The sequence below is a fragment of the Emys orbicularis genome, chromosome 2, assembly GCF_028017835.1.
Source record: "Emys orbicularis isolate rEmyOrb1 chromosome 2, rEmyOrb1.hap1, whole genome shotgun sequence".
Taxonomy (NCBI): Eukaryota; Metazoa; Chordata; order Testudines; family Emydidae; genus Emys; species Emys orbicularis.
In genome coordinates, this window is record NC_088684.1 from 22,819,320 (window position 1) to 23,107,677 (window position 288,358).

Below are 288,358 nucleotides of genomic sequence, written 5' to 3' on the forward strand. Positions count from 1 at the left end.
TGACACCTGCTGTGCTTGCAAATGGGGGGGGCGGGGCGCAGAGGCTTTTTTATTTCTCCTCACAGGACGCTGCATGTCAGACCCGGAGCAGAGGGCAGGTTTTCCCGGGGCTGGGTTCTTAAAGGCACAGGCATCCCAATTCCTAGACTGTCAATGCTTAGACACCGCAGCGCCTCTCTGTCTTATATAAGTGCTGAGGTGCTACTTTACTGCTACAGCCAGGAGACTTAATGCTGTGAAATATTGTACATACACTCCCTCCCTCAAACTCTGCATCACACATTCTGAGTATTTAAAAGATTCTATCAGTTTATAAGTCTATATGAAGTCACTGCAGCTCCTTTCTCTTATATAACAAGCTGAGGTGCTAAACTCCCTCCCAGAGCCCACACGTCCACACCCCCTCCTGCACCCCAATCCCCTGCCCCAGGTCAGAGCCCACTCCCCTCACCCAAACTCCCTCCCATAGCCTGCACCCCAAACCCCCTCTATAACAGGGCACACACCATGCCCCTTCAGTTCAGCCCTTCTCCCCCTCTTCTCAGAGACACTTCAGGCTGGTGTAACACCCATGTTCTTTATTTGTGATCTAATCCCCACCACCAGTTTCCAACTATATACAGGCTTTTTACAATAGCTTGGCCTGCCACAGGCCTGGCCAGCAACAGACTAGGAGACTCCCTCTGAGCCTGACCTTCCCCTGCTGGTTTCCACTCCCCTTGTTCTTACTTCCTCTCAATCGTATAGCTCCTGCTAAGGAGGCTGGCAGGTGTGGTTAATTACCAGGCAAGCATCAGGCTATCTACCCAGCCCCAGTCCAATCCCCTGATTGGGGCTGAAGTGGCAGGAGCTGATTAAGGCCTCTCTAGCAGCACCTTACCACACCCTTCCACAGCAAAACTCCCTTGGCCTCGTTCTGGATGCCACTAAAAAATATACAAACCTGCTGCCCCTGGTGCTACTTTACTGCCACAGGAGACTTGATGCAGTGAAATATTTTACCTACATTCTCTCAAACTCTGCGTCACACATTTTGAGTACTTACGAGTCTCCTATCATTATAAGTCAAATTTGTCTTATCTGCTGCTGTGATTCCCTGAATTGTGCTCTCTTCCTTGTAATCCATTTTAATTATAGTTTTGCTCCATTAAAAATGTTATTTTTATTACTCTGAACCATTTATCTGTATTATCATTGTGCAATGCATGTCATTGTGCAGTTTTTTTTATTTTAATAGCTAATGCTCATCAAAAAAAAAATTAAGTAAGTAGTTATTGGTTTTAGCAATTCCATCTGTTTCTATTATAGCACTTGCTATGGTTTTTTACTTTGATTTGTAGTTTTTAATTCTACCTTTTTTTTCTTTTTCTTTTTATAGCACAAGTTTATTTTGTTGGATCATGTGACTTCCAGTATGACTGATTTCCTGTCCTGTTTTCAACAATTCCTTTGCATTTGATCCACCAATGAGGGATTGCCTTTTGCTGCATTTATTTTGCCTGTGAATCCAGCCCTTAGTGTCCCATGTTCACACGTCATTGTTTGTGTGTAGAAGTTGATTCACAAATATTCAGTAAGTGTATTATATTGTGTCATCTTACATTCTTCCCAAGGGCAAAAATCTTCTGCAACAATGAAGGTTTGGGCTGATGAGCAGTGGCTGCAGAACTTTTGGATGCGCAAGTCCACATTCCTGCATCTGTGTGCAAAACTCACCAAAATAAAAGCTGCACTGACAATGGAGAAGCAAATATAGATTACACTATGGGGACCTGCAACACCAGATTCTTATTGGTCAATCAGAGGTCTCTCTACTAAACCAAGATGGAATGGATTTCTTTAATGTAAGTAGTCAGAACATATTGTTAAAGATCATTTCATGTTCAATGCCCTGTTAATACCTCTGCAGTCACAGAATAACAAAGTAGTGTTACTGGGTTTCAGACTGTTGTCCCTTACAACTTAAGTTTCCATAGCAATATTTCTGAGTAAGGCTAAGTTTTCATAGAATCATAGAAGTTTAGGGTTGGAAGAGACATCAGGAGGTCATCTAGTCCAACCCCCTGCTCAAAGCAGAACCAACAACAACTAAATCATCCCAGCCAGGGCTTTGTCAAGCCGGGCCTTAAAAACCTCTAAGGGTGGAGATTCCACCACCTCCCTAGGTAACCCATTCCAGTGCTTCACCACCCTCCTAGTGAAATTGTTTTTCCTAATATCCAACCTAGATCTCCCCCATTGCAATTTGAGACCATTGCTTCTTGTTCTGTCATCTGCCACCACTGAGAACAGCCTAGCTCCATCCTCTTTGGAACCCCCCTTCAGGTAGTTGAGGGCTGCTATCAGATCCCCCCTCACTCTTCTCTCCTCTTCTGCAGACTAAATAAGCCCAGTTCCCTCAGTCTCTCCTCAGAAGTCATGTACCCCAGCACTCTATTCACTTTTGTTGCCCTCCGCTGAACTAACTCTCTCCAATTTGTCCACATCCTTTCTGTAGTGAGGGGCTCAAAACTGGATGCAATACTCCAGGTGTGGCCTCACCAGCATAGGCGACAACTCCGTGGGTGTTCCGGGGCTGGAGCTCTGCACCCACTGGCAGCTCTCCACCCCAGCTCGCCTCCGCCTCTGCCTCTTCCCCTGAACGCGCCTATGCTCACCAGTGCCAAATAGAGGGGAATAATCACTTTCCTCGATCTGCTGGCAATGCTCCTACTAATACAGCCCAATATGCCCTTGGCCTTCTTGGCAACGAGGGCACACTGCTGACTCATATCTAGCTTCTCGTCCACTGTAATCCCCAGGTCCTTTTCTGCAGAACTGCCGCATAGTCAGTCGGTCCCCAGCCTGTAGCAGTGCTTGGGGTTCTTCTGTCCTAAGCACTCTGCACTTGTCCTTATTCAACCTCATCAGATTTCTTTTGGCCCAATCCTCCAATTTGTCTAGGTCACTCTGGACCCTATCCCTACCCTACAGCGTATCTACCTCTCCTCCTAGCTTAGTGTCATCTGCAAAATTGCTGAGGGTGCAATCCTTCCCATTATCCAGATCATTAATTTTGTCACAGATATTTATAGTAAAAGTCAGGGACAGGTCACAGGCAATAAAGAAAAATTCATGGAAGGCCGTTACCTGTCCCTGACTTTTACTATAAATATCGTGACAAAATGTGGAGGCACTTTGCAGCTGTGGAGCTGGCTCTGGGGCCCCCACCACTGTTGGGGCCTTGGAGGTCCAGGGTCCCCCTCCAACAGGATGAAGTTTAACAAAAACAAATGCAAAGTGCTCCACTTAGGAAGGAAAAATCAGTTTCACACATACAGAATGGGAAGAGACTGTCTAGGAAGGAGTACGGCAGAAAGGGATCTAGGGGTTATAGTGGACCACAAGCTAAATATCAGTCAACAGTGTGATGCTGTTGCAAAAAAAGCAAACATGATTCTGGGATGTATTAACAGGTGTGTTGTGAGCAAGACACGAGAAGTCATTCTTCTGCTCTACTCTGTGCTGGTTAGGCCTCAACTGGAGTATTGTGTCCAGTTCTGGGCACCGCATTTCAAGAAAGATGGGGAGAAATTGGAGAGGGTTCAGAGAAGAGCAACAAGAATGATTAAAGGTCTTGAGAACATGACCTATGAAGGAAGGCTGAAAGAATTGGGTTTGTTTAGTTTGGAAAAGAGAAGACTGAGAGAGGACATGATACCCTTTTAGATACCTGAAAACTGCTATCATAAGGAGGAGGGAGAAAACTTGTTCACCTTAGCCTCTAAGGATAGAACAAGAAGCAATGGGCTTAAACTGCAGCAAGGGAGGTTTAGGTTGGACATTAGGAAAAAGTTCCTAACTGTCAGGGTGGTTAAACACTGGAATAAATTGCCTAGGGAGGTTGTGGAATCTCCATCTCTGGAGATATTTAAGAGTAGGTTAGATAAATGTCTATCAGGGATGGTCTAGACAATATTTGGTCCTGTCATGAGGGCAGGGGACTGGACTCGATGACCTCTCGAGGTCCCTTCCAGTCCTTGAATCTATGAATCCATGTCTGGCAGGTCATCATTGCCACTCTGACCCCCCCACCCCATCCCACAGTGTCAAGGAGCTCTCCAGTCTGACTCATAAAGGCCCCCTCCTGCAGCCCCTGCTTGAGCCAAAACTGATCAGAAGAAAGACTTACAAAAAGCAATGAAAAGGCAGTGGGAGACACACCTAAGCCCATCCAGACAAGGGTGATATGATTAAGGAAACTCCCTAGCCTCATTTGCTTCAAAGATGGGAAAGGGAGGCACCTCCATTAGCATACAGAATGGAGAACAGAGATTCCAAGGCAAGAACCACACTGAACTCTGGGATCAGGAAAGCAGGGAAGCATTGCATGATGGGAAATCTCTGCTGCAGATGGTAATTAACCCATGCCTACACATACACAGTTCAGTAATTATCAGACCAATTCTAGTAATAAATCCTCTACTGACATCCAAAATACTGAAACTACCTAATTGCATTAGGAGCTCCCTTGAAGGAATACTGCCCATAACCAGGAATGATCAGTTCTTATTGTGTAGCCTGGACCAAAATAACCCGCAAGGGGGAAGGGACCTTTAAACCCCCTCCTACGGGACCTTACCCACGGAGCCCCGAACCCACCCAACCTCACCGGCCACCGCCAACTCAGTGAGTGAGCCGGGGAGACCTCGCCCACCCGCAAGGGGGAAGGGACCCATACCCCCCCCCCCCCCGAGCCCTGAACCAGCCCAACCCCACCGGCCACCGCCGATAACGAGAGTGAGCCGATGGGACCTCGCCCACCCGCAAGGGGAAAGGGGCCTATATAACCCCCCCCGATGGGCCTTATCCCTTGAGCCCTGAACCCACCCAACCTCACCGGCCACCGCCAATGCCAAGAGTGAGCCGGGGAGACCTCGCCCACCCGCAAGGGGGAAGGGACCTATTAACCCCCCCCCGCTGGGCCTTTTTCCCTGAACCCCGAACCTACCCAACCTAACTGAATCCCACCACGTGAGGGTCGCCCCATCACCATTACCCAGCCCACCTACTTGTACCCATGACTATTTGTACCCCCTATGTGGATGATTGACCCTCACCGCTTACCAACTGTGTCTTGATCTCGCCCACCGCTTACCCCCCCATTGGAGACATCACAGGCTGTATGTATTATGTGTGCTGCCAATCCCGACATAACAACATCCCCCCCTCATAGTCTGTATGTTCCCCCAATGATCGACAACTGACTCTTCAAATCTTTTGTACCGTTTATTTTTTAAATACTCTCTTATGTAAGCAGAGTCAGGATAAGCTCTACCCTGACATCTGGTGGTGAATTATGGTGAGGGTTGAAAAGAACTTCAGGGGCTGACCTTGTTTGCATAGGCACACCTACCCGCCTAGCCTGGGACAACAACAACTGAAAGTGGTTACTTTGGCTGGTGTGGGATCCCCAGTTTCTCTGTTATTGGGGCAGGAAGAATAAAGTGTTGTTACCCTGATTCGGTGAATCAAGGCCAGTGGAACTGTTGTATGACAGAGAGACTCACCAGTAATTAAGTAGCACTTGCTAGACAAGGGGCATGGATTACAAAACCCAGTGAATTAAGAGAGGATGAGGACAGGTATTTGTACCTGATGGTATGGGCCCACTTTGAGGGCCTGAAACACCAATTATATCATCTCCTTTCTCCACTGTTAAAATAACAGGAGTACTTGTGGCACCTTAGAGACTAACAAATTTATTAGAGCATAAGCTTTCGTGGGCTACAACCCACTTCTTCAGATGCATATAACATGGTATATGCATCCGAAGAAGTGGGTTGTAGCCCACGAAAGCTTATGCTCTAATAAATTTGTTAGTCTCTAAGGTGCCACAAGTACTCCTGTTATTTTTGCGGATACAGACTAACACGGCTGCTACTCTGAAACCTTTCTCCACTGTTGAATGTCAGAGCTAACTTTGATTCCATTAGGAATCTAGTTACAGGCTGCTGAGCTGAATTCACTTTGGGCCAATGATGCTCCAGCACTGTGGCTCCCCTTCTACAAGCTAAAATGACAAAAGAGCTAAAGTTATTAAGAGCTGAGATCACTGAGTGCTGTGTTAAATAGTGGGGGAGCCTGAAGCTATATTGCTAAGCAGCTGGCAGAGCAAGTTTGTGGGGACGGCTGGAGGAGCGGCGCGGAGCCTTGCGAGGATGGAAGGAACAGCGAGCGGAGCTGTTTGCGGGGACGGCTGGAGCGGCTCACAGGTCGGTGAGCGGAGCAGCTCGTAGAGCAGAGCAGTTCGTGGGACGGCAGGAAGTGGACTGGCTCGTGGTGAAGGCTGCGGAGAGACGGCCGGCCTCGGATCACGTAAGGTGCCCCTTAACACCCTGCGTGCCCCCCTTTTACTCTGGGGCTGCACTGACCAGGGGCAGAGACTTGGGGGTTGTTGGACTTTTGGGACTTTGGGTGGTTGCTGGACTCAAGAGACTTTGGGGGTGTTGGACTTTGAGGACTCTGGGTGATTTTTGGGGTTGCTGGATTCAAGAACCAAAGGGAAAAGACACAGCCCAATTTGCTGGGGTGGGTCTTTTACTCCTGGTTTGTGTTATGAATCCTGTTTCTGGTGTTTTTCCAATTTAATGCTGATGTCGTCTACCTCATGTTATTAAACATTTTCTGCTACACTCAGACTCCGTGCTTGCGAGAGGGGAAGTATTGCCTCCGAGAGGCGCCCGGGGGGGTGGTATGTAATTGTCCCAGGTCACTGGGTGGGGGCTCGAGCCGGTTTTGCATTGCGTTATTGAAATGGAACCCCTAGATACAGAACCCGGCCCTTGTTGCTGCCAACTTAGATGGGCAGAAGGGTTACACTTAAATCATCAGTTTACCCATAAACAAATCTAGTGTTCATTGTTATTTCCCTACAAAAATCCCTTACCCCCACGCCCACCCAAGTAAATGTTCTGATGCCTGGATCCAAACTCTGCATCAGTTCCATTGAAACTTCATCTTTCTGACTGATCGTGCTGTGGGCTCTCTACCTGTCTCCAGCACTCCAGACCCTCCACGACCAACACAACCTGGGAACCCTGAGATTCAAGCTTCACGGACTGGTGATCTCTCTCTCTCTCTCTGTGTATAGCCTCCTGACCCTACCTTATGTGATCAGTTATGGTTTGCTAGCCCTAACTTTTGTAATAAAATGTAAGTTAGATTTAATATTGTAACTGTTTTGTTTGTTTGGTTCCCCTTGTATGGTTTCTACCTGGAAATAAATAGCTTTCATGGTTAAGCTGGTTGTTTCTCTTTCTCTCCCCCCCAGCAATGCTCTTTGTAGCTAAGCTAAAAGATCCCTGCAGCACCCAAAAAAACTGTGGGGTTTGCTCATCAAGTGGGTTACTAGCAGAACGGTTGTGGCATGAAAGTGGGTTCTGTGCTGAAACTGCTGAATCTGGGGGCATATGAGGGTTGCAGCTTGAAAAGTGCTGTTTAGCCCAGACTGCTGAGTCCAGGGACTGAAAAGGGATCAGCTTGTGAGTGCTGATTACCCAGTCCGCTCAGATGTGGGGTGTGTGTGTGTTCCTCTGATTCAGAGGGTGGCAAGAACCCAGCCCTGGGGAACCTGGGTGCAGGAGAGCTCCATTGGGAGGGAACTGACAGAAGGGAAAAGTAGAGTTCTAAGAACACAAGTGATACAAGTGGTACATTAATAGAATTATCAAAACTCCCCCCTTCCCCCAGACAAGTAACCCCAATACATGAGCATACCCCAAGTAATGGGAAATCTGATAACAGTACCCAAATACTAAGGATCTTCCTGGCTAAGTGCATGAATAATCAAGAATCTTTACAAAAACCGTATAGTCATTTCTTAAATTGTTTGCATGCTTGTAATCATGGTGATTTCTTTATTGTTTTGTCTTTATGGTCCCCATTTCTCTATTGTTTATCTGTATGGTCTCTGTCTGGTTCTTTGATTTTTTTATTTTTTTTTTGTCGGCTGTATAATTAATTTTGCTGAGTGTAAACCAATTAAAGTGGTGGGATATAATTGGTTAGATAATCAAGTTACAATATGTTAGGATTGGTTAGTTAAATTTCAGTAAAATGATCGGTTAAAGGCATAACTGAGAATGAGGTGATACTGAAATGTGTATGTTATAGGGGTTTCTTTATTTCAGATTCTTCAGAATTGCAGAAAACTATTTTCTGCCATAAAGTTGCACCAAGCAAAACATTACCTGTACTACACACGTCATTATGGCAGGTAAGTAGGGTGTTTCCATGTGTATTCATTTGTTTTCTGAACCTTTTATCTTCAAGCACCTCTGCTTGTGTTTTGTTTTGTTTTGTTCACATTTTTGTGCTGTTATATTTCCTGTCCTGAGTTACTTTGGTTGCATACTATGAGTATACTTGGTTGCAATCTTGTAGGTGATCTCATTATGTCAAATAACATTTGATCTGCATTGATCAAATACAGCCATATTATGTAAGCCACAAATACTTCAGAATTATGCACATAGCTGCAATTTATGTCTGTCTTGTGACTGGCTTATGAATGATGCATTGTTGATTTTGGTTTACCCCGCTTATATGTCTTCAATGTACATCTCATACCTTCTAACTGAACTTTGAGGCTAGCGGGGGGAGGGGGAGGGAGTGGGCGGGAGAGAGAGAGAGAAGGGGGCGGCCAGGGCTACAGCGGGATGCTGCCACGCGACCCCTCCCGCCGCGCCACCTGCCGCCTGCTGGGAGGGCTCCGCTCCGGTCGGCGGGGAGGGAAGGACGAGGACTGCCCTGCCGGGCTTGCTGCAGGGCGCTCCCATCCTCCGCGCCACCGCCCCCTACGGGGCGGCCGGAGCAGAACAACAACAACAACAAAAGTGGCCATGCTGCCCTAGGATTGGGCGGAATGCCGCCTCGTTCAATCTGCCGCCCCAAGCACCAGCTTGCTCGGCTGGTGCCTGGACCCGGACCTGCATCTCATACCTTCTAACTGAACTTTGAGTCTTATATGGATTGATACTGCCTGTTTCCACTTAAGTAACGGTTTTCTGTTGTGAACAATTCTCAGGGAAATCTTTTGAGGACAAAATTGCAAATGTTTTGGCATATATAAGGAGTAACACATATCCTTGTAGGGATATTAAAGAAAGTTTATATTAGAAATGAAAGTGATTCCCCATAATTGCTCCCCCATAATTTAAATCTCATAGCATTACCAAGTAAAAGATCTCTTGGATTTATTGTTAACTTACAAGCTACTGTCTGTGTAAAACTTGTAAGCCATTGATTGCATCTGTTCTCAGAAAGATACTTTATTGCTATGTAAAACTTGCAAACAGTCAATTGACTGTTATCTAAGCATGCTCGGTAATTGATACTTTGCAAACAAACGTGGTAAGTCGTTAATTAACTCTCCACTCAAAACGATATATTGTAACGGCAACTGCTCTTAGAGGCAGCACAGAAAAACAAAACCCTCCCTCTGTAATCAAAGGGCAAGGAGTCTCAAATAAATTAGTAACACCCCGAAAGTGGTGGAGACAGTTAAATAAATGTGATTAAAAGAAGGAATGTATGTGAATGAATGCTTGGTTTACATGAATGATCAGGGAGGTGCTAGCCTAGGAATGCAGTATCCATCGGCCGAAGACGGCGTCAAGTGGGAACAACCAGATGACCCCTGGAGGGCAAACTGGAATCCACCTCACCATCTCAAAGGATGAGAAAAACCAACATCTGACAGCACAGAGCCATCAGGAATGTGCCACCTGCTGATTGATTCAGCAACAGCAGGATGAAGCAATTCCCATAGGCTGACATAGGAATAAATTCCTATAAAAATGGACTCTAAAGACTAAGAACTTTGAGTCTCTGGTTCTGCTACCACCCTCCAGGAGCATCAGGTGAGCATCTGACACAGACTCGGCTCCACTCTTGTGGACAGGATACCTGGCCCAGGGCCGGCTCTGGCTTTTTGGCCACCCCAAGCAAAAAAAAACAAACACCAGTGATCTGTGCGCCGGAGCGCGGGTGCAGGGGGACCGGCTAGTGGGGGGGAGGGGGAGGGAGCGGGAGCGTGCGGGAGAGAGAGAGAGAGAAGGGGGCGGCCAGGACTACAGCGGGACGCTGCCACGCGGCCCCTCCCGCCGCGCCGCGCCGCCTGCCGCCTGCTGGGAGGGCTCCGCTCTGGTCGGCAGGGAGGGAAGGACGAGGACTGCCCTGCCGGGCTTGCTGCAGGGCACTCCCGTCCTCCGCACCGCCGCCCCCTACAGGGCGGCCGGAGCAGAACAACAACAACAAAAAAAGCGGCCGTGCTGCCCTAGGATTGGGCAGAATGCCGCCTCGTTCAATCTGCCGCCCCAAGCACCAGCTTGCTCGGCTGGTGCCTGGAGCCGGCCCTGACCTGGCCAGTATTCTGTCACGAGCAACTTCCAGGCTGGTAGCTATAACTGATTAATGCAGAACCTGTGTGAGTGTTTGTGTGAATGAATGAATGAATGAATGAATGAATGAATGTAACAACTGTCTGTATTTGCAATAAATGTGGCATTTTGCCTTATCCCTCTTATAAGATCCTGTTGGTATTATTTTATTAGTGTAACATCCTGAAGGAATGAATAAAGCAGGCAGACTGAACCCGCATCAATTTGCTGTCAACTTTTCTTTGGAAGGCAAGGAAGCCTTTTTTTCATATAATACTGACACATTAGACTGGAAACTTCAGCCTGTAAATGATGGTCCTGATGTCCCAACACTGGGATTATTTGGAGTGTTAACCTTATCTTCAATGGGACCGGGATTGGGATCACTAGTTTTATTCAAATTTTCCAGAAAATCTCCTTTGCTATCTATGCAGGTCGTGCAACAAACATATTGGGCAGTTACACGAGAAATGAGTATAAATTCTAAATGTTACCAAAAAACCCTATGACTTTGCTTTATTTCTCAAATATGTTATCCAGTGTTTGTTTTGTTTTTTTTCTTTTTCTTCTGTTTTTAAAAGTAGGCTTTACATTCTGATTGTGTGGCTGTTGTAACCATATTACATTGTGTACTCTGCTTATGACATATGGGTTTATTAAGAACATTTAGTAAGAAAAATGTGAAGTATGACTGTAACTGGTACCCTTACATATAGGTCACTCAGATCTGGGAATTGGTGGGAATGGATTTAATAGGACCATTATCAGCGACAAAGAATGGATACTGGTATATCCTGACAGCCATAGATTATCTTTCAAGATGGGTGGAAGCCTTTCCACTTCAAAAAAAGTCAGCATATGAGGTGGCAAACAGCATGTACAAAATGGTTGTTCGATGTGGATGCCCACAGCGGATGCTGACAGATCTCGGTCCTGAATTCAATAATGAGGTAATGACTGTTTTTTTTTTTTTTTTTTTTCCTTTCCCAGGTTATTTTTACTATGTATTCAACCTCACTATCAGGTCACAGATAGCTGACAGTAAGCATAAGTTTCATCGCCCTTGTGATTTTTTTTTTTTTATTAAAGGCACATTGTTGTTGACAACTGTTTGAGAACAATCACCATACTTTTTTTTGGATAAACTGCTGATGGTCACCGTCAGGGTTGCTATAACATTTTTTGGGGTGTCTTCATATCTACCAAAAAAACCCACAACAACTTGTTTCCAATAGTAATATTAAAAGATGGGCTATTCCTGTTGCTAATTACAGATAAAAGTAATGGCAAATAGGCGAAGGAACATTCCTTAAGACAAGTCTGTATGTAAGTTTATGGTGTAACTTATTTTCTTTCAGTTTAACCTGTATGTTTGCAAAAGATTGGAAATAGAACGTAGCTTCACCAGCCCATGCCACCCACAAACTAATGGCTTGGCTGAAAACGCTAATAAATCCATCAAAAGGTAAGTGAATGGGTGGGAATATTACAGTACTAATGGCAAGTAGAGTCTACTATGCCAGAAGATGCAACTCACTACAAAGTCTTCAAAATCAATGTGTTACATAATCAAAAATACTTTCAATGTATTACATCTTTTTGATTATGTATAATTTGTTTCAGTCAAGACTGTACGTGTGCTTTTCCCCCCCACAAACGAATCAATCATCATTTGTTACAGAGCATTGCGGAAGATGGTTGATGACACTGGGAGTAATTAGGATGAATTCCTTGAGCCCATTTTGTTTTCTTTGCAAACTAAAGTACACGCAACAACAAAAATTTCACCCTTTTGACTAATGTTTTGCGATGACCTGGTGTTTCCAGAAGAAGTCTTAGAGAGTTACACAGTAAGTGTATGTTAGTACCAGCAGCTTTTCATGTACATATGGCATTCTGTGTGTCTTCATTTTACAAATACCCCTTCTCCATTTGTTTACAAAGATCCCAGATATGAATAAATTCAGGGAAGATTTCTGCAAAAAGTACAGCATAAATATGAAATCTAGACATGATGCTGACATTGCACTGGCTCTTTGTAACATTTCTAAAGCACAAGAAAAACAACAAAGACATTCTGCTAAAAAAAGACTTCTAAATATGGGGAAGTAACATTTGATGTTGGGGACTGTTATGTTACTGAATGCGAAAAAGAGAACAAGAAAAGGAGGACTGCTGCAATCTAGCTATCAGGGACCATACAAAATTAAGACTGTTGAGGGTAAGAGAGTTAAATTGCAAACCATCTCAGGGAAACTGTTAGGAACCATGTACAGTATCGCACACTTAAAACCATTTAAAGAGCCACCAACATTATCTGCTGAAAGCAGATCAGAGGAAAACATCGGAATTGAAATTGCTATTGGTGACACTGAACAAAAAACACCCTCAGAAGAGATTGGAAAAATGGATGGCACTGTATCTCATAACAGCACAGTGAAAAACATAGAGTTCACAGCAATGGAAGAAGAGGAGTATATAGGGCAAGATGTTTCAAGCAATGATACAAGTGATGATGTTGATGACATGCTTATGGAGGATGGAAGACACAACCAATGGTTTCTGAAAGGTAATTGGTTACCACACCTTTCTTAAACAGGTTTTTAACATAGTTCCATTTATGAAGTATGTTAAAGGTTTTCATGTACAAAGTGGTGGCATTCACAGTAGTAAAACAGGGAAAAAGAAAACTGTATTACCATGCATGTAATAGGTGTTCCTTTTTTTTTTTTTTCTAATCAATTTTGTAATGACTGGCAAACACACAGAGCCTGGAGGCCAAAGTGAGAAAAATCAAATTGTATGGCTCTTCATTTCATTGCCTGAAACCAAGAAGCTGGATAAGTGATGAGGTACATTTAAGTACCACTAAACATGTATGGTAACAGGATTGATTAATCAAATATTATTTAAATTGTTCCCTTTCTTTCATCATGTGTTGTAGGTTATTGATGCATATTTGAGCTGTGTGGTCGAGAAAGCAGGTGGAAAGGTAGGCCACTTACTGTGATGGTACATGAAAGTATAAATTGTATCAATAAGTAAACAATCACATGAATATGTGGTACAACATATTTAAGTCCAAATACCCTCGAAATATCAATATAAACCTGAAATTGCAACATTTCAGTGTATTTACTGCTGCCAAACATGTACTGAAATGTATTTGTAGGTACATATCTGACATACAATCCTTGACACATTGAGGGCCACATTAGTTTTGTTATACAGTTCGGTGGGGCCATGAATTAAACACAAGTATGCGAACAACTTAGTCAGTTTTTATATTAAGTAAGACAGAGCACATTGATTACAAATCTTTTTGTTTTTACATGACTCTCTTACATATCTTATTTGTAACACTAAGGATCCCTTGCATGTCTGTCTATATTAACTTCATTATGTGCCAGAATGATTAATGCATTAATAACTTGGTTGACTGTCAACAGGTACAAGCCATCTCATCAGTAGTTTCCACTGTCATTCTCTCAGGCAGAGCAACACAAATGAAAGTGAAGGTAAATGCTACGAAGCTTTCATACATAGCATGAGCAAAGCACATTTTCATTCAGTCAGTTAAACACAGTGTGAAACAGCAAATACAATGCTATGTTTGATGTGGAATGAGTACTGTAATAATCCATGTAATGAAATTGGGAAATACAGTATAATCTAAATTTCATGGTTTGCTTCACTGGAAACTCTAATTGCATTTCTAATTTTTTTTTTCAATGAATACAGAGTGGAATTCTTCAATATGATATATTATCGCTTCCTTACCACACACCAGGTCATTGAGTTCTTGCGGTAAGATGTTTTCTATTGTACTTTGGGATTATGGGCACTAAATGTGGTATTATATAAGAGATTTGTAACACAGCTGGGTAGCAGTGATATAATTTCCCATGTTGTGGGTTTTCAGTGAGTTCAGTGCATGCAAAGGAAAGTGGAATGTGAATGTAACTCTTGACATCCAAGAACTGAGTTTTAAAAAATAAAATGCTTCTGTGAAGACTGTGAAATTCTGTTGTTAATGTAACTTGGAAGAATAGTCTGTAATGATTTGATCAATGAATTCACAATATGCTTTTCTCTTGTGTGTTAGTGAGACATTACAAACGAGAATGTTAATGGAATGTTTTTTGAGAAATCATTATAAAATTGTTGAAATCATCACATTACCAATATAATTTGTACATATATTTACACTTACAGATAGCATTGATGAAAACAAAAGAATTGTTAATAATTGACCCCTTGTGTGATGAGATGAGGTATGAAAGAACATGCTTGAGGAATTGAAGGTGATTTTTTAGATACTTACTTTTACAGTGTACATGAACTCTTCCTGTGAAAATATTTTCAGGAAATGTAACAATAGTGAGACTAATATCTTCCTGTTAGCTACAAAGAAAAATTGAAACAGCCTGTACTTGTACTTGTAACCCTTCTGCCCATCAGAGTTGGCAGCAACAAGGGCCGGGTTCAGTATCTAGGGGTTCCATTTTAATAACACAATGCAAAACCGGCTCGAGCCCCCACCCAGTGACCTGGGACAATTACATACCACCTCCCGGGAGCCTCTAAGAGGCAATACTTCCCCTCTCGCAAGCACAGAGTCTTGAGTGTAGCAAAAGCCTTTTAATAAAGGAGGGAAACAATGAGACATTATGTTGGGGAAACACCACAAACAGGATTCATAACACAAACCATGAGCAAAAGACCCACCCCCAAGTAAGTTTGGCAGTGTCCTTTTCCCCTCAGGGTCTTAAGTCCAGCAACCCAACAGTCACCCCACCCCAGTTTCTGTCCTTGGTCAGTGCAGCCTCCCAGCGTTCAGAAGTTCATCTGCAGAGTTCACCTCCCAGCCTGGGTGGAAATGGAGGAGGTATTGGGAGGGGGACAATATTAATGCTCCACTGGGGCCAATTGCCATACCTCTCTATGGGGTTCTGCTGCAGTCTTCACCACCAGCTGCTCCACTCCACTAGCTGCCCTGCTATCAGCTCTGCTCCACTAACCATGCCTCTCCCCAACTTGTCTTCACCCCCCCCCCCTTCAGTAACTTCAGCACTCAGTGATTTTAGCTGATAGGCAAGGAGCCTTAGTGCTGGTTTACCACTAGCCCAAAGTAGATCTAATGTTTAGACCCAGATATCAATGATTTCAGCTCTGCAACATGCAATAAGATTTCTAATCAAATACAAAATTAGCTGTTTAATTGTATAGCAGAGAGATAAACATAGTGTATTGGGTGCCTCAGACAGCACCCACACTACTTTTGATCTTAGCTCATAGAGAGCCGAGAAGCGATATGTTTGTCCTGGTATGTCTTAATTCATTGGGCTTTGGAACCCATGTCCCTTGCCCAGCAAGTGCTACTTTGTTGAGGGTGAGTCCCTCCATCATAAAATGCCAAGTACAGTTCTACTGTCCTGGATTCACATAACCAGGATAACAACCTTTATTACTCCTGCCCCAATAACAGACTGGGGATCCCACGGCAGCCAAAGTGACCATTTGGGCAATCAGTCCATCATGCTAGGCAGGGTGGGTGTGCCCATGCAAACGAGATTAGCCTCTGAAGTCCTTTTCCACAGCTCACCACCAGATGTCAGAGTAGAGCCCATTCTGACTCTGCTTACATCCTGAATATGCTTACTAGACCAACAGGCAATGATCAAGTGATCTCTCTCCTGCCATCCATCTCCATCTTCTGACAAACAGAGGCTAGGGACACCATTCCTTACCCATCCTGGCTAATAGCCATTAATGGACTTAACCACCATGAATTTATCCAGTTCTCTTTTAAACGCTGTTATAGTCCTAGCCTTCACAACCTCCTCAGGTAAGGAGTTCCACAAGTTGACTGTGTGCTGCATGAAGAAGAACTTCCTTGTATTTGTTTTAAACCTGCTGCCTATTAATTTCATTTGGTGACCCCTAGTTCTTGTATTATGGGAATAAGTAAATAACTTTTCCTTATTCACTTTCTCCACATCACTCATGATTTTATATACCTCTATCATATCCCCCCTTAGTCTCCTCTTTTCCAAGCTGAAGAGTCCTAGCCTCTTTAATCTCTCCTCATATGGGACCCGTTCCAAACCCCTAATCATTTTAGTTGCCCTTTTCTGAACCTTTTCTGGTGCCAGTATATCTTTTTTTAGATGAGGAGACCACATCTGTACGCAGTATTCGAGATGTGGGCGTACCATCGATTTATATAAGGGCAATAATATATTCTCAGTCTTATTCTCTATCCCCTTTTTAATGATCCCTAACATCCTGTTTGCTTTTTTGACCGCCTCTGCACACTGCGCGGACATCTTCAGAGAACTATCCACATGACTCCAAGATCCTTTTCCTGACTTCTTGTAGCTAAATTAGCCCCCATCATATTGTATGTATAGTTGGGGTTATTTTTTCCAATGTGCATTACTTTACATTTGTCCACATTAAATTTCATTTGCCATTTTGTTGCCCAATCACTTAGTTTTGTGAGATCTTTTTGAAGTTCATCACAGTCTGCTTTGGTCTTAACTATCTTGAGCAGATTAGTATCCTCTGCAAACTTTGTCACCTCACTGTTTACGCCTTTCTCCAGATCATTTATAAATAAGTTGAATAGGATTGGTCCGAGGACTGACCCTTGGGGAACACCACTAGTTACCCCTCTCCATTCTGAGAATTTACCATTAATTCCTACCCTTTGTTCCCGGTCTTTTAACCAGTTCTCAATCCATGAAAGGACCTTCCCTTTTATCCCATGACAACTTACTTTACTTAAGAGCCTTTGGTGAGGGACCTTGTCAAAGGCTTTCTGGAAATCTAAGTATACTATGTCCACTGGATCCCCCTTGTCCACATGTTTGTTGACCCCTTCAAAGAACTCTAATAGATTAGTAAGACACGATTTCCCTTTACAGAAACCATGTTGACTATTGCTCAACACTTTATGTTTTTCTATGTGTCTGACAATGTTATTCTTAACTACTGTTTCGACTAATTTGCCCGGTACCGACATTAGACTTACCGGTCTGTAATTGCCGGGATCACCTCTAGAGCCCTTTTTAAATATTGGCGTTACATTAGCTAACTTCCAGTCATTGGGTACAGAAGCCGATTTAAAGGACAGGTTACAAACCTTAGTTAATAGTTCCGCAACTTCACATTTGAGTTCTTTCAGAACTCTTGGGTGAATGCCATCTGGTCCCGGTGACTTGTTAATGTTAAGTTTATCAATTAATTCCAAAACCTCCTCTAGTGACACTTCAATCTGTGACAGTTCCTCAGATTTGTCACCTACAAAAGCCGGCTCAGGTTTGGGAATCTCCCTAACATCCTCAGCCGTGAAGACTGAAGCAAAGAATCCATTTAGTTTCTCCGCAATGACTATCGTCTTTAAGCGCTCCTTTTGTATCTCGATCATCAAGGGGCCCCACTGGTTGTTTAGCAGGCTTCCTGCTTCTGATATAGTTAAAAAACATTTTGTTATTACCTTTGGAGTTTTTGGCTAGCCGTTCTTCAAACTCCTCTTTGGCTTTTCTTATTACATTCTGGCACTTAATTTGGCAGCGTTTATGCTCCTTTCTATTTGCCTCACTAGGATTTGACTTCCACTTTTTAAAGGAAGTCTTTTTATCTCTCACTGCTTCTTTTACATGGTTGTTAAGCCACGGTGGCTCTTTTTTTGTTCTTTTACTGTGTTTCTTAATTTGGGGTATATATTGAAGTTGGTGTCTTTAAAAAGCGCCCATGCAGCTTGCAGGGATTTCACTTTAGTCACTGTACTTTTTAACTTCTGTTTAACTAACCCCCTCATTTTTGCATAATTCCCCCTTTTGAAATTAAATGCCACAGTGTTGGGCTGTTGAGATGTTCTTCCCACCACAGGGATGTTGAAAGCTATTGTATTATGGTCACTATTTCCAAGCGCTCCTGTTATAGTTACCTCTTGGACCAGCTCCTGTGCTCCACTCAGGACTAAATCTAGAGTTGCCTCTCCCCTTGTGGGTTCCTGTACCAGCTGCTCCATAAAGCAGTCATTTAAAGTATCGAGAAATTTTATCTCTGCATTTCGGCCTGAAGTGAAATGTTTCCAGTCAATATGGGGATAATTGAAATCCCCCACTATTATTGGGTTATTTTGATAGCCTCTCTAATTTCCCTTAGCATTTCATCATCACTAGCACTGTCCTGGTCAGGTGGTCTATAATAGATCCCTAATGTTATATTCTTATTAGAGCATGACATTTCTATCCATAGAGATTCTATGGAACATGTGGATTCACTTAAGATTTTTACTTCATTTGATTCTACATTTTCTTTCACATATAGTGCCACTCCCCCCCCCGCACGACCTGTTCTGTCCTTCCGATATATTTTGTACCCCGGAATGATTGTGTCCCATTGGTTGATTGCTCTCAGTCCACCAGGTTTCTGTGATGCCTATTATATCAATATCCTCCTTTATCACGAGGCACTCTAGTTCACCCATCTTATTATTTAGACTTCTAGCATTTATGTACAAGCACTTTAAAAACTTGTCACTGTTTATTTGTCTGCCCTTTTCTGATGTGTTAGATTCTTTTTTATGTGAATGTTTATCATCTGATCTGGCCCTTATATTATCCTCCTCTATCCTCTGCTCCTGACTATAACCTGGAGATTCTCTATCGTTAGACTCTCCCCTAAGAGAAGTCTCTGTCCGATCCACATGCTTCTCTGCAGCAGTTGGCTTTCCCCCATCTCCTAGTTTAAAAACTGCTCTACAACCTTTTTAATGTTTAGTGCCAGCAGTCTGGTTCCACTTTGGTTTAGGTGGAGCCCATCTCTCCTGTATAGGCTCCCCCCATCCCAAAAGTTTCCCCAGTTCCTAATGAATGTAAACCCCTCCTCTCTACACCATCGTCTCATCCACGCATTGAGACTCTGAAGCTCTGCCTGCCTACCTGGCCCTGCGCGTGGAACTGGGAGCATTTCTGAGAATGCCACCATAGAGGTCCTGGATTTCAGTCTCTTCCCTAGCAGCCTAAATTGTGCCTCCAGGACATCTCTCCTACCCTTCCCTATGTCATTGGTACCTACCACGATCACCGGCTCCTCCCCAGCACTACATATAAGTCTGTCTAGATGCCTCGAGAGATCCGCAACCTTCGCACCAGGCAGGCAAGTCACCATGTGGTTCTCCCGGTCATCACAAACCCAGCTATCTACGTTTCTAATGATCAAATCTCCCATTACTAACATCTGCCTTTTCCTAGCAACTGGAGTTCCCTCCCCCAGAGAGGCAACCTCAGTGCGAGAGGTGACCCCCAGCACCATCTGGAAGGAGGGTCCCAACTATGGGAAGGTTTCCCTCTGCTCCCGTTGAGTGCTCTCCTTCCCTGGGCCTTTCATCCTCCTCAACAGCACAGGGCTGTCTGACCGAAGGTGGGACAATTCTAGTGTCCCGGAAAGCCTCATCAATATACCTCTCTGCCTCCCTTAGCTCCTCCAGTTCCGCTACCCTGGCCTCCAAAGTCCGTACGTGGTCTCTGAGGGCCAGGAGCTCCTTGCACCGAATGCACACATACGCCACCCGCCCACAGGGCAGGTAATCATACATGCTGCACTCAGTGCAATAAACTAGATAGCCCTCACTCTGCAGCTGGGCTTCTGCCTGCATTGTCTCCTAGTTACTGAAAGGGTTGTTTAAGCAAAAGGTTTTGAATGTAGTTTGGTTTATAGGGTTTAAAGGGAATAAAGGGACCCCCGCTCCCTTCCCACTCCCCTGCCAAACTCCCTTGCGAAACTCCCTGTTAGCAGCCCCTGGTCGCAAAAGCTCCCCGGTCGCTTGTGCGCTGCTTTATAAAGCCCTGGCCTATGTGAATGCCCCGCCCACTGATTAAGGCTCAGCCACTTACCAGAGGCTTCTAGCTTTCAGACCTTCCTTTGAAGCTCACAGCTTCCAACTGCCAGCCACAGCACACGGTCCTTCAACCAACCAACCAACCAACCAAACAGACTGACAAACACAAGCTCAGCACACAGCAAGTAACCCCCAAACATAAACAAACACACACTACAGACAGTCACTTACCCCAAGGGTGCTGTATTGCTCCTCCTTCACCTGGAGAACTCCCTTGCGAAACTCTCTGTTAGCAGCCCCTGTTCGCAAAAAAGGCAAACCCTCATCCCTCTGAATTCGCTACTTCTGTACCAGATGACAGCAAGTTCTGATGGGTAGCCAAAAAGGCCATATTTGCATGGCGGAAGCTGCTACTGGTAGCAAAATTGGACGGATGCTTTTTCTGCCGCTACACCTGCAGACGGAACTCGGTGTGTGGGACTGGGAGCAGAGCCCCACATAAAACCTGGGGGTGCTGCAGCACCCCCCGCACCTCTAGTTCCTGCACCTATGCATCACTTACTATTTTGGCTCCTGATTCTGCAAGTTACTTCACATGAGTGTCCCTCTGGGATCACGTGGAGCAACTTACAAGATAGGACCTAACTTCTAGACACAAGGAGCTTGCAAATGATATAAAATTATTCTACTTAACGGCCAGGGGGCAAATTTGTCACGTACACATGGGAGAAACAAGAAGGACAAAATGCAGGGTCAGCTATAGGTAGTCAGGAAGTTCCTTCAAGAGGAAATGTAGCCAAACTCCAAACCTGGAGACAATGGACCTTTCTGTGCCTGCGTCTTGTAGATAAACTGCTTAGTTTGCAAAATAAGCAAGGAGGAGGGAGCAAGTAGATGGACAATAAGGGGTCATAATAAGGGCAGATACAGGTAGCTTGCTAATTATGTATGGTAATGATGGCAAATTTTGGCCAATCATAGAGCGATAGATTATCATAAGCAACTGCATATAATGCTTTGGTGTAAGTGTTTTCTTTGTTCTTGCTGACTTATGAGCTCGAACCCAATTGCAATTGAAATAAACGGATCGCCCCTCCCGGGGCTCCTTGCTTGGCTAGCTGTGTCCGTCTCTCCTTATTCCTCATCTGGAACGGACAGAAATTTCTATGACACAAAAAAGGTGTTGAGGGCTCTGGGGGCTGGGCTGGGCTAGGCTAGAGAAAATGAGACCAGTAATTCACCACAAATGCAGCTCAGAGCACAAATGTTTTCACCACTGTGTCATCTAAACATTATAGTCCTAATATTTTCAGTGTAAATGTAGCCCAGATCCTACAGTGGTGGCTGCTTTATGAATTAATGTAAATTAATAATAAAAAGAAGAAAATATGCTTATATAATGTTATTGATAAATGAGACACTCTTAATAAATCATAATATTAATTATTTCATATTTTTATTTAATAAATAAATGGGTGGAAGATGCTAACCCTAAAGTTCTGAAGGAGAAGTGGATTTGGAGTCTTTCCTGCCTGCTCTATTACACTAGTTTACTATGTGCTGGTCTCTAAGAAACAGTTGATTATTTGACTTTAATAAACTGTACTTTGCCCTCAGCATAGGCGTGCAGCTGCATCAGACGTGCCAAAAAGTAATTATTCAGTGACCTGCTAAGTGCAAGTATGCGGATGGAAAATTATTTGGCATAATTAATTAGTCATGTAAAATAACGCCCTCTTAACATAAATCAATCCAGTTAAAAACTGAACATATACAGTCATTAAAGACGCTTGTCGTGGTTTTTAAAAAAATCTATTCGTCTTCCTGTTGCTCATTATGTTAGAGAAAATGGGAAAAGCTCATTAAAGCAGCACAAATAACCAGTTTCAGGAGGGTTAAACCATTGTTCCTTTCTGTGCCAGCTGAATGCATCCATTATAAATGCAAAGGGATTTTGCTACTGCTCCTAACAGTTTGTGTTGCACGGGCGGTGTCAAATTCAGCGGAGTCAGCAAGCCACAGGACTTTCAGCTCTTCATGCACAGCCAGCCTCTGTTAACGCGCAGCGGACTGTTTCCCACCTTATCACACCAAAACAGGTGTTGCACCCAGGGCTGGCTCCAGGCACCAGCTGAGCAAGCTGGTGCTTGGGGCGGCAGATTGTTCGAGGCGGCATTCTGCCCAATCCTAGAGCAGCACAGCAGCTTTTTTGTTGTTGTTGTTCCGCTCCGGCTGCCCTATAGGGGGTGGCGGTGCGGAGAACCAGAGCGCCCTGCAGGGCAGTCCTCTTCCTTCCCTCCCCGCCGACCGGAGCGGAGCCCTCGCGGGAGGCAGCAGGAGGCGGTGCAGTGGGAGGGGCCGCGTGGCAGCGCCCTTCTCTCTCTCTCTCCCGCCTGCTCCCTCCCCCCCCAGCCGGTCCCCCTGCACCCGCGCTCCAGCCGCGCCGCAGGTTGTTTTTTTTTTTTTTTTTTTTTTGCTTTGCTGTTCTGGCCGCCCTGTTTTTTGGTTTTTTTTTTGGCTTGGGGCGGCCAAAAAGCCAGAGCCGGCCCTGGTTGCACCATCCCTCGTTCCCTATAGCGCAATGACAAGTGGGCACGTGCCAAAGCAGCTGTTCTGGGCAGAGGCCGGCATCGAGACTGCTCCATACCAGACCCTCCTTCGCAAGGCCACGTCTCGCGGGAGGATGCTGCTGTACACGCACCTCGGGTTTTTCTCAGCGAGCAGGACACCGTTTCTTAGCGTTCGCCACAGTTCTAAACAGTAACTGTGGAGGCAACGTCCCCGCCTCCCTTTGGAGCTGCGGGTAACGCTGCAGCTGCGTAGGGGGCTGATGGGGGGTGTTGTAGCTGGGCCCCCAATCCTGCCCTTTGAGCAGCCTCCCTTCTATTCACTAACGCTTGGTAGCTGCACCTGGCAGCACCCTGCCTGCGACACCGCCCCAGCCGCTCCTGAGTTCCCCTATCACTAGGGGTCGGGCAAACTGCTCCCCCCAGCCCCGGCCCCGGCCAAAGGGGGGGCCCTCGCTGCAGCCACGTGTCCCAGCTGCGCCCGGCCAGCGGGCGAGCCGCAGGAGCGCGGGAGCAGGGGCACGTGGGGCTGAGCCAGGCTCCTGGGAAGGGCGCTTTGCAGCGGCTCGGCGCCGGGAAGCGCAGCGCTGCGGGTCCCCGTGCCCTGCAGAAGCCGCGCGCCGGGCACTGGGTCGGGGGAAGCGGAGCAGCAGGGGGCGGGCATGCAGTCGTCTCCGGGTGTTGCCAGGGAGCAGCCGCTGGGGCCAGAGCTCCGCAGCCGCCTGCCCGGCTTCCCCTGGCGGCTCCGTTTTCGCCGCTGTCCCCGTGGCGCCGAACGGCGAGGCTGGCCGGGCCCCTTGCAGGCAAGCAGGGACTGCTGGAGCAGCGTCGCGGCGCTACAAGGCGAATCGGCCGGGCTCGAGGGGCGGTGCGGGGACTTTGCTTTCAGCCGCCTCGTTAGCGCAGTAGGTAGCGCGTCAGTCTCATAATCTGAAGGTCGTGAGTTCGATCCTCACACGGGGCAGCGGTTCCTTTTTTCCTCCCCCTCCTAACGGTGGTTTGTGCTCGGTCTGGGTTTCGGAAGCCCCGGGAGGCCAGGGGCTGCAGGGAATTGCGAGGAGGGGGCTACAAGGCCGAGGCACTTAGCTCAACCCCCACCACAGCCTTGCCACCCCCACCCCCATGTTGGGCTACAAAATCCTGCTTCTAAAAGTCTGCAGGTGGCGGGGGCCCAGGCTGGGTTGTGATCTGGGGGGGGGGGCAGTGACTTGGGGGGGAGCACCCTGCTGCAGCGACACCCCGCAGATCTCAGTCACCCAACACGCTGAACTGAGCCCACCCTCCGCCCCCCACCATGCTGGTCACGCCTCCCCTCCGGCTGTATCCGTCCCAGCCCCCCCATGCCATAGGCTGGCAAGGCCCCCCACACAGCACGGGCTTGTCGGCTGGCTGCGGAGCCCTGTCGATGTTGGTGAAAAGTGGCAGAGCTCGATTGTCACTAGCAGGCCCGCGGGGTGCCCGCTTGTGGCAGGCTGTGGTGCTGTGCTGGCTCAGTGGGTGACAGCTCAGCCACCCTCAGCAGCAAAGCATAGGCCCTTTCCAAGGGCCTGTGGTTGTTGTACCAGCATAGGCGTGCACAGCCCATTTCATTAGGGTGTGCACCCAGGGAGCCCTGCCCTAGCCCCGCCCCCATCCACGCCCTCCTACTTCCAACCCCCTGACTTCCCCCCTCAGAACCCCCAACCCCCCTGCTCCTTGTCCCCTGACTGCCCCCGTAGGACCCTACCTGTCCCCTGACTGCCCCTGACCCTTATCCACACCCCCGACCCCAAACAGACCCCTGGGACTCCCACGCCTAGCCAACCGCTGCCCACCCCCTGACAGGACCCCCAGAACTCCCGACCCATACAACCCCCCCTGCTTCCTGCTTCCTGCCTCCCCCAATCCCTCTCCACACCCCTGCCCCCGACAGCCCCTCCCAGAACTCCCGACTCAGCCAACCCCCCCCCCAAGCTCCTTGTCCCCTGACCCCCCCCCAGAAGCCCTCCCAGGACCCTCCTTGCTCCCTGTCCCCTGACTGCCCCCTAGGACCCTACCTGTCCCCTGACTGCCCCTGACCCCTATCCACCCCACGCCCCCTGACAGACTCCGGGACTCCCATGCCCCATCCAACCCCCCCCTGCTCCCTGACTGCCCCTTCCAGAGACCCCCCCACCCCTAACCACCGCCCTGGGCTCCCACCCCCTATCCAACCCACATTGCTCCCTGTCCCGACTGCCCCCACCCCTTATCCAACCCCCCCAGCCCCGGACCCCTTACCATGATGAGATGAGGCTCCTAGCCTCCCCGTGAAGCCAAACACTGCCCCGCGGGAGCGCACAGCCCCGGCCCCCAGAGCGCTGCACGTGCAGCGGCATGGCTCCAGGGGACGGTGGAGCATGTCTGCTATGCACACTATAAGGCTGTATGTATTATTTGTATTGCCATAGCACCATATGAACCAGGATCCCACTATGCTAGGCCCACCAACACAGAATAAAAAGCTGATCCCAGCATTAATAAAGGCATTTGATGCTGAAAAAAAATAGCTGTTTGGCCCTTCCTACCAAATTCCTGGTTGGTTTTGCATACATCAAACCTGGGCGGGAGGTCGAGGAGTGACAAATGTGTCAGAGAGCTCCTGGACTTGGGTCTCCCCTGGAGCATAAGGTGGGACAATTTTGGTTTATTTCTGTAGCAAATAAGACCATGTGAAGCTGACCCCACCTTTGAAAAACTGTCTGAATGGTAGGCTTTTATAGTCCATTTGTGAGCTTCTGAAAACTTCCTGTCAGGTGATTTGTTAGTGTTCTGTAGTCTGGTAGGTGCACAGCTGTCAGGCTGGTAACAGATGCACCAACACCACAAGCAGATTGCTGCCTGACGGGGTGGACAGTGTTTCTCTTTGCCTATTCACTTAGGACATCACTGTGTGTTGTCTGTTGGCAGCTGCACTCTGGTGCCTTGGATCAAAGGTAGAGTATGCCTGTACTTTGAACAGGGGGTGTGATTGCCTGCACGAGAGTCACCCATGCTAGCTCTGATTGAACTTGTGCGCTAAAAAATAGAGTTCATCCAGGGTGGCAAGGACGCCTAGTTGCCCTGTGAACATGCCCAGTGTCACGGATGGCTACATATTCTGGACAGCCAGCCCCTCCCAATCGTGGTGCTGATGTGACGAGTTATTTTTAGCATGCTAGCTTGATCGCTAGCCAACACCTCAGCCAGGTGTAAACAAAATCAAATGGACTATCACCTGTTTTAGCAGACATTTTTTGGCAGGAAAACAGGTGAGTGAGAAATTTACATATTGGCAAAGAAACAGGTCCAGGTTCCCATCCCCCCAGACTTTTTGTCTCCTGAATCCTAGCTGGAGATGATTCTCAAGAGAAAAAGGTTTTAGAATGGGAAACAGATTGCCCCAAGTTATTCCTCCCTTTCTCTTTACCCACAGCAGCCACAACAGCTAAGGAACATAGAAACAGCTTTGGCCTGAGGGAGGGATCCTGGTGGAAAGGAATTCAGCCAGTAATACTGCTGAAGCATGTGGTGAGAGAAACTTTTGCTTTGAACTCCCTTACCTTGTTAAATTAGGTATTGGTTACAGAGAAATAAGAAGGAAAACACAACTAAATTCTGAGTTTTATTCCTCATTACTTGTAACCACTTGACATCTATCTTTCTGTAGTTAATAAAGGTTTTTTTTATTGTTTTATCTAATCCAGTGTGCTTGGATTGAAGTGTTTGGGAAAGTCCATTTAAGATAACAGGATTTGTGCATATCATTTTCTGTTAATAAAATGACAGACTTTATATGAGCTTGTGTTATCCAGGAGAGGGCTGGGCACTACAAGACGCACGTTGCTGGGGGAAAGGCCGGGACTGGGGATTTGCTGGTGTTGCTCTGCAGTGTAATTCAAGAGTGGCTGGCCATAGCACTCATACAGTATAGTTGGGAGCAATTTACATGCTGGAGGCTGTGTGAGAGCAGATCAGGAGTGGTTGCTCTCACAGCAAAGTAGTGTAAAAGGCACCCCAGGCTCGAGAATTGAGGGGAAACAGCTGTTCAACAGTCCAGATTGTACCCAGATTGCACATCTATCTCCTGTTATAGTCATCTCTTGTGAGAGGGATCCCTGAAAAGGAAAAGTGAGAGTAAATGGGAAATAGGGGGGCCTGAAACTGGACTGAATATCCAACCTGGATGATTTCCAGGCTCCAACAATCTGAGGGGACATTGCCTAAGCATCCTGGCAATAAAATAAGTGTTTCCCATTTGGGTAGGGACGGGATACAAATCCTTTGGGTATGGTTTTAAGCAGCTCTCATCTAAACTGTCAAACTGGCTATCTCAAGGGAGGAATCTGCCACACCATTTCTGATGAAGCAGCAGCAGGAGGTCTTTTTCTATGCAATGTTTGTTTCTTCCTAGGAGGTTCCAATGAACTGTAGCATGGAAGATTGACTCTTTCAGCCTTTTTCTATCTGGAATAGGCTTGTTTAACCTGTTTCTTTGTGGTGTGCATACACCCAGGGACATCAGCTCAGGAGTCCTTTAAAGTGTGTAATGCAGCAGCTGCCTTGCTGATGAAGAGATTACAATCCTCAAAAGGGAGATTGTCTGTAGTTCATGTCTTTGGGGATCCCCGAGGATTGCAACCACGATGCCTATCATTGTGATCGCTGTTGCCCTTGATCTCTTCACAATATCCAACATATCAATCACTGCCTGTAAGGAGGTCTGAGCTGCTAACTGACCCTCTGCAATTAAGGATCTTCATTCCTTCTCTTGACTCCTGTGGAGATTTGTCTGTGAAGTCCGAACCCTAATACTATACTGGATTAGACCAATGGTCCATCTACGTCAGTATCCTATCTTCCACCAGTGGCTGGTACCAGATGCTTAGAGGGAATGAACAAAACAGGGCAATTTATTGAGTGAGCCGTCGACCAGTCTCTGCTTCTGTCAGTGAGAGGCTTAGGGACACCCAGAGCACAGGATTGCATCCCTGACTTTCTTGGCTAATAGCCATTGATGGACCGATTCACCATGAATTTACCTAATTCTTTTTTAAACTCAGTTATACTTTTGGCCTTCACAACTTCTTCCAGCAATGAATTCCACAGGTTGACTGTACCAGATAACAGACAGCTGGAAAACATTAAAATGATCACAAAAGAGACTCCCATTAATACTACTGACAAATAAATCATTTTAACAGTGCTTTGATTTTTCAGGGAATTGGTGTAATCAGAATATGCCTTGTACTCAAATATTGACTGTTCAGTAGTACAGCAATAAAAAAAAGTATGTTTATTTAAAAAAAAATTAAGAATGAAGTGTCATTATGGACAGAACAATCAGAAGTGTGCAACTATAACATTTCTAGTTAGTATTTTATTTTTATATACAAAAGTATTATTTCCAAAAGTATTTATAATAAATAATCTAAAAATCAATCTCTTTGATCACAACATAACTATTTAGAATTCCAGTGATTAATAAGGTACAGCTAAAGTATGAAGTGTGCTTTCTTAAGCGGTCCACTTTGTGTCTGGAAAATGAGGTAGTGGATATGTAGCTCGGGCCTTTGAAGTAAGTTTTTGCCTGAGCTCTCTGACTTCTGCCATCAGTTCCCGTTCTCTGCATTCCAGGTCTTCTCGTCTTCTATCTAAAGAAACTAGAAATGAAAGAGGCTCAGAATTAATATTGCAACGAACCACTAAAAAGATTCAGACTCATAGACTTTAAGGTCAGAAGGGACCATCATGATCATCTAGTCCAGGGGTGGGCAAACTTTTTGGCCCGAGGACCACATCTGGGTAGGGAAATTGCATGCAGGGCCCTGAATGTAGGGCTGGGGCGGGGGGTTGGGATGTGGGAGGGAGTGTGGAGTGTGGGAGGGGGCTCAAGGCAGGGGGTTGGGGTGCAGGAGGGGGTGCGGAGTGTGGGAGGGGGCTCCGGGCAGGGGTTTGGGGTGCAGGAGGGGATGCAGAGTGTGGGAGGGGGCTCAGGGCAGGGGTGCGGCTCAGGGCAGGGGGTTGAGGTGCGGCAGGGGTCAGGGTGCAGGAGGGGTGTGGAAGAGGGCTCAGGGCAAGGGGTTGGGGTGCAGAAGGGTGTGTGGAGTGCAGCAGGGGGCTCAGGGAAGGGGGTTGGGGTGCAGGAGGGGGTGCGGAGTGCGGGAGGGGGCTCAGGGCAGGGGGTTGGGGTGGGGGGTGCAGGAGGGGTGCGAGGTGCAGCAAGGGGTTGGAGTGCAGGCAGGGGGTTAGGGTGCAGGAGGGGTGCAAGGTGCAGCAAGGGGTTGGGGTGCAGGCAGGGAGCTCAGGGCAGGGGGTTGGGGTGGGGGGTGCAGGAGGGGTTCAGGTTGGGCTCCGGGTTGGCAGCGGTACGCAGCGGGGCTCAGGCTGCCTGCCCTGGCCCCGCACCACGTTCCTGCAGCCCCGGGGGGGGGGGAAGCGGGGAAAGGGGCAAAGGGCTCCGCATGCTGTCCTCGCCTGCAGGCACCACCCCCCGCAGCTCCCATTGGCCATTGGAATCGCGGCCAATGGGAGCTTCGGGGGAGGTACCCGCAGGTGAGGGCAGTGCGCGGAGCCCTCTGCCCCCCCTCCTGCAGGGGCTCCAGGGACGTGGTGCCGGCCGCTTCTGGGAGTGGCGCAGGGCCCGCGGCGTCACGGGTGGCAATCCCGCGGGCCGGATCCAAAGCCCTGACAGGCCAGATCCGGCCCACGGGCCGTAGTTTGCCCACCCCTGATCTAGAGACTAGCACAAGATGAGCCCCCAGCCCTGCTTTTCCCCGACACTAGCCAGATTTCACAGGTGAGACTAGATTTCAGGGGGGAGATTAGATTTTAAGGTCCGTGATGCATAAATGATAGAGGGGAAAAACAAAATGTTAACAATTGTTAACACATACCATTTTCAAAAGGGGAAATTATGCTAAATTTGAAACTACAAGTAGTAGGAAATAAAGATTAATTCCACAAGAACATTGTCATCAAACAAAAGGAATTAGGGTTGACTTTGGTGACTGGTTGAGTAGTGTTCATTTGATAAAGAGAGAGAGAAAGAGAGGGGGGAAAAAGGAAAAAAAGATATCCAGTCTGTCTTAACTGGATTTCACAATGTGTTTTCTTGTTCATGTTTAGTATATGCATATATGAAATACATGCTATTTGTAAAAATGTGTGTGAAAATAGGTTTACAATTACTAATATATGACCTGAAAAAACAAGTGACTTTTTTATACTTAACAGTGTTTCCTGGTGTTGGTTTTCCCTAAGGGATGTAAAGAACTAGCCAAAAAGTGGGGTAGACAGGCAACTCAGTTATTTTACAGAATCTCTTCTTTTCCTTTTCTCATTTTCTATTACATTCTCATGCAAGTTTCTAGCTGTTATGGTTGCAAAGAGAGCTTTGAAAACATGCCCTCAGTGTAACCTGTGCAGCAATGTCTGAGTGAGTTTGGAAAGAGCCTCAAACAGCTCTGATATGTGAACCATCCCATTCATTTCAGTGGGTGTTAAATCAGGTGCCAATGATAATACTTTAAATGACATCACTGTTAACTATTTCACTGCTTATCAAAACATGTAAGAAAAAGGAAATACCATACCCTGAACTATACAATCTGTTTTAAGTGAAAGCTAATTGTGCATACATTTTAAAGAAAAAAATGACGATTGAAGGGATTGATTGGTTTCATCATCCTGAACTGGTGGTCTGCTTTCAAAATAAATCTGCAGAGCAGTGATTTAAAGGATGTTATTCTGAGAGACAGTAGGGACATACAATCAACATTTCAGTAAGTGTTTTTTTATGCTGCCATAAACAATACTTGTGTGTGAAAATGTAGGGCGGAGGGCAGTTGGCTTCCAATGGTGGTGATGATAAAATTCTTGACAAGGTTTGTTAATGCCACTTGTGTGGTAACACATCTCAATGCACTTTAACATCAGTAGATTAACTGATGTATTAGTATTGTATTAAAATATAACATAGTATAGGGATTATGGCACAAATCACTGCTCTACAGCCAAAATGCTTCTGAAATAAATGTAGTCAAACTTTACTAATTCTGGGTCACTGAGAATGAAAATGATGCTTAAAATTGTTGATTGGCTCTAGTTTTCAAGATATGCTATTGGGTCAGTATATACGACCCTTGACTTGGGAATGGCGGAGGATAAGTGAGTTATAAAGGGAAGGGATCTCAATTTAAACCAGAAATGACTAAAATACATCTTTGACTGGATCTATGAATAAATCTATGACTGGGTTTGGACAGTACTTGCTTTTTAGGCAAAACAATGAATGATGCAATCTGAAGCTGGTATTGCGTCATACATGATATGATATGAATTGCATCATGTTATTCCTAGAAGTCATGGATGATGCAGTCATAACGAAGCTTACATCACTCTGCTGAACAAATTGCCCTATATCAGCTCTAGAAATCATACAGTATCATGCTCTCTTATTTGTCAGTGTTTGATTTTTGCAAAGGGACACATTTCTGTTTAGCCAAAGTGAGCAGAGATGCCTTGTACTTGTGTGAACAGTGCAGATAACTTCTGCTATGTTTGTGGTGAAGTGACTTTTGCATCACAAAAGCGCAGTATAACCACTATGGTTAAGAAAGCCTATCACCTTTCTTTTGGCTGCAAAATTGGAGATCAGGACAAGAGGTGGGCCCCACACATATGCTGCAACACTTGTGCAACAAATCTTCGCCAGTGGTTGAACAGGAAAAGGAAATCTATGCCTTTTGCAGTGCCAATGATTTGGAGAGAGCCAACAGATCATACCAGCAATTGTTACTTCTGCATGGTGCCTCCAGTTGGGAAAGGTGTGTCAAAGAAGAAAAAGTGGACTGTGCATTATCCAAACATTCCATCAGCTATATGCCCAGTACCCCACGGAGAAGGACTGCCGGTTCCTGATGCACCAGAATCATTCTCACTTGAGTCGGAAGAGGAAGAGGATGAAACTTCTGGTCCTGACCATCAATGTCACAGGACCCACATTTTCTCCCATCCTCCTCCTCTGAACCACACCTCATAGCACAAGGTGAACTGAATGACCTTGTAAGGGATTTGGAACTACCCAAGAGTAAGGCAGAGTTGTTGGGCTCCAGACTACAGCAGTGGAATCTCCTGGCAGGTGGTGATAGGGTTTCCATGCTCCGTGACCGTCAAAAGGATCTTGTCCCATTCTTCTTCATGGAAGGTGATCTTGTAGCCTGCAACAACATCGATGGTGTGATGGCAACCCTCAACATCGTTCACGATCCAGATGAGTGGACTGTTCATTGATTCATCGAAGACGAGTCTTAAAGCTGTTTTACTGCATAATGGCAATGTTTTGCCATCAATTCCAGTTGGTCATGCAGTCCATATGAAGGAAACCTATGACAACATGAAACAACTTTTGAGGTGCATAAACTATGACCAACATCAGTGGCAGTTTTGTGGCGATTTGAAAGTTGTTGCTCTCTTGCTTGGTCTGCAGACTGGATATACAAAGTACTGCTGTTTTCTCTGCGAATGGGATAGTCGTGCAAGAGATTCCCACTACATCAAGAAAGATTGGCCACTCCGACAGTCATTGGAGCCTGGGAGGAAAAGTGTTCAGCATCCACCACTTGTTGAATCAAGGAAGATTTTGTTACCACCCTTACACATCAAGCTGGGTCTGATGAAGAACTTTGTCAAGGCCATTGACAAAACACAAGCAGCTTTCAAGTACCTCCGTGGAAAATTTCCAAGGTTAAGTGAAGCTAAGATAAAGGAAGGTGTCTTTGTTGGTCCTCAGATTCGTGAACTTCTTCGAGATGATGCATTTGACTATGCACTGCATGGCAAGGAAAAGACGGCATGGAAAGCCTTCCAGTTAGTGGCAATAAATTTTCTCGGAAACAACAAGGCAGACAACTACAGGTTGTTGGTGGAAAACCTCCTCAAGGCATACAAAAGCTTTGGTTGCAACATGTCACTAAAGATACATTTTTTGCACTCTCATCTAGATTTTTTTTCCACCGAACTGCGGAGCAGTGAGCGACGAGCACGGCGAGCGATTTCACCAGGACATTGCAACAATGGAGAAACGCTATCAGGGCAAATGGAGCCCATCAATGCTTGCAGACTATTGCTGGACAGTGACAAGAGATGCTCCATTTAATGAATACAAGAGACAAGCCAAGAAGTGCCGAGTAGACACTGAATAGGACTAAACTATGTACATAATAGTTTTTTGCCTTTTGTTTCATAATAAATTTTATTTATATAACCCTTTTGCTGATTTTTAAAGTGTTACATAAACAGGACAGGTGAAATATTATCATGTAAAGCAACCATAAACACATGAAAAGACCTAGGTTTACAATTTATGATTAAAACTCTACTATCTACACAATATACATAGACATAAAATGTAAAAACTTAAATATCTTAGAAACAGTAGCCAATCAGTTGTTTTAATTGTCATATTTGAATTCAGCACATCAAAATACATAATAAATAGCACATTTTATCTCTGAAGCAGACGACTTCTCAAAAATTGTAGACCAGTGTTATTGGAGAGAAGTAGACTCTGATGTCAGAAATCAATAGATGCAAGCTTATGTACTTTGGTCACAGGTGTGGAGATGCAGATAACCTTGACAAAGTTAATACGGTGGAGGGTCGTTGTAATAGAACGATCAGCGAGGAAATGGATGGAAAGTTGTGAAATTCATGTTTAAGGCTGACAATGACTTATACAAATGCGGGATGCCAAAAGCACATTACAAGTATGTGAATTATAGCCAGAATAGGAGTTTTATGAATTCTTTTTGTCAATTTATTTTTTTCATGGAAGGTTGTAAAATGCATATTAGAAAGCATACTGTGTTTTATAGAGAGTGCTCTACAGTTTCATTGCTTCTGGTTATAGTATTTATGGAAACAGTGTTTCACTGTCTTCTTAAACAGCGGCAATACAGTATGCTTTGATCACCCAACAGCTGGTTGCAGGGTTGTCATTAACCACTATTTTGTCTAGAAAGATTAATTTCTATGTCTACGATGACACATGAAGTGAGTTATACTTGATCATATCATAAGTGCCATTCATTCATACCAGTGAGAGACAGAAAATAATTAACTGAAACAAGGACTGATACTGACTACACCCATTGGAGGAAGGAGAGCTAAAGATGACCTAATCTGAGAACATATGAAATTAGCTAGTTGTAGCACAAATAGAACTGGTCCATAAATACTGTCCTGCCAAGCCCAAAAGTGTGCCCAGCCCAAGTCTTTCATTTAAATTTTCTGCCACAGAATATTTGTCTTAAACATTTTGACTGTATTTCCAGAATCCTGTTTGTTTTTCTTGAATGGAATATTGTCAAATCGCCTGTAGAGTATCCTGGTAGTTAGAGCAGTAGTCTAGCAGCCCTGATATCTCTGGGCTCTGGCAGAGATTTGCTTTGTTGACCTTCAGTAAATTAAAACCTACCCCTCATCCACAAATGCTTATTCACTTGCACATAGGGCGCAGCTGTAAGATGGGTATTTAATTCCCAGTGTACTGATGATCTCTATACCCCATAATCATAGGCACCGACTCCGTGGGTGCTCCAGGGTTGGAGCACCCATGGGGAAAAATTGGGGGTGCAGCCAAGCTCCCCTCCCCACTCCACCCCCCCGTCCCATCTCACCTCCGCCTCCTCCCCTGAGCGCGCCGCGTCCCCGCTCCTCCTCCCAGTGCTTGCTGCCGCAAAACAGCTGTTTGGTGGCATAACAAGCTCTGGGAGGGAGGGGGGAGAAGCGGGTGTGACAGTGTACCACATAAGGCTTTATGGGGAGGGGGTGCTTATAAATGTATGTATGACATAACTGGAATATGTTTTGTGCTGCCTGTGCCAGGTAACATATCTCCGTAAAGGTTATGGTCTACTATATCTATTCATCCTATTTGTACATATATATATCATTTTCTACTTGAGGTTAAGAATATGGGCTGTATGCTTGCTTGGTTTCTAAGTAAGCTTTGGGAGGCATTTGGTCAGCTTCTTTAGGAAGGAATTCGCCAGGTTAAGTACCTGATCAGGAAACACTTGGGGAACAATGCATCTTGAAATGCTCCAATCCACATAAGAAGTCTTCCTGGAGACATGCAAGATACCATGTGGACAATGACTTCAGCCTGTAAAGACTGAGTCATGCAGGGACATGTGACTTGTCCAGGTGACTCCAGGACTCCATCTTGGAGCTGGACTTTGCATAGGAGGGAGGAGGGGGGTCTCCTCCCACAAGAGAGAGTCTATTTAAACCTGGGGGAGACCCCTCCATCTTGTCTTCAGCTGGCTAAAGAAGGAGCCTCTCCACCCCCCCAGGATACTTGGAGGAAACTGAAACAAAGGACAGTAACTACAGGGGTTGTGAGAGATTGCTGGACCCAGGCTAAAAGGAGATTAGCCTGTAAAAGGGAGCATTCTGGAACTGGTGAGGAACTTATCTGTATTTAGTTTGATTAGACATAGATTTGCACATTTTATTTTACTTTGCTTGGTGACTTACTTTGTTCTGTCTGTTACTACTTTGAACCACTTAAATCCTACTGTCTGTATTCAATAAAATCACTTTTTATTTAGTAATTTACTCAGAGTATGTATTATTACCTGGGGGAGCAAACAACTGTGCATACCTCTCTATCAGTGTTATAGAGGGCGAACAATTTATGAGTTTGCCCTGCATAAGCTTTATGCAGGGTAAAACGGATTTATCTGGGTTTAGACCCCATTGGGAGTTGGGCATCTGAGTGCTAAAGACAAGCACACTTCTATGAGCTGTTTTCAGGTAAACTTGCAGCTTTGGGACAAGTGATTCAGACCCTGGGTCTGTGTTGAAGTGGACTGGAGTGTCTAATTCAGCAAGACAGGGTGCTGGAGTCCTGAGCTGGCAGGGAAAACAGAAGCAGGGGTAGTCTTTGCACATCGGGTGGCAGCTCCCAAGGGGGTTTCTGTGATCCAACCCGTCACAGCGGGAATGTGACACGTTCAGGGGAGGAGGTGGGGAAGAGGCGGGGCCGGGGCGGGGATTTGGGGAAGGGGTTGAAATGGGGCAGGGAGGGGGCGGAGTTGGGGTGGGGTCTTTGGGGAAGGGGTTGGAATGGGGGCGGGGAAGGGGTGGAGTCGGGGCAGGGCTGGGGGCAGAGGAGGGTCGAGCACCCACCAGTGCCAGCAGAAGTCGGCACCTATGCCCATAATTCACATGATAAAAAGTGTACTGAGCAAAGCTTTAATAGTAGGAAGCTGTAATGAGGTTTCAGATTACAGCTTCCAAATTGGATAAAAATATTATAGTAAAGTGCAGTGCAAAGGCTAAATATTAAGATTTTCTTAGTAATTTATATAAATTACTATAATGTGAAGTATTACTAATTAAAACCAAACATGCGTCAAATTACCAAAATACATTTTGTGATGTGCTTTTTTGTTTGCTCAATTACTAGCTGGTAAAATTCAGTCATTTTCAGTGTTCTCCCAATAAGGAGTACACATTAGTAAAGCTCTACTATAAAAATTCATACCTACTTAGTAACGATATTGAGGATTGATTTTAATGTTTGTAAAGCTTCTTTGGATGCTCAGATGAGTTGTTATTTAAGTGTGGTTTGGCCATACTTTATTTTTAAATTCTTTGTAACTGTGTGATGAACTCCTGAGTTCTAATCTTGTCTCTGACACATACTCACTCTGTGATAAATTGCTTAACACCTCTGCCTCAGTCTCCTCATTTATAAAGAGTGAATAATACACCTCTACCTCGATATAACGCTGTCCTCAGGAGCCAAAAAATCTTACCGCGTTATAAGTGAAACCGCGTTATATTGAACTTGCTTTGATCCACCGGAGTGTGCAGCCCCACCCCCCCGGAGCACTGCTTTACCGCGTTATATCCGAATTCGTGTTATATCGGGTCGCGTTGTATCGAGGTAGCGGTGTACCTACTTTATTGGAGTCCTTTGAGGATTGTTTGTAAAAGTGCTTTGAAGTGGACAGTTGCTGTAGTATTATTATTTATAATTTATCATGGAGCCTGGTTTCCAAAGAATCCTTATTGCATCAGTGTAATATGCAGAATCTCACAGGAAATCTTACAGAACTGTCAGTCTTCTGTTGCAATGAAATTGGATCCTTCATAAAGGTGAGTGTTGAGTCAAGTTCCCTACAGCCTAGTAAAATTTTTGCTTTCCTGTGTTATACATGTTACATTCTCTACCCCCATCTCTCCCCTTCCTCCCCCCTCTCCCCACATGCCTGTAACTACAGCCAATTCTATTGAAGAAACCTTAATAGTGTTCAGCTTATTTTTGGCACATGTTTGAACACACTTGGAATGTGTTTTCAGTGTAGAAAATAGCCACATAGGGAAATTTGAAAATTATTTTAAAATCTCTGTATTTCCTCTTGTCTGACTACTCATCTGGAAAAATAACCCTAGTTTTCAGGCCAAAAACTAGCCCTTTCACCCTGTGTGAGTTTTTTCATTTTATTGGGTATGTTTTGTATAATTCCTCCTGTTGAGTTTGATTTTTTTTTTTTTAAAGAAAACCAATTAAAAGAAAACAAAAAAAGGTAGGAGAATACAGTTCTTTACAATCACTAACCTAGAACCTTGTATAAGAATTTCAGGATCATTAAAATGTCAGTTATCTATTTTTACATAATTCAGAGGTATCTATGTTGAAACATACTGAGCTACTGTGTAATGAGCAAATAGTCAATTTGTACAAATCCCTTTCATGCTCTTTCCCCCACCAAAGTTATACATTGAAAAGTAAAGTAATAGCTTGTAAGATAAGGAAAAATACATGTAATTAGTTTTACCAGGCTAGTTACAGTCATTTATCATAAGAAAAGTTGGTAAAATACTTTAAAAAAAATTATATAGAAAAACTGTTACCCACAAGGAACCATCACTACCTGAAGCAAATATGCGGAGTAGTGGAGAGCACATCAAATAGGTCTGCATTCTATTACAATTAACTCTTTGGTGTTGATCATGTAACCTCACCATAATTACAAAGGCATTTGGTATTGGCACATTTTATTAACATACTACAGTATGTTGAGAAGATAAACCATCTAAACTTATTACTTATTACTGTAGAGTATCTGATATAGGCTAGCAGTTAACATTAAATACATTGGAGCTAAAGATAATTGCCAGATTCAGTACCACAATGGACAGAGTAAGGAGGAGGATTAAAACCAGTGGAAAAGTCATTTGAATCAGTGGGAGGCACCACTGAATAGGAAAAAATAATAAAATGAAACATCTGTAATAATGCCTTGCACTTTTAGGGCCTTACCCAAGGCCCACTGAAATCAATGGGAATCTTTTCATTGACTTCATAGGAGTTGGATCAGACCCAAATATGCCTTGCATCTAGAGTTCGCAAAGTTCAAGTTATGCAGTGAACACTTACAGCAGGGGTGGGCAAACTTTTTGGCCCGAGGGCCACATCTGGGTGCGGAAACTGCATGCAAGGCCATGAATGTAGGGCTGGGGCAGGGGGTTGGAGTGCGGGAGGGATTATGGGGCGTGGGAGGGGGTGCGGTCTGCAGGAAGGGCTCAAGACAGGGGGTTGGGGTGGAGGAGGAGTGCACGGTGTACGAGGGGGCTCAGGGCAGGGGGTTGGGGTGCAGGAGGGAGTGAAGAGTGTGGGAGGGGGCTCAGGGCACAGGGTTGGGAGCTCAGGGCAGGGGGTTGGGGGTGCAGGAGGGGTGCGGGGTGCGGCATGGGGCTCAGGGCAGGGGGTTGGGAGCCCAGGGCAGGGGGTTGGGGTGCAGGAGGGGAGTGGGGTGCAGCAAGGGGTTGAGGTGCAGGCAGGGTGCAGCAGGGGGCTCAGGGCAGGGGGTTGGGGTACAGAGTGCGGCAGGGGGTTGGGGTGCAGGAAGGGTGCAGCAGGGGGCTCAGGGCAGGGGGCTGGGGTGCAGGAGGTGTTCGGGGTGTGGGCTCTGGCCCGGCGCCGCTTATCTGGAGTGGCTCCAGGGTGGCAGTGGCGTGCAGCGGGGCTCAGGCAGGCTGCCTGCCTGCCCTGGCTCCATGCCGCTCCCTGAAGCGGCCAGCACCACATCCCTTCAGCCCCTGGGGGTGGGGGGCCGGAGGCTCCGCGTGCTGCCCTCGCCTGCATTCCCAGCCAATGGGAGCTGCGGGGGGCGGTGCCTGCAGATGAGGGCAGCGCGCAGAGCCCTCTGCCCCCCACCCCTAAGGGCTGCAGGGACGTGGTGCCGGCCGCTTCCAGGAGCAGCGCAGGGCCTGCGGCGTCACGGGGCTGGCAATCCCGCACACCGGATCCAAAGCCCTGACGAGCCAGATCTGGCCTGAGGGCCGTAGTTTGCCCACCCCGATCTAGTCTGACCTGTATGGGATTCAGTTTTTTCATGACTAAAGTAGTACAAAGTTATTTCTTATTGGAGAATAATACTGCAGGGCTATGTCTTTAATATATAACAAGACAATTACTGCACTTTTATTCCTTCATTCAGTCCCTTGATTACTCAGGAGATAGCTCTAAATACTGCAAGTGGAGAGCAACTCCTACTTCCTAGGGGTTCTTTTAGGTCCTTTGCAAAATGTATCATTACTGTACTGTACTTTGTGGCAAATGGAGAAGCTAAAGCGCTATTAAAGTTTCAAAGGTATTAAGGTTTCCTGTGGTGCAGGAGGATTTCACCAATAAGATGTACAACTAAAGAATAGCTTTTAACAAGCATTTTCATTGGCTGTAGAAGCAGAGACAGCCCAGAATAGATAATTAGAGATAAATAGATTAGATAATTATTGGCCACAACAAATGAGTCCTCTCCAGATGATTTGAATGACAGGTAATTCTACATTTTCTCCACTCCGAAAAGCCACAGAGGGCTATGTAACGGTGTTTAAGCCATAGATACAAATGCAACTTCTATACAAATATGGGATGAAGATACAGTTGGGTCTAACACGAGAGGCATCTCTCATAATCCGGCAGAGTTGAGTTGCCTACTGCCTTCACAATTACTGTTTTTTAAAGGGATTTTTCAGGTGTGAAATCAATTAAAAATAAATCTGCACATTTACCAAAGACTGATTCCCCCACCTTGGTGCCCAGGTAATACTTCCAAAATTAGAAGTGAGAGAAAGACTATTCCAAAGTTTAGCAACTTACAGTGTGCTGAGGACTCTGCTGTAGATAAATCATTTAGACAGACATATCCTGACTTGGGTTGGGCTTCCCTTGGCACCTGCTGGAATTTTAAATCTTGCTGTACACACCCAGTCTTTAAATCACGCAATCTCTCTGTGGGAAATGGAGAGAAGTTTCTTTGTAAACTGTAAGAATTTAAAAGCTAATGTATATTAAAAGCCACATTTTCCAGTCCCTACTTAATTGGAGCTGCCTGCACACTAAATCTAAGACTATGTCTTCACATTGAATTACTGCATGGCAAGCCAGGGTGCAAATCTACAGAGTGCCACCTTGCTACACAGTAATGTCCCATGTGAACACTGCAACAGTGCAGCAAGAGTCCTGGTGTGAAGCATAGCATACTACTAGAGAGCATGGTATGCTAAACTGCACTCTGGGACTTTCACTGGGCTGTAGCAGTGTTCACATGGGATATTGCTGCATGGCAAGGTGGCACGCTGTACATTTGCACCTGGCTTGCCATGTAGTAACTCACTGTGAAGACATGTACTTAGATTTAGTGTGCAGGCAGCTCCAATTAAGTAGGGATTGGAAAATTTATAACAAAAAATGTCAGTCTGTGGGGCCAAGACCACGCATTTTTACTAAATTGTGATTTTCAGAAACTATAGGTCCCACAATGCAATATTTTTTAAAATATAAGTGACTAAGCTAATGACAAATGGGCCATTAAGATACAGGTAGAATATTGCATACTGGGACTTGTAGTCTTAGTGGGTGGCACCTTGAGTAAGAAGACTAAGACAACTGAAATTTCGTTCACATTATGTGAATTAGGCACTTCCAGCAAGCTACCCTTGTGACCTCACTTGGACAAACTGTGTGTGTGTGTGTGTGTGTGTGTGTGTGTGTGTGTGTGTGTGTGTGTGTGTGTGTGTGTGTGTGTGTGTGTGTGTGTGTGTGTGTGTGTGTGTGTGAATAAGGGGTGGGGCCTGATCATTTTGTTGGTGTTTCTCTCTCAAGAGTTTTTTAAACAGCAGAGGAAGAAAAAACTTTTTACAAAAATTTCTGGAGATATTTATTTAAACAGTGCTCTATCATACCACTTAATTTTAGAGCACCTCTAAGGTATAGTACAGGGTTTTTTTTTAAGCTTTTCAGCTTCATCTTGCTGAGCAAAGAGTTGGATGTGTAAATACACCATAGGGAACAATCTTGCTTTGATTTACAGGGGTTCCCAAACTTAGTTCGCGGCTTGTTCAGGGTAAGCCCCTGGCAGGCCGTGAGACGCTTTGTTTACCTGAGCGTCCGCAGGTATGGCCGCTCGCAGCTCCGAGTGGCCGCGGTTTGCTGTTCCCGGCCAATGGGACCTGTGGGAAGCGGTGGGGCCCACGCCGTTTCCCGTAGCTCCCATTGGCCAGGAACGGCGAACCGCTGCACTGGGAGCTGCGAGCGGCTGTACCTGCGGACGTTCAGGTAAACAAAGCGTCTCACGGCCCGCCAGGGGCTTACTCTGAACAAGCCGCGAAACAAGTTTGGGAACCCCTGATTTAGGATTAGATGATTTAACAGATATTTTCCAACTCCAATTTCTAGGAGTTTACAAAATCCCAGTGGCAAAGGAAAGACATTTGTACACACACACCACAGTGGCGATAGGAACAAATGCAAAATGAGCAATTTGGTATTATGTTTTGTATTCTCTAACTGCATATAGACTATACTACAAAGTCTGCACTCTATATGCAGTAAGATCTGTCCCTGTCCACTCGCAATGAGCAGTTAGAGGAGATGGCAAAGTCAAGAATTAAACTGAAACTGTATTAATGGTGTGAGAAGGGAACAGTGCTGGTTCTTCTGTCTGAAAACAACCTGGTGCTGGAATGGAAGAAGTAAAACCTGCAGAGAAACTTATTGTATATTTATGTAAAATATTTTATTATATCGTGGGAAACCACCACTGTCACCATCTCCCAGTACAGTAGATGATTAGTAGTTAATTTAAAGCTTCTGGTTCAATGAAAATTTAAAGAACACTACCCCCTCTCATTCAGTTTATTTACAAATCCAACGAACGTTTTAAAACAATATAAAGTAGGGGTTGATATATTTTTTAATGGTCTTCAGTTTTGTGGGTGGAAATCAATTGTGGGTGCCCATTGCAAAATTTAGATTCTTAACTACATACAGAAGTAAATTAGCTTCTAAATGTTATTTGTGTTTGCAATTAATGGAGGAGACCAAATAGAGGTTCTTTTAAAAGTTTGGCCCTATTTGTCAGACTTATGGATGGATATCTAGCATGTACTAGAATTCAAAATGATCTTGACAAACTGGTGAAATGGTCTGAAATAAACAGGATGAAATTCAATAAGGACAAATACAGAGCACTACACTTAGCAAGGAATAATCAACTGCACAAATACAAAATGGGAAATGACTGCCTAAGAAGGAGTACTGGAGAAAAGGATCTGGGAGTTACAGTTGATCACAAGCTAAATATGAGTCAACAATGTAATACTGTTGCAAAAAGAGTGGATATCATTCTGGGATATATTAGGAGTGTTGTAAGCAAGACATGAGAAGAAATTCCTCCATTTTACTCAGTACTGATAAGGCCTCAACTGGAGTGCTGTGTCCAGTTATGGGCACCACACTTCGGGAAAGATGTGGACAAACTGGAGAAAGTCCAGAGGAGAGTAGCAAAAACAATTAAAGGTCTAGAAAACATGACCTACAAGGAAAGATTGAAACAACTGGGGTTTTTTTAGTCTGGAGAAGACTGAGGGGGGATATGATAACAGTCTTCAAGTACATAAAAGGTTGTTATATAGAGGAGGAGGAGGATAAATTGTTCTGCTCATCACAGAGGACAGGACAAGAAGTAATGGGCTTAAATTCCAGCAAAGGAGATTTAGGTTGGACATTAGGGGAAACTTCCTAACTATAAGGGTAGTTAAGCACTGGAACAAATTACCTAAGGGAGGTTGTGGGATCTCCATCATTGGAGGGATGGTCTAGATAATACTTAGTCCTGCCTCAATGCAGGGGACTGGACTAGATGACCTATCAAGGTCCCTTCCAGTCCTACATTTTTATGATACTGGTAAAAATATTTACATAGATGAGTTAGTGTAATATCCATGTCATGTACACTGTAGATGGAAGTACTAGATTGTATGCTCACCAAAATAGCCATCTTCACTTTGTAGCTTTTCAGCCAGTTCTATTGCATCGTTCATTTCATCATCTAAGAACTGCTTCCTCCGTGCGTCCAAAGCAGCAACAGCTAGCTGCTCTGCTTCCAGTTGAGCTCTTTTCTCTGTAACTTCTTCCCACTATACAACAGACTCATTTCAGTACATTTTCAATAAAAGTGCAATGTGCAAAAAGCAAGCTTCACAGAAAGCCATTTGAATGATTTAAAATTACATACCATCATTAATTAACACAAAAAAGTGCTGTAAGACACTGAGTTAATGTTTTCTACTTTTGAGAAGAGCTTTTGCTGATGCCCACCAGGGTCCTCTTGAAGCAGCTAAAGGGAGGTAAAAGATATTATTCTGTGTCTAGACTAGGAAAAACGTTGAGTCTAGCTATACACTGTTAGTTGACCAGCGAAATCAGGGAAAAGACATTAGGGTAAAAACAAATTTGGGGGGACACTTTTTTGGTAAAAACCATTTGACTTTTCATTCTGCACCATGCCACAGCCACACACTTTTTCTCTTTTGCACATTGTCTCTCCAAAAATGCAAAGACATGCTTACCCTTTTATCCTCCTCTTCCTTCATTGCTTTCAGCAACTCTGCTTCTTTTACTCTGTTGTCATGAAGAAGTTTAGCTATCTCTTCATAATGTGCCTCGCGGTCCAGATCATCACATCTTTGTTTATACAAGGCTTGGATTCTCCAGTCTGTGTCGATGCACTTCTGATCAGCTTTTGCTAAACTTTCTTCAGCCATCTAAGAAAAAGTGATCAGCCAAATGCACTTACTTTAACTTTAGCACACTATCTGAATACAGATAAAGAACAACGTTCTCCATTCAAACTTAAATTTATTTCACTGCCATTGTTAAAGATCTCTACCAGCAATAGGTGCCAGAGAATTATCGCTGCAGTAGAGCTCTTTCCAAATTCTTTCTTTACAAGTCTCTCTCTTTGCTTATCTCTCACCTCTGCTATCTTCTTATTTATACATGGGGCTTATTTTAAAGAAGGCTTAACTGAACCTCTAATATTTTAGGGGTGCCATTTTGCTAACATTTAAATATTTACTTGATTTGCAAGTACAATTAAATCAGATACCTAAATACTACCATTTCTACCCACAGTTAACTACACCCACAAAATTGAAGGCAGATTAAAAAAAAACAGATGTATATGATTATTTCTGGACAAACTATGGAGACAGGTGCTAAGCACTGGGACAGTGGGGAAGCTTCAACTGTCTTTCAACTGTGCTGCTAAGAGTTCTGAGCTTGGAAACCCAAACAAGCTCGTAATGCCAAGCTGGATCCATCTATTGAGTACTGTAATTTGGAAGTCAATGTCTATAGCGGGGTGGCCAACCTAAGCCTGAGAAGGAGCCAGAATTTACCAATGTACATTGCCAAAGAGCCATAGTAATACGTCAGTAGCCCCCCCCCATCAGCTTCCCCCGCCCCCCAGCGCCTTCCACCCACTGGCAGCCCCGCCTACCAGCACCTCCCGATCAGCTGTTTCGTGGCATGCAGGAGGCACTGGGGGGGTGGGAGGGGAGGAGCGAGGGCACGTCAGGCTCAGGGGAGGGGGCGGGAAGGAGTGGAGTGGGGGCAGGGCCTGTGGCAGAGCTAGGGGTTGAGCAGTGAGCACCCCCAGCACATTGGAAAGTTGGCACCTGTAGCTCCAGCCCCGGAGTCTGTGCTTATACAAAGAGCCACATATTAACTTCTGAAGAGCTGCATGTGGCTCCAGAGCCACCGGTTGGCCACCCCTGTTCTATAGTTAAATTGCCTGCTGATTCCCACCAAGTCTTTAGAGAGCATCACTTGTGACCACAAAGAACCAAAACCCAGATATTTGTTGCCATGAGATCCAACATTCTTGACAGAAAGATAAACTGGGAACCAGCAGTATCTACTAGAAGGGTCATGCTAATTCTCATGTGTCTTCCAGTCTCTGGGAAGACAAAGGAGGGCTTTCACTCAAGCCATGCCTAGCAGGACTTCAATATACTCCAGCTGTCTGAACAGCACTTAAAGTGGGATTCTTTGCATAAGGTCAAAATATAGTAAGTATAGTTGTCAGGAAAAATTAGGATTCCTTTTCTTTGAAAGATTTTCATGCTTGTTTGCAGGAAGAGGAATTCCTTCCAAATATACAAGTTAAATCCATTTTCTTACCACCTGTGCTTTACGGTCCTCATCCCGATCAATTTCTATCAACCTCTGAACTAGATGTTCTTCAAGATCAGCCCTTCTTCGACTGGCATCTATCTCTCCTTTTACTTCCTGTGTCACTGTCTCTTGATCTTTGACAAGTTGCTGTAAAAACAGGTGTGCATAAAAATACAATAATTAAGCTAATACTATACATTAAAGATAATTACAGCTTTTTCATATTAAAAACTTCAGTGCAGAAACGAATATGTTCAAGGATATCAGGTACACCCCACCCTAATGCATTTCATAACCAACCATAAGTATCTCCCTCCCCCAGATTGCTTTATCCACTCTATATTAACATATACGCTGCACCTGAGTTACCACAGTGATTCTACAGTTTATGCTGACATAACTCCATTCAATGGACTTCAGTGGAATTACCCCAATGTAAAGCTGGAATACTACCGTGATGAACCAGGCACATCGTAAATACGTTGTACATCTATAGCACCTTTTATCCAAGGATCTCAAAATACTTCAAATTTGAATTAAGTTTCACAGCACCAATGTGAGATACAGAGATATCATCATACCCACTATCCCGATGGTAAACTAGGGCACAGAGAAATTAAATGATTTGCTGAAGGCCATACAAGTCAGTAGCACAGCTAGGAATCCTGACTCTCAGTACCCTTTTCTAAAATGGATCAGTTAGTTAAATAAGCACTACCCCCTTATCCTGAAGGTCCTGATCATTATAAGACTAATTCCTTAAGCTGCTGACTTTACAGATACTAAGTATAAATAGGTTTAGACTGGTTTGTGTTGCGTAGCCACAATACCCACACTGCAGCTGATTGTATATTTAATAAGTGAACCCTTAAAGACAGTTAACCCCATTATGCTCAGCACAGATTTTGAAATTTCATATGACAAGAAGTATTTTTTATCACATACAAGTGATGTGAAGGTGCATTTGAAAATAACTGGTCAGATTTTTCAGAAGTCCACTTATGTGCATGCAAGTTGGGCTTCGCATGGGTTCAAGATGGGCATCGGTGGGTTTTGAAAACCTGGCTCAATCTTTGTAACTAAAATTGGCATTTCTAAAGCTACCCGCTGGCAGCAGCACCTTTTAACAGGCGGGAAGCCACTTGTCACGTGAAACTGACTATCTTTAAGCAGTAAATATTTTAAAACCTAGTAGAATTCTTTTCTGATTTTTATAGCAGGATTACAGAATAGAAACTGCTTTATGAACAGTACTAATGAAGACATTTTGAAAGAAAAACACTCTTTTTCCATAAACATTTACCCATCCCCTTTTTTTTAAATAATGCTATTGACAATTTTATACTCCGACTGAGGCTTGAGAGCCACAAGTGGCTCTTTAATGTGTCTCCTGTGGCTTTTTGCCGCACATTATATTAAAAGGACTGTGTGATTTAATTAAGGATGCTTTTACTATGTTATTAACCAACTGTAATTGATAAAATAATACTTGGTCAGTCATTTTGCTATGAGAATTATATCTATATAATAACTAAATATTTCCCTGGTCATACTGTTTAAATATTAATATATAGTACTATAGTAAATGCAACAATGAATTCACACTACTGTGGCTCTTTTGGGTAATACTGATCACTAATTTAGCTCCTGAGCCACTGAGGTCTGAGTATCACTGCATTGCTTCAGTAAACATCAGGATATTGTAGACTAACACAGGAGTTGCAAAGAGGAACAGCATTACTTTTAGAGTCATTTCAACTGATGGTAACTTTTTCCTCAGTAATCCTCTTCACCCAAGTGTGCAGATGCAACTTGTAACAACCAAGTTATATTTGTATATACATGAAGGGAAAAAATGGCACAAAGAAGCAGTCCTGAGGTGCCACTGATACTTTTTAATTAAAGAAAGAGGCCTTTCTCTCTCTCGCCCCCCTCCCCCCAATCTGGCCAAAGCAATCAAATGGAATTTGGGAACTGCAAAGGAACAACCATTCAAAACAAGTTTCTTCCAAATATCCCACAAACAATAGATAATTTTGGTAAATTCTCTGGCTACAAGATAAATTGGGATAAGTCAGAAGCAATGAAGATCTCACTGGATCTAGTTACATTTAGGCTATGTCTACACTATGCACCTTTTAGCGACACAGCTGTGCTGCTACAGCCGTGCCGCTAAAAGGTGCGCAGTGTAGCCGCCCGCTGTTTGTCGGTAGGAGAGAGCTCTGCCACCAACAAAAAACTTCCACCCGCAATGAGCAGCATCAGCTTTGTCGGCAGGAGAGCATTTCCGCCGACAAAGCGCTGTTCACACTGGCACTTTTTGTTGGTAAAACTTTTGTTGTTCAGGGGTGTGTGTGTGTGTGTTTTCACGCCTCTGAATGACAACAGTTTTACTGACAAAAGTCCAGTGTACACAAAGCCTTAGATGGCAACAGACAAACCTCAGATATCTTGGTACCTGTTCCTTAAGGAAATTAAAAGCACCGCCAAGGTTAATCTATCCCCATTAATCATGCAGTTAACAAACAATTTAAATAGATGGCAGGCTCTCTCTCTCTCTCTCTCTCTCTCTCTCTCTCTCTCTGTTTATTTTTCCCCAATCAAAATGAATGCTCTTCCCAAGATCCTTTTTATTCTGAATTCCATATTCCTCCCTTTTATTTTACCAAAATCAACACCATGGTCAGGTCCTTCTTGTGGGATGTTGGTAACAAACCCAGAATCTCCTACATAGATTACAGCTCCCTGTCAAAACAGGTGGTTTTAGATTTCCTAGCTTTGAACTTTACCAGACAATAATTCTTAGCCAAGCAGCATAGTGGCTCATTCCCTCATGGTGTAGAACCCTGGGCTATCTCCAGCTGGAAGCAGAATTCGTTGCTTCTTTACCCCTTTCCAATGCACTGCACTGAGATTACTACCAATTCCCTAAAGAACAATTACCAAACTATCATGGCAGCCAAAAATAACTGGCATATTATGTCTACTAAATTTAAAAATCACCCCCGTCTACATACCAGGGCCTCTATCTGGGGTAACACAAAAATCTGTATAGCACGCAACCCCATCATTTGGCCAGACTGGATTAGGAAAGGGATTCTGACCATCAGTCAATTTAATGCAAATGATACCTTCTTCCCTTTTACAATATCAAAAGAAAGGTTCAATCTAGAGACTAAGAAGGAGGGACAATATAACCAACTTAAACATGCCATCTCTGATCTGTTTGGCCCCGATGCCTACGCCACCCATGACCCACCTGAACTGCATTCATTCCTCCAGATATTACCCAGATTGCCAAGACCTATAGTAACATCATATGCACACTTGGTCTGCAAATTTGAATTAAACACAGATTCCCTAAAAAAGAAATGGGAGAAGGAACTAGGCCAATTATTCTCTCCTAACCAATGAAAACAAATTTTAGTCAGTCCTCTGAACTGTTCCTTGGACCTCCATTTAAGATTAATCTAGCAGAAAAATCACATGAGGATGCACTGGATCCCACTCCAACTATTCAAAACAGGCAGCGATAAGTGAAAAAAATGTTGCACTGTGATTCAGCAGGTGCACACTTAACCCATATGCTCTAAGAATGCTCCTATTCCTGTATGTTTTGGGAAGAACTGAATTGCAGTTAATTTTTTCCTATCAAATAAAATTGTATTACAAACTAAACCGAATGTATGTTGATTGGAAGCTGAATACATCTGAAAAAACTTTGGTTCAGCAGAGCACTTACAATTACCTAAAGATTAGTATTACAAAAATGGAAATCCAAAAAACGACCAGCATTTGAAGACTGGAGCAAAGACATCGTAAACTTGGCTATCAAGGAAAGAATTGTATACGGTAACAAATACCCAAGAAAAATTCTCAGAAACATGGGATGATTTCCTGGAAGTATCTGAATGATCTCGTTAAATGCATGAGGCCCACCACTTGCCTCTCCTTCCTCTCTATCCACTTCCTTCCCCCCCAGTCTCTATACTCCTCCTCTGAACTTTGCTTCTATTCTTTATCTTATTTCAATACTTGAACTAGTTGGATTTTTATAAACAAATGTTGTTTGTTTGTAAGTTATGTAATACAAATACTTCATTTATATTTTAAGCATTCATATCATCTATAATTCAGTATTTCAAGTACAGCTAAGGTTAGGTAGCAAATGGTTAATATATTTGAGAAGTTTATGTATAATTTGTTTTTTCTGTATACATATTTTAAAATTGAACAAAAAATAAATAGAAAAAACCCAAGAGACTGTATATAGTTCATTGCCATATACCTGTTCAAAAAGCTGTCTTTGGGATTCAAGTTCCATTTGCCGCACTTCTACATCTTGAACAGTAGCAGCTGTTTCTTGCTCTCTCATGGACACCTAGAGGAAACAAATATACACATAAAAACCCCAAAATGGAAAAGTTTTTTCTTTACCACCATCTCACTTCGTTTTTCAGCAATGCCAACATTTGGATCAATCTGGCTTTTCCCAGGAAATTTTGCTAATTTTAGTAAACTGTGTGGACAGCAGCAGGTGCCAAATTAAACTATACAAATATGAATGAATCAGACACCTGCCCAACTTTGGCTAAATACATCTTGTTTCACAAAACATGCTACAATTGGTTTCATTACTTATCATAAGTTATGAATTTTTTCTTATTTACTTCTCTTAATAAACATTGGAGGAAATATTGCTTAGATGAGGAAAACAAACCTTTCTTGCAATTTCATCATCCAGACGTTTTAGCTCCATTTGACGCTGATCCTGCTGATGTTTCAGGAAACGCCTTCTTGCAGCATCCAATAACTGCAGCTCCTTTACTTTCAACTCTCTTTTCACAGCTGTTAGTCTTCAAAGCAAAAATGAAATAGGAATAAATAAACCTCTACTGGTGGAAGGCTGACACTGAAGAGTGTGATGTTCCATAATAGTTAACCATTAACTGTCACGAACTACTCTCTAACTGCTAACGCTCTTGACATAATAGTTTTGTTTTGGAAATGAAAACTGCACTGTTATAAGACAGATTTAAATCCAAAGAGTGGCACTCTCTCCCATTTCCCACGAAAGTCTCATCAATTCTATAACTATTGGTGTCAATTAAAAAAAAAAAGGGGCACTTTAGTTTGTTGAGAAAATTTCACAATAATATTACTCCACCTCCTGACCAGAATTGTACTCCTCATTCATTAGTAGATAAGGAAAGTCACTTAACCCCTTTAGTCCGCAACTCTCAATTAAAAAAAAAAAAAAAAAATTGTGTACGTTTTATGGGTCTAAAAAAAATCCCCCTTTACAAAAAAACCCTCATGGGGATCTTGAATTTCTCTCACAGTTTATAATCCCAAAGTTTATAGACTCTTTCTACATTATAAATTAGGACTTGGTAGGTAATTAAAAGAAAAACTCTTATCGCCAATAGAAATTTGAGAATATGCACCCTCATTAATATAAATAACTTCTATCACAGTAGCAGCTAAAGGCAACAACTGAAATTGAAGCTCCACTGCACAAACATATAGTGAAAGATAGTCTAAAGAGGCAGGTACGAAAGTTGTTTGGGAAGAGAAAAAGTGGGACTGGAGACATATGTGACTTGCCCAACGTCACACAGCAGGTCAATGGCAGCGTCAGGAACAGAATCCCGATTGCCTGATTCCCAGTCCAATGCCCTACCCACTAGACCGCACTGCTTCCGCATATTACAATTTGAACAAAATAGTGGCCATCTCTGTCCCTACTTGTGATAAAAGATTTAATAGCAGGGTGCTGTAGCCATGGTTCATACTACTACTAATACCTCTGTCTTTGATCTGCCAGTTTTTCCTCTTCTTGCAGCAGAATTTTTCTCCTCTGTTCTTCAGCCTCACGAAGCAGCTCTTGCTTCCGATACCAGGCCTCATCTTCTACTTTTCGCTGTACTGCTTTAGCTTCTATTTCATGAACTAATTGTCTGCATAAAATATTTTTATATATTACCATAGAAACCAAAATAGATTTCAAGAAATTATTCAGGTAGTAAAAACTGCTGGTCATATATTGGAAAAGTATTAATCAAAATTATTATAAAATCTATGTCTGTGCTCAAATTGCCCAGTGATGACTGGGCCATTAAAAGTTTGGTTTACATGCGGCTGGCAGGCTATATGCCCAGCTCTGCGCGGCTACCGGGAACTGGCCGGCATGTCTCCCCGGCTCCTAGGCGGCCACGGGGCCTCCGTGCGTTGCTCCTGCTCTGGGAACTGCAGCCACTGGGAGCTCCGGAGGCAGTGCCTGTGGGAGAGGGCAGCATGCAGAGCCGTGTGGCCACACCTCCACCAAGGAGCCAGAGGGACATGCCAGCTCCTTCCTGGGAGCCACCTGAGGTAAGCGCTACCTGGATCCTGCACCCCTCACCCCCTCCCTCACCCCAACCCTCTGCCCCAGCCATGAGCCCTGTCCCACACCCAAACTCCCTCACGGAGCCCACACCCCCTCCTACAGCCCAACCCCATGCCCCAGCCCTAAGCCCCCTCCTGCACCGCAAACCCCTCATCCCTAGCCCAACCCCAGAGCCCACCCCCGCCAGCCAGAGCCTTCACCCGCCCACGCAACCCCTCATTTCTGGCCCCACCCCAGAGCCCTTACCCCAACCCGCATCCCAACCCCCTGCCCCAGCCCCGTGAAAATGAGTGAGTGAAGGTGGGAGAGAGCAAGCGACGGAGGGAAGGGAGATGGAGTCAGCGAGGGGTGGGGGCCTCGGAGAAGGGGTGGGGCCTCGGGGCAGGGCAAAGGTGTTCGGTTTTGTGCGATTAGAAAGTTGGCAACCCTCATCGCTCTATTTTTCCAGTAAATCCAATAGATATCTACCCCCTCTCCCAATTTTAAGGTTTCCTTCTATTCTCCCATGAATACCTTTCTCGTAAGTATTCTATTTCATCCTGTCTGATCCTCTCTCGCTCCTGAGTCTGATAATCCACAATAAACCTGGGGTATTTATTAAATACTGGGTACTGGCCCTTTGTGAGTGGTATGAAGTCATCAAGCATACGTTGTGGATGGATATCTGCTGGGGTAGCTTCCATAAGATGATAGGCTTCTTTAATCACAACATTAATATCCAGATTGTTCCGATGATGGAAGAAATACTGTAAGAAAAAGTTTTCATTTTAAATCCTACAAAAAGTTGAACAAGTTACTATGCTTTCCCAATAGGTATGTAAACGTATTAGTTAATTCTGTATGCTAAAAGCTGATTAAAAGAAAATGTTGTCATCCTGGCACCACTAGTTAATATAATACATAAATAAATAATGGCTCAATTGACTTAACCCAAACCACTAAATCCTGAAAGAACTACCTCTGCTTCACTCCCTTTACTCCAAATGCTAGGAATGTTAGTCTGCCCTCTCTCCCGTATGTAAATATCTTTTTGCCATACTGAGTGAGAGAAGGATTAGAAGTGCTTTCAACTCTGCTCATGAGTTATGGCCTCAATTCTGCAATACACATGAGAATAATTTTACCCAGATGAGTAATCGATTACTCACATGTGCGTCTGCAAAATTAGGCCCTAATATTTGCAAATGGAGATTTTTCCATATAAAGAATGCTTTTCTTTCCCCAATGCTCTCCATAACTTAGAAGTACAATAAAATATTTTCATTTTAGTTGAGGGGAAATCAACCAAGACTGCCTCACTGTGCTTGCATTTTAGAAGGCAAAATAATGAAGCATCAAAATGCCAGAACCACTTTATATTGTCCTAACATACAGATGTCAATCCTGAGTCCAGAAAGAGAACCAGAAAACAAAGAGTAGTTTAATGGGTAATGAATTTTCCATATTTAAAAAACATTTTCCTTGGCAACAAAAGAATTTCTGCAAGGTCTTAAGTTTCTTTATACTCCTCTCTGCCCATACAACCAAGTGCAGTAAATTGATTAATATTTTATTCATTTCACAGTGAATATATCAGATACTAGAGGACATTGCTCAAACAGGCACAGTATAACTAACATTCAACTGTAACTTTTCTTTTTAAGCTCTCTAAAAATAAATATTATACACGAAACTTTTCTGAACCTACCTAATATAGGTAGCAAGGCTCTGACTTACATAGTAAGGTGTTTACCTCAAAGTCCTCTGTTTGATTACAGTGAAGCAAAGGAGCTCTGGAACATATGATATAGGCAGCAACCATCATGAGAAAGTATGAAGGATGGTTGGAAAAGATATTATCAAACACTTTCAGCCATTCTTCTCTTGTTAGAACCTCAGAGAACAATGTTTCTAGAAGAGGCCAGGCATATAGCTAAATTAATTGGGAAAATTAATAAAATAATCCATTAGTAGAGCTTCTCAGTTCCCATCATAGAAATATTACAAAGGAAGACAAATCTGAATGTGTAGGGGGACCTTTCCTATCTGATGTTGAGATTTTATCTATTTGTAAATACATAGCACATTGGAACTATACCAAAAGATACATAATAAGGTCCCCACCATATGCAGCTGATGAACTAGATGTAGTTTACATAAATATATTTCTTACCTCTCTCATTCTTACTTTCTTTCCTTTCATTTACTCAAAGACAGATGTATGATTTTTCAAATTAGAATTATTCTTAGTAACTAAATAATTAGTAATATATAAATTAACTGTATATTTTAGCTTAATTGAATATTTGGTTTTATGTTACTGTACCTGTTTACTGAATTCAGTCACCACAGTTGTGTGTATTTTAAAAACCAAGATAAAATTATATAAAAAATTGATTTATAATTTTCCCTGATAGATTTCTGAATCTATATGATCGCAAGAAAGGGCAACTTTAAGTCCTACTAAAGCATGTATAAGGAGACACATGATGTAATGCAACAGGATAAGCTGCAGGCAAATGATCATATGTTCTTTATACTCCTATAAGTACACATTTTACTCTGAATTCATTTAATGAGCAAATAAAGGTTTAAACTAAAATGAGGCATTTGAACACTGCCATTTATGAACAGTTATATATAAACTAGGAAGCTAGGTTGGAGTTTTACCTGTGAAGTCACATTGCAGTTTATTAAATGTTGAAGCAATTCCTTGTCATGATGTGCCAAGATATTTTCCACCATACTAAGGACATTGACTGGAGGATTAGGAAAATACTCAAACCAGTGTTGACACCAATTAACTACAAAAGGAATAAAACAAACCACTTGTAGCTTAATCCCTCTGACACTGAGGGATGGCACACTACTGAAATCATCTTACTTTTCAAATGATGTTCCTTCCACTTTGACTCAGATACTTACATTACAGTACTTACAAATTCAATGTTCTATAATCTGCAGACCCACTAAACAGAGGTTTAGTTTTATAATATCTGTTAATATCTCTATTACACATATGTCTGTTATTAAATGTATATATTTACTTCTTCACACAACGCATGGTCAACCTATGGAACTCGCTGTCATGGAATGTTGTGACGGCCAAAAGTATAACATGGTTCCAAAAAGAATTAGATGAGTTCATGGAGGACAGGTCAATCAATGGCTATTAGCCAAGATGGTCAGGGATGCAACCTCATGCCCAGGTGTCCCTAAAGCTCCAACTGCCACAAGTTGGGACTAGATGACAGGGGATGGATCACTCAAAATTGCATGTTCTGTTCATTCCCTCTGCAGCATCTGGCACTAGCCACTGTCAGAATAAAGGATACTGGGGTAGATGGACCATTGGTCTGACCCAGTATGGTCATTCTTATATTCTTAATTCAAAGATGCTCTTTTTAATCCCATTGTAATGGGCTCTTATGGCTGGGTCACTGAGCATCAAAATATTTTTAACCTGTTAGGACCAAATCTGGATACTTATTTTGCAACCAAACTATGTATTTTGCAAAATAGGTTTTTATGCAAGGTAACTCTATGCTATGTGTGCACTTTGCAGCAGCTGCAATGACTAATTTCAGTGCAAGATACTTTAAATTTACTATTTTTCTTCAGAAACCAAGCTACTAAATGCTAGCTGTCCTACTCAAGTGATAACTCCAGCTTAGTACAATAAATATTTTAAACTGAGACAGAGGTATTTCTTTTGACTACGGTCACGCCAGGTCTCAAGCCAGAATTTAAAAGATTAACACGACAACAAAATTGTATTGGACAAGTGTTCTTTTACTGATTAGACTTAAAAGATACTGATAAGATAAATTGATAAAGATGCCTGTTAAAAGTCAATATAAGGAAGTTAAATTGTGTTTGTTAGCTATGATTTATTTTTTTTGCAACAGCTACATTTTATCATACTTCCTGGTGGATGCCTTTTATACATTTTAAAACAGTACATAAACTCCTCAGTGACCTATAAGAGAATCCATGCACACCACTTTATTTCAAGCAAGGCAAATTTGGGGAAACTAAATAAGTTAAGTGTGTGGTAAAAATCCTTGCTTACCTATTACAGTAGCAACAACTTCAAAGCAGATCAGCTGGTTGTTCTGGAATAATTTTACAAATGGGAATGCTAGCAGAGGTATGTATGGTGTCTCACCAAAGATAGCAGACCAGTGAGCTAAAGCAGATAAGGTCCTGTATACGAAGACAAACAAGTACTTAGAAAATATCTGTACAGAGGAAGAGAATCATGCTTGGTTATCACAGCACAAAAATGTGATAAGGCATCTGAAGCTTATGATTTTAAACAGCACTGAAGTATAGCAAGAAACACTGTGGCATTCTATGAACAACTAGGCAGAAGATTAGGGGACAATTAACTCTCTCATAGAAGTAACAGAAAATATTTTATAAACTGAAAGCATCTATAGTCATAAAACATACCAACCAGAAAACTGCTAAATAAGAACAACTTTGGTGTAATAAGAAGGTACTACTTTATGTGGGGCTTAAATTTTGCAAAATAAACCAACCTTCCCCAGAGATTGTCCCAGTCAGATGGTTTAACATCAATGAACGTACACATAAATTTACCTTTGTAAGACTCTCAACAGTTTCCTACTTTTCATGGGGTATTCATCCTTTAGGTGCACAAATGCAGAATGGATACCTTTATCTATTAGGCTACTAAATGCTAAGTGGTTTTCAGGAAGTTGTAGTAAGGCACGCCAAACAAACATCCTGCAAGTAAAACGTAGATTTAGCAAAGAAAATTCCCTTTGTTAAATCAGTACAGCAAAAGAGATTTTAAATTTGCATGCACGTACACACCCACACCCACCTGTATTTTGCTGGATATTCTCCAAATCCTTTCAGTAAGGCTTGTAGACGTTTCTTGTTTAATCCATCTGGCAACTCGTTCTACAAAATAGGAAACAAACAGTAATTTGAAATAGTGTTTTTGTCCCTATAATCTCTATTTCTGATTCATTGAGTTAGTGGACATGGAGGGGTCATGTGGTTTTGTTTTTTAAATGTGTATTTATAATGGTCAGAACCCAGGTCTGGGTGTCAGGACCCTGACTTCTAATCCCAGCTCTGCCACTGATTCACCATGTGGCTTTTGGCAAGTAATGTATTTATTTAGATTTGTTGAGTAACTGCCCTATACCAATCTTTAGGCACTACGATAAACAAAAAATCACAACATACCTAATGAAAATGGATCCTCCCTGTATAAGTTTGACCTCTTTGTATGTCAGTAAACCCATTGGTGAACAGTCACATATCCCAGGGAAACAGGGGGGCTCTGAAGCTTACTTGTTTAAGTGGTTTGAGATCTTCAAATCAAAGGTGCCAGGAAATGTGAAGTACTATTACTTGAAAGCATTGATTACTTTAAAAAATACTGAATCAATTTCCGTTAATCTTGACCTTTTTTTTTTTTAATTTAAGTTTCCCTAAGGCTCAAACCAAATATAGGTTTCTAGCTTCAACGGTTTGTATATCTAAGTGTAAAATTTCTAGTCAGACCATATGGGGAAGTACTTATAATCAAGTTCATTTTTAAAATGATAGAACCTACTCTGCTAAGACTTTAAAAAATATCACTTTGGGTTGAGAAAAAGCACTGAAAATTTTAGTACAAAATCATGTTTTGAGAAAATTATAAGCAAATGAAAGAGAGAGGCTATAACCATAGGACTGGAAGGGACTTTGAGAGGTCATCTAATCCAGTCCCCTAATGGAAATCGGAATTCAATCTTAAGTATATCAGCCACTAGTAACACCTACTATAGCAATAATTTTATTTATAGTAGTACCTGCCACAGTATTCTAGGCATTTTGCAGCAAAATAAATTAAATGCTTGATTCAATACCTAGAGAACTCAATGGAAAGACTCCCACTGATTTCAGTGGGAGTTGGATCAGACCCTAAATCAGTGGTTCTCAACCAGGGATATGTCTACCCCTGGGGGGTCCACAAAGGTCTTTCAGGGGGGTACATCAACTCATGTAGGTATTTGCCTAGTTTTACAACAGGCTACACAAAAAGCACTAGCAAAGTCAGTTCAAACTAAAATTTCATATAGACAATGACTTGTGTATACTGCTCTATATACTAAAATGTAAATCCAATATTTATATTCCAATTGATTTATTTTATAATTATATGGTAAAAATGAGAACGTAAGCAATTTGTCAGTAATAGTGTGCTGTGACACTTTTTAATTTTTATGTCTGATTTTGTAAGCAAGTAGTTTTTAAGTGAGGTGAAACTTGGGGGTACGCAAGACAAATCAGACTCCTGAAAGGGGTCCAGTAGTCTGGAAAGATTGAGAGCCACTGCCCTAAATGACTAAAAATATATATGATTAATTTACCAGTAAAGTCAGGATATAACCATAAGTTTTAAGCTTACATATAAATAAAAAAATCAGCAATGAATGCCTTTTGCTGTAATTAATATTATTGTAAGGAGGATACATGTCATTTAAGATAAGAATTGAGGAGAATTAGCAAGGTAATTGGATGAAGAAAATAAACAGTGGTATCAGAGAGTAACAATCATGAAATATATAGATAACCATAAACCAAGTGAAAGCCTTGGGAAACAGTTTAGAAGTAAAGTTAACAAATTAGAATAACAAAGCTCTACAGCAAAGATATGTAAGGAAGGTAACAGGTGCAAACAGTACATTGGCCAGATTAAAGATTTAGCAAACATTTGGATGTAGAAAAGTAAATTGTTGGGGAAATAGTCAATGGAGAGTTGCTTTGGCAATGAAAATCAAATGCTACAGATAGAGAAGAGAAACATTTACAGTATTTACAATTTGCTCTCACCTCTTTATTTTCAAGTGAAGTGTTCACTTGTGGTTTTAGCACTCTGGTTTGAGTTTTACTTCCTCTCGATTTCCAAGGCCTCTCTGACGTTACTCTCATTGTAAGTTTACTTGCTCCCAACTTGCCTTTTGACAAATCTTCAACTACTTTAACCAAGGGTGGTGGTGGCTAGCATCAAATAAGAATGATACAATTAACATCTTATGACACTGTAAGAAAGAACATTTTACAATACCCACCTTTATAATGAGCACACTTTAGATTATACATGTTGAAAGACGTTTGTGTTATAAAACATGACTTGATGAGACACACAGTGTAAACCAAAACCAAAATCCAAAAAGATGTGATAAGTGAATGAAAGTTAAACACACTTAACGAGGAATGTTACAAGCAAATTTATGTAGGTTCTAAATCGTGATTTTCAAATGTTGACTCAACCAGAAACAATGTATCTTCTGAATTAGATGTACAAGGATGCACACTAGTATGTGGTTTGACTAACATACAAGTATTGTTCTGTGTTTAAAATAAATTACTTCAGTGTGAACTTGAATGTTACTATACTACTTTGCACTTCAGAGTGCTATACAAACATTAGCTAATTCTCACAAGACCCGTGTAGAATGTGTAATATTTCCATGTTAAATATGAGGAAAAATGAGTAACAAAGCAGTTAAGTAAATTGCCCAAAAGTCCTACACAAACTCAGCATTTAAGTTGGGAATGGAAATCAGGTCACCTGACTTGAAGGCCTGTGCTCAACTCCTTATTACACAGTAAACCTTATATGCTTACTTTTAGTGTGTGATGATTTATGATATATAGAATTCTGGATTTAGAAAAGTGTCTCCCCCCCTCCATGTCTCCCTACAGAAGTTATTTTCATAGTAAAATAAAAACCTTGTCTTTATAATATGTATTATTTACATAAGGGACTAGCTATATGATTGTTTTATAATCATGGCTTCCAAGACCTGATGAATAAACTGGGAATACTTCTTGACAAATACAGCATTACAAAGCTCATTTGTGTCTGCAGATAAAGCAATATCTGTTGCATGGTACAGTATTTCCAAGAAGGAAATGGACAAAAAACTGTATGATCAAAGCCAAGCTGATAAAAAGGTGTGCACAGCCTAAATTGCTGTGAGAAGAACAGAAAAACTGGAAGATAGAACATGATTAAATATTTTTAAAACAAAATTTGCCTAACAGACTGGAGTAACCACAAAATGAGGTCTATAATCCCTATGTTGTTTATCTTGCATTCTATATTACATAGCTACAACGTATGAGAGTCAATGACACAAGGACAAATTGTATTTTCAGTACTGAATTTTTGGGTGGGTGAGACTGACTTTTATTGGTATCTTAATGCTGTTTTTGTGATTTACTTTACTTATAACTCTACCTTATTTACTTCCTGCGTTAAAGCCTGGACACTGTATATGTTGAGGCTACCATTTTGCATTACTGATGCAATGTACCGTCCATTTGGGCTAATAGCTGCTGTGCTGATTCCCTCCTCATGATTCCCAATGTCAAACAGATGTTTGCACGTCTGTATATTGATAAATCTCATAATATTATCTTGACTTAGCACTCCAAGAACCTAGAAACAAAGGAGACTTCTATAAATTAGTCCTAATGCAAAACAGAAAAGAAAAGAATGAAATCAAAATTCTGAAATAAAAAAAATTGAAGCAGCAATAGAGCAAATATTTAATGTAGTAACTTTCCTGCATATAGTATAGATTGAATAAGAAAAGCAAATCTCAGAAAGTATGTGATTTCAGTTAAGAAACCACGTGATTTTGTTCTTAAACTTCCTATACAACTGACCTGATTAGAACCACCATCAAAACTATCAGGAAGGAATTCCAGATGGCGAACAGCTCGTACTTTTGTAGGCATCTGGATTATTCTTAACAGCTGTTTTGACTCCAGACACCACAAGTGAAGATGATTCGATTTTCCTCCTGTTACTAGCACCCGGCCATCTCTGCATCAGAAACAGGACTAAGTTTGTATCAGACCAATCTAAGGCTTGGTCTACACTTACCCCCCAATTCGAACTAAGGTACGCAACTTCAGCTACGTGAATAACGTAGCTGAAGTTCGAAGTACCTTAGTTCGAACTTACCTCAGTCCACACGCGGCAGGCAGGCTCCCCCGTCGACGCCGCGGTTCCCCCGTCGACGCCGCGGTACTCCTCTCGTCTAGCTGGAGTACCGCAGTCGACGGCGATCACTTCCTGGTTCGACTTATCGCGTCCAGACAAGACGCGATAAGTCGAACCCAGAACTTCGATTCCCAGACGCCGAACTAGCGGCTGGGTGTAGACATACCCTAATCTACTGCTAGTTACAATTGTAGGGCCACATATTATCTTCCATGCTCACAAATCATCACTGCTGAAGATCATAATTTCTGTTGTATTGTGTTGCAAGCATATAATGTTGAAACAGCTCTCAAATGAAATAAAAAGCAGGTTTTGTAGTGGATATTTATAAACTTCATTTTCAGTGTAAATTAAAAGAGAGATCTTTTTTTCCCAGTGGTCATGGGTTTGCAGTACAAAGTGGTGCTGCTGTTCTCAGCAAGGAACAGTGCAATCTATAGATGGGTTCAAAATGCTACCACTGATCACTAAAGAACTTTGGGGAAGTTGAGATTCCAAAGTTGTGGGCTTTGATTCATCTTCAGTTAAAAATCTTTGATTGTTCAGACAAAATAACATGATCAAGGGGCAGAGAGTGATATCCTTTATGGGTTTATAAAATAGCTTAAGTAAGTTGCTGGATAAGGATGGGGAAACATTAACTCATTTAGTACAAACTAAAACCAAACAAGTGTTATCAATGGAATATTACTGTTGTGCATCTTTTTAAAATGTTTTATAAAAGACTTCCTATTAATAGTAGTAAGTTTGGATCACTGCTCCAGCTACCTCACTATTCTCAGCAATGGCAATATTGCTGTAATTGCTTATCTTCATAAGTAATTTTGGCTGCAATATCTTTTCTTTGCTGGCATGCAAATTGAGATGGCCTGAAGCGGACATGATTGACTCATGCACTTCTGAGTTCATTTTTCTTCTTTGTACTGAATACACTTAGAGCTGGTACCAAAAGTGTTTTCTGTTAACTCCTCACCTTTATTGGACTGTGCAGCCCTGCACAGAGATTGTTGGAGAGAGTGATTAGTCTGCTTTTCTTTTCTGTATGAAAACCTAAATACTTTTTTGAGGGGGGGAAAAAATCTCAGACTAACATTTTGACTTCTGTTAAAAATAACTTTGGTATCTAGTTTAGAGGTGAAAAACTACAGCTCAACACTTGTGCAAAACATTTTAGAAAAAGGAGAGAAAAATCTGTGTTATCTGCTAAGAATTTTGTAATATTTTCTGAGTATTTAAGTAGCAATTTACCTGGTAACGGCAAAGACTTTATAATGCAACATAGAGCCTTCTATTGGAGTTGGCAACTGGTATTTACATTGAAGAGTATCACATTCCCATGCAAAGACAGAATTATCTTTGAAACAGCTGAGGATGGTGTTGCTTAGTGGAAGAAAGAAAACCTGAAAGAATTAATACGAAAAAGGAAAAAAAATAGAATAATTTTCAGGCTAGTTGCCTTATAATAAAAAGAAATATTACATTTGAACTTCAGAAATGTCAGAATAATATAGCAGTAAGTAGGGCCCTACCAAATTCACGGTCGTGAAAATCGCGTCACGGACTGTGAAACCTGGTCTCCCCTGTGAAATCTGGTCTTTTGTGTACTTTTATCCTATACTAGATAGATTTCACGGGGGAGACCAGCGTTTCTCAAACTGGGGTCCTGACTCAAAAGAGGGCCGCAGAGGTGGGGGTCGCAAGGTTATTGTAGGGGGGTTACAGTATTGCCACCCTTACTTCTGCAGTGCCTTCAGAGCTGGGTGTCCGGAGAGTGGTGGCTGCTGGCCCGGGGCCCAGCTCTGAAGGCAGCAGCATAGAAGTAAAGGTGGCAATATCATACCATGCCATCCTTACTTCTGTGCTGGTGCTGGCGGCAGCACTGCCATCAGAGTTGGGCTCCTGGCCAGCAGCCACAGCTCTCTGGTCACTCAGCTCTGAAGGCAGCACCGTCACCAGCAGTAGCGCAGAAGTAGGGTGGTAATACTGCAACCCCCCTACAATAATCTTGCGACCCCCCCCAAATCCCACTTTTGGGTCAGGACTCCTACAGTTACAACAACATGATATTTCAGATTTAAATATCTGAAATCATTAAATTTACAATTTTTAAAATCCTACTACTATGAAAATCCTTTTAAAATCCTATGACTATGACTACCCTTCCAGCAGCAGTTTCTGGCCTAAAGCAAGTTGAAAGTTGCTGTTCTTTTATTTTAACGAATTGGGGTATTCTGTTTGTTTCCTGGTTTTGTTTTACTCTAAAAAGTGTGTTAAAAAGGGCCACAAAATAATGCTGAAATGGCAGTTTGACACTCTGGGAGAAGGGACAGAACAAAATGTCCCCTTTTCATCTCTTTTCTTCCTCTCCGAACTAAAACTGCCTCTCTTCACCTACCAACATCATGAGGTGCTTTTTGTCTCATTCTTTAGCTTTTGCTCCTGCACTTTTTGAGCATAGGTGATATAGATCTTACTAGGATTCTAGCTGTGCACTGCTGGGACTGGTGCAAAACCATCAAGATGGGTCAGGAAGTAAATCAGAATGTAACTTTACAGTCAGTGTCCCCAGTCATACTCTACTAATAATATCAGCACTTCTTAGCCATACCTCTTAACGCACTAAATGTGGGTAAACATAATTATCCCTACTTTAAAGATGGGAAACTGAGGCTCAGATAGGTTAAGTGATTTGTCTAAGGACACACAGCAAATGAATGGCAGAGCCAAGAACAGAACCAAGCTCTCCTGACTCCCAATTCAGTGCCCTATCCACTGAATCACGCAGCTTTCTGATGAGATACTTTACATTAGGGGCTGTATGAATTTATCACCTTTAGAAAGGAGAGGCACTAGTTTGGGATTTTAGTAAAATCCTCTCAGCACACATAGTGTTTGTTTTATCAGTGACCAGGTTAGCCAGCTGAAGTCCAAGTTTACCTTATGTTTAGGATGCAGTGCAACATTAATCACCCTGGCTTTTCCTTAATTTGGACCTCAGACTGAAGGCAATTATCTCATTCATGGAAAGGAATGGCAGATGGTGAGGTGGGTCTCATCTGTGCCATTTCAATTAAACAATTCATGTTAATTTCTGTAATACATCGTGGCCATTGTAATATGAGTGTGAGTAAAAATAATAGTTATCTAAAGTTTCCACAATACATACACAGACTACAATGACAAAGACAAATTCCTGAACTTCAGCTGAGCTGGTATTTTAAAACAGAAGCTTCATTTAGCATTCTCAAAATTTGTATATACCTAATACTACATGGTTGATAATTTGTAATACAACAATAACAGATAATCAAATACAGAGAAATAATTCTACTGAAGGGACAGCATAACCCACAAGAGACCTAAGACGCATTCTTCAGAGAATTTCCTTATACTAAGTCTGATTCAAGTCCTACTGAAATCAACAGGAAAGCATTCATTGACTTCAAGGGCTTTCGGCTCAGCCCCATTATCTTTGTATTGCATTGTTACATTATTTTATTATATATCTGCACTCAACATGGTAAATTTTCATTCAAAGTTTACATAATTATTTTTTATTTTGTTGGTTTAATGGTTTATTTCAACATGGAAACTCATGGATTCTACCAAATTCCAAAAGCTATTGGCAGAAAACTTTACCCACTCACATATGCTAAATGTGGAATACACTACAATCACTTGCTGATTGACAAGGGATATATCAAATTCATCCCCTAATGAAGTGCAGGCACCTCTGGGATAAACATGACAATTATTTGAACAGTGCTCACTACACAACAGTTTTAGGACAGGAAGTGAAAGATGTATCTCTAATTGAAGCTACAGGGTGACTTCCAGAATATAATAGCCCTAGCTAGAATCCAGTAAAGAAACCGGAGTTAACAGCCCTACACTTTAGAAAAAATAACAGGAGTACTTGTGGCACCTTAGAGACTAACAAATTTATTAGAGCATAAGCTTTCGTGGGCTACAACCCATTTCTTCGGATGCAGAAGTGGGTTGTAGCCCACGAAAGCTTATGCTCTAATAAATTTGTTAGTCTCTAAGGTGCCACAAGTACTCCTGTTATTTTTGCGGATACAGACTAACACGGCTGCTACTCTGAAACTTTAGAAAAAGTGTCATGGGTTTTCAATGGCCGCAAGTGGTGAGGACCTCCGTCTTAAGGCACAGTCTTTCAAAATAATCTCCTGCAGCATAGTGCCCTCGAGCACTGTGCTCTGACGTTGCTTCAATACTGATGAAACATTACTACTTTATGCAGTGATTAGGTGTTCCCTGCAGATCTCCACAACTACTGTCCCATAACCTTATCTTGTGAGATCTGATGGCAAAGGTGAGATGGTTAGAGGACAAAGAAAAGATTGATCTATTTTTTTAAAAGAATATTTTTAAGTACTCTTGATTTTAGTATGTAGTTGTATTCTCAGGTATGTTTATATACCCTTTGTTTAATGACTCTTTACTGACCTTTTGAATACCCACAGATTGGCGGACGTTCAACTTTCTTTTTCTTTGGAAGGTATCGAGATCCCAGAATTGTGCTGTATCAGTGGATGTAGTAATGGCATATCTGCCTGAACCATGGACGGAGATTGAAGATACTGAAGAATCATGTCCCCTCATCCAACTAACTAGCTCCTTGGTGTCTATAGTGTAAATGAAATTGATTAAAAAGTTATGCAAAGTGAAACAACAAGTCCTAGTATTTTTCAGTACAAACAATATGAAGGGTGTGGTCTCTTGAGAATGCCTAATGTACCTTTATTTATCATCACTATCGAACAAATGAGGAACAAGTGAGTTGTCCTTTATGTAATTCCTACACACTATGGGAAAAAACATTCTGCTGATCAGTGGGAAGTAATGGATTTCATAAGTTATTCTTCTACAGCTATCTTGCATAGACTTGTTTAATCTGTCTTCAGTGATCAGTCTTAAAAGTTGTGAACGGAGCCCAACAAACAAGCTGGAGATGCCTCCTAGGCAGACTTTGCCAGTGGGAACGTTAATGTTCAACCACACCCCCTCCCTCCAAAAAACAACATAGTTTGAAGGTTCAAACACTTGTTTTAACTTGTGGGTGAAATGAGTGAGTTACTATTTATACATACAAGGAAGGTTGGTTTAATGAACAGCAGGCTATGACCATAGGAACCTCTATATTCTGATGCAACATCCTGATTAATTTTTTAGGCATGGGAGTTTAACACATTTTCATACTGTTGACCACCTTTTAGAGCGATTGTCTCAGACCACCTTCTCTCCCATTCATGATTGCATTACCACCTTCCCTCCCACTGGCAACTGGATAATATATTTGTGGCAACTACATCAATTACTCACATAGTAAAGCATTTAAGCTATTTGAAAACTTGTTTTGTACTGCCAAATCACACTGGGGAAAAAAAGAGTCAGCACCATGTGAACAGCCAGCTGTCTTTGGACCAGTCAATAAGATTTGTGTAAATGCATCCAAAGACTTAATTTGGTCTTAGTTGTGTGTGCATACATATTGAAAGGAAAAAAGAGAGGGAAGGACTTCAGAGCTCTTGCAAGATGAATGCCTACTTCTATTTCACCATTTTGTAAGCTAGATTTTCAAGGAATATACTTCTTTATAACCTTATTAGTAGCTATTTAGTTCTACAGTTGGTTACAATCCTCAGCAATTATACTGGTGGAAGAATACCAAAATCCAGAATGATATCTGGTTGGTTTCCACTACTTAATTAAAAGAGTCTAAATCCAGATTGTCTGAAACAGTAGCAGTAAGAATGCACTTCTTAAATGGGGGGAAAGTAACATTATCTCTGAAGATTAACTTCTGAACAATGAATTGCCAATATTGTTAGCCATTTAACTACTAGTCAGATCAGAAATAACTAATTATTATGCTTGATTAATTGTGATATGGATTTGCTATGAAAATCAAACTATTCTTATTTTTCTAGTCAGATTTTTAAATGTGTCTTACCTGTATCAAAGCATTTAATGGAATAATCTGCCAAAGCCACAAGATATTCAGTCTTCCTGCGAAGATTAAACGCCAAAGCAGTGCAAGCCTGCATCGTTCGCTGAACAAGACTGAATCTATTTAAAAAACAAAAGAAAAACCAACCACAGCCCAATAGTCAGAAACACTTCAACTCAGTGTCCAATGAACTAAATATGCTAATCAGTTTGAACATACTTTACCTTGTGAAAGAAAATTTCATGCAATCTTCCCCTCCCAACCAGTCCCAGTCAAAACAAACCCCGTTTAACAAAGAGAAACAAGCGTCTTAAGTGGGAGGAGTGTTGCAAAAAACTGACTTATGTATATCAAGAAACCTAAGACAACAATATAGGTTATCAAAAATAGTAACTGAGAGCCACACAGCAAGAGAAATGTTTACCTGTTTCCAGTCAAGTCAAAAACATAGATATTCCCTTGGTGGTCTCCAGCAAGTAAAGAATCTCCAGAACTGTCAAAGGCCACATTCAGAAAACGTATTGTCTTTGAATGATATCCTGTGGCACTGTGAATAATGTTTACTATGACTCTATGAGGAAAACAAACAAATCACTTGGTTTATTACACCATTGTTAGCATACTTTTCTCTACAATCATTAAAATATATCCAATATAAAAACATTTTTAGGTTATGTTTTTGCAATTCTGATAGAACTGACTTTTGAGGAAGAACATACACTTGTAAATGTTTTTAAAAGTATATTACACAAGAGATTATTCGCTGTCTGACAAGCGAATTAGACCTTCTGTAAAGAAATCTAATGAAAAATTGAAAAGTAGCTATGATTCATGAGAAAAATTCATTTAGATTAGGTGGAGTCAGGAATTATATGCTATGGGGGGGGGGGAGGGAAATCACTGAAGACAGCTTTTATCTATATTCTTAAAAATTAGCGTCAGGCCAATCTCTGTCATGTCACACTAATAACTTAAGATATTATGAGACCAAACTGGCTCTCTACCATTTCTGTCTTTCACAGATATCTATCCTTTGGGTTTGTACATGAGCAGGGGACGGGAGCAGTAGCAGCAGCCAAGGAGATACTGGTAGTCTAAAAAGCAGCAGCTAGCACCAAAAGATTGGGGTAGGAGAGTGAAGAGCACATGGGTCTGACCCTCCCTTCAAGAACCAGGGGCAACTGCCTGGAGGGAAATCCCTTTAGGGATCAGAGGGGCCCTCTGATCGACCACCAAGTGGGAAGGGGAAACAGAGTCTGTGTAATTATACCCCACAGGGCATCTCTCAAAGCGGGATTCACCCACTACAGTTTGCAGTGGAATCAATAGAAGGGGAAAGGAGAGGCCCAGGCCCCTCTCTTCTCCAGATAAGAAGGCCTTCAAGAGGGCAAAAGTAGGGTTACCATATTTAAAAAATAAAAAAAGAGGACACTCCATGGGCCCTGACCCCACCCCTTTCCCACCCCCGGCCCCGCCCCTTCCCCAAAGTCCCCGCCCTAACTCCCCCTCCTCCCTCCCAGCCACGCAAAAAGGGCTGCCCGAGCGCTACCGGCTTCACGGTTTGCCGGGCAGCCTCCAGACCCTGCACCCCCGGCCGGCGCTTCCCCAGGGCAGCTGGAGCCCGGGAGGGGAAGCACCCAGCCGGGGGCGCAGGGTCTGGAGGCTGCCCGGCAAACCGTGAAGCCGGTAGCGCTCGGGCTTCAGGCAGCCCCCATGCCTCCGGACCCTGCGCCCCCGGCCGGGCACTTCCCCTCCCGGACTCCAGCTGCTGTGCTCCTCCCCTGACGCTTCGGCTCTGTTTAAGAGCCGAGCTGCCCAAGCGCTACCGGCTTCGGGCAGCCCCCATGCCTCTGGACCCTGCGCCCCCGGAGGGGAAGTGCCCAGCCGGCGGCTCAGGGTCCGGAGGCATGGAGGCTGCCTGAAGCCGGTAGCGCTCGGGCAGCTCGGCTCTTAAACAGAGCCGAAGAGTCAGGGGAGGAGTACAGCAGCTGCAGGAGGGGAAGTGCCCGGCCGGCGGTATTTTTCCCGGACATGTTCGGCTTTTTGGCAATTCCCCCCGGACGAGGGTTTGATTACCAAAAAGCCGGACATGTCCGGGAAAAACCGGACGTATGGTAACCCTAGCAAAAGAAATGGGCCAGCTGGCAGGAGGAGGTAAGGGCTGGCATTACTGTAACCTGCCTGCTAAGTTTACCCTTTCTCTTACTATTATTTTTTGAAAAGAAGTGAGGGTCAATAAGAATGAGTCCAGATGGACTTTAAGCTTATTTATTCTAGGTTTCTTATTATAATGGTAACTGGTAATATTTTCATCATGGGAGAATATCAGGAGTACCATTAAAAAAGTACAATGGGAAAATTACCCCAACACCAAAAATTAAAAGCCAACTTTTCACAGGACTGGTTGTGTCAGTCTGCAATATTTACAGAAGATTAAGTCTTTAACTCACCTCCCCATCCAAACTCTTTTCTGAAAATAAAGTAACCCAGCTACATTCTAAGTGGAATAAAAAGCAAAATGATCATAAACTCAATTTATGGAGTCACAATCAGAACCTCTATACCTATTATACAAAAAGTTTCTCAACTTTTGAATACAATATACATGCTAGTTATACCTGTTCATCTTTTGCACTTGTTCTCTACCATCACATGCCTATATTTCTAATAAACTTTCTTGGGAACTTTATAAGCAATTTTGTCTAATGCAATTTTTAAAAATGAGATTATGCATATTTTTGCTATTCACACTGATGATGCCTCAAAATAATTTGCACATGAATTTACCGCAATACTACTAGAACTGTTTAATTTTCTTCAGGAAGTTTGTCATTTTTAAACACCAAGCCTGTGTCATCCTGTTGAAGGCAAATCCCTGTTTGAGAGATGTCCTGTGGGGATATAATCACACAGGCTCTCCTCGGTGGCAGATCAGAGGGCCCATAGGAGGAGATTTCTCTCCAGGCCGCAGCCTTAAGCAGCTCCGATCTTGAGAATTCAGGGTCTTTTCTTACTAAGCCTGCCAATGGGTCTACTTTTCTTTTTTTTTTCCCCAATCATTCCCATTTCACAGGGTCTTGTGCTTTTCTTCATAATCTCAACTCCACAGTCTGCAAGATCATAGAATGTCTTATGTTGTTCAAACTCCTAACTGCTCAAGGCATGGTGTGGTGTGCATGAGGGATAAACAAATAGTATCCTAATGTAGTACTTGATTTTGAGAAATCTCTAATTGTGGAGGACGTATTATTTATACAGTACTGTGCATGACACTCTTCTGCCAAAAGAGATTACAGACTAGGGGCTAGATCTTGGAAATGGCTCTGCACAGATGCAGTGCTGCCCACCTAAAAGAATTTGCAGGACCTCATCCTAAGTTTACATACAGCACAATAAGAGATAACGTTGCACAATGGGATAGGAGCTAGCAGGAGAGGAATAGGAAGGAGCGAGGATAAGGGCTGCAGTAACAAGACCACAGAGAAGAGACCATAATTAGGCAGATATGTTGGATATTGTTATTTATTATTTGTATGAGATATTGCTTTGGTTTGTAACAAACATCCTTGTAGGTTGGGGTTTTGAAAATATGTTTGCTTGGAAATTATAAGCGAATGCTACTGTCCCTCTGATGTCTCCTTGCTGATGTCCAGCTACCAGCTTAAGCTGAACATGTCGGAAACAGAGCTTGTAACTTTCCTCCCCCAAACTCTCTCCACTATCTCCTTTCTTGATCACTATGGACAATACCATCATCCCGTGTGTCACTCAGGACCGTAACCTGTGTGTCATCTTCAACTGAGAACTCTCTCTTTCTGCATAACATTTCTAAAATATGGCCTTTCCTATCCATCAACACAGTTAAAACTCTGGTCCAGGCTCTCATCTCGCAACTTGATTACCGCAACATCCTTCTCTCTAGCCCTGACAAATGCAATCTTGTCCCACTCACATCCACTCAGAATGCTACTGCTAAGATTATTTTCCTAGCCCATCACTTTGACCATGTCACCCCTCTCTTTGAGTCCTTCCACTGGCTCCTTCTTCTCTATGGCATCAAACATAAGATGCTTGTTTTCAATCCCCACCCTCGCTAACACCTCTCAAGCACTATCGAGCTGTTGAGGCTCACCTCTGATCAGCCCAAACCGCCAGCTTCCACTGCGTACGTCAAATTTTCAGACAAGCACCTTTGTACTTTCTCCCATGCTGCCCCACAAGGCAGGTGGTGGTGTTCTTGTAAACATCTGCAAGTCTAGCTCATTATCTACCTTCAAATCCCGCTTTATAACTCTTCTTGGCCATGAAGCCTACAAAATACTCAGTTAGGACAAGGGGTGTGCTGAGACCAAGGCCTATCACGCTGACCCATACTGCCTCATTGTTTCTCCCTACTCTCCCATCTGTCGGTATCCGTCTGATGTCTTTGGTCTTATGCTTAAACTAGAAACTCCTTGGGGCCGAGCCTGGCTTCGTTCTGTTTGTACAGCACCTAACACAACCGGATCCATGAGCAAGGCCACTAAGTGCCAGCATAAGATCCATAATAAAAGTATTACAGACCTCTGGCCTGGGGAGAAATCTTTTGATTGAATCCTAGAATATCAGGGTTGGAAGGGACCTCAGGAGGTCATCTAGTCCAACCCCCTGCTCAAAGCAGGACCAATCCCCAGACACATTTTCCCCCAGATCCCGAAATGGCCCCTCAAGGATTGAACTCACAACCCTGGGTTTAGTAGGCCAATGCTCAAACCCCTGAGCTATCCCTCCCACTTCTCGATGTTTGTTTCCTTCATGATGGGCTATTCCTGGGCCAGACCACAGCTCGGAGACCTGCGCAGGGGCTTCCCCACCAGCCCCAGCCCCCTGGCTGCGCCCTTACAGCCAGCAGCAGGCACCGGCCTTCATCCTGAGCAGCTTACCAACATCTACCCCCTCGGTCTCCTCGTCCCGCCTGCCCCCTCCCTCCGAGTCCTCCCCCGTTACCCCTGCTGCGCGGCCGGGGCGGGCTTGCGGTGCCACAGCTTGCCCTGCTCCCTGTTGCCCAGGTCCGAGCTCTGCATCCTCACGCAGCGAGGGGCGGGAGGCGCTTCCCTCCTTCACAGCTACACCGACCAGCGCGGACCCCGAGGCGGCTCCGCACCAACCGCCACGTCTCCCGCCGGCCGCGGCGCGGGAGGAGGGAAGGGAGCACAGGGGGTGTCCGAACCATGGTACAGTCCGTTGGCTCTTATGAATGCAGCACACTGGTGGGAGAAAAGTTAGCCCTAACCCCCACCCCGGGGTAATGGAACAGGCCACGCATCCCGGAAGCACTGGCGCCTGCCGGGAAGTGTAGTTCCCTTTGTGGGTTGGGGGAGGCTGTGGGTGTTTGACAGACAAAAAGGCCAGCGGCTCCGGCCTGAGCTGAGTAAGCGGGGCAAGAGGGAAGGTATGAGGGGAGCGTGAGCAGGTCAGGAGGCTGAGGAAGGCACCCAAGGGAATAGCTTTCCCCAGCGGGGACTCCCTCCCTGGGTTTTCTTCACTCCCCACAAAAATAACTCTTTGGATACAGGCCTCCAAGCATGTTGAATAATAAAACAGTAGTGGCCTGCAGAGCCCGAATCTCATCTTCCACCACTTGCCTATTATCTCCCCTATTTTTCAGTGAAGTTGGACTCAAGGGATTGGGTAAAGCCAATGAGATTTGGGCCTGGATGCTTTCTTTTTAAAAAAGCTTGCTTCATTGTGATTTAGGGAGTTCTCCACTGGTTCTTTGTAATCACCAAGAAAGACAATATGTTGGCTTGCAGCAACAGACTGTATTTCTGTACTGTGGCTTGTCAGATATAATCCCCCTATTACAATATGGAAACAAAATTTAGGGAGATTAAAAGAAATGATAAGTAAAACCCTAAAATAGATGTTTTTTGCCAGATTGGGGCCTTGGGATATACATGCAACATGGTGGATATAACTTAGAGAATTTTTCACTTCAAGGTCCCAGAAACAAAGGCAAGGTTTTCATCTTGAGGCCAAAAGACCAAAACATCAAGACACTTGATCACGGCCTTGGATAGACCAAGAGACTACCTACACTTGATCTTAGCTCAAAGAGCCGAGAAGCGAGTGTGATAGTTTGTGGGAAGGAGCCAGGGCCGGCTCTAGGATTTTTGCCGCCCAAAGCAAAAACAATTTGGCCGCCCCCTCCACCCCCCCGTTTTTTAATTACCCCACCCCTGGCCCCGCCTCAACTCCGCCCCTTCCCCAAATCCCCAGCCCTGCCTCCTCCCCCCAGGCTCTCAAGCCTAGGAGGGAGGGAGGGGGAGAAGCGGCGCCCGCGCCACGGCCACTCGGAGTCTCCCCCTCCCTCCCAGGCTCTCAAGCCTGGGAGGGAGGGGGAGCAGCGGCGCGCGAAACAGCTGTTTCGCGCACCGTGGCGAGCTAGGGCGGCCGGGGCACATTTTTAGGGGCGGCATTCTGGCGCCGGCCATGCCGCCCCTAAAAATGTGCCGCCCCAAGCACCAGCCTGTTTTGCTGGTGCCTAGAGCCGGCCCTGGAAGGAGCAGAAAAGAGCACTGGGGCTGCGGTACAACGCTTGCATAGACTTTCTTTGCCCTGTTTTGCTGTAAGAGTTTAACAGTGAGAGATTGCTAGTCACGGGTCAGTGCATGGGTTTGTGCAAATTAGGAGCGTACAGGGAAACCAGCGAGAGGAAGGCGGCTGCAAGACTTGTCTGTCTTTGAACAGAATTGTGTGTTAAGGGTTCTTGCTTTGAATTCTTCCACTGGAGTCATTTTGGGGAGTTACCTAGTTATGGTGTTTGTTGTGTGTCTGGGAGTTCGTCATGGTGAGGTAGAAAACCCCATCTCGGCTCTATAAGCTAATATCAAGTGTAGGTCAGGGGTATGAGGTCCAGATCCATGCCCTGGTCATGGGAGCCCTGGGTGCATGGGACCCCCACAACGAGCTGGTACTGAGAGCGTGCGGGGTCAGTCGATGCTACGCCCGGCTCATGAGACAGCTCATGGTGTCTGACACCATCAGGTGGTCCAGAGACATCTATATGGAACACATCACGGGACACCGCCAGTACCAGGTCAAGTAACCGAGAACACCGACCAGGGAAATAACCCACTTCCTTCCCTGACAAACTGAGGGACGCACCCCACCCATGTACTTATTCTCTACACCAATATCGACTTGGACTCTTAATACATTCCATGGGTGGCGTACTCGAGCCCACTTATCCACTGACGCTTTAAAAACTCCCACACCCCAATCTGGATCTATGCTGGTTATGTGATATGTATGTACCTCGTGAATCTTGTAACCAATACTCACAATCCCCCATAACCCAAGCCCGACCCCAGATGTACAGTACCTTCCCTCTTAATTTGTGTAAATTTGATTTTAAACATTAACTTTAATAAAATGTTTAAGTCTCTTGGCCTATCAAAGGCCGTGATTAAGTGTCTTGATGTTTTTGGTCTTTTGGCCTCGAGAAGAAAACCTTGTCTGTGTCTCTTGGACCGTGAAGTAAAAATATTATCTAAGTTATATCTGTTCTTATCAGTTTAATTTATTTTGATGGACATCTGAAACACCTGCTCTGAAGATGGATTCTCCTGCTGCCATTTTTGAAAAAATCGATGCTGCTTTGAAGATGTATTCTGCTGCTGCTATTCTGGAAGAAAATTCTCTCTCTGCTCCTGAGACACCCCCAGTTCCACTTTCTGCTGCTGCTACTCCTACATCCTCTACCTCTCAGAAAACTCAGCGGAAGTCCATCTCAAAGACCACCCTTGGCACCTCAAGGAAGACACGGACCACCAACAGGGATGAAAAAATCAGCACGTGGCTGAAGAAAGCCCCTGGGGACATCTCTGCAGGGAGACCTAGCACTACGAGGACAGCTCTTCGGGACCTCACATCCAGGAGCAACAACATCTCGCCAGCTCTTCAGGAGGAGGACCCCCGGAGAACCTCTCACACTGCCCAGGGCCAGGATGCTGAGTGCTGCCCTGCTTGGAAGGCTGCTACCAGAGGAGCCCCCCCGATGACTCAGGACCAGGATACTGATCACTGCCCCGCTGCTCCAGAGAGGGATGCTCCCAAAGGAGCCACCTCCTTAACCCGGGACCCCGAAACTACTGCCCGGAGGAAGGCCACTCCAAGGGGAATGCACTCCACAGCCCAGGATCTCGATGCCGCACGCTGCTCTTCCAAGCAAAGAGATATCGTGGCCAGTGAGTCCAGCACTCCCCCAGGAGTAACTTCACCTCCTCAAGCTTCAAAGTGTAGTGTCTGTTCTTATCAGTTTAATTTCTTCTGATGGACAACTGCAAACACCCATCCAGAAGATGGAATCTCCTGCAGCCATTTTTGAAAAAATTGATGCTGCTTTGAAGATATACTCCACTTCTCTTATTTTGGAAGAAAACTCTTTCAGCTTCAGCTACACTGTCATCGGCTGCTGCTGTTCCTGCTTTCCAGAAAGCTCAGCAAAAACCTATCCTGAAGACCACCCTTGGTGCCTCACATAAGACCCGGACCACCTGCAAGAACAAAAGCATTAGGAGCTGGCTGAAGAAACTCCCCGTGGATACCTCTGCAGGGAGACCTGGCTCCAGAAGGACGGCTCTTCAGGGCTTCACATCCAGGAGCAAGGATATCTCAACAGCTCTTCAGGAGGGGGACCCCCGGAGAACCCTGCCTGCTTCCCAGGACCAGGATGCTGAGCGCCGCCCCGCCAGGAAGGAAGCCACCGCGGGAGCCCCCCGACGACCCAGGACCAGGATGCTGATCACTGCCCCGCCGGGAAGGATGCCACCGGAGGAGCCCCCCCGGCGACCCAGGACCAGGATGCTGATCGCTGCCCCGCTGCTCCAGAGAGGGATGGTCCGGAAGGAACCACCTCCTCAACCCCAGACCCCAAAACTACTTACCACCCGGCTGTCCGGAGGAGGGCCGCTCGAAGGGGAATGCACTTCAGAGCCCAAGATCTCGATGCCGCACGCTGTCCTTCCGGGCAAAGAGACAACGTGGCCAGTGAGTCCAGCGCCCCCCCAAGAGCGACTTCATCTCCCCAAGCTTCTCTACCAGACCCAGAGGAATCACCTGGCGAGTCTGCAGGCACAACAGAGATCCGCCCCACGGAGGGTGAGGCAGGGGAAGAAGACCGCATCTACCTCCAGTACCCGCTCCCTACAGGTCTCCTCCTCTGCCCCTTCTGTCTCCCCGTCCATGGAGTCCAGACCCTCGGGGCCCTCAGCAAACTCGTTCGTAAGACCTACAACAAACGGATTGCTTTCCGGTGTAGCCGCTGCAGTCTCCCCTTCGAGACCCAAAAGAAATGTAAGTTTCATCAAGCCACGTGCAGGGAACCCCCCACGACCGCGAAAGTGAATCCCACTGACATCCTCCGGGTTCCAACCTTGACCCCCACCGATGATCTGGCTTCAGCACCCCAGCCAGCGTCCCCAGAGTCACAGCAGATAAGGGGGGACCAACCGCCAACTGAGGGAAGCGTAACCCCCGCCTCGAGGACTGACGATGCTACCAAAAGGACCAGTCCCGTCTCCAGAATCCCCACGCTGGACCCTGCTGTGAGGGGGACCACCGCCACCTCCCAGGTCAACAACCTCACCAGACGCCTCAGCGACCTCATAAAAACCATCCGGCACAACATGGACACGAGACGCTGCAGCACTCCCCCACAGGTAACCTCATGCCGCCCTGCCATAGGAGCAACTAGCATCGTCCCCCAGGCTGCACGGCGAGATCCAGCCAAGGGAGGAGCCTCCCGTAGCCCCCAGATCCCACAGCCAGACCCTGCCCCCGGGAGACCCAACACCTCCTCCAAGGTTACCCAAAGAGCCTCTGACCGCCAAAAACCCCATGCCCCACCGAGGACCCACCAGCCGGATGCCGCCCGCAGAAGAACCAAAACCATCCCCAGCGCTTCCAAACACGACCGCGCCCCCACAAATCCCAGCACCGGTGCTTCCAGAACCCCATTCCCTCCCGGAAGATCCAGTGCTGCCTTGGAGACACCGAGAGCTGCCCTCCCCACCACACCAGGACCCCCGCCTCAAGACCCACCTGAACACTGCTCCACAGTCCGAGGGACAACAAGGCCGCAGACAGTCCCCGCAGCACCTGAACCTGCAGAGACAACGCAGCAGGAGGAGCGACGGCCACGAGCAAGGGTCGCCACTCCGTGGCAATCCACCTGGATGGAGGAGCTGGCAAAGGCTGAGGACTTTGAGAACTTTGACACCCTGATGGACAGACTGACTGCAGAACTGTCTGCGGAAATTACGGCCAAAAGGAGGGAACCCCAGGAAGCCGCACGGGCCACTCGCAGATTCCGTAACAACACCACCAGAGAAGGCAGGAGAGGGGACGTCGGCCACTGCTACGATCCAGCGGCTGCATCCCGTATTCAGAAACTATACAGGATGAACCGGACGAATGCCATGAGGGAGATCCTCGACGGGACCTCCTCCTACTGTGCCATCCAGCCCGAGAGGCTCTACTCCTACTTCAAGGACATGTTTGATCACGAGGCCCAGACCAAATTGTGACGCCCAGAGTGCCTTTCCCCGCTACCCCGGATTGACCTCACGGAGGACTTGGAGCGAGATTTTTCCCCGCAGGAGGTGCAGGCGAGGCTGTCGAGGACCAAAAACACTGCCCCTGGAAAAGATGGCATCCGCTACCCCCTGCTGAAGAAGCGAGACCCCGGCTGCTTGGTGCTCGCTGCCATCTTCAACAAATGCAAGCAGTTCCATCGCGTTCCATGACCATGCTCATCCACAAAAAAGGCGAACGAGACGACCCCAGCAACTGGAGGCCCATCTCCCTCTGCTCCACCATCTACAAGCTGTATGCCAGCTGCCTCGCGGCAAGGATCACAGACTGGTCAGTGTGCGGGGGTGCCGTCAGCTCAGTGCAGAAGGGTTTCATGTCCTGTGAGGGATGCTACGAGCACAACTTCCTCCTTCAGATGGCCATCCAGGAGGCCAGGAGGTCCAAGAGGCAGTGCGCAGTAGCATGGCTTGACCTGACCAACGCCTTTGGGTCCATACCCCACCATCACATCTTTCCCACCCTGGGAGAGTTTGGGATGCCAGAAACCTTCATCCAGATCCTCCGGGACCTCTACAAGGACTGCACCACCACCATCCGCGCCACGGACGGAGAGACGGACGCCATCCCCATCCGCCGCGGCGTGAAACAAGGATGCCCCCTTAGCCCCATCATCTTCAACCTGGCCATGGAACTGCTCATCCGAGCCATCTCCAGCGGCCCGACCGGCTTCGACCTGCACGGCAAGAAACTCAGCATTCTGGCCTACGCGGACGATCTGGTCCTGACCACGGACGACCCAGAGAGCCTCCAAGGTATGCTAGACGCCACCAGCCGAGCTACTGACTGGATGGGGCTCCTCTTCAATGCAAAGAAGTGTGCAACTCTGCACATTGACGGCAGCAAAAGGGACTCGGTGCAGACAATGGGGTTCCAGATCCAGGGTGAGCCCATCATCCCCCTGGCAGAGGGACAGGCATACCAGCACCTGGGCACGCCAACAGGGTTCCGTGTCTGGCAGACACCTGAGGACACCGTCCAGGAGATCTTGCAGGACGCCGCACAGATTGATGCCTCCCTGCTGGCACCGTGGCAGAAGATAAATGCCCTGAACACCTTCCTGATCCCACGCATCTCGTTCACCCTAAGGGGAACCGCCGTGGCGAAGGTGCCCCTCAACAAGGCAGACAAGATCATCTGGAAGTTGGTGAAGAAGTGGCTGTTCCTTCTGCTGAGAGCCAGCAACGAGCTGGTCTACATCACCCACAGGCATGGCGGCGCCAACATCCCCCGCATGGGTGATCTGTGCGACGTCGCGGTGATCACCCATGCCTTCCGCCTGCTGACATGTCCCGATGCCACAGTGAGGAACATTGCGGCAAACGCCCTGCGTGATGCGACAGAGAAGCGGATTGGCAGAGCCCCCTCGAACCAAGACATCGCCACCTTCCTGAGCGACTCCCTGGATGGGGAATTCGGACGGGACGGGCGCGACATGGCTTCACTGTGGTCCCACACTCGCAACGCTACGCGTCGCCTAGGGAAGCGCATCGGCTGCTGCTGGGAGTGGTGTGAGGAGCGCCAGGAGCTGGGAGTCCGGATGCCGCAGATCAGGTCGGACGACAACACCATCGTCACCCCCGACGGCCAGGGGCTTGCTGGAGAGGACTCTGAAGGCCGCCATCCACTCGCTGTATGTGGAAACCCTGAAGCGTAAACCGGACCAGGGTAAAGCCTTTGAGTTGACCAGCAAGTGGGACGCCAGCAACCACTTCCTCACCGGGGGTGGCTTCACCAGTTTCGCTGACTGGCGGTTCAACCCTGGTCGACGTAACGATTCCATTCGAGAACAGGACCCCGGCCTTCCGTGAAGCCCGAGCCCGCAAGCTCGAAAAGTACGCCCCCCTGGCTGACACCCTGCGGACTAAGGGCTACGAGGTGCACACCGACGCTCTGCTCGTTGGGGCCCTGGGTGCCTGGGACCCATGTAACGAACGCGTGCTGAGGACCTGTGGGGTGGGCCGTCATTATGCGCGGCTCATGAGACGCCTAATGGTCTCGGACACTATTCGTTGGTCCCGGGACATCTACACAGAGCACATCACCGGCCACCGCCAATACCGAGAGTGAGCCGGGGAGACCTCGTGCACCCACAAGGGGGAAGAGACCTATAAACCCCCCCTGCTGGACTTTATCCCCTGAGCCCTGAACCCACCAAACCTAACTGAATCCCACCACGTGAGGGTCACCCCATCCCCATTACCCAGCCCACTTACTTATACTCATGACTGTCTCTACTTTCTGTATGGGTGATAGACCCTCACCACTTGTCGGCTGTATCCTGATCCCGCCCACCGGTTACCGCCCCCCATTGGGGACATTACAGTCTGTATATATTATGTGTGCTGCCCAACCCCAAAACACTAACATCCCCCCTATACTCTGTATGTTACCCCCAATGACCAATAACTGACGCCTCCAATTTTCTGTATTGTTTATTTTTCAAATATTCTCTAATAAAATTTAAATCTGTTCTTATCAGTTTAATATCTGATATGTCCTTTGTTTGAGGACTGTATATTAAATTGATTTTTGAAAGAGGGGGATGGAATAGGAGCTTGCTCTGTCCACCCCATGCATTGACCTGGTATTGCAGTGTCTCCGACGGCACCGACGGCTTCGACCTGCACGGCGAGAGGGTGAGCGTCTTGGCCTACGCGGATGACCTGGTCCTGATCGCGGATGACCCCGAGAGGATCCAGGGCATGCTCGACACCATCGGGAGAGCCGCGGACTGGACGGGACTCCGCTTCAATGCCAAGAAGTGCGCGTCCCTCCATGTTGACGGGAACAAGAGGGACCGGGTACTGATGACGGAGTTCCTCATCCAGGGCGAGTCCGTCGTTCCCCTGGCGGAGGGGCAGGCGTACCAGCACCTCGGCACGCCGACAGGCTTCCGCGTCCGGCAGACCCCCGAGGACACCATCCGGGAGATCCTGCAGGACGCCACCAAGATCGACACATCCCTGCTGGCGCCGTGGCAGAAGATCAACGCCCTCAACACCTTCCTGATCCCCCGCATCGCCTTCGTCCTGAGAGGATCCGCCGTGGCAAAGGTGCCCCTCAACAAGGCGGACAACACCATCCGGCGGCTGGTCAAGGAATGGCTGTCCCTGCCCCGGAGAGCCAGCAACGAGCTCATCTACATCAAGCACAGGCACGGTGGTGCCGGCGTCCCCCGTATGGGAGACCTATGTGACATCGCGGTCATCACGCACGCCTTCCGCCTCCTGACGTGCCCGGACACCAAGGTGAAGAACGTTGCAACGACCGCCCTGCGCGCCGCCACCGAGAAACGCATCGGCAGACCTCCCTCCGACCGAGATGTGGCCACCTTCCTGAGCGGCTCCCTGGATGGCGACTTCGCCCGGGACAGGGGCGATCTCGCCTCACTGTGGTCCCGCGCCCGCAATGCCACACGCCGGCTGGGGAAGCGACTGGGCTGCCGCTGGGAATGGAACGAGGAACGTCAGGAGCTGGGAGTCCTGATACCGCGGATCGGAACGGAGGACAACACCATCGTCGCCCCCGGAGCCAGAGGCGTGCTGGAGAGATCCCTGAAGGCCGCCGTCCACGTGCTCTACGTGGACACCCTGAAGAAAAAACCGGACCAGGGTAAGGCCTTCGAAGTAACCAGCAAGTGGGACTCCAGCAACCACTTCCTCCCCACGGGCAGCTTCACCCGGTTCGCCGACTGGCGGTTCATACACCGCGCCCGGCTGAATTGCGTCCCCCTCAACGGTGCCATCCGCCACGGGAACCGGGACAAGCGCTGCAGGAAGTGCGGGTACGTCACCGAAACCCTGCCCCACGTCCTATGCAGTTGCAAGCCCCACGCCAGAGCCTGGCAACTGCGACACAACGCCGTCCAGGACCGCCTGGTGAAGGCCATCGACCCACGCCTGGGGGAAGTCACCGTTAACCGCACCGTCCCCGGCACCGACAGCCCGCTGCGCCCAGACATCGTCGTCACGGACGAGGTCGGTAAAAAGATCATCCTGGTCGACGTAACGATTCCGTTCGAGAACAGGACCCCGGCCTTCCGTGTAGCCCGAGCCCGCAAGCTTGAAAAATACGCCCCCCTGGCTGACGCCCTGCGGTCAAAGGGCTACGAGGTACACACAGACGCTCTGCTTGTCGGGGCCCTGGGTGCCTGGGACCCGTGCAACGAGCGAGTGCTGAACACCTGTGGAGTGGGCCGTCACTACGCACGGCTCATGAGACGCCTAATGGTCTCAGACACTATCCGTTGGTCCCGGGACATCTACACGGAACACATCACCGGCCACCGCCAATACCAGGAGTGAGCCGACCAGACCTCGCCCACCTGCAAGGGAGAAGGGACTCACTAACCCTCCCCCCCCCCCCACTGGGCCTGAGCCCCGAACCCACCCAACCTCACCGGCCGCCGCCAATTCCGAGAGCGAGCCGGGGAGACCCCACCCACCTACAAGGGGGAAGGGTCCTTACCCCCTGAGCCCCAACCCCACCGGCCAATTCCAATGCCGAGAATGAGCTAGGGAGACTTCACCCACCCGCAAGGGGGAAGGGACCTTTAAACCCCCTCCTACGGGACCTTACCCCCGGAGCCCCGAACCCACCCAACCTCGCGGGCCACCGCCAACTCAGTGGGTGAGCCGGGGAGACCTCGCCCACCCGCAAGGGGAAAGGGGCCTATATACCCCCCCCCCGATGGGCCTCATCCCTTGAGCCCTGAACCCACCCAACCTCACCGGCCACCGCCAATGCCAAGAGTGAGCCGGGGAGACCTCGCCCACCCGCAAGGGGGAAGGGACCTATTAACCCCTCCCCCCCGCTGGGCCTTTTTCGCTGAACCCCGAACCGACCCAACCTAACCGAATCCCACCACGTGAGGGTTGCCCCATCACCATTACCCAGCCCATCTACTTGTACCCATGACTATTTGTACCCCCTATGTGGATGATTGACCCTCACCGCTTACCAACTGTGTCTTGATCTCGCCCACCGCTTACCCCCCCATTGGAGACATCACAGTCTGTATGTATTATGTGTGCTGCCAACCCTGACATAACAACATCCCCCCCATACTCTGTATGTTCCCCCAATGATCGACAACTGACTCTTCAAATCTTTTGTACCGTTTATTTTTAAATATTCTCTAATAAAAATTTAAATCTGTTCTTATCAGTTTAATATCTGATATGTCCTTTGTTTGAGGACTGTGTATTAAATTGATTTTTGAAAGAGGGGGATGGAATAGGAGCTTGCTCTGTCCACCCCATGCATTGACCTGGTATTGCAGTGTCTCCAGGAACGGTGCATCTCCTCTTGGGGAGAATGTTCTGGTTAGAAAAGCAGAAAAAATTTTATTGAGAGGAAGCTTCTTTAAAGCAGATTTTTATCAAGTAGTTGAAAAAGCTGAAACCTTTAGCTCTTTGTGGGTTTTTTTTAATGATAAGATACTGTTATGCTTTCTTGGGGGTGTTTTCTGACTCTGTTTAAGAAGCTGGCTGCCTTCTTTCTGCTGTGAGTTTTTTCAACAGTTTGCTTTCCAGACCGTTGGTCTCTTTGGGGGTGGGTTTTTTGTTTCTTTGTTTGTTTTTGGGGGGAGGGAGGTTGGTAATAGGCCGCCATCCGCTTGCTGTACGTGGAAACCCTGAAGCGTAAACCAGACCAGGGTAAAGCCTTTGAAAGTTGACCAGCAAGTGGGACGCCAGCAACCACTTCCTCGCCGGGGGCGGCTTCACCCGTTTCGCCGACTGGCGGTTCATCCACCGTGCCCGGCTCAACTGAGTCCCGCTCAACGGAACCGTCCGCCACGGGAACCGAGACAAGCGTTGCAGGAAGTGCGGCTACCCCAACGAGACCCTGCCCCACGTCCTGTGCAGCTGCAAACCCCACTCCAGAGCCTGGCAGCTGCGCCACAATGCCATCCAGAACCGCCTGGTGAAAGCCATCGCGCCACGCCTGGGGGAGATCTCCGTGAACTGCACCATCCCCGGTACCGACAGCCAGCGACGACCTGACGTGGTCGTCACCGACGAGGCCCAGAAAAAGATCATCCTCGTCGACGTCACGGTCTCCTTTGAGAACAGGACTCCGGCATTTTGCGAAGCCCGAGCTCGTAAGCTGGAGAAGTACGCCCCCCTGGCTGACACCCTGAGAGCGAAGGGCTATGAGGTGCAGATGGACGCCCTGATTGTCGGAGCCCTGGGCGCCTGGGACCCCTGCAACGAGCGTGTGCTGCGGACCTGCGGGATCGGTCGACGCTACGCACGTCTCATGCGGTGCCTCATGGTCTCAGACGCCGTCCGATGGTCCAGGGACATCTCCATCGAGCACATCACCGGCCACCGACAGTACCAGGAGGCGTGAGCCAGAGTGACATCGTTCTCCCACTACGAGAAAGGGACCAAGTGACCTTCTCCGTTGGATTATATGAACTGGAACCATAAACTCCCTGAACATTAAATCTCACCAAATGAGGGTCAATCCATCCTCATCATCATATCCACTCATTATACTCCACACCCGAACATAGCCACTTTATGAACTTCATACCCTCATATCTCAATGTCTGTACTTTGACCCATCAACCTTTTACTCCCGATCGGGGATATTGCGGATTATGTATTCCTCATGCCACCTTCTCTTAAACCAAACTTTGGACCCTCGATAATCTGTATGTTATTCCCTGATAACCAGAAACTTCTATGCTCAAACTCTGTTCACAATTTTTTTTAACATCATCTTAATAAAATTTTAAAATTTGAGGTCACACGTATATCAACAACTGCATGAGTTACATAGACTTCTTCCCCACCCAGCCTACGTTCCATCAAGGCAAGGCATCAGGTGGCGTGCTGCACCCGGCACACAGGGGTCCCAATCCTGATCTCCCACCCCCGACCCCAAACCTACTGTAATGTAAATGCTAAATAATAATCCGTAACTTCTCAGTGTTGCCACCCTCACCATTGGAAAATCATGAGTCAGACTCCCCAAAATCACAAGATTGGCTTAAAAATCATGAGGATTCTCTCTCCAAAAAAAGTGGGTTCTCTTTATTTCCCTTCCGGTTTCTGAACCAGGCAAGCTAGAAACTTACCTTTCTAAGCGCCCGGGGCTGGCAGACAGCGGGGCTCCTCACGGCTGTGTGTTCCAGATTTCGATTTCACCAACCAAGTATCAAGTGTGAACTCCTCGGGCACTAGAACAGCCTTAACATGGAGTCACAGACAGCCCCCATGGGCACCCTGAATCTATCTTGCCACCCAGGTGAGCCTGCCTTTGTGACAGATGGTTCCTTGCACCAAAAACCATAACAATATTCCGGTCACTCGGACCGGTCACTGAGCCAGGTCAATTGCACCTCAGATCTCAACCCGAAGACAACGTGCGTGGCCAATAAACTAGCTGAATCTTTACTAACTAGGAAAAGAAATAAGACACTTATTTACCAGGTTAAAGCAGGTAAACATACTCACACAAAGGAGTTACAGTCTGAGGTTTCAAAAAGTAGTAGAAGCTGCTGTAACACGCAAGCTCCGTATGTCCCTTAGGGCTAACCCTAGCCAAACAGCCGGGATCCCTTGCTTATGCTTAGAAGGCGTGCCATCTCCCTGAAGTCCAAGCAGCATAGGGGCAACAGTTTCTTCTCGACAGGGATTTTTATTCCGTTCTCTCCCCCCCCCCCCCCCGAGCTCAAGCGGATGGGGCAAGTGTTTGTGCAGGTCTCCGCCTCCTGGTGGGTGTGTGACGGGGAGCAATCAACCAAGTCTTTTGTCCACGGATGATCCGCAGTGGCTTGTCTGATGTCTCGGGGCCTTCTCTCGTTGGAAAGGAGATGACTCCTTGTCACGTTATTGACTTGAACTGGGGCCGTATAGAACATGGTTGCAACCAAGGTCCCTGATGTGGTCGCACCAAATCTTGTATAAAGGGGGTCAAATGAGGTGTCTAAGACAAGGTGATGGTTGGCTGGTTATGATTATGCTCTCTGTATGTGTGCATCATTTTGGTAGTTGACGTTATGAATATTGGCTCTATACTGTCTGTATTTCAAACGTATGCTCTCCTTCTGGGTGACATCCCAGACAAGTTGGTGTCAGCTCTGCCTAGCCTGCTCGATGGCCCATTAAGGACCATCAGATATACAATTGACCCATTGAGAGAAGGCAGACACGCCTTGTGACTCAGCAAGGTATGCAGGGACCTGCCTATGGACAGAACTCTGAGGTTTTCCCATGCCATGGTGATGGAATGCTTGTCTTTGGAACAAAGAAAGAAAGACCACATGGCAAGAGAATATAAAAAGCTGCTGCAGCTCCTCCATCTGGTCTTCAATCCTGCTTCATACCTCTGGAGGGACTTTGCTACAAAGGGAAGCTCTACACAGAGGACTGATGACCCATCCCAGCGGGGAATGTGCTCCAGAGACTTGATTTGAACCTGCGGTTTATTCTATCACTGCTAACAAGCCTGAACCAAGAACTTTGCCATTACTGTCTGTAATTGATTCCATTTAACCAATTCTAGCTCTCATCTAGATCTTTTCCCTTTTATGAAGAAACCTTTAGATTTTTTTTTTTTAAGAGTCTAAAGGATTGGCAACAGCGTGATTTGTGGGTAAGATCTGATTTGTGTATTGAGCTGGGTCTGGGGCTTGGTCCTTTGGGATCAAGAGAACCTCTTTTCTTTTACTGGGGTATTGGTTTTCATAACCATTTGTCCCCATAACGAGTGGCACTGGTCCCCATAACTGGGAAACTGGAGTGTATAAGGGAATTGCTCGTGTGGCCTGTGGTTAGCCAGTGGGGTAAAACCAAAGTCCTCCCTGTCGGGCTGGTTTATTTTGCCTTAGAGGTGGGAAAACCCCAGCCTTGGGCTGTAACTGCCCTGCTTTAAGCAATTTGTCCCGAATTGGCCCTCTCAGTTGGGTCCCGCCAGAACCAGCATCCTTACACTCCTCTTCTGGTAAACTAGCATTTCACACTTGGTAATGCTTCTCTCCTGACTGGCGGCGGCAAGGGGCTTTACAGTTTTAGTGCCAGCGCTTATATATCGCCTTATAACGTGGGCTACAGATAGTATAGGTGAGAATAATGCATGCAGCCACTCACAAGCTTTTCATAAAGTCTAAACACGAAACACATTTTTATAAATCAAACGCCTGTTTTAACAACACTAACAAACAGGTGAGCAAGACTAGTTTCCAGCCATGCATTTGTCACTTTTCAGTAAGGCCTAGGGGCCTTGGCATGAGCTGGCACCTGGCCTGCCAGTGTCAGAAGAGGATCTTCCCTCTTATCCCCAGGTGTCCCCCAGGGGTCTGTACTGGGACCGGTACCGTTCAACTTATTCATAAATGATCTGGGAAAAGGGGTAAACAGCGAGGTGGCAAAATCTGCAGGTGATACAAAACTACTCGAGATAGTGAAGTCCAAAGCAGACTGCAAAGAGCTACACAGAGATCTCACAAAACTGGGTGACGGGGCAACAAAATGGCAGAGGAAAGTCAGCGCTGATAAATGCAAAGTAATGCACACTGGAAAACATAATCCCAGCTATACCTCTAAAACGATGGGGTCTAAATTAGCTGTTACCCCCCAAGAAAGAGATCTAGGAGTCGTTGTGGATAGTTCTCTGAAAACATCCACTCAATGTGCAGCGGAGTGTTGGGAATCATTAAGAAAGGGATAGATAATAAGACAGAAAACTTCATATCGCCTCTATAGAAATCCCCGGTACGCCCACACCTTGAATACTGCGTGCTGATGTGGTCGCCCCATCTCAAAAAAGATATATTGGAATTGGAAAGATTCAGAAAAGGGCAACAAAAATGATGAGGGGGTATGGAACAGCTTCTGTATAAGAAAGGGATAGCTAATATAGGCTTTCTTTGTCCTTTTTTTTTTTTTTTTTTTTTTTTTTGCTGTAAGAGTTAACAGTGAGAGATTGCCAGTCACGGGTCAGTGGGTGGGTTTATGCAAATTAGGAGCGTACAGGGAAACCAGGGAGAGGAAGGCGGCTGCAAGACTTGTCTGTCTTTGAACAGAATCGTGTGTTAATTGCTTTGAATTCTTCCACTGGAGTCATTTCGGGGAAGTGATCCTCACTTAGAGTTACCTAGTTATGGTGTTTGCGTGTCTGGGAGCTCGTCACGGTGAAGTAGAAAGCGTTGGGAGCAGGGGTGTGCGTGCGGTCGGTAAGTCTCTGCATCGCTTCTCGGCTCATTGAGCTAAGATCAAGCGTAGTACTGGACAGGACTCCGCTTCAATGCCAAGAAGTGCGCATCCCTCCATGTTGACGGGAGCAAGAGGGACCCGGTACTGATGACGGAGTTCCTCATCCAGGGCGAGTCCGTCGTTCCCCTGGCAGAGGGGCAAGCGTACCAGCACCTCCTTACGCCGACAGGCTTCCGCGTCCGGCAGACCCCCGAGGACACCATCCGGGAGATCCTGCAGGACGCCACTAAGATCGACACATCCCTGCTGGCGCCGTGGCAGAAGATCAACGCCCTCAACACCTTCCTGATCCCCCGCATCGCCTTCGTCTTGAGAGGATCCGCCGTGGCAAAGGTGCCCCTCAACAAGGCGGACAGCACCATCCGGCGGCTGGTCAAGGAATGGCTGTCCCTGCCCCGGAGAGCCAGCAATGAGCTCATCTACATTAAGCACAGGCACGGTGGTGCCGGCGTCCCCCGTATGGGAGACCTATGTGACATCGCGGTCATCACGCACGCCTTCCGCCTCCTGACATGCCCGGACACCAAGGTGAAGAACGTCGCGACGACCGCCCTGCACGCCGCCACCGAGAAACGAATCGGCAGACCTCCCTCCGACCGAGATGTGGCCACCTTCCTGAGCGGCTCCCTGGACGGCGACTTCGCCCGGGACAGGGGCGACTTCGCTTCACTATGGTCCCGCGCCCGCAATGCCATGCGCCGCCTGGGGAAGCGACTGGGCTGCCGCTGGGAATGGAACGAGGAACGTCAGGAGCTGGGAGTCCTGATACCGCGGATCGGAACGGAGGACAACACCATCGTCGCCCCCGGAGCCAGAGGCGTGCTGGAGAGATCCCTGAAGGCCGCCGTCCACGCGCTCTACGTGGACACCCTGAAGAAAAAACCGGACCAGGGTAAGGCCTTCGAAGTAACCAGCAAGTGGGACTCCAGCAACCACTTCCTCCCCACGGGCAGCTTCACCCGGTTCGCCGACTGGCGGTTCATACACCGCGCCCGGCTGAATTGCGTCCCCCTCAACGGTGCCATCCGCCACGGGAACCGGGACAAGCGCTGCAGGAAGTGCGGGTATGTCACCGAAACCCTGCCCCACGTCCTATGCAGTTGCAAGCCCCACGCCAGAGCCTGGCAACTGCGACACAACGCCGTCCAGGACCGCCTGGTGAAGGCCATCGACCCGCGCCTGGGGGAAGTCACCGTTAACCGCACCGTCCCCGGCACCGACAGCCCGCTGCGCCCAGACATCGTCGTCACGGACGAGGTCGGTAAAAAGATCATCCTGGTCGACGTAACGATCCCGTTCGAGAACAGGACCCCGGCCTTCCGTGTAGCCCGAGCCCGCAAGCTTGAAAAATACGCCCCCCTGGCTGACACCCTGCGGTCAAAGGGCTACGAGGTTCACACAGACGCTCTGCTTGTCGGGGCCCTGGGTGCCTGGGACCCGTGCAACGAGCGAGTGCTGAAGACCTGTGGAGTGGGCCGTCACTACGCACGGCTCATGAGACGCCTAATGGTCTCAGACACTATCCGTTGGTCCCGGGACATCTACATGGAACACATCACCGGCCACCGCCAATACCAGGAGTGAGCCGACCAGACCTCGCCCACCTGCAAGGGAGAAGGGACTCACTAACCCTCCCCCCCCCTCCCCCCCCGGGCCTGAGCCCCGAACCCACCCAACCTCATCGGCCGCCGCCAATTCCGAGAGCGAGCCGGGGAGACCCCACCCACCTACATGGGGGAAGGGTCCTTACCCCCTGAGCCCCAACCCCACCGGCCAGTTCCAATACCGAGAATGAGCCAGGGAGACTTCACCCACCCGCAAGGGGAAGGGACCCTTAAACCCCCTCCTACGGGACCTTACCCCCGGAGCCCTGAACCCACCCAACCTCACCGGCCACCGACAACTCAGTGAGTGAGCCGGGGAGACCTCGCCCACCCGCAAGGGAGAAGGGACCCATATCCCCCCCGAACCCTGAACCAGCCAACCCCACCGGCCACCGCCGATAACGAGAGTGAGCCGGTGGGACCTCGCCCACCCGCAAGGGGAAAGGGGCCTGTATACCCCCCCCCCGATGGGCCTTATCCCTTGAGCCCTGAACCCACCCAACCTCACCGGCCACCGCCAATGCCAAGAGTGAGCCGGGGAGACCTCACCCACCCACAAGGGGGAAGGGACCTATTAACCCCTCCCCCCCGCTGGGCCTCTTTCGCTGAACCCCGAACCTACCCAACCTAACCGAATCCCACCACGTGAGGGTCGCCCCATCACCATTACCCAGCCCACCTACTCGTACCCATGACTATTTGTACCCCCTATGCGGATGATTGACCCTCACCGCTTACCAACTGTGTCTTGATCTCGCCCACCGCTTACCCCTCCATTGGAGACATCACAGTCTGTATGTATTATGTGTGCTGCCAACCCTGACATAACAACATCCCCCCCATACTCTGTATGTTCCCCCAATGATCGACAACTGACTCTTCAAATCTTTTGTACCGTTTATTTTTAAATATTCTCTAATAAAATTTAAATTTGTTCTTATCAGTTTAATATCTGATATGTCCTTTCTTTGAGGACTGTATATTAAATTGATTTTTGAAACAGGGGGATGGAATAGGAGCTTGCTCTGTCCACCCCATGCATTGACCTGGTATTGCAGTGTCTCCAGGAACGGTGCATCTCCTCTTGGGGAGAATGTTCTGGTTAGAAAAGCAGAAAGAATTTTACTGAGAGGAAGCTTCTTTAAAGCAGATTTTTATCAAGTAGTTGAAAAAGCTGAAACCTTTAGCTCTTTGGGTTTTTTTTTTAATGATAAGATACTGTTATGCTTTCTTGGGGGTGTTTTCTGACTCTGTTTAAGAAGCTGGCTGCCTTCTTTCTGCTGTGAGTTTTTTCAACAGTCTGCTTTCCAGACCGTTGGTCTCTTTGGGGGTGGGTTTTTTGTTTCTTTGTTTGTTTTTGGGGGGAGGGAGGTTGGTAATAGGCCGCCATCCGCTTGCTGTACGTGGAAACCCTGAAGCGTAAACCAGACCAGGGTAAAGCCTTTGAAAGTTGACCAGCAAGTGGGACGCCAGCAACCACTTCCTTGCCGGGGGCGGCTTCACCCGTTTCGCCGACTGGCGGTTCATCCACCGTGCCCGGCTCAACTGAGTCCCGCTCAACGGAACCGTCCGCCACGGGAACCGAGACAAGCGTTGCAGGAAGTGCGGCGACCCCAACGAGACCCTGCCCCACGTCCTGTGCAGCTGCAAACCCCACTCCAGAGCCTGGCAGCTGCGCCCTAATGCCATCCAGAACCGCCTGGTGAAAGCCATCGCGCCACGCCTGGGGGAGATCTCCGTGAACTGCACCATCCCCGGTACCGACAGCCAGCGACGACCTGACGTGGTCGTCACCGACGAGGCCCAGAAAAAGATCATCCTCGTCGACGTCACGGTCTCCTTTGAGAACAGGACTCCGGCATTTTGCGAAGCCCGAGCTCGTAAGCTGGAAAAGTACGCCGCCCTGGCTGACACCCTGAGAGCGAAGGGCTATGAGGTGCAGATGGACGCCCTGATTGTCGGAGCCCTGGGCGCCTGGGACCCCCGCAACGAGCGTGTGCTGCGGACCTGCGGGATCGGTCGACGCTACGCACGTCTCATGCGGTGCCTCATGGTCTCAGACGCCGTCCGATGGTCCAGGGACATCTCCATCGAGCACATCACCGGCCACCGACAGTACCAGGAGGCGTGAGCCAGAGTGACATCGTTCTCCCACTACGAGAAAGGGACCAAGTGACCTTCTCCGTTGGATTATATGAACTGGTACCATAAACTCCCTGAACATTAAATCTCACCAAATGAGGGTCAATCCATCCTCATCATCATATCCACTCATTATACTCCACACCCGAACATAGCCACTTTATGAACTTCATACCCTCATATCTCAATGTCTGTACTTTGACCCATCAACCTTTTACTCCCGATCGGGGATATTGCGGATTATGTATTCCTCATGCCACCTTCTCTTAAACCAAACTTTGGACCCTCGATAATCTGTATGTTATTCCCTGATAACCAGAAACTTCTATGCTCAAACTCTGTTCACAATTTTTTTTTAACATCATCTTAATAAAATTTTAAAATTTGAGGTCACACGTATATCAACAACTGCATGAGTTACATAGACTTCTTCCCCACCCAGCCTACGTTCCATCAAGGCAAGGCATCAGGTGGCGTGCTGCACCCGGCACACAGGGGTCCCAATCCTGATCTCCCACCCCCGACCCTAAACCTACTGTAATGTAAATGCTAAATAATAATCCGTAACTTCTCAGTGTTGCCACCCTCACCATTGGAAAATCATGAGTCAGACTCCCCAAAATCACAAGATTGGCTTAAAAATCATGAGGATTCTCTCTCCAAAAAAAGTGGGTTCTCTTTATTTCCCTTCCGGTTTCTGAACCAGGCAAGCTAGAAACTTACCTTTCTAAGCGCCCGGGGCTGGCAGACAGCGGGGCTCCTCACGGCTGTGTGTTCCAGATTTCGATTTCACCAACCAAGTATCAAGTGTGAACTCCTCGGGCACTAGAACAGCCTTAACATGGAGTCACAGACAGCCCCCATGGGCACCCTGAATCTATCTTGCCACCCAGGTGAGCCTGCCTTTGTGACAGATGGTTCCTTGCACCAAAAACCATAACAATATTCCGGTCACTCGGACCGGTCACTGAGCCAGGTCAATTGCACCTCAGATCTCAACCCGAAGACAACGTGCGTGGCCAATAAACTAGCTGAATCTTTACTAACTAGGAAAAGAAATAAGACACTTATTTACCAGGTTAAAGCAGGTAAACATACTCACACAAAGGAGTTACAGTCTGAGGTTTCAAAAAGTAGTAGAAGCTGCTGTAACACGCAAGCTCCGTATGTCCCTTAGGGCTAACCCTAGCCAAACAGCCGGGATCCCTTGCTTATGCTTAGAAGGCGTGCCATCTCCCTGAAGTCCAAGCAGCATAGGGGCAACAGTTTCTTCTCGACAGGGATTTTTATTCCGTTCTCTCCCCCCCTCCCCCCCCCCCGAGCTCAAGCGGATGGGGCAAGTGTTTGTGCAGGTCTCCGCCTCCTGGTGGGTGTGTGACGGGGAGCAATCAACCAAGTCTTTTGTCCACGGATGATCCGCAGTGGCTTGTCTGATGTCTCGGGGCCTTCTCTCGTTGAAAGGAGATGACTCCTTGTCACGTTATTGACTTGAACTGGGGCCGTATAGAACATGGTTGCAACCAAGGTCCCTGATGTGGTCGCACCAAATCTTGTATAAAGGGGGTCAAATGAGGTGTCTAAGACAAGGTGATGGTTGGCTGGTTATGATTATGCTCTCTGTATGTGTGCATCATTTTGGTAGTTGACGTTATGAATATTGGCTCTATACTGTCTGTATTTCAAACGTATGCTCTCCTTCTGGGTGACATCCCAGACAAGTTGGTGTCAGCTCTGCCTAGCCTGCTCGATGGCCCATTAAGGACCATCAGATATACAATTGACCCATTGAGAGAAGGCAGACACGCCTTGTGACTCAGCAAGGTATGCAGGGACCTGCCTATGGACAGAACTCTGAGGTTTTTCCATGCCATGGTGATGGAATGCTTGTCTTTGGAACAAAGAAAGAAAGACCACATGGCAAGAGAATATAAAAAGCTGCTGCAGCTCCTCCATCTGGTCTTCAATCCTGCTTCATACCTCTGGAGGGACTTTGCTACAAAGGGAAGCTCTACACAGAGGACTGATGACCCATCCCAGCGGGGAATGTGCTCCAGAGACTTGATTTGAACCTGCGGTTTATTCTATCACTGCTAACAAGCCTGAACCAAGAACTTTGCCATTACTGTCTGTAATTGATTCCATTTAACCAATTCTAGCTCTCATCTAGATCTTTTCCCTTTTATGAAGAAACCTTTAGATTTTTTTTTTTAAGAGTCTAAAGGATTGGCAACAGCGTGATATGTGGGTAAGATCTGATTTGTGTATTGAGCTGGGTCTGGGGCTTGGTCCTTTGGGATCAAGAGAACCTCTTTTCTTTTACTGGGGTATTGGTTTTCATAACCATTTGTCCCCATAACGAGTGGCACTGGTCCCCATAACTGGGAAACTGGAGTGTATAAGGGCTTTCTTTGTCCTTTTTTTTTTTTTGCTGTAAGGGTATGTCTACACTACGGGATTAATCCGAATTTATATAATTCGAATTTAGGAAACCGATTTTATAAATTCGAATGTATTCGGCCACACTAGGCACCATTAATTCGGTGGTGTGCGTCCAAGCTACCGTAGTAGCATCGATTTCCAGAGCGTTGCATTGTGGGTAGCTTTCCCATAGCTATCCCATAGTTCCCGCAGTCTCCACCCCCCTTGGAATTCTGGGTTGAGACCCCAGTGCATGATGGGGCAAAAAACATTGTCGCAGGTGGTCCTGGGTACAGCCTCCCCCTCCCTCCCTGAAAGCAACGGCAGACAACCATTTCGCGCCTTTTTTCCTGAGTGAACTCTGCAGACTCCATTCCGCAGCAAGCATGGATCCCGCTGTGCTCCAGAACGCAGTCATGAACATTGTAAACACCTCGCGCGTTCTCGTGGAGTTTATGCTTACCCAGGACCAGAAAAAAGAGGCGAGGAGGAGGAGGCGGCGACTGCAGCGCAGCGACAAGCGTGATGAGGACATGGACATGGACCGTGAATTCTCTCAGACCGCGGGCCCCGGTGCTTTGGAGATTATGATGTTAATGGGCCAGGTTATAGGCTTGGAACGCCGATTCTGGGCCCGGGAAACAAGCACAGACTGGTGGGACCGCATAGTGCTGCAGGTGTGGGACGATTCCCAGTGGCTGAGAAACTTTCGCATGCGTAAGGGCACTTTCATGGAACTTTGTGACTTGCTTTCCCCTGCCCTGAAGCGCCAGAATACCAAGATGAGAGCAGCCCTCACAGTTGAGAAGCGAGTGGCGATAGCCCTGTGGAAGCTTGCAACGCCAGACAGCTACCGGTCAGTCGGGAATCAATTTGGAGTGGGCAAATCTACTGTGGGGGCTGCTGTGATGCAAGTAGCCAAAGCAATCACGGAGGTGCTGCTACGAAAGGTAGTGACTCTGGGAAATGTGCAGGTCATAGTGGATGGCTTTGCTGCAATGGGATTCCCTAACAGTGGTGGGGCGATAGATGGAACCCATATTCCTATCTTGGCACCGGAGCACCAGGGTACCCAGTACATAAACCGCAAGGGGTACTTTTCAATGGTGCTGCAAGCACTTGTGGATCACAAGGGACGTTTCACCAACATCCATGTGGGCTGGCCGGGAAGGGTTCATGACGCTCGCGTCTTCAGGAACACCAATCTGTTTAAACGGCTGCAGCAAGGGACTTACTTTCCGGACCAGAAAATAACCGTTGGGGATGTTGAAATGCCAATTGTTATTCTTGGGGACCCAGCCTACCCCTTAATGCCATGGCTTATGAAGCCATACACAGGCAGCCTGGACAGGAGTCAGGAGTTGTTCAACTACAGGCTGAGCAAGTGCAGAATGGTGGTAGAATGTGCATTTGGCCGTTTAAAAGGTCGCTGGCGATCCTTACTGACTCGCTCAGACCTCAGCCAAACCAATATCCCCATTGTTATTACTGCTTGCTGTGTGCTTCACAATCTCTGTGAGAGCAAGGGGGAGACCTTTATGGCAGGGTGGGAGGCTGAGGCAAATCGCCTGGCTGCTGATTACTCGCAGCCAGACACCAGGGTGATTAGAAGAGCACACCAGGAAGCGCTGCGCATTAGGGAAGCTTTGAAAACCAGTTTCATGACTGGCCAGGCTACAGTGTGAAATTTCTGTTTGTTTTTCCTTCCTGAAAACCCGCCCCCTTTATTGACTCATTCTCTGAAAGGAACCCACCCTCCCCCTTCCCCCAGCTTGCTTTCAAAGGAAATAAAGTCACCATTGTTTAAAAATCATTTATTCTTTATTAATTGATTATAAAAAGAGGGAGAGAACCTGAGTGGGGTTTGGGAGGAGGATCAGCGGGAAGGAAAAGCCCACTAAAAAAAGGTTAAAAAAATGGCAGCCTTTTGCTTGGGCTGCCCACTGGGGTGGAATGGGAGGGTGTACGGAGCCTCCCCCCCCGTGTTCTTACACGTCTGGGTGAGGAGGCTATGGAACATGGTGAGGAGGTAGGGGGGTTATACAGGGGCTGTAGCGGCACTCTGTTCTCCAGCAGCCGTTCCTGAAGCTCCACCAGACGCCAGAGCATGTCTGTTTGCTCACGCAGCAGCCCCAGCGTTGCATCCTGACTCCTCTGATCTTCCTGCCGCCACCTCTCATCTCGAGCGTCTCTCCTCACGTTGGTCCCTTCTGTCCTCACGTTGGTCCCTCATGTCCTCACGTTGGTCCCTCCTGTCCTCACGGTCACTGGCTTCTTTCCTATACTTGCAAACCGTCTCCTTCCACTCATTCAGATGAGCTCTTTCACTCCTGGTGGATTGCATGATTTCAGCAAACATCTCTTCTCTCGTCTTTTTTTTACGACGCCTTATCTGGGATAGCCTTCGGGAAGGAGGAGGGAGGCTTGAAACATTTGCAGCTGCTGGAGGGAGTGAAAAAAGGAGAGAATTTTTTTAAAAGATACATTTTTCAGAACAATGCTTATACTCTTTCACGGTGAATACTATTCACATTACATAGCACATGTGATTTCTGTGCAAGGTCGCATTTTGCCTCTTAATATTGAGTGCCTGTGGCTTTGCTGCTAGAGATCACAGACGCAGGTCCGGGCAACAGAATTCAGCTTGCATGCTGCCATGGTAAGCCACTGTCTTTAGGCTTCTGCGCCCTGCTTTCCCACATACCAAGCAAAGCCCGTTGTGCTGCAGTTTTCCTGTTAACCTTCAGCAGCAGAAAACAAGCTAACACCCCCCCACCATCCAATTCTCTGGGATGAGTGCTTTCTCCCTCCCCCCACCGCGTGGCTGGTATCAGGGAAGATCCCTGCAGGAACCAAACTAACACCCCCCCCCCCCCCGCCATGAATTCTCTGGGATGAGTGCTTTCTCCCTCCCCCCACCGCGTGGCTGGTATCAGGGAAGATCCCTGCAGGAACCAAACTAACCCCCCCCCCCCGCCATGAATTCTCTGGGATGAGTGCTTTCTCCCTCCCCCCACCAAGTGGCTGGTATCATGGAAGATCCCTGCTAGCAAAACGCGAAAAGCTCTGGGCCAATCCTCCCCCCCCCCTTTGCACTTGGCTAAATGCAGGGAAGGATTTCTTTTCAGCCACAGGCAAACAGCCCAGTAGGAACGGCCACCTCTGTCCCCTTAATTAAATTCCCTTATTTCAACCAGGTTACCCTAAGCGATATCACTCTCCTGAGGATTACACAGCAAGATAAAGAACGGATGTTGCTTGAATGCCAGCAAACACCGGGATCATACGCTGCCAGGCTCTGTCAGGCAATGATACCAGATTACTTGCTACTAGCATGGCGTGGTCAAGTGTCCTACCATGGAGGACGGAATAAGGCTGCACTGCCCAGAAACCTTGTGGCAAGGCTTTTGGAGTACCTCCAGGAGAGCTTCATGGAGATGTCCCTGGAGGATTTCCGCTCCATCCCCAGACATGTTAACAGACTTTTCCAGTAGCTGTACTGGCTGCGAATGCATCCCAAGTGCTCAGGGCAAATTAATCATTAAAAATGCTTGCTTTTAAAACATGTTTTATATTTTAAAAGGTAAACTCACCTGAGGTCCCTTCCATGGGGTCATGGTCTTGGGTACTGGCTTCGGAGGCTTGGGAGGGTACTTCAGTCAGGGTGAGAAACAGATCCTGGCTGTTGGGGAGAACGGAGAGCTGGGTGCTCTCTGCTAGCTCGTCCTCCTCCTCCTCCTCTTCCCCTTCCACGGAATCATCAGGTGTACCTGATGAGATTATCCCCATCTCGGAATCCACAGTCAGAGGTGGGGTAGTGGTGGCGGCCCCCCCTAGAAATGCATTTAGCTCGGCGTAGAAGCGGCATGTCCGCGGCTCTGACCCGGAGCGACCGTTTGCCTCCTTTGCTTTTTGATAGGCTTGTCTGAGCTCCTCGACTTTCACGCGGCACTGATCTGAGTCCCTATTGTGGCCTCTCTCCATCATGCCCTTGGAAATTTTTTCAAAAGTTTTGGCATTTCGTCTTTTGGAACGCAGTTCTGCTAGCACTGAATCCTCTCCCCATATAGAGATCAAATCCAGTACCTCCTGTACGGTCCATGCTGGTGCTCTTTTTCGATTATCAGCCTGCATGGTTACCTGTGCTGATGAGCTCTCTGTGGTCACCTGTGCTCTCCACGCTGTGCAAACAGGAAATGAAATTCAAATGTTCCCGGGGCTTTTCCTGTCCACCTGGCCAGTGCATGCGAGTTCAGATTGCTGTCCAGAGCGGTCACAATGGTGCACTGTGGGATAGCTCCTGGAGGCCAATAACATCGAATTGCGGCCACACTAACCTTAATTCGGATTAACAATACCGATTTTGACGCTACTCCTCTCGTCGAGTGGGAGTACAGAAATCGAATTAAAGGGCTCTTTAATTCGAATTAAATGGCTTCGTTGTGTGGACGGGTCAAGCGTTAATTCGAATTAAGGCAGCTAAATCCGAATTAAAGTCGTAGTGTAGACCAGGCCTAAGAGTTAACAGTGAGAGATTGCCAGTCACGGGTCAGTGGGTGGGTTTATGCAAATTAGGAGCGTACAGGGAAACCAGGGAGAGGAAGGCGGCTGCAAGACTTGTCTGTCTTTGAACAGAATCGTGTGTTAAGGGTTCTTGCTTTGAATTCTTCCACTGGAGTCATTTCGGGGAAGTGATCCTCACTTAGAGTTACCTAGTTATGGTGTTTGCGTGTCTGGGAGCTCGTCACGGTGAAGTAGAAAGCGTTGGGAGCAGGGGTGTGCGTGCGGTTGGTAAGTCTCTGCATTGCTTCCCGGCTCTTTGAGCTCTGGTCAAGTGAAAAAATTCTCTAAGTTATATCTGTTCTTATCAGTTTAATATCTGATATGTCCTTTCTTTGAGGACTGTATATTAAATTGATTTTTGAAACAGGGGGATGGAATAGGAGCTTGCTCTGTCCACCCCATGCATTGACCTGGTATTGCAGTGTCTCCAGGAACGGTGCATCTCCTCTTGGGGAGAATGTTCTGGTTAGAAAAGCAGAAAGAATTTTACTGAGAAGAAGCTTCTTTAAAGCAGATTTTTATCAAGTAGTTGAAAAAGCTGAAACCTCTAGCTCTTTGGGTGTTTTTTTTTAGTGACAAGATACTGTTATGCTTTCTTGGGGGTGTTTTCTGACTCTGTTTAAGAAGCTGGCTGCCTTCTTTCTGCTGTGAGTTTTTTCAACAGTCTGCTTTCCAGACCGTTGGTCTCTTTGGGGGTGGGTTTTTTGTTTCTTTGTTTGTTTTTGGGGGGAGGGAGGTTGGTAATAGGCCGCCATCCGCTTGCTGTACGTGGAAACCCTGAAGCGTAAACCAGACCAGGGTAAAGCCTTTGAAAGTTGACCAGCAAGTGGGACGCCAGCAACCACTTCCTCGCCGGGGGCGGCTTCACCCGTTTCGCCGACTGGCGGTTCATCCACCGTGCCCGGCTCAACTGAGTCCCGCTCAACGGAGCCGTCCGCCACGGGAACCGAGACAAGCGTTGCAGGAAGTGCGGCGACCCCAACGAGACCCTGCCCCACGTCCTGTGCTGCTGCAAACCCCACTCCAGAGCCTGGCAGCTGCGCCACAATGCCATCCAGAACCGCCTGGTGAAAGCCATCGCGCCACGCCTGGGGGAGATCTCCGTGAACTGCACCATCCCCGGTACCGACAGCCAGCGACGACCTGACGTGGTCGTCACCGACGAGGCCCAGAAAAAGATCATCCTCGTCGACGTTACGGTCTCCTTTGAGAACAGGACTCCGGCATTTTTCGAAGCCCGAGCTCGTAAGCCCGCCAGAACCAGCATCCTAACACTCCTGCACAACTTACCTCTCAATTCTCGTTTTCCTGTACTGAGCGCAAAAGTCAGGAATTAGCTCAGGGTAGGGAGGGTATACCATATGTGTGCAGTGATTAGACGGGAAAGTGCAAGGTACTGGATTGGTATTGAGTGAAACTGTAAGTATCTTATGTATGGTTGAGGACTTTATATTTGAGATAGTTATGAGGGAAGTCGAGGTTTTACGTGGGCTTTTAGAGGAAATTTAACTGAAAGGCAGGAGAAAGTGGAATCTCAGCTTTTTAAACAATCCTTCAATAACACACAAAAAAGCTCATGTCTAGTTACTCATGTAAAATTAGAATAAAGTTACAGCAAGATTTCATCAGAAATGAAGTAAAATCCTAAAGATTTCAGAACACAACTGCTATAAGGAGACACAAGGGAAGCAATACAAAGCCAACCTTGTTACAGAGAAAGGGAGTTAAACTATTTCTCTTTTTTTAACCAGCATAGTCTCCCCAAACGGAAGGGCACTGTTCCTGGAGAAGGGACCTGGAGAGGGTTTTTTTTTTGTTTGTGTAGGCCATCCACCTTCCCGAAAGGCGGGAGCTAGGTCGATGGAAGAATTCTTCCATCAGCGGCCTGGACTGATGAAGCTGTGCCGACTTATGTTCCCCGTGCAGACCAGGCCTGAAGGTTGGTGCATGCTGAACAGTTAAGTCAAAATAGCTCTGTCCTTCAGGGGTGTGTAAAAGGGAAACCCATTCCTGGGTGACACAGCTACGCCAACCTACCCCCCAGCGTAGCTAAGAGCATTCAGGGAGGTAACCACCATGGGGTTGTGCCAGCCTAGTCTCCGTAGCACAGACAGGATTGCCACCAAGAGAAAGAACAGACAGCAAAAGCCACAGCGGCCCCAGGGGGCGAGCCTGCATGTTGGACGAGGGGACCAGGTGAGACAGGTGTTTTTGACAGGCCGTCCTCAAGCCCAAGAAGGAGAGATGGACAAAAAGCTGCAAGCAAGGAAAGAGGCAGCTCCCCTTGAGCTAAGACAGGGCACGGGGGGGCCAAGCCTTTCTAGAGCAACCTGCAGAATAAGGGAGTCACAAAGATGTGGGTAAAACATAGAGCACTTTATAAACAGCACTCACTGAAGTTTTCCTTTCTTTCTTTCACTGAGTGCCAGGGGAAAACACAAATGCAGTCCCCCACTATCACAAATTATGCAGTTGAGTTTCCCACATTTGGGGAAATTGCAGGGGTCAGCACACCCGCAGTGCAATGAATGAGCCTCACCCTGGGAAAACCACCTTCATGATCATAGTATCTCCCATGCCCAGGGCTGGCTCCAGGCACCAGCCGACCAAGCACGTGCTTGGGCGGCACCTTAGAAGGGGCGGCCAATGTTGGGGTGGCGGGGGGCGCTCGTGGTGTTCTTTTTTTTCGGCTGGGTAGTGCTCGAGGGTTTTGGGGTTTTTTTTGTAATTGTTTCGGCAGTGCGGCGCTGGCGGGGGCGGGGGGGGGGGCTTCGGCGGCCCGGTCCAGCGCTGGGGGGGGGGGGGAGCGGGGGTTTGGGTGGCCCGGCGCTCCGGGGGTTTGGGCGGCCTGGCGCGGCACTCGGGGGGGCGGGGGGCTGGGCGGCGCGGCGCTCGGGGGGGGGGCGGGGGGTTTGAGCGGCGCAGCACTCCGGGGGTTTGGGCGGCCCGGCGCTCGGGGGGGAGGGGCGGGGGTTTGAGCAGCCCAGCACTCCGGGGGTTTGGGCGGCCCGGCGCGGCGCTCGGGGGGGGGGCGGGGGTTTGAGCGGCCTGGTGCAGCACTCCGGGGGGGGGGGGGGGTCGGCGGCGCAGCGCTGGGGGGGGAGGGGTGTTACAGCGGGGTGGCACTCTTCTTTTTTGCCTAGGGCGGCAAAAAAGTTAGAGCCAGCCCTGTCCATGCCAAGTAAGTATGAGCTCCTTGTGCCCAGCCGCCGCCGCCCGCCCTCACTCGCCCCACACTCTCAACCCACGGTGGGGCCCGCCCCCCCCGACCACCAGCCCCCACTGCCGCGAGGTGCCCCGACATGGCCCCGGGGCCCCACCCTTCTACACACCAAGCCGCGGATGCCAATTTCGGGCCCTGCCCGGCAGCCTGCTCCCGCTCCCACAGCTCCGCCCCTCCGGGCAGGCCTCTCCCCTGGCCAGCCCCGGCTCTTCAGCGCTAAGAGCTCCGCAGCCAGCCCCACCAGGTGCCCTTGCCGAAGTGCCGCCCGGTCCCCGTTGGGGCCTCTGCTGGGCCCTCTCTCCCCGGTGGGCGGGAGGCTCCATCATGTGCTGCAGCCCATCTCAGAAAAGGAGGGGCCCAACAAAGCTGTAACCTGATTTCAATAACACTTCAGTTTCTTGCATGCCCTATACAGGGCTGGCTCCAGCTTTTTTGCCGCCCCAAGCGGTGAAGCGAAAGAAAAAAAAAAAAAAAAGATAAAGCTGATTGTTGGCACTTCGGCCGCTGCTCAATTGCGCCACTTTATTCTTCTGTGGCAATTTGATGGCGTGGATCCTTCGCTCCCTCTATTCCTCTTCAGCGGCACTTCGGCGGCAGCTCAAAGAGGAAGAGAGGGACTGAGGGACTCGCCGCCGAATTGCCGCCGAAGATCCGGACGTGCCGCCCCTTTCCATTGGCCGCCCCAAGCACCTGCTTCCTTCGCTGGTGCCTGGAGCCGGCCCTGGCCCTATAGTTGTACAGGGGTCCAGTTCCAGGAATCCAGAATATCAGAGAGACAAGGTAATAGCTTGTATTGTGGACTAACTTCTGCTGGGGAAAGAGAGAAGCTTGCATTTTGCCGCTGCAGCGCCTCTACAGCATACCCTGCACACTCTGGTTTCTCTTCAGATTGTATAAATCTTTTGCCTTTTACTAAAGAGTTCCATGGAGAGGAACATTTATGAGTTTCTACCCAGTTTTCTGAGGCTTCACTTCAGTGAAGAAAGTGAAAAAAGCAGAATTGTGGTTGGACTTTGCTACTTGAACTTCTCTTGATGGCTAAAGCTTACATTGTAAAAAGAAGAACAGAGCTTTGAAAAATACTGTTTACAATATATTTAGAGCTCAATGTGTTAGTGAGGTGTTTTTCCAGACGGGGGCTACTTTGTATTCACCTAGCTGTTTGGTTTTATATGTTTTTAGTATTAGTGATTTGCTAAGACAAGGCTTGCATAATGTAGAAAATAAAATTCAGATATATTTTCAAGTTTCATTTTTTTCATGCATGAGTTCATTCCCAAACGAAGGAATCAGAATAACTAATTACCCATGTTTTCTGTGTTAATATTTAATTGTACAAAAAGAGTATTCATACTGGCCTATCTGGTTATTCTAGATGACCTTAGGCAGCAGAGCAATTAATTCTTTCACCCTCATGATTTCCTGTAAGAAGGCCTTAGTGGGTCAGACCAATAGTCCATGTAGCCCAGTGGAGTGTACAGAACAGGAGAATTTGGAGTGATCCACCCTCATCTTCCACTTCTGGTCTCTGTGTAGTCAGAGATTTAGGGCTTGCCTTAAGCATGAGATTGCATCACTGACCAACTTCACTAATAACTCTTGATGGACCTAGTCTCTATTAACTTATCTCATTCTCTGTGGAAGCCAGTTATACTTTTCGCCCTCACAACACACCATGGCAAGGAGTTCTGCACGTTAATTTCATCAGGTGGGTCCCCACCACCACCTTTACTGTATTGTGGGAAAGGGTAAATAACACTTCACTCTTCACTTTAGCCACAACATTCATGGTTTTATAGACCTCTATCATAGTGGTTCTCAACATTTTTTTACCAGCCCTGCTGCCTGACACCTCACGTCACCACCCCACACACGCACGTTCCTCCACGCCCCGCTAGGGGGGCGCATCGGACTCTTTTGGTAAACTGGGCATTTGTTCATTTGCTCTTGCCAACTCATCAGTTGGCAAGAGCAAACGGGATAAATGCCCGTTTTTGTCAAAAAAAAAGTCAGGATGGCCGGGGCAGAGCTTAAAAAGGGAACTGTCCTGGCCAAATGGGGACATATAGTCACCCTATCTCCAGGCAAGTGGGTCCTGAGGGAGTCTGGCCAGGGCAGGGGCAGACTCTGGCCTGGCTAATTGCGTCACTCCTGAGAGGATGGAGTGATTCCCTGCCCTGTCACTGGACCGACCCCGGCAACGCTGCCGGCTCAGCCTGGCAAACACCGTCACCTTCCAGCAGGGCCGGTGAGTGTGACCAGGGGGCAAGGCGTGAGGGAGTGGGTCTCTGGAGGTGTGTGTGTGGGGGGGCTGCTGGCCAGTAGCAGGTCTTTTGGGGGGTGGTGAGGGAGGTCTGTGTGTTGGGATGCTGGGCAGTGGGGGGTCTGAGTGGGGTGCTGTGTAGTTGTGGTGGTGGGCTGTGGGGAAGTGCACTGGACAGTAGTGGTGCGGGTTTGTGGGGGGGTGCTGGACAAGGGTGGTGGTGTGCAGGCCGCTGTGCATTTGTGGTGGAGGGTCTGTGTGTGGGGCTGCTGGGCATACCAGTTCCAGGGGACGCTGGACATAGGGAGTTGGAGGCTGTGTGGCACTTCATGGGCCCACCCCCGAGGGGAAAAGGCACGCTGGCAGCACAGGGCTGGGCGGGCCAGTATGCATCTGGCAACTGCCAGTTTGTGTACGGTGCCCTTGCACTGGGCTGGATGGAGTGGGGCCCGGAGCGAGTGAAGGACCCGCCGCTGCAGTGCCGCCGAAGACCCGGAGCACCGCCGGGTGAGTACAAGTGCCGCAGTGGGTGGCGCCTTTGCCCCAGGCCCCCTGAATCCTCTGGGCGGCCCTGGTGGCGGATTTAGAGTTAGTGGGGCCCTGTGCTCAGCTTCATTTTTGGGGGCCCTCCTTGGGACTCAGCCAAGAAAAAGAACATTCTCTCTTATCTCCTCCCCCCACCCCTGTTTTTCATTCTTTTTTTCTTCATCCTCCTCCTATAAGTAATAGCAAGTACATGAAAATAAAGTGAGGTACCTTGATTGTTTTTGTAGTGGAACTTATTTTTCCACAGAGCACTTGAAAATCGCTGAGGGTCTTGGCGGACCACTTAATGATCTTTCCAAATATTGTTTGTACCGTTACCTAACTATTGTAAAGCGCTTTGGATAAGAGCGCTTTATTAAAAAAAAAAAATTAAAATGTTGGGGTGCAGTGTCTGGCCAGGAGTTAGGGTGAGGGAGGGGGCTCAGGGCTGGGGGTGCAGGGTCTGGGAGGGAGTTAGGGTGCAGGAGCAGGCTGGGGGTTGGGGTGCAGGGTCTGGCCAGGAGTTAGGGTGAGGGAGGGGGCTCAGGGCTGGGGGTGCAGGGTCTGGGAGCGAGTTAGGATGCAGGAGCAGGCTGGGGGTTGGGGTGCAGGGTCTGGCCAGGAGTTAAGATGCAGGAGGGGGCTCAGGGCTGGAGGTTGGGGTGTGGAGTGCTTACCTGGGGCAGCTCCTGTTTGGTGTGCGGGGTGCAAGTGGGAATGTGGGGGGTGCAGGAGTCAGGATATGGGGTGTGGGGGGGCTGGGTATATGTGTGGGGGTGCAGGAGTCAGGGCTGGGGGCCATGGGTGTGGATTGGGGTTGTGGGGGTGCTCCCAGCCCATCCCGCCTCGCCCCCTGCCCTGAGAGCGGGCCAGGCCAGGACCTCTTTGGAGCCTGGGCCTGGCGCCATTGTAAACCCAGTACTGTCTTGTTCCCACTATTGTCAATGGCAAAAAAATCCACGTTGTCCCCCATATATGGAATATCTCTCTGATCTAGTCCATATTCTTCTAGACCTGCTTCTAGTGCAGGCGTCGGCAACCTGCGGCACGTGTGCCAAAGACGGCACGCAAGCCGATTTTTGATGGCACGCTGCTGCCTGCTGGGGTCCTGGTCCCACTCAGCCCCCCCGCCCACCGATTTCTCCTGCGGGGGCAGGAGGCAGAAGCTTGGTCATGCCGGCAGCCAAGCTCCCCCCTTCCCCGCTTCTTCCCCCAGCGTGGTGCTTTCCTGCCCCTCCCCCTCCCTGCTGCCGATCAGCTGATCACCCTTGTGAGGGGGACGGGGAGCGGAGCCGCAGCATGCTTGCTGTTCCGGGGAGGAGGCAGAGAAGAGGTGGGGATGGGGCCCTGGGGAAAGGGTTAGGAACGGGGCATATCCCCTCCAGCCCAGCACCCCAGCTCTCTGCCCTGACCCCCCTACACACACCCAGCCCTCTGCCCTGACCCCTGAACCCCCCCCCACACCCAGCCTTCTGCCATGACCCCTGAACCCCCCCCCACACCCAGCCCTCTGCCATGACCCCTGAACCCCCTCACACACACCCAGCCTTCTGCCCTGACCCATGAACCCCCCCCACACCGAACCCTCTGCCCTGACCCCTGCACCTCCCCCACACACCCAGCCTTCTGCCCTGACCCCTGCACCTCCCCCACTCACCCAGCCTTCTGCCCTGACCCCTGAACCCCCCACACACATCCAGCTCTCTGCCCTGACCCTTGCACCCCCCACACACGCAGCCCTCTGCCCTGCACCCCCCCACACGCCCAGCCTTCTGCTGACCCCTGTACTCCCCCACACACCCAGCCCTCTGCCGACCCCTGCACCTCCCCCACACACCCAGCCTTCTGCCCTGACCCCTGAACCCCCCACACACATCCAGCTCTCTGCCCTGACCCTTGCACCCCCCCACACATGCAGCCCTCTGCCCTGACCCCTGCACCCCCACACACACCCAGCCCTCTGCCGACCCCTGTACTCCCCCACACACCCAGCCCTCTGCCGACCCCTGCACCTCCCCCACAGACCCAGCCTTCTGCCATGACCCCTGAACCCTCCCACACCCAGCCCTCTGCCATGACCCCTGAACCCCCTCACACACACCCAGTCTTCTGCCCTGACCCATGAACCCCCCCCACACCCAACCCTCTGCCCTGACCCTTGCACCTCCCCCACACACCCAGCCTTCTGCCCTGACCCCCTGCACCTCCCCCACTCACCCAGCCTTCTGCCCTGACCCCTGAACCCCCCACACATCCAGCTCTCTTCCCTGACCCTTGCACCCCCCACACACGCAGCCCTCTGCCCTGACCCCTGCACCCCCCCCACACGCCCAGCCTTCTGCTGACCCCTGTACTCCCCCACACACCCAGCCCTCTGACCCCTGCACCTCCCCCACACACCCAGCCTTCTGCCCTGACCCCTGAACCCCCCCCACACATCCAGCTCTCTGCCCTGACCCTTGCACCCCCCCACACACGCAGCCCTCTGCCCTGACCCCTGCACCCCCCCACACACCCAGCCCTCTGCCGACCCCTGTACTCCCCCACACACCCAGCCCTCTGCCGACCCCTGCACCTCCCCCACAGACCCAGCCTTCTGCCATGTCCCCTGAACCCCCCCACACCCAGCCCTCTTCCATGACCCCTGAACCCCCTCACACACACACCCAGTCTTCTGCCCTGACCCATGAACCCCCCCCACACCCAACCCTCTGCCCTGACCCCTGCACCTCCCCCACACACCCAGCCTTCTGCCCTGACCCCTGCACCTCCCCCACACACCCAACCTTCTGCCCTGACCCCTGAACCCCCCCACATACATCAAGCTCTCTGCCCTGACCCTTGCACCCCCCCCACATGCAGCCCTCTGCCCTGACCCCTGCACCCCCCACACACACCCAGCCCTCTGCTGACCCCTGTACTCCCCCACACACCCAGCCCTCTGCTGACCCCTGTACTCCCCCACACCCAGCCCTCTGCCCTGACCCCTGAACCCCCCCACACCCAGCCCTCTGCCCTGACTCCTGCACCCCACCACACCCTCAGCCTTCTGCCCTGACCCCTGCACCCCCTCACACACCTCCAGCCCCCGTTCTGACTCCTGCACTCCCCACACCCTGACTCTTGCACCCCCCACATCCCCACCCCCACCCTGAGCACCAAACGGGAGCTCCTGCAACCCTCCCCCCCTCACATTCCCACCTGCAGCCCTGATCTGGGGTCCCGGCTGCTGGCCCTTTGCCAGCCGGGGTCCCGCAGGCCCCGCTCAGCCTGCTGCCGAACTAGGTGAACGGAACCCCAGGCCGGCAGCAGGCTGAGCGGGCCAGCAGCGTAATATCAGCATTTTCATTTAATTTTAAATTAAGCTTCTTAAACATTTTGAAAACCTTGTTTACTTTACATACAACAGTAGTTTAGTTATATAATATGGACTTATAGAGAGAGACCTTCTAAAAAACGTTAAAATGTATTACCGGCACGCGAAACCTTAAGTTAAAGTGAATAAGTGAAGACTCGCACACCACTTCTGAAAGGTTGCCGACCCCTGTGCTAGTGTGATGCAAACAAAAAAGCGTTCCCAGCATCACTGGGAACAGGAGAACTAGGCTTGCTGAGCAATACATCGGTAATGAGCTACTCGGTGCGCTGCGGGGGGCGGTCTGGGGGACGGATGGATGACGGGGCTGAACGTCACGTGATCCTGCTGCGGGCAGCAGGAAAGAGGCAAATAAGTAGCACACATTGGCGGGTTGTACTGTCCCCTTAAGAGGCGGGACTTCCGGCGCTTCCGATGCCGTGACAGCTGCGTCGGCGAAGGGTGGGAACGGGAACCGGAAGTAGCTGTTGGTGGCCGAATTCGCACGAGCCACGTCTGGCTACGAGTCGATTCGGCGGCGCCTGCACCCCACGCCCTGCTGCCCGGCGGCTGCGGCAGCTCCATCAGGAGGCGGAGGCCGGCCCAGGCGCGATCTGGATTCCCCGACCTCGCGGTAGCTCGGTGTGTAGCGAGGTTCCGGCGGCGGCTGAGCTCGGAGAGATGTCGGATCTGGGGGACTGGTTCCGGAGCATCCCTTTAATCACCCGCTACTGGTTCGCCAGCTCCATCGCGGTGCCGCTTATCGGCAAGCTAGGCCTCATCAACCCCGCCTATCTCTTCCTATGGCCCGACGCCTTCATCAACCGCTTCCAGGTAGGGCGTGGACTCCAAGTCCCAGCATGCAGAGCGCCGCCGGAGCTATAAGGTAGCTCGCCAGGGGGCTGCGCTCCGCTTGCCGGGAGTTGTAGGCGGGCCACTCTGGGGAGCGCTTTGCATGTTGGGAGGTGCAGTAGGTTGCTGCTGTGCCTGCTGGGATGTGTAGTCTTTTCACGCTTGAAGGGTCCTTGTAGGCTAGGTCCGGCAGACACGGGTTTGAATCCCAGCCCTGCTCTCTAAGTCTCCATTCTCTGGTAACAGAGGGCACTAGGTCCAGGTGCCCTGTCCTGGTACCCAGGCCATCTACTCGGGGGAGCTCATCTTTGTAGTAAAGGTGTGGGCACGCCAAGCAGTGGGAGCCGGCACTTGGGTTCGCCCCACTGGTGGGCTGCATCTCCACTTGTAGGTGAGGGGGCCCAGGTCAAGGAGGCACTTGCTGGGGTCAGTGTTCTGGCTGCTTAGGTTCCACACTGAATGATCTCTTGTATTGGGAAACAATTGCTTCAGTGCTCATTGTGTGTGTATATGATAGGAAGTGTCCTCTCCCTTTCCTCCAAAAACCGGGGAAGGAGGAGAAAGAGCCTTAAAGGATGTGGATCCTATATCATCGTGCTCATGGTATGTCTAACAGAGAAGGGCTGAACACAATTCCCTCTGCAGCTTGTCCTTGTTCCAAGTATCAGTCCCAAAGTGGTTACTGTGAAGTAAGAGGCCTGTATCTCTAATGCTAATAGTCCCTGCTGATTTACGGAATCTGGGAGCTGAACACATCATTCTAAAATATTGCAGATTGGAGTGTCTCATGTCAGCTCAGAAGTGGCAAGATTATTTCTAGACTGTTTATGATGTCAATAGACATGGACTTTCATAAAGCTAAAAATAGTGGGCGATATTAGCTGAATGAAATTACACTCAGAAGGTTATTTTATGAGTTTCTTGCTCAAGGTTGCCTTCTATTGGACTAAATAGAAAGGATTCTGGCTGGATGCCTTTAAAATAGTGTTGAACAGTTGTGAGGACTTGTCTTGTTCTCTGAATCCCTTTTGAAGGCCAACTATGCTGTATCTGGAAACTACTCATAAAACTTTACTTGCTTAATTGATCATAGCAGGTAAGACATAAGATACAAGGGCTTTTGAAGTGATATCACTGAATAAAAAATTTGATACACGGGAATCTTAAATTTGCTCCTTAATCTAAAAATGGAACATCATGATTATTCATTCATCTTTAATTTATATAACTGTACTCACTTTTTTGGTCTGGACAGATCTGGAGGCCATTAACTGCAACATTCTACTTCCCAGTGGGCCCAGGAACTGGATTTCTCTATTTGGTGAACTTATATTTTTTGTATCAGTATTCATCACGACTAGAAACAGGTATGTGCATGCTGTAGGATTTAACATGAGTTAGCAAAGAGATTGAACATCTTTACATATATACAATTCCATTCAGAATAGCTTGTGGGAATGATCAGTGACTCTGACTCAGGCAAAGGTCTGAAAGAGAAAGATAGCAATGTGCATGCCTTTATGTTCACTTAATCAATAGAAAATGGAATTTTTGAAAAATCAATTCACTACACTTCCCTCTGTTTTCTATAAGTGACTTTTGGGTCTCTAGTCACTTAAGACCCAGTCCCGCAGCCATTCTGTGGGACCACTCATGACTAAGGATTGGGACTTTTAGTTGTTGGATTTGGGGCAGTAGGAGGGGACTCTACCACTCTTTTGCATGGTTACAGGGTCACTTAACATAAAGGAACCAGAAGACATAGTCCAAACCACTGAGGGAGATAGTCCATGTTGGGCAAGTCACTTAACCTCTTTGTCTCTTTCAGTTTGCCCATTTATAAAGAGTGGTGTGTTGTGAGTCTTAATGTTTATAAAGTAATTGGAAATTATCAGATCTTTAGAGCATCTATCAGAACAAAGCAGTAGCATTGATATGCAGAAGGTGTGTATAGTAAAAATCTTCTTTGCCAAGTGGTTGTATGCAAGTACCTCATTTATACTACATCTTAAAGGGTAAAAAAATAAAATGCTTGGCTTGGTACCAGGCTGAACTAAATAAAGAAAGAAATGCTTATGTATTTGTTTTTTAAAACAAACAAACCCCAAAAAGCAAAATATTCAAAATGATATCTGTGATAACATTGTATAAAATACATGTATTGCAGTTCTTGGTTGTATGTGCTCTTGTAGCTCATCCATGGACAATGAGGTCTCAATGGGAAATCTAGATATTTTATATTGCACTTATAGTACTGAATGTCAAATGAAATTTTACATTTTTATTAATAAGCTATATCCCACTTGTAGGAAGACAGGTTAGTACTACCATGATAAAATTCAATATGCATGTTCCAAAAATGTAACTTAGCAGTGATTTTTGTAGGAGTTCGAACGAAGTTCGACTGACCTGGCCGTCCTCACGGCGGCGAGTCGAATGCTGCGGCTCCCCCGTTGACTCTGCTTACTCCTCCTGCCGAGGTGGAGTACAGGCATCGATTCGGGGATCGAACACTACCCGCCGATCTGGCGGGTAATATAGATGTACCCTGAGTATCTTAAATCTTTCAACTTATAGATTTGTTTGAGTTTATATTATAGGACTCTGTTTTATGGTTTCTTTAAGGTTTTTTGTTGTTTGTTGTTTTTAAGTAGATTAAGCCACAAAAACCCTATGGTTTGGATAACTGCCAGGCTCTAATTTTTAAGCTTCTTGAAAGCAAGAAAGCCAAAGGAAGATAGGGCAGAAAACTTGCAAGTTCACTTGCCATGTTATGTCCTTTGATACATACTGTGTGCTGTCATATCCATATATGCCTCAACATCTAATCCTATCTCTGTTTGTGTCCCTTCCTACTTGTATGTCGGGGAATGGAGCAGGGAAGCTCATTTGCAGTGAAAAATAACTGGCTTTTTTACAGTCTGTGGTATCAAAAAACCAAACAAACCCTGACAGTTCTGTAACTGATGCAATCTACCCTCATTTTCCAGTGTGCCTGTTCTTTGAAGCATCAAGGCAAGATAGCACCATCCAGCTGTACCAGCTCAGTCAGCTTTCAATTTAGGGAGGGAGGAGGAATGTTTTACTTTTTTAGAAAGGCAGAGTGTAAACTTACAATTTGTGTACAAACAAGTCAAAAAGGAATAATGATGGATTTTTAAAAATTATTTGGGGATTTGCTCACAAAATGATCAGGTTCTTTTAAATTATCACATGTTGAAAATGCCACTTTCTCAAATGTTGCAATTCTAGTACACTCAAACACACGAGGATTGCATTTGGCACCATGTGTTGTTTCCACTGACCAAGAACTGAAGTAGTTCTTGGGATATAGTGTGATCTGAAATCTTGACAACTGTTTTGCTAACTGCTTTATTTGTTTATAGGTGCTTTTGATGGAAGGCCAGCGGATTATATGTTCATGCTTCTGTTTAACTGGATTTGCATCGTTGTATCCTTCTGTTCATCAAGTTCTTGGCACGTTTTGCTTCTTGTGTTTATGCCTAATATAAGGCAGTTTCATAAACCAGTTTTTATTAGCTAAAAAGCACTTAATTATTCAATAGATTAAAAGCCAAGGTCAGCATTAGGGGGTGGCAAGCAGGGCAATTGCCCAGTGTCCCATGCCACAGGGGGCCCCGCAAAATTATGTTGCTTGGGCTTCAGTTTTCTGCCCTGCGCCCCAGCGAGTCTAATGCCAGTCCTGGTCTCTGGTTTATTTTGATGGACCCCCAGAAATGTGCTCGTGGGCCCCCAGAGGGCCTCAGACTCCTGGTTGCGAACTGCTGCTTTAGAAGTTGCACTGGTATATTTTAATGGCCTCCCTGGCACTACTTCTTCACTCTACCTCACATTGTTTTTGTAAAATTGAATTAATCTCCTTTCCTATTAGTCTCTTTTCCTGCAATCCTTTATCCCTGTAGGGTCACTTATGACAGCACAGTACCAAGAATAGGAACAGAAGATGTGACTTTATCACAAACTGTGGTTATGGTCGGGAGACTTACTATGTAGAAATGCCACCTTCTTAATCAACGGACGTGCTCTCTGTTTTTCTTATATCTGCTGACTTCAGTGTATAGAGAGAATCTTTACTCCTGTTAGCCCCACAGAGCAACTGGAAGATGAGCTGGATTCTGCTACACTACCAACAAAACAGCTGAATTCTGACTGTAGAATCTTGGATAGGTGCTGATGTAAGATTCTGATCACAGAGCACCAGGTAGAGTTTGCAGTTAGAATATTTCTCTTAATTTGCAAATAGAGCAAACTTGATACAGAAGTCTGTAGAAAAACCCACAGGCCCACAGTGTCCTATTTCTTTCCTTTTTTGACTATAACTGCATTTTGATACTACAAACAATTACTGAGGAATGGCACTATTATCTGTTAAAACAGCAAGCAGGTACTTCAGTTTTCTAGTCCTCATAGTAGCATTGAAAGACTTCATCAGTAAATTTCGAGCCACTGTTAGCAATATTAAATTTGTAGGTAATCTGCTTGCTGTTTGTTTCCTTGAGGTTATAAATAATACAGCATTTTTTCTTGATAACTTTAAACAAACTGAAGGACAAGTGTATAACTAAGTTCTGGGGTCCTTTTAAACATGCTTTTTGAAAGGGATGGCCAGCTCCAGCCTGCTTAAGCTCGGCACAAAGCAAAGGGTTGAATGGGCATGAAAAGTGAGCGTGGTCTCTCAGGTCTAGGTGGGGTCACTTCATGTCATAATTGAGTCCCATTGGCAGGGCAATGTGGGAAAACTTGGAATGAATCTGTTCTGTGGATGCTTAGAGCCAGTGCTGTCGATCTGTCACTTTTCAGGAGCACTAAGTTTACTTTTAAAAGTAAAATTAAAAGCTAACTCGGTTTAAAAATCACCCTGGTCTATCACTTATTTTTATTGTATTTTCCTTAATAGTCCAATGAAAGATAACTGGCTTGGTGATGGACATGCAGGTAAGCATGATACAATTTTCCAAGGAAGCTTTATAATATTACGTTTATTTCTAGGCAGAGTATTTTTTTAATGTCACTAAAGTGTATCTATCAATCATAAGTTACACATTAGTATTTTGGAAAATCACTGATTTCTCTTGCTGGGGCTATCTTAGAGCAATAAACGCTGTTAATCTTTTTGCTGTAAACTAGAGATAATTAACTCATTGTGGCACAGCAAGCATGGGTGCATTGTGGAACTCAGTCACACAACTAAGGAATGAAGGTGTGAAATTCTGGCTCTATTGAAGTCAATGGGAGTTTTGCCATTGACCTCAAAAGAACCAGTATTTCATCCATGGACTTTATCACCCCTGCTGATGGAGTAACATTACGGCCATTTACTTTTTTACCCTTTGAGCTAAAAAACAGTTCTTGGGTTAGAGTTCAATAGTGAGACTCCTCAGAAGGAATCCCATTTTAGGTGAATTCACATTACAAATGCTTTGATGATCTAAAAAGCAAAATTTAAGGGTATATGAAGTGGTGCATGTTTCTATGACAAACACCACCCAGGGTTCATTTCAGAAATGTAAAGTGGGAGAATATCACAGAAATGATTAAAATAGTTCTTAATAAGAGAGTCTTGGATCAGGTCAGTTGGCTTAAAGTGACTTTTTGGATGGTGGGGACTTGGAGACTTCTTATCTTTTGAGTCACAGATATGTTGTTTCTGAGGTATGTTTGTTTTTAGTCTTGTGTGTTTCTGCTGTTCTCTCTTCTCTTCCTGTCTTTGACTACTTCTCACATATATTCTGTACCTCTCCTTCCCCACTTCCTCCCCTGCTATGGCATTTCTAGTGGCTTGCATAAAACCTTGCTGATAATCCCTGAGACAATTCACCGTACTATCCCCGGAGATAAATGCTGATTGTGCATCTGAAGTCTGAAATGAATCCTGAAACAAATATGCATCAGATTTTTAAAGTCTTCTAAGAAATGACAGGTTTCAGAGTAGCAGCCGTGTTAGTCTGTATCCGCAAAAAGAACAGGAGTACTTGTGGCACCTTAGAGACTAACAAATTTATTTGAGCATAAGCTTTCATGGGCTACAGCCTGCATCCGAAGAAGTGGGCTGTATCCCACGAAAGCTTATGCTCGAATACATTTGTTAGTCTGTAAGGTGCCACAAGTACTCCTGTTCTTTTTTCTAAGAAATGGGAAGTCTGTAATATTTCTGGCAGACACATAAGTTGAAGTACATTACCAATGGGGTTACAGCCCCAGCAAGCAAGTGAGACCAGTTTCCCACTGTAAAACAGAATAACTCATTGGTTCACTTGCTCACCACTACCCTTGAACTTGTTAGGTCATGGGCCTTTACATGCAAAAAAGGCCTGCAGTGTTGTCATTAGAGGATCTATGCTGATGTATCATTCTAACAAAGCATTTCTAAAGCTAGCCCTCTGTTTGTGTTCCTCACAGATTTTAGGTGGATGGAATAATTTTTGCTTTGTTTCTTTGTATTGCAGTTGCTGATGATTCCCCTGATAATGTCAGTGCTTTATGTCTGGGCCCAGCTGAACAGAGACATGATTGTATCATTTTGGTTTGGGACAAGATTTAAGGTACAGCATACAGGTTGTTGGCACAGTTCTCTTTGGGGATTTCCCCCCAAAGTCTAAAAGAGTTTCATGCTACCATTGGCAGGGGCTAGATGAAGTTCCTTCTGGAGTCAGTCACTTCTGGGTCAGCCACAAGCTGTCAACAAACGGTAGATCCTCTCTCCAGAGAGAGGTTTTGCTGCCTTCCTAGAGCTCCTGACCCACAGTCCCCGCTGTGTCTCATATGGTGTTAGCTGTTGCAGTATAAAACGGCTATAGGTTCCCCCAAAATAGAAATCAGCTTGTCTGAAAAACTGACACCAAAATAAAAAGACTTTCTGGCCAGCATTAACTTGAATAAAAGCCACCTTTCTGCAATAAACAATTTCCTTCATCCGTCAGAGTTTTCACTACTGCTCAGTAAAATGTTCGTGTTTTGAATAGTTTCCTCTTCTACAACCCAGATTCTTTTTGTTTGAGCCTGCAGTGAAGTTCCATCTTAGCTTTTTTTCTTTTTTCTGATGGTTTTCCGTTACTCTGGGAACGACTGGGATACCACAGGTTTTGTATTATTAGGACTTCCCTTCAGACTTAAACCTGCAGTGGAGGACTGAGTATGAAGGAGACATTTGTTTAAACACTAATAGCTTTTATTAGAGCTGTCGATTAATCGCAGTTAACTCACCTGATAATTGCGATTAATTTTTTTGAGTTAAATTGTAGTTTTAATCTCATTGTTAAACAATAGAATACCAATTGAAATTTATTAAATATTTTGGATGTTTTTCTATATTTTCAAATACATTGATTTCTATTACAACACAGAGAACAAAGTGTACAGTGCTCAATTTATATTATTTTTGATTACAAATATTTGCACTGTAAAAATGATAAACAAAAGAAACAGTATTTTTCAATTCACCTCCTACAAGTACCGTAGTGCAATCTCTTTATTGTGAAAGTGCAACTTACAAATGTAGATTTTTGTTGTTGTTACATAACTGCACTCAAAAACAAAACAATGCAAAACTTTAGAGCCTACAAGTCCATTCAGTCCGACTTCTCGTTTAACCAATCGCTAAGACAAATAAGTTTGTTTACATTTACAGGAGATAATGCCCTTTTCTTATCTACAATGTCACAAGAAAGTGAGAACGGGTGTTCACATGGGACTTTCGTAGCCGGCATTGCAAGGTATCTACGTGCCAGATACGCTATACATTCGTATGCCCCTTCATGCTTCAGCCCCTTCATTCCAGAGGATATGCTTCCATGCTGATGACGCTCATTTTAAAAAAAATGCATTAATTAAATTTGTGATTGAACTCCTTGGGGGGAGAATTGTATGTCCCCTGTTCTGTTTTACCCGCATTCTGCCATATATTTCATGTTATAGCAGTCTCGGATGACTCAGCACATGTTCATTTTAAGAACACTTTCGCTACAGATTTGACAAAACGCAAAGAAAAGTACCAATGTGAGATTTCTAAAGATAGCTATTGCACTCGACCCAAGATTTAAGAATCTGAAGTCCCTTCCAAAGTCTGAGAGGGATGAGGTGTGGAGCATGCTTACAGAAGTCTTAAAAGAGCAACACTCCAATGCGGAAACTACAGAACCCGAACCACCAAAAAAGAAAATCAACCTTCTGCTCGTGGCATCTGACTCAGATGATGAAAATGAACATGTGTCGATCTGCACTGTTTTGGATCGCTATTGAGCAGAACCCGTCATCAGTATAGACGCATGTCCTCTGGAATGGTGGTTGAAGCATGAAGGGACATATGAATCTTTAGCGCATCTGGCATGTAAATATCTTGTGATGCCAGCTACAACAGTGCCATGCGAACAACTGTTCTCACTTTCAGGTAACATTGTGAACAAGAAGCAGGCAGCATTATCTCCTGCAAATGTAAACAAACTTGTTTGTCTGAGTGATTGGCTGAACAAGAAATAGGACTCAGCGGACTTGTAGGCTCTAAAGTTTTACATTGTTTTGTTTTTGTATGCAGTTATTTTTTGTACATAATTCTACATTTGTAAGTTCAACTTTCGTAATAAAGATTGCACTACAGTACTTGTATTAGGTTAATTGAAAAATACTATTTCTTTTGTTTTTTACAGTGCAAATATTTGTAATACAAAATAAAGTGAGCATTGTACACTTTGTATTTTGTGTTATAATTGAAATCAATATATCTGAAAATGTGGAAAACAGCCAAAATATTTAAATAAATGGTATTCTATTATTGTTTAACAGTACGATTAATTGCACGGTTAACTTTTTTAGTCACTTGACAGCCCTAGCTTTTATATAAATGTAAAACATTATAAAATGCTTAGACTTAATTTAAAATGTGTTGGTTGTTAACTTACCAGAATTTGTCTAGTAACTATGTTTAAAAGCTGCAGTGATTACACTAATGAAGATGCAAAGGAATTTGTGCAGCCTTGTACTCTCCTTCGGTGTTCATGATTTCTCTGTTTTGTTTATTTTTTGCTAGGCTTGTTATCTACCATGGGTTATTCTGGGATTCAACTACATCATTGGAGGATCGTAAGTATTCATTATGCTTGTTTACATGAGCTATAAATGTTTTCTTTGATCACATAGAATCTTGCCCACTAAGAGGATTTTTGGAAGCAATAACATCAAAATAAGGGGGCTTCAAGCCAATACAATAATCATATTGCTAGTCTAATATGAGGACTTTAAACTAAACTGGAAAATAAATGTGACACTGAAATCTTGTCGAAAACATGGAAAAATAGGAATGCGGTCTCTTGTTAACTTAGTCCTTCAATGTACAGATATTCTTGAAAAGGAAAATTTCAACCATCAGGATTTGCAGCTATTGCTCTTCCTAAAAGCCCAGGCTTAAGTAATGCCTCTGATGGAGTAGTTATGTCCTACTCCCTTCCTCCTGTTAACTCTTCTCCTGCTGCCTTTTCCCCTAAGCCTGACCCCCCTCCCCCCAGTGCATTTAATGATGAGGGGGGAAATGGAGAAACAGCAACAACCCTTCTCTCCCACCACCCTCACTCCAAACTAACATGACACTTTCCTACCATCCCTTTGAGTACGCTGCAGTCTGCTTCTGTTTTGTTGTTCTTTTGTCTGTTTAGACCAGTGTTTCTCAAACTTTTGTACTGGTGACCCCCTTCACACAGCAAGCCTCTGAGTGAAACTCCCCCCTATAAATTAAAAACACTTTTAAATATATCTAACACCACTATAAATGCTGGAGGCAAAGCGGGGTTTGAGGTGGAGGCTGACAGCTTGCGACCCCCCCCCCCCCCATGTAATAACCTCATGACTTCCTGAGGTGTCCCGACCCCCAGTTTGAGAACCCTTGGTTTAGACGGTAAACTCTTTGGGGCAGGGATTATCTATGTTCTTGCAGTCTCTTGTACAATGGTGCCCTAATCTTTTGGTGGCCCTGTAATACAAATAATAATGTTATGTGGTCTACTAATTAGAGAAGTTGATAGGGAGTCAGGATTTTTTGTGGTAAGATTCTGGTTCTACCTCATGGTTGACTCATTCGTCACTTCAGGAAGCTACTTGCTAGATACTTACTGTTTCTACACATGGAAGAAAATACTCCAAGGCCAGCTGCTGAATCGGGGCCTAAAAAAAGTTTCATACAGCAGAAGGCAGGCTGTCCAGTGGAAATAGCAATAATTTTTCAGGAGATGTGGACCACTGTTCTAGCCATTGATAGCTATAAAGTCTGTTTGCCAGTGTGAGTGTTAACGGGATTGTATCATTCACGACTGGCTGGAGAAGGCCTGGAAGGAGGCTTTTGGAATGGCTTGCTGAAGTGTTGATGCTGATTGTGCAGTTGACCGAAGAGGTAGCCCGCAATAAGCTGGAAAATGTGTGATTGGGGTGGGGAGTAAGGGGAAGATGAGGCTTTAATGCCTGTGACACCTTTAGTGGGTACACAAAAAGTAGTTGAAAGGTTTCACGAAATCAACAAGTTCTCTCCTTGCCTTGCAGCATCATCAATGAGCTGATAGGAAATCTGGTTGGACACCTATACTTCTTCTTAATGTTTAAATATCCAATGGACTTGGGAGGAAGGAATTTCCTAACCACACCCCAGTTTCTGTAAGTTTTGTTTTTTAAACAGGTCATTTCTTTGGCATAATCTTCTAGGGATACTGCAATTAATTGGAAGTAAAAGGACTTGCATATTCCCTTTTAAATATATTTGCTGGGATTGGGGGCATAAGAATGCTTCCCTAGGCTAATCAGCCAATGACTGGGCAACTGCCATACCTTCTCACATAGAAATTAACATATCAGATCAGACTGATTTATCTCTGATAGTGGATGGCATCAGATGCATCAGAGGAAGGTGCAAGAAACCTGGTAGTACGTAATTGTGGAATAAAAAGCCCATATGGGAAATGTCTTCCTAACACTGTCAGTCAGTGATTGGCTTATGTTCTTTTCTAGGCCAAGGAAATGTGGTGAGTGTAGTGATGGCAATAAAGAGACATCCCTGGAAGTAGTACAAAGGCAGTATCGATCTATCTTGATTATAGAATTGTCTTTATTTTACTTTCTAATTGGGTTTTTCTCTCTCCTGTTAATTACATTTTATCCATTTTCCTGCACCATTCCTCTAGTTAAAAGGCAAGTAAACCTACAGAAGCTACATTACAGAGACCAGTTCTAGATCACATTTGGTATTGTTGCATATAAACTGCAAATTGGTATTGGTAATCTGCGTTCTGTATGTCAGGCATATGAGTAAAATAACTGTAGTTCTGGGATTCAACGATCTGTTAATGGTTTTAACTTTGAAAATGCTAGTCAGATAGAAGTCCAGGATCACTGTTCCAGAATCCCTTGTCTTAATTCCTCAGCCTCTGGGCAGCACATGCTTTTCTCCTGCCATGCTCTTGCTGATGACTTTAAGTTGACCCCTCTTTAAAACCTGAATTGTCAATTATAAAATGACACAGGATTGAATTACATTCATGTAACACTGTACAACTTCCAACAGCATGGTGGGGCGCTCAGCCTTAAACTTCAACTGTCTTTGCTGTTTCAGGCCCTCCTGCTAAGCCCAATTTTTCCATAAAGATTAGAAGACAAAATGTTGCTTAAAATGTCTTTCAAAGTAATAACTGTCCTGAAACTACCATCAGTGTTGTTGATTTATATATAATTCCCTGTCTTTTGGTTCCAGTTATATGCATTTAATTTTTCTCAATATATTAAGAACAGCCATACTGGGTCAGACCAGTAGGAACAGTACAGTAGTCTGACACGAACCGAAGCACTACAAACTACTTCTAAAGAGGCACCAAGTCTGTTTTTGTATCATGTACCCTGTAGGAACGTTCTGCAAATAGGACATGGTGATAATAAGAGACTTCTGTCATCAAAGTTCTTTAACTTCATAATGTTCTGTTTGCAGAAATAGTATTGTAGAATGGGGACTTGTCCGTTTTCTGTGGCTCAGATTTCAATGGCCAGATTCAGCCATTTACTCCAGAGCTGAATTTGACTTCTAGACCTGTAGGATATTTGAATTTATTCAAGAGTTGCTATGCCAGAGAGGAAGAATGGTCTAGTGGTTAGAGTGCCAGCTTGAGATTTGGGAGACCTGGGTTTGATTTCCTGATCTGCCTTGGGCAAATCACTTACTTTCTGCCTTAATTCCCCACCTATAAAATAGGAATCCCTACCTCACAAGGATGTTGAGGAAAAATCCACTGAAAGATTGGGAGGTGCTCAGATACTGTGGTAAAGGGGGCCATATAGGTATCTAAGAGAATTTTCTCTACACTGCTTGTCTCTCAGTCATGGTATAAGGCCATATAAGCTTGTGAGGTTTTTTACGTGGACTAGAAATACCTATTTCATAGGGTGTTGAGACTTAATATTTGTAAAGCAAATTATGTGATGGTTCCCTGTATAAATATAAAGCCATATTTTTATAATTTTTAGCAACTAAAATGAGCTTTGACTCAAGCCCATAATGCTTAAAGAACAACTGTACTATATTCAGTTCTTGGTCTTTTTCTCCCCTCTTCTGCTCCCCCCTCCCCCCCCATGTGTGTTGCAGATACCGCTGGCTGCCAAACAGGAGAGGAGGGGTATCAGGATTTGGTGTTCCACCCGCTAGTGTGCGAAGGGCTGCAGAAGATCAACAGGGTGGTGGAAGACACAACTGGGGCCAAGGTTTTCGGTTAGGTGACCAGTGAAAAACTGCTGCTTTTGGCAAACAGTTGCTGCACATAGGAATAACCCTTCCTGGTGCAGAGTGTGCTTAAGAACTGAGTTCTCTCTAGTGCTTTTGGAGTTGACCCATAAAGAATTTTTCTGGCGCAAGACAAAATTAAGAACTCTTGAAGAAAAATGTAGATTTTACCCCACGTTAGAAAGTAGTGCTCAGTTCAATACTGCCATTAAAAAAGCCACCTTAGTATTGTCCGTCTGTCACAGTGTATCCATTCCACCTCTCTCCTCTCTGATGGAAGATGCTGATGGGTTTTGTCTGTGTTTCTCTTCCTCTGATACGTGAAGAGTTAAGAATCCAGTCTTTGGCTAAAGGATGGCTCAAAGTAATGTCTTCATCTGTACATCGAAAAGACTGATTCATCAATATTTATGCTTGGATTCTAGTCTTCAATAACTTTACTTCTTAGGTGGCAGTAACTGCTCTGCATTGATAAAGCAAGACTAAAAGCTTTAGAAGCTTCCTTTCAGTTATCAAACTGTATTTCAGGAAAGCAGTTTTATTTTCTCTTGCCATGCAACATTGATGAAGAGATGCTACCCTAGGCACTGCAGCAAGAGAGGGGAAAGGGTAAGGACAACAGATAGCTTTCTTTTCAATTTCTTACGGCCATTGCCAATATTCATGGATATCTAAATCTCTCTGAACCCTCAGTGTAATGTACATGGTTTGGTGTGTTTAAACCAAGGTTACAGCTGTTGCTTACTATCCTGAAATCTGAAAAAGGTTGGCTTCCGGGTTCATATTTTAGTTGCAAAATTAAATAGAACAAATCTTACTTACAAGTAGAAAATGTTTTGGGTATTCATCTGAAGGGTACTGACTGCAGAGTTATGTTTGTATTAATAAGATGAGACTACTGCATTCTCTTTAAAAGCTTTAAGAAATTAAATAATCAGAACTGGAAATAAACTTAGTCCAGGTTACAAGATGCAGTAGAATTGATTGCTTTTCTAAGGCCTTTCTCGTTCTCAAACAAGAAGCTATATAAAGCTGTTAATCAGTTCCTCTTTTTGCAATTACTCAATTTCTCTTATTGTGGGGTGGGGGATGATTGAGACACATCTACAGTCTTCTCCTAATATAACCATGAGGCAGTGGGTTCTAGTGAGCTGAGTACACGGCTAGGAGCCAGGAACTTCTAATCCTGGCTCTTTCCACTGATTCACCATGTGGCCTTGAGCAAGTTACTTAGCCTCCACATCTCCATTTTCCCATCTGTAAAATGGGACTGGTACTTATCACACAGGCTCAGTTAGTTTTATATAGTGCTGTGAAAATGGGAAGTGCCATGAAAGTGCTAAATATTATTATAGTTATTACTGCTGTTTTTCTTCTGGCGGTAAACTTGTAGGTTTCTAAATACTGCCACTCACCCTGAGCCTGGGAGAAAATAAGCAAATTGGATTTGCTCCTTTTATCTGTGACTGGCTTCTAAAGGATGCATTTTCTTTTAACACACCATAGTTGTGGTGGTCTTCTGGCTCATGGATGAATGCAGGGAACTAGTGATCATGTTACATGTTCATGGCTGTGCAGGTATATAGAGGTTCAGAACTCACTTAGCCCTTCTAGTTTCAGTAATCAAGTTTTAAAGATGCTCTTGCCTTGTCTTATTTATATTTTAATGATGGTAAGTGGAAAGACTCCACTGGTGTAAATGCTACTGTACCTATTACCATAAGTAATGTTGACTTGTGACAGTCCAGGAGCCATCATGCATACAGTAGTCATGTTGCAGCTGGTCTCCAATTAGTCATGTGTATGTCACTGTCTTCAAAGCAGTTGTCTTCATTTTAGAAGCAGAATCTAAGTGTTAAGCACAGTGACAGTTTAAGTGATTGTCACATAAGTTATGATTTAGATGTATGCTGGTTGAAATTCATCTCTGTGCTGAGGGATAGCACAAAGGCTTAAATGTTGGGGTTGTCCCTATGCACAGAGGTGAATTTCACTTTCGAGTGCACACTGCATGAACAATGCCTTCTATGACTCTACAAGTCAAATGTGTTTGCAAGGAAAAGAGAAGCTTTTGACATGAGATTCTTGATTTAAACACTTTTCAAAGGCCAAGATGACTGGTCTTGCAAATTTGGAACCCTGAACTAATCTTAAATTCACTTCGAATACTCTGCATTTCCCATTTGATGACCTACAGCTGTACCTGTGTGTACTTGAATCTACACTGACAATGGCAGATTCTCTTGTTATAAGGAGGCACTCATTCTTTTGTACAGAGAATTTCCCTTTTTGTAACTAATTTTTTTGTTGGCAAAGTTTAAATTAAAATTTTAATCTCTGAAGTTGTCTGTTTTTGCTAAATCACTCTTAAACTTTCCACAAGATTGATTGATTGATTGATCTCTCAAGAGCCTCTAACCACCACCCTGTTTCAAGCCATCTCTTCTCAATCAAAATCCTCATGAGAATGATCCACTTTCTGGATCTCGTCCTCGTCACTGGAACTACTCTTACCAAAGTCACCAGCTGCCTAGTGTCCTCTTCTTTGTCTTCATTCTGCCTGTCTGTTAGAGTTTTCTATAGTGCCTGTCCCCACTGTCTTTGATAGTCTGTTGCATCCCTCTCTCCTCCTTGTGCTTGTGTCATTTTGTGGTTCTCTTTTTACCCTTCTCAGTCCTTCCTCCTCCTGGAATTTCCCCAAGAACATACCCTGGAAGCCCCTCTTATTACTCAAGCCTTCTCCTTGGGTGACTTTAGTGAAGCCTGTAGATTTAGCTCTGACCCTTATATTGATAATTCCCAAGCCTACTTCATGTCCTTGCATCATCTCTCCAGGTAAGTGTCTGTCTCTTCTATATCCTCTTTTGGGTGTCCAAATTCATTGTTTAAAACTGTGCCCCAACTGCCACCCTCTCACCGATGAGTGACTAGTCTGGCAGACTCCTCTTGCTCCTTATTTATTGAGTTAGCACCAAGGCCTCAGTTGAGATCACAGCCATGTTGTGCAAGGTGCTGTGCAAACACATTGTGCGCTCGTTGGGCCAGAGACAGTCTCCTACTATAAAACAGGCAAGCGGGGAAACAGAAGCACAGATCAGGGGAAGAGCCATTCCTGTGCCCTATTGGGTGGGCCGCTCTGCCTTTTCCCCCTTAACATCCAAGCTGTCATTTATTCCAGATTTATTTTGCTCGATATCTTTTTTTACTACCTGTCCTTTGCCCTCATTTCTTATTGCTAAATAAGATGGTTTCTGATCTATTAGAGATGATTGGGAAAACCTTGACAAACAGGATGGAAGTTTTGGGAAAAACTTAATCCCATTTCTTGAGCGGGTCCAGTGACACCCTTCTCTGTGGCCCTCATGTTCTTTCTCTGTTCATAATGCTGCTAGTTAGACTATATTCATCTTCCACTACTCTGTCACTTTCTTCTTTTTAGTCAAGCTCCTCATCCTCCAGGGCTCTTCAGTAATAATCCTTGCCTACGTCTCTGCTCGCAGTGTAATCTAAGTGGTATTCTCTTTGTGAATGATCTACTGAGGAACTGGCCTGGTCATGCTTCATATTGCTACTGCCTAATCATTATAGTAATGCAAATTTGTAGCTCATGGGTGATATTTTTACCTTCCAGCTGAGCTCTCTCTCCGCATTGCAGGCTGCCAAGAAGCTTGCTACATGGTAATACCATTGAGAATTTACTTCATTTTGTTATGGGATGAGGGGAGAAGAAAATGAAGAAGGAGATTGGCCTAAGGGATCTCCAGAGATCTGTATTCATTTCCAGCTTCTATGATAGACTTCCTGTGTGACCTTCAGCAAATAACTTAATCTCGCTGTGCCTCCATGCCCCATCTGTAAAATGGAGATAATACAGTTTTTCTCCAACTCTTAGTCTTGTGTCCCTTACTATGTGTTTATACAGTGCACAATATATTAGAGCCCTAATCTCAGTTGAGGCCCTTTACTCACTACTGTCATACCGAAATAAATAGCTCTTTGTTTATCTGATATTATGATGATCAACCTTTTCTCATTGTCATAGATGTAACTAGGCTTGGAAGACTTACCTATTAAAAACCTAAATGTCAGTTTAACCTTCACCATGCCCACTGCCCCCATGAAAAATTATTTCCATAGATAATTGAAATTTACAGGACAAAGTAAGAAAAATGCTGCTTGAGAACTTTTTTGTTTCATTTAAGGATACAGATATATATTTTGACCTATGATATTGCCAATTTGTGTTTAACGATTATAAAGCTTTAACTTTTTGAAACTGAATGTTACTGTCATGAAATAATTGTCTGACTTCCCTCCTCATGATTTCCCACAGCCGTGACAGTAATGCTTTAACACCCATCATTTTTGTGCAGCTGTGGAAATTTAAATTAATCATTCCCCCCCCCCCCATTTTTATTTAACATCTATTATCCACTGAAATTATATATATAAAAAAAGAATTGAATTCTGCCAAGTCTAGATGTAGATAATAGCATAAACTCGCAATTCAAAACTACAGCGCTTTTTTTAAATTAAGCTGTTTGCATATGAAGCAGAAGTACTAATATTTCTAAAAGATGAAAATGTGCTGCTTTTACTGGGTTGAAAAAACAAACTCACATTAGCCGCTGTTACTATAGACTCATTAAGAGGATTTTTTTCAGTAGTTCAGGAAGTTTTACTGAACATACAATAGTGGCTGATCCTTATATTTTTTTGCAGAATGAACACCTAAACAGGGTTAGAAGAAAGAAAAAAAAAAAAAAAAAAAAGCACAACTGTAAAGTCAAAGTAGTGTAGAGACACAATGGGCAGGATACTCACAGTAGTTTGATTATTCAACATCTCTTCATTAATAAGATTTTTGCATGGTTTGCCAAAGTGGTAACAAGGGAACCTGACTGCACGGCTCTAATTTTGGACAACTAACTTCTGGACACTTAGGGCCTGACTTTTCAGAGATGCAAAGAACCCACAGTTTCAGTTGACTATAGCTCTGGGTGATTTGCTTTTGTGTTAGAGCAACATTATTTCCCTTCAGTTTCAAGTAACTTAATTGTATGGTTATGAAGTTAAAAACCATTTAAAAATTAGCTTAAAAAAGAAAGTAACTTTTTTTTTAAAAAGTCCCCTTTCAAAATATAAAAGCCCATCAGTTTCAAACTAGAAAGGTTTACATTGATAAAGTATCAGTGGAACAAGCAATCTTGTCTAACCACCAGGAGTGGATCTGTGATTTCAAAGAATACAAAGATCTACATTTCATGAGTTGCTTTGACTGGGTTTTGAGAAGAGACAGAGTTGCTGATGGTTTTGTTCTTTGACAGATCATAGACTGATTTTAAAGGTGCATATTTCACTAGGACACTAATGCCTTAGAGATAGCTATATTTACTTTCTGTACCTAAATATAAGAAATGCCAGTCCTCTCCTCCATCTTAATCCCAAAAGGGGGAGAGGGGGGTGTGACGGGTTGGATCACAGAAACCCCCTTGGGAGCTGCCACCCAATGTGCAAAGACTACCCCTGCTCCTGTTTTCCCTGCCAGCTCAGGATTCCAGCACCCTGTCTTGCTGAGCCAGACACTCCAGTCTGCTCTAACAAAGACTCAGGGTCTGAATTACTAGTCCCAAAGCTGCAAGTTTACCCGAAACCAGCTCACAGGAGTGTGCTTGTCTTTAGCACTCAGATGCCCAACTCCCAATGGGGTCTAAACCCAGATAAATCCGTTTTACCCTGCATAAAGTTTATGCAGGGCAAACTCATAAATTGCTCGCCCTCTATAACACTGATAGAGAGATATGCACAGTTGTTTGCTCCCCCAGGTATTAATACATACTCTGAGTAAATTACTAAATAAAAAGTGATTTTATTAAATACAGACAGTAGGATCTAAGTGGTTCAAAGTAGTAACAGACAGAACAAAGTAAGTCACAAGCAAAATAAAATAAAATGCGCAAATCTATGCCTAATCAAACTAAATACAGATAATCTCACCCTCAGAGATGCTTCAGTAAGTTTTTCTCAGACTGGACACCTTCCAGGCCTGGGCACAATTCTTTCCCCTGGTACAGCTTTTGTTCCAGCTTAGGTGTTATCTAGGGGATTCTCCATGATGGCTCCTCTCCCCCTCTGTTCTCTCCCACCCCTTTATATATCTTTTGCATAAGGCGGGAACCCTTTGTTCCTCTGGGTTCCCACCCCCTCCCCTCACTGGAAAAGCACCAGGTTAAAGATGGATTCCAGTTCAGGTGACATGATCACATGTCACTGCAAGACTTCATTACTCACTTGCCAGCACACACATATACAGGGAGACTCACAGGTAAACAGCCATCTGCAGACAATGGGAGTCATCAAGATTCCAAACCATCATTAATGGCCCACACTTTACATAATTACAATAGGCCCTCAGAGTTACATTTTATATTTCTAGTTTTAGATACAAGAGTGGTACATTTCTACAAATAGGATGATCACACTCAGTAGATTATGAGCTTTGTAATGATACCTTACAAGAGACCTTTTGCACAAAGCATATCCCATTTGCATTATAGTCACTTATTATCAAATTTTTTATAAAACCATGTAGACTGCACAACGTCACACCCTCCTCCTGAACTTACTGCCAGAGACTTGGACACTGACCATGGCGGAGGCAGTATACCTAAAATTCGTTTTTGGGCTCCCCTATGGGGCAGACACTCCTGTGTCCCCCAAAAGGGAAAGAGACCCTGACCCAGCTGTAGGCTCACAGCTACCAGCTATGAGGGACCTTTCGCTGGCCAGCAAAATCCCCCCCCTTTCACTCAGGTTGGGTTTGCTTCCAGCTAGAGTCCTTGGGGTTTGTTCCCACCGCAGCAGTCACCAGGACCCCAACTTCCAGCTCCAGGATACATGTCTCTGTGCACCTCTTCCACTCCATTACAGCCAGGTCATGCTTCTGGGTCTTAATTGCTTTGTCTCTTAAGTCCAGGTTGGTGGGCAGCCTTTTCTTTTTCCAGGTCAGCCTTTTCCCAGGCAAATTGTACATCAGTTTCGATTTGTCTTCCCTTGAGACCACCACTCGATGAGCTGGGATACCACAGAGAACACCCTCCTGCCAGAACAGGCACCCCTCCCCTCCTGTCTTGCTAGGTTAGACACTCCAGTCAGCTTCAGCACAGACAGAGGTTGGGCCACACCCATCTGCAGTTCACTGAAACTGAGATGTACTCAGCTCAGGGGCTTCTTAGTTAACAGAGACATTTCCAGCGCCCATTGTTCAGTCTTTCTGGGCAATTTGCAACTTGTGTAGTTTTAGCTTCTTTTGATCTTCATTCTTACTTATTTTGCTTCCTTTTCTGTCCCTAATTTCCTTTCCCGAAATAAGCAAACAGAAAATAACAAACCAGTAACCACTTTGTCTGTTCTCCAGCCACCACACTTAAAACTCACTTAAAATCACTACCAGTATCTCAAAGCAATCAGCTGTGCACAGATCCTGCTCGACTACGCCACTGTGACGGGTTGGATCACAGAAACCCCCTTGGGAGCTGCCACCTAATGTGCAAAGACTACCCCTGCTTCTGTTTTCCCTGCCAGCTCAGGATTCCAGCACCCTGTCTTGCTGAGCCAGACACTCCAGTCTGCTCTAACAAAGACTCAGGGTCTGAATCACTAGTCCCAAAGCTGCAAGTTTACCTGAAAACCAGCTCACAGGAGTGTGCTTGTCTTTAGCACTCAGATGCCCAACTCCCAATGGGGTCTAAACCCAGATAAATCCGTTTTACCCTGCATAAAGTTTATGCAGGGCAAACTCATAAATTGTTCGCCCTCTATAACACTGATAGAGAGATATGCACAGTTGTTTGCTCCCCCAGGTATTAATACATACTCTGAGTAAATTACTAAATAAAAAGTGATTTTATTAAATACAGACAGTAGGATTTAAGTGGTTCAAAGTAGTAACAGACAGAACAAAGTAAGTCACAAGCAAAATAAAATAAAATGCGCAAATCTATGCCTAATCAAACTAAATACAGATAATCTCACCCTCAGAGATGCTTCAGTAAGTTTTTCTCAGACTGGACACCTTCCAGGCCTGGGCACAATTCTTTCCCCTGGTACAGCTTTTGTTCCAGCTTAGGTGTTATCTAGGGGATTCTCCATGATGGCTCCTCTCTCTCTCTCTTCTCTTCCACCCCTTTATATATCTTTTGCATAAGGCGGGAACCCTTTGTTCCTCTGGGTTTCCACCCCCCGTCACTGGAAAAGCACCAGGTTAAAGATGGATTCCAGTTCAGGTGACATGATCACATGTCACTGCAAGACTTCATTACTCACTTGCCAGCACACACATATACAGGGAGACTCACAGGTAAACAGCCATCTGCAGACAATGGGAGTCATCAAGATTCCAAACCCTCATTAATGGCCCACACTTTACATAATTACAATAGGCCCTCAGAGTTACATTTTATATTTCTAGTTTTAGATAAAGAGTGGTACATTTCTACAAATAGGATGATCACACTCAGTAGCTTATGAGCTTTGTAATGATACCTTACAAGAGACCTTTTGCACAAAGCATATCCCATTTGCATTATAGTCACTTATTATCAATTTTTTTATAAAACTATCCCAGTTACATTATATTCACTTATTATGTTTTTATAAAACCATGTAGACTGCACAACGTCACACCCTCCTCCTGAACTTACTGCCAGAGACTTGGACACTGACCATGGCGGAGGCAGTATACCTAAAATTCGTTTTTGGGCAGACCTTTTGCACAAAGCATATCCCATTTGCATTATAGTCACTTATTATCAAATTTTTTATAAAACCATGTAGACTGCACAACGTCACAGGGGGTTCAGTGGCCACTGCCAGTCATCATCTAGCCCACTTTCTCTGGGGCAAACTGTACTCTATAATGACCACTCATCACTGGCAAGGGGGTTGGACCTGCTGCCTTTACCTATCCCCAGGCTGCACCGCTGCAGCCTCAGTACCTCCTTAGGCCTCAGCCTGGGAAGTTGCCAGGCTGGAGCTCCCCAGCTCCTCTTGCCTTTCCCCAGCCCTGCTCTGCTCCCAGTACCCTGAGCTCCCAGGCAGCCAGGCCCTTCTCTCTCCACAATTAGAGAGAGAGACCTTCAGCTCCTGGCCCCCAGCCCTCTTATCAGGGCCAGCTGGGCCCTGATTGAGCTGACCACCTGTGGTCAGCTACTCCCTCAACTGCTCTCATTGCTTATCCCAGCTGCAGCCCTCTCCAGGGCTGCTTTAACCCCTGTTCTGTGGGAGTGGGGCAAGCGCCCCACTACAGGCCCAAAGTTGGTAACTGTATCATACTATTCTCTGCTTTTCAAAACTGATTTCATTCACTCCATCTGCAGCGTCTGCACTTATTGCTGTTATTGACTTCAGCAGTTGTGAAAAGAAAACGGAATCAGCATTGTTTCTGGGTTGGCCTCCTCATTCATTTCAGACCATGACCTAGGTTTGAATTAGCTAACAAACAAATGACATGTTTCAGCCTTTTATTTCTTCTCAGACGCTTGTATGCCCCTGTTAACCTTTCTTAAATGTTGACTTCTAGTCCCAACTTCCCCAGTCTTCAAAATGTAGTTAGATACAATTAGAATTTTCTATGTGATGGGAATGAAGTGTATAGAGCAAAGATAGTGTGTGGTATTAAGGAACCTGAACCTTCCCAAATCCTCTAGCAGCTGTTAGCATCACAGTTCCTTCAGCCCTGGCTGTGCTAACATGAAAAACAGTGGTTTAACTGGGGGTGAAATCTTGCAGGAGCAGCCATTCTCATGAGAGTCTGGAGACCCATCTGCAAGATGGCAAGAATTGTGCGCGAGCAGCTGACACTGTGTGGTGTCCAATAGTTTCTGCTGAAATCAGGTAAAAAGAGCGATTGACCTTACAGCGCAGTCAAAGCTGAACCTCAGATCTAATCCTAGTTTACTTTGAAGCTCAGTTCTAGCTAAAAATCAAATCTAAACACTGCTTCTGCTCCCCGCGTCTGTTTCTAGGGACAGATTTGCACCCTAGGTTGTGCTGGCTTTGGTTTCTGCCAGAGTATCCCATGTTGTGTTTCCCAGGTGGCAGTAACTCCCTCTGGAGCTAGGTCACAGACCACCTGCAAACCTTGTTCTGCCAGCCTCAGTGTGGGTGGGGCTGGCCTGGGAAGGGATGGGGTTGGCCTAACAGTGATACACTGCTTCAGCACCTCTGCTAGGCAACCTTTCCAAGTTGGGTTCTGTCTGTGAAGCCCTGACCAGATTTTAAAGCTGCTCTTCTCTGGCTTAGGCCACGTTTTCCAGTACAGCTATCCCTGTAGGTACTGGGGAGTACAAGTTACATCCCCTTGTGCCTGTGGAGATAAAGTTGACTCATGATATAAAAGGAATAGGAAGGGACAAAAATTGTTCCCAGTTGGGGGCTTAGGGGCAAATAGAAGGATCACTCAAGCAGCAAGAATCCGCAATGCAAGCGATCGCTGTCCAAGTGAGAGGTTCTCAATGTGATCTGGTGCAGTCTATTGTGAGCTGGGGTTCTCAAATGGGGTCGTGTGGTTATTACATGGGGGGTCTCAAACACCTGCATGAAACAGAGCAACTGCTATACAGTATATAATTTAAATCTAGCATTTTAGAAAATTACAAAAACAACAAGGAGTCTGGTGGCTAACAGATTTATTTGGGCATAAGCTTTTGTGAGTAAAAACCTCACTTCTTCGGATGCACTCAAAAAGTGAGGTTTTTACTCAGGAAAGCTTATGCCCAAATAAATCTGTTAGTCTTTAAGGTGCCACCAGACTCCTTGTTGTTTTTGTAGATACAGACTAACACGGCTACCCCCGATACTAGAAAATTACACACACCTGTCTCTTACAGTGTACTGTATTTACTTCAGAAGTATTGTAAATGTATAATGCAGTGATTGTTGTTCCTAAACAAAGTATATTTTTATATCACCACCACTTTAAGGAATCGGGACTCTGGGGAGTTTGTATGTAGCAATAAGGAGTGTGTCGCCGCTGGTCTGTAGACAATGGATTTAAGAGAAGTTGGCCATGTCTCTGAGGAAGGGACGTAGCTGTTTTGCTGCTGGCCCTCCAGCCTCGTGGCTGCACCTCCTTCTGATGGGGCCAACATTCCATTGAAATCCCAATGACACCATGATGTCACTGGTCCAGGGGGCAGCACTGGAGCTGCAGTTTGCTCCAGGGACCCAGCATATTAGATAGCAATTAACACACAATCTTGTAAGCAAGGCTGTTCCTCTGCATCAATCTCAGACATATGATGAATTCACCTCTTTTTTTTTTTTTTTTTTTAAGACAGAACAGTGAGAATGCATGGCTTCCTCTGCACATCCTCAGCCTTCCTCTCTGTACCCCAAAAGTGTTAGAATTCCCTCCCAATTCCTGATCATTATAAGTATTCAAATAGTGCATAGAGCCCCAGCATGGAAGAGCCAACCCCTGCCGGAAGAGCTAGTCACCCATTCCATGCACAAACTGATCTCCTTGGATTACAGAGCACAAGGCAACAGCCTCCAGAACCAACAAGTCAACCCACTTTGATCCCTGGCTACACTGCAATAGTGGGCTGTTCCTAGTGTGACAAAGTTCCTCCTCTACCTTGGTGGGTCCTGCGCTTATTGGCGGATTTGCTCGCTTCACAGACTCACCCTGTGGGTCAGGAAACAGTCCAGAGACCTTCCCCTCTGGTAGGGGCTACAGTCCAGGTCAATTCCTCCTGTGTTTAATCAGGAGTTGGGAGGTTTGGGGGAACCCAGGCCCACCCTCTACTCCAGGTTCCAGCCCAGGGCCCTGTGGACTGCAGCTGTTTAGAGTGCCTCCTGGTAGAGTTGCACAACACCTACAACTCCCTGGGCTACTCCCCATGGCCTCCTCCCAACACCTTCTTTGTCCTCACCACCAGACCTTCCTCCTGATGTCTGATAACGCTTGTACTTCCCAGTCCTCCAGCAGTACACCTACTCACTCTCAGCTTCTTGCACACCTCTTGCTCCCAGTTCCCCCCGCACACACTTCCACTCCCTGGTTCCGCCTGGCTTGACTGGAGTGAGCCCTTTTATAGCATCAGAGGGGCCTTACTTAGAGTCAGGTGCTTAACTGCCTCACCTGACTCTTAGCAGGTTAATTGGAGTCAGGTGGTCTATTAGCCTGGAGCAGCCCCTGCTCTGGTCACTCAGGGAACAGAAAACTGCTTATCCAGTGGCCAGTATATCTCCCTTCTACTACTCTGCTGTTCCCAACTGGTCTGGGTCTATCACACTAGACTTTGGGGGTGTGTAAGAAAACGGAACTGAATTGAAACTGGTTAGAGTTATAGCTACACCAAGGTGGATATAAAGGCAAAGAGGTGCAATGTATGAGTGCAGTGGCTGGATGTATTATGCCTGCATAGGATAGGAGCTGGTATAATACCTCCACAGCCCCAGCAGAAGCATATTCACTGACAGCCCCCGATATAACTGTGGAAAAGGTGCAATGTGTACTCCTCTAGTGCATTATCCTTCCAACAAAAGCCTGGTTCTTGGAGATGGGGAGTTGCAGGACTATGGCCATGCCCCCCTCAGCCCAGGCACATCCCCTTCTGGCATGTTGAGCAGAGCTAGTCAGAGGAACTGTGATGGAAGTTTTCTGTTGGAGATAGCACTTCTGTCAAAATCAAAACGCTCTGTGGAATCTTGTCAGTTTCGCCAAAGTCTTGTCTTGGAGTTAACAAAGACAAAAGGGAAAGAAATTCTGACAATGTTGAAATGTCCCCTTTGGACAGTTTAGGAATGGAAATATTTTTATTTTTCCTTTTACCGTCTCAGTTTGAGCTTTTTGGTGTGGTATTACATATGATGATATAAAATAAAAAATTTCAAAGTCATAACAAAACATTTTTGCAACTGAAATATTTTGATTTCGTCAACACAAAATGTTTTGATTGATCCCAAACAATCCTCACCCCCTCTGACTCCCCTCTCCCCAAATTTTCCTTTATTGGGGATTTAGAAATGTTTAGGTTTTGTTCCTAACTGGAAAGAAAACAAATTTTGAAATCTCAAAAGCCTTCACAATATGGAATATTGGTTCTCCACAAGCTCTGATGTTAAGTGCTGCTGGCAGGTTTAAATCTTCTACCCTCCCTTTGTGCTCAGGGAGTTGGGAAGATGTAGGAGCGTTGTCTCCAGTGAGCAGAAGGTGCTGCCTATTGGAGAAGGAGCTCCTCACAGCCTCTCCCACGCACCTGGGGGCAGTGGCAATGTGGCCTTTTTGAAATAAGCTAATTATAATGAAGTGGTTTTGCTCAAACTCTTCCCCAAAAAACTGCCTCTCTGGGCTAAGACCTAGCCTGGATCAGTTCAGCCCAAATGGAATTTGTTTCGGCAAGTTAGGAATAGCTGGTGTGAAATGGAAATTGCTACATTGTGCACTGCCTAGGCCCAGTTCTGTATGGCTGTTACTGGGGCTTTTGTGCCTTGGAAAGAAACAAAGGAGATGGCAATGAGTGTGGTCCACCAACGCCTCCCCTACAAAACCAGGACATTGATCATGGGGGTCATGCACAGCTGATGCTAATACACCTCTATCCCGATATAACGTGACCCGATATAACACGAATTCGGATATAACGCGGTAAAGCAGTGCTCCAGGGGGGCGGGGCTGCGCACTCCGGCGGATCAAAGCAAGTTCGATATAACGCGGTTTCACCTATAACACGGTAAGATTTTTTGGCTCCCGAGGACAGCATTATATCGGGGTAGAGGTGTATATAGAATTCAAAATCCTAGTTCTATTCTACGAGGCCTGAATTGGCTATATCAGAGATGCCTTATTCGTTACCCACCAAGACAGCTGCATTCCACTAGGCAGGCCCAAACTAAGACTCTCACATGTAGGGAGCAGAGCATTCTCAGGACTGGGAATCCCAGCTGTGGAGTCCTTTACCAGAGTAGTTGTTGTTGTCTGGCAGCCAATGGCTGGAATTGGGGCAAATCCCCACTGTAGACAAGATCATCAACTGAGGCACAAACTCCCTCCTCCCTCTCCCCACAAAAGTCCCCCAATTCTCATGTATAATTTTGCATCCACAAATACAAGATGGAAAGTCAATAGAAATTTGAAAAGTTAGCTTTAAAATCATAACCTTAAAAATTATGCTATTCAACCTTGCCTGGCAAGGTGATAATAGCATGGAGGGGGAAAATCCTATATATGTGGCCTGGTGAAATAGCATTTGAAGGTCTAGTAAATCTCTATGTATCATAGTCTAATCTTCCAAAACCAGGCAGATAACAATAGGCACTACAGTTTTATTTTTCGGTCGAGTAACTAAATGGATACGGAGTGTTCCAGCTGGATGAAACCCTGTAATGCAATGTCTGAAAGACAGCTCTATATCTGCCATTAGATCACAGCTCACTGGCACCGAATAATTACTGTATAATTTAATGCCAATGCAAACAAAACAAGCTAATGCATTTGTTCCCCTATACATCATTTTGTCCTTTAAGTGTAACCCTACTAGTTCTTCAACATCATCATGTAGCTCCTTGTGTCCTCTTGCAAAGTTTAAATTGTATCCAAACGAAGATGTGGAAAAATTCAAAAATTGTCAAAAACTGTCTCAAATTATACAATGAGTAAAGGTATAGCGTAAAAACTACTGGCCAGATTCCACTTTCAGTTATGGTCCAGGGGCCAAGATTATACATTCAGGACTCCGCATCCCCCTCTATCCACAAAAGGATGTCCCTGATGTGAGTGGAAGGGTTGCACACAGGCCGAGGATAGAACCTGACCTTTACGTAGTAATGAAATGTTTAGCTGCTATTATTTATGAAGCACTTTAGTGTCAACTTCAGGATCATTCATTGGGAAAATATGCCCCTCCATCTTGGGCCACTGCTATTTTTGACCTTTGTTGCTGTTCCTTCCCCACCCTTCTTTTTCTGTTTCCACCACCTCTTTTCTGCATGCCGCTTCTGTGTTCTAGGCTCAACAAAACAATTCAACAATTTAAACACCAAACACGCCATCAATAAACGGATTTTAGAGTGTGATCATGTTTCAATTCTTGAGAACTGTGCAGTAAAGCAAGATAGCCTCCTAAGTCTCCATAACAACATGCTCAGTGCTCAGTGACAGTTTAGATGCTTAAATGCCCTTGAAAGCAAATTCCACCTAGAGGTGGTAGTTTGGCGATAAAGCTGTACAGAGTGTTGTCATAAACCGTTCTGTGATGAGGTGCTCTAATCTGCCATTGTGACAGCAGAAACGACTCTGCGCAACTACTTAATACAATTACATAGCAGAGCTTCATGAAGATGCTAGTGATGCATCAAATTCTTTCCCCTTGAACACTGTAAAATTCATGCTTTTGAGATTTGAAAGGGATGAAATACTGCCCAGGTTCTCATAGAACATAAGAACGGCCATACTGGGTCAGACCGATGGTACATCTAGCCCAGTATCCTGACTTCTGAAAATGGCCAAAGCCAGGTGCTTCAGAGGGAATGAACAGAACAGGCAGTCATCAAGTGATCCATTCCCTTTTGTCCACTCCAAGCTTCTGGCAAACAGAGGATAGGGTCACTCAGAGCACTTAGATCAAGTACCAAAGGCAAAAAAAAAAAAAGTTAGCTTATTTTGGATTTACACAGGCAAAACTCCCATGTGAGAGAAAAGCCTATGACTGTGTATACGATTTTACTAGAAGTTGCCACAGTAGACGGAATAGTAGGCAGCATACCTGTCTCCTGTCATGGACACAGGCCAATAGCAGATGTTTCAAAGGAAGATGTGAACTGCTTTTCACCACGTCTAAATTCAGCAGCTACCTCTGTTGAATACTAAACCATGGGTGGTTATGGAGTTATTTCATCTTGATCAAAGTAGGTGTTTAGTTTATGCCCTTTTGGTGTTCAAAGCTCTGATCAAATGAATGGAGATTCTTCGAGATGTGTGGACCCTATCTGTATTCCACTGAGGGTTTTACGGATGTGCCATGCATCTGGAGCCAGAGGATTTGAAAGTAGTAGTATCCGTTGGTCCACATATGTACCCTTGCTCTGCCTCATGGTTTTGTCCGAGGCAATAAAGGGCAGCGTGGACCGACTGTGCCCTCAGTTCCTTCTCCACCACAAATCGAACAGATCCACAGCAGAGGAGAAGGAGAGTGGGACTGGAATATGGATAGGGACCATACATCTCGACGAACCTCAGTTACAGGTAAGTAACCTCCTCTTCTTTGAGTGATGGTCCCTACTGTATTCCACTGAGGGTGATTATCAAGCAGTACTGAAGTAGGTGGAGGGTGCGAGGAAGAGGACGGAATGGTTGAACGGAGGACAGCTGTGTGAAATGAGGCATCCGTTGCAGAATCTTGAATGTGAAGCGAAGGTATGTACTGAACTCCACGTGGCTGCCCTAATATGTCTGGAAGCAGTACACCATGCAAGGCGGCTGTACTTGATGTATGCACCCTTGTGGAATGGGCTCTCTCTCTAAGGGGTGGGGACAGTCCCAATAACTGATAGCAGAGCACAGGGCCGCCCAGAGGATTCAGGGGGCCTGGGGTCTTCGGCGGCAGGGAGCCCCCACCGCCGAATTGCCGCCGAAGACCCGGCACTTCGGCGGCGGGTCCCGGAGCGGAAGGACCTCCCGCCATCGAACTGCTGCCGAACACCCAGAGCGGAAGAAGCTCCAGGGCCCCGGGCCCCGTGAGAGTTTTCCAGGGCCCCCGGAGCGGGTGAAGGAAATTGCCCCACTTGCCCCCCCCCCTCCCCCCCCCGGGCGGCCCTGGCAGAGCATAATGCATCTGAAACCCACTTGGAGATTCTCTGTGTGGAGACAGCCTGCCCTTTAATTCATTCAGCTATAGTGATAAACTGTCTAGATGACTTCCTGAATGGTCTTGTCCTCTGCAGGTAGAAGGCCAAGGCCCTGCAGACATTGAGGGAGTAAATGTACCACTCCTCCACTAAGACGTGAGGCTTCAGAAAGAAAGCAGGTAAGTGTATAAGTTGGTTGAGATGAAAGTGTAATAGCACCTTCAGTAGAAACTTGGGGTGCAGATGCAGGGAGACTTTGTCCCTATGGAATGTGGTAAAAGGGGAGTGCACCATCATGGCCTCCAATTCTCCTACCCTTCTCACAGAAGTAATAGGTACCAGGAAGGCGATCTTCATAGAAAGGAGAGACGGGGAGCATGAAGCCAGAGTTTCGAAGGGCGATTTCATTAATGTCAAGAGGACAAGGTTGAGGTCCCATTGGGGAGTGATAGGTTGAACGGGTGGATAAATTATAAGATGGCTCTTCCAAAACCTGGCAGTCAATAGGTGAGTAAACACAGAATGCTCTTCCACGGGGGTGGGGATGGAAAGCACTAATAGATGGAATTGAGCGTGAGCCCTGATGTCTTCAGGGACAGAAGGTAATCCAATAGAAGGGGAATGTCAATGTCCTCAGGGGCAAGGCCCTTCTGCTGGTCCCAGGAAGTTAAAAGGTTGCACTTGGCCTGATCAGAACACCTTGTCAACGCTTTCCTGCTACTCAAGAGGATGTCTTGTTCTGCCGACGAACAGTCCTGTTCTAGTGAAGATGCCCATCAAAAACCAAGCTCTGGGGTGAAGTCTCTGCGGGTCGGGATGCTTGATTCTGCCGCCGTGTTGCATGAGCAGTTCTGGTAAAGTTGTCAGTGGAAGTGGGGGATGTGGTGACATGCAGAGAAGGTGGGGAAACCAGAACTGGTGAGGTCAAAATGGGGCAACCAGAATAACCATGTCCCTCTTCTGCCTGATCTTGTGGAGGACACATGGCAGGTAGCAGATCAGGTCTGACCAGTGTATGATGAGGGCATTGCCTTGGGAATGGGTGCCAAGGTCCCTCTGGAGCAGTATGTGATGCACTTGCTGTTGGCATGGGAGGCAAAAAGGTCCCTGGTTGGAGTCCCCCATTGGTTCAAAATGTTGCTGACTACGGTGTCGTGGAGCTCACATTCGTGGTTGGTCACAAATTTCTTACTGAGAGAGTCTGCAATCATGTTCTGAGTCCCCAGAAGATAGGTTTCTGACAAGAAGATCTTGTGGGCAATGCACTAATCCCACAACCAACGTGCTTCTGTACAAAGTGCCGGCGAATACATGCCCCCCTTGTTTGTTGATGTAATAAATGGTGGTAGTGTTGTCCAACATAATGAGGACATGATGAGAGCAAATAGATGGGAGAAATGCATGACACACCCTCCATACCACTTGATGCTCCAGAATGTTAATGTGCATCCTGGATTCCCAAGTGGTCCAAGTCCCGTGTGTCATGTGCTCACCCAGGTGGGCACCCCATCCAGCGAGTGATGCATCTGTGATGATCATCATGTCCGTGGAGGATGGAAGGAAGGGTATCCGGGTGCAGACCTGAACCGGATCTGTCAGGAGAGTACAGTGGGGGGAACTGTCAGCAGGAGGTCCACGACATGTCGTGTGGGAGAATAGACCTTCTGGAGCCACAGCTGAAGGTAGCAAAGGTGCAGATGAGCACAGGTGGTGACATATGTGCAGGCTGCCATGTGGCCAAGGAGGGAAAGGCAAGTCCTCATTGGGACAGAAGGACTGACGACTACTTTGGCAATCAGTTCCTGCAGGATCTGAAATCTGTCCCTTGGTAGGTAGGCTAACGCCAAGACCACATCAGTGGAGGCTCCAATGAATTCTAGGGACTCTGTGGGATCCAAAGTCGATTTTTCGATGTTTACGCTCACCCCCAGGGAGGAGGAGAATGAGCAATGTGGAGGTCGAGACTGGAGCCTATGCCATGGATCGCACTGCTAGGAGCCAGTTGTTGAGATATGGGAATATAAAGGACCCCCTGATGCTGGAGGTGGGCTGCTACTACAGAGAAAATTTTGGTGAAGACCCATGGAGCCATCGTGAGTCTGAACGATAGGATACTCTATTGGAAGTGCCGAAGGCTGACTGTGAATCTCAAGAACCTTCTGTGGGTTGGATGGATGGATGTTGATATTAAAATAGGCATCCTACATATCGAGAGCTGTAAACCACAAGCCTTTTTCTAATGAAGGGATGATGGCTGCTAAAGTGACCATATGAAACTTCGGCTTGTGTATGAACCAATTGAGATGATGGAGGTCTAAGATTTGTCTCCATATACCCTTCTTCTTGGGTACTAGTAAATAAGTGGAATAAAATCCTGCACCCTGATAGGTTGGAGGAAAAGGTTTTATTGCTCCCCTTTGCAGTAGGGTGTCCACCTCTAGCGTGCGGATATTGTCACAAGGATGGTCCTTGTGGCAAGATGTGGATGAGGTAGTGTTGTGAACTCAATTGCATAGCGATGTTGAATGACATCCAGGACCCATTGTAGGGACATTAAAGAAGGTTCTAAAGGTTCTAACAGTGATTCCCCCAAGTGACAGTGACCCCCCTCATAATTTGTCCCCCACACTTTAAAATCCAACAGTTTCACCAAGTACAAAAATCTCTCGGGTCTTCTGTTAAAACTTGTAAGCTACTGTCTGTAGAAACCATTGATTGTATCTATCCTGTGAAAGATACTTTATTACTATGTAAAACTTACAAACAAGTTAATTGACTTTGTTCTTGAAGTAATTGATACAATGTAAACAAACACTATAAGCCGTTAAGTGACTTTCACTTCATTGTAACAGCAGCGGCTCCTAGGAACAGACCCCCACCCTCTGTGATTAAAGGGCCGGGAGTCTTAAATGAATTAGCACACACCCCGAAAGTGGTGGAGACAGTAAATTAAAATATGGTTAAGATATGGAATGTATGTTGATGAATCCTTGATGTACATGAATGGTTAGGGGGGTGCCAGCCTAGAAAGGGAGTATCCGTCGGCCGAAGAATGTGTCAAGTGAACTACCAGACAACCCACGGAGAGTAAACTGGGATCCATCCCATCACCTGGAAGAATAAGAAACACAAACTTTGGACAGTGTGGAGCCACCAGGAATGTGCCACTTTGGACAGGAATGTGCCATCTCTGATTGAGTCAGCAACAGCAGGATGAAACAGCTCCCATAGACTAACATAGGAATTAATTCCTATAAGAATGGACTCTAAAGATTGAGGACTTTGAGTCTCTGGTTCTGCTGCCAGCCTCCAGGAGCATCAGGTGCACCTGACACGGACTCGGCTCCATCCTCATGACCAAGATACCTGGCCAGTAACTTGGCATGAGCAACTTCTAGGCTGGTAACTATAACACCTATACAGAACTTGAATGAATGATTGTGTGAATGAATATATATATATGTGTGTGTGTGTATAAGGAATAAGTAGTGATAGGAATAAGTATTCAAACAATGTTGTTTACTTTCATCTTTTGCTTTATCATTATATTTACAATAAATGTGGCATCTTTGCCTTATCCCTCTTAATAAGATCCTGCTGGTTTTTATTCTATTGGTATAACACCATTTGTCCATTGTTATTGCACTCCAAACTGGTAAAAAGAGTGCTAGACACCCCCCAGAGGGCATGGATTGGGTATATAGCAGGAGGCATGGGGGTTGGCGGCTCTCTAGGTGCACTCAGAAATATCGCTTCTGCGAAGACTGAGTATGCAATGCTGAAGAGTGTGACGATGGACCTGAAGGATGGGATCTTTGAGTCTTCTGTCATTTGCCAGGATTGTAGGGCCATTGATGGAAGACCTGAGCAGCTCTGAACTGCTATGCAGGCAGTGGATGGAAGAACTTGCGCTTGAGTGCTGGTGTGTAGATACCCAGAGATTGTAGAGTGTCTCTGGAATCCTTTAGAGAGTAGAGAGAATCGTCAGTCTTTTGATTGAAGAGGTGAGACTCATTGAAAGGGAGGTCCTCCCTGGGGAAACCAGACGAATGCAGCCATGATTCCCTCCTCATGACGATCCTCATGGCCATTGTGTGTGAAGTGGTATCATCCTCATGACTAGCTTACCCTCCTCCAAGATCACCTGGAAGCGGGCAGGATCCTGCTGGGGAAGCTTGTCTGTAAAGTCTGCCAGTTTACTGTAATTGAGAACGTCATATTTAGCTAATAGTGCCTGGTAGCTGGAAATCTGAAATTGAAAGCTAGCTGATGAGAAGACCTTGCACCCCAGAAGGTCCAGTCGTTTACCGTCCTTGTCTGCCAGGGTAGGTCCAACTGCAGCTTCCTGGCAACCTCCAGGAGGTGCTTCTTGAGGCAGAGAGCCTGGCCTTCTGGGATACGGCTTGGGAAGGAGAGGCAGATACTGCACGTGGATGAAATGTGTGCTTCTCCCAAGCAGTACAGGCAGCATTGGTGCTTGTCACTGACCAAGAACGAATGCAGGCAGGAAGCACTGATCTTGAACCCTGGCATCTTCAGCATAATCTAGTACCCACGTGTGGGTGCTGGGGTGGGGTTAGGGGGTGTGTGGGAGGGAAAACTGTAGATAATGGAGTTCCCAGAGTTTCTTAATTCCTAAAATCGAACACTAAAAACAACAGTAAAACAACAAAAAAACTATGTACAAATCTAAAAATTTTTTTTTAAGTTCATCAGCAATGAGAGGACACTAGCAGCTTCAACTCGGACCATGCGGCAGTGATAAGGAATTGAGGGTGCGGTTGGTCTGCACTGCCCTTTATCGCCTCGGACAAAACCATGAGGCAAAGCAAGGCTGCATGTGTGGACCAACAGAATCTACTACCATTAAAAGCTCCGGCTCTGGGTACATAGCGCATGCGTTTAACCCTCAGTGGAATATAATAGGGACCATCACTCAAAGAATAGCTTGTAGTTAAAACACTGGACTGGGACTTGTAAGATTTGGGTTCAGTTCCCAGCCCTGCTACCTACTTCCTGTACAACTCCTGTGCCTCAGTTTCCCATCTATATAATGGGAATAAAATATCCTTCTCACATCTTTTGTCTGTCTTGTCTATGTAAATGGTAAATTCTTCAGGGCATGCACTGTCCCTTATGTTTGTGCAGTGCCTAGGACACTGAGGCCACTCAGCTGGGCCATGTGTACAAACAGGTATGGATGGATAACAGCAACAGAAATTTTTTTGCTGATTTATACTCCCTGCAGACCCATGGACTGCAGTGAGACTCCATGGCTTTATAGGTTAAAATTTTGCCTCTCGGCTACATATGCTCAACTCCTGTTGACTTAATGGGGCTTGTGCGCATGTATCTGAGGGGAGAATTTGACCCCTCACTAAATCAACAGAGAATCTGGATCAAAGAGCGAAGCTACAAACAACTCGTATGCAGGAAATGTTAAGAACTGTCTGGAGGAACCTGAAAAGAGAAAGTTGCAGCCAACAGACTATGTTAAGGAGTAGTCAGTAAACCTGAATTAAATTGTAGGTGTGGTCACAATTAATAGACAGTAGGGAAGAAGAGATTTAACAGTCAGGCAATAAGACACAATTTGATTGTTTAATGCACATCTTGGGAGCGTATTGAGGCATGAGGCAAAGTTGATTATTTCCAGCTCCCTGGAGAATTGCATAATCATTAATCAGCACTATCCTGCTGCACTGTAGTCTAGACTAAATGCTCCTGTTGGGATTAGAGGATCGGGTCTTGAAAGAAAAGGAATGTATCATATTTGTGTGTGTGTGCGTGCGCGTATATATATATATATATATATATATATATATATATATATATATATATATATATAAAAATGCCTACTTATAAGTAAGTCTCTTTTGACATTAGTGACAGCATATGAGTGGTGTGGACAGGACCAGAAAGGATGAGCAGCTCTGTCTCACTTGAGCTGAGGAGACAATGATGGTTTCAATACCGAGAGGGATTTAATCACATACGCTACGCATACTAATGCATTATAAAACACCCAGAGGCACTCTGCAAGTTTCAGTTTTAAAAGGGAAAGAAATTCTCCCTCAGCAGTAATAGGAACAGAAACATTATCAGATTGAAGTGTCAGCACGACTGAGTTTTGGGGCCAGATTCTCAGAGTGCTCAGCAGCTCCAGGTGGGCCACAAAATGCTCAGAGAGAGTCAGTCATAAATTGGAGCCAGAAAGAAGGTTTTCGGGTGAGACTGAAAGAGACTCAGTGGCTTGTAGGGAGATAGTTCAGGTTGGATAGGGCAGTAAATCTGAGAACTCATCTTCTGCCAGGGAACAAGTGATGCTAAGACAGAAGCATGGGATGGGTGTGTCTGAAATACAAATCAGGACACTGCTCTATGCCTTAGAAGTTGATAAGCCCAGTACACGTATTTTCTGCCCCTCATGCTTTCACCTCTTGGAAAGTTTCCCTTCTCTTTTAACTTGGTCTAAAGTAAGAGGCAAAACAGGGATGATGACCATAATTAGTACTACATAGTAATACAGAAGAAAGGTCTCTTAGCCTCAGGGGAAGTGCAGGATTCAGAACACGGAAATCCTAAACTGTTTAGTCCCAAATCTAACACAAATTTATGGTGAAAATCATATATATGTAAGGGGACTGTTGGCCCTTTACTGAAACGTGGTGGGGTTTTGAGTTGACCCTCTCCCAGTACCAAAGGAAAGGGGAAGGGCTGATGAGAAATCAAGATCCTGAGACTGACACTCCCAAGGGAAAATGGGGAGGGGCCTGTCAAGGCTGCTTCCCCACTTTGAACTTTAGGGTACAAATGTGGGGGCCTGCATGAAAACTTCTAAGCTTAACTACCAGCTTAGATTTGGTCCGCTGCCACCATCCCAAAGCTAATTCCCTTCCCTGGGTAGCCTTGAGAGACATTCACCAATTCCCTGGTGAATACAGATCCAAACCCCTTGGATCTTAAAACCAGGAGAGATTAACCATCCCCCCTCCTTCCTTTCACCAACTCCTGGTGAATACAGATCCAACCCCCTTGGATCTAAAAACAAGGAAAAATCAATCAGGTTCTTAAAAAGAAGGCTTTTAATTAAAGAAAAAGGTAAAAATCATCTCTGTAAAATCAGTATGGAAAATAACTTTACAGGGTAATCAAACTTAAAGAGCTCAGAGGACCCCCCTCTAGTCTTAGGTTCAAAGTACAGCAAACAAAGATAAACACTCTAGTAAAAGGTACATTTACAAGTTGAGAAAACAAAGTAAAACTAAGACGCCTTGCCTGGCTGTTTACTTACAAGTTTGAAATATGAGAGACTTGTTTAGAAAGATGGGGAGAACCTGGATTGATGTCTGGTCCCTCTCAGTCCCAAGAGCGAACAACAACCCAAACAAAGAGCACAAACAAAAGCCTTCCCTCCCCCCAAGATTTGAAAGTATCTTGTCCCCTTATTGGTCCTTTGGGTCAGGTGTCAGCCAGGTTACCCGAGCTTCTTAACCCTTTACAGGTAAAAGGATTTTGGAGTCTCTGGCCAGGAGGGATTTTATAGTACTGTACACAGGAGAGCTGTTACCCTTCCCTTTATAGTTATGACACGCCCCCCAAATTACAGATAGTGTTGGACGTCTGGTTCCACACTGGCTGTGATTTCTTCCTGGAGCTCTAGGAGAAAACAGAGTTAATAAGACACATGTACCTTTAGACATACTACTGATTATATAAAAACTAACAATATGTTCCATTCCAAGAACAATTTTTAACCAGTTGACTCTGGGAAACTTTCCCGGGAGAGTGCATCAGCCACTTTGTTAGAAGCTCCTGAAATGTGTTGTATTTCAAAATCAAAATCTTGGAGAGCTAAACTCCACCGAAGAAGTTTTTTGTTATTCCCCTTGGCGGTATGAAGCCACTGTAGCACAGCATGGTCTGTTTGTAGTTGGAAACGCCGTCCCCAAACATATGGGCGTAGCTTTTCCAGCGCGTACACAATGGCGTAGCATTCCTTTTCGCTGATTGACCACTGGCTTTCCCTCTCAGACAGTTTCTTGCTGAGAAACACGACAGGATGGAATTCTTGATCCGGTCCTTCCTGCATTAAAACTGCTCACACGCCTCGCTCGGACGCATCTGTGGTTACTAGGAACGGTTTGTCAAAGTCTGGGGCCCTTAGCACAGGGTCAGACATGAGTGTTGCCTTAAGCTGGTTAAAGGCCTTTTGACACTCAGTGCACTGAACTGCATTTGGCTGTTTCTTTCTGGTTAGGTCTGTCAGCGGGGCGGCGATTTGGCTGTAGTGTGGTACAAATCACCTATAATATCCGGCCAAGCCAAAGAAGGATTGGACCTGTTTCTTTGACTTTGGAACCGGCCACTTTTGGATAGCATCCACTTTGGCCTGTAGGGGATTTATAGTTCCTTGACCCACCTGGTGCCCCAGGTACGTCACTCTGTTTTGGCCTATTTGACACTTTTTAGCCTTAACAGTTAGTCCTGCCTGCCGGATGTGCTCGAAGACTTTTTCCAGGTGCTCCAGGTGTTCTGTCCATGAATCAGAAAAAATGGCCACAACATCGAGGTAGGCAACTGCAGATTCTCCCAATCCCGCTAGGAGACCATCTACAAGTCTTTGGAAGGTGGCGGGTGCATTTCGCAACCCGAAAGGGAGTACATTGAATTCATACACCCCTGCCTGGGTGACGAAGGCTGACCTTTCCTTAGCGGGTTCATCTAGTGGTACTTGCCAGTACCCTTTGGTTAAGTCTAAAGTAGAGATGAATTGGGCATGTCCCAATTTCTCCAATAGCTCATCTGTGCGTGGCATTGGATAGTTGTCAGGACGAGTTACAGCATTTAGCTTACGGTAGTCCACGCAAAAGTGTATTTCCCCATCTGGTTTGGGAACTAGAACCACTGGAGATGCCCATGCACTGTTAGAGGGGCGGATTATACCCATCTGTAGCATGTCCTGGATCTCCCTTTGTATAGCAGTTTGGGCATGAGGTGACTCCCGGTAGGGTGGGGTTCTAATTGGGTGAGCATTACCTGTGTCAATGGAGTGGTATGCCCGTTCGGTCCGTCCTGGAGTGGCTGAGAAAATTGGTGCAAAGTTTGTGCACAGCTCCTTGATCTGCTGTCGCTGCAGACGTCCAAGGGTCGTGGAGAGGTTCACCTCTTTCACGCCACCATCCTTTTTTCCTTCGTAGTAGACACCTTCAGGCCACTCCGCGTCATCTGTTTCCTGGGCTGTAAACTGGCAAACATTTAATTCTCTGGAATAAAAGGGCTTAAGAGAATTAACATGGTATACCTTAGGCTTTATGTTGGAGGTGGGGGAGGCTATGAGATAGTTAACAGCTCCTAGGCGCTCCTGGACCGTGAATGGTCCTTCCCACGACGCTTCCATTTTATGGGCCTGGAGCGCCTTTAAGACCATGACTTGGTCTTCTACTTTGAAGGACCGTTCTCTGGAACTCTCAGCTCCATCTCTCTCTTGTGGGCCTCCTCTTTGGCTTTCTCTTCTCTTTCTCTCAGCTCCATCTCTCTCTTGTGGGCCTCCTCTTTGGCTTTTTCTTCTTTTGTAGTCATTTTCCTGTTTTCTTGTGCTGGGTCACACCCCTCTGCAGTTGACTGAAACTGGGATGCACTCAGCTCAGGCTGCTGCTGAGTTAACAGAGACTTTCTAACTAGCTACTCCCGAGGATGTAAAAAGAAAAAAAAAACAATTCAGCTTGTAAATTCCTTTTACCAGTTGTTTGCTCATTAATTGAACCCTTCTCTTAACAAAGGCTCTTGTTAAAAAAACTTAACACCTCTGCCTTCAGGCAAGGAGAGATAAGATATGCATCTACCTTCAGCTCTGCTTTCCAAGCAGCTAGAAGGAAAAAAAAAATCTTACTGGCTTTTGGGTTTAAAATGATTCCCACCGCTATGCCACCATGTCAAGGCTGCTTCCCCACTTTGAACTTTAGGGTACAAATGTGGGGGCCTGCATGAAAACTTCTAAGCTTAACTACCAGCTTAGATCTGGTCCGCTGCCACCATCCCAAAGCTAATTCCCTTCCCTGGGTAGCCTTGAGAGACATTCACCAATTCCCTGGTGAATACAGATCCAAACCCCTTGGATCTTAAAACAAGGAGAAATTAACCATCCCCCCTCCTTCCTTCCACCAACTCCTGGTGAATACAGTTCCAACCCCCCTGGGATCTTAAAACCAGGAGAGATTAACCATCCCCCCTCCTTCCTTTCACCAACTCCTGGTGAATACAGATCCAACCCCCTTGGATCTAAAAACAAGGAAAAATCAATCAGGTTCTTAAAAAGAAGGCTTTTAATTAAAGAAAAAGGTAAAAATCATCTCTGTAAAATCAGGATGGAAAATAACTTTACAGGGTAATCAAACTTAAAGAGCTCAGAGGACCCCCCTCTAGTCTTAGGTTCAAAGTACAGCAAACAAAGATAAACACTCTAGTAAAAGGTACATTTACAAGTTGAGAAAACAAAGTAAAACTAAGACGCCTTGCCTGGCTGTTTACTTACAAGTTTGAAATATGAGAGACTTGTTTAGAAAGATGGGGAGAACCTGGATTGATGTCTGGTCCCTCTCAGTCCCAAGAGCGAACAACAACCCAAACAAAGAGCACAAACAAAAGCCTTCCCCCCCCCCAATATTTGAAAGTATCTTGTCCCCTTATTGGTCCTTTGGGTCAGGTGTCAGCCAGGTTACCCGAGCTTCTTAACCCTTTACAGGTAAAAGGATTTTGGAGTCTCTGGCCAGGAGGGATTTTATAGTACTGTACACAGGAGAGCTGTTACCCTTCCCTTTATAGTTATGACAGGGCCAGTGCTCCAGGTCAGGCCGATTGACGGAGCAGGCAGACCAATAAGGGAGTCAGGAGCCTGGGGTCCCGTTCTCTGTGTGCACTGGAGCTGCCTGAGCCAGAGAGGGCCAAGCTAAGGAGAGAGCAGCGGACCCGAGCTGGGAGCAGCCAAGCCAGAGGGTCCAGAGAGCAGAGCTGAGCTGGGAGCAGAAGGAACTGAGCCAGAGCCAGAGAGCAGCAGCCTGGAGAGGAGAGCTGAGCTGGAGGCAGAACAGCAGCAGCCAGAGCCAGAGGGCCCAGAGAAGCAGCCCAGGGAGCAGAGCTGCATGCAGAGCAGAAGCAGCGCTGAGACAGAGTGGAGTTGTATCTGGAGAAGTCCAGAACTGAGCACAGTGAACGACTGAGGAGAGCGAAGGGGAACCCTGGGCAGCGAGGCCCCAGTGCAGGGAGTTACCACCAGCAAAGAGGGCTTGCAGGCCAGACTTGGAGGAGATCATAAGCCCAATGGGGGGTGAGGAAGGGGAAGGCGATGCTGGGAAGAAAGGCCCTGCCACCTAGAGTCCAGGGACGGCTCCAGGCACCAGCGCACCAAGCGCGTGCCTGGGACGGCAAGCCGCGGGAGGCGGCCTGCTGGTCGCTGTGGGGGCAGCAGTCAGGGAGCCTTCGGCGGCATGCCTGCGGGAGGTCCGCCGGTCCCGCGGCTTCGGCAGCAATTCGGCGGCGGGTACGCCGAAGCCGCGGGACCGGCGGACCTCCCGCAGGCATGCTGCTGAAGGGTCCCTGACTGCCGTGCTTGGGGCGGCAAAATACATAGAGCCGCCCCTGCTAGAGCCTGAGGACATGTTGCCACTGCCAGAGCCAGTGTCCGACCTGCAGTATCACCACAACACAGCCAAGCAAGGGCCCGGGACATGTAAAGAACTATGAACTTTCCTTACGTTCCAGAGACGGCTGCTTGTGGTGTCCCCATGCCCACAGAACAGGGTTACTTGTTTCCTTTCCCATTTTTTCCTTTTTTTTTAGTGGTTGCTGTTTAATAAATTGTATTTGCTTTGAACTATATGCAATGATCAGTGGGTTAGGGAAGTGTCCGGGGAGGAGAGAGTACCCCAGAGTGGGGACACCCTAGCTCCTGTCCTAAGTGACCACAACAACACTGGGGGTCAAGCTCCCCAGGAATCCTGGGTCCAGCCTTGTCAGGGTTACAAGGACTCTGCTTCACGGGAGGGAGGAAGGGGAGTCCTCGAGGTCAGTTAGGTCTCTAGGTAAAGGGAGTGGGAGTGAGGACTCAGATCCTTTCACTAGTCAAATCCACTGGGGTAGTGTATAAACCAGGAAAGTTCCTCACAATAGTGGAACCGAGCGGCTCCGGCCCGGCCCGGCTTGGGTCCCACGGCGCCGGTCCCGGACCGGGCCGAGCGGCTCCGGCCTGGCCTGGCTCGGGCCCCACGGCGCCGGTCCCGGTTCCAGGCGAGCGGCTCCGGCCTGGCTTGGGCCCTGTGGCGCCGGTCCCGGTCCCGGCTGAGCGGCTCCGGCCCGGCCTGGCTTGGGTCCCGCGGCGCCAGCCCCGGCCCTGGCCGAGCGGGACCCGGCTGAGCAGACCCAGACCCGGACCCAGCTGAGCGGCTCCAGGCAGCGCGGTAAGGGAGCAGGGAGGGGTGTTGGAAGAGGGCAGGGGAGTTCGGGGGCTTGTGGGGGGGTGGATAGAGGTCGGGGCGGTCAGAGGGCAGGGAACAGGGGGATTGAATGGGGGCAAGGGTCCCGGGGGCAGTCAAGAAGGAGCAGGGGTTGGATGGGGTGGTGGGGGGCAGTCGGGGACAGAAAGAAGGGGTGGTTGGATGGGGCAGGGGTCCCGGGGGGCCATCAGGAATGCGAGGAGGGGTTGGATGGGGTGGCAGGGGGCAGTCAGGGGACAGGGAAGGGAGGTGGATGGGGCAGGGGTCCCGGGGGGGGGCCTCAAGGAACATAGGGGGTGAGGAGAAGAGAACCTGTTGTTAATATTTTGGCAGCTCATCACTGACCATACCCCCACTTACATATAGCTCTCTGCCTTAATCTCCCCACCTGTAAACTGACCTACCTCACAGGAACACTCCTGGATTAAATCAGGTTTGTGAAAATGAAAAATGCTAAATATTAATATAGTATATCACACGTGGGATATACTGTTTACAGTTTAAAAAGAGAGAGACGGACCATTTTGGAGATGTTTACAGATATCCCAGTTACATTTCCCAGTCAGTTTACTGGCCATGTGGTGATCTTGTTAAACTCTGTTTAAATAATGAGAACTATAATACAGTATAACTGCTAATTTAGAGCATTAGGTCAACTCCCTGCTCCAAACAGTGAAACTATGAAAAAATTGCTTTCACCAACTGCACGAACAATGTACATTCTGTGACCAGATCTGGCAATTTACTGGTCACTCAAGTCATCCCTCCTCCACCAGTGCTTGTAATAATCTAATTTAGATACAGTTCAGCTGTGTAACAACACCCCAGAAACACTGCCTCAACTTTTGGGTTGCTTTTCCCTCCTCTTATCTCCTTATAAATTCTCTTTCCCTGAATTTGTTAGGTTTTTTGTTATAGTACAAGCATTTCAGAACTATGTTGCAGAACCATGCAATCCACTAATTATGAATCTGCAGTAAAGGAAAACCTAACTATAGAGACTTCTGCTCCCCCACACCTCTCAATCTTTATTGCTCTTTCATAGGATATGTTATAAAAACATGTGGAACCCAAACATCCACTAGAAGGCCTTTTCTTCTGTAGATAAAACAGTGAGTTCTTAACCTGAGGCAAAGACCTGCTAGCTTGTGTTTAGAGCTGACCAGGAAATTTTTGACACCGCAGTTTTTCATTGAAAAATGCTGATTTGTCAAAACCAAAACTTTTTAGCGGGAATGTACCAGTTTCAACAAAGCTTTAGTCAGGAAATGGTTTCTCAGGTCCAGGATGGAATTTCTGGACAAAATGAGAGGAGAGTGCCCCCCATCCCAGAATAGCCTGGAAGTTATAATCTGGATGTGGGAAAGCCAGAGTCACATCCCTGATTCAAGAACCTGGATCTTCCACATCCCAGGTGATTGTTCTAACCCTTTGTGGATCCGAGTGTGACGGGTTGGATCACAGAAACCCCCTTGGGAGCTGCCACCTGATGTACCAAGACTACCCCTGCTTCTGTTTTCCCTGCCAGCTCAGGACTCCAGCACCCTGTCTTGCTGAGCCAGACACTCCCGTCTGCTCCAACACAGACCCAGGGTCTGAATCGCTTGTCCCAAAGCTGCAAGTTTACCTGAAAACAGCTCACAGAAGTGTGCTTGTCTTTAGCACTCAGATGCCCAACTCCCAATGGGGTCTAAACCCAAATAAATCCGTTTTACCCTGCATAAAGCTTATGCAGGGCAAACTCATAAATTGTTCGCCCTCTATAACACTGATAGAGAGATATGCACAGTTGTTTGCTCCCCCAGATATTAATACATACTCTGAGTAAATTACTAAATAAAAAGTGATTTTATTAAATACAGACAGTAGGATTTAAGTGGTTCCAAGTAGTAACAGACAGAACAAAGTAAGTCACCAAGCAAAATAAAATAAAATGCGCAAATCTATGTCTAATCAAGCTAAATACAGATCTCACCCTCAGAGATGCTTCAGTAAGTTTTTCTCAGACTGGACACCTTCCAGGCCTGGGCACAATTCTTTCCCCTGGTACAGCTCTTGTTCCAGCTCAGGTGATAGCTAGGGAATTCTTCATGATGGCTCCTCTCTCCCTTTGTTCTCTTCCACCCCTTTATATATCTTTTGCATAAGGCGGGAACCCTTTGTCCCTCTGGGTTTCCACCCCCCATCACTGGAAAAGCACCAGGTTAAAGATGGATTCCAGTTCAGGTGACATGATCACATGTCACTGCAAGACTTCATTGCCCACTTGCCAGCACACACATATACAGGAAGACTAACAGGTAAACACAGGGTATGTCTACACTATGAAATTAGGTCGAATTTATAGAAGCCGGTTTTATAGAAATCGGTTGTATACAGCCGATTGTGTGTGTCCCCACATAAAATGCTCTAAGTGCTCTAGTCGGCAGACCGCGTCCACAGTACCGAGGCTAGCGTCGACTTCCGGAGCATTGCACTATGGGTAGCTATCCCACAGTTCCCGCAGTCTCTGCCGCCCATTGGAATTCTGGGTTGAGATCCCAATGCCCGAATGATGCAAAACAGTGTCGCAGGGGGTTCTGGGTACATGTCATCAGGCCCCTCCCCCTCCGTCAGAGCAACGGCAGACAATAGATTTGCGCCTTTTTACCTGGGTTACCTGTGCAGACAACATACCACGGCAAGCATGGAGCCCGCTCAGCTCAGCTCACCGTCACCATATGTCATCTGGGTGCCGGCAGACGTGGGACTGCATTGCTACACAGGAGCAGCAGCTAACTGCCTTTTGGCGGTAGACGGTGCAGCATGACTGGTAGCTGTGGGGCTGGCAGCCGTAGGGCTGCATTACACCAGCCCCGTGCCTTTTGGTAGAAGATGGTATATTATGACTGGTATCCGTCGTCATCGTACTGCAGTGGCTGTCAATCATGGGCACCTGGGCAGACATGCTCAGTCCTATTAAACTGTCTTGACGATGATGGCTATCAGTCGTAGTATGCTATTTTCTGCTAAGCACCCAGAAGAGGCCTAGGGCGATCTGGGTGCTGGCAGACATGGGGCTGCATTGCTACACAGCAGCAGCCCCTTGTCTTTTGGTAGAAGATGGTATATTACGATTAGTATCCATCGTCATTGTACTGCAGTGGCTGTCGATCATGGGCACCTGGGCAGACATGCTCAGTCCTATTGAACTGTCTTGACGGTGATGGCTATCAGTCGTAGTATGCTATTTTCTGCCAAGCACCCAGTATTTTCTGCTATGCACCCAGAAGAGGCCGAGGGCGATCTGGGTGCTGGCAGACGTGGGACTGGCAGACGTGGGGCTGCATTGCTACACAGCAGCAGCCCCTTGCCTTTTGGTAGAAGATGGTATATTACGACTGGTATCCATCATCATTGTACTGCAGTGGCTATCAGTCATGCTGCACCGTCGGCTGCCAGCTTAAGATGTAAAAAATAGATTTGTTCTGTATTCATTAGCTTCCCCCTCCCTCTGTGAAATCAACGGCCTGCTAAACCCAGGGTTTTGAGTTCAATCTTTGGGGGGGGGGCATTCTGTGTGACAGTTGTTTGTGTTTCTCCCTGATGCACAGCCACCTTTGTTGATTTTAATTCCCTGTACCTGTACGCCATGTCGTCACTCGCCCCTCCCTCCCTCCCTCCTTCCCCTGGTCCGTCAGATACTAGTTTCGCGCCTTTTTTCAGACCAGGCGCCATAGCTAGCACTGGGATCATGGAGCCCGCTCAGATCACCGTGGCAATTATGAGCACTATGAACACCACGCGCATTGTCCTGGAGTATATGCAGAGCCAGGACTTGCCAAAGCAAAACCAGGACCAGCCGAGGAGGCAATTGCAGCGCGGCGACGAGAGTGATGAGGAAATTGACATGGACATAGACCTCTCACAAGGCACAGGCCCCAGCAATGTGGAAATCATGGTGTTACTGGGGCAGGTTCATGCCGTGGAACGCCGATTCTGGGCCCGGGAAACAAGCACAGACTGGTGGGACCACATCATGCTGCAGGTGTGGGACGATTCCCAGTGGCTGCGAAACTTTCGCATGCGTAAGGGCACTTTCATGGAACTTTGTGACTTGCTTTCCCCTGCCCTGAAGCGCCAGAATACCAGGATGAGAGCAGCCCTCACAGTTGAGAAGTGAGTGGCGATAGCCCTGTGGAAGCTTGCAACGCCAGACAGCTACCGGTCAGTCGGGAATCAATTTGGAGTGGGCAAATCTACTGTGGGGACTGCTGTGATCCAAGTTGCCAGGGCAATGAAAGACCTGGTGATATCAAGGGTAGTGACTCTGGGAAACGTGCAGGACATAGTGGATGGCTTTGCTGCAATGGGATTCCCAAACTGTGGTGGGGCCATAGACGGAACCCATATCCCTATCTTGGCACCGGAGCACCAAGCCACCGAGTACATAAACCGCAAGGGGTACTTTTCAATGCTGCTGCAAGCCCTGGTGGATCACAAGGGACGTTTCACCAACATCAACGTGGGATGGCCGGGAAAGGTACATGATGCTCGCGTCTTCAAGCACTCTGCTCTGTTTCGAAAGCTGGAGGAAGGGACTTTCTTCCCGGACCAGAAAGTAACCGTTGGGGATGTTGAAATGCCTATCGTTATCCTTGGGGACCCAGCCTATCCCTTAATGCCATGGCTCATGAAGCCGTACACAGGCAGCCTGGACAGGAGTCAGGACCTGTTCAACTACAGGCTGAGCAAGTGCCGAATGGTGGTGGAATGTGCATTTGGACGTTTAAAAGCGTGCTGGCGCAGCTTACTGACTCGCTCAGACCTCAGCGAAAAGAATATCCCCATTGTTATTGCTGCTTGCTGTGCGCTCCACAATATCTGTGAGAGTAAGGGGGAGACATTTATGGCGGGGTGGGAGGTTGAGGCAAATCGCCTGGCTGCTGATTACGCGCAGCCAGACACCAGGGCGGTTAGAGGAGCACAGCAGGGCGCGGTGCGCATCAGAGAAGCTTTGAAAACGAGTTTTATGACTGGCCAGGCTACGGTGTGAAACTTCTGTTTGTTTCTCCTTGATGAACCCTCCGCCCCCCCCCCCCCCGGTTCACTCTACTTCCCTGTAAGCCAACCACCCCACCCTCCCCTCCCCCCTTCGAGCACCGCTTGCAGAGGCAATAAAGTCATTGTTACTTCACATTCATGCATTCTTTATTAATTCATCACACAACTAGGGGGATAATTGCCAAGGTAGCCCGGGATGGGTGGGGGAGGAGGGAAGGAAAAGGACACACTGCAGTTTAAAACTTTAACTCTTATTGAAGGCCAGCCTTCTGATGCTAGGGCAATCATCTGGGGTGGAGTGACTGGGTGGCCGGAGGCCCCCCCACTGTGTTCTTGGGCGTCTGGGTGAGGAGGCTATGGAACTTGGGGAGGAGGGCTGTTGGTTACACAGGGGCTGTAGCGGCGGTCTCTCCTCCTGCTGCCTTTCCTGCAGCTCAACCATACGCTGGAGCATATCAGTTTGATGCTCCAGCAGCCGGAGCATCGACTCTTGCCTTCTGTCTGCAAGCTGAGGCCACCTATCATCTTCAGCCCGCAACTTGCTCTGTTCATCCCGCGATTCAGCCCGCCACCTCTCCTCTCATTCATATTGTGCTTTTCTGTAGTCTGACATTGATTGCCTCCACGCATTCTGCTGTGCTCTGTCAGCGTGGAAGGACATCTGGAGTTCCGTGAACATATCATCCCGCGTCCTCCGTTTTCTCTTTCTAATCTTCACTAGCCTCTGTGAAGGAGAAACATTTGCAGCTGGTGGAGGAGAAGGGAGAGGTGGTTAAAAAAGACACATTTTAGAGAACAATGGGTACACTCTTTCACGTTAAATTTTGCTGTTCACATTACACAGCACATGTGCTTTCGTTACAAGGTCGCATTTTTCCTCTTATATTGAGGGCCTGCCGGTTTGGTGTGAGAGATCACTCACGCAGTGCCAGGCCACAGATTTCGGCTTGCAGGCAGCCATGGTAAGACACTGTCTTTTGGCTTTTTTAACCTTCTTAACATGTGGGAATGGTTTCAAACAGTAGCGCTCTCATTTCCCATACCAAGCACCCGTTGGGTTGGCCATTTAAAATGGGTTTGCAATGTAAAAGGAGGGGCTGCGGTTTCCGGCTTAACATGCAGCACATACCCAACTAACTCCCCTCCCCCCCACACCCAATTCTCTGGGATGATCACTTCACCCCTCCCCCCCACTGCGTGGCTAACAGCGGGGAATATTTCTGTTCAGCAGAGCAGGAACGGGCACCTCTGAATGACCCCTTAATAAAATCGCCCCATTTCAACCAGGTGACCGTGAATGATATCACTCTCCTGAGGATAACAAAGAGCGATAAGGAATGGATGTTGTCTGCATGCCAGCAAACACCAGGACCATATGCTGCCATGCTTTGTTATGCAATGATTCCAGACTACGTGCTACTGGCCTGGCGTGGTAAAGTGTCCTACCATGGTGGACGGGATAAGGCAGCCCTCCCCAGAAACCTTTTGCAAAGGCTTTGGGAGTACATGAAGGAGAGTTTTCTGGAGATGTCCCTGGAGGATTTCCGCTCCATCCCCATACACGTTAACCGACTTTTCCAGTACCTGTACTGGCCGCAATTGCCAGGGCAAATTAATCATTAATCATTAAACACGCTTGCTTTTAAACCATGTGTAATATTTACAAAGGTACACTCACCAGAGGTCCCCTGTGCGCCCTCTGGGGATGGGAGCACGCCTTGGGTGAGTTCGGGGGTTACTGGTTCCAGGTCCAGGGTGATAAACATATCCTGGCTGTTGGGGAAACCGGTTTCTCCGCTTCCTTGCTGCTGTGAGCTATCTACATTATCTCCATCCTCATCTTCCTCGTACCCCAAACCCGCTTCCCTGTGTGTTTCTCCAGTGAGGGAGTCATAGCACACGGTTGGGGTAGTGGTGGCTGCACCCCCTAGAATGGCATGCAGCTCCGCGTAGAAGCGGCATGTTTGCGGCTCTGCCCTGGACCTTCCGTTTGCTTCTCTGGCTTTGTGGTAGGCTTGCCTTAGCTCCTTAATTTTCACGCGGCACTGCTGTGCGTCCCTGTTATGGCCTCTGTCCTTCATGGCCTTGGAGACCTTTTCTAATATTTTGCCATTTCGTTTACTGCTACGGAGTTCAGCTAGCACTGATTCATCTCCCCATATGGCGAGCAGATCCCGTACCTCCCGTTCTGTCCATGATGGAGCTCTTTTGCGATCCTGGGACTCCATCATGGTTACCTGTGCTGATGAGCTCTGCGTGGTCACCTGTGCTCTCCACGCTGAGCAAACAGGAAATGAAATTCAAACGTTCGCGGGGCTTTTCCTGTCTACCTGGTCAGTGCATCTGAGTTGAGAGTGCTATCCAGAGCGGTCACAATGAAGCACTGTGGGATAGCTCCCGGAGGCCAATAAGGTCGAATTCCGTCCACACTACCCCAATTCCGACCCGCTAAGGCCGATTTTATCGCTAATCCCCTCGTCAGAGATGGAGTAAAGAAACCGGTTTAAAGGGCCCTTTAAGTCGAAAGAAAGGGCTTCGTTGTGTGAACGTGTCCAGGCTTAATTCATTTTAACGCTGCTAAAGTCGACCTAAACTCGTAGTGTAGACCAGGCCACAGCCATCTGCAGACAATGGTCCTGGTTAATGGGAGTCATCAAGATTCCAAACCATCATTAATGGCCCACACTTTACATAATTACAATAGGCCCTCAGAGTTATGTTTTATATTTCTAGTTTTAGATACAAGAGTGGTACATTTCTACAAATAGGATGATCACACTCAGTAGATTATGAGCTTTGTAGTGATACCTTAGAAGAGACCTTTTGCACGAAGCATATCCCAGTTGCATTATATTCACTTATTATCAAATCTTTATAAAACTATCCCAGTTACATTATATTCACTTATTATCATGTTTTTATAAAACCATATAGACTGCACAACGTCACACCGAGTCTAGGTGCTTTACAGAACACACAGAAATACAAAGTCTGACCCAGTCACCTTGCCAACTAATTTTATATGTGACGCAGCGCATGAAGTTTTCAAAGGTCAGCGGTTTTGAGATTTAGCATTTTGAATTTTTTGCAGGGTCTCTCCAGTAAGGTCTTTGACACTTAAAAAATGCAGGGACTACACAATTGCTTCATGAATGCTTTTCATTGGGGTAACATTGCTGAAAATTCTGTTTCTGTTCTGAGGGTTCCCTGAGGGCCAGGCAGTGACCTGTGGCCAAAATTTTAACAAGGGTCTCCCTCAAAAGCTTTTTGGCTCAGTGGGCAAATATATGTGAGCATATGGCTCCACCTCCAGTATATGACACAAGCCATCAAAAGGTGCAACACCTGTGTCGGATTGTGTGTCATACCATAATTGCCAGCCTAGCATGGTTTTAAGTATAAAATCTATTTCTAATAGATTTGCTCCTTTTGTGAATCAAATCAAACAGATTTCTGTTACAGGTTAATTTGGAGGGCAGGGGAAAGCCAGTAACAAATTGAAAACTGGTTGATTTGATTCACAATAGTCAGACAACCAGATTTTATATTTTGAAACCATTGTAAGCCATCCACTACAGTAGAGCCCAACAGGCAACAAAATACAGACACCACATTTTGGCCACTTGGCACCCAACTGGGGGTCCCTGCCTAGGCTGTGCCTCAAATCAACTAGTGCAGCTTTTTGCCATCCCCATGAGCATCCACATACACAGAGCATTCCCTACACCCTCCCAATTAATGCAGCTCTTACACTCCTTTCCCAATTCCTGCTGGCTAAGCCCCCTCCCTACCTTGTTGCTGCACCTCTGCTGTCTTCTTGGCCCAGGGACTCCTGTCCTAGCTGCTCCTGTATCTCTGGGATATTGCCCAGGACAGGAGCTGAAAGATTTAAGATGGGGAAGGGGATCAGAGGAAGGGAGGGAGCTGAGCCAAGCCATACTACTTTTTCCAGGGGTGGGGGAAGAGGGAGTGGAAAGATCACAAGCGACTCAGGGCTGGCTCTGCTCCCTTCTCTCCGCTGGTGATAATGGTAATAGCTCCACATTATCATCACCCCTCGCCCTGGGAGCTTGTCTGCTTCCACTGGGCAGCTCCCCTTCCAGGCCTCTCTCTTGCTTGGAGGGGAGCAGAACCGCAGGCTGGCAGCCTGTGTCCTGGGGAAAGCCACCTGAGGATGCCCTGCAATAGGACAGGGAGAATCTATCCCACAGTGCCTTACTGTTGAGAGGTCTGCAAGTCACATGCCCTGAACAAACTATACTATCCCCCCCGAAATCCATCAGCGTCACACATTTCCCCACTTCTTCGAGTCCACCAATCCCATGCTCTCTCCCCTGCTCAAATTCCACAAGTGCCCCATCCTCCAAATCCACCAATCCCTTACACTAGCTCTCCTCTCCCCGAATGCCATATAGCCCAGTATAGCACCTCTCCAGCTGCCATCCTGCTCCCTCCCCAGCATCTCCTGTAGGCTTCTCTGTAGGGTTTGCCTGGTTGGCAGGTGTTGCTCAAAGCAGTAGTAGGGATGGTAACAAGTAAGTGTCTAGCAGCCTCTGCCTGCAGCAGTGGTGATGTCACCTTACTGGTGAAAGGGGGTGGGTGGGGGAAGGTGTCTAGGGTGACCAGATAGAAAGTGTGAAAAATCGGGACCTGGGTGGGGGGTAGAATCATAGAATCATAGAATATCAGGGTTGGAAGGGACCTCAGGAGGTCATCTAGTCCAACCCCCTGCTCAAAGCAGGACCAATTCCCAACTAAATCATCCCAGCCAGGGCTTTGTCAAGCCGGGCCTTAAAAACCTCCAAGGAAGGAGACTCCACCACCTCCCTAGGTAACGCATTCCAGTGCTTCACCACCCTCCTAGTGAAATAGTGTTTCCTAATATCCAACCTAGACCTCCCCCACTGCAACTTGAGACCATTGCTCCTTGTTCTGTCATCTGCCACCATTGAGAACAGCCGAGTTCCATCCTCTTTGGAACCCCCCTTCAGGTAGTTGTAGGCTGCTATCAAATCCCCCCTCATTCTTCTCTTCTGGAGACTAAACAATCCCAGTTCCCTCAGCCTCTCCTCATAAGTCATGCGCTCCAGACCCCTAATCATTTTTGTTGCCCTCCGCTGGACTCTTTCCAATTTTTCCACATCCTTCTTGTAGTGTGGGGCCCAAAACTGGACACAGTACTCCAGATGAGGCCTCACCAATGTCGAATAAAGGGGAACGATCACGTCCCTCGATCTGCTGGCAATGCCCCTACTTATACAGCCCAAAATGCCGTTAGCCTTCTTGGCAACAAGAGCACACTGTTGACTCATATCCAGCTTCTCGTCCACTGTGACCCCTAGGTCCTTTTCTGCAGAACTGCTACCTAGCCATTCGGTCCCTAGTCTGTAGCTGTGCATGGGATTCTTCCGTCCTAAGTGCAGGACTCTGCACTTGTCCTTGTTGAACCTCATCAGGTTTCTTTTGGCCCAATCCTCTAATTTGTCTAGGTCCCTCTGTATCCGATCCCTACCCTCTAGCGTATCTACCACGCCTCCTAGTTTAGTGTCATCGGCAAACTTGCTGAGAGTGCAGTCCACTCCATCCTCCAGATCATTAATAAAGATATTAACCAAACCGGCCCCAGGACCGACCCTTGGGGCACTCCGCTTGAAACCGGCTGCCAACTAGACATGGAGCCATTGATCACTACCCGTTGAGCCCGACGATCTAGCCAGCTTTCTATCCACCTTACAGTCCATTCATCCAGCCCATACTTCTTTAACTTGGCAGCAAGAATACTGTGGGAGACCGTATCAAAAGCTTTGCTAAAGTCAAGGAATAACACATCCACTGCTTTCCCCTCATCCACAGAGCCAGTTATCTCATCATAGAAGGCAATTAGGTTAGTCAGGCACGACTTCCCCTTGGTGAATCCATGCTGACTGTTCCTGATCACTTTCCTCTCCTCTAAGTGTTTCATAATTGATTCCTTGAGGACCTGCTCCATGATTTTTCCAGGGACTGAGGTGAGGCTGACTGGCCTGTAGTTCCCCGGATCCTCCTTCTTCCCTTTTTTAAAGATGGGCACTACATTAGCCTTTTTCCAGTCATCCGGGACCTCCCCCGATCGCCATGAGTTTTCAAAAATAATGGCTAATGGCTCTGCAATCTCATCCGCCAACTCCTTTAGGACCCTCGGATGCAGCGCATCTGGCCCCATGGACTTGTGCACGTCCAGTTTTTCTAAATAGTCCTGAACCACTTCTTTCTCCACAGAGGGCTGGTCACCTTCTCCCCATATTGTGCTGCCCAGTGCAGCAGTCTGGGAGCTGACCTTGTTTGTGAAGACAGAGGCAAAAAAATCATTGAGTACATTAGCTTTTTCCACATCCTCAGTCACTAGGTTGCCTCCCTCATTCAGTAAGGGTCCCACACTTTCCTTGACTTTCTTCTTGTTGCTAATATACCTGAAGAAACCCTTCTTGTTACTCTTAACATCTCTTGCTAGCTGCAACTCCAAGTGTGATTTGGCCTTCCTGATTTCACACCTGCATGCCTGAGCAATATTTTTATACTTCTCCCTATATAGGCACCTATATAGAAAAAGCTCTGAATAGTGGGACTGTTCCTATAAAATCGGGACATCTGGTTACCCTAAAGGTGTCAGACAGTGGAACAGGCCTTCCTTGTTTGAGGAAGGTGGTGAATCCACACAAGTCCATCAGAGGGGCTGGAGGAAGATAAGCCACACAAAGTTATTTTCAGAGTTGTCTGTGATGTGGGAAGTACTCTTTAACTAAAAACAACATTACTGAGCAGGTTGCCAACTTTATGACCAAACAAAACTGAACACCCTTGCCCCGCCCCGTCTCTGAGGCCCCGCCCAGCTCATGCCATGCCCCCTCCCTCTGTCGCTCGCTCTCCCCCAGCCTCACTCATTCATTTTCACTGGGCTGGGGAGGGCTGGGGAGAGGGTCCCTTTTCGACCGGGTGTTCGGTTGAAAACTGGACACCTGGCAACTCTAGCCTATACAGACTTCAGAGCACTTAGGAGAGCAACAGCAACCTAAGCGGATCAGATTCAGAGGGCTGAAGGGCCAGAGAAATACTATTACAGAAATTAAACGCTCATTAAAATTGTCTGGGCTGCCAAGTGAACTGGCACATTAGTTCTGCTGCAGCAGCAGGACATAATCAAATGGAGCTCACACCTGGCCAAGAACCCAGAATGTGTGACATCCAGGAGTTGCAAGGTGTAACAAGCAGAGTGAGGCACACAGACAGGGGACAGACTGGTGCTTGCGAAAAACAGACAAGCAACACTTGGAGCATGCAGTTTATTATATTTCCTGAATAGGGGACAAATGGGAAAAAGAATGGTGCTGAGCATGGTAGGGTGCTTTGAGATGGGTAGCACAACTTGCCTCAGATTACACAAGACCCTTCTTTCATAGAGGTGAGGCCTATTTGAAAGTACTGGAACAGGTAGGTCTAGGCCTGCCCAAAACTAAAGGCCTTCCGCTCAATTATGGGGAAGGAACCATTGATCCTAGGCAACTATTGATTACTGGCGACAATGAATGAAAAAACAGGGACAGGAATGAAGATCACTGGGCAAAAATCAGGTGTCCGGAAGGGGACACTGAGCAGAGAACCCCCAACAGTGCCTAAAGGTATCAAGGAAGTCAGTGGACACTGCCCAGAGGAACTCTGCCCAGAGGCCTGATCAGGTAAGAGGCCAGAAATAGGTCCCACAGTTGCAGAACACCCCTCTGACAAGCTTCCTTCTCCTGGAGTGATGGATGGCCATCTTGGCCAGCACCAGGAGATTGATGAGGCGGTCTCGCAAACTTGTGGGACTACAGATAGGGTATGCCTGGATCAGGAGGTGTGGAGAGAAGTGCAGACAGAACCTCAGTAAGAGGTTCTGGAGGAGCCAGAAGAGAGGCTGCAACCTGACACCTCTCTGTAGGTGTGCCAGGGTCTCCCTCTCGCTGGAAAAGGGGCAAGTGTTGGGGAAGTCTGTGAATTGTGCCAGGTAGATGCTCATGGCTCCATGAAGGAGCTGTCAGCTGGGCCATTGGACCAAAGGAAAGCACAGACTGGCCCACTGGGAGTCCTCTCCCTCCTTTGGTGGCAGCAGGTCCTGCCACTTGGTGTCGGGTTGAAAAGTGAGTAGGGAATCAGGCAGGGGACTCAGGAAGAGAAAGGAGGGTCACATGGGTAAGGCAGTCAAATGCCCCTATGGAGATTTTAATTCTATCCCTGCTTTTGCCACAGAGTGCCTACGTGATCCTGGGCAAGTCACTTAAACCAAAACTTTTCACAGCTGGGCACTAATTGTGTGTTCCTCATTTTCTGGGTGCCTGACGAGATCCTGGGGTCTGCTTTGCAGATTGCTGAGCACTCATCGCTGCAACTGATGTCAATGGGAGTTGTGCTTTGAACATGTAAGTACTATATAATGCGAAGTACTCTTAAAAATCAGGTTCTACGCAACTCAAATTGGGCACCCAAAACTCTTAGAAACTTTTGACCTTCATCTCTCTGTGTCTCAGCTCCCCACCTGTGGGATAATACCATGCCCTCACCTCACAAGGGTGTTGTGAAAATAAATTCATTAATACTTGTGAAGCATCAGATACTAAAGTGATGAGTGGCAGAGAAAAGCCCATGAGGAAATTAATAAATTTGCGTAGTAGGGTTTGAATAGTTTGCAGCAAATAAAGTCGAGGGCCACACACTGAATAGTTAGGGAAAAACAAAATATTGAATAGCTGCTCATTCAGTAAGCACCGCCCAACCTGTGGACTGAATGAGGTGCTATGGAAAAAATAGCACGTGATCATGTAATTAAAGACTAGATCATAATGTGTATGCACAAGATGGCAGAGTTAAGGTTGCACAGGCAACATGAATGTTGGCATCTCCTAACTTCGTAGTGCTTGACTTGACAGCCTTAATAATGTTCTTTTAATACAATTAAAGCAGGCGAAGTTTGGGATCCATGGTGTTCATATTCTTTCCATCCTTAAGGTCAGCTCAGTTGGTGTAAATCAGTGTAGCTTCAAAGAAATCAATAGAGCTACATCTGGTTACACCAGCTGAGGATCTGGCCCACAAAGCTTTCTATAACCCAGGACTCATCCTAGCTGATGATGATCATCTAAAGTAATAAACAATGGAGAAAGTGTCAGAGTACACCACAGAGGCAAACTTGGACTTAAAGTGAATGACAGACCTTGGTGTTAATGGACTCTTTCCATTAGTCTGTAATGAGATGGCCCTAGTCCAACATCCCAAATCCAAGCACTCCCTGAAGATTAGTACAGCACATCTGGTATTCCTATTGCACACTGGTATTTATCATCTGACAGAAATGTATTCAGGGCTACATTATGAACTAAACAATTTTTTTTTTTGAAGAGCTTGATTGAAGAACCTCCTTTGTAATCTTGCTCAGCCATCCATGCGGGCAGTAAAAATTTATTGTGCTGAACTGGGATATGCAAGAAATCCATTTTAAGCTAAAAAGGAAACAGAAGCAGTTTTTTTATGTTAAAACCTTAAAAATATAAGAACATTCATACTGGGTCAGACCAAAGGTCTATTAGCCCAGTATCCTGTCTTCCAACAGTGGCCAATACCAGGTACTTCTGAGGGAATGAACAGATCAGGTAATCATCAAGTGATCCATCCCCTGTCACCCATTCCGAGCTTCTGGCAAGGGGCTAGGGACACCATCCCAACCCATCCTGGATAATAGCCATTGATGGATCTATCCTCCATGAATTTATCTAGTTCTTTTTTTGAATCCTGTTATAGTCTTGGCCTTCACAACATTCTCTGGCAAAGAGTTCCACAGGTTGACCGTGTATTGTGTGAAGTTTTTAGAGTTGCTTTTAGAGTTTGACAAGATACTTTAACCTGCCTGCGTCATGCCTGTTTTGATTAACTGCAGAGGAAAAGAGCCAGCAACCCACCACTGACAACCAACCATGCAACAACAAATTAAAGGACCTGAGGATGCTATTAGTATTTACTATTTGTATTGTTGTAGTATTACTCCTGGGGGCATTCTGCGCCAAAAAATTAAAAATTCTATGCCAAAAAAATAAAAATTCTGTGCACAATATTTTTAAAATTCTGCAAATTTTGTTTGTCAAAATAACACTACGTCATCACACCAGTTTCAATTATTTTGGTAATTTATTTCAAAATACCTGTCAGCAAGTATGTCTGTAACAATACAGACACACAAATTTTCCCCCAGGCCTAGAGAGTTAAAGAAACCCCTATGACAACCCAGTTGCGGTTTCTCTGCTCCCTTCCCCCTGCCAGAGCCTAGCCAGGGGACCAGACACCCACAACCCCTCCCCCACAGAGCACACCTGTGGGGCCCCCCAGTCAATACACCCAAACCCCCTCCTCCCCAGAGCCCAACTGCGGGGGCCCCCAGCCCAGATACCCGTACCCCATCCCTCCCCCCAGAGCCCAGCTGCGGGGCCCCCCTTGCCCAGACTCCCGTTCCCTTCCGCCCCAGAGCCCAGGGATCCAGAGGGAGAAACAGCCTGATGCTTGGTCTCAGGCTTGCACAGAGTTTCCTGCACGTGGCCCTCTCCTTCCCTCAGGGCATGCTGGGAACTGCAGCTGCCAGGGACCCTCTAGCTCCCTCTCTCTCCCACGAGCCGCAAGATGGGTTCTGCAGAGTCCAGTGGCCCCTAGTGGTGGCTAGCAGCACTGCTGACCATTTCTGTGGGGGAAAGGAAATTCTGTGTGCACAACATTAATTTCTGCAAAATTCTGCATTGCGCAGTAGCACAGAATTTCCCCAGGAGTATAGTATGTAGGAGCTCCAGTCATGGATCCCAACCCCAATGTGCTAGGTGTGATACAAACAAAAAGATGGTCCTTAAATTCCCTAAAATGGCCCTAAAATTCCTACTGAAATCAATGGGAACATGGCTGGTTAAAAGAAAGGAGGACTGAGTCAGAAAATCTTGTCTGCAAATACAACAGAAGAAATCAAATTTCAGTTTTAAGCTCCCAAGTAGTTATTATCAAGCAGTGCAAAATGGCAGTTAAAAGTATCAATCGTCCCCTCAAATAAACAAAGCCGTAAGCAGTGGCAACTAATTTTGGTTACAATTTCTAACCTGTAAAAGAGAGCTCTCTGAAATTCATCTCTAGCATTCAGGGCTGGTGCTACCATTAAGGCGAACTAGGCGGTTGCCTAGGGCGCCAAGATTTGGGGGCACCAAAAAGCGGTGCCCCCAATTTTTTTTTTACAGCGTTCCTCCCCGAGCGCGCGGTCGCAGCTCCACTTCTCTCGCCTCCCAGGCTTGCAGCGCCAATCAGCTGTTTGGCGCTACAAGCCTGGGAGGAGAATTAGAGCGGGGGCGGCGTGCTCGGGGAGGAGGCAGAGCAGAGGTGAGCTGGGGTCGGGAGGTGCCACATGGCTCCCCGGGCCAGGGGGGTGGGGAGCTGTCGTGGGGGTGCCTCAGGGCGGGGGAGCTGCCGCAGGGCTCCCCACCCCAGCTCACCTCTGCTACGCCCCCTCCCCGAGCACGCCGTTGCTGCTCCACAGCCAATCAGCTGTTTGGTGCCGCAAGCCTGGGAGGAGGTGGAGCAGAGGTGAGCTGGGGTGGGGAGCTGCCGCACGGTTCCCCGGGGGGGGGGAGCTGGCGCAGGGGGGGCACCTCAGGGCGGGGGGGGGGGAGGGGAGCTGCCGCAGGGTGCTGCTGCAGGGCTGGGGGGGGGGGCACAAGGTGGAAGTTTCGCCTAGGGCGCGAGACTTCCTTGCACTGGCCCTGCTAGCATTCCACTGCTGCAGTATCTATGGGCCCATAAATCCCCATTGGAGTAAATTTAAATTTTCCCATTGACTGCAAGGGGAGCAGGCTCTAAGCAAAGATGCTATATAAAGACTAGACTGCAATTTTTACTCTCACATTAGTGAATTTACACATGCAATTAGACCCATTCAGCTCAATGGGATTACTCATGTGAGCAAGTGCTCACCAAAAGGAGAGTAAGGATTGCACAAACTAGCCTTAAGTAAACAGAGGGAGAATGGAAGTTAATTCCCAAACCATCTATCCCTTTCAACAATGAACTAAATAACCTTGTTATAAGAAAGCTAGCTTGAAGTGGCTCCATTTTAAACCTCGGTGCCATCCAGGTGGCTCGGAAAAGCCACACTTAGCGATGACTAGTCACGACCAATAAGGTTTTTAGCTCCCATCCACATTTAAGAAAAAAAAAAAAAAAAAAAAAAGAGGAGGAAAAGGTTACAAAAAATGTTCAGTCTTTGTTTTATTGAGTTACAACAAATAAGCAACAAGTTAGAAAAGTTGATTTTATTCAAATTCCCTAGAATTATATTTGTGCAGTGTACTGAAATATGGGTAAGTCTCCAAAAGACAACTAGTCAGATTGCAACATTTTAACCAGATATCTCTCATGCGTGCTGGCTCACTCTAAAATAAAAAGGTTAGGGTTATTTGAAAAAAGTGCACTCGGGGATCTAGAACTGATCTAACAATTTAGTGGCAAGGGTTAAAGGAAATGTATGTTGTGCACTACAACATCTAAAGCTGAAGGGCAGACAAAAAATATAGTCCATCTTTGTACCGACTAAAGAAATATGAACAAGTTAATTTATGAAGAATCTTCATTTCCCCATTGTCACTCCTTTTTGGGGTTGTAATGCATGTAAAAAAGAGAAAAAAAGGTGCTCAAATAAGACAGAGGCATGCTATTAAGGTCTTCAGAGGTCTGTGGCTCTAGTTGGTATTTGATGGTTGGGCAAGGGTGAGATACAGCAGTTGGAAAGGAGATTTGCCCCTCCATTGCACAGAAATGTGGAGAGTTAAATAATTTAGCCAACAGCAGGTAGTTTTTTTGTTTGTTTGTTTTTTTTAAAAGAAAGCTGAACAAGCAACAACACCACAAACCCCTTGATGCATTCGGGGGGCTGAAATGTAAACCATCATTGGGGTGAAAATCCAGGATCAGCTACTGATGCACCACATTGAAAAGATTCCAAATTTTTAATATTTTAAAACCGAAGCAGATATAGTGGTTACTAATTCTAAAAACAAAAAACCCTCAAACCTTGCAACGGGATGATCTGAAAAAGTAACTTGCACCAATTAAAAAGGTAACAAAATTCCCACTTTGTACAAATCAGTTCCAGTAGAGGAAGAGGGTGAGAGGAAGGGAAGCTAGGGAGAAACCTATGTACAAGGATCCTTTCTTCTTTAATGCGGTAGTAGGACTTTGGCACTATGAACAATTCCATATCAATGCTCCACGATATTTCTCACTGTGCCTCTGCAAGCGTGGTTCGACTCAGAGTTGCAACTCATTGGTTATCTTGTCCCAAGTAGGAAAATAGACGGTTATCCTGTTTTCAGAGAGAGTTTCCCCCCTTGATTATCACGACAGCACGACTGATTGGCATCCCTACAAAAATCAAAAATGAGAAATATTTTATTTTTTAAATAAATGATGAGCACACATTCACACTGTCAATGTTCCTCTTCACATTTATAGTGCTATTATATTTTACATTAACCGTACCTTGAGGCCTTCCCAATAGTGTGCCAGAGTTTTACAATTTACAGAGCATTTAATTAATACTTCCTCATACAGATTACTAATGCTAACATAAAATAGGCCTCATTCTTCACCGAATCTGTATGATTTATCAGGGTCTGATTCTTCACTGCCTTGTACCTTGTGTAGTCACTGACGCTTCTGAGAAGTGGGTATAATATGCTATTGTTCCGAACAGATGTCAACAATTACACAAAGTAATGAAGAATCAGGCCCCTCTGTATCACATAGTTGCTAGTTTTTCTGTGGTTTATTGGCCCCAATGCCTCATGAGTAAAGGACTCTTCTTTAATATGGAGATATACCTATCTCCTAGAACTGGAAAGGACCCTGAAAGGTCATTGAGTCCAGCTCCCTGCCTTCACTAGGCAGGACCAAGTACTGATTTTGCCCCAGATCCCTAAGTGGCCCCCTCACGGATTGAACTCACAACCCTGGGCTTAGCAGGCCAATGCTCAAACCACTGAGCTATCCCTCCCTTCTTGAAGCAGGGATTTAAAAAACCTCTCAACCAACTAAAAGACACCCCCGAGTTCTTGTGTCATTTCAGATGGGGATGTACTGGACCAATTTACAATGAGGTTATTACAGTAGAGATTTATTTTGAAATATGAAAATTAGTGAAGTGTTGAGTCTGAGTGAAAGTGCAAACATCAGTTTACTCTGAAGTGGAGTCCAGTATGACAGATAGGCAGATCCTGTACAGTTTTCAAAACCCATCAAACACCATTGTGCGAAAGCATGTTTAAAAACGTTGTGCGAGTCATTCATTCCAGACCTTTTGTTAATATTGCCAATTAATCTTATTTTCTGAGAGCACCATTCATCATTCAGGATGCAGGGCAAACCAGTCTGTTAGTATGAAATGGTGCACACACACAGGCGGTAAAAAAATTCCCAGGTCCTGTTGTCTTTGCTCAGCAAAACTCCCATTGAAATCAATGGGAATTTGCAATTGTTGTATCAGGCTGAGTTGTTTAATCTATTTAGGGATTTACACCTTGCTCCTGAGAGGCACTGAGCACCAAAAGCCCCATTGAGTTCAGTGGGAGTTGTAAGTGCTCAGCATCTCAGGATCAAACCCACAGGCCATTCTAGACCATTTTGGGTTCATCCAGCCCCTGCTGAGGTCAGTGGCAAAACTTGTACTGACTTTAGTGGGAACAGGATCAAGCACTTGGGGCCCACCCCTGCAGTCCTTATTCCAACCCGCAATGACATCAGTGGTACCAGTGGCAGATGGCTTTTAGGATATAGCCCTAAATCCCTAAAGAAATGAGAACTTGAATGAAAAGGGAGGGAAACCCCAATATTGCAACTATCCTTTTACCAAACCAACCACCCATCTAGGGCTGGGCCAGGCTATGTGACAGGCTGAGTGTGCTCAACTCTCATTGAAGTCAAAGGAAGTTGAGGGCACAAGCAGGCACCGTGCAGTACAGGGGCTGAATGCACAAAGTGATGTGTACATTTGGCAAACAGTGAGTCGGAAACTTCTTTGTAAGCACTTCCCAGGTTGCCTTTGGTAAATCTCTGCGAAGCACCACTCTGTGCCTGACTCACTTGCAAGCAAGGAACACCCTGCCCCACCCCTGCAGTGAGATAGTGGAGAAGACTGTGGTGGAGATATGGACTGCTGAGAACAAAGAAGGCACATGTAAGTGTTTCAGAAGCTGAGGAATAAGATTCTCATAGGCCAGGGATCGGCAACCTTTGGCATGCGGCTCACCAGGGTAAGCACCCTGGCGGGCCAGCCCGGTTTGTTTACCTGCTGTGTCCGCAGGTTCAGCTGATCGTGGCTCCCACCGGCCGCGGTTCGCCGCTCCAGGCCAATGGGAGCTGCTGGAAGTGGCACGGGCCAAGGGATGTGCTGGCCGCCGCTTCCCGATGCCTCCATTGGCCTGGAACGGTGAACCGCGGCCGGTGGGAGACGCGGCAGGTGCAGACGCAGCAGATAAACAAACCGGTCCGGCCCGCCAGGGTGCTTACGCTGGCGAGCTGTGTGCCAAAGGTTGCCAATCCCTGTCATAGGCGATGGTAACAGCTCTAAACAGGAAGCTCATGCAACTGTCAGAAAACGGAAAACCCCCCATCTTTGTACTGGTGGTCTTTGAAAGTAAAAAGCCCTGCTTCGGAGAGAAACTGGTCTTGGGACTGCCCCAGTGGGAGACAGCGGTGTGAAGAAAACCAGCAGTAATTACTAACCTTGCTGGCATTATCTGTTCCCACTCTCATGCCTGCCCATATCTGTGTTGTATTTAGGACCAAATTCCGCTTGTCTGACTAGCACAAATTGTAAACGGGGAATAATTCCACTGTGGTAAATGGAACTACACGAATATAAAAGTGGTGCAAATCATATCAGAATCAGGCCCATTGACATCATTGTGAGTAGGATTTAGGGTCTCATTTGGGGCAGAGCACCTTCAAAATCATTGTCTTCAGTGCACCTTGCAGGAGGCGCTCAGCACCTGGCAGGAGTGAATTCTTAGCCCTTAAACTGCAAGCTCTTTAAGGGTACAGGTCTTGCGATCCTATGTTATATGATTTAATAATAAATCTTTTTATATTCTATGGGTGGAATTTTCAAAATCATTCAGTATTGACCAAACTCTGTTCCCACTGAAATCGGTCAGCAGTAAAACATTCTTCCGCTCTACTCTGCTCTGGTTAGGCCTCAGCTGGAGTATTGTGTCCAGTTCTGGGCACCGCATTTCAAGAAAGATGTGGAGAAATTGGAAAGGGTCCAGAGAAGAGCAACAAGAATGATTAAAGGTCTTGAGAACATGACCTATGAAGGAAGGCTGAAAGAATTGGGTTTGTTTAGTTTGGAAAAGAGAAGACTGAGAGGGACATGATAGCAGTTTTCAGGTATCTAAAAGGGTGTCATAAGGAAGAGGGAGAAAACTTGTTCACCTTAGCCTCTAAGGATAGAACAAGAAGCAATGGGCTTAAACTGCAGCAAGGGAGGTCTAGGTTGGACATTAGGAAAAAGTTCCTAACTGTCAGGGTGGTTAAACACTGGAATAAATTGCCTAAGGAGGTTGTGGAATCTCCATCTCTGGAGATATTTAAGAGTAGGTTAGATAAATGTCTATCAGGGATGGTCTAGACAGTATTTGGTCCTGCCATGTGGGCAGGGGACTGGACTCGATGACCTCTCGAGGTCCCTTCCAGTCCTAGAATCTATGAATAAAACTCTCATTGACTTCACTGGGAGTAGAGGTTGGGGAATGCCGAATGCTTCTGAAAATCCTATTCTCTTTCACTCTCTAAAGAAATATGTTCAGTATATAGCTACTAATAATTTAAGGACCTACTAAAATTACATTTATCCATTAAGAATAACCTAAGAAATATGTGAAATGTTTATCAATTTTTAGGGAAATTTGACATGAACTCTGCAGACAATAGAAATATCAAAAATGAATGCTGAAAACATTTAGTTTAAAGTAATACCTAGGAGTGGATTTCTAAAATGCTATTGTTAAATTAACATAAAAAACCCCACTCATTTTCAGTTGACGTGCTGGGTATGAGAACAAGCACTGAGCTTATGGAATCTTATTTTAATTTTTGTAGGTTTCAAAGTTCATAAACACTACTCAGTCCCAAATTTAACTAGTTTTCAATTTAATTGCATCTAATCACATTAGGAAAAGAAGGTATTGCACTATTTAATCAATGATCAATCAATAATTAGACATCTATTGTTATTATTAATTCCCCTCACCATCAATCCTTTAGTCAAATTCCAGTTTGGATAATAATATTCTGCTTAGCAAGAATCCTCCTCCGCTTTCACAAGGTACAGTATTAATCGTCACTTTCTGTCTTAAACTGATGTATAGTGCTGTTGTGGGCTGTTGGAGAGGCATATTTTGAGTAGGGAAAATCCAGGGTACTTCCAGTGACTTTAATTGAGTTACTCTGGACTTACACTGCTTTAAACTGAGAAAAGAATCTGGTCCAGCATTAGGTGGTGAGGACCAAAATTTAGGTTTAGTTTTTAATACAATAAGTTGTACAAAACCTGCTATGAAAAGGGGTCAAAGATTTAAAAAAAAAATGAAGAAAATTAGAACAATCTGTCTCGAGGAAAAAATGAACAATTATTTTCTTTTCCTCCCAATTTGAAATCATTCATAATGTTTTTGGCAGATGAGGTGAATATTCCACTGTGTCTCTGTGTTTCTGTGTGTGCTTCCAGGAGCTTGCAGTGATATTTCAGGGGTTGCCAGAGCCAGAAGAGTACAAGCAGCGCACTACTTTTAGGCAAACATACCAGTAAATAGTGCCAAGCATGTCAGAAGAACCTCACATTCTGCCACTAGAGGGCATGGGCTCACATTTTGAGTACTTAAGTGATAGATTTGTATGAAGGAAAACAAAATAGATAAAGGCTTCAGGCTTTTATCCAGCACTAGGGCCAATGTGCTAAGAAATGAATATATTAACAGAGGGTAAAGGCTTCATTACTTGAATAATCTAATAGGTGAAAGTCCTATTAACCCAAACCTGTATATGATAGAATCACTCTTCCTTAAAATGTATTTTTATTTTACTAGCCTTTATATGAAAATTCCTTGTCAAAAAGACAAACTAGTTGAAATTTAATAGATGTTAAAATATGTTTTATATTTTAAAAAAGTCTCTGAACACATCACAGTAAGACTATCTCTGCATGCAAAAGTTGTTGCAATGGTGTACCAGTGTTACCAGCACCACGGCAAATACTCTTTCTCAGAACAAGTCTAAGCATCAATGAATCCTATATTGCTGCAGTGGTAGCGTGGACTAAAAGTACAGGTAACTGCATCTGCACTGTTGCAATTAGTTCTTCCAGCACAGTCCCACAATGCACCTGTAGCCCCGTCAGTGACCACTCTATGCAATATGCATCATCTCCTGTGCTCAGGATCATTTTCTTGCTTTAAGCTACTGCAGCTTCTGGAAATTTAATGCACGATTTTTTTTTTAATATGGTGCATTGCATGCAATCTCAATGACCTTTTTAGTTACAAATATTTTTTGCCCATACTGGTGCCATTTAATTTTACAAAATGATAGTTTAAAAAAATCTGTATTTTCTCAAAATGGCTGATTGTTATATCTTCAGATTATCACCAAGGGGTGATGTGCTGGGGACTTTTGGAAATATGCTTCATGTAGACATGCTGAAGATTTTGCACTAAGCCAGGATGGGTCACTTACAGTGGTTCAGTTCAACTGAACAGTACAATTTTCTAGTATAGACAGTGTTAAGTGTCAGTCATAGCTTTGAATTTTCTGGGTTTGCTAGAAATTGCATGTGTTTTGCATTTATTGTAGGTCAATGGAAAATTGTTAATAATTTGCAAAACAGGTATTATTTAACAATAAATTTCTAACACATACATGCTACTTTATTTATCTAATGGATTAAGGAGAGGATAGTTTAAGGAGACTCCATTAACAGATTCTGATCTCAGTTACACTAGGGTAAATCTGGAGTAACTTCAATGAACTCAAGAAGTCACTGAAGTCCAACGAAGTCAATGGAGTTATTCCAGATTTACATTTGTATAACTGAGATCAGAAACTGGTTCCAAGTCTTCAAACCACACTCCCTTTTACACTTTGAGAGATCTTAGAGTTAGAAATCTTCTTAGCAAAGCCCCTGCAGTTCACTTTTACAGTGAGGCTCTTGTGAAGAAAAGCTGCTAACCCACATACAAGCCTCGGACTGGAGTAATTCCTGGGCTTCTAGAATACAGTGCCCCATGTCCCTGTGTGTTTAACATTAGAAAAGTCCCCTCATCTGCAGGAGGAAGAGAGCTCATTTGCACAAGCCATTTCTGTTCCCACTTGGCTCAACATTTTGTTACGTGCTGTTGCAAGTAACAAAAGAATGTTTTTGAACTGGGCCCAGGCGTCATCTCGACCTCTTCTCTGAGCAGGGCAGACTGCTGCTGAGCCAAGATCCACGCTGACCTGTTGCAAAAATAGTCATGGCCTCTATTCACTGGAGATCATCATTATGTGAGCAACATGGACATTAGTAACTATGGTTACCTACTTTTTCTTTGTATGGCTTCATCGGCATGCTTTATATCAGGCTCTAAAGAGGTTATGTGAGGTCAATTAAAGGGAGAGTGTTTCAGCTTAATGAGTTATTCCGAGCATCCTCTCTTATCCAGTACATGACAAACACCAAAAACACAACAAACAAAGAAAATGTTCCCAATCCCTCCCATATTAAACATTTAGTTAATCTACAGAAGACAGGACAGCCTCCCTTGTGCTCAGAAATCCAGTAGACACACAGCATGCATCAGGAAAGCACTCCTGGGATTTAAATTAAAAAGGGGCTATTGACACTTGTCAGGTCTGAGGCTAGGTCAGACTAACAGGGCAGTGGTAGTGTTACCTGTCTAAACATGGGAATTGTCTCCAGATACACTTTCAGAATCAAAATCTGCTAACTCAGCTTGGCCTTCAGGTGCAGTTTGACTCCAGCTGTCTGTACAGTCCGAGACAGCATCATCATCCCCTACTGTCACCTCCACCCAGTTCACATCTCCAGCGTCCTCATTTTCCTCACTACCGTGGCCGTCTTGGCTGTTGCATTCCAATCTGTCCTCAGTTTGATTCCCTAACAAAGAGTCTTTTGGTGGATCATAGTCTTCTGTTGATCTCATGACTAGTTTGCCCACGTTCTCTTCGTTCAGCTTTTTGTGCTCCTGGTAATGCTGCCGAGACACCTGGTTACTGTTCTTTGGACTCTCATTTTGTTCTAATCCCTTTTTCTGGTTTTGCTCATTATGACCCTCAACAAGATACTGTTGTTGGTATCGGTCAATCCATTTTAATGTCCCAGTTCTTAGGGAGGATCTATTCTCCTTGAACCAGCGGACTATTTCAGTTCTAGTGAGCCCAGTTTGAGCTGCTAACTGGTCATACTCCTGGGGTGATGGCCACTGGGTTCTCGCAAATGTGCTCTTCAGCAGGTGAATCTGCTCTTGGTTTTTTTTGTTAAATGCTGTGGAGGATTCGGATCCGGACAAAGAACTGGGTAGCTGGGAGCGATTCAGCAGCTCAGTCTGGCTTATTGTACCATTATGGAGTCCCTGATCCTTATTTTTTTTATTGGATCCCATAGAGTCCAAGACAGCTTGTTCCATGCTATCCCTTAGCTTTCTCCTCTCAGAGAACCAGGAATCAACCTCTCTTCTACTCAGCTTGGTTTCCACCCTAAGCCTGTCCAATTCTCCTTGGGTTGGAAAAGAGCTTCTAAGAAAACTTTCTTCAAGAATCCTAAGCTGCTCTTGTGTTTTCTCTTTGAACCTCTGGGGTGTGAAATCTGCGTATGTGTGGTATGTACGCCCGTGCCGGGCAGCTGCAATGGCTAACTGATCTTTTGCTATAGATTCACTAGTGATGTGAACAATGCCCCTTTGACTTCTGTATCTGTGATCACTGAACCACTTCTTGATCTCGCTTCTGGAGAGACCGGTTACTTCTATTAGCCTGTAGACTTCTGCATCGTCAGGAAATTGGCTCATGATAAAACTAGCCTTTAGTTCTGCTATCTGTTCCTTGGTCTTTTTTCGGTCATTTGTTGGCGTCAATGGCGCAGCATTCAGCTTGGGTGAGATCTCAGGCACATGAACTACATGTGGGCGCTTGACTTCTGGGGCACCCGACAAGGTCTGTATTGTCCGTTTCTGTCCGTGATTAGCAGCAACAGCAAGTGTAATCGGTGAGCAAGAAACTGTTGATCCATTTGACACCTGAGTCAAAACCAGGCCAGTCTGGCCGAGTATCTGGCAAGGCAAAGCTGTTTGGATAATTGGCTGTGGCATTTTTGCAGATGTCAGATGAGCTGGCAGGACAGTGATGGTTTGGGGTACTGACTGGATGGTTCCATTAAACATCTTCTTTCTTGCCTCTTCTACCTCTTCTGGAGACCAACTGATTCCATGCTTCAAACGCTGAGTAGCAAACCAGATTCGGATTTGCTCCTCTGGATGTTTTGATGCTGCTGTCAACCATGACAGCTCTGCTTGTGTTGGGTAAGGAAATTTATTAAAGGAGTTAATCATGGTTGCATTAGTGTCCAGTGCACAGTTGTATTTGGTACTGTTCAGAGGGACTGGGACCTTGGGGACAAGGTTGATATTTGGTGGCAGCTGTACAGAGGGCATAACATGAGCCAATACATCATGAAGAAGGTCAGCTCCATTGATACAAGCAATAGATTCAGTGGTTTCTGTAATGACACGGGGGAGGGTCCCATCCACGTGGTTTTCCATACCTCCCTCTTCTGTCTTTTTGGGACCCTTCTTGGTCTCCACTTTAGGCTTTCCCTGTTTCATGATTGGGGTTTTACTTACATTGATCTCACCATGAAGGGCTTCATCATACTCTGCATTTTCTAATCCACTGTTTGTGACAGTGACGACATTATTCGTTGTCTCAATGGATTGCTCTAACACAGTCTGATTATTGCGTTTGATTAACTTCAGCTTAAAATTATTCTCTCCCGGGTGATATTTTGTGTTGTGATCAGATAAGGAATCATATTTTTTGGTTGTAAAGTTACATTCAGCACACACGTAGAGAGGGTTGAGGATTACGTTTGGGTGCTGTGTATCAACATGCTCCGTAAATTCATTTAGGTTTTGTGTTGAAAAAGGACAGTATTTACATTCATAACCACCTTGGGGTTTCTTGGATTGATTCTCAACTGGGGCTTTCCCATCCACCACTTCACATTCTTTTACAGAGCTTTCTGTATCAGCAGCCCAGCCATCTTTAGAATCCTGCTGGGGAGTGCCAGCACCTCTTTCTTTTAAGGCTTCTCCATCCTCAGGAACAGCCTGCTCCATTAGTTCAGGTGTTCGCAGCATACATGGAGTTGTTGACTTTCTTTTGCTAGCCATAGCACCTATTACGGTGTGCAACTGTTTCAGACGGTGACTCTCTTTTGGGGGAACAAACCCCAAGAAGCCCTCTTTAATTACTCTGATTTTCCTTGAATATTATGGCCTGGTATGTTTCCAAAAGAGTTTAAGTGCCATCTGTGATCATCAGCTCCAACCCCCAAACATACTGGGCTGCATTACACCTGCAAAACAAAACACACATACACACACACAATTAGATTCTTATTTATAATGCATTTCAAAAAAAAAAGTCAGCCCCCAAAACACGTGCTTCTAGGATTCAATCCTGGACAATGCTGAGCACCCTCTTTTCCTTACACTAGACCAGAGGTGGGCAAACGATGGCCCGTGGGCCACATCCGGCCCGCGGGACCCTCCTGCCCGGCCCCTGAGCTCCTGGACTGGGAGGCTAGCCCTTGGACCCTCCCCTGCTGTTTCCCCCCCCCCCCGCAGCCTCAGCTCGCTCCGCCGCTGGCACAATGCTCTGGGCGGCGGGGCTGCAAGCTCCTTGGGCAATGCAGCTGCAGAGCCCGGCCTGACCCGGTGCTCTGTGCTGCACGGTGGCGTGGCTGACTCTAGCCAGTCGGCCCAGCTGTAGCGCCACCAGCCACCGGTGCTTCAGGCAGTGCGGTAAGGGGGCAGGGAGCAAGGGGGGTTGGATAGAGGGCAGGGGAGTTTGGGGTGGTGGTCAGGGGGCGGGGATGTGGCTAGGGGTCAGCGATCAGAGGGCAGGGAATGGGGGGTTGAATGGGGGTAGGGGTCCCCAGGGGGCAGTCAGGAAGGAGGGGGGGTTAGATGGGGCGGCGGGGGGCAGTCAGGGGCAGGGGTTTCGGGGGCGATCAGGAACATAAGAACATAAGAACATAAGAAAGGCCGTACTGGGTCAGACCAAAGGTCCATCTAGCCCAGTATCTGTCTACCGACAGTGGCCAATGCCAGGTGCCCCAGAGGGAGTGAACCTAACAGGCAATGATCAAGTGATCTCTCTCCTGCCATCCATCTCCATCCTCTGACGAACAGAGGCTAGGGACACCATTCTTACCCATCCTGGCTAATAGCCATTTATGGACTTAGCCACCATGAATTTATCCAGTCCCCTTTTAAACATTGTTATAGTCCTAGCCTTCACAACCTCCTCAGGTAAGGAGTTCCACAAGTTGACTGTGCGCTGCGTGAAGAAGAACTTCCTTTTATTTGTTTTAAACCTGCTGCCTATTAATTTCTTTTGGTGACCCCTAGTTCTTGTATTATGGGAATAAGTAAATAACTTTTCCTTATCCACTTTCTCAACATCACTCATGATTTTATATACAGGGAGAAGGGGTGGTTGGATGGGGGCAGGGGTTCCTGGGGGCAGTCAGGAATGAGAGCAGGGGTTGGATGGGGTGGTGGGGGGCAATCAGGGGCGGGGGTTCCAGGGGCTGTCAGGAGACAGGGAACGGGGGGGAGGGGCGGGGTGTTGGATGGGACAGGAGTCCCAGGAGGCCGTCAGGGGGTCAGAAGCAGGACGGGTTGGATAGGGGGTGGGGCCGGGCCACACCTGGCTGTTTGGGGATGCACAGCCTCCACTAACCAGCCCTCCATACAATTTCGGAAACCCGATGCGGCCCTCAGGCCAAAAAGTTTGCCCACCCCTGTACTAGACCGATGGATGTGAAAAAACACTGGTTTGCTTCATGTGTTACAAGGCATGAGAACATCTAATATTCTTTTCCCAATTAATTCAAGGGCAGGATCAGGCCGACAAAAGAAATGAGCATCTCAGAATGAAAAATTAATTAAAGGTAGAAAATGGCACTGGAACAGAAGTCAAGATGATCAGACATAATGTTTAAGACTCATTACAGAGCCAACAAATTTAGTTGGGCAAGGGAGAAGATACACAGTATTTATACATGTATCTTTCTTTAGAAGCTAAAGCTTCTATTACCATTATTTTTAAGTCTACAATTTTAAAACGGAGTGTGTTTTATGTGAAACTTAATTACTTCCCATGGTGGTTTGCATAGTAAATACATGGCTACTGAATGAGTGTGGTTACTAATCCAGGGTGATTTCTAAACAAAGATATATGGTGGTCTCACTTGTGTTGGTACATGCAGAATGGAAAGAAGGAGAGTTAGGGCAAAGCAAATATTTATTATACACAGCCACTCAATTTCAAAACGCTACATCTTGATTTAGAATAGGTTAAAATAGACAGCAAATTGCTGCAGCAGCTCTTTGTGAAGATGCTACAAGTTACAGCTATATAAATAAAGTTTCCTTAAAGAACACTTTTCACTGAAAATCGATAGAAATGACAGAGGGAAATTTCTAGAAGGCCCATTTCGCTCTCTCTCACACACATACATCCACCCACCCTTACTGTACTTTGTTCCTGCTGGTGTTATGATCAAACTATAAGTTATATATTGAATTTTTTGAAGGATTTCCTTAGCTCTATTTAACTATTTCAGGAATTGGATTCACATATTCTAGGAATTTGAAGGCCTGATGTTCTGCATGGATTTTTTTTTAAATTAATGTTTTATTTTTTAAAGAACATGACATCAACACCAATCAGTAGAATAGCAAACAAGAACAAAATGACACAAGCTGTATTATGAACTCTCTGTGCCGATAAAGGGGATGGAATTTAAGTGTCACAACAACTTAATGTACCTAACACAACATATTGATGTCAGTGTAAATTTCACTTGTAAGTAAATGGAAGAGTTAAAGGGACATAGAGACCTTCTGAAAATATCTGTTTCTAGGTAATAATGGCAGATTTTTCAGAGGTGCTGAGAACCTGATGTTCCTGTTGAAGTTAGATGGAGCTATGGATGCTTAGCACTGCTGGAAACCAGGTCAAACTCAAAAAAGATCAAAATTCTTGATTACACAGGTATAAACCCAAAATAACTGCATCCATTGGCTTCAATACCAATGGATTTAACACTCTGGTTCAAACTCAGGTGATGCTACTTCAGAAATAGGCTTTAAAAATCTTGTAAATGCTGTTCACATTTCCAATGGCTCAGGTTGCATCTCACTCAGATGCAGACGCATTTCTCTAATTCACAATCAAACCTGGGCTTGGTTCACTTTGGGACAACTCAAGAGTTCAAGCTAGTGCAGAATGTGACTGCCCATTTGGTGTGTGGTGCATCAGGCAGAGGCACATAACACCAGAGAACTGCTTCCATGTAAAGTTCTGGGTGGAGCTCAAGGTGCTGGTTTCAAGCTATAAAACACTGAATGGTTTGGGACCCAGTTGAATGACCCCTCTCCAGTGATCAGCAAAGACAAGCACTTGAACTGAAGCCTCCTACTGACAGAATGTTTTCTTTGATGGGTCCTTAACTCCAATCTGCTTCTTTCATTGATCTGTCAGAGCCTGGATTTTGTAAACTTCTGTGCATGCTGCAGAACTAATCTTTACTAAGAGGCAGCCTGGGTTCCTAGATGGAGGAGCTTATGGAATGAGTAGGTAGAGGGCCTTTATTTTTGTAGGGGGACTATTAATTGGAGAATTTATGGATCAAGGTGCTGTATGGAAATATTTTAAATTTTCTAATTGCCTGTTTTTAAATGCTGGGAGGAGTCCAGAGCCTAGCAAAGACATTGGAGGAATCTAAATTAAATAATGATATAACATTCCATGGCAGTTTTAACTGGATACAGTATTCTCCTGTCCAGGGTTACTGTGCACTATTAAACAGCTAAGGCATTCCAGCCCAAAAAGGGCCTGCATTTCAGTGGTGGGTGAAGCGATTCCCTATATTTCACAGTGTGGAGCACCTGGGCACAAAAGGCTCTCACTAAATGTGAGTTGTTAAAATGATACAGCAAAAGTGTGGAGGAGAACACAGCTGAAGATGCTGTTTGTTACATAATAGACGTCTCAGCATAGATCCATGCTGTCTTGGTCACAGTCAGCTTCCTCTCATCATCTTCTATTAGTATGGACAGCTCTGTTCTACATACTAACAGAGACGATGCTTTGGCATGCTGGGGAAGTATGCTAATGCATATTGGCCCCAGTTCAGCAAAGCACTGATGGATGTGCTTAATGTTACACACATGTTTAAGTCCCATTGGGGTTCAATGGGAATTAAGCACATCTTTAGGTGCTTCAATTAATAGGGATGGGACTGTTTCATGTGCTTCAGGTTAAGCATATGCTGAAATGCTTTGTTGAATCAGGGCTATTATGTTCCATGCTCCTCTGACCTGAGAGCACGAATATCGTACACCAGAAAGGATAATGCTGTCCATATCCCTAAGCCTTGCAGAGTCTAATGCGATACATTGGGGTACTGTACACATCTGGATTGACTCATATAAGAATTCTCTTTTTATTTGAAGAGTTCACACAAGGGGGCCGAATTCAGGTTGCATTATGATACAGACTTTAATTACATGGTCACATACCATTTTTACTGCAGGCCCTGTCTCCATTGAGCATCATTGGTAGCAACAGTTGTTTTGTGGAAGTAAAAAGGGCTCATCCATTTTCACCACCATTGTGGCTAAATCTGCTTAGAGCTGGGTTAGATGCTGCAGCGGTGAAATCTTTTGCTACCACTGGTGATGCTGGGAGATTGATAGAAAAGTGATGGGGGACGCAAGGCCATCTATCCTCATCCTCCCTTCATATGTGACAGATTATTCCATCAAAAAGAACAAATTCAAATTTGCTCATAGAAGAAACTCATTTTTATACTGCAGTGATCACAGTCAGTTTATTAATAGATTATAAAGCCAGAAGGGACCAATTTGATCTAGTCTGATCTGTTGCATAACAGGCCATAGAATTTCCCTGAAATAATTCCTCTTACATGTTTCAGTTTCCATACCATGTCGAAATCCAGACATCACACAATGAAATACAACTGCAGAAACTTTTTATAATTATTTCTAAGCTTCCACTATTCTTGTTCTAAAATAAAGATTAAAAAAAGAGAGAGAGAGAGAAAGAGACCACTTTGGTTTTTAGTCATCTCCCTTTCTCACTTTTCGCTTCACCACTTTGAAATAATAATACCACCTAGTTCTTCAGCCACAGAGCTCAAAGTGCATTATCCCTGCATTATCATTATCCCCATTTTACAGATGGCAAAACTGAGGCACAGAAAGATGAAGTGACTTTCCCAAGGTCCCTGAGCACGCCAGTGGCAAAGACAGGAGTGGAACCCAGCTCTCCCAATTCCAAAGTCTAGTGCTCTATCCACTAGGCAACAGTGCCTCCTTAAGAACATGTTTTGTTTTATTTTATTTTTGTTTTATTTTCTCTAAAAGAACCATGTGGTAAAATCAGCAAAAGAAAGAGAATCTAAGAGGCATCAAAGCCAAAACAAGACTTATTGAGTGTGTGCATGTGAGGATGCTCGGATAGAGTGGAGGAGCTGAGATACCACAATGATGGGTACATTATAAATAGCTACATGGACAGATGGATAGATAGATGTAGAAGAAAGCAAGACATTGTTCCAGTTAAGATTGTGATTAAGGCTAAAAATTGTACAAGGCTCCACTTGGGCATGGTCTCGAACAGCTCTTACGCAGCACGACTTTTTTTCCCTTTTAACCTACGGTTCGTAAATTTCTTTTTAAGAATTAGTTTTTCCGCTCAAAAAAATGATGACCCTATGTGCAAATTAAAGACAAATCGGATGCTTCCCTTTAGAGATTTGTAAAAAGTTAACTCTATTTTGATCCTCCGTGTTTATTTGCAGGAAAAGATCCACAGAAGTTCTCTCCAGTCCCAGACATCAGTGAGATCTCGGTGATGGCACAGAAAACCACTTTGACCCCTTGACCTTTACGTGAGATGGCCTGCCTGCAAGAGGAGGAAAAATAGGGCAGAAGTCTCTAGAGCCCCTGGAGATGCATCTCAAACCAGCTGATGCCTACATTGCCTTTTGCTGTCAGGGCGAGGAAAACATCTCTCCAGCACTTGACCTCCTCGATGGGATGTCTGCCAAAGTGCAGAGACGTTTGAATTCAGATGTCCATGGTGCCTGCCCCTCCAATACCCTGGCTCACGTCTCATTTGGGATAAATTAATACAAAGTTGTTAAGAAGCCCCCTCTGGCCCTGAAGCTACCAGTCAGTTCTCATACCAAATGAGGACCACATGTGCCAAATCTCAAAGAATCACACGCCATATGAATTTGGAGGGGCTGCCACATCTAATTTAATAGCTTTTCACTGGGAATGTCAGAGAAAATATCAGAAGTGTCTCAGAGCTTTCAAAAGGAAGCATCTTGTCAGGACATCAAAGCCCACAAAAGATGTCTTTTAGCTTCGTTGGGTCTTTTGACAGAGTTGTTAAATGATTCTGCCTCTGCTCCTCTGAAATGGGAGCCTCAGACTCTCCTGTGCTTAAAAGTTAACTAGATCAATGGCTAAAGAAGAATACCAACTTGCTAGCACAGGGGTTCTCCATGGCTCACCTGTGCCACAACAACTGGCTTTCTGCAAATAGAAGCCAGGGCTGGCATTAGGGGGTAGCAAGCAGGGTGACTGCCTCAGGCCCCATGTCATAGGGGTTCCACGAAGCTACATTGCTCAGGCTCTGGCTTCAACCCCGGGTGGCGGGGATCAGGGCCCTGGGCTTCAGCCCCATGCAGTGGGGCATCGGCTTTCTATCCTGGGCTCCAGCAAGTCTAATGCTGGCCCTGCCTGGTGGCCCACCTGAAACCTGCTCATGGCCCCTCAGGGGGCCCTGGACCCCTGGTTGAGAACCACTGTGCTGGCATGAGTCACCCCATTGTACCTACAGATGGCTGTTTCTGTAACTAGTAATGATTTAAAATCAAACAAACCCCAAACTCACTCAGCTACAGCCTAGCTTTGTTCCATAGCAACAAACAAATCTACGTAGAAAACAAAAAAGTTAAACCTCATCTCACAGCCTTCATTTAATTTTTCAAAAATACTAAGATTTTTAGGGGCCAAATTCATCCCTGGTATGAAGCCAATGGTGTTATGCCAGGAATGGATTTTTTTTTTTTTGCCCTAATCATGCACAGCCTCCCTCACCACAACCCAGCCTGTTTTGTTGTTTATGTTTCATGGGAATCCATTGACCTTCCTTTCAGTTGCTTTTGTTGACAGAAGCAGTCTCAGGCAGTGTGGGGGTGCAGAGATGAGCTATTGTTACTGGTGTTTCACCACAGGAGCCATGGAACTAGGCCTCAGCGAGGACATCAGGCAGAGAGGCCTTAGACCAGTGACTCATTCAGGCCAAGCATACATGATTCACCTGAACATGGGGATGAAATGTAGACTTCGCACAGCCAAACCCTTGCCTCCTTCCTGCACCTCCACCCCCTCAACCTAGGCTGCCGTATTTCCTTTTTGTCCTGCCACGCTAGAACACAAAATCCTGGTATTTCATGAGCTAAGATACAAAAAGCTAACGACAACAAGGTTAAAAATGAGATCACTTGTCTCTAAACACACAGCTGTATGCCTGAGCTTGGTCCAAGCCAAACTGAGTGTGTGTGTGTGTGTGTGTGTGTGTGTGTGTGTGTGTGTGTGTGTGTGGTAACAAGCACCTGTCATTTGCCCTGCTATTGACAACTGATTTGAGCTGGTAGTGTACAGGTCAAAAGTGACCTGCTCCTTTAAATATATCTTCTCAAAAATCCATTATAGCATTTGCATGAGTGGCCACAGTGAACGGCTTTGTTACTGTTTAGCTCTGGGTCAGAATAACTCAACTTCCCCCTCACAATGACTTTTTAAATAGGAAAATGGCTCTACAGAGCCAGACTCGAGGACAGAGTGGCAACTGATTTTGTGCATCCATGTGAGAAAAAGCCCCAGACTTCCTAGCTGGGCCCTTAGGCACTGAATAGAGGGCAAGAGTGGGGCCACTGATGGGTTCTTAAGAACCATACAGCACGACAGGCTGAGAGAAATGAACCAATGCTTAGGCCAGGTCTACATTAGAAAAGGTTTGCCAGTATAGCTATACCAGTGTAACTATACCAGCAAATCCTTCCAGTGTAGATGCAGCTTATACTGGCAAAAAAGTGCTTTTACTGACATAGCTTATGCCAGTTCCCTGAGGTAAATAAGTTCTACTGGCAAAATCACTTTCAAGCCAGTATAACTGTATCTACAATAGGGCTTTTGCGGGTATGGAAATGTAAAAAAAAAAAAAAAAAAAAAAATCCACTCCCCTATCTGACATTTCTGTACTGTCAAAAGCTTCTAGTGTAGACCTGGCTTCAGGAGTTGTTCTAGCCTAGGATTGATCAGACCAAGAATCAAAATTCTTTACCTGCTGAACGCTGAGCCTCTTGAGAAGTGGGCATTAGCCCCTCTTCATACCCTCACATCCCTCTCTTTCAACACTTGTGGCCCTAACCACTGCCCAGTTGCACCTCCTAATTTCTACTTTGGGGCTCCCTCCCCACAATTATCTGCTTGAGGAACAGTGCTCCCTCTAAGCTGGCTCCCCAGAGGAAGCAGCAGAGTGGAAATTTCCCATGCAGTTGGGATACTGCCCATTTGCACAAAGCACAGCCCAAAACCCAGAGAAGAGCAACTGCAACCAGTGTGACAGAGAAGACGAGAGGTGCCTTTGACTCCAACATGCAGAATATGAGGGGCGTGAGAAAGGTATTTCCTCACATCATCAGAAATTGTAAGAAATCTCTCCTTAAAAAGCAATAAGGAAAATCTTCGTAACTCTGAGAGAAAGGAGAGAGACAGCAGAAATGGGACCACGCTATACAGCATCCTGCTACTGTATCAAAATTGGCCAGATATGACAAATGGGTAAGGGATGAAACCCCAAGCTGTTTGAAACCCTGTCCTGGGTGAATCGTACCTACTGCAGATTGATACCCAAGAGGTCTGTCTCTTTTCTTAAAAAAAAAAAAATGACACTCCTCTCCCCCCCGACACACTTTGGTATCACTTGTATGGTTTATCATTCTAACAGAATAGGGTGACCAGATGAGAGGAAGAAAATATTGGGACACATGGGGGGGGGGGGTCGCCGGCGGAGCCAAAAAAAAGAACCCCCCCCAAAAAATGGAGTACCGCAAAATATCGGGACAAACGCCTAAATATTGGGACGTCTGGTCACCCTATAATAGAATCTAACTGATATGTCTTACTCAGTTGTCTGCTCTGCCATACATCAGCACAGAGGGACGCCAGCACCCGCCTTCGTCCAGGAATTTGTGGCAGGGAAAAGAACAATAATAATCAAAGGAAAATATAAATTCAAACAAACAAAAAAATGGGGTTTCACTTCCAAGATACAGAAAGGGTGGGAGTGGTGTCGCCACTCTGAACAGTGAGGGTTTTTTTTTTTTTTTGGGCTAATCTCTTGGTTTAATTGCTCAGTAGCCTAATCTCCATAAAAAGTATGTTCTCGATAATAAATTTCCTGAACACAACAAACAATCACCACAACTCAAGGAGTGAATTGCGCCCTATGACTCAAAACTGTAACAATAAAAAAGCTACAAGAAACAATGCCCCAGATCGGATGTCTAATTTCACTGAGTTCTGAACTGCCTCACACTGTTCTCCAGTTCTTTTCTTTGGAACCCATTCCTCGCAGTGAGTTACAGATGAAACAGCTGGGGAACACATGTTAGGGAAATCTCTGACAGAGAGCAGCCAAGTCTTTATGCCTTCAGGTTTCAGGATATTATCCCAGTTTATAGTGCAACAAATCAATCTGATTGAAAAACAATTACAGTCTACATTCATTCCTCTTAGATGCCATTCACATATTGTTTCTACCAACTCACAAACTGCATGAGCACTTTATAAAGTAGAAAATCAGTTGCATTTATTTCCTCTTATCAGCAGAATTTCTTACCACTATCAGTGCTCTAAAGCCAAGCACTCTGCAATGCTGCAACTACTCTATACCTGAACTGGCTAGTTTATTTCTGACTTGCTTCATTGATGGCTTCCTCTCCCCATACCTTTTAGACTTGTGCCTGCACATCTTCTACAAGATTCAAAGTGTGGATGTGCATGCTTGACTTTGAAACACTTGATTCCAAGAGGCATGGCAATGCAAAAGTCATACTCGAGGAGTTTAGGCCAGTGCAGATTTTAATTAACATTACATGGTCAATCACCATACAACTCTCCCCCCCCCCCCCCCGATTTTTCACCACACAAAGACCATGGGAGGGGGAGAGGATAAAGGTGTGCAGTATATTATCAGAGTTATTATCCTGTCCCCATTCAGAAAAGCTAAATGCATGTTCATAATGTTGAGATAATATTATTCCCTTACAAATCCAAGGATGTTGGATGAGAGTTACATTTCAGGGTATAAAAGGAACATGCACGGGAGAGTGTTTCCTCCCCCCATAACTGTTTTTAGCGTGCAGCTGTTACAGTAATATAAAAAAGCATATCAACTAGGATAGCGAAAATGCCATTACATTCTACTGTAATTACATGCTTAGAACATTTTAATCATGTACAGGGGAATAAGCACAAGTGGACCAGGGCAAATGAGACCCATAAAAAAGGTTCATATATAGCAGCTGGTTATAACTTACATGATTTACAGAAGAAAATAGTAGAAGAAGGGAAAATTTTGGGGAAGATCTCATACTTGGAAGTCGGAACATGGTTTACATTTGGACAATGTGCTGGGGAATACTGACTAGATCTTCTACACTTCTATTCATGTTGGAGCTGGCTAGAGGCTTGAGACCCTTATGATTCTTTGTAGGTTGAATAAAATGGAATTAGAAGAGAGTGGAATTAGAAGGTGAGATATGTGGAAATGGTTCTGAATAAGATTTATAATACTTGTGTGGAAATGTTAATTTATTAGGTTAATGTTAAAGATAGAATAATTCAAATTATACAGAAGTTTATTATTTTTGCTTCACGTATGTTAGTAGTGACAAAATGAAACTTGAAAAAAAAATTATATTGCCATAAACAGAACACAATTTGAAAACATCCAGGTGTTCATGATTATGGCTGTTTGTTGACACCTAGAATTCTGACTAAAGGAAAAAAGTGATTTGTCGTTTTTCTTTCTTATAAAATCATATGGTCAAGATTCCAAAAGCGACTAGTGATTCTGGGCGCGTTGCTTTTTCGGCACCTGACCTGGGACACTACAAAGGGCCTGACTTTCCGACAGCTGGTGCTCAGCACTTTCTGTAAATCAGGCCCTTTTAAGATACCCCTTAAGGTACCTTTAAAGGAGGCACTCCAAATCACTAGTCACTGGTCTTCATCACTCTAGCCTGCCAATTAACTACTGAACAAGACTCCATGTTGTTTTTTTGGGGGGTTGGGAGGGTGGGAAATTTTCAAAGGCATCAAGGGGTATTGACTGCAGAGGAAGGATGACCCAGTGGTAATAGCAATAGCCTAGGACTTTGGAAACCTGGGATGAGTTCCCTGTTCTGCCACAGAATTCCTGTGTGACCTTGGGCAAGTTACTTAGCCTCTTTGAACTTTAGTTCCCCATCTGTAAAACGGAGATAATAGCACTGCCCTATCTAGTAGGGACGCTATGAGAATAAATGCATTATAGACTGTGATGCACTTTGAGATCTACTGACGAAGAGTGGTTGGTATTTATTATTAAAGCCAATAGGAGTTGTGTGACTAACTCCCCTCTGTGCCATTGAAAATCTTCCCCTTTGTCTTTAAACAAATTTGGCTATTATATGACCAGTGTGATAGTGATCTGGGCTTATAAATGGTACAAAATCATGTATACTGGGAGATGCCTTATCAAACAAAGACATACTATTAAGTGTTATATAATTTATACAGGTACTTTGTTCTCATTGCATACTTTTAAACTATAGACGACAGCTATTTTAAGACTTCCATAATGAAAAATAAACTTTGACATTTGCATTGCTGAGAGTCCAAGGCCTCAGACAGAATCAGGGCTACACTAGCTATTGTACATACACAAATGGACAGTCCTTTCCTAGTTAAGTTTAATATTAAACTAAAATACTGTGTGCCATGACTTTTTAAAAAAAATTCCCAGCTAGGATCATCAGCCAGAATATTTACAGTTGATGGCTTAAAGTTAGGCGCTTAAATCCATGTTTAGGGTCCTAAATATAAGTGCAAAAGACACTCACTAGTCCCAGTAAAATCAACGGGAGATTCAGGTTCTTAGCACCTTATCAAGCTGCTTATATTTAAGCAGTTTTAGGAGCCTGCCTCTTAGAATCTCAGGTCAGAAAATGTTGGCCCTGACTTTGTATTTTGAATCATCATGGAATAATCTGTCTAAAAGGGAAGTTTCTCCTCTAACCTTTGTCACTTGGTGGTTAGTTTACAGGGTTCGGCAACCTTTCAGAAGTGGTGTGCCGAGTCTTCATTTATTCACTCTAATTCAAGGTTTCGCGTGCCAGTAATACATTTTAACGTTTTTAGAAGGTCTCTTTCTATAAGTCTATAATATATAACTAAACTATTGTGTATGTAAAGTAAATAAGGTTTTTAAAATATTTAAATGAAGCTTCTTAAAATTAAATTAAAATGCAGAGCCCCCTGGACCGGTGGCCAGGACCCGGGCAGTGTGAGTGCCACTGAAAATCAGCTTGTGTGCCGCCTTCGGCACACATGCCACAGGTTGCCTACCCCTGGTTTACACCCTGAAACATCATTATTTGCAGTACAGTAATGCATGGTGGTTCCACCCATGACGAGGGCCTCCGTCTGGACAAACATAGTAAGAGACTGTCTCTGTCTAGAAGAGCTTACAGGCTAAACAGACAAGGGGTGGGCGGAAGATTGGCCACCGGGAGGTGAAGTGACTTGTCCAAAGTCAAACAGCAGATCAGTGGCAGAGCTGGGGATGGAATCCATGTTTCCAGACTTCTTGTCCAGTGCTCTATCCACTGGAACAGACTGTTTCTGCAAGCATGGCATGAAGGTTTATAACTTTCTAAAACTGTATTTTAAAATATCCTACTTATTTGTAATAGTAAGTGTTCTCAATGCCACAGAAATGTCTAACCTCTCTTCAAATCCTTGGCCTCAATTATTTCCAGTGGCAGTAAGTTCTACGGGTTAATTCTGCACTGTGTAAAAAAAATGTTGTTAGTAAAGTTGTGGTTTTTGTTTGTTTGTTTTTGTTTTGTGTGTGTAAACCCCCCCCCCAAACTCTGGATTTCTAAAAAAGGGTTTTTAAAAAGTTGACTGAGTTTTCTTAACAGGAAAAGGATAAAATTACAAAACAATTACCCTAGCCACTCTAATTCCCTGCCTATTCAGCTGGTTGAATTCCCATCACTGGAGTCAACTTTCTCCATATTGGCTTTAACTGTGGCCATAAGATGGGAGGCACATGATTTATAGATACAGAATAGAAAATGTATTTCTAGATAGGACCCTCCACTACACTGGGTAAACCCCAGCTGCATCCACATTTTACATGGAGAAAATTATTATTTGAGTATTTAGTTTCTTCTCTTTTGAATCATAGTTGATGCCTTTACAGAAGAGTGAGTTATCCTGGGGTGGGGGTGGGTTAAAGGACCACTCTTCATTCTAGCAACTTTTAGAAATCAACTCCATTTGTTAAGATCAAACATCTAAATGGCACCTCCTGGGTTTCCTTTCTCCTTCCGGTGATCTCTTCCATGACAGCTTTTCCCCACCTACACGGAATACATTCTCACGCTGAAGTACTTTTATCCACTTCAAACATAAGGTAAGAACTCTACCAGGTTAAGTGTCCCCAGACCACAAGGAAAACTGGACAGTCTAGGATCTAGCCAGGTCCTTCATCATTTGATTTCTTCTCTTCATATATTTACAGTTTTTAAGCAACAGGACAAAGTGTTTACCCTTTTGTGTTTCTAGCACCAGTCTTCTCCACAAATACGTCTGTCTACACTGAGAATTGTACAATCTTTCCACCTAACCAGGAAAAAAAAATCACCTTTTCCATGCAACAACATCAATTTACAGGCACTCATGAATACTTTTGAAGTTGAGTTGCAAAGTTAAAGAAAACAGAGTTAAGCCCAGATGTACCTGCTGGACATTCCTACCGCATGGGGCATTCAGCACAGAAACAAGTTTTAACTGCCTTTTTAAAAGATCTTTAGTTGGTTGAAAAATATCCCATAAAGCACTGTTCTCTGGCTTGACAAACACAACATATGGCACATGTCACAAATGATACAGGAAGCCAGGCAGTGCCCAGAGGATTTCACGGAGGAGAAAACTTATCATTGTGCTAAAAGCTCCCCCCCCCCAACTCCTCCCTCCTGTAAACCTGCATAGTTGGGGGCATTCAATGCCTGATTTAAGTCTCAGCAGAAATGTCAGGGATTAAATATATGTGGAGACTCACTTCTAAATGTGATTCCTGTAATGAAGGTTGAGGCACACTGGTGGTTTGCTGTGGAAAAGCTTTCCCTACTGTACCTGCCCTGTGAATTTTGGGGCTTCAGTTTCCAGCATCAGCAATCTGGCACCTTTCACAAGCACTGAAAACTTTTTAATTTGAAAAAAAAACAGAAGGGAACGAAAAAACCTGCATATAATCAAAAGGACGTGTTTGAATGACGAATACCCCCTTCAGCCCACCCCCCCAATAAACTTTTGTTTGAGTAGCTTATTGATCAGTTAGGATAGTTCTTAGTAAATACCTTATAGAATGGAACAATAAAAACAAAAGGACTTTTAAAAATGAATGATGTACATTGGTAACTCATGCTTATTCAATGTGGTGCTCTTTCCCTCTCTGCTGACTGGGTCACACAGAGAGGTCGATAAGCCTGCAGAATCAGCCTTGGCTAAGAGAGATGGGTCTTTTAGCTCACGCATAGCTGTTCATGCTTTCAGATCCAGAGATTCTGGGTTTGATCCCTGCTGTCGATGACACACCCATTGTGCTGCCTTTACATATTGGACACCTGTTCAGTGTTGCCAGCAGTTGGAATTTTGAGATATTTGAAGTTCTTAAAGCCTCAGCACCAGAAGGCAAATAGAAAGAACCATATTGGGGTGTGTGTGTATATATATATATATATATATATATATATATATATATATATATATATATATACACACCTCTACCCCCATATAACGCTGTCCTAGGGAGCCAAAAAATCTTACTGTGTTATAGGTGAAACCGCGTTATATTGAACTTGCTTTGATCCGCCGGAGTGCGCAGTCGCCCCCCCCCCCCACAGAGCACTGCTTTACTGCGTTATATCCGAATTCGTGTTATATCGGGTCGTGTTATATTGGGGTAGAGGTATATATATATATATATATATATATATATAAACATGATTTTTAAGTCAATTTCATGATTTTTTGGGGCCTGGCTCATGATTTTTGAAAGCTTAGGGTTTCTAATATTACTGTTGCATAGGAAAATCTAGCAGAGGTGGAAAGCAAAATAAATGTTTTTTATACTATATATATAAAATAAGGTGCCATCAAATGCTTAAGAAGTTTCTGCTGCATGGGTAGCAACCCATCAAGATGCACTATCAAAACATATGGATGGGCTGCATGATTTAAATGATTTATTATGTAGTTGGGTCACTATTTAACTACTTTATTTCCTTTCTCCCAGGGGCTTCTGTATGTACTTCATCTTTACATTGCTGAAGGAGGATCACTATTTCTCTGAGCCTTTTCTCACAGATCAGGAGAGGGTAATCTGAGAATGGGATAGCTTAAAATCTTCCTCCCACATGGTGGTTTCAACCTTACTCCCAATATACTGCTGTTTACCCCATTTCCCTTATTTTCATCCTCTAAGTCTGTGTTGCCACTGATGCCACCTATCACTTGTACTCATTTAAATTGGCAAGGTTTCTGAAATGTGAACTTCAGTTAGCCCAGAGTCTTTTTTAGCATCTCTACTAAAAGTGAACTCCTGAGGTTTCTGTGCCTTAATACTATAAGGAAGGGTGCAGGACGCACTACAGGGGAAACACAGCAGAAGTATTTGCACAATAACTATGCTCTCAAAAATGTTAAAAAAACAGGAGTCCTGAGTCCATATTTAGACACCTAAATAAACAGCTTGGCTTTCATAGGTTCTGAGCATCCAGTACCTCTCAAATTAAGCCAAGGGTAGCTGCTGTGTGCTTAGCACCCAAGAAAACCAGGCCTCTTATTTTGGTAGCTAAGGCCATGATTCAGCCAGGTTCTTAATCACATCTAGTTTAAGCACAAAATAGTCAGTCCCACTGAAGTCTTTGGTACTAGTCACATCCTTAAGTATCTGGCTGAGTCAGGACCTAAATATGGACTTAGGAGATGAACCTTGGGCACCCATTTTGAAAATCTCAGCCTTGCACTCCTGCCTTTATTTTTCCCGTCACTGGGGAAAACTGTTTGGTACAGCTCCTTCCTAAAATTTGATTAGTTCCCTTGCAGTCACAGTCAGCGCTGGATGATATTAACATAAAACTTCCTTCCCCTAGTTTTTATAAGAAACACACCCCAAGGTAAGACAAAGATCTTGTGCAAAAGTATCTTTATAAGATAGAGAAGCTTTTGATGGAGATCAGCTGGCCAAATCTATACGGCCCCATTGTGACTGATTACTTTGGGGTGGTGATGGTGATGATTTGCTTTTTTAAGTGTAGCCAAAATGATACAAGGAATACAGTACTTGAATGGGGAGTGTTTTACAATAGTTAGGTTTTCTTGTCTCTCTATTTTTTTAATCCCATGGTGATTAGAGGACTTAGTTTTAATGAGAGGCTTTTGTACAAAGATATCCTGGTATAACTGGGATCCAATCTAATCTTGTCACATTTTTTAATTAACATTTATTTAATTGTAACTTGTTTAAAGGAAAAATTATTTTTAAAAGTATTCTGTAGATATCCATCAAAATGCAACACCACAACTAGGGGACTTTTTTTTTTTTTGAAGTGTTGCCAGGTGATTTCCGTTAATGTAAGCTAAAATCCCTTGCAGCAATTTGAAAGGATACCTTTCTGTGTCCCCTCTACACATACAGTCTTCTAGCTTAGGCACTTAGCTATCTGTGGAACTTATATGATCCACACCACTGTAGAATGTGGGCACCTCACAATCTTTTTTGTGTATTTATTCTCACAACACCCAATGTTTAATAACAGTAGGGTACAAAGTCTCCCAGCACCTCTCACAAGCAACACATTTATTTAGACTAATAAGAAACTGAACAGCATGCTGCTTTCAGTGAACTGGATCAAAACTCATTGTCCCTAGCTTCCACGGTAGCAACTTCATAAATAAAAACCATCATTATAATTACCCTGAATTCGGCCTGTGGATACAGTCAAGTTTTTCAAAAATGCACTCTATGAAATGATAGCCAATGAAGTCGGCTTCATTTGTAACAAATGAGACAATAACTACTTCAAGAGTTGAGACGAGTCTCAAATACAGGAAATTAAACTTAGACTCAGATACTTGTTTCCTTTAGGACAATGCACCCCTCACTTGCAAAGTGGGTGAGAATAGAAGCATAGTTTGCAAACACACATCCCCCTTAGAAAACCTTTCAAACAGTGCCCATTCCTAGGAAAAAGGGCTGTCCAACCATATAATGCCTGACATGTCAGGTGAACTTTTACAGTTTATTAAGCATTACTACTTGCAAATCAGGCATCTATTAGGCACAATGGCAAACAAACACACTTTGCCATTTCAGATCACATGATAGAACGAGCTTCCCCTTCCTCTACTAAGCATATTTCATCACTCAGATTTGACACAGTGTAAAGCCATTGCCCTCTATGCACAGTAATGGTTTGCTACAACAAAGATTTGGTAAGGTCACAAAAGGCCTTTGTAGATGCTAGAATTTGGGTGCACAAGGCAATTCTTTCCCCTTGCCACTCAAAATTGATTGTGCATAATCTGGTGGAAAAAAATAAACCTCTCTCTCAAACTTACAATCCTTTCTTCCCATTTTAAATGGTCAGGCAGACAAGACACAAGGAAGCAAGCAAACTGTTGTTTGTAGCATTAATTACTGCTAATTCTAATCTGAATTACAGCAAGGAGTGATGAGTCTCAGACAGATTATGGTGTTCTATCTCAGTGGGTAAGGTTGCCAACTTTCTAATTGCACAAAACTGAACATACTTGCCCCACCTCCTGCCCCTTCCCTTCCCTTCGGCCCAGTCCCCGCTCACTCTATCCCCCCTCCCTCTGTTGCTCGCTCTCCTCCACCCTCACTTACTAATTTTCACTGGGCTGGGGCAAGGGGTTGGGTAGCGGGAGGGGGTGCAGGCTCTGGCTGGGAGTGCGAGCTCTGGGGTGGGGCCAGGGGGTTTGAGGTGCAGGAGGAGGCTTCGGGCTGGGGGGTGGGGCCCAGGGGTTCGGAGCATGGGGGGGGCTCTGGGCTGAGGCAGGGTGTGGGAGTGTGGGAAGGGGTACAGGCTCTGGGCTGTGGGCTCTGGGGTGTGGCCAGAAATGAGGGGTTCAGGGTGCAGGAGGGGGCTCCAGGCTGGGGCAGGAGGTTGGGGGGCTGTGGGCTCTGGCTCGGGGTGCCAGCTCTTGGGTGGGGCCAGGGATGAGAGGTTTGGGGTGCCGAAGGGGGTTCTGGGCTGGGGATGAGGGGTTCAGAGTGCAGGAGGGGGTGTGGGCTCTGGGAGGGAGTTTGGGTGCAGGAGGAGGCTCAGGGCTGGGGGTTGGGGTGCGGGCTCTGGTAGGGAGTTTGGGTGTGGGAGGGGGCTCACGGCTGAGGCAGGGGATTGGGATGTGGGAGCGGGTACAAGCTCTGGGCTGGGGATGTGGGCTCTGGGGTGGGACCAGAAATGAGGGGTTCAGAGTGTGGGAGGTGGCTCCGGTCTGGGGTTGGAGTGCAGGGAGGAGGGTGAGGGCTCTGGCTGGGGTGGGGCTAGGATAAGAGGTTTGGGGTACAGGAGGGGGATCAGGGCTGGGGCAGGGGGTTGGGGTGCTGGCTCTGGGAGGGAGTTTGGGTGTGTAGGGGGGCTCAGGGCTGGGGCAGGAATTCGGGCATGGGAGGGGGTTCAGGCTCCAGGCAGCACTTACCTCAGGCGTCTCCCGGAAGCATGACATGTCCCTCTGGCTCCTAGTTGGGGGCGCGGCCAGGCAGCTCTGTGTACTGCCTCCATCTGCAGGCACTGCCCCCGCAGCTCCCATTGGTCACGGTTCCTGGCCAATGGGAGCTGCGGAGCTGGCGCTCGAGGTGGGGGCAGCGCCTGGAGCCCTCCTGACCACCCCTGTGCCTAGGAGCCAGAGTGGGGGACATGCCAGCCCTTCCAGGAGCTACGTGGAGCCAGGTAGGGAGCCTGCCAGCCCCGCCAACTGGGCTTTAAATGGCCCAGTCAGCAATGCTGACCGGAGCCGCTGGGGTCCCTTTTCAACTGGGTGTTCTGGTCAAAAACTGGACACTTGGCAACCCTATCAGTGGGCCTCTTTGCAACATTAGCTGGTTTGGAAACATACAAAACAATTTGTTGGGGAAGAGTCAACATGGCTTTTGTAAAGGGAAATTGTGCCTGGCCCAATCTACTAGAATTCTTCGTGGGGGTCAACAAACATGTGGACAAGAGTGGTCCAGTGGATAGAGTGTACTTGGACTTACAGAAAGCCTTTGACAAGGTCCCTAACCAAAGGCTCTTAAGCAAAGTAAGGAGTCATCAGAAAAGAGGGAAGGTCCTTTCATGGATCAGTAACTGGTTAAAAGATAGGAAAGAGAGAGTAGGAAAAAATGGTCAGTTTTCAGAATGGAGAGAGATAAATAATGGTGTCCCCCAGGGATCTGTACTGGGACCAGTGCTGCTCAAGACATTAATAAATTATCTGGAAAAAATGGGTAAAACAATGAGGTAGCAAAATTTGAAGATGAAACAAAATTACTCAATATAGTTAAATCCAAAGCAGACTGCAAAGAGTTACAAAGGACTCATACAAAACTGGGCAACAAAATGACATATGAAATTCAATGTTGATCCATGCAAAGTAAAGCACATTGGAAAACATAATCCTGATCCCCGCTGTAAATACAAAACGATGGGGTCTAAATTAGCTGTTACCACTCAAGAAAGAGATGTTGGAGTCATTGTGGATAGTTCTCTGAAAAAAAAAAATCTGCTCAATGTGCAGCAGCAGTCAAAAAAGCGATCAGAATGTTAGGAACCATTAGGAAAAGGATAGATAACAAGTCAGAAAATATCATAATGCCTCTATATAAATCCATTGTACACCCACACCTTGGATACTGTGTGCAAATCTGTCACCGCATCTCAAAGAAGATATTTTGGAATTGGAAAAGGTTCAGAAAAGGGCAACAAAAATTATTAGGGGTATGTAACAGCTTCCTTATGAGGCGAGATTAAAAAGACTGGGACTTTTCAGCTTGGAAAAGAGACGACTAAGAGGGGATAGGATGGAGGTCTATAAAATCATGACTGGTGTGGAGAAAGTGAACAAGGAAATGTTATTTACTCCTTCACATAACACAAGAACTAGGGGTCACCCATGAAATTAATAGGCAGCAGGTTTAGAACAAACAAAAGGAAGTATTTCTTCACACAACGCACAGTCAACCTGTGGAACTTTTTGCCAGGATATGTTGTGAAGGCCAAAAATATAACAGGGTTCATAAAAGAACTAGATAAATTCATGGAGGAAAGGTCCATGAACTGCTATTAGTTATGATGGGCAGGTATGCAACACCACGTTTTGAGTGTCCCTAATCTCCGTTTGCCAGAAGCTGGGAGTGGACAATAGTGGATGGATCACTCGATGACTGCCTGTTCTGTTCATTCCCTCTGAAGCACCTGGCATTGGCCACTGTTGGAAGACAGGATACTGGGCTAGATGGACCAATGGTCTGACCCAGTATGGACGTTCTTATGTTCTTACAGTAGCTTATACTAGAGACTCGAATATATTGCTCATTGAATTCCAGGATTCTTCTTGCCCTCAAGCAGTTTTATAGATGTGTGATCAAACTAGATCACTTGCTTTACGCTTTGCACTTGCATGGCACATTCATCCTTAGAACTGCCAGTGGTTTCTGATGTCCTGTCTCAGATAGATACCAGATTCTTAAAGGAAGGTGCAAGAAGTAGTGAATAAATCTGTAATAAACTACTCTTTGGAGAAGTTTTTTTTTTGCTAAACCCTGTCAGTTAATAGTTGCACACAGGGAACAGTAATCAAATTATGTAACTATTCTGCCACACACACAGGATGATGGACTACAGATAAATAAAATTAGTATTTGAAGTAACTTAGACTTAGTCCAGTGGCCATGAAACCAATGAATGGATTTCCATCGAATTCAGTGGATCAGAAATCCTTCAGAGGTGCTGAGCCCCCAGGATTCCAGTTGAAGTCAATGAGAGTAAAAAGTACTCATCACCCCTGAAAATCTGGCCTTTAGTCTCTTGTAAGCACTGCAGAAAGAGAGGGTCTTCAAGAAGGATTTGGATGAGAAGAGGGCAGTGGCTTTGTACTGAAGCTCAGGAAAGCTGGTCCATGCTGAGGGGGCAGCATGGAATAAAGTGAAGAGGTGGTTGTGAAAAGCAGACATATGGGGTACTGAGGCTGACATCACTGGTGGAGTAGGGGGCTGGGGATGACATGGTAAGAGACAAAAATCAGATAGGAGTGTGTGTGTGTGTGTATGGGGGAGGAGGGGTGTTGAAGAGGAGGACAGGAAGCTTGAACAAGCTGAAATGAAATACAGGGGTAAGCCAAGAGAGCAATTCCAAGAGAGGAATTCAGAGGGGTGTACTGCATGTCTCAAGATCAGATCAGATCCACAGGCAAGGAATGTGGTCCTTAGCAGCATTGCTTTGTATGGACTGGTGTGGAGAAGGCAATATGGATGTCAGGGAGGCCAGAGAGAGGTGATAAGACCCTGGACAAGAGTTTTAGGAACCGACAACCCCTGAAAATTGCATAGTAAGCTCATTACCTGTGTAATTACGTTCTTTTTTAAATTAACCACCAGTGATCCAGCCAGTTACCAAGGAGATGTAGTCTGGGCATCTAGTAATTTCCAGGGTTTTGATGAGGGCACTGTAGTCAGGCAGAAGGGAGTATCTGTGGCCTTGAAGTAGAGAGATTGGGTCAGACTGTCCTGCAGTGAATCCAGCCTTGTCCCACCTTTGCCCTGGCTGGTCCTCATAATAAGAGCAGCTGTCTACTGCTGTCAGGTCCTACTGCCTGTTTTCAGCCCATGCAGCTGCAGGGAAGAAATATGTCCAGATGAATAAGATTGCTATAATGCAAGGGTCGGCAACGTTCGGCACGCGGCTCGCCAGGGTAAGCACCCTGGCGGGCCGGGCCAGTTTATTTACCTGCTGACGCGGCAGGTTCGGCCGATCGCGGCCCCCACTGGCCGCGGTTCGCCGTCCCGGGCCAATGGGGGCGGCGAGAAGCGGCGCGGGTGAGCGATGTGCTTCACAATTCTGCACCTACCTAAATCAGTGGAAGGGAAGCAGGATCTAGGACTAGGTTTTTAACATCACTTCAATGTCATACTTCAGTTTTCCTTTTACGTTTTATGGTTCTTATTCCTCCCTCAACTTCTTTCCTCCTGCTCTAAACCCCAATGCTGTTCTGTGCTTGCTATCATGATGGAGTCTCTTATAGCTAAATTTTGCAGGGCGGGGGGGTTAGGGGAAATCGAAAGAAAGTGTTAATATCTTTCTTTTCCTTGGTTTCTACATCTGTGAAGTGTGCTCAACAGCATGTCCCTAATTTGTAGGGGTGTGGTGAGGCTTGTTTGTCAATGAGGCACTTTGAAAACCTCAGATGGAAGGTGTTATAAAAATTCTACATATAATTATTTCAGTAAGGAGCTGTACTTTGGGCACCCTGGAGTGCCTTTCAAGCCAAATGGAACGGAAAGATGTTTTCAGTCAGAAGCCAGTCAAAATTCTGTTTGAATCCAAACACTGTACAGAACTTTGCAGTTTCATGTGAATTTCTCTTGGGATCTTAATTTCAAAATAACCCACAAATTGAAGGTGCAATTAAGGGTATGAATCATTCGCTCCCCACCCCCTGCAAAAAAAAAAATTCTTCCAGAGGTCCCTGTGAATACAAAAAGCTGAATTTTGCAGAGTGCTAAAATACATGTTTTCTCAGTCAGAACAAGAAGTTAATAATCCACAATGCTGTGCTGGAGGATCACAAAGTGTGAAAAACCATGAGGAGCGCTACAGACAGGTCTAAAGAAGGAGGACAGCAAGGAGACCAAACTAGCGTTGCCAAATTTCTAATTTCTGAAAACTGGCCTCCCTGCCCCGCCTTTTCCCCCTGAGGTCCTGCCCCCTGTTCCACCTCTTCCCCTAAGGCCCCGCCCCTTCTGCCTCTTTTCCCTAAGGCCCCGCCCCTTCTCTACCTCTTTCCCCTAAGGCCCCACTCCCCTTCTTGCTCCTCTCCCTCCATTGCTTGCTGCTTTCCCCCTTCCTCCTTCCTTGTCGCCTCCTCTGCTCCAGGGCTGGGACGGGAACTGCAGCCTGATGCGGAGCCTGCTGCCTGCCCACAAGATGCAGGTAGGAGGTGGCCCCAGCTGAACAGGGGTTGGTGCGGGTTGATGACGTGGTGCCTCCCTCCCACCCCCCGTGGTTCTGGATTTTTGGTGTCCAGTCGGTACATCTGACTGCCAGGTTCCCTTTTTGACTGGACTTTTCAGTCAAAAACTGGACACCTGGCAACCCTAGACCAGACTATATCCTGGTTTCTCACTCAGTTCAGCTAACACACACTTTCACTCCTCCCTTCCTTGACTCTGCAAAAAAGGCCCCAAATAAACAAACAATCAGTCTTTAAATGACAACAGACGTTAACATTCAGCAGTACATTTGGCAGTAAAATACACAAAACCCTCACAAGAGGAAAAGATTCACAAATCACTCTGAAGTTCCAAGAACTGCTGATTTTGTAACCAGCTAGTGCTAAAATACATTTTGGTGTGTGTGTGTGTGGGGGGGAAGGACAGGGGGGGGGGGGGGAAGAGTGCTAAAAAGCTCCAGCTTGGTTACTCTAATCTAAGAACCAGGTTACTTCAGGAAACTGAAGACATCAGAGAAAGGCAACAATTTTACACCTCACTTTTGAATGGATCTTATCTCAAACTGGTAACCAGCTCCTCTGTAGTGCTTTTAAATGCATTCACAGGTGGTGGTGTTTTGTTTTGTTTTTATAGGACACCCCCTACCCCAGATATTTAATTTTTACACTACAGTATATTCAATATATTGTTTCCGAAACAGAAAAGGCAGATGACATTAATAAATCACTTTAGCAATGCTGCCTAAAATCATTCTACTTACCCCACAGGTCTGGATTAAGGCAATCTGGGGTCATAGGCACTGTCCCATATGGGCCCCCATGACCACCACTCCAGTAGAGCGGGTGGACTGGTGTTAGTGCCCTCTCCTCAGGCAGTGATGGGAGCCTAGGCTACTTTCATCCCCTGATCAGCAGCAGGGGATTGCTCCCAGAATCACGGAAGTGACAGGCTCCTTGCATCCAGAGAAGGGGCCTGGACTACATGGAGGCAGGTGGAGGCCTGACAGCTTCCTCCCTGGCTGTAGTGAAGGATGCTGGAAGTTGCTCCTGGAGTTCTGCTGGAAGCAGTCTGAAGACAGCCCCACAGCAATTAAACATGGGTCACATTTTCAAGCTTTTCTTTGCGACCATAAAGGCTAGAAACAATTTTTTCATTTAAATGAAAGCCTCGGTTTTAGCACTATCACACCTCTCCAGCGGCTGGGATCCTAGGCACATGCCTATAGATCGTATGCTTAAATCTAGCCATGCAACCTAGTCCAACAGTTTTGTGTAACTATTTTGGATCCAAATCTGATCCTAGTTAAAGCAGGGCAAATCCAGGGATTTTCTGTCTCTTCTAAACAATATCCTGCTTCCTTCTTATCACTGGCAAAATTCTGTGCTGATTATGCCTATTTAATGGAGCAATCTAGAGTTATTCTTGTTGGGGGGGTGTCTCAAGCATGGGTGATGGAATCATTTGTAAATATGGGGTGCTGAGAGCCATTGAACCCAACTGTAAACAATGGGAAATACTTCAAGCCAGGGGGTGCAGCAGCACGCCCAGCACCCCTAGTCTCAAGACTATTTTGTAATATCCAGAGAATTAGATCAGGCAGGATTATACTTCTAGAGCCAAAGCATCAGGGATCCATTTACTGCAGGATATATGTAGGGCCCATTCTCTTTAGTATTCTCTGGAAGTCCAAGAAAAAGAAATCTACTGCTATAATTATCTGTGTTGTATAAAAGTTACTTTATTCTTAAGATTCTTACTGCCGTGGCAATGATCTGCTTGCTGGGATCACTTCCCCTTTCCCAAATCCCAGCTGAGATGCACTTTGTGCCAAAGTAGTGGTCTGTCTTTTGATGACATCATCATTCTTTTCTATCGTCGCCATTCCTGGCATTGTACTGATCTGCTTGTGTGTCCATTTTATTGAGACCAGCTTCCTGATAGCCAGGGTGAATTTTTTTTAAATGGAATTTCAGTTTTGAATTTCAGGAGATGGATCACACTATAGATTTTGGGTCTCTCCCCCTTAACTAGTCCCCTCATATACCCTTTGCTGGTGCTTTCATTGGTTGGGACTCTCTCTGAAAAATTCAAACTGCATTTTCCTTTATTTCCTTTATTCTTCAAATCTCCTTTTGCACCATGTGTGACACTGTACCTCAAAGTAAGTACCCAGACAGTGTTAATGGTCCATCAAGAAAACAATCCACTATCTCAGAGGCTCCTTAGAGGAGGTACATACGCAATGGAGACTGCTTGACCAGTGGGGACTGTCTGACTCCCATGTCACAGCAAGGATTTTTCAAGTAGCTGGAAGAAGGTATAAAAGAGAGACAGTGACATCATCACTTGGCCTCTTTCCCCCCCAACCCCCCATCTCAACACCTGGAAGAACAAGACTTTGAACTGGGGAAGAGTGATCCCAGGCTGGAAGGGTGTCCAGTCTGTGTATTGAGGAACTGTAACCTGCTTGTACCATCTGTTAGGGTGAGACATTGCTCGATTCAAATCTTGCTTAGTCTGTTAAAGTTAGAATTTAGACTGAGTTTCTATGTTATTTCTTAGGTAACCAACTTTGAGCTCTATGCCTGGTATTTATAATCACTTAAAATCTAGCTTTCTGTATTTATAGATCTATTTTATATTTTATATATATAATGAATGCAGTCTAAATTCTAACTTTATAGTGTATATATATGTTTTACCAGTGGGAAATCTTAGCTCAGATTACAAAGGCCAGTGTATGTCCACTTTCTTATGAAGAAGTGGCGAACTAAGTAATGAAGTTACACTGGCCAGGCTTCTGACTAGTGCAAGACAGTACAGTTCTGGGGTGCACAGCTGGGGAGCTGGGGGAATTGGCTGGAGCCTCTCTATTGATGGTTCGGGAGTGGCTGGGAGGTCATTCATGTAGCTCAGTTGGGTGTGTCCCTGCCTGTGGATGGCTGTGTAAGTGCAGTGCCTGTCAGAGGCTTGTAAGCTTAACACTAGCACCATAGTGTGAGAGGCAGCCCAGGTTGCAGCTGGGGACCCGGTCACCCCATGCTAAGCAGCTTTCTGTGCCTCCTACTATTCCTTCACCCCACTTAGTGGTTTAAATGAGCGAGTTATCAGTAGGCACCAGCAAATAGAAACCTAGCAGATATTTTTCCTGCCTCATAGTATCTCACTTAAAGAGACTGCCTGCCTGCAAGTCTCAAGTCTTTTAATCATCTCTTGAACAAGTGCAGCACAGTTTGCGGCAGCGCAGTCCTCTCATTGCTGCTTTGCCAACGTGCTAGAACCCTGACCATGAAGGGAAGGGGAGCTACCATCACACCAGCTCTTCGGCTAAGAGTTCAGTTTTACTGCCGATTCTATTCTGGATTGATTTGCTAAGGCCACTGGGAAGGTGCCAGTTAGTTCCAGCCATGGGGGTGTTTGTGTTAAGGACACTTGTCCCCTGGACAGACCACCGGTAGAGGTCCTGCTTTTGAATGAAGATGGCTGGAAACCTTTAGAGGTACATTTGTTGAGGCAGCTTGTGACACGGTGTATAGACCCCACACTGAAGAGGAAGGTGCGAGAGAAGTCCTGTGTGCAGGGCTAGCCCCGCCCTGACAATCATGTTTGGGAGGGAGAAGGCCCTTAAAAAGGAGGAAACTGCAGTCAGCTGAGGGGAGAGACCACCCTGAGCAGGAAGCTGTAGGGGGCACTCCCATCTTCATCCTGGCCTTACAGGCGAACTCCCAGCAGCCCAGACAGAAGGCCTCTTTGAAAACTGCTACACAGATGGCTCTGCAGTAAGGACATACTGTTGGCCTTTTTTCCTTTTGAGGAGGCTCTGGGAAGAAGTTATTCTCAGGTGCGCTGCAACATTTAATTTTCCTTTTGATTCCTAGGGTTACCAGTTTTGGTTGGATGTATTCCTGGAGATTTTATCACATGACATAATCTTTAATTAAAGATTAATTTTTAATTCCTGGAGACTTGAGGACAACCTTGGAGGGTTGGCAACCCCATTGATTACCCATCAGAAGAGACTTAAGAAGGCCTGCACAGGGAGGGGTCCCCCTGGCAAGAGCTAAGATACAGGGGTTTGTGTGTAAGCCACCCAGTGTAGATAACTGGGCGTGGCCAGGGTCTCCCCATCTAGGAGAAAATACCTACAGGGACTCTTTTACATAGCCTATGAAGAGGACGAGCGGTACTGGGTTAGAAAACTCCAGGGCCCGATACAGCAAAATGCATCTGTTCACTTGGCATCTTCAGTGGCCTCAAGATAAGACATGAAATAGCAGAGGTCTGACACAAAGAGGTATTGCTGCAGGTGAGTGGGTGAGGCTGGGAATGGTACAGATCAGTGGCCCTTTACATCCCTTTCCCCACGCATCAGGAGCAGAAGAAGCAGCTTGTGCTTCTGTTTCTCTGTTGAAACATTTCAATCCTAAGTAAAAGTTCCCACTCTTCACATGAGAAGGAGAAAGAAAAAGTACAGCAGTTTTGAAGAGGTACAACAGACATTTCCCAGTAAGTTACCTAGTGTATACAACAATAGACAAAGACATAAAATAAAGCCAATCTAGTGAAACACAACATGAAAACAAAAGGAGACTATGCAGAGACATGTTCTAGATCTAAATGGTTTCTGTTAGAATCAGCCTCAAAGCGGAATCATTTATCCATTCCAAACTTTGGAGTTTCAGATAAAATGAGACCAAAATACAAACCACTCTTCTGTTGTCTGTGTGTGGAAAATCATTCCAAGTTTGTGCCTATCTCTAATATTTGGATTATATCCCAAATCTCTGCCTGTATTTAATGTGAATTTAGAAAGTTTTTCAACTGCCAGCGATTCAGCTCAGAACCTCTTGCTCTCTTGTAACATTCAAGAGACACCACTACACTCAAGAGAACCAGGGGCTACCCTCCTAGCACTGCTTTTGAACTCAGCAGTCATCAACTGTTGCATGAAGGGGCGGGAGAAGGAAGAACAATGGAATTAGGCAGATTTTACACCAGTTGAGGAAATGGCCCATTCTCTTTTGAAGTTCAGCATCCCGAATCATTAACAAAGTACAGATGTAGATATAGACCTGAAATCAAGGCTTTGTCGTTAATGGTGTTAGACCAGTTTATACAATCAGAGGATCTAGCCCAAAGTGTTTAATGTAGTTTAGTTCACCTTTTAGAAAGTGATGGCCATCTTGTTGTCAGTATCAAGTGTGTTTGAAGTTGGAGCAATTTACTGTTGACAGCCAATAGCAAGAACTAGAAAAGTCCCTTTTTCTAAGCAGTCTAAAGTAATATTTTAATGTTTTAAAGCTAAATAATAAGGTGGCTCCTGGGATAAATACATTACATTCTGAATGTATCTGTAAGTATTTGCTCTGAAAAAGGCCATTCCCAGTACATGTACCAACATCGAACTTGAAGAATGTTGCTTACCTTGTGTCTCCGGTCCTAGAGATGCAAGAACCATAAGCTACAAGGGAGAGCTTGTAGCTCTCCCTTTTAGCTTTTTTTTTTTTTTTTTTTAGAGACTCTTGTATTAAACCTGGAGGAGCAGCACAAATTATTTAGCCCACTGAAAGAAATGTTGAATGTGATCCAAGCTTAGCATTTTAGAGGAGAAGGAGGAAAAGAAGTACAGCCTGAGGCCTATGTGAAAACATATTGGGAAGAAAAAGGGGAGAGAAAAGTGAGTGAATGAGTGAATGAATGAGAGATCCAGTGTGAGAAATCAAAAGGCTATTTAATAAAAGAAAATGTGTTTTCCCTCCCCGAGTCCACAAAAAATGAATTGATGTGAAGATATAAATCAACACTGCATGTGATCACAATTTCTTTGGGGTGCGGCTAGCTCCAGGGGAGGAACACCTTTTAACACAGCCCTGCTTCCAACCTTCACCGGCTCAAAAGGAACATTGTCTGAAGACACATAGCAGCAGGTCAATCTCTCCTAGCAGGAAACCAAGCTATAAATCAATAGCTTTTTTTTTTTTTTCCCCACTGAGGCTTGCTGGGAAGAAGTAAAATGGGGAAAAAAGTAGAGATGAAATGCACCTCTAATCTCTTTAATGCAGCACTGAAGCTCTTATGAAGAAGGAGCAGAGAAATGATGAAAAAAAAAAGGGAATGAAAAGAAAAATCTAGTCCATTTACACCTACTACAGATGCTTTTAAAAGGGGTATTAGGTGAGCAGGACATTTTCTGTCAGCCCTTCCTACACCAGAGCTTTGATTATGTTGCATAATTCTTTCCAGTTTTTAATAAAGAGATTACCATGGAGGAGCCGTTAGATTGGTTCCTGTGTATATATTGTTGCATGGATTCTAGAGAGGTGTGTCTCAGTTTGTGAAGTGTGATCCTCAGATGGGTCATGAAAGGGCACCTGCTGAGTCACATCCCATCAGCTTGGAAGAAAGGGGGAAATGAACAGAATTATGAAGTCACTAGGACCCAGAGGAAAATGGGGGTGGGGAAATAAAGGAATAACTTGCTTCCTCCCCATCCTCCTGATGCTTTCCCCTTTGCTCATCAATTCAACCACACGAGAGTGCTTTCTCTCTCCCTTCCCACCAATCACAATGGAGCTCCCATCCTCTCTTCCAAGCACCTCCCTGGGGCGGGAGAAGTAGTTCTACTTGGAGAGGGTTGTTAAAGCAGCGCTGGCCTAGAGAGGAGGTTGAGCACCTGCAGAGTTCTGAGAAACTCTGATCTCTGATCTTTTGAACCTGTGAGGAGCTAAGCAACCTCAGCTCTAACTGAATTCCCCACAGCATCTGGCACCTCCTGTTTGCAATGGTCCGGCCAATCTCCCCTTGTTTCTAACTGCAGGTGTTCACAGCAAACTCCCAAACTCTGACCAGTTTCAGTCTGAAGCCATTACAAGTTACAGATTCCAATGGCATGTTTTCAAGGCTGTAAATCTGCCCAGGGTTTCTGAAGGTTCAGAAACCATCCCAGGTTCTGGGTTTGTCATGAAACCTGGAACCAGGCAAGTTTCAGCAACCTTTCATGATAAAAGTGTCATGCAGTTCTTTGATAGCTCCATCACTCTTCCTCATGGTGAAAGTGGTAGAGACATGCAAAAGGTCAATTAGGTGAATATCTTCATGCCCCGCTGATGGAGACATAATCTACTGGGGAATGTGTATTATGCTGCATCCCTCTGTGCCTGATCCACAGAAGATATGGGTCTGCTTCAGCTTGTGAAACTGGTTCTTTAGCTCAAGGTATAGACACATGTTTTTAGTTTGTGAGGTCTCCAGCTCAGTCTCTGGTGCTTCAGCCAATATGGTAGCCAGCACAAAACATATTCTCTGCACTAATTTTTCTAATACTTTGCATTTATATACACACGAAGAGACTCCCCAGACTCCCTCCAAACAAAGCACACACAAAAGGGGAAAATTAATGAACCCCATAACGCTTTTGTTTTGAATTCCCTCGACATTCCATTTAAATTAAATGAGGACCATGTAAAAAGGTTAAACCCTATCATAGTTGTCAGTAAACTGACCATTTGACCCTGCTGACTGTCCAGCTGAACTTGAAGAAGGTTGGGTAGAAGCGGGACTTAATTTTTAAAACATGGACTGGAAAGAAGTTCTAAAGGCTTGGAAACCTGTTTTTGGAAAAACCTACCTTCTTCCTAAGCTGGATTATCTTCAAAAAGGTCCATTAATGCAATTTTCGAAAAGGTTCTCTTTAAAGGAAATGCTTAGGCCTCAATATTTACCTTCCTTAAAAGGAAGTTAAATCCAATACAACACCCTTGGAAGATGTGATATTGTATTATCCAGGAGTAGTCCTACCCAGAATGGCTCTCCATTCATGAACTCTGAGCTGACAGACTGGAAACTTGGAGTTCAAATTGGAACTCAACCTTAACTATGGACTGGCACTTCCATAATATACTTTGTAGGTATCAACACCAAGGATTGATGCATGGGATTTATTTTGCTTCAGGAAAGGTGAATTTAGGGCATGAAGAGGTCTGAAAGTGTCAAGGAAATCGAAGTTCATTAATTTGCTGCAATAATGGCACTGGGGTCAGTGTTTTGGATGTTAAATGTACATGAGTAAAATGAAGATTTCTCAGGTGTAACCTTATAGTCCCTCATGGAGACTCATGGCCACCACACCTAGGAGGAGATGTAGGGTGGTGGTGGTCGGGGACTCCCTTCTGAGGAGAAAGGAGGCATCCATCTGCTGACCAGACATGATGTGGTGTGCTGGCTGCCTGCAGCCCACATCCGAGATATTGCAGAAAGGTTGCCCATGCTGATCCATTCCTCTGACCCTTACTCCATGCTGCTCATCCACATGAGCACGAACTATATTGCCAGGTCTGACCCTGACCAGATTGGCAATGATTACAGGGCTCTGAGAGTGAGGGTGAAGGAGTCAGGATGCAGGTTGTGTTCTCATCCATCCTCCTAGTTGAGGGAAAGGCCTAAGTAGGGACATGAGCATCCTGGAGATGAATGCATGGCTGTGCAGCTAGTGTAAAAGGGAGGGCTTTGACTTCCTCAACTATGGGATGCTGTTCCAGGAAGGAGGAATGCTGGGAAGAGATGGGGTCCACCTGACCAAGAAAGAGACGAGACTAGTGAGGAGGGCTTTAAACTAGCTTCAAAGGGGGCAGAGACACAAGCTTACAGGTAGGTATAAAAAAGGATGACCTTAACAGAGGGCTGAATGTTGGGGAAGACAGGGAAATGGAAAATTACAACAGCGTCATAGGAGCAACAAGGATTACAGTGTGTGTGTGGAGGGGGATCTGCTCAACATCTTAGGTGTTGATACACAAATTCAAGGAGTATGGGAAACAAACAGGAAGAAATGGAAGGATTAGTACCTAAACTAAATTATGACTTAACTGACATCATAGACTTGCTGGAATAAATCTCCTGACTGTTTGTTCAGGAAGAACAGGCAGTGAAAAAAGGGAGGAGGTCTTGAATTATACATTAGGAATATATACACTTGTTCTGAGGTCCAGAAGGAGGCAGAAGGGCAAATCAGTCTCTGGGTGAGGATAAAAGGGGGAGAAAAGGTATGATGTCATGGCACGGTCTACTATAGATCTCCAAATCAGGAGGAGGGGATGCATGAGGCATTTCTAGAACATATAACAGAATTATCCAGAATACAAGACCTGGTAATAACATTTTAACTGCCCAGACATCTGTTGGAAAACACAAAATGTCCAGTAAGTTCTTGGAATGTATTGGGGACCACTTTTTGTTTAAGAAGGTGGAGGAAGGAACCAAGGGGACAGCCATTTTAGACTTAATTCTAACAGAAAGTAATTGGTTGCCAATCTGAAGACTGAAGGCAATTTGGGTGACAGTGATTATGAAATGACAGATTTCATGATTCCAAGGAAAGGAAAGAAGAAGAACAGCAGAATAAGGACAACAGACTTTAAAAAAGCAGATTTTAACAAACCCAGAGAATTGGTAGGTAAGGTCCTATGGGATGAAAATCTAAGGGAAAAGGGAGTTCAGGAGTGCAGGCAGTCTCTCAAATAGACAACATTAAAGGCACAACAGCGAACTATCGTGATGTGAAGAAAAGTTACAAAGAATAGTAATAGGACAATATGGCTCCATCGGGAGCTCTTTAATTACCTGAAATTCAAAACAGTTCCTACAGAAATTGGACATATGGACAGATTCATAAGGATGAGTACAAAAGCTTAGCACAAACATGAAGGGACAAAATTAGATAGGCTAAGGCAGAAAATGACTTAGATCTAGTAAGGGAGACAAGACAGTAGGAAGAGATTCTATAAATACATTAGGAGAATAGGAAATGAAGGAAAGGATGGGTCCTTTAAGCAGAAGAGGAGAGCTAATAATGGACAACATCAAGAAGGCTGAGTTTAATGCCTATTTTGTTTCAGTCTTCACTAAAAAGGTTAATTGTGATCAGATACTTAACACAATATTATCAACAAGGGGGAAGAAATGCAAGACAAAATAGGGAAATAAGCTAAAGAATATTTAGTTATTCAAGTCTGCAGGGCCTGATGAAATTCACCCAGGAACTAGCAAAAGCTGTCTTGGAATCCTTAGCGATTATCTTTGAGCACTCACAGAGGACAGGTGAGGTCCCAGGAGCCTGGAAAAGGGCAAACATAGAACCTATCTTTAAAAAGAGGAACAAAGAGGACCTGGGGAATTATAGGCCACTTAACCTTACTTCAATACCTGAAAATGTACTGGAACAAATTAATAAGCAATCAGCTTGTAAGCACCTGGAGGATAATAGGTTTATAAGGAATAGCCAGTATGGATTTATCACGAGCAAATCATGCTAAACCAACCAAATTTCCTTCTCTGACAGGGTTACTGACCTAGTGGATAGTGAGGAAGGAGTAGGCATGAAATAGCTTGATTTTAGTAAGGCTTCTGCCACAGTCTCTCATGACAATCTCATAAGCAACTAGGGAAATACTGTCTAGATGAAATTACTATATGGTAGGTGCACAACTGGCTAAAAGACCATACTCAATGAATAATAATCAGAGGTTCACTGTCAAAGTGAGAGGGCATATCTAAGGAGTCCCACAGGAATCAGTCCTGGGTTGACTTGGATAATGGAGTAGAAAGCATGCTTCTAAAATTTGCAGATGACACCAAGCTAGGAAGAGTTACAAGCACTTTGAAGGACAGGATTAGAATTCAAAACGACCTTAACAAACTGGAAAACTGGTGTGACTTCAAAGGATGAAATTCAATAAAGAAAAATGCAAAGTATTTCACTTAGGAAGGAAAAAATCAAATGTACAATTACAAAATGGGGACTAATTGGCAAGGCAGTAATACCACTGAAAAGGATCTGGGGGTTAGAATGGATCACAAATTGAATAAGAGTCAACAAGAAGATGTAATTGCAGAAAAGTCTAATATCATTCTGGGGTGTATCGTATGTAAGACACAGGAGGTCCTGCTGTACTTGGCACTGGTGAGGCCTCAATTGGAGTACGGTGTCTAACTCTTGGCACCACACTTTAGGAAAGAGCTGGACAAATTGGAGAGAGTCCAGAGGACAGCAACAAAAATGATATAAATTTTAGAAAATCTGACCTATGAGGAAAAGTTAAAAAAACCTGGGTATGTATAGTCTTGACAAAAGAAGACTGAAGGGGGATCTGATAACAGTCTTCAAATACGTTAAGGGCTGTTATAAAAGAGGATGGTAATCAATTGTTCTTCATGTCCACTGAAGGTAGGACAAAAAGTAATGGGCTTAATCTGCAGCAAGGGAGATTTGATTAGATAGTACAAAAACTATTCTAACTATAAGGATAGTTAAGCACTAGAATAGGCTTCCAAGGGAGGCTGTAACTTCAGTACCAGGCAAATTGGTTGAAACTATAGTAAAAAACAGAATTCATCAGACACACAGATGAACATGATTTGTTGGGGAAGAGTCAACATGGCTGTTGTAAATAGAAAACTGCCTCACCAATCTATTAGAATTCTTTGAGGGGACCAACAAACATGTGGCCAAGAGTGATCCACTGGATATCATGTGCTTGGACTTTCAGAAAGTCTTTGACAATGTCCCTCACCAAAGGCTCTTGAGCAAAGCAAGGAGTCATCAGAAAAGAGGGAAGGTCCTTTCATGGATCAGTAACTGGTTAAATGAAAGGAAACAAAGGGTAGGAATAAATTATCAGTTTTCACAGTGGAGAGAGGTATATAGCAGGGTCCCCAGAGGATTTGCACTGAGACCAGTGCTGCTCAACATATTCATAAACGATCTGGAAAAAGGGGTAAACAGTGAGGTGGCAAAGTTTGCAGACGATACAAAATTACTCAGGATAGTTAAGTCCAAAGCAGACTGCAAAGAGTTACAAAGGGATCTCACAAAACTGGGTGACTGCGTGTGATGGGGTGAGCATACCCCACACTGTGCAGGAAAGGTCCCAGTGTCTCTTATGCTTATTGGTATATATGTCAGTATTGAATCACGATATGTTTAATGACATGCCAGGTACTTTGGTTCATATATACCCTATTAATGGAACAAGCCAAGAGAACCTTGCATTTTCTTTTGCATTAAGTTACAAATTAGATCAAGAATGCCTCACTAAATGGGTCACATACCAAACAGAGTTTTCAGCCAGTTTTAAATCACTATGTATACTTATGGAACGTTGAACAGCGAAACAGAGCTCCTCAAGAGATAGAAAACTCTTCATACACTAGAAAGAGAGAGCCATGTTCTAGTGGTTAGCATATTACTGGGAAAATCCTGATTCTGGGTCTTTGGACAAGTCCTTTAACCTCTGTATCTCAGCTTCTGTAGATGAAAAATGGGAATAATTATTATTTAGCATTTATATTGCAGTAATCCCTAGAAGCCTGACCAGATCAGGGCCCTATGGTGCTCAGCACTGTACAATTAAATGGTAAATGGCAGTCCCTGCCCCCAAACAATTTACAATCTTAATACTGACCTTCCTCGCCAGGAGGAGGTGAGAATTATTAATTATAAACTACTTTGAAGGTAAAAAACATGTATGTGCTAAGTATTGTTGTTCTCTTGAGTCACCACATCCTCCTCTGAACTCTCTGTGAACCATTTACAACACTTTACAATTTAAATTTGAGCAATATCCTGGAGACACTTTATAATTGGTTGGTTGGTGGCAATTGACATCTGTCATAGCCGTCCCTGGCATGTTTAAGCTGAGTGAGGAAAACAGGTGTGGCTAACTGCATTCTCATAGCCACCCCATCCACACTTGCCACCTAGGCAATTTTGCTCACCCCTTTTAATGTGATGAGTAAGAAGAGTGCTGAAGATACTTTCACCCTGAAAAAATCAGAGAATAGCTGATATTGTCAGGGAGCCTTCTGTCCTCTGCTACACTGGAATCCACTCCTTGGATAGTCTATAAAACAGCACTCACTTTAGTTAACTGCTATTCTGCTTAAGGTAGTGTAACCCACACACCTTCTGGGTGTGGTGTTCTGTCCCAACTAGTGGCACCGAGACCACTTAGAGAGAGAGAGAGAAAAAAAGTCTGGTCTACAGCCTTAGCTAACAGCCAGCTGGCTTTTAGCTCATGCTGTAGAGGCTCATGCACTAAGCTCCAGGGGTCCTCGGTTCAATCCTGCCCGCTGATGACCGGGGTCTGTCGGCGTTACAGTAGCACTGCCTTCCAATTCCATCAAAACATCACAACATAATTTGGCATCAAGTCTCTGCTCAAGAAACACTCAGTATCATAGTGTACTGGTAAATCTGCATTGGAAAGCATGCACAGTGCAGCAGCACATGTAGGTGGCTCTAGCCGTGGTATTGGTCCCTAACCTTCACAAGCATCAAATTCCCCCATACCGTTACAGAGCAAAACTTCATGTGTACACTTTATGGGTTGGCCATAGAAACACAGCCTGGGTCTGATGTTCAGAAAAGTTCAGCACCCAAAACTCCAGAAGAAGTACTGGGAGCCCTGCGTGCTCAGCGCCTCAGAAAAATAAAGCCTGGCAGCTGGGACACAATGCCATCCAAGATCGCCTGGTCAGCGCTGTCCCGCCACCCGTAGGGAAGGTTTCTGTGAACTCCACCATCCCCAGAACTGACAGCCAACTGCGACCGGACATCATCACCACCAATGAGGACCGGAAGAAGGTCATCATGGTGGACGTCACAGTGGACGTCACAGTGCCCTTCGAGAACAGGACCCTGGCCTTCCGCGATGCCCAAGCTCGAAAGGTGGAGAAATACACCCCTCTGGCCGACACCTTGAGAGCTAGGGGTTGCCAGGTTCAGACACACATGCTGATCGTCAGAGCCCTGGGTGCATGGGACCCCAGTAACGAGCAAGCATTGCGGGAATGCAGAATCGGTCAACGCTATGCTCGGCTGATGCAGCAACTCATAGTGTCAGACACCATCAGATGGTCGAGGGACACATCACTGGACATCCGCAATACCAGGAGGGATGAGCTGGAGTGCCGAAGAGAAGCACAGTAAGGGAAGTAACTGAAATACTTCCCTAATGGACTGTATTTTCTAAATGGACAACCTACCCTCATTCTCAATTACTGAGGGACAATCTTCACTCATTGATAAATTTTGCTTTCCTCAACCAACTCTCTGTACAACTTTTCATAAGTGATGTACCCGAATACTTGGATGCTAATATCTAAACTGTATTAAATTTATTCACCTAAAGCTGGGTTATTGCTGATCATATACTGTATGTACCATATGACTTTTAAAAACAAACTTTGTATTTGTGGATAATCCAAGCACTATATACCCAGATGTACAGACACTCTTTTCTGAACCTGTGTATTATATAATTTTAACATTAGCTTTAATAAAATTTTTAAACCTGAATTAGTCTCATTAACAGCATGAATGGCTCCTTTGCTGAAAAAGCATAAATGTCATCTTAAGGGGGAAAAAAGCTAGTTACTTAACCCTTTGAACACCACTAATTTCCAGGTGGATGACACCTGGAAACCAGATTCATTTTAGGGGCTGAGGACCTGGTGCTTGTGGGAGAGTTTGGCACCACAGAGGAAGTGTATGTGAGGAACAGGGGTGTTAGAATGAGGTACTTGTATTGAGCAGAAGGAAGGGTTTGTAGCTGGAAGGAGAATGGGATACTTGCCAGAGGAGTTAAGGGAAAGAGCAGCAGCTGTGTGGGGTGTTGAGAGTGCTCACCAGGGGGGTGGTTAATTGGGGGTTTTGCAAATGAGGGGGAAGGTGAAGTTCAGTGAGGGGTGAGAAGAACTGCGCAAACTAGTATATGGTACCATACTTGCCCTTAAAGTTAAGGGCTTAGAGAAACTGGCAAACCTTTCTTTGCAATAACAGGAAAGTAAAAGAAAGGTGTTGTAAAAACTAATTCCATGATCCTGTTATCCCAACAACTAAAATCCTGCCAGTCTGCTTCACTGGCTTCCTGTGAGACAGACAGTCTAGGTCAGAGGTGCCCAAACTTTTCCTGTCGCGCCCACCCTTACCTGTAATGGAATGTGTATGCGCCACCTCCCCCATCCACCTCCCGGCCAGGAGTGGAGTCGCGGCTGGCTCAGGGCCGGAGCCACAGCTGGGGACAGAGGCTGAGCCGGGGACAGGAAGGGACTGTGGCTGGGACGGGGCTGGAGCAGAGCTGGGACAGAATGGGGCTGGGTGGTGCTCCCTCCACCCCCCCCCCCCGCCCCGCGGGGGCTGGCTTGGGTCCTGCTGTGCCTCCTTGGATGTTCCTCCACGTCCCCCTAGGGCATGTCCCACAGTTACGGGACCACTGACTTAGGTCATCTAGTGCTTTCATTTCCTTTATGGAGTAGGATGCTCTGTCAGGTGTGAAGGTGTGGTAAGCCTTCTCCTCTTAACTAGGGAAATCTGCTGACTGAGCAGTAAGGAAGGAAGAGGACTCTGATAAGAGTTACTGAGATAGCCATCTATGGAATTAAATTTAAAAAGTATTTCCTTACGAGTACCACAGACCAAAAGGGATTTAGAAGATGTCGCCAATACAAATCTTGGTAGAAGTCAGGTAGGGTAGGGGATCATAGAAGTGTAGGACTGGAAGGGACCTCAATAGATCATTTAGTCCAATCTCCTGCACTCAAAGCAGGACTGAGTAATAACTAAAGCATTCCAGGCAGGTGTTTGTCTAACCTGTTCTTAAAAACCTCCAATGACAGACATTCCACAACTTTCCCAGGCAATTTGTTCCAGTGCTTAACTACGCTGACAGTTAGGAAGTTTTTCCTAATGTCCAACCTAAACTTCTCTTGCTGCAATTTAAGCCCATTGCTTCTTGTCCTATCCGCAGAGGTTAATGAAAACAATTTTCATCCTCCTCCTTGAAGCAATCTTTTAAGTATTGAAAACTGTTATAATGTCCCCGGGTCAGTCTTCTCTTCTCCAGACTAAACAAAGCCAGTTTTTTCAATCTTTCCTCATAGGTCATGTTTTCTAGACCTTTACATGTAAAAGAACTGCATGCATGAGCTCACTGAGTGCAATCAGGCTGTAGAGAAGAGGGCACAGCCTCTACCCCAAGTCCTTACAGTCAAAGGGTCTGATCCTGCAAATGCTTATGGTAATGAGTGCTACAGTCAGTTGTGTTCGCAAGATCAGACCCTGAGCCTGACTCAGACAATACAGTATAAACATAATGCACTGGATAAGAGTCAAAATGATTTACTTTAAAATCATCACTTACAGAGAGAATGATGTTTGAAAGCTTCATAGAAGATGCCTGTTTCACTGAGGGCTTTGAAAGGAGAGAGCATGGCTGTTACAGCATCAGCTCAGTGCTCAAGACATTGCACGTGTAAATCCCAGTACAAGAGATATGAAAATATACCCCACTGCACATCGCGTTTCCCTTAAACATCATGCCATAAAGCACAGCCCAAAGTCCATTACGTTGATGTCAGGACCATAACTGTATTTTTAGGCCTCAGGCGTTTATTTCAGCTGGAAGGAGAGAAGAGGTTACCACAATTGGGCACTGTGCAAACACCCCCCCCCCCCCCCCCCCCGCATATTAACACACAGTCAGGTATAATAGAAGTGTTTCCTTTAAGTCTTTTAGAAGCAAGGGGTACAGTATCTTAAACTGCCTCATGCCGCATTAAAATGTGTTTTAAAAGATAAAGTAATAAAATGGTTTCTATATATTGTAAAAAAATATTCAGCTGCTTGATCTAAACAATTCTGTATCAGCTGGAGAGAAAAGCTGTGTTACAAAAGGGAGGTGCTGAAGATGGTCCCTTTGGGATTCCATTTTAACGATCTAATTTACCAGCTAAATCTATTTGAGTTTTTATTCTTTTTATTTGGGAGTTTTATGAACACTGAATCTAGGCTGTGACAATATCCTGAACAGGCAACATGAAAGGGCAGTTCAAAGGACCAGGAGTGCAGCAGCATATTCTGCTATGGCAGCAATATGTAATGAAGCAGAATGTAATCTACAAACTAGGCCATGGCCTGAACTGGTGACTTGAAGAGTGGCTGATAAATACTGACAGAGACTGTGCACAGAGAGAGGGAGTCTGCCTCCAGTCGAGTTTGCAGGAAACTCCCCGCCACTCCTGTCAGATAAGCAGTGCAGTGAACCTTGCTTGTGGAACTCAAGTGCCTCTAGGCCCCACGAGCTAACTCTGGCCAAGAAAACCCTGCTGGAATAGAAGGAAGAGGGATGTGTTTGTAAGGTACAGAGCTGACGCCTTAAGGGCCCGTGCTGTGAGGAGAATCAAGCCATTGGAATTTTTAAGCTGGTTCGCTACCCCAGTTGAGCGCTACCTATTGCTGCATTGCCTTCAAACACAACAGGTAATACTGTGCTCTCCACTCATGAATGAATGTAGAAATCCTCTCCCCTTATAGGCAAGATTTCAATGTTTATTTATGCTGCAGCTATCTTAAATTCCTGATATGCCCATTCTCATCACAGATTTGCTATTCGCTCTGCCATTAAAAGTTCGTTGGAGATCTCCTCTCCTTTAAAACTAGCTGTAGTTAGCACAGGAAAGGAATCCAAATAGGTGGCTATACCGTAGCTACTAAAACAACAGCTGTTCAGCAATGCTCCCATTTGACTCCATTTTCTCTCCTCCCCTATGTCTACCACTCCTTCAGCTGCATGGCTATGCCATTAGCACAGTAGGGGTAGGAGGCCTTCTTGGGGGCTCAGCACATTCTCTGTGTTGCCAGCCCAAGGCCTGAGGATGTGTCAGAATCTGTTCTCCATTCTGGTGGGACATGTTCACTAAAGTAATCTCTCAAACTGTGCTGCCATCTCTCCACTAGGAGTGACTCTAAAACACACACACACACAACCCCTCCTCTCATTCCTGACAGCTCCCCCCCCCCGGACCCCTGCCCCATCCAACCACCCCTTCTCCCTGTCCCGACTGCCCCCTGCTGCCCCATCCAACCCCCGCTCCTTCCTGACTGCTGCCCCAGGACCCCTGCCCCCATTCAACCCCCTATTCTCCCCCCCCAACCCCTATCCACACCCCCACCCCCTGACCACCACCCTGAACTCCCCTGCCCTCTATCCGACCCCCCCCCCCCCGCTCCGTGCCCCCTTACCATGCTGCCTGGAGCGCCAGTCGCTGGCGGCGCTACAGCCGCGCCGCCCGGCTGGAGCTGGGCCACGCCGCCACCGCCACCACGCAGCACAGAGACCGGGTCAGGCCGGGCTCTGCAGCCCCGGCCACCCAGAGCATTGCGCCAGCGGTGGAGCGAGCGAGCTGAGGCTGCGGGGGTAGGGGGCACAGCAGGGGAGGGGCCAGGGTAGCCTCCCAGGCCAGGAGCTTGGGGGCCGGGCAGGACAGTCCCGCGGGCCAGATGAGGCCACGGGCCATAGTTTGCCCACCCCTGTTCTAGCCAGTCCTTCAACTACCCACTGGCCAGGCTGTCAGTGGTGCTGGACACCCGATCGGTATAGCGCACTGCAGCCCAGAACCCCTGAGCTCAAGCGACCTGCCAGTCTCAGCCTCCCAAATAGGTGTGCGCCACTGCATCCAGTCGGGTGTTAAAGTAAGCATTTAAAAGAAAAAAATCCATTGAGCTTTTTAAGATCCAAAATTACAGCTCCTGGGAAAACTCACCACAGTGCTAAATATCACAGAGTTTGACAGCTTTCTACCTCTCTCACCAGTAACGGCCTAGTGCTGATCTCACTGTGTCAATCAGGTCTAGCTCCAATGAACCCTATGGAGGTACATCAGTGCAACTCCAGTGCAAGCAATCCTTGGTTAGTCACAAAGGCACAATTACCCAACCAGAAAGGTCTTGAAACAGATACTTCCAGATTCTCACCATATACATGAAGTTTACACTTCAGCACAGACAAGAGGAGTAAATAGCTTTGAATCCTTTCTAAATCAAGTAAATGCCAGTATGCTAGAGCAGTGGACCAAAACACTGCAGAATCATCACAGTAAGCAGCCATGTGTGGGGGAGGGATAGCTCACTGGTTTGAGCATTGGCCTGCTAAACCCAGAGTTGTGAGTTCAATCCTTGAGGGGGCCACTTAGGGATCTGGGGCAAAATCAGTACTTGGTCCTGCTAGTGAAGGCAGGGGGCTGGACTCAATGACCTTTCAAGGTCCCTTCCAGTTCTAGGAGATAGGATATCTCCATTAATTTATTTATTTATGTGTTTCAGACCATTGCTACAGAATGCTACAGAGATTCTTTACTTTTACAATATGGGCTGAGGCCTTTATGAAGGGAATGCACAGTTATGACTTTTTTTTTGCATGCATACATCCACCTGAGCATTCACTCTATTTGTCTACGTGCATGTTTTTTTCATGCCTAGCAAGCACTAAGGGCCTGATCCTGTCTCATGGAAGTCAATTAGAATTTTTCCATTGAATTCAACAGGTGCAAGATCAAATACCATATGCATATTACTGCCAGACATAGGAAACAGGCTGTCCCCCTTTCACAGGTTCATAGATTCTAAGGCCAGAAGGCACCATTGTGATCATCTAGTTCAGGGGTGAGCAAACTATGGCACGTCCGGCCCGCCAGCCTATTTAATCCAGCCCTCGAGCTCCTGCCGGGGAGTGGGGTCTGGGGCTTGCCCCACTCCTGTGCTCCAGCTGGGAAGTGGGGTCGGGGGCTGCTCCGTGCCCATGTGCCGCAGCTCCGTGTGGCTCCCAGAAGCAGCGGCATGTCCCTCCTCCGGCTCTGCACACTGCCCCTGCCCCAAGTGCCGCCCCTGCAGCTCCCATTGGCTGAGATCTGCGGCCAATGGGAGCTGCAGGGGTGGCGCCTGCGGACAAGGCAGCACGCGGAGCCACCTGGCCGTGCCTCCGCGTAGACACCAGAGGGGGGACATGCCCTCAAACATATATTGTTTGCTTGCACCGTTTACCAAGCGATCCAGATGGCTCTAAATCAGTGCATCATTATTTACCTCGTCCTCGCCATTATTTACCACTCCCCCAATTTCTGTGTCATTTGCAAACTTTATCAGTGATGATTTTATGTTTTCTTCCAGGTCCTTGGTGAGGATGTTAAATAGCGTAAGGCTATTAATGAGGGACCCCATGGAAACACCTGCTTGATGATGATTCCCCTTTTACAACTACATTTTGAGACCTATTAGTTAGCTAGTTTTAAATCCATGCCATTAATTACATTACCCTCCTTTAATTCTTTATTAATAGAGTCCTGTCTTAGATGCTCCATTATCTTGCCCGGGATCGATGGCAGGCTTGAAAAGCCTATAATTACCCAGGTTATCCAATTTACCCTTTTTAAAAAAATGGCACATTAGCTTTCTTCCAATCTTCTGGAACTTCCCCAGTGCTCCAAGACTTATTGAAAATCAACACTAACCGTCCAGTGAGCTCCAGCTCTTTTAAAACTCTTGGATGCTGATTTAAAATACTCTAACTTTAGTAGGTTCTGTTTAAAATCCTCCAGAGATACTAGTGGAATGGAAAGAGTGTTATCATCACCATATGAGGCACTCCACTGGTACTGGAGGGGAAAGCTTATTCATGGTGACTCAGTCTCATGTTTCGGCCTCTTTGGCACACCAGAGAAACTGCCAGAGAAAAAGGTTGCACTAACAGTAGAAACCCATTAGATGGTTTAGCACAAAACCAAAAATCCACTTCCTCCTTCAGCAAAAAATATATATATATATATGCTTATTCTCACCCACAATTACATTTTGAAAAATGCCAGCAAAAATGCAGCACAATTCCGTGTAATACTGGATCTTATGACTTTTACTGTAGTGGTTCTCAACATTGCATTCTCTCTTCCCTCCTACACACATAAACCTCTTAAACCTGCAATGTGGTACTGTGAAAAGGTACTAGGTTAAATTCACACATGGCAGTGCTGATTGGGATTCAGACTGTGCTGAATAGAGTTGCAGACTGGTTTTAGACTTTTCAGTGGGAGGATTGTACTTTGGGCAGTGTAGAAATGAAAACATGCCAGATTTGTTTAGATCTGACTGAGTGATGACTAATGTTGACAGTAAAAACTGAGAAAACTCAGACTATTATTGTACTCTAGTGTGTGCACAGTGTATTTATAAAATACTAGCCTGATTTGCTTAAAAGCAAAATCAGTGCTAAACACAAATTAACCAATGCACAATTTCATAGCTGCATCACATGGGACTAATTATGATGCAAATCACGTGAGCCGCACAACAGGGGAGTGTGACAGAACTCGGTTTCCCTAATGCACGGCTGGAGTCATAGTCATAAGCAGTCCATTCTCTAGAAAACCAACCCTGACTGATTTCCACACTCGTGTTAGCTGATGCCCCGAAGGAACAGTCACTGGGAGGATAGTGCTAGCAAAGGTTACCTGTGGAACACTTCATTGTCATGCTGCTGGTGTTATTGAAGCAGCTCTCTGGGGTGGGTCTCTTTTCCCAGTGCTGCTGAAGCTTATGCATTAAGTATTCTCACTGAATGAGCTATTCTTGAATAGCCAAGAGAAACTGATCTAGAAACACAGGCATTGCCAATCAAAAACGACCAATAATGTTCCACCTAGCGCTCTATCCTGTCTCCAACGGTGGATTGTGTCAGAAGCTTGAGAGGAAAGTGTAAGCAATCACCACAAATACCTACAACAATGCTTCAAGCTGCATTCTGCGCCCTGCTGTTGGGTGCTCATGGTATCATCATCTGCTACAGGGAAACGGAATCCTGAACTCTGATCTTGGGTACTTAGGCTATGCCTATACTTCAACAGCTACCACAGCACAGCTGTACCACTGTAGTACTTCAGCACAGACACTCACTACAGCGCCGGGAGCGGTTCTCCTGAGGCTGTTGTTAATCCATCTCCCCGAGAGGCAGTAGTTAAGTCAACAGAAGAATTCTTCCATCTACGCAGGGGGTTAGGTCACCTTAACCACATTGCTCGGGGTGTGGATTTTTCACTTCCCTGAGTGACGTAGTTGGGTTGACTACTTTTTAGTGTAGACCAGGCCTCAGTTTCTCTTGACAGTACTACACCCTTTGTTCTAGAGCAGACTTCCCCAGTAACTTAGGCTAGATGTACACTAAAAAGTTAGGCTGATCCAGCTACGTCACTCAGGTGTGTGAAAAATTCTGACCACACCCTGAGCGACGTAGTTAGGCCTTCCTAACCCGATGTACACATTGCTAGCTCGATGGAAGAATTCGTCCATTGACCTAGCTACTGTCTCTTGGGGAGGTGGATTAACCATAGCAACAGGAGAACCCCTCCTGTCACTGTAGTGAGTATCTACACTGAAGCACAGCAGCTGTGCCATTGTAGCAGTTTAAGTGTAGACACAGCCTAAGTCCATATGCTTATTACCCTTAATGTGAAATAGTATTGCTGGAATATGCTAGGGTTTAGATCATGACTTTATATTACAAGCAGGCAAAATTCTAACCCTGCTGTAAACAGATTCGACATATTGTATTTAAGTTGGAATTGACACCCTTCCTGGGAGGTTACATTTGAATTACAAAGGCCTAGTCTACAGTGGAAAGTCTGGTTGGGGAACTGGCACAAATTATACTGGTATAAGCACTTTTATACTGGTATAATTGCATCTACACTAGGTCTTTTAAATGCATATCTATGCCAGCAAAAACAAAAAACAAACAAAATAAAAAAAACAAAAAACCCACACCCTTGACTGACATTCCTAGGCTGGCAAAACTTTCTAGCATAGATCTGTCCTAACAAACAACAAACCTCATGAACCTTAGGGCTTGTCTCCACCTACCGGGGGATCGACACACGGTAATCAATCCACCGGGGGTCGATTTAGCGGGTCTAGTGAAGACCCACTAAATCGACCGCCGATCGCTCTCCTGTCGACTCCAGTACTTCACCGAAACGAGAAGCATAAGGTAAGTCGACGGGAGAGTTTCTCCCGTCAACCCAGCACGTTGTAGACACCGCAATAAATTGACCTAAGGTACATTGACTCCAGTTACGTTATTCACATAGTTGGAGTTGTGTAACTTGGGTTGATTTAGCCCCATAGTGTAGACCTGCTGTTAGTCTAAGCTTTCTTCCCAAGGTTGGCTGATCCTTGGGTTTTCCTGTGGACACCTCTCTATCCCAGCCCCCTAGCCTTTCTGCTCAGAGGTCCTCTGACCTCCCTTCTATCCAGGGTAATACAGTTAACAAGCCAGACCTGCCAGGAGTCAGCAGTTATCAGCCAGCATCACATCACCCAGGAGGGCTCCAAAACTTGCTAACAGGATGAACAGAAGAGCCCTACCACTCTGTTGCATACCTTCCCCCACAGCAATCGCTCTGACATCATCCCCTGACTGTTTCATCAGCAAGCTAAACACAGTGGAACTGAACTCCTGACCTTTCTTCCCAAAACCTTCCTTCTCCCCTCCCATTCTACAGCACTACTGACAACACGTCACTCAGACCCAGGCCATCTTTGGTTCCTCCCTCGCCTGCACCCCTCACATCCAGGTAGCACACAAATCCTGCTGCTTTCCCCTCCACGTTATTTCCAAAATCTGACTACATTGTTAAAGCTCCAGTTCAGGCCCTGGTCATTTCCTTTCTTGGCTACTGCCGCTTCCTCTCTGGTTACACACGGCATCCCACTCTGATGCACTCAAAAGCACAGGGGCTAGGATAATCATTCTTCCTTGTTAGTCACTGTCACCAAATCACCTTCCAAGTCCCTCCACCGACTCCCCCCTGTTCCACTGCATTAATCCTCACTGTTAATCCATTAATCCAAACGGTTAATCCTCACTTTTAAGGCTCTTGCCCCTCCATAATTGTCAGCTCTTGTTTGTTATCATCTTGGCACTTGCCTCCTCCATTCCACCAGCAATTGAACCCTCTTCCATGTGTCTGTCAGCTTCTCTCACAACAATCTCCAGGGCTTCCTTCCATGCTGGCCCTTAGGCATGGAATGCTCTCCGTGAATTAATTTGCAAAGCCCCTACCTGATGCTCTTTGAAATGCCTCCTAGAGACCCACCTTTGCTACAAGACCACTGAGTTTGCTTCTGTGGTAGCAGCATTTTACTTAATTTATTTTTGTAAAACAAAAAAATCTCCTCTCTTGGAGTTATCAGGAATGGTACAAGAACCAACCTATATAACTGTGTGAACTTCTAAATTAACCTTGTCCTTCCCTGCCCACCTTTCCTTCTTTTGTCTGTCAGACTCAGCTGTCGAGACCCATCTCAATTCAGAGGGTAATATGGCAAAGGGACTGACACTGACTACGTTTTACAGCAGCTACAAACATATATATAAAATATATGATATAAAAGGCTGTAAGATGAATCTAAATGTTCAGCATGTAGATAAGAGGTGTGGTATCAGATGTAACAAAGGTTTTTAGACTTGTGCAATATTAAGCAAACATAGTAAAAGATCACTTAAAATAATCAATGGGGAAAGAAAAATAAAATAAGAGAGAATGTGAGAGTCTATTTTTCTTCCCTCATTGATTATTTTATGTGATCTTATAATTAGTTAGCATAACTGGGAAGGACAGTGGTCTAATGAGTAGAGCAGGAAATGCAGAATTCCTAAGTTCTTGCCTTGGTTCTGTCACTGACTTTCTAGAAGGTCTTCAGCAGGTCTGAATGTCTTTGCTTTGCTCATATGGAAACTCACTGGGTTTAATAATGTTTGCCTCTCACTGGGCTATTTCATTTCTATAACACTTATCTATGAATGTGACAGATGTTAATCAAGTTGCTTTGGACGTTGCTCACATACTAAGATGACAAGGGGGGGTATAAAAACCTATATAGAACGAGGAGACTGGTCCAGGGTTTCATAGATTCATAGACTTTAAGGTCAGAAGGGACCATTATGATCATCTAGTCTGACCTCCTGCACAATCCAGGCCACAGAATCTCACCCACCCACTCCTGTATCAAACCTGTGTCTGAGCCATTGAAGTCCTCAAATCATGGTTTAAAGACTTCAAGGTGCAGAGACTCTTCCAGCCAGGGCTGGCTCCAGGCACCAGGCAACCAAGCACATGCTTGGGGCGGCGCCTGGTAAGGGGCGGCCAATCTTGGGGTGGCGGGGGGCAGCGCGGCGCGGCGTGGCATTCCGCGGGGGGGGGGGCGCGCTCTGGCGGCGCAGCGCTCGGCGGGGGGGCGGCGCAGGGTGTGGCGCTCGGGGGGGGTTCCGGCGGTGCTCGGCGGGAGGGGGGCGGGCTCCGGCGGCGCGGCGCTGGGGGGGGTTCCGGCGGCGCGAGGCGCAGCGCTCGGGGGGGGGGGGGTTCCGGCGGCGCGGCGCTCGGCGGGGGGGGCGGCGCGGGGCGCGGCGCTCGGGGGGGTGTGTTCCGGCGGCGCAGCGCTCGGCGGGGGGGGGGGGGGGGGAGGCGGCGCTTTTTTTTGCTGCTTAGGGCAGCAAAAAAGTTAGAGCCGGCCCTGCTTCCAGCAAGTGACCCGTGCCCCACGCTGCAGAGGAAGGCGAACCCCCCCCAGGGCTTCTGCCAATCTCCCCTGGAGGAAAATTCCTTCCCGACCCCAAATATGGTGATCAGCTAAACCCTGAGCATGTGGGCAAGACTCACCAGCCAGCACCCAGGAAAGAATTCTCTGTAGTAACTCAGATCCCACCCCATCTAACATCCCATCACAAGCCATTGGGCATATTTACCGCTAATAGTCAAAGACGAATTAATTGCCAAAATTAGGCTATCCCATCATATCATCCCCTCCATAAACTTATCAAGCTTAGTCTTGAAGCCAGATATATCTTTTGCCCCCACTGCTCCCCTTGGAAGGCTGTTCCAGAACTTCACTCCTCTGATGGTTAGAAACCTTCATCTAATTTCAAGTCTAAACTTTCTAATAGCCAGTTAGGGCACTAGCCTGAGACTTGGCTCAATTCCCAGCTCCGTTACAGCCAGTTTCTCTCTCTGTGCCTCAGTTCCCCAACGATAAATGCAGATAACAGCACTTCCCTACCTCGTGGGGTTATGGCGAGGATAAATGTATAAAACTGAGGTGCTCAGATACAACAGTGCTGGGGACCAGAGAACTACTTAAGATATCTAGAATAGAATGGAATCTTCTGAAGATGTCAAAGCACTTTACAAAGAAAATTAATTAACATCCAAATAATGTTATATGCTTGATATAAAATTATGTAATATAAATATGTTATCTATGAAACTCACATTATATAGAATTACTCATGTTATGTTTGCTTATTATATTATTTGTCACACACACACACACACACACACACACACACACACACACACACACACACACACACACACACACACACACACACAGAGTTCTCCAGAGCAGCTTTCTTATATAAAAAGCCCAGCAACTTTTGATACTATGTAGATCAGGGATCGGCAACCTTTGGCACGTGGCCCATCAGGGAAATCCGCTGGCGGGCCAGGACCGTTTGTTTACCTGCAGTGTCCACAGGATTGGCCGATCGCAGCTCCGACTGGCCGCGGTTTGCCGTTCCAGGCCAATGGGGGCTGTGGGAAGCGGCGGCCAGCACATCCCTCAGCCTGCGCTGCTTCCCGCAGCCCCCATTGGCCTGGAACGGTGAACCGCAGCCAGTGGGAGCTGTGATCAGCGGAACTTGCAGACGCTGCAGGTAAACAAACCGTCCTGGCCTGCCAGCGGATTTCCCTGATAGGCTGCGTGCCAAACGTTGCCGATCCCTGATGTAGATGATAAAAAATATAAAATAATGTAATTCATAAAAAGGACTTTTAATTATTTTTTGGACTTGGTTCTCTGTTATTGTCTCCCCTGTAGAATATTTGGTTTATTAGGGAGCACAGGTGCTCACCTTAAAAAAAGATTCACTCCAGAGTCTGTTCTGGATACAGCAACTGCCTCCTGTAAAAGCAGATGGGGGGGGGAAAAGCATACAACCTGACACATAAGGAACATGAAGCAAACAAAATCAGAATGATCTCATCAGGCAGGTACAGGTAAAAAGAGGAATTCCAGCTACAAAGAAATGTTTAATAAATGCTATCATATTGATATGTCCTTATGTAGTGAGTTGACATTATACACCAAAGAAGAGACAACCTTCAATTGCAGAGTGTAACTGCGGATTTGCATTACATTTGCTTTGTGTCTTGGGAACAGGCTTACATTTCCTTACAACTAATGAATTACAATGATTTTTAGGGAGCTGACAGTTCCGGGGGAAAAAATGTGGCTCTGAAATATTCTTCATTGCTTACCCTTTGTAGTAGTAGTAATTGTAGTAGTTCTTACTCTAGCTTGCCAGAAGCATAGTTTTCATTAAATATTAAAAAGCTATTTGTTAAAATAATGTTACCATAGCAACAAGAGAAAGCTAAAATACCGTGCTGCTGACTCACAGCATATTAATCAACCACTAGCTATTATTTAATGAGAGCCCCCTGCAAGGTCTTACAGTAACGACAGAGTTGATAAGAATACAGCAGTCGCTGAATCAATAGTCCCTGAGCACAGCGATCATCTGTGGTCGCTTTGGTTCTGGACTCTGACCTCTTTGTTATGGCTAATGCCTGTTGCACTCAGTGTCTGTCCCCAACATGGGAAGAAAATGCTTTTGGAGTGTGCATCGTAGACCCTATTAAATAGGTACTACATAATGGAATGGGATGGTATAGAGGTTTTACTGGCATAAGTTTGGAATGGCTGCTTTACTCACAAGTGATGAAGGCATGAATAAACTATGCAGATTATTCTAAACGAGTGCTCATGAAACCTTTAGCTCACACCACATAACCATGTATATTGTACCATTTATGTGCCATATGTCACAGAAAATCTATTTTAGTAAAGTCTAAAAAAAATATTAGGATTATTTCTTGTAGCAGGTGCCTGAAGTTACCATAATCCAGGGGTTCCCAAACTTTGTGTCGGCATGACCCCATTTTAATGAATTATTGCCTCCCAGAACCCAGGCAGCATGGAAGACACCATTCTGTAGAGCAAAATGGCGTCTTCTGCACAGTGTGACCTCACCCGCACTGCATATGCGAGGTCACATGCATGGAGGACTCCATTTTGCCCTACATAATAGCATCTTCCACACAGCATGATCTCGTACATATGGTGCAGGTGAGGTCATGCTGTGCAGGGGATGCCTCTTCATAGCGCAAAATGGTGTCCTCTATGCATGGTGACCTCGCATGCACCATACATGAGAGGTCGTGCTGTGTGGAGCAAAATGGCATCCTCCACACATTAGGGATTGCCGTGACCCCATCTGCTGATGGCGCGACCCTAGTTGGGGTCATGGCCCACAGTCTGAGAACCACTGCCGTAAATCCAACTGTGCAGGTCTCAGAGGGAGAAAAAAATTAAATCTGGTAAGTGCAAAACCCTTTCAAAACTAGCCTGGAAGAGCTTTTTTTTTTTTTTTTTTTTTAAATACATAAAAATGTCACCACTTTTAAGTGTGATATCTCAGCCCCGGCCAGGCATTGGGCTCCATTGGAAAGGTAGGAATTTGAGCCTTACCTTTCCAATTGCATAAAGCTCATATTTTTAGCTTTGCAGGATCCCAAGGTACCAAATTTTACAGCTATGGTATTTTATACAGAGGAAAATCAGTCCCTGGCTCAGGACAGAATCTCACTTATCCTGAGCATTGTGCAGATAAATTTTGGGGCATAAATTCCTTATTTGTGGGTAAAAGGATAAAACTTTTCTCACTCAGGTTGTTTTATTGAAAAAAATGGTGGAGTTTGAAGCTGCTCCAGGGCTTGGGATGTTAGAATAAGTCTTGGGGAGATGGGTTAGGAAGCAAGCAATACAGACATAGGCCTGTAATAAATTTATTTATCACAGCCCTGTGCAATTTATCACATGGATATCGTCATGTGTGCAATGACCTTTGAAAGACTGCCCACTGGGCAATCACCTTTGAATCACCTTCCATGGAAATCCTGGCCCCATTAAAGTCAATGGAAGTGTTACCACTGACTTCACTGGTCAGGATTTGATCTATGTGTCATACCAGTAGAACTTGCTGAAGGGAATCTTACTGAATCAGAAATTCCAGTCCCATGATAATGTTCAATTTTGGGGGAGGATGAAAACTTAGGCTTTATTTAAAAACCCATACCAAGCTGTGGGGTTTCATGCCTTCTTTAAAAAATGGAAAATAAATACATAAATTAGTAATTAACCAGAAGAATGTGATTAATATAACAGCTTTCGGATGCCAGCTTTGGTTCCTTGCTTCTTTGTTTGAGTGTTGTAGGCTGTGACTATGACAACCACAAGCAGTTCTTGGATTGATGCAATTTGTGGCATCCTGCTCAATGAAAACTGCCCCTTCCCCCCCAACAGTTAAAAACTTTTAAAAAAAATGATTTTTTTTGGTTCCTTTTCTTTTAAGCACTGTAAGGAATTGTCAGGCCCTGATCTACTGGGTAGGATCCTGAGATACTAATGAGATGGGTGCCGTATCAAAACCTAGAAAGAACAGAATAGTGGATTTCAGCCTTACAACGGTCAAGGGAGAAGAGCTAGGCCAATGGTGAATGCTTTGGAAACTCTGACCCTGACATGTATGAGATCGAATGTAATTTCATAGCAATAAGGAATAAGTCTCCTCTTCATCCTGCCATGGCGAGAACTGTGTGATCCAATAGGTGCCTTCCATCTCTGGTCACAATGATCTCTGGTCTCAAGTTCTGAGGTCAAAAAAGCTTTATTTAAGCTCGGACCCTATGGAGACAGGATTCCCCTCACTCCCCCCTATGTACTATTGGTGTGTTCCATTTTTTAAAGAAATTCAATACACAGTCTCCCCCCAGTACTACTCCGGTAAAGGGGGGCAGGAGGGATAGCTCAGTGGTTTGAGCATTGGCCTGCTAAACCCATGGTTGTGAGTTCAATCCTTGAGGGGGCCACTTAGGGATCCAGGGCAAAATCAGTACTTGGTCCTGCTAGTGAAGGCAGGGGACTGGACTCAATGACCTTTCAGGGTCCCTTCCAGTTCTATGAGATAGGTATATCTCCATATATTATTTTTTTATTATATTATATTATGGTTTGATATAGCCCAGGGAATATCTGCCTATTAATTGATGATGTTTAGAGAGGTGGGCTTCCTGGTGAAAGTGCAAATGAACATCTTAGCCTTCAAGAAACTCCACAGCTGGAGCTGAATCTTTCAGTTCACATAAAAGAGGAGAGGAAAGCCCAGCAAACCGCTGTCACACAGCCACATTTTGCACAGTCATTATTGTGCTCACTCAGTGAAGTTTCTCCTTTGCTTTGTTTGTCTTTAACCTGGTTACAAACGGTTAGCAAACTCAGGACTGAATACAAAACCACCCCAACCTTTCCAGTTAGTGAACAGTCAGCCGCAACAAACATCTCCTTTATATGACCCACAGATAATCAGGAATTTTGTGTCATACACAAAATCACTACATCCTGAATCCGATACTAGAAGGGCCAACATGCATTTAAAACAAACCACACACTATGAAGTCAACCGAATATCACAAAAGAAGTTGGCTAAAGTCAATACATGCATTTCAATGGACTCCTGATTTACACTGCTGTATCTGCGATTAGGCCTCTCGGGCACAACATCAGCGGTTGGGTAACTAGGAAAGAGGATTTTCCCATTGTTATAATCAGGGTGAATATCTGATTTATCTGAACATGCAGAAAACATCTGGGAACAAATTCAGAGGTGAGTCTTAAGCGAGATTGTTAGATTCATACCCACTTAGCAATTGTAATTCACATTCCCTTACACAGGATTTACTCTGAGTTTTGCCCCAGGTCCACACTTCAATACACAGGACCCAAGTTTGGTCATTGAGTCCTGTACCAGGCAAGATGCTGGAACACTGTGGTGGCTTTGTGCTCAGTTCCTGGATGGACCCTCAGATCTTTCTTAAGCAGCTTGTCTGGGTGACCTCTGGGGCAATATTGACAGCTCTTGAGGGAGGAAAGGAAGGGAAAAAAGACAGGCAATATCTAGCTCTCCTTGGCTTAGGGAAAGCTTGTCATGAGGAGAGGCATGGGAACGGAAAGAGAGAAAAAATGGTGAAGGGATATTAAAGGATTTTCCTTCCCCTGGACCCCTCAAAATCTCACCAGGTTGAACATGACAATTACACTTAAAATGTATCTCTGAATAACTAACCATCTGGCCTTTAGGCACTGGTAACTACCGGAAACTACTGAAAGGAAATGAAGATAGCAAAGGTGCAGAAACCAAACTCTTCCAGTTCCAGTCTCTCCCCCACCTCTCGAGCAGTATCATTTCCCTCAGTCAGTCAGTCAGCGGAACTCTGCCACAGACATTTTGCATTCCCCAGTGCATCACTCTCTTCATTCATACTTCTGTCCAACAGGATTTAATGCGCCAGTATATTAGGAGACAGGTAGCTGGGAATTTTACAGTCTGCTCTTACTATGCTGCAGTGACCACATCACACCACAAATAATTTTATAGCCTCATGAGAATAATGCACACCAATTACCTGGGTGGCTTCCAGGTGGTCTGTTATCTCAGTTTTATTCTTCACTCTCTCAACACTGCTGTGATATACTAGTGGCACATACAGGCTGCACTCCTCATTCAAAATCATCCCTTCACTTTGGTCTGACTTAGAAGATGGCCATTGTTCAACTTGAGCTACCAGACGAGTTTTGAAGAGTGAGCAGGCAAGTACGAGTGAGTCTCCCCATCTTCCAGCTGCACCCAGTGCCAGTTTATTCCACTTACTGAAGCTACACTAGAATTCATAAGAGGGGCCCCAGAAATGCTGAAGAGCAGGATTCTTGCCAGTTTCAATACTGACAGCTTAGTAGAAGTGTGTCTAAAGGAACAGCTGGGGAGGGAAGAACTGCCATGGAGTGCACCTTTGGAAAAGTGGTTTGTTATTGTACAGGAAAGGTGCAATTCCAGGATGTGAGCTTTATAAATCTCCTTAAAGAGAAAAACAAACAAACAACAACAACAACAAAAACACCTCACAACCAATGTTCAAATGTACGAATGACTTTTCAGAACAAATTAACGTTACTTGTCAAGCTAGGTGAACAAACAACTTTAAAGTGGCCCGCTAACCCATGGTTATGTTCCGAAAGAGACACTAGGTAAAGATGGCATCTTCCTAATACATTTATCCCCTGTGACTGTCCCCGTCATATCTGCTGAATTTACTGACACAAACAAGCTCTACTCTTGCTGGCACTGCACAGTCAACACGGCTGCGGGCAAAGGAGCTGGATTCTGGTCCGGCTCATGCATCAGAAGCAGAATGGCCTCTGTTTTGACTGCAGAGTCTTAGCTACTGACTGAAAGAACACAGGCAGATTCTCAGAGCTCAGGGGGCATTGGAAATACTGGTAGTTTAGAGAAAAACATTTTTTATTCAACTGGAGAATATGTGCTATGGAAGTTATCAAGGAGAATAAAAAATCCCCTGATAACACAGAGTCACTTTTCTAACAATAACTGCACTTTAAAAAATAGCTTCTCTTCCAAAATATTTGCCTCTTTATGCTTACTTTAACATTTCACAAATGACTGAAACACAGGATTTTCTATTGCAGAATTGCTACTCTATACCTACATTTTTCAATTCCTAAATGATTACTAGCTATTTTAGTGACCATTTCTTTTCTCAGCACAGCTGGAATCGGTCTCTCTCTCTTGTTAGCAAAATATAGTCCTTACTACTTTCTTCCCTAAATGGTTTCAGTTTGCGGTCTCATTCTGCTCTCTCTGTGACCCATCCTTGCAAAGGGATTATTTCCATTGAGGCAAAATAAAATGGGATTGTATTTCAACTTGAAGTCCTGCTCATTTGGAAGTAATAACAGGCATCACTGTCGGGTGTGGATAAAAGATAGGTTTACCTGGATCTTGCCCATGTTAGTGCCCAAGACCACAAATTATAACATAAAAATAGAGAGCAAACTAATTGCTTTTACTGCTGCAAACTCGCCCCTTCCCCAACCAAGCACATACATATCCCAGAACAATGCCACACTAAACCCTGGGTCTGGCGCTTAGATCCAGCCAGTATTTTGCTCTCCACCTTCAAAATTGTATTGCCTAAACGGAGAGCACGTGTAGGCACTCCTCTTACACCAAAATAAAGCTGGATCCCAATGCATCCTGGAGAAACAGCATGTGAATGCCTGGATCCGACCCCTGGATCCTTGAGTTTTTGGCCCCAATTTCCCCCTTGGTATTTGCGCTTTTCATTGTCCTAGTCCTCTACACTTGGCTAGATCCAGCAGGATCTAGGTGTCAGACCTGTGGTTTAATGGTGCTGTTGCTCTGGGACACATTGGGGCTGTTTTTTGGGGAGCAGTAGGAACAACTAGACCAGTTGTCTATTTTGATGCTATAATTGGCGTCTTAGGTACAAATGTCATCAGAATCCTAATAGATTCGTTTTTTCCCTTTTCCCTTCAGAATATACAGATTTTCCACTAAAGAAGAATTCTGAACTTAGATCTCCAATGACATGAAAATCAAAATTTCATCTGTCTGTGGCACAGCAAATGAAGCAATAAATGAGTTTTGCATAGTGCCACGGCTCCATTTTGTTGTCCCTTTTCTCAGTTAAACACATCCATGTGGTCTATATCTCCAGCAAGGCTATAATTCAGCCTATACAGTAACACAATGTGGACCTTATTTTGTGATTTACAGGATATGTCAAAAATCACACAACAGTGGATTTTCTCATTGTACAAAATCTCTTAAATAAAGGCACTTTAACTTTCATTTTTAATCTTCCATCTCCTTCCTTCTGCTTGACCAAACCCAGATTTCTCATTTTAAACAAAAGAGAAAATGCTACTCACCAGTAACGTATCCCTTACATCATGGGATTTTTAGTATTTTTAACTGCACTGAAGACAGGCAGAACTTCAGACACCTACAGGGGGTGGGAGGGAATAAAAACCTAACTAATCAGAAGGAAGGGAGAAAAAGCAAACACCCGCCCCAGTTCTCTGACCAGCAAGTAAAACAAAAATCAGAGCAGGGTGAGTGACAATAGTTTTTTCTGGCTAACCATTACAGCGTGCTAGACCAGAAGGCTTGGAGTTCAGTTCCTATGGAGGTAGCATTATTTACCTGGGAGGTGTCTGGAACAAGATTTCCTATTGCTTAAGCTCAGCAGACAGTGGAAACCTATCATACATTCTGGAATCCTAAAACATTGCTGCTAATTGTGTATTCCGAAACTAATCCCCAAAGGTCCACCAGCAATAGACACGTTCCTCCAAAACACAATCTGCTCTGCTAGCCCATGGGGAGATGGCACCTTGACAAAGGGGTCACACATCCAGGGTGTGGTGGAACTCTGGAGAGAGTAGGGGCACCTGCTGACAGAAGCCCTGCTACCATTTTCCCCACCAGAAGGACTCATCTGACGTGCCCCAAATGTTACAGTTTGCTTTACCTATCTCCGTTTCTTACCAGAATGAAGATAGGGTAGGGAGGGCAAGTCCTGTTTTCAGCAGCTGTAGCAATAGCCCTGACGATAAAAGCTCAGCGTGACTCAGAAGGGGGGGGTGTATCTGGGAGACAGACAGACAGCCAACCCTTGAGCCTGTAGAGTAAGCTGGGTTTGGAATGAGGTAGGATGTAATGAATAATCATGGGAGTGGTAAGAGCAAGAAGAACATAGGCAGCAAATGTCATGATTAAGTGAATGGTTTAAGAGAAGGGATTGAAGGAAATTTGTCATTTCAGTCAGTAAAGAGAGAACCACCTGCAATTTTAACTCAATCTGAAGGATTTGGACAGAAACTTCAGACTGTCTTGTCATTCATCTGAATGGGAAGTTGGAAAATCTGTAATTGGATAGGAAGAGAGGAGCCATAAGTCTTTTGCTCCTTTCCAGCAAGTGAGGAAGATGTTTTCTGGCTCTTCCCAAAAGAAGATACAACTTGATTTCTGGAAAGAACATCAAAGCAATTCCAATAACTGTGAGACTGGGGTGTTTGATACAACGGAAACCATTTTCAAGAAGTTTGAGTAGAAAAAGTTACATATTTATACATAATTAAAAGAAAACTGCACCTACTTTGCTCAGCCTCAAAACACAAAGAAGCTCTAATTCCCCTGAACTGTAATTTTAAAAAGTGATACAAGGTATGTGTACACTGAAATTAGACACCCGTTCCAGGCCTGGGCCAGCTGATTTGGGCTTGGGCTTGGGCATGGGCTTGCCCTCTCCCGCCACCCCTTCCTCCCCCCCCCCCCACCCGCCCGCACCTTTCTGGGTCCTAAAGCCTGAGCTGCAGCTGGAGCATCTACACTGTTATTAAACAGCCCTGCAGCTCGAGCCTGTGAGCCTGAGTCAGCTGGCACAGGTCAGCCCTGGGTTTTTAATTGCAATGTAGACATACCCTTAGTTGCGGTCATAGTTACAGGGATAGCTACACCTCTTACTCCTCTTTTGGTCTCTCTGAATGCACCTCCTCAGCTGCCAGGCCTCATGCCTTTACTTTCCTCCAGACAGAATCCCGCAATTCTCTCCCTTAGACTGGGTCCCAGCCAGTCACAGTCCCCTGTGTATCAATCTTGCTCAAGCCCGCTGGGTTCAGTACCTGTAGTTCTTCCCTTTGGGAGCTGCGGCCACTGGATTACAGTGACCCAAAACAGCTTTCTTAAAACAAAGTATTGCTTAATCTTACCAGTAGGAGCAAAGCACAGCATAAGAGAAAAGGATTTTTAAAACAAAGGGTCTGCATGCATGTCTACCTTACCTAGAATCCTAGGCAGGCCTATCTTACCCCAGACTTCTACCCTCAGGGAGCCTGGGTCTCAGTCTGTTCCCCTTGACTCTCCCTCACCATGTTCTTGAGGGTCTGGCTTTTAAATCCAACCAAAGCGCTTTGCTCTCAATTTCCCAGGCCCCTTTTGCCCTGCTGCCCAAAACCAGTCTGGTGAGCTCAGCAGGGTGTCAGAGGTGGAGCTTCAAAGTCAATGGCTCTTGCAGCGTCCTGAGAGTGCTGGTAGATGAGTGGCTATTTGAGGACATTGTACTCTTTCCTGCCTATGTGCAGCCAGCCTCGTCTTGAATTAACCCCTTCTTCTCATACAGTAAACCCCCTTACAAACAAACACACAGAGTAGTCGTAAGTTACAGGCAGCTCCAAATCTATCACAGTAACAGTCGGCATTCCTGAGCCGAGCGCTGGAGACCGCTATTTTCCTGGAAGGTGATGAGAATTGTGACCGCAACAGAGATAGCCCCATCTCCACTCTGTTTTTAAAGGAAGGATTATAAAAATTTACAGTGTTGCTACTGCTTAGGATTTTATGGAGAGTCTTACAATGTTAGATGCTTTTCATAAAGCCCCTGCTCCTACAGTGATTATGTGAGATTCTCAGCTCTAAACATACGTTTCTACTCCTCACTGGTGTGGAGAAAAAACTGAAACCATAACCTGAGGGTCAACCTAAAGGTTAAGAAACCAGAAGGCAAATAAAAAGGTCCCAAATTTTATATATATATATATATATATATATATATATATATATATATATATATATATATATATATATATATATATATATAAAACTCATGTTTTTTAAGCCAATCTCAGGATTTTTGGGGACCTGACCTGATTTTTGAATGGTTGGGGTTGGCACTACTGAAATTACAGCAGGTAATAAATAATCACATATAATGGTGCATTTCATACAGACATCTCAGAATGTTTACAAAAGGTAGGTAATCATCATTCCCATTTTTCAGATGAGGAAACTGAGGCACCGGAAAGGTTCTGAGCCTTGCCCAAATTAACTCACCAAGTTACTGACAGAACTCACATCACATCACATTATTTTGGGGAAGTTCTTTGGCCTGTGTTATACGGGACGTCAACCTAGATGATCACAGTGGTCCCTATTGGCCTGGAATCTATGACTCCCCATTCTGTATCCCAGACTGTATGGTCCATCCTGCCTCCCTTAATGGGTTCTCAAATTGAGTGCAACATTTAGATTGCTATATAAAAAAAGTTTTGACAACAATCTTACACCATTACAAATAGTTTAAGGATCTAAAAAAACCCTATTCGAAACTGTTTTTATAAACACAAACATTCCCATACATTTTTTTGCAGCCCAAATATAACGGCACTGAGAATTTCATTGTTCAAGCTGAAGGAAACAGATCCCCGAGATGTCGAGATCTTTGGTGATCTGGAACATAGATCTACAGCAGATGTTTCTGTGGGATGAAATGGGGGGGGGGGGGGAGAGGGAAAATAACTATACCTTTTAATAGCCAGGTAAAAAGAAATTCCTTTGAGATTCACTGAATCTAAGAAAATTATCAGTTTTGTATAAGAAATTTATATGATGGAAGTGGGAGTCCTTGAACTGTTTGCGTTCTTTAGCTACGCTTGCTCTTAAAGCAAAGATTTCCCCAGAAGATGCCAACATGGTAGTTTAAGCCCTAGTGAAGTTCACAGAAAGCATCAGTGTGCAGCAGATAATGCAAAACATCTGCTGGCAGAGAACAGCCTTCGGACTCTCTGGCTCTTCCTATTTAGGCTTAACACAGTACTTTGGACAGTAGACACAAACCTTCTGGCTCCAGCATTCCCCAGGCTGTCTACAATGCAGAACACTAGTGGGAGTGGGGAAGGCAGTTGGTATGTGTTACGTTCCCCCTATCGACAGAAATATAAAAATAAGTATCACAAAGTGCTGCTTCCCTCCTGAGCTAAAATAAGCCTACATTTCAGTCTTATTATTGAAAAGAGGAATGGCAAGTCATAATAAATGAGTCGTCTCTCTTTTTTAAAAAGACGCTGCGCTCTACTATACTTGTTTGATCATGGAGTATAAATGTCCTGATTCATAGTTAGGAAAGCTCTCTGTCCAGCTAACCAACATATTCCACATTTGAGCAAGAGAGACTTACTCAATTTGGTTATTATCCTTCTATCTACATGTTATGCAGTCAGCTTCTCTCATCAAAGAAAATGTTCTCATCAGAGCATTTGCACTGCCCTGCCCTTTCCCTGTCTGGGTGGAAGAGGTCTGTCTAAAGGAAAGAACAGACATCAGAGGAAGTGCGATAAACTTACTACATCCAGGCTGTGGTGACAAATATTTTGAGGCAAAGCTTTAGCCTGAACTTGTGACCCTTCCCAGGCCTTCCAAGTTTCAACTCAGATTCTCTACCCACCAGTGCTGGTGTATTTTACTGCCTATATAGAGCTTTCTCGCTGCAGGATCACAATATCTCGTGGACTTTAGCTCTGTCAGGAGCATAAGCACTAAAAATGAACCAAGCCCTAACTTGGAATGGTGGGGCTCTTGGGAATGGGAGTTCTGAACCATACCAGTGAATCGTGTGTGTGTGTGTGTGTGTGTGTGCGCGCGGGGGGGGGGGGGGGGGTGGCGGGGAGGTTACTGGTGGAGGGGGCAAGACACAGCTGGCACTAAGCTTGCAACCCAATGTGAATTGTGCTGATAATTGCAAACCTGTCACAAAGGTAGCCAAGATCTCCCTCTGGTCCATGTTCCAACTATCTCCCATAAAATACTCAAACACAAGAAACACTCAGGTAAGCAGAGCATCAAAAAGGGCATTATGGGCACAATTCTTGAAGTGACCCCTTTAAATGAGAATCCAATACTCGTACCTTTTCAGTATTTAACCCACAGCCCTAAAGGTTCTGATATTTTTCACCCTAATACATGGATTTCCCTAAAAATTACCATAATAAAAATTACAGCCCTATTTACTTGAATTATTTATTTGATATTGAATTCAATATTCACAGCTGCATAGGAAATGTATCTACAGAATGGTCTGCATTCTGTAGATTATATGCTGTTATTATGATATAATTAGAAGCTATAAACTTTCTAGAAATCTGTATCAATATGCTGAAAATTCAGTTCATCCTGGTAGATCCTGGTTTTGCAGGACAGACATCAGTTTTAACATATAAGAATTTGGGTTTCTAAGCTTCTTTTCTTTAAGCACTAGGCAAGCTTTGCTGCAAGAGAATCATTCCTTCATCAGCTATTATTTAGAAAATCTCATACAAGTACCCTTTTAAGTCAGTAACCTTGTGTAATTTACTAAAATATACATTGCTACAATAACAAAAAGCACATATAAGAGAAGTATGGCTTTATGGTTTGAGCGCAAGACTGGAATCAGAAGATCTGGGTGCTATCTCTGGCTCTGCTACAGACTTTCTGTGTTAGCCTGGGCAAGTCCTGTACCTATCTCTATGATGTGGATAAATAATGCTTACATACCTGATAGGCGTATTGTGAGGATTAATGAATCCACTTCCCCTTTGTTTCCCAGACAAACCCATAAAGCCAGGGAACACATTTTTTATTAAAAACATCAACATGAAATATAAAGTAACAAAGTTAAAGGATACACTTTGGAGTCTTTTACAAACACCTACAATGTTGCAAAACATGCAATGTGTCAGACCCTCTTGGAAACAATAATCCCAGCCCTTCCATCCCCACTGACTTGTCCTTATCCCATTTAACTGGCTTTCTCTTGTGTTTTGAACGGAGCTGAAATAGATATGACTATTTTCATTTAACAGCAGCTGTTGTTGGAATCCATGATTTCCTTAAAGGGACCCCGGCATTTTACACTGACCCCAGAGAAACACACAATTCAATAAAAGGCTTTTGAACAAAGAATAACCTAGAAAATAAAAGTACATGGTTTTCAAATGAATGTTTGCATTTAGCAGTTTCACCTTACATGCACCTTGTGTCTAAAATCTCGGTTTGTGCACAGATATTGCTGATCAAGGTCAGCACAGCACTGGGGAAATCTTGTTTTGTTAGCTAATAGCTGCTGCATAGCCCGTCGTGGGAATCTAACAATATCCCCACCCCCCGAGGCTCATCTGAAGTGGTGGTTGGTTTTTGATTATTATCATCAGGTATTTATTTAAATAGAGAATAGGAGAAGGACTAAGGACTTGATACACCTAATGACGAGGAGTCTGGGGCCTGGAAACCTTGACAGAAGCACTTTTAATTTAAGGGGGTGAAGGTCAAGAAGAAAATGTATCAAATCCATTTGAACTGTGAGGTGCATGCCACAGTAAACAGAAACAAAACCACAACTTAGAAACATCAAGGGCTATGCTGTGTTCTGTCCCTGGACCTGTTCTTTACTAATACCCCAGGAGGGGACAGATCCCATCTCACCCATCCCATTTGCATCATTTTGTAGACCTGGCCAGGCATATCTAGAGGAAAAGGGGAGGCATACCACATCCAAGAGGTGGTGCAAAGTACACACTTCCCCTGGACACCAGAGAGCTCTGTGAGACACTGTACTTCCTCAAATGCCGGTGTGTTAGGAAAATCACACAATGAGCTCAAAGTCAATGACTGTAGCTCCTTAATAATGTTGCACAGACAGCCACTGCTATATTAGCCAGCATCCAAGGTAAGTTATACTAGTGACAAAGTATTGTCCACCTCCACACTAAAGATGGATGACAATATGGGTTGTATTTCAGAGTTCTCTTTGGCCCAGATCCATAAAGATATTTACATTCCTAACTTCTATTGATTTCAGTGGAATTAGAAGCCTAAATAACTTTGTCAATCTGGGCCTACCTTCCGAATTCAAATCTGTCTTAAATTACAGCAAGACAAAAAACAGACTAACATTTTATTAAAAAATTTCCTAGATTCTGCCAGTTACTTCCAAATACTTGGAAGCAGGTGAGGAGGCCAGGGAGAAAAGTGCTATATATAAAGAGAAAAAACCCCCGAAAATTACCTGCTCATCGGAATGTTTCCAGGGAGATTTTAGTGGGGGTAACCCTAGGATGTAATGCTCTATATGCCTAAACCTGGTAAACAGCAGCTACCTGAACATCTGGCACTAGAAATTAGTTCACCACATGGTGCTTCTACACTTCATCATGGTGCATGTGATCTGAAGACCCACAAAAGAGAGACAAATCATGGTCTAGGGCATCTGTGTGAGGGTTTTATATTGCTGCCCATCGCGGTAGTATCTGAGTGCCTTCGATGTAAAATCAATAGCAGCCGAGCCTTTCTGGGCTTAAAAAATAAAAAGGTACACATCTGGAGAGCTATTCCTTCACACACTTATTTAGACAGTTCACATAGTCTCTCCATTCCTCAGTATCCCCATCTTTAAATCTTGTCAGAATTTTTATAGTGAAAAGCCTTGCTCAAAGATGTTTTTCAGCAGTTCTCTCATCACACCTTCTAGCTGTATGTGTTACCTATGAAACAATCACGTTACCTTATTTATTTTTTCTTCTTGCTTCTTTATTCCTTCATCAAATAGAAGTGCTGTGTTTTCAGAATGGCTGAGAAATATCACTTTTGCGTGCTATTTTAAATTGGCACTCAGTATTTTAGAGACAGGAGGAGACTGTTTGAATACATAAGAAAATTCAGCCAAAGAGTGGTGTTTGTCCTGATGGGTTCTGGCCAACCAATAGGAAGTTCATCGTTAACTTATTTGGCTTGAAATAGATGTAAAGAGGAATAATCCAAAATATTTACATCACCTCTTCCTACACAGTTGAGATGGACACCCTTTAAAAAGTTACACACTATGCAACACAGTGAGGGCTTGCTACACTGTAACTTAAACTGTGCTAGTAATATATGTATTGGAAAGCCGTTTCAGACACCGTTTTGCCAGAACCATGATTGATAACTGTTTCCCATCATAGTTGTTGCTACAGTAGCAGTGTTGCAAGACTGTTTTCCTCTCCAGCACACATACAGTGATTTAAAAAACAAACAAGCCACCATGCTATGAATGTTCCCCCCAACTAATTAAATTACAACCCAATTCTGAACACTGTATTAAACAATGTTAGAGCAGGTCTGGGAGCCACAGTGATATGCTTGGTAGAAATACACAAAGGAATAGGTAGGATTGATATTACCAGCCATAATGCATAGGGGGCTTAGCTCAGTTACCACACACCCTTTCCAATCCCCACAGATCATTCAGCTTGTGACAGGGAGGGTAGAGAGTAAAACCTAACATGGCTACATTTCAAAGAGAACTTAAGGCAATAAAATACAGAAATAGATTGATCCAAATCCTGAAAGATCAAGCCCTGAACTAATTATTGGTTAAAGTGAGCTTGGCAAATTAGAAAGAAGATAGGTTAAATTATAATCAGTTCACTTTTATTAGAATGAATAGGTGTCACACCATAATATGTATGATCAACAGTAAATTCTGTGACTAGTTTGTGTTGGGCTGCAGATAGCAACGTTTCTACCTATTGTAGAGACTTATACATTTCCCATCACTATACTATCTGAGCGCCTCACAATCTTGAATGTATTTATCCTCACAACACCCTTTTCAGATAGGGCAGTGCTATTATCTCTGTTTAACAGATGAGGAAATTGAGGCACAGAGGGACTAAGAGACTTGCCCAAGGCCACACAGGAAGTCTGTGGCAGAGCAAGGAATTAAAATTAGATCTTCCAAGTCCCGATAGCTTCCCAACCATTGGCCCGTGCTTCTTTCTGCTTACATACAGAAAAGCATTCCCCTTCTTCCCTTTCTCCCTAATTTGAAAACCAAAAAAAGAAAACGGAAAAGAAAATACTGAGCAGGCTGCGTACGTCCAAATTTTGTTATTAAAAATGTGGTTTCTCTTATCAGTCTGTGTGGACTATTTCTGGTTTTGACTGAGCTGGAGGCATCAGGGTTGCAATTTCCTGCCAAACACAGCAGCAGCCAGTGCAAAAGCAGCAAAGGAAATAATATGAGCACAGGATGTAACAATAAAACAAGAAATCACTTCACTCCCTTTTCAGATAATTGTACTCGTGTTTCATTTGGAGCAGCTGCCATTAGGCATTATCTGGCCTCTTATTTTCAATAAGTGCATATATGTATTTACAATTATGATGTTAAACAAGGAGCAATCTGGACAGCAGCCCATAAGAGCAGGCCAGGTGACCTATTTTCAGCTAAAAGTAATCATCAAGGAGGCATTAAAGATTGTGGGAGAGGATGCCAGGAGTCCACTATATGCTGGTTTATGGTCACTCACAGTCTCTCGGCAATTAGCTTCACGTGCTCCCATTATCAGAAACCATCCAACCAGCCTATGTTATTATATATGCTTTCAGCTAGGGGTGAAATCATGAAAGAAATCCCAAACACTGAAACAACTAACAAATAAGTCTGGCCACCGTGAGGACTTTTAGGGTTTGTCTACACTGCCCGCTGGATCGACGGGCAGCGATCGCTCCAGCGGGGTTCAATTTATCGTGTCTAGTATAGACGCGATAAATCGACCACTGAGCGCTCTCCCGTCGACTCTGCTACTCCACCAGAATGAGAAGCGTAAGCGGAGTCAACAGGAGAACGTTAGCTGTCGACTTACTGCAGTGAAGACACCACGGTAAGTAGATCTAAGTAGGTCAACTTCAGCTATGCTCTTCATGTAGCTGAAGTTGCGCATCTTAGATCGACCCGCGCGGTAGTGTAGACAAGGCCTTAGATAACTCCCTAACCTCACATTTTGTACATAGGAGTGAAGAGCTATCATTACCTTTCAAGTCATTATTTACTTGGGACACAAAGCAAAGGCCAAAGGGGAATACTTTTCAGACTGAATAAAACATATAAATAGTTAAGATGATGTGTGGGGGCACATCCAGCCAAACGTCCATGGCTCTGGAAGGTCTCCACAGTGGTGACTTTACTAGGTGGGGATGGATGGGGGTTATACATCATCTCACAGCTCTAGTAGTTCTCCTACTAGAGCATCCACTTCTGGTCCTACCCTCGCCTTGGATCTGCAGAGGCTACTGGGAGCGGCTGCTCTGTGGTCTACCATGGAGATGTCCAGCTCACAGCCTGCTACACAGGTAGGTACTGCACTGATGGACTGGCTTTTAAGTTATAGGATCTTGTGTCCTTCTTTCCCTTCCATCTATACATTAAATGTTTTTAAAAGCTGGGAATGTAAAGAAATAGAATGAACTTTCCCTTTGCAGCCTCCTTCACATCGGTTTTATCACAATTACAGCAATAGTAACAATCATTTGTTATTTCACATCAAACTCCATCCCACTTCCTGAACTTTAATGGGAGTTTGGGGAGCACAAAGAATTCAGGATCAGGTGCTTACTGTAAAAGAGGCCGAAATAAATTTGCTTGGAGATTAATTTTATTTGATAGATTAGTTTGAAGAATCATGTGCTCTAGAAACGTTGGGTCACGTTTGCAGCAGCAGATATAGCTGGTTTGCAGCTTTCCATCTGACTAATAATCCAGGACATAATGAATTCAGCTGCCATTTAAAACATAAATTTGATACTGATTTCAACTGGAGCAGGATGGAACTATAATACAGTGGGGGTGAAAGACCAGGTTTTATTGTTCTCCCTAAAAACCATGTTCCATTGTGGAGAGTTGTTCAGGATGATGGCATTTCACAATTTAAAATCTCTCAGAATAGATGGCATACAATGTACACCCATATTTTGAAAGATAATGGCATTAATCTCTCCTTTTTTAGTGTATTTAATGTGTGCAAAAAGTACATGTGCACACGCCTTCTCCAACTCTCGTTATTATTCCAATGTGACTCTTCAAAGCTGCTGAGATCCTATATGTTACCTTCTTTTTGGAGGATCAGATACATTGCATTAAAAAGCATGCAGAAAAAAGTTCTAGGGCATGAAACCAATTTTCACACACTTTTATCTGGGTCAGTGTTTCTACTGATTCTGCAAACACTTTACTTTTTAATTATTTTAAAAAAAGCTTTTTTTTTTTTAGTTAACACCCCCGTCCCCACTGTTCATTAGAACTTAAGTCTGACATTCACCTGAGCTAAAGTTTAGACTTGCTGGGTAACTCCTCATCAAAGGCAGGGTTTTTGGTTTTCATTACAATGTTAAACACTTACTACGTATCTGGATTGATTCTTTTATCCAGAAACTCTTAACACATTACTTCTGTTTTGAAGAAACACTCCTTTACACCTCTGTTGTGAGGCCTTCAGATGACAGCTAACAATGGCTAGGAAGATGATAAGAGACTGCTTATGGTGAAAAATACACTTGTGTCACTATTATTCCCCTTCTTCCACTTCCCTGAAGGGTGATCAGATGTCCCAATTTTATAGGGATAGTCCCGATATTAGGGATTTTTTCTTATATAGGCATCTATTACCTCCCACCCCCGTCCCAATTTTTCACACTTTCTACTTGGTCACCCTACTTCCCTGCCACCCAGCACCCGTTGGTTTCATCCACTTGTTGGGCCTTGTTGAAACCAAGATGGTAAATTATTTGGTGCAGCAACTGTCTTTTTCTTTATGCTTGTATAGCAGCCAACACAATGACTCCCTGGTCCCTGACTGGGTCCTCAAGATGCTATTGTAATTAAATAAATAAATAAATAATAAGATAGCAGCAGACAAAGGCTGGATTCTGTTCTGGGAGTGATCTGCTGCAAAGATCTTCATGTGACACATCCACCTCCTGTGGATGCAAGGAAGAGAAGTGGGGAAGATGTGCTGTAAGGGGCACTACCTCTGAAAGGACAGTTTGGAGCTGTGGCAATTCAGAAAATTCATGGGAAACTCAAGCCGACAGCTGAAAGGAATTTGTAAGAGGCAGGGAAGACTAATTAACTCGCAATGAAAACAAAGAGCTAATGAACTGGCTCTCAAGTGCTTTTCAGGATGCAGTTCCTTTAATTCTGATAGATGCTCTGGCATATTTTGTTGGTGTTGCAGCATCCGGAAGAGCTAAATGCTGCCCAGGAGCCTGATTAACAAGTGTGCTTCTGCTGAAAGCTGGTTTAGCACTTTGGCAAGGCTCTCGCTTCATAGGGGAATAAGCACACAAACAGGAGCAGCGTGTGCACATGCCTGAATGTCAAAGGCCATGAGCAAACTGCCTAATGCTGCTGAGCTCTTTCCTGACTGCAGGGCTCAAACTGGCAGAGTCAGACCCAGAGGGTCGCCCTGGCTCTAATCCATGTCAAGGAGCTACAATTTTCCCCAGTAGAGGGCCCAGAATAGGAAGGTGAATAATAGTTTCCAAAAAACTGTTCCAAAATACAAAAAAATCCTAAGCCCTCAGGACCCACTAGTTTAATGACTGTGTACTACAGAAATGACAAGGATAAGGTAAAAGCAGCAAAGAGTCCTGTGGCACCTTATAGGCTAACAGACGTATAGGAGCATGAGCTTTTGTGGGTGAATACCCACTTCCGAAGAAGTGGGTATTCACCCACGAAAAGGAAGTGGGTATTCACCCACGAAAGCTCATGCTCCTATACGTCTGTTAGTCTATAAGGTGCCACAGGACTCTTTGCTGCTTTTACAGATCCAGACTAACACAGCTACCGCTTTGATGAAGGATAAGGTAAGATTTTGCCATTTTAGGCCCTGTCTACATTAAAGAAATTTGCACCAGTGTAGCTACATCCCGCAAACCCCTAGTGTAAGTGCATTGTACTGGTTCAAAGCCAGGCTTGCCCTAATGACACTTAGTCTGGTAGCATGTAGAAGTCAGCTGCACTGATGTAAGCCCTGCTTTGGGCTGGTGCACTGTCCACATGAGAGGCTTGTACTGGTGTAACTACAGCAATATAGGTACAGCGGAGCTAATTTCCTTCATGCAGGCAGGGCTCTAGATCTCCTCTCACTCAGAGAATCTCCTTCACAATCCACAGATTAGTCATCCATTCTCCATCCAAAACAGCTTGTAATTTCTTCTTAGTTCTCCTCCAACAAGCCCTATATATGAGGTAACAATTTGCTTAAGTCTACCTTGATATTTTTGACTGGCTAGGTGAAGTATCAAGTATCAGAGGGGTAGCCGTGTTAGTCTGGATCTGTAAACAGCAACAAAAAGTCCTGTGGCACCTTATAGACTAACAGATGTGTCTGATGAAGTGGGCATTCACCCATGAAAGCTTATGTCCAATACATCTGTTAGTCTATAAGGTGCCACAGGACTCTTTGTTGCTGTTAGGTGACGTATAATACACTCCTCTCCTACAATACACATGGATCTCAGTCTCCTTCCTGCCCCCATATTTTCCAGCGGTAAATCAGAAAACTATAACCAATTATAGCTCCAAGTCAGGACACTTGCTATAGCATGTGCCTAAGTGCCTTCCTGAATCAGGGCCTATGCCTCCTTAATAATGGGCTTGGGGATCCAGTTATTGTGCCATTTTACAAATTCTGGAATGGCCTCTCTTGTATACTTTATTGAAGGTTTTAAATCCAGATTTCAATGTACTAACTGCAGGACTGCTGGTGTACTATATTTTGACTTCTGTCTTATGCTGTGTGTTAACTGATTGCTCGAAGCTTTGTGATCTTTAGTGAAAGTCCCTTGAAAAACAAGATTGGATAGAATCACATTAAACAGAGAAAGGAAAATGAATTGCTAGCTATGCTGAAAAAACTAGGCCAGGGTTCTCTTTACCAAGTCTCCAGGTATCTCTCAGACAGTAAAAAGATATGAAGATCCTTAAAATATGCACACTGTTACAATGTCTGCTGATTAAAAGCTGGCTTACAGTGTTCAGTAAATTTAAGGCATTAGCAGTGAATTTTAAAATTATACAGTCATTAGTAATTTTAAAGGAAACCTTTCATAAACACTGTGCTGCTCATTTAATTCCTTTTCTAGCTCTCTCTACTCATGCAAGATATGTTGTACGAAGGTCTTGTGGAAAATGTGGTGTTTAAAACATGATTCTTGGGTTCAAATTAAAATAGTCATTATTCTAGGATGGGCCCAAAGCATCAGCAAAAGTACCCTTCTTAACTGGCTGGCTGAATGAAAACCCATCTACCTAGAAAGATGCTTATACAGAAATAGACCATATTTTCAAAATAAATATGTTCCACATTCTGGCTTCTTTCTTTGATCAGGTCCATCTGGGCTGGAAAAGCTTCACCAGGAGCTAATCTAGGAAAGGTGAGCTCTGCCTTGTCCCCCCTCTGTGCCTTCCTTCCTCTCTGTGGCCGGAGGGACCAGCAGGCACCCATCCCCTTTATTTATACTGCAACCATCACCTGTGTTTTGAGCAGCACAGCACCTCACAAATGTTAATGAGTTTTACACTGCGAGGTAGGAAAATATTATTACCCCCATTTCATAGATGAGGCACAGAGAGATTAAGTGACTTGCCCAGGGACACAGAGGAAGTCTGTTGCAGAGCTGAGAACTGAATCTCAGTCCTGTTCCTCAGCCACAAGGCTCTCCTTCCTACCACGTCACCTATCTCCAGGATCACACGAGCTTTTGGGAGGACTGAGGGAATCTCCATATTTAAATGCCTAGGTTCTCCTCTGTGATTGTATATATTATACACATACACTTACCGCTGACTTCAATGCAAAGGATCTGGCCATTGTTCTCATAGGAAGTTCAAGACACAGCACAGTTTATACTACTTAACAGGACTGTTGTACAAATTAGTTAACACATGACACACTAAAATTGAACTGACTCCCTCCTTCTGGATCCAGAAATGAATGGAGCCAAGTTTACTTAGAAGGCGTCAGGGAACGTGCCTAGCGAAGCACAGAATATTTTGGAGGGGGAAAGCGGAGGCTTGAAATATTTTATACAGAGCCCTGCCATTGGGCGACATCCTTAAATGAAGCTCAGCAACCCTATAAATCCTTTCTGGGTTGTTACAGCTCTCCCTTAGGCATGCCCTTTGTGTGTTTTTAAAGTGGTTTATTAAATATCAGTCATAACTTTGCTATCTGGTGTGTCTCTTTGGTGACGTTCTATGACATATTCCCCATTAACTGGAGAATAGTACAGTAATACCAACATTCCTCGCTGTCCACATGGAAACTGTGAACCGGTTGAAGATTACATTTAATTCAGATTGGGGGTTATTTATAATTCAGAGTTATCCTTTCATACACTGGCATGTTCCAGACCGCCAGACATGTGAATGCATAGGTGGTCTAAGCAGAAGCCTAGGAACCAGGATCTCCAGCATTCTGGTCCCAGTTCTGTCAATGGCTCCCATCTGTGGTCCTAGACAAGTTGCACTTTGAACCTCAGTTCGCTCATCTGTAACCTGGGGATTTATCTACTACACACGGGTGTTGCAAGGATTTGCTTGATAGTGCTCTGAGATTCTCTGGTGGAAGGTGCTATGCCATCAGTGCAAAGAAAGGCCCCAATCCTGCCAGCTGTTCAATGGGACTCCACACGAGTGCAGAGGTCCAGCACTTGGAAGTCAATGGGGCTGCACTCAGGGCTTGTCTACATTACCTGCTGGATCAACGGGCAGCGATCGATCCAGCGGGGGGAGGGGGGAGGGTGTCAATTTATCGTGTCTAGTCTAGACGCGATAAATCGACCGCCGAGCGCTCTCCCGTCAACTCTGCAACTCCACCGGAGCGAGAGGTGCAGGTAGAGTCGACGGGGAACGTCAGCCATCGACTTACCGTAATGAAGACACTGTGGTAAGTAGATCTAAGGGTATGTCTACACTACCCACCGGATTGGTGGGCAGTGATCGATCCCCAAGCGCTCTCCTGTCGACTCCTGTACTCCACTGCCGCGAGAGGCGCAGGCTGCAACAGTCGACTCACCGCGGTGAAGACACCATGGTAAGTCTATCTAAGTACGTCGACTTCAGCTACGTTATTCGCGTAGCTGAAGTTGTGTAACTTAGATCAACCGCCCCCCCAGTGTAGACCAGGCCTCAGGCACTCCACTCCTGTCCCTATGGAAAACCTGAAGCATAAGGAGCTATGTCTGTAGCGCTTGGATAATGAACAGTGCCAGGGGCTATTACTAGTGGAGGAGACTGTCCATACAACATTTTTGCAGTTCTCAAAGGCTTACCCCATTATGCTTATTAGGGAGGTGTTACAAAGGCCTTCAAAACATGAACAGTTTGCAATGACACTGGTAAATCATGAGTGCAAAAATGCCCAGATATGCAGATCCAGGGGACCAAATTCTACCACTAGTCAGAAGCTTGAAGCTCCCACTGGGGTCACTGTGATGCAGGGATATGAAGGCGAAGTTTGGCCCTCAGACTTTTCACAACTGTTTGCTGCAGAACCTACAATTACATTTTAACATTTCTAGCCTATAGCCTGAGAACTCACCGTGTCATCAGATTCAAGCTCTTATTGTAGAGTGAAGACAAGGTAGGATTTTATTGTTGGTGAATGCAAAAAAGCAGCAGCCTTTTCTGTTAATCTACCCAGGCAGACGTGGTGGTGTTCATTTATTTTTAATTAGAGTATGTATGTAAATATAGGTGCAAATTAGATGCAGCCCTCTGGCATCTGGCAAATTATCAGTGCAGCCATACAGCATCTGGCAAAATAACCATTCCAGCCCTGTGGCTCCTGGCAAGCTACCAGCTTGACCCTCCATGATGCAAAGGTCCTGGATCTAGCAGCTGTAGATAGGTTATATATTTATTTGGTTTTAATTCACGTTAAAGCACCTCAAAGACATGTTGATAGATGCTTAAGAAATTAAATACGAATAATCCCTCCATTTCCAAAATAGCTTTTACAATTTAATCAAGTGTTGCCAAACACTGTTCACCCGGCCTCTCAGAAAACACTCTAGGTTACAACTTCAGCTATCAAGAATAACACCACTTTGCACATTTCTGATCTCAAAGTGCTTCACAAATATTAATCAATCTCCATGAAAACCCTCTGAGGTAGACACATATGGAGGCACTGAGGCCTGGTCAACACTATAAAGTCAAGTTGGCTTAACTACATCGGCCAGGGTTGTGAAAAGTTTAATGTCCTGTGCGACATAGTTAAGTCAACCTAGGCCCCGGTGTTGACACCGTTAGGTCAATGAAATAATTCTTCCATCGACTAAGTACTGGCTCTAGGGTTGCCACTTTTCTAATGGCTGGTAACTGGACACCCAAGGCCCTGCCCCCTTCTCTGCCTCTTTCCCTCAAGACTCCACCCCTGCTCCACCTCTCCGCCCAATAAAAAAAAATAGACATCAGGGCTTGTCAAATGGCACCTGGACACACAAGTCAAAACCTGGACTGCCTGGGTGAAAACCAGACAGGTGGCAACCCTAACTGCTTTCAGAAAGGTGGATTTACTACAGCAATGGAAAAACCCCTTCTGTTGCTGTAGTCAGAGTCTACACTGCAGTGCTTCAGCTGTGTCACTGTGGCATTTCTAGCACCGACAAACCCTGAGATATTAGGTTACTTGTCCCCAGGACACGTAGCAAGTGAGTGGTGTAGCTGGGATTAGGACCCAGGAGTCCTAAACCTCTGTTCCTCCACAGCCTACTCACAAGACTACACTCCCTAAAAATGGCAAAAATGTGTGAACCTCTACGCCCTAAATATCACTGCCTCAGAGTAGTGTTAACTTCAGAGCCTAGCTAAAACCAGTAAAATGCTATTGTTTAAAAGAACTGCAGATGGATGGAAATCTCTGAAAAATGAGAGAATGTAGAGACAGCTGAGCTGAAAAGTCTTGTCTTAGGGTATGTCTACACTACAATATTAGGTCGATTTTATTGAAGTAAATTTTTAGAAATTGATTTTATACAGTCGATTGTGTATGTCCACACTAAGCGCATTAAGTCAGCAGAGTGCATCCTCACTACCGTGGCTAGCATCGACTTACAGAGCAGTGCACTGTGGGTAGCTATCCCACAGTTCCCGCGGTCTCCGCCGCCCATTGGAATTCTGGGTTAAGCTCCCGATGCCTGATGGGGCAAAACATTGTTGCGGGTGGTTTTGGGTACATGTCGTCAGTCGCCCCTCCCTATGTGAAAGCAACGGCAGACAATTGTTTCACGCCTTTTTTCCTGGGTTACCCGTGCAGACGCCATACCATGGCAAACATGGAGCCGGCTCAGCTCACCATCACCGCTGCTGTTGTGGACAAGTCTACTGTGGGGGCTCCTGTGATCCAAGTAGTCAATGCAATCATTGACGTTTTGTTATCAAGAGTAGTGACTCTGGGAAATGTGCGGGCCTTTTTAGATTTTAGGTGCATCATATTCCTGTCCTTTGTCGCTGGTGAGGAAGTCTTGCAGCCGTACATTCCAGTCCGGTCGGCGCTGTAACACCCCATAGCACTTCTGTGGTTGACACATGTAACAGCTCCAGGGCTCTTGCTCTTTTGCCTCGGCCGAGGTACCTTGCCCTACCCGGACCTCCAAGCATTTGACACAGAAGCACCTGCAGCAACTGGCATTTCTACACAGCAGCAGCTCCTTGCCTTCGCAGCAGACGGTGCAGTAGGACTGCTAACCATCATCATCCACCGCTTCCGCTGCAACTCTGCTCTCCTGCTCCCCAGCGACAAGCTCGGGGGATCCGTACTGATCCTCCTGGGTGCTGCTGGCAGCAGACGTTGCAGTAGGACTGGTAACCGTCCTCGTCGGACATGTAGCTTGGCTGGGGGTTCTGGGAACGTCTTCCCTGCCCGGCTCCTAGCAACCTCCAGGGCATGGTGTATGGCTCCATCACTTCCCCCTGCAACTCTGCTTTCCTGCTCCCCAGCGACGAGCTCGGGGATCCATTCATGAAGCCTGGACAGTAGTAAGGAGTAGTTCAACTATAGGCTGAGCAAGTGCAGAATGGTCGTAGAATGTGCCTTTGGACATTTAAAAGCGCGCTGGCACTGTTGGTCAGACCTCAGTGCAACCAGCAATCCCATTGTTATTGCTGCTTGCTGTGTGCGCCATAATATCTGTGAGAGTAAGGGGGAGACGTTTATGGCGGGGTGGGAGGTTGAGGCAAATCGCCTGGCGTCCGATTTTGAGCAGCCAGACACCAGGGCGATTAGAAGAGCACAGCAAGATGTGCTGCGCATCAGAGAGGCTTTGAAAACCAGTTTCATGACTGGCCAGGCTTTGGTGTGACAGTTGTGTGTGTTTCTCCTTGATGCAAACCCGCCCCCTTTGTTGATTTTAATTCCCTGTAAGCCAACCACCCTCCCCCCTTCGAAATAAAGTAACTATTGTTTTGAAACCATGCATTCTTTTTTTATTAATTTAAAAAAAAATAAATAAATAAAAAAGAAGAGAGAATGGACAAGGTAGCCCAGGTGGGGTGGGGGAAAAGGGAAGTACAAGGCCACATTGCTTATTGTAGCCATACTAAAAATCAAACTGTTTGAATGACAGCCTTCTGTTGCTTGGGCCATCCTCTGGAGTGGAGTGGCTGGGTGCCCGGAGCCTCCCTGTAGCAGGGCAGTAACCCTGCTCCTGTGAAAGGGTAAAAAGCAGCCCTGGAGAGGGCTGCAGCAGGGAAAGGCGAGGCTGATTGGGGAAGGAGCCACAGCTGAGGCCACACCCCAATCAGGCCACAGCTGTCCCTATAAAAGGGCTGTGAGCCAGGAGCTCAAAAAGAGTCTCTCTCTAGCTTCTGAGAGAGAAGGACCTGGCTGCCTGGGAGTAAGGTACCTGAGGTGGAGCAGTGCTGGGGAAGGGCAGAGGGAGCTGGGGAGCTCCAGCCTAGTCAAACCCCAAGCTGCAGGCCTAGTTAAAGGCCTACAAAAAGGTATTGAGGCTGCAGAGGGGCAGCCCAGAGACAGGCAAAGGCAGCAGGTTCTAACCCCCCTTGCAGATGAGGAGTGGTTTACAGACTGCAGTCCGCCCCAGGGAACGGGGGCTAGATGGGGACTGGCAGTAGCCACTGAGGCGAGATGGGGATAGAGGGTTGGGGGTTCCCCTGGGGGGGGACCCAGATTGTGGGTTACTGCTGGGGGCAGAACCCTGACGTAGAGGGGCACCGGGATCCGGGAGGGACACGGGGGCCAGCAGCAGGTGAGACACTGGCCTGCAGAGGGTGCTCCGGGCTGGAAGAGCTAATTCCCAGGACGACCAGCAGGAGGCACCGTGCCAGTGAGTCATTGCCCGCGCCGCTCCCCCCCCCCCACAAGTTTTTGGGTGTCTTGGTGAGGAGGCTATGGAACATGGGGAGGAGGGTAGGCGGTTATACAGTGGATGCAGCGGGGGTCTGTGCTCTTGTTGGCTTTCCTGCAGCTCCAGCAGACACTTCATCATGTCCATTTGCTCCCCCAACAGACGCTTCATCATGTAAGTTTGCTCCCCCATTAGCCTCAGCATCACATCCTGCCTCCACTCTTCACACTCACTTAATTCTTTCCTGGCCTCTGCCACTGAATGCCTCCATGCATTAAGCTGTGCCCTATCAGTGCAGGAGGACTGCATGAGCTCGGAAAACATGTCATCGCAGGTGTTCCCCCCCCCCCACCTTCTAATCTGCGATAACCTCAGGGACGGAGATGACAGGGGGAGCGTAGAAACATTCTATGCTCTACGATTCTGGGGGGACTGCATGGTCACCTGTGCTGCTGAGTTTGCCACGCTGACCAAACAGGAAATGAAATTCAAAAGTTCCTGGGGCTTTTCCTGTGTACCTGGCTAGTGCATCGGCGTTCAAAGTGCTGTCCAGAGTGGTCACAATGGAGCACTCTGGGATAGCTCCTGGAGGCCAATACCGTCGATTTGCATCCGCACTACCCCAAATTTGACCCAGCAAAGTTGATTTTAGCACTACTCCCCTCTCTGGGAAGGAGTACCGAAGTCGATTTTAAGAGCCCTTTAGGTCGATGGAACGGGGTTGGTTGTGTGGACGCATTCATTTTTAAATCGACCTAACATAGCTAAATTCGACCTAACCCCAGAGCGTAGACCAGGCTAGCAATAAAAGCATGGGTGAGTTACTTTTCATGAAAATATTTACATGAACCCCTGCTGATTATTCCTCACTTTAAGTCACTCTTCTCTCTTCAGGACATAAGAATCCAGGGTCATTTGCTCTTCTTTCTGATCTCTGCAGTGCTTGGAAAGAGATCGCTGGCCCTGAAAGCATTGGTTTAGGGAGAGCTGTTAAGGCCCCAATACAGGAAAACATCCTTAATCCGTATAGTACTTAAGCACATGCCTAAAGTTAAACATGTGCTTATATCTTATTGACTTCAATGGTTCTTAAGCACATGCTAACGGCTGTCCTGTTTCAGGTCTGAAATCCCTTTGCAAGTCTTCCAAATGTGATTTTTGCCCCTGTAGCACCTGCTTATTACCAACTCTTACTTATTCATAATGGTTAACATAAGAATGGCCACACGGGCCATCTAGCCCAGTATTCTGTCTTCCAACAGTGGCTGGTGCCAGACGCTTCAGAGTGAACAGAACAAGGGTAATTATCGAGTGATCTGTTCCCTGTCATCCTGTCCCAGCATCCAGCAGTCAGAGGTTCAGGGACACCCAATGCATGGGGTTGCATCCCTGACCATCTTGGCTAATAGCCATTGGTAGCCCTATCCTCCATGAACTTATCTAAATTTTTTTTAACCCAGTTATACTTTTGGCCTTCACAACAACCCCTGGCAATGAGTTCCACAGGCTGACTTTGCGTTGTGTGAAGAAGTACTTCCTTATGTTTGTTTTAAGCTTGCTGCCTAGTAATTTCATTGATGACCCCTGGTTGTACAATTCTGATGGAGGAAATACGGTAATTATATTGGTGACAAAATGGGGTAGGAAGAATACACTTACATTTGGAGTCATCTGGATACATTAATGATGTAGCACATCCAGTACATGACATCGCATTGCTATAACAATATATTGTTTGGATGACATTTGTAACGAGATCCCCTGAGTACACTATCATGCATTGGCCCTTTCCTGTGGCCAAAATTAAAAACAAAACAACACAACCCTGGGGCCAAAAGTGTAAAGCCACAGACTTGTATGTTTGCATTCCTCTGTCTTGATATCAGTAATAAGAATGTGTATTCATTTACATCTCTTGTTCACGGTTTTGTTTGTTGTACTTTGTTTTGTATTTTTCTTGGAAAAATTAAAAAAAAAATAAGAAAAAAAATAATAAAATGAAGCATTTGATTTTGAATGCTGGAGTCCAGGCATTGGCTACTAGTGCTACAGCAGCTTAAGTTTGTGGCTTCTGAAATAATGTCAGAATTCCAACATGGTGTGCGGGGAGATGATAAACTGAACATTGCCGTGTTCAGGTCTGATATCCTGTGACAAGCCAGAGCAAGCCAAACACGAATGCTTACGCCATGGAAAGCCAGGGATCCAGCTCTTCACTGCTGTAAACAGTATTGGTTTAGAGTTTATGCAATTGCTGGATATCAGACCCTAAATCCGGCCTGGATCATCCATGATGCTTCTGCATGTGGAAGAGACCCGGCTCTAGCCAAATTCTCATGGTGGTAGGGACTCAGAGAGGAGCGTGAGGGGGAAATACCAGTTTTTGATGTGTGAGAAAACCCTTGTACCCAAACTTGGTAGAGTGAGTTTTGGACTCTTCGTCATTCTGACTTAGTCTGTGAGAGGAAAAAAAACCCAACCCAACAATAACAAAGCAAAAATATTTTATACTTTAGCTATATATAATAATATAACTATATAGCATATATGTTTAGGGTTTGAGGTCATTCTTCAATGTAAGGAGACTTCCATTTTCTTTTAAATAATTCCATCTAAACAGGTTTTTAGTGGAGTCAATATTTAATTTTGCAATTGCAATGGCCTGAATGAATGCACTAGTTTTACCAAAGGGGTTAAGCAATGTTGTAAACAAAACTTACTGCCATGCTGGTTGATGAAAAACATCCTAGTCCAAGGTGGCCTCTGCATATTCCCATTTGTGGCATTTAAACATTAGCTCCACTGAGCTCTGGGAACTTTCTGGAACCCAGTGCATTTTGAGACTGCATGAGGGCTCCCAGGGTTGAGAAGACAGATTAGGAAAGAGGGCATGTGCTCACCAGACAGGAAGGATGGTCCAGCGGCTAGGAGGCTAAACTGGGTTGTGGGAGATAAGGTTTCAATTTCCTGTTCTGCCACAGACTTCTTGGGTGACCCTGGGCAAGTAACTAAGCCTGTGCCTCAGTTGCCCATATGTAACATGTACAGAGGGCTGTAACAAATAGCACTTTGCTGCCTCACAGAGGTGTTGTGAACATAAATACATTAACGACTGAGAGGTGCGCAGCTACTATAGGATTGGGACCATATAAATACCATAGATCAGTGGTTTTCAACCTGTGGTCCATAGACCCCTGGGGATCTGCAGGCAATGTCTAAGCTTTCCAAAAGGGTCCGCACCTCCATTTGAAAATTTTTAGGGGTCCACAAATGAAAAAAGGTTGAAAACCACTGACCTAGATAGATAGATGCCTTTTCTGTGGCTCATTGAGGGTGTATGGAATGACCTTGGGTTGTACGTTCCAGTGAAAGAAGCAGAGAACTTAAAAAATGACAGAGGGGGAAGAGGAACAACTTAAATTGTTTATTTGATCTGTGAGACTTCTAATAGCAACATAAAGACATGAGAAAGGGAAGGAGGCAGAGGATTAAAATCCAGGGCTGGGAGAGCAGAGTAGAAGATGACAGTTTGGTGGAGATGTCAATATCCTTCAGGGGGAGAACGGCATTGGTGCGGGAGGGAAGCCACTGTGTTGATCTGAGAGGTAAAGTTCCATTTTGCCTCCTCTGTCTGCAATTTTTCTCACTTTTTATTTTTGGATCTTGCAACATTATACAATATTAAATCATGCATAGCTAGAACAGCAGCCAGCGGTGCCCTGTTCCAGAATGCTTAGGGAACACCAAAAAATGACACAAGAAAAGAGGTGCCACATCATGAATATGCAGTTTTCATGACTGTCCTCTGCTTGTTGACGAGGGTCTGAAAATATATTTTTTAACTGTACATAAAACTAAGGCGTTTTCAGAAGAAATGGAGAAATCTAGTCTAGCTTTACAGTCTGAATTACAACCCACTATTTCAGAATATTCACACAAAATTCAACCTTTCTCTACATGCCCCCCAAAAGCCTCACATTACACCCCACTAAGAGCATGTCAAGTGCTGTAACAGAAGCACCAAGATGAGGATGCTAATACAAAAAAGTTTTACAAAAACCTAGTAGAAGAGTTTTCATAAATAAACAAACCCTGAAGTAACACTTTTTGGGAAAGGATTCAGCCCCTCGACAGAAGCTATAAGGCACATAAATATTCCCCTACAGTGTCAGGCATTTCGGCACAACCACAGTTTGCTTGTGCTTAAGCACCAGAGAACGAACACAACTAGACAAGAGTGGAAGCAATGAGCCTACTTTTCATCACTCAATCTGAGTGAAATGCAAGAAATAAACAGCATCCATGGTGAATGATGAGAGATTAATACAAATCAAAGAATGACTGAAATTGAAGGGGCTATTCCCAGGTGACCACATTTAGAATGCACTGCAAGAGAGCTTTGTCCAAGATTTTCACCAACTGCAGCTTCTGGAATCCCTGGCATACAGCCCACTGACTCAGTTACTCAGGCTCTGTTCTTTAAAATTGTGTTGCTGTGAGTTTTTATTTGCTCTTCTTATTGTGCTTGGTTAATGTTACTTGCCCCTAAATCATATCAAATTGTCCGGATACTAGGGTGACTGGCAATATGTATGCGTGTGTGTGTGTATATTATGAGTAACAGCAGTTGTAGTAATACATGAAAATATGATCTGAAATTTTAAAACTTGATTGCCTGAAGCCAGGCAGCCAAATTCATATCTAGGTACCTACATGAATGGCTTGTTTTACCACAGGTGCTGAGCACCCACAACTCCCATTGAACGGGAAGGGCTCAAGCCACTCATTCAGGTGCCTAAAGACAGATTTAGGTACCCAACTTTAGGCACCTACATTTGAAAATTCGGGCAACCATTTTTATCTTGACGAGACGCTTCAAAAATGTAATAGCAACAAAGGAGAATAGAAAATGAGATGAAACAATCGTAAGAGCAGCTCAGAATTTCATGCATGTAAATCTGTTGAAGTTAGGATTCTGTTCAGGCCTGTGAGGATATTTCCCAACTGATGTAGGTTCTTCCTTGGAAATGTATCCCTCAGTTTGGTGGGAAACAGAAGGTGCATCTTCAATCACTTTAGCTGGGAGCAGCTCTTCTTTTAGTTCAAGTTATGTCACCAATAGTTGGAGAACCAAATTTTGCTTTTCTACAGAGGATTTCCCACTTTTTCTTGGTAATCTGTAGGCTCAGTCACATTCTTACCTACTGGAGAGCTTCATCACCACCAAACCTGCTCCCACTGAAGTCAATGGAACTTTTTGCTATTGGCTTCGGTGGGCGCAGGATCAAACCCAGAATTAGGACCTTTACTGAAATATTCTAACTCATACAGGCTTCCTACCTGGCTTCCCACAGAGTGCCTGCATCAGCCCGCATCTAAAACTCAAACTAAAATTCATTGAAGGAGCAAGAGACCTCTCATGGTGCACCCACTGTTCTTCACTAATGGTAGCAGAGGTGCAAGGGTAGTGCAAAACAAGCTCATGTGTTATTTATCACTGTGCTGTCTAAACCTGTTCAGAGCAAGCTTAGATGATATAGTGGTAAAACAGTGCTTCAGCTCTGGCTACACTACAGCTTCTATTATTGTGGCCTCTGGAGTAGTTGCACAGATGAAGAATTAAACATCCAATTTTTAGAGGCATTCTGAGGGTACGTCCAGACTACCCGCCGTATCGGCGGGTAGCGATCGATTTATCGGGGATCGATATATCGCGTCTCGTTAAGACGCGATATATCGATCACCAAACGCGCTCCCCGTCAACTCCGGAACTCCACCGGAGCGAGCGGCGGTAGCGGAGTCGACGGGGGAGCCGCGGCCATCGATCCCGCGCCGTGAGGACGGGAGGTAAATTGGAATAAGATATGTCGAGTTCAGCTACGGTATTCCCGTAGCTGAAGCTGCGTATCTTACATCAACCCCCCAACCCCCCCCAGTGTAGACCAGGGGTAAGATCAATATGCATCCTTGTATGGCCCAGCCATCTACTTGTTCTCTAGTTTTTCAGTAAATCACTTTAATATATTCAGAGTGCTTGGTGGTAACGCAGACATCTGGACCCAGCTCCCAGATGAGTCGATTCCCAAGAGCCTAAGGCCTTATCTTCAGGACAAAATGTTATTGAATTAGGACATGACTGTGAAGTGTCAGTTTAGTTCACTTGAAGCTGACCGTGGCTTTGCAGGCAGAGTTGAACAAGGACAAAATGTTCAGCATCATGTCAGCTGGTCATTGCTAAATCTTACTGGGACAAGGATTTAGCCATGAGTAGCTGACAGGATACCGACCATGACCTATTCTTGTTCTACACTAACTGAAATGTCATGGTCACCAGAGCGTTAGCTAACTCAACTCTCCACAGTGTCCTACCAGGAGAAAATTCTGTAGTGCAGATAAACCCTTAGACACCTGCTTTACTGAGGGATGGGCTACCCTGAGTCCACTTCAGCTTTGCTCTCCAGCCTCCAACAAAATGAACTAATGAGTCTAGTAAGGAAACCAAATATCCTTTGAAATTTGACATGAAATTGGATAAAAACCACTGTAAAAAAGGAGACAAAAAGCAGAGAGCATTTTGATGTGTGTCTGTGTTGCCTGAGTCCTCCACTTCAGTGCCATTAACAAGTCCAGAAGCAAGAAGAACATTAAAGACAGGCCACTTGTGATATACTCTGCATGCTTAAAATACAGAGCTCTTATTACACTGGTGAAGGCATTTGCACAGAAAAGGAGGCGTTACACTTTATACAGAATAACCTTGTTTTTTCAAGTGTAGTTATACTCAAAGGGATTATGGTAAAATGAGCTCATTCTTACTTGAGATGCCTGCTCCCTGGAAGACATGTTATCTGTTTACTTTAATGACCACCTAATTCCACCCCCCCCCTTTTTTTCCTTAACTTTTCCCCCCTCCCCTGCAGCCAGCTGTAGGAAAGAGCTGGATGCTAATTTCCTTGGCGCATCACTACCTAAATTGCCCACTGAATCCCAACTGTCGACTGTTCATTGCTGGTGATGATGCAACAGGCAGGAAGAGCACAGCTTAATTTTCAAATTCCGGACTGAGGAAAATATTGTCCCTCCTGCTTTTAGAGTGGAGACAAGCCAAAACAATTGGAAGACAGCTCAGGGAAGGGTTACACAAATCCATGGCATTCTCCTTCCTCTCTGTGACTCAATGGAAGCTCCTCTGCCTAAGAGGGAGAACTGGCTTGTGGGTAAGGCACTGGACTGAGACTCAGGAGATGTGTATTCATTCCCTGCCTGTGCCACAGACTTCCTGCATGGCGTGGGAAAGTCTCTTAGGTCTAGATCCTCAAAGTGATTTAGGTGCCTAATTCCCATTGAAATCAATGAGAGTTAGTTGCCGAAATGCCTTTGAGGATCTGGGCCTTAATCGCTCTGCGCCTCAATTTCTTCTTTCCTAAAATAGGGATAACATTTCCCTGCCTCACACAAGTATCCTAAGGGTGGAACCATCAAACGTTGTGAGATGCTTATATGCTATGGTGATACAGATCCATAGAGTTTGGACTCTGAAAATGAGGGCTGGAGGTGGGGAGCAGCTATTCACTGCGGCACGTGTGCTCCTTGAGCCAATATATCCAGTCAGGAGTCAATGAACCTTCAAACAACATTAATGCCTACAGAAGGCAGCATGGGACTATGATGTTGGGAGAGGGAATGGCCAAGATCCATGCCAATCTTTAGTTGTTCTCTGGTTAAGGGACACCCCCTACCTGCCCATTTCACAGGGAAGGGGCAAACTCCAATGATGATCAAACTAATGACAAATCACATGATTGTCAAACTGGAAGGAACATGAAACAGACTGACTACTTGGAGCTCTGGGACTGAAGGTCTTTTCAGCCTTCATAGTATCATAGGACTGGAACGGACCTTGAGAGGTCATTTAGTTCAGTCCCCTGGACTCATGGCAGGACTAAGTATTATCTAGACCATCCCTGACAGGTGTTTGTCTAACCTGCTCTTAAAAATCTCCAATTATGGAGATTCCACAACCTCCTTGGGCAATTTATTCCAGTGCTTAACCACCCTGACAGTCAGGAAGTTTTTCCCAATGTCCAACCTAAACCTCCCTTGCTGTAATTTAAGCCCATTGCTTCTTGTCCTATCCTCAGAGGTTAAGAACAATAATATTTCTCCCTCCTCCTTGTAACAACCTTTTATGTACTTAAAAGCTGTTATCATGTCCCCCCTCAGTCTTCTCTTTTCCAGACTAAACAAACCGAAATTGTTTCAATCTTCCCTCATAGGTCATGTTTTCTAGACCTTTAATCATTTTTGTCGCTCTTCTCTGGACTTTCTCCAATTTCTCCACATCTTTCCTGAAATGTGGTGCCCAGAACTGGACACAATACTCCAGCTGAGAACCTTTCACCCTCTTGTTGCATCTCTTTTAGACCCTACTACGATAGATGTAGTGAGAGAAGGGAGGAGAGAAAGGAATGACCTGTCAGCATGGGGCATGAAGCTCTGAATCCCAGCAAGAGAATTCATTCGTATACCAAGTGCAGTAGCTGGAGGGCTGTTGGACATGGTACACATGTACGCTTAGTATGAAAGAGAGAGTATTTTAATCAGAAGTCAGTAAATCCATTTACTCATGTATGAATATTGGTGACAGCATAGCAGAAGTTTTTGAAACCTTCACGATCCATCGCTAACTTTGAGCCTCAGCAACTAACCTTCCAGTGGTCTGTCACACACCATCCATCCATCTTTTCACTGGTCATCTCCTAGTAGGAGGACCCTCCATCATTCTTTCCATAATAACTTTCTCAAGGGGATTTCTATCTCTATGCCTAATGTGGCCAAAGTACATAAATTTGCATCGGACATCAGTGTCTGCTTCTATCCAATAACACTTCTAACAGTCTTTTTTTCCATCCAGGAGATGCACAAGAGTCTTTGCCAGCACCACATTTCAAAAGCTTCAATTTTCTTCTTGTCTCCTGCATTAAAGTCTTACGATTCACATCCATAAATTGCTATGGAAAAAATTAGGCTTTTCACCAGTTGCACCTTCGTACATGTTGAAATGCCACAGTTTTCCCATACTTTCTTAAGGGAGGCTATAGCGGAGCAGATCACCCCTAGCCTCTTAGGTTGAACATATATGACCCCAGAAAATTAAAAACTCGTGTACTGCCTGTGCAGCTTGTCCACTACATTGTGATGTTTGCTTACATCCTGTTTTTGCTAGTTGTGTTAATGTGCATGCATTTTATTTGTCGCATTCAGGAATAGTCCATATTCCTTGTTAACTGTTTTTGCAGACTCCAACATTTGTTGCGCTGCATTGGTGGTTGTAGCAAAGAGCGTCGTGTCATCAGCAGGTCTGAGGTTGGTTAAGCGGTGTCCACCAGTGGAAATCCAAGTCCTTCCACTTCCTCAAAACTGTCCAAGACTTTTCTCATAATAAATTCTGTGTACATGGCAAAGAGGCTTGGGGACAAAATAAACCCTTGTCTTAAACCCTGTCGTATGGAAATCCACTCTCTGTGGCCTACTGCTGTTTGCACTGTGGTCTGTGGTTGGTAGAGACTTGCAATGAGCTCAGTGAGATGGTATGAAATCCCCATGTCTGCCAGTGTCCTTCAAAGACAGTTGTGTCAGACAATATCAAATGCTTTTGTCGTCGTCAATGAAGCACATGATCAATGGGCAATTGTACTCTCTGCATTTTTCAATGGATATTTGCGATTTGGTCATATGTGGCTCAGCCCTCTCTGAGACCAGGTTACTGTGGTGGTAGTTCTGCTTCTATTCTTTGCTTCATGTGATCCTGAATTATGAAGAACAGGAATTTTGCGTGTGTGCATGATCTGGGAGATGGCACGATATTTACTACACCATTATATGTCTCCCTTCTTTGGTAAGGGCAGAAAAATTCCTTTCATTCGGTTCTCCAGCGTTTAACAATTCTGCAGGTATGTTATCTACCCCTAGTACTGTCCTATAATAAGTCCCCAATAGCACTTATATAACTTCTGTCCAGAATGCATGTAAAGCATGTGAAAAGATGCACAGGTGAAAAGATAACAACCCCCAACAAAACCTGGAATAAACTGAAAACCGTTATGCTTGAAACTGCCAAAGAACACATTCAGGAAAGTCAGTGTTGGACTGCACGATGGTTAACTGAGAAGGTGTTTGAGCTGGTGGAAAAAGGATGCAGAGTGGAAAAGAATGGCTTGGAGACAGAAAAACAAAGGAGAGAATATAAGGAACCGAGCACACAGATTGAGAGGCAGACTAGACGAGACAAGAACGAATATATAACAGCAAAATATATGGAACTTGAGAATTATAAAGAGTAATTATAGAAAAGGTATGTTCATGTGGTCAGACTGTTTACCAAAAGGTTTTCCCTGTCACCAAACTTAATAAAAGATCATGATGGCAGAGCCTGACTGAGGGTGATGATATTAACTGCAGATGGAGAGATTACTGTGTCAATCTGTATGTCTCACCAGAGCCACTCATAAAAACAGGATGACAGAAAAGAGAGCATGGAGCCGGAGGCATCAATCCAGCGAGAGGAAGTGGTGAATGCTATTTAATCAAAAGCCTGAGCAAAATTTAGAAAAACCACATGCAGCCCCGGCTGACTTACTGCAACTCAGCCTTGGACAAACCGTTTAACCTTTGTGCCTCAATTTCCCCATCTCCCCATAAAAGGGAGATAATAATACTTTCAACTTAATAAGGTTGTTGTGAGGCTTAATTGGTTTAACGTCTAAAACTCACATTGATATCAGAGGCAAACACTACAGCAAAGGCAGATCATTTACAAATTAGCTGCAACTTTGCGGGAAGGTGGGGACAAGTATGTAGGTTGCATTGCTTTGGTTATGAATCTGCTTTGTTACAGAACTTAGCTTGGAGCGTATGACAAACATACAGCTTGGGACCCGTTGACTCGCTGGTGCTTCAAAATTGTCAATTGTAGGCAGGTTGTTTGACCCTCCAGCTAGATGTGCAGTGCAACTTCAGAAAGAGAGAAGAAAGAAACTGCCTTGTTCATATTCATGAGCTCTTTAATAATAATACCAAATGAAACTTGAAGGCATGTTATCTGCTGTTGCTCTTGCCCTTTCCTGAAATATTTATAACTTGCTCACTATGCAAAAGAGCCCAGAAAACTTGCAAGATTGGTCCTAGCCCTCTATAGCCTTAATGAGCAGGTCATTAATAGTTGATGAGACAGCTGTGGCTGGAGCGAGGGGAAGCAAGAATAGAAATGCTTGCCCATTCAGTACAGTGCAAGAATGGCAGGAGCCCTTCCTCAATTACCCCATCCGAGCAGATCAATGCTGTTCCTTACTTATCAAAGCAATATGACAACAAGTGCAATTTACTCAATACACATGGTAAGATCCCACAGTCCTCATTTGTGCAAAGCTCTCCTAGATGGAGCCTTCTAGGAGCATTAGCTATTTACTTGTTCTGAGCTGCAACTGATGAGCCAAATTCAGACTGACTGTAGGCAGATGTCGTTCCACTGACCAGAGTAGTTGCATCAGTTTATACCGGTTTTGAATTTGACGCTCTCTGCAGAAAAGAGCCAACTGAAATATCTTTTTCTTCGGTTATTTCCTCATCTAACCCTTAAAGTCAGGACCTTTCATGGTGAGTGTTCAGCTCCCATCCCCCAACCATTTCCCCACTATCCCAGACAAAAATCCGACTAGATGTAGTGATGTAGAGTTTGGTGCCAGAAGAGACCACTATGATTACCTAGTCAGACTTATTTGCTGGGTACAAGCTATAGAATTTCACCTGGCATTGAGCCCACTAATTTGTGGTTGCACTAGAGTGTGGGTTCTCAGCCTGAGTTGCAACCCTTGGTGAGGTCTCAAACAGGTTTCAGGGCTTGCAACCATCTTCCGTCTTTAGGGCTAGATGGGAAGGGGGTTCTGAAAGATTTTTCTGTTGCTATACGGGAGCCATGGTATGGAAAATGTTGAGAACCAATGAATTAGAGCATCTCTTCTAAAGTCATCCATTCTTGGTTTAAAACCCCAAGAGATAAAAGCTTTACTACATCTGTAATCCATTTCCATGGTGGTATCTACTTGTTGGTTGCCCTCCCTTGTAAAAATTTGCCTTTGATTTCTGGTCTGAAATGTTCTGACTTCAGCTTCCAGTCATTAGATCCTGTTATATCTTTGTCCACTAGATTGTTTCAGACCACGGATCATTCTTGCAACCCTCTCCAAGTTTTTCCGATATCCTTTTTAAAAAATGGACACTAGAACTGGACATAGTATTACAGGATTGGTCTCCCTAGTGCTGTATGCAGAGGTAATACTCACCGCCCTACTCCTACTTGATATTCCCTTGTTTATACATTCATGTGCATTTGCAGTGGCCCTGGAAAGTACTAAGCACTCTTAATTTCCATTGAAGTCTAAGGGATTTGAGGGTGCTCAGTACCTGAAGCTATTAGACCCACCGGGACGATGGTTATGATTCAGCATTTCCTATTTGGGCAAAACTCTCCTTTCTCTGAATGGACGTTTTACTCAAATAAGGAATGAGGAATCAGGCCCCATACACTAACAGCAGACTGCCAAAAGATGTATTTGCAGGTTTGTTTTAATAACAGAAATCAAGAAATCAGGGCCGGCTCTGGCTTTTTTGCTGCCCCAAGCAAAAAAAAAAAAAAAAAAAAAAAACCACAACAACAACCTGCGGCACGGCCAGAGTGGCAAAGCAGGGGGAAAAAAAAAAAAAAAAAAAAAAAAAACTGCTGCGCGGCCGGAGCCAGGGTGCAGGGGGACTCCCTGCACAGCAGACGTGCCCCGGCTAGCGGGGAAGAGGAGGAGGAAGGGGGAGGGAGCAGGGGGAGAGAGAGAGAAGGGGGGCGGCCAGGGCTTCAGTGGGGAGGGAAGGACGCGGGCTGCCCTGCCGGGCTTGCTACAGACCTGGCACCACTGGTGTTCATCATTAATACCAATAACTACAACTGGTGTGAAAATGGGCCATCTCAAAAGACAGGCCAAGAACTGAATGGGCAATGAAACTGACCTGCATTCTTGCCCTTAGGAGAAGTTCCTTCCAGGTTGTTAGCAGGGCAGCGTGGGGAAGCTTTCATTGTTGCTGCCTGAGCTGTACCTGTTCTGAAGCTACACAGAGCACTTTGGAGGGCTATCAATTCAGAACCTTTCAGGAGCTCTAGATTAATTGGGAAGAATGTAAAAAAGAGAGTTGTCTTTGCAAAACTATTGACCAACTTCTGGTCTCTGTTATACCAGTGCAAAACTGGAGTTACTCTGGTACAACCGAGTGCAGCATTTGGCCCAGTGTTTTGCAAACAAAACTAATTAAGATTTGGACTAAGAAACCCGCATGTGCATGTTGAAAAGGCAGAGCAAGAATATTTTCTTCCCTCCCCCACCAAAAATAATTATACTCTAAACAGCATTTTCAGGTAAGAGTTTGGGCTCCTCTGAATGAGCACTGCTATAAAATTAGCTGCTTTCTAGTATTAAACAAAAATAGTCATCTTCCCTCCACATCAATGAGAAGCTACCTGTCAAGTTTCAGTACAGAAGAGAGGTGTTTTGGTTTTGGTTTTTTAAATGCTCGATGTATAAAGCCCTTTACTAGAAATTTACAATAATACATTCCTATTTTAATTTTTGTTCTCAAGTAATTATTTATCACTTAGACCAAATAATAAAGTGCATAATTAGCAACAAATTCACAAGAGCTTCCCTTTAAAACCTATGGGAAGTAACATTTTTCATATTTTAAGTGTGGAATCTCCTAAATTGATTATAACCCTTAATTTAAAGACTTTAATACCTTAAAACTGTTTAAATCACATTAGGCTGAAACTTTGCATACAAAAAAATTGTCAAGCCCAGATGTGCGTGGGTTTTTAAAAAATAATAAAAAAAACAATATTTACATCTTTGAAAAGAGGTACAGAAAGTTTAGAGGTACAGAACAGCCAGAGAAGTTTAATAACAAAAATGTCACCTAACTCAATGGCTCTCAACCTTTCCAGACTATTGTACCCCTTTCAGGAGTCTGATTTGTCTTGCCTATCCTCAAGCTTCACCTCACTTAAAAGCTACTTGCTTACAAAATCAGACATAAAAATACAAAAAAGTGTCACAGCACACTATTACTGACAAATTGCTTACTTTATCATTTTACATTATTTCTATTACAATCGATTTTTTTATATTGTACTTACATTTCAGTGTATAGTACATAGACCAATATAAACAAGTCATTGTCTGTATGGAATTTTAGATTGTACTGACTTCGCTAGTGCTTTTTATGTAGACTGTTGTAAAACAAGGCAAATATCTAGATGAGTTGATGTACCCCCGGAAGACCTCTGTGTACCCCCAGAGGTACGTGTACCCCTGGTTGAGAACCACTGACCTAACTGACTTCAGATGCATTTTAACCGGCCTCCTATATTAATATAACTGCTTTATTTTAAAATAAACAAACATAATGAGATTCGCTGATATGAATTTAGGGGTAGGGGGTTCGTAAGTGACCGGAAGGGTGGGTTATTAACCATGCACACTGCTGATTTTTCAGTACTTTGTACGTGTATTGTTTTGCTTACAGATTTTAAAACACAGTAAACCGCCAGTGACACTCGGGCAAGCCAAAAATGTATCAAGTTGCCACCAAAAAAAGACCCAACTGATGAGACCGAAAGGCAAGTGATGTTTCAGAAAGAGTAGTCTGTACTTTGAAAAAGAGTAATAATGAACCATCTCAAAGCACAGTTCCTTTGCTCTGTTGTGCAGGCCAGCTGTAACCAATTCAAGCAGAAGAATGGTCTCCCAACTGATCTATGCCAGAAAGCTAGCGTGGGGGAGGTTTTCCAGAAGGAAGCTATTGCAGTGCCTAGCTGCATGAAACAAGTGGGATGCCAGCATAACATTACAGCATGAGGTAACTGCCTCCATCTAGAGATCCAAAAAGGAGGGGCGAGGGGGGAAGGGAGAGGAGAGGAAAGAAGTGGAATTCATATCTCCAATGGTGTTAACAAAAACAGACTGATTTCCAAAACCGCCTCATTACTGAGAAAAAGCATGATACAAAGATGTGAACCAGTCGGACCAAATCTTACCTAGCACAAGGCACTGCCGATACCAGGCAATCTGTGAGAGTAAAGGACGCATCGGATATAGGTATTTTAACAAATTGATATTCTAAAACATTCATGACCACTTAGCACTTTACGTTTGCTACTGGTTCCTAGGAAACTCTTGGAGAAAGTAGGGCTAAAACCCACCTCATCTTCCTACTCCAAAATCACATTCCTCCTACCACTTGTGCTTACAGGAGAATCTGTTTGCAGTATAGTACCTATGACACAAAGGTTTTGAGTCCAGACTGCAGTGGTACGGCTACACACTAGTCACATTATATACCTTTTCAGTGAAGAAGCAACTATTACATTCCACTTAACAAAACAGTACAGAATCCATCAATTTTTGGAGGGGATCTGGGTAATGCTGTTGGAATTCCAATTGCAGAACTCCAATAGAGAGGAAAGATGCCATTTCAGCGAGCCCTGATATTACTTCCATTTTATTTGGCCTTCTAGGACTCTACTTTGCTCGAACAAGTGGGCACAAATAATGGTAAATGTATAGGGTTTTTTTTTGTTTTTTGTTTTTTAATTCCTTGTTGTCAGGAAACAAAGTCCAGTTCTTGGATGGGACATTAGTTTTGCACCCGTCAAATGTGATTTTACAACCGGAACGCTCCTAGCTTAGAAATGTAACCTGTCCAAGGGATGAGAGACTATTGGGATGCAGCAGATTAGAGCGTACATATAAATAGAGGCTTTAAAAGGTACATAAAGTAAAGTGAAGACCCAGTTCAAGACAGTATCCTATCGTGTTAAATTTTGGCTTTGGGAACCACGCAAAAGGCTTTAACCTGGACATACTGAGCATTCCACATCATACTTGAAGGAGAACAATTTATTCAGGACTCCAATAACAGAGCTGCAGATAGAGGAAGTCCTGAACTCCCTAATCCTGAGACAAACATACCACTTGTCACCTTATTTGTGATCTGCATTTATCTCACATAAACCTAGAGCTTCACTGAAAAATAGGCTTACACTTATACACCACCTTTTCTCCCCAAAGGATCACAAAGCTCTTTCACCCTTTGCCTCACAAAGACCTTTACTCATCACTGAAATGGAAAGTAAAAACTACTCAGTAGCTCACAGCAAAAGTTTAGGACAGTAAGTGAAATATCCGCCCGGAACTGCAGTGTGAATTTAGGCAGAATGCTAGTCACCCAAACTGTAATCGGATGTGTCACAGAGTTCAAGGCCAGAAGGGACCATCAGATCATCCATTCTGACCTCCTGTATCACACAGGCCACTAACACCTCCCACACATTAAACCCAACAACGGAAAGTAGACCAATGTATGACAGCCCACAAGAGGCTAGACTATTATGAGCCACAGAGAGAATAGGAGGGACCGAGGTGCACCTGTGCCCGAGGCCCCTGCAACGATTAAGTGAGATATAGCCAGATAATTTTGGCAAGTGACCTGCACCCACACACACTGCTGAGGAAGGTGAGCCCTGCCCCCAATGTCACAGCTAAGCTAGCCTGGAGGAAAGACTCCTTCCTGACCCCACATATGGCAATGAGTTAGACCCTGAGTATGTGAGCCAGAACCAGCCAGGCAAGCATCAGAGAGAGGGAGGGTTCAGTGCCACCTCAGAGCCCTGTCCCACCCTGTCCAATGTCCCTTCACCAGCTGTGGCCATGATGCTTCAAAGGAGAAACAAACCAAACTAAACCCAGAATGCACTGTGTGTGTGCGTGCATGCCTGGGGGTGGGGTGGGGGGGGGGGAAGGGAATTTCTTCCTAACCCCTGCAGGTGGATGGCTGTAACCCTGAAGCATGTGCTTTTAGTAGAGTTGCCACCCCTCTAGGTTTGGCCTGGAGCCCCCAGGAATTAAAGATTAATCTTTAATTAAAGATTATGTCATGTGATAATCTCCAGGACTACATCCAACCAAAATTGGCAACCCTAGCTTTTAGGAACATATGCCGAAAACCAAAAATGAGCCTTAGGGCTGCTGAGCCCTGCTCGAGGGCCCCTACCATCACAGGCAACCCCATTATACAGTCTGCCACTGTGGCAAACACCCCTAACATTTTTGGAGAGAGCCAGGTGTTTTCCAACAATGTGGTCAGTAAAGCCAGAATTTTCAAAAGAATTCTATACCCACAATCAGGGCCAGATTTTCAAAAGAGCTCAGCTCCCATTTAGGCACCAAAACATTGGTCATATTTTCAGAAATGGGAGCCAAGCTTGGTCCCTCCCTTCCCAGACTAAAAGAGACTCTATGGAGCAATGTGTTCAGTCTGAGGAGGGAGACCAATGTCACATCACCCATGAGCAGCCGCCTCTAGCAAACTCATTGCCATGTCACAGAGCACTAGAAAACAGTGGCAGTGGGGGAAAATGGAAAGGATACTAGAAAGGCCTGTCAAGAAACTAAGACCTACAGGCAAGTCTCAACTCTTTGATCCTTCCAATGCCAGAAGAGGAAATTTAGCTGCCTGCCCATAGAGCTTTAGCGATAACGAGACAGTGCACTTGTAAAGATGCAAGAGAGAAGTAGAAAAAGAGTTCAGATTTCATGAGATTAATTTATACCCACAAGACAGTGCTGTGATCTTCTGGTATTTGAGAAGAGACGGGATGGAGTGAAGATCTTTTGTATGGTTTAGCACAAGATAGCTTGTGACATTCCTTCTCTGCGTACTTGGAGATACCATGAATACTCTCACATTTGGCTGGATCATCTGGATTAAGGGTGCTCTCAATCAAAATGGAGATAAAGAAGGACTATCACCAATGAGTGGGATGACAACCATCCTGAAGAGCAGATTCTACTCTCCAAGTTAGTCGACAACCACAAGGCTTCAGTCAGTCTCTCCCAAGAGGCAAATCTCTACAACATGGCAAGCATGAAAAGCTTCTGGAATGAAATAACTTTTGAGAAAGGCAAAGGTCTCAAATGGGTAACAGAACAAAAGGGGATTTGAGGGTGTTTCAAATACCTGTATGCTCGAAAGCAAAAGAGTTTAAAGAGTAGATGGGTTTTCCTAACCTTCTAAGATCTGGGGTTTGGAATCTGCACTTGTCTTGCGCCAAACAATGCGATCACAACTGCCTGCCAACCCCATAATGCACCTTTGCTGGTAACTGCAATTGGGATCATCTGTTTTCAAAGACAAATGCAAGAAATTGCAGACTCAGCAGGTAAAGGAGGTGGAGCTACCAATAAATATTGAGTTGGATAATGTAAAGAGCACTTGCAATTTTTAAGTCTACATAGATATTTTGTTCCTAATTTGGCATCTTAAGCAAAACAGCTTCCTGTATTTGCTCCCTCTTCACCTCCATCCCAAACAATCCCCTTTAAGAAAAATTCACAATCTGTTCCTCCAGTAAGCCAGGCTGTGCTAGACAGAGTGGGCAGGAAAATATTGTTTTAAGATAAAAACTTTCTAAGGCTTCTCTGGTGGATAGTGCCACTAGATGGAGGATTCCCTCAAACCTGTTTATTGGTATGAAAAGTGTATGCTTTTTTCCAAAACATTTGATCACCTGTACTCCTAAAAGAAGAAAACAATTGAATCCTTTAAAAACAAGGGAATGGGTGCGGGGAATGGGACGTCTCTTCTCTAACAGACTAGCTGTACTGTTCCAGGGCGTGAATACTGTAGAAGTTCAAGATTGTTTTCTCAATGAACTTTACAGAGGACAAACAGTTCATAAATGAGGCGGACATCCCAGGTTTACGCACAGAGGATCTGCAAGAGCAAAATCAGATGGAGCTAGGGGATAATGACATCTAGACAGTGCTGAGTCACAACACAATCCTGTCCTTCCCCAAATGGCATTAGCCTCCTCTTGCAAACTGAGGAGAATTATCTACATGGGAATCCAGATTATTCCAAAGTGACAGACGTCTCTGCTCCCCACTGTGGCAACGTAGACAATATCTAGTACCTTCCACCCAAAGATGTCCAAGTAAGGTTACAGTGAATGAACCTCACAACACCCCAGTGAGATAAGTATGATCATCCCTATTTTATAAAAAGGGAAGACAAAGAGAAGCCCAAGGCCTCATCTTCCAAGGTGTTCATTCCTTTCACCCCCCTTACTGTCACTGAGAGTTTCTGGTGCTCAGCACTTCTGAAATCAGTTCCTAGGATACTTGCCCAGCGCTATACAGCAAGAACGTGCAATCAGGAACCAAACCCAGATTCCACTCCCAATCTGTGCTTTAATCACTAGATCATGATCCCTTCCTATTTTGTTTTAGAACTGAGCTAGGAGATAGCAGCATCATAAACGTAGCATACTAGAATGGATACTAATGGAATGGCTAGTGTGGCCTAGGCCCATCATCAGTAAGAGCATGAACCAAACACTACAGCATCAATGACTACATTTGACCCAGGACATGGGTGGCTGTTAGTCAGCCTGCTGCAAGACATCCACAGCACTAAGACTGAAGGTGATGACAATCAGCAAGGGGGTGTATCCTTTATAGCAGTCTGCTACTATCAAAAGCTTTCAATGGAAGGGAGCCAACTATTTAAAACAACATCCTTTCTTCTGAATTACAGGAAACAAATTAGATTTGACCTAGTGTCACTCTGCTCCAAAAGAGTGAATTGAGATTTTTTTTTGGAGAAACGCAGCGCGTTTACTTAGCTTTAACCAAGATCAGAATCCCTTCTCTCTATGATAACTTGATATTTCGTAAGTTTCAGGGAAGCCATATCAACATGTGGAAGAACATTAGCAATAAAATTTGCACCATAGATGCATTCTCAGCATATCTGTAGAGACAAGAGATGAGAAAAATTCTCTGCAGTAACTTACAGCTAGTGGCAGGAGGAATTCAACAACACAGTTCTGCTTTGGTGGTGAAAAAAAATCATGTCAAACAACATTGCAGGTGAAACTATTCAGACTTTGTTTAGTGAGAGATAATCGCCTGCCTTCAGTGAGCCAGGGCTTGTACCTGAGAGATGCTCAATGGAAGCTGAAGGTGTTCAAAACCTTGCAGGATTAGTCCTTACAGCTTCTAACCATGGAGTCTTTGAAATACAGAACACATGCTACCTCAAACGTGAGATGAAACTTTCTACTCTTTGGCTTTTATATAAAGGAGCAAGAATCTCCAGCTTCTAACATCTTACTGAAGTGTAACATTATGTAACTGAAACTAACAAGCATGAGATATAAGTTTAGAGATGAGGAGGGGGAAAAAAATTCCAGAAAGCTCGGAGAGCAGGGGAAAAGAACACCTATGTCAAAAGGTCCATGGGCTTTTTTCTTCAGCCTTGTATCAAACTCCTTCCATGCTGTCCACAGAGTTAACTGATAGCTCTTTTCTTTTGTGTGTGTGTGTGTGTGTGTGTGTGTGTGTGTTTCTTTTTTTAAAGAAACAATTAAATACAAAGATTCTGTTTAAAAAGGCAGGAATCACATTTTTCACATGACAACTTCTGTCATAAGAGATGTACCAAAAGCTATTTCTTTCATCTTCCCTACACCAGTCTAGACAGTAGGTTAACTAACTCCTAAAAAGCAGTGTAAAGTAACCTTAAGCATCCTTATTTCTGATCATTCGCTTAGGCAGGTCAGAAAAGCTCTCAGAATCTGTTTTACTGTTCAAAGCCCAAATGAGTAAAAACAGTTTCAGCATTTACTGACCAATAGTTGGTAAAAACAACAGACAACTAAAAGAGGATCTGAAATCTACAGTTAACTGGAGGGTGCAAATAATAAACTGAGAAATTATTTAGGATGGCAAAGGGGGGAAAACTAGGACTAATGGGCCCAAATTAAGAAAGGAAAACTGAGCCCAAATATCAGAAAAATTTCCTGGCAGCAAGAAAGATATATTCGGGTGTGGAACAGCCACCCAAGCAGAGCCCTGAGATATTTAAAACTAGCCTGGACAAACCACTGGGAAATTCTTAGATTCATAGAGTTTAAGGCTAGATGGGACCAGTAGATCATCTAATCCAGGGGTTCTCAAACTTCATAGCACCATGACCCCCTTCTGACAATAAAAATTACTACACGACTCCAGAAAGGGGGGACCAAAGCCTGAGCAAAGCCAAAGCCCAAGGGCTTTAGCCCCAGGCCGGGGGCCTGTAACCTAGCCCTGCCACCCAGGGTTGAAGCCCTTGGGCTTCTGCCCCAAGCAGTGGGGCTCGAGCTTCAGCTCAGGGCCCCAGCAACTCTAAGCCAGCCCTGGCGACCCCATTAAAATGGGATCGTGACACACTTTGGGGTCCCAACTCAGTTTGAGAATTGCTGAATCTGATCTCCTGTATATCAGAAGCCATTAAATTTCACCCAGTTACTCTATATTGAGCACAACAACTTGTGTTTGGCTAAACCATAACTTCCAGAAAGGCACCCAGTCTTGATCTGAAGAGACCAAGAAATGGAGAAATGTACTGTAGCAAACAGCTCTGCACTGGAATGTCTTAGGCCAGGTCTTCACTACGAATTTTTGCTGGCATAGTCATGTTGGTCAGGGGTATGATGAGGTGTGATTTGTGACTGACGTAGCTGTGCCAGCAAAAGCCCCTAATGCAAATGCAGTTGCACCAGCAAAACTGCTCTTTTGCAGATGTAGCTTATTTCACTGACGGGGCTGGAATATGCTATGCCAACAAGAGTGCAGTTTTGCTGGTGTCAGCTGTGCGCACACTAGAAGTGCTTTGCCAGTGTAGCGCACCAGTATGTCTATATTGGCAAAGTGCTCCTACTGTAGACCTGGCCTTCGGATGTCTTTTCTTCCATATCTATGAACAACAGGATCCTATATCAAACTGCACTCAGTCTCTCCTTTGAATACCCACTCTTGAGAGAGCACAGTTGCATTCTCACAACTGTGGGATCATGAGCAATTTGGCAGAGCACCGTTTCATTTCAACTGTTCTCTTGCCCAAACCGCTCCTATCACATGCACACCAGCAACCATGCTATTTTGCTTACAAACAGTACCTTCCCGGCAGCTGCTCAACACACAGGGCTCTCCAGTGTTCCGACGCTCTCTTTTTAATAAGAGTATCAGCTCGTGCAGCTTTCACACCATCACAGAAGCCTGACTGGGTGGCCTGGTTGTTCCATTTTCCTCTGGTGGAACATTCCACTATGGAGAGAGAGGAGCAAGAGAGCCAAAAATACATGTGGAATATTAACCAAGGTCTTTCTAAACAAAGGTCTGGAAAATAAACACACATTCATCCAAATTATGGGGCTAGAATTCAATCAAGGAATTCTCATGGGGTATGTAGTCATCAGAACTCTGGTTGCATAGCCTTGTACTTTTAACAGGGTGAAACACATTTGTGTGAAGGAGGTTCATGGAATTCTCTATTTACCATCCACGCTCTTACCCCAGGATGTATGTGAGGCATAGATCTTTCAGCAGGCCCTCAACTGAATTTCACCCAGTGCGCTGTTTTTAACTGTACACAATACATGGATCTGCTGCCTCACAATTTGCTTCCAGTCCCCTCCGCAACATTCCTTGCCAGTCAAGCTCCCTGCTGACTCTTGCTACCGTATTCCCATTGCCAAACATGAAAATCCCCACTGGCTCCTGGATGGCTGAATGGCAGCAGTAGCATAGGTCTGTTCTGGCTCAACACCTTAATTTCATAAAGCAGAGATGTGGCCTCACATGAGTGAATGTCAAGATCCTTTCTGCATTGGTTGCAGTGTGTTTAACATTGTAATGCATATATTCGTCTATTAGAATGCATGTCCTCAAAGGTACTTCTTATGTAGGGTTGGAAGGATTAGAATTTTTAATCGGTAAGTATTTTTATGGTAAATGTTGATTTGATTTGACTGTACACACACGTTGATGAAAAAATATTTCCATCAATAATAGAAATTTATAGATGGGTGAATTAAGAAAACTGCTGCCTGAGAACTTACAAAGTACTTATCCATAATTCAAGCTCTAGTATGTTTTGGTGTGAAGTTGACACTTTGTGTTTTAATGGTTATACAGCTTTAACTTTTTGAATCGTAACAGCTACTTCATTAAATAAATTATTGTCTGACATGCCCCAAATTTCCTGCAACTGTGAAAATTTAAATCAGCAAAAAAATACTTAAAACTCATAATTTTGTGCAACCATGAAAATTTAAATAGATAAAAATAGAAAAAATGCTTACAAATAAACATTGACATTATCAGTCAAAATGATTAATAAAACAGAAATTGAATTCTGTCAAGTTTATTCTTATGATATTAGTGTCCTGTTGTTGGCTGTAAAGGTGACAAACGTCATTCAGTTTAGCTTTTGCATTTCTCACTCAATCCACTGACAAGAATACACACATACAATCCCATCTAGGGTCTTCTCCCAAGGCCAGATTAACCCATTACTGGGCCCTAGGCAAACGTGCACTTCTGGGCCCCTAAATTGTTGGAGAAGGAAGTGGGTTATTTATCCAATGCCTCTTCTATCCTTGGCTCTGTTTGGCTTGGTCAAGTGAAACTCAGCTGTGCACGAGGACTGTGCCTACTCATCCACTGGTGCAACTTTGCACAAGAACTGAAACAACTTTACTCACTTTAGAGAGTGGCACCATGGCCCCGTGTGCCAGGCTGCAAAGCCACTCACTCAAGTGAGTGAAGTGCTTTCAGTTTGTGTGCAAATCTGCATTGGTAATAAAGCAAAACAAAATTGTTCCCCCCTTGCCTCCACAAATTTGGGCGGTAGTCTTGTGCCTACTTTACCTATACTGGCCCTAGCCTCTCCAACACTGAATGTATGAAATCATACTACACAGGGTCTTTCTCTGCAATACTACAGCACTCATGGCTTGTCTATGCATGAAATGCTACAGCGGCACACACAACTGTGGCAGCACTTCAGTGTTCTTCCATCAGTATAAGTAATCTATCTCACCAAAAAGCAGTAGCTGGGTTGACAGAAGAATTTTTCCATCGATCTAGCGCTGTCTACCCAGGAGTTAGATTGGCTTAACTTCATTGCTCAGGGGTGTGGATTTTTCACACCCATGAGTGATGTAGCTGGACCGACCTAACTTTTAGTGTAGGCCAGGCCCGGAATCAAGTGTTGTCAAATACTGAGACTAGTGATAAAATCCTGAGAGTTGGCATGAGACGTAAATCTCAGCTTTCACATAAAGAAAGTTTCTAATCCTCGTGGCTGTAGAGAATAGCTTAAAAACATGAACCGTAGAGGCTCAAAAATGACAAGGTATGTATAAAGAACCAAAAATATATTGTTCTTAAAAATCTCATGATTTTTAAGTCAATGTCATGATGTTTTGGGGCTGGATTGATGATTTTTGAATGACTGAGGTTAGTAGTGCGGAGACTGCTCTCTCTTGAATGGTGCAAACACCCTCTTTATTTCAGCCAGGCTTTGCTACATATTAAGGCCTGTGGAAATAGAATACTGTATCCATAAAAGCTGTTGCACATGAAGAATATTTTCAGTGCAGATCCGGGAGTCAAGAGGGTCTTTGCAGCTTAGGTGTATTTTTGCACCAAAACAAATATGCGCTGGGTAACAAGCAAATGTGTAATAAATTTCAGAATGATATATTTTTATATGGTTTATAAAATAAACCAACAAAATAAATATGAATTACAGCTGATGTGACACCCATAAACATACCTGCACACCATGCAGTGAGTTATTTGGTGGGTTTAAATTCAAACCTTATGTGTTATTCTTGTGTTTTGTTTTATTACTTATTTTAAAAGTGTACATATGCTACCACCAGACAGGTTCACAAATTAGGGCATAACACCATTAGTCAAGTAATGTTGAAGCATGGAAGAAATTCCTTTTTAAAGCCAAAAATCTATAGATCACTGTTTTCATTGAAAAGTTAAACTTAATTTTCCTATTATCTACAAGACATCCTCTTAATTCTGAAGGGATCTGGTTTTACAGCGATACTGCTCAATACTGCTGTAAGTTATACCCAACATATTTTATTTACTGTCAGTAGCCGTTTTTATTCCTCAAACTCAGTGGACATGCTGAACAGTAATTTGGGCCAGGATAAAAACAAAAAACAAACCACACCACAAACAGACCCAAAACATTAACTGTGCTGCAGCTAAGGCCTGGTCTACACTACGTGTCTAGGTCGACTTTAGCAGCGTTAATTCGAATTAAGCCTGGACACGTTCACATGACGAAGCCCTTTCTTTCGACTTAAAGGGCCCTTTAAACCGGTTTCTTTACTCCACCTCCGACAAGGGGATTAGCGATAAAATCAGCCTTAGGGGGTCGGAATTGGGGTAGTGTGGACGGAATTCGACGTTATTGGCCTCCGGGAGCTATCCCACAGTGCTTCATTGTGACCGCTCTGGACAGCACTCTCAACTCAGATGCACTGGCCAGGTAGACAGGAAAAGCCCTGCGAACGTTTGAATTTCATTTCCTGTTTGCTCAGCGTGGAGAGCACAGGTGACCACGCAGAGCTCATCAGCACAGGTAACCGTGATGGAGTCCCAGGATCGCAAAAGAGCTCCATCATGGACAGAACGGGAGGTACGGGATCTGCTCGCCATATGGGGAGATGAATCAGTGCTAGCTGAACTCCGAAGCAGTAAACGAAATGGCAAAATATTAGAAAAGGTCTCCAAGGCCATGAAGGACAGAGGCCATAACAGGGACGCACAGCAGTGCCGCGTGAAAATTAAGGAGCTACGGCAAGCCTACCACAAAGCCAGAGAAGCAAACGGAAGGTCCGGGGCAGAGCCGCAAACATGCCACTTCTACGCGGAGCTGCATGCCATTCTAGGGGGTGCAGCCACCACTACCCCAACCGTGTGCTATGACTCCCTCACTGGAGAAACACACAGGGAAGCGGGTTCGGGGTACGAGGAAGATGAGGATGGAGATAATGTAGATAGCTCACAGCAGCAAGGAAGTGGAGAAACCGGTTTCCCCAACAGCCAGGATATGTTTATCACCCTGGACCTGGAACCAGTAACCCCCGAACTCACCCAAGGCATGCTCCCATCCCCTGAGGGCACACAGGGGACCTCTGGTGAGTGTACCTTTGTAAATATTACACATGGTTTAAAAGCAAGCGTGTTTAATGATTAATGATTAATTTGCCCTGGCAATCGCGGCCAGTACAGCTACTGGAAAAGTCTGTTAACGTGTATGGGGATGGAGCGGAAATCCTCCAGGGACATCTCCAGAAAACTCTCCTGGATGTACTCCCAAAGCCGTTGCAAAAGGTTTCTGGGGAGGGCTGCCTTATCCCGTCCGCCATGGTAGGACACTTTACCACGCCAGGCCAGTAGCACGTAGTCTGGAATCATTGCATAACAAAGCATGGCAGCGTATGGTCCCGGTGTTTGCTGGCATGCAGACAACATCCATTCCTTATCGCTCTTTGTTATCCTCAGGAGAGTGATATCATTCACGTTCACCTGGTTGAAATGGGGTGATTTTATTAAAGGGACATTCAGAGGTGCCCCTTCCTGCTCTGCTGAACAGAAATATTCCCCGCTGTTAGCCACGTGGTGGGGGGGAGGGGTGAAGTGATTATCCCAGAGAATTGGGTGTGGGGGGGAGGGGAGTTAGTTGGGTTTGTGCTGCATGTTAACCCTGAAACCGCAGCCCCTCCTTTTACATTGCAAACCCATTTCAAATGGCCAACCCAACTGGTGCTTGGTATGGGAAATGAGAGCGCTACTGTTTGAAACCATTCCCACATGTTAAGAAGGTTAAAAAAGCCAAAAGACTGTCTTACCATGGCTGCCTGCAAGCCGAAATCTGTGGCCTGGCACTGCGTGAGTGATCTCTCACACCAAACCGGCAGGCCCTCAATATAAGAGGAAAAATGCGACCTTGTAACGAAAGCACATGTGCTGTGTAATGTGAACAGCAAAATTTAACATGAAAGAGTGTACCCATTGTTCTCTAAAATGTGTCTTTTTTAACCACCTCTCCCTTCTCCTCCACCAGCTGCAAATGTTTCTCCTTCACAGAGGCTAGTGAAGATTAGAAAGAGAAAAAGGAGGACGTGGGATGACATGTTCACAGAGCTCCAGATGTCCTCCCACGCTGACAGAGCACAGCAGAATGCGTGGAGGCAGTCAATGACTGATTACAGAAAAGCACAATATGAACGAGAGGAGAGGTGGCATGCTGAATCGCGGGATGAACAGAGCAAGTTGCGGGCTGAAGATGATAGGTGGCGTCAGCTTGCAGACAGAAGGCAAGAGTCGATGCTCCGGCTGCTGGAGCATCAAACTGATATGCTCCAGCGTATGGTTGAGCTGCAGGAAAGGCAGCAGGAGCAGAGACAGCCGCTACAGCCCCTGTGTAACCAACAGCCCTCCTCCCCAAGTTCCATAGCCTCCTCACCCAGACGCCCAAGAACACGGTGGGGGGGCCTCCGGCCACCCAGTCACTCCACCCCAGATGATTGCCCTAGCATCAGAAGGCTGGCCTTCAATAAGAGTTAAAGTTTTAAACTGCAGTGTGTCCTTTTCCTTCCCTCCTCCCCCACCCATCCCGGGCTACCTTGGCAATTATCCCCCTAGTTGTGTGATGAATTAATAAAGAATGCATGAATGTGAAGTAACAATGACTTTATTGCCTCTGCAAGCGGTGCTCGAAGGGGGGAGGGGAGGGTGAGGTGGTTGGCTTACAGGGAAGTAGAGTGAACCGGGTGGGGGGGGGGGGAGCGGAGGGTTCATCAAGGAGAAACAAACAGAAGTTTCACACCGTAGCCTGGCCAGTCACAAAACTCGTTTTCAAAGCTTCTCTGATGCGCACCGCGCCCTGCTGTGCTCCTCTAACCGCCCTGGTGTCTGGCTGTGTGTAATCAGCGGCCAGGCAATTTGCCTCAACCTCCCACCCCGCCATAAATGTCTCCCCCTTACTCTCACAGATATTGTGGAGCACACAGCAAGCAGCAATACCAATGGGGATATTCTTTTCGCCAAGGTCTGAGCGAGTCAGTAAGCTGCGCCAGCGCGCTTTTAAACGTCCAAATGCACATTCCACCACCATTCGGCACTTGCTCAGCCTGTAGTTGAACAGGTCCTGACTCCTGTCCAGGCTGCCTGTGTACGGCTTCATGAGCCATGGCATTAAGGGGTAGGCTGGGTCCCCAAGGATCACGATAGGCATTTCAACATCCCCAACGGTTACTTTCTGGTCTGGGAAGAAAGTCCCTTCCTCCAGCTTTCGAAACAGAGCAGAGTGCCTGAAGACACGAGCATCATGTACCTTTCCCGGCCATCCCACGTTGATGTTGGTGAAACGTCCCTTGTGATCCACCAGGGCTTGCAGCAGCATTGAAAAGTACCCCTTGCGGTTTATGTACTCGGTGGCTTGGTGCTCCGGTGCCAAGATAGGGATATGGGTTCCGTCTATGGCCCCACCACAGTTTGGGAATCCCATTGCAGCAAAGCCATCCACTATGGCCTGCACGTTTCCCAGAGTCACTACCCTTGATATCACCAGGTCTTTCATTGCCCTGGCAACTTGGATCACAGCAGCCCCCACAGTAGATTTGCCCACTCCAAATTGATTCCCGACTGACCGGTAGCTGTCTGGCGTTGCAAGGTTCCACAGGGCTATCGCCACTCGCTTCTCAACTGTGAGGGCTGCTCTCATCCTGGTATTCTGGCGCTTCAGGGCAGGGGAAAGCAAGTCACGAAGTTCCATGAAAGTGCCCTTACGCATGCGAAAGTTTCGCAGCCACTGGGAATCGTCCCACACCTGCAGCACGATGCGGTCCCACCAGTCTGTGCTTGTTTCCCGGGCCCAGAATCGGCGTTCCACGGCATGAACCTGCCCCAGGAACACCATGATTTCCACACTGCTGGGGCCTGTGCCTTGTGAGAGGTCTATGTCCATGTCAATTTCCTCATCACTCTTGTCGCCGCGCTGCAATTGCCTCCTCGGCTGGTCCTGGTTTTGCTTTGGCATGTCCTGGCTCTGCATATACTCCAGGACAATGCGTGTGGTGTTCATAGTGCTCATAATTGCCGCGGTGATCTGAGCGGGCTCCATGATCCCAGTGCTAGCTATGGCGCCTGGTCTGAAAAAAGGCGCGAAACTAGTATCTGACGGACCAGGGGAAGGAGGGAGGGGCGAGTGACGACATGGCGTACAGGTACAGGGAATTAAAATCAACAAAGGTGGCTGTGCATCAGGGAGAAACACAAACAACTGTCACACAGAATGGCCCCCCCCCAAAGATTGAACTCAAAACCCTGGGTTTAGCAGGCTGTTGATTTCACGGCGGGAGGGGGAAGCTAATGAATACAGAACAAATCTATTTTTTACATCTTAAGACGACGGTGCAGCATGACTGATAGCCCTCGGCATCTTCTGGGTGCTTGGCAAAAAATACTGGGCGCTTGGCAGAAAATAGCATATTACGACTGATAGCCATCATTGTCAAGACAGTTCGATAGGACTGAGCATGTCTGCCCAGGTGCCCATGATTGTCAGCCTCTGCAGTACAATGACGACGGTTACCAGTCATAATAAACCATCTACTGCCAAAAGGCAAAAGGCAAGGGCTGGTGCAATGCAGCCCCACGGCTGCCAGCACCCAGATCGCCGATGAAGGCTACCAGTCATGCTGCACCGTCTACCGCCAAAAGGCAGTTTGCTGCTGCTGCTGTGTAGCAATGCAGTCCCACGTCTGCCGGCACCCAGATGACATATGGTGACGGTGAGCTGAGCTGAGCGGGCTCCATGCTTGCCGTGGTATGTTGTCTGCACAGGTAACCCAGGTAAAAAGGCGCAAATCTATTGTCTGCCATTGCTCTGACGGAGGGGGAGGGGCCTGACGACATGTACCCAGAACCCCCCGCGACACTGTTTTGCATCATTTGGGCATTGGGATCTCAACCCAGAATTCCAATGGGCGGCGGAGACTGCGGGAACTGTGGGATAGCTATCCATAGTGCAATGCTCCGGAAGTCGACGCTAGCCTCGGTACTGTGGACGTGGTCCGCCGACTAGAGCACTTAGAGCATTTTATGTGGGGACACACACAATCGGCTGTATACAACCAATTTCTATAAAACCGGCTTCTATAAATTCGACCTAATTTCGTAGTGTACACATACCCTAAGATACTCTGCGAGACAATCCAAGAACAGGGGGAGTAAAAAGTGAAGTCATGATACATGCAAATACTGTGATGTCATTTCTGGCATTAAAATCAACATTCTGCACAGGGACAAGCAGATCCAGGCCTGGTCAACAGCAATCAGATACTTTGGGGATTCAGAAGAAAAAAAAAAAAGGATACCTTTATTACGCTCAAGAGCGGTCTTTTCATATAAAGTTTCACCAGCAAAAAGAACAAACTGACGTGATGGTACTAACATCTAGTTCTAGGGCCAACATATTAATTTTATATACGCTCATTAGAAATCATATATTTATTGTAACTTGGAGAAGAGGACTTTTGGAACTTGAGAGGCATTATTTATCCAAGAATGAGCTACTTTAAACTGGCAACCTACCTGGATAAAACCTGAGAGAGTTTCTGCTCTTTATGTGGAGGAGCAAGTAGGAACTTAGCTTTAATTTTAGGCACGAGTAGTCATATTGATGTCAACTGGACTATAAACATGCTCAAATTTAAGCATGTGCTTAAGTGCTTTCCTAGATTGGGACCATAAGGGGTACAGAGAGAGGGGATGACAAGTGAAATCTTCCACCCATATATGGTAGAGGTTTGGGAAAGAATGAATAGGTTAAAGGGCGTAGAATGAGAATAAAGGCTGGTGTTAAAACTTTAAAAGGCTTCTTAGCATTTAAATTTTCAACTATCATACTGTGAAGTATATTTGCTTTCTTTGATGGGGAAATTAATACATAGTTAAAGTTATGAATTTAAGTGGTTTTACTGTTAGTGCCTCATACCTGAGGCTAACCCATAGCACTGAGAGTAACAAATAAAGGCAGAGCATTAACAGGGCAGAGGCAAACTACTTATATGTAAACTGAAAAATTAAACATAGATCAGAGAGTGCTTACACAACCAGAATATTTCTTTTTAAAAAGGGAGTTCAGGTAGTTGTCATTTTTAATGTGTTAAGCCCTGATTCAGGAAAGTATTTAGTTGAGGCTTCATGTTCTTGAAGTTAAGCACCTGCTGAAGTATCTTCCTCAACTGGGGCCCTGATAGCTGCACAGTCAAATGACAGCAGGGGGAAGGAATCACACTATGTTTGCTTGTATTCTTATATTATATATAAAAAAAGAAAAGTAGTATTCCACTGGTGACCAAGCACTTGTGAGGGCTTCATAACACCCTAATGTTAAATATGCCATTTTACAAGATGTATATTCTTCTTGGTAGTCATTTGATGCTTTGTGCTATTTTGGACATAAATGTAATGAGATGATGAAACACAGATCTTTTAAATGTAGTTACCTTTTGATTGAATACCTCCTGCTTAGCTCCCTCACCCCACCCCTTTATACTTCAAATTTTAACACAGAAGTTTTGTTTTGTTTGGTTTTCTGTTTTGGCAGGCCTCCTTCTTTCCTCTACAACTCCAAACGTTTGCAAACAACATCTGCATTGACAAGATCAGGAACTTTCATTCAAAAAAGTTACCAGAGAAGCCCCATGTGGGGAAAAATGTACAATGTCCCTTTAAAAAGCTGGCTTTGCAGAAGGCTGGATTCCCACAGTAAAAGCAAACAAAAGGCAATCAGGAAACAGTTGAGGGCAGAGACCCCTACATGTCTTTGAAGTCAATCAATCAGGTGGAACTCCTCAGCAAATCACAACTTCACTTCCTGAGAACCAAGTTTTATTCCTATCAACGGGGGGGAATCTGTCTCTCTTCCCCTAGTCTCAGCCAAGACAGAAAAGAACAAAAATCACCGATGTGATGCTTTAGAAAAATCAAAAACTTTGCCAGGAATCTGGAAGACTCTTCCCAAAAGTGGACAGAAGAAGCCAGGAGACAAGTTTAACTAAGATCTCTGATTACTAACGTTGTCTTTGAAAAGCAAGTTGCAACAAAAGAACTGAAAACACCACCACCAGCAACGAGGATTAACCTCTGATGGGATGGTTTAAAGCACCAGCCACTGAGAAAGACTTTTTTTTTTTTAAAAGGAGGAAAGATGGATGCACTAAAAAGAGAGAGCAATTCCGTTTGGAGGATGATCAGTGTCGTGGCAAGTTTTATTTGGGGGTAGTGTGTTGGGGTGGAGGTGTCAACCTCTACCCACCTCAGGGCCGGGTGTAGAAACACACTCTAGCTCATGATTGTAACACAATGTCTCATCTGCTGCTTCTCTCTCTCACCTCTTATCTGCAGTTACCAGGAGCTGTTAAAGGGGCTGCCACCCCCAGCGCGTCATGGTGCCTGCCACCACATTAAGGACAAATCGTCACAGGGAAAGAATAACACCCCCCATCTCTGCCAACTCAGAGGAGTGGGGCGGCGAGCGGTGCAAATGCCACGCGTTCCAGCGGGAGCCAGGGGACCTGCCCCCCCAGTTGGGCACCCAGCTCCGCGGATTTATTTGGCTTTAAACCAGAGGGAGCTTTTAAAAGAAGGCAATAAAAAAATCGCCCTGCTCGCCTCTACGTAACGCCCTGTCGAAAGCG

The 288,358-nt window shown here is 45.3% G+C and overlaps 3 protein-coding genes, 6 non-coding genes and 1 pseudogene across 12 annotated transcripts in view; 7 read left to right on the plus strand and 3 right to left on the minus strand.

Moving 5' to 3' along the window:
* Positions 1-23,732: 23,732 nt before the first annotated feature.
* On the plus strand, positions 23,733-23,805 carry TRNAM-CAU (transfer RNA methionine (anticodon CAU)). The gene has a single exon. It is a non-coding gene; the product is annotated as a tRNA-Met (tRNA).
* Positions 23,806-28,114: 4,309 nt separating this feature from the next.
* TBC1D31 (TBC1 domain family member 31) lies at positions 28,115-71,828 on the minus strand. The gene is made up of 22 exons (XM_065398795.1): positions 71,752-71,828; positions 67,190-67,336; positions 66,769-66,884; positions 65,262-65,440; positions 62,040-62,191; positions 60,452-60,611; positions 60,021-60,221; positions 58,607-58,774; positions 56,601-56,680; positions 56,354-56,500; positions 55,821-55,954; positions 54,419-54,552; positions 53,502-53,681; positions 52,283-52,515; positions 51,189-51,341; positions 50,102-50,237; positions 49,670-49,762; positions 45,388-45,528; positions 43,773-43,967; positions 43,190-43,340; positions 40,021-40,152; positions 28,115-28,501 (listed from the first exon to the last, which is right to left on the minus strand). Exons 1-22 carry the CDS (start codon positions 71,826-71,828, stop codon positions 28,356-28,358), a joined length of 3,255 nt encoding a protein of 1,084 aa, XP_065254867.1. The 3' UTR covers positions 28,115-28,355.
* An 8,003-nt stretch (positions 71,829-79,831) lies between these two features.
* Positions 79,832-80,018, plus strand: LOC135875287 (U2 spliceosomal RNA). Its single transcript, XR_010561182.1, has one exon. It is a non-coding gene; the product is annotated as a U2 spliceosomal RNA (small nuclear RNA).
* Positions 80,019-82,520: 2,502 nt separating this feature from the next.
* On the plus strand, positions 82,521-82,706 carry LOC135875285 (U2 spliceosomal RNA). The gene has a single exon (XR_010561181.1). It is a non-coding gene; the product is annotated as a U2 spliceosomal RNA (small nuclear RNA).
* Positions 82,707-90,128: 7,422 nt separating this feature from the next.
* On the plus strand, positions 90,129-90,313 carry LOC135875283 (U2 spliceosomal RNA). Its single transcript, XR_010561180.1, has one exon. It is a non-coding gene; the product is annotated as a U2 spliceosomal RNA (small nuclear RNA).
* Positions 90,314-98,593: 8,280 nt separating this feature from the next.
* Positions 98,594-98,800, plus strand: LOC135875282 (U2 spliceosomal RNA; annotated as a pseudogene).
* Positions 98,801-100,779: 1,979 nt separating this feature from the next.
* Positions 100,780-100,940, minus strand: LOC135875275 (U1 spliceosomal RNA). The gene has a single exon (XR_010561175.1). It is a non-coding gene; the product is annotated as a U1 spliceosomal RNA (small nuclear RNA).
* Positions 100,941-102,444: 1,504 nt separating this feature from the next.
* On the plus strand, positions 102,445-102,560 carry LOC135875323 (U5 spliceosomal RNA). The gene has a single exon (XR_010561203.1). It is a non-coding gene; the product is annotated as a U5 spliceosomal RNA (small nuclear RNA).
* A 5,196-nt stretch (positions 102,561-107,756) lies between these two features.
* On the plus strand, positions 107,757-123,673 carry DERL1 (derlin 1). Of its 2 annotated transcripts, XR_010561126.1 has the most exons (9): positions 107,757-108,553; positions 109,827-109,938; positions 111,958-112,022; positions 113,501-113,527; positions 115,039-115,134; positions 117,615-117,667; positions 119,114-119,224; positions 121,197-122,919; positions 123,315-123,673. XR_010561126.1 is itself a non-coding variant. In XM_065397974.1 (8 exons), the coding sequence occupies exons 1-8, from the start codon at positions 108,401-108,403 to the stop codon at positions 121,333-121,335; spliced, it is 756 nt and encodes a 251-aa protein (XP_065254046.1). In that variant the 5' UTR covers positions 107,757-108,400; the 3' UTR covers positions 121,336-123,673. The 2 variants fall into 2 exon arrangements, 1 of the variants encoding a protein (XP_065254046.1); XM_065397974.1 differs by having other exon boundaries at positions 121,197-123,673.
* Positions 123,674-168,733: 45,060 nt separating this feature from the next.
* Positions 168,734-288,358, minus strand: part of ZHX2 (zinc fingers and homeoboxes 2) — a 120,227-nt gene continuing 602 nt past the window's right edge. The window contains exons 2-4 of one of the 3 annotated variants that reach the window (XM_065398743.1): positions 235,557-235,630; positions 175,728-178,427; positions 168,734-169,165 (exon numbers count right to left, since the gene is read on the minus strand). In XM_065398743.1, the coding sequence (XP_065254815.1) occupies positions 175,732-178,242 (2,511 nt within the window). In that variant the 5' untranslated portion in view covers positions 178,243-178,427; positions 235,557-235,630 and the 3' untranslated portion in view covers positions 168,734-169,165; positions 175,728-175,731. Of the gene's footprint in view, positions 169,166-175,727; positions 178,428-235,556; positions 235,631-277,732; positions 277,881-288,358 lie in introns of all 3 variants that reach the window. The other 2 variants (XM_065398741.1, XM_065398742.1) reach the window with 2 other exon arrangements.

Coding starts and splice junctions, on each gene's coding strand:
- DERL1 (XM_065397974.1), top strand. CDS start 108,401: ATGTCGGATCTGGGGGACTGGTTCCGGAGCATCCCTTTAATCACCCGC. Junction 115,135..117,614: donor GGTTTGGGACAAGATTTAAG/GTACAGCATACA, acceptor ATTTTTTGCTAG/GCTTGTTATCTACCATGGGT. Junction 119,225..121,196: donor CTAACCACACCCCAGTTTCT/GTAAGTTTTGTT, acceptor TGTGTGTTGCAG/ATACCGCTGGCTGCCAAACA.
- TBC1D31 (XM_065398795.1), bottom strand. CDS start 71,828: ATGCAGAGCTCGGACCTGGGCAACAGGGAGCAGGGCAAGCTGTGGCAC. Junction 56,681..58,606: donor CTTCACTTGAAAATAAAGAG/GTGAGAGCAAAT, acceptor CCTATTTTGTAG/AACGAGTTGCCAGATGGATT. Junction 51,342..52,282: donor ATAGAATACTTACGAGAAAG/GTATTCATGGGA, acceptor TATTTTATGCAG/ACAATTAGTTCATGAAATAG.